Below are 268,764 nucleotides of genomic sequence, written 5' to 3' on the forward strand. Positions count from 1 at the left end.
TTCTCTATTTCACCAACATATCCCTAGATGGAAAATCATAACGGGGGGCAATGCTTGGACTGCTCACACTTCCCAAACTCAGGCCAAGTGTTGCACCGCGTCGTGCTCCGCGGGGCCGTGGCACGGAAGGGTTTGTTCGGCCGGGCTCCGTTCGCGCTGCGGGCGGGCGCGGTTGCGGTTCCCCCGCAGCCCGCTAACGTTACTGGGCTCGGCGGGTTCGCGGCGACACTTCCAGCGGCTCTGCCCGAGCCCAGGCTCGCACACAGGCGGAGCGGCTCCGCTCCCCGCCCGGTACCGAGCTGGTCCCGGCTGCCCGGCCCGGGGCCTCGGTGATGCCCGGGAGCCGCGCGGTGCAGCCGCGGGGCCCGCGCTCCGGCCGCCACGACCCGGAGAGGCTCCGGGACGCAGAGGCACCCCAGCCGTGCCCGCCCGGCCGCTCCGGCGGGAGGCGGGGGCCCGGCTCCGCTCCCCCCGCGGGCTGCGGGGCGGGCCGGGGCGGCGGGCGGCACCTCGGGGCCGGGGCTCTCGCCGGCAGGGGACCGCCGGGAGCAGCGAGGGCGGGCGGCCGGGGCAGAGCGGCAGCCGGCATGGGGGCCGGGGCTCTGGCCGTACGCGTGAGTAGGGGCTGGCGGCGGCACGGGAACGGGAGCGGGGCGGCGCTGCCGGCGGAGCGGGCGGGGGCGGCTGGATGGCGGCTGGATCAGCCTCCTCCTCCTCCTCCTCCTCTTCCCGCCCTCCGCCGGCGTCTCTTGCGGGCCCGGGGCAGGGGAGGCCGGTGCGGGCCCGGCGCCTTCTCCTCGTCCCGAGCGCTCCCCATCTGTTCTCTCCTTCTCTCTTTCTTTTTCTCTCTCTTCTTTCTTCTTCTCCCCGCTCGGCAGCTGCCGCTCGTTTGGGAGAGGCGAAGATTAGTAACAGGCGGTTTTAAGTTTTTTCTTCCCTTTTTTTTTTTAAACCCAGAGAACAACTGCCCTGTCGCGTTCCCTGCGTTAAAGTTGTTGGGTGAGCCGTAAAAGTGCGCCCCTGCGGCGTCTGAATAGGTTTCTTTCCAAGTGTCTGGGCGGCACTTTTTGGCGGCATCGTGCAGGGATGATTAAGTTGCTTTCCCAGTCTTGGAAATTAGCAACAGTAGCATTAATACTTGGACACGTTTTGCCTGTGTAAAGTCAGATCTTCCATCTATAAGGCAACGTAACACTGAACTCTTTGTTTCAGAGCTGTTTTGAGGGGATGGCTTTATTTTGATTTTGGTTAGATGTGTATTTTGCATAACCACGTAATTTTTTTTTCCTAGTTAGCACAGCCTCTCCAGATCCTGAAACAAGCTCAAAATTTCCTATTGTTTCTGTGGACATGGCAAATGTCTGTCGGTTCTCATGCAGGTTTAAATAGCGAGGGTCCCCAAGTAAATCCTGCTCAGTGACTCAGGTTTTCAAATGTTGAAACAGGCTGGAAACCTGTAAGTGAGCAAGATTGTGAGGCTAATTGAAGGCCTTAATTGGAAAAGCTGCTCAGAAACTGCTCAAAGGATTTTTGCTGTCTTCTGAATTTAATCTAGTCTATGTGATTTTTTCCCTTGGCATGTGTCTGCCTGGAATCAAAATTGCTGATTATTCATTTAATCCTGAATGGGAACAAGTCTTTTTAAAAGAGATGTGGTATTTTAATGTCAGTCAAATTTTAGTTCAAACACTGGTGCATCTACTGTTCATTGTAAATATTTGTAAGATGGCCACAATAAGGCAATATTGCAAGTCTGTTTCACAGATAATAAAGCATATTTATGATGTTTATATAAGCAACATCTTTCGTAAATATCAGACAAGTGTTGTGTAGGACCTGGGACTATAGAGCACACATGTGCTTCAAATAACTGTTTAATGGGAAAAGCACAGCCAAGTGAGTGATCTGCTAGATCATTTTATATCTGAAAGGACAGTCACTCTTAACAGCAGCATAGCAGATGTTCGTGTTTCCTACAGTAAAGACGTTGTGTCTCAAGTGAAAAGATTTTAAAGGCTTGTTTAAAATAAAATAAAATATGTATGCTGTGCTAAAATCTGTCTTAACACAGTCAAGTGTCAAGACTTTAGGCAAGAGTGAGCACTTTTTTGTGTTGCTATACAGTATTCTCCATGTGTACAGTTTCTACAACCAGTTTGTTAATGAAACACAGCAGGAATAAGTTTATTTTTAAGCATCATGCCAGTGGTCGACTTCTTAAACAAAGAGATTGAGCTCTGTGGTAGCAGTGGCTCCCAGTTCCTGCAGTGGGATTGCAGCTGTGGTGGTTGATGCTGCTGCTCTGCCTTGAACTGTCTTCCCAAATGTGCAATGCTGTGAGCTGATTAAGATTTCTGCCTATGATCAGTCCTATAAATTAATCATGTATTGTTTTATTCCTCTGGGTGTTCTTGACTGTCTTCCCATGTTTTCTCTGTCACCGCAACTCAAAACTTGTGAGAATGTTGTGCCTCCAGAAGAACCTGTGGGATTAAAGGTTTATTGTGTAGTGGATTTTCCACCCCCCTTGCTATGTGTGATTAGATTACATAGTCCCTTTCTAACCCTAAAACCTTAGTAATTAAATTTCAGGCTTAGCAGATACTAAACATAACAGAAAATCTTTCATAAGAATCCATCTCACCTGACAGTGGCCAAAATGAACCCCTAGGAAACAGCATTTGGAAGAAGAGTGTAGTGAACCTTCTCCAGACTGCTGCCCTGACAGGCATCCTGGTGACAAGTTGAGCTACTGGTGGTGTATTGGGATTGTTTGTGTTTGTCCAGATGCTTTTGTAATCCATGTGATTTTCATGAGTTAACAACAGCAGTCTTCTGCTTACTTGCTCCCAGTTGTTATTCTATAAAGTAGCAAGCTTGTCTACAAAAGTCTTTCTCCCTTACCTACAGACTGCTTACATTTTTGTTCCTCTTCTATTTTTTCCTCTGTTCATTTTTACTTTCCTGCTTCACAGAAGTTTTTTCCTGGGGATTAAAGTGAAGTGGGGCCAAACCCTTATTCTGGAGCGTAGAAGCCAGTTTCGATGGATGTGCTTGTGTTGTGACCACGCAACCTTCTGCAGCAAATGTGACTAATGCACTTTTTTTTTTCCCCTCTGCTCCTTTAAGCAGAACAAATCAGCTGTGAGATTGAAGGAGGACATGAAAAAGATAGCTGTGCTTCCACTGAACAAGCAGAGGGACACGGCCTGTCCAAAGGTGTTTGGTGTGAGCCTCCTGGAGCTCCAGCAGCAGGGACTGAGCAAAAATGGAATCCCAATAGTTGTGTGGAATATAGTCGAGTACCTCACCCAGCATGGTAAGCTTAGTGGAGTCACTTCTCCTATGTAGCACTCTTTATGTAAGACTCTTCAAAGGGAAGAATCTGTCTTTTTTTTGTGGAACTAACCGCAGGCAAAGAATGTTACTGTATGTGGTTTGCTTCTTTTTTTTTTCTGCCTTGATGCTGAACTTACTTTTTAATATGTTTGTAAACGTAAAGTACAGTGTTAAGTAGCAGCACGCTCATAAACAAGCTGTTCGGTTTATAAATGAAATGTATTCCATTTGTGAAGGTTTGTGTCATCTTCCCGTTGCAAAACAATTGTCTTTAATACTTTCTCTGTATAGAGACAGTCACTGGCACACACACACACACCCCATCAGAGAATATTACTGAAAAGGAATACATGTTCGTATAGATTCCAGTTATTATGAATCCCCTCGAGGAAGCACGTGTTCAATTCTTAGCTTCTCTCTACATTCATTTAATGGGAATTAATTTAGTTCCTGTTGTTGAAATACATCTTGTAGAAACCTAGAACACTAGTGGTGCACAGATGTGTTGTATGGCATTTGGTCAGCAATGGAAACGGTTTTGTGGCGGTAATTTCATCTTCTAAGAAGCTGCATCTGGTTTTACCCTAAGGTTTTTCTTTTAGCTACTCATTAATGATAATCCAGCTGCAGAGGCTTAGATTCTATGATTGTATCTTGATAGATCCTCAGAAGCTCATAGATGCAAACATGGTTTGAAAATCAGCTTGAATTAAGGTACAGTGCAAGTGTAAAACATGATCCTGCCTTTACACAGCAGCATCTTGCTTGATCTACTTCAACCTGCCTTAAAGTGGCCTGCTGGGACACTGGAAGAGAAAGAATGGAAAAAGCTTTCCATCATTTAGGGTTTAATCAAAACCAGAAACTGACAAACACTCTTGACTGCACGTTGTGGGCTGTGCTCTGTGTTCCATAAAAAGATCGGAATCCCACACGACTGTGTCCCAAATATGGACTAAACAAGCCAAGTTTTCTACTCTGCAGCAAGATTAGCTGGGCTTCTGAATGCCAAGTTGATTATCTGACCCCGATAAAGATAAAGGCAATTCTCTTTCTCTAAAGTGGAAGCGAGATCTCAAAGATACCCTCTTACATAGAAAGTTGTTGAAATGGGTGTCCTGTATCTGTGTAAGATTTGTTTTGTGAATTAATGGTGATGTTAACTGCGAAGGCATTTTTAACAAAGGCCCAGACACCCAGGCTGAGTTGACTCTCGGGCAGCTGCATCCTTAAACTAAGTTTGCATTAAGCTGCCTGTTTCCAAATTTATAGGTGAAGCCAAATTTCTCTGTGCTGTATTTAGTAGTTTCTAATTACTGTTTTCTGGATGTTCTAGCCTCTCTTTATTTCCATAAATGAGTGAGAAAGAGGGAAGGAAGTTTGATCTGTATGGGGCCTGTGTCCTTTGCTCACCTAGTGCTGCAAAACCAAAAATCATTATTGAGATGAGGTCTTTTCTGCCCTCGAGATGGCAGCACAGCATGTCACATGAGAATGCATTTTTCTGTGAATGCAGGAATACAAACTCTGCTTTAGTCAAGTAAAATGTTGGAGTGCTTGTCCATTTTTCCCCTTCACTTGAGCAATTTGTCTTCTGGTCCAATAAAAGAGATTATTTTTCTCTACAAACTGCTGCCTCAGAATTGATTTCCTGGACTGGAAGCATTCTGTCAGATTGCAGTTCCTTGACGTTTAGTCTGAACTGATGAAAACAATATATATTTCAATCCTCTTAGTGTTACGCTCCTGAGGAAGAACAAGCAGGTCCACAGACACAGCATTAGAAAAGGCAGAATTTTTGTGGTGAAAGTGTTCTGGAAGAAAATTAATTTACAGACTTCAGTTTTAGGCTCTTCACAAAAGGTTTTGAGTCTTAACAAATGCCTAGAAAGTGATGTTCAATTTAGTGTGATTCTTCTGACTTCCTCTCTTGAAGCCTCCTTTTTTGTACATCTGCTTTACAGGGTGTGGGGTGTCTGGCCTGTAGTGATTGATACCATTCCTTTTTCATTGTGAAATACTTTGGGCTTTGTGCTGAGCAGGAAACATTATTTGCTTATTGAAATTTCCTACTGTCATAAAGTTGCAGAACTCACTATGGAGTTACAGCTGCACTCAGCACATATTCAGATGTTTTTGCCTCATGATGGTCACAGGTAAGAACCTGTTACCCTGGAACATGGAGCTGGAAGTAGTTACATGTGTGAGTTCAGCAGTCCTGCTCAAGGTAGTGGGCTACTTGCAAAAATGAAGCAACAGAACTGTTTTGTAGAGTCCTTTGTAGGATCCTTTTCTGTTGAAATATACCAGTGGAAAATATGGCTGTCTCAGTTGGTTTCTCCATGGTGTGAGACAACTCAGTGGCATTGCTGTGTTGTGGGTTCTCAAAAGAGTATCTCAGGCCTCAAGATCTTGTCACTAGTATTTTTATTTATAATCCAACTAACTGATGGGGGGGGGGGGGTCGTTCTGGGGAAAAAGTAGTATTTTTTTTTTTTATATTATGATGTGTTAATTGCCCTTGTTTGTATTACTACGTGTTATTCAAACTAGAATATGTGTTTCATGGTATCACTGGGATGTGGTAGTTCAGCTCAATCTTAAATCAGTTTTTAATTACAGGTATGACACAGGAAGGTCTCTTCAGGGTGAACGGCAGCATGAAAATGGTGGAGCAGCTGCGTCTGCAGTACGAGCGTGGGGAAGAGGTGGAACTCGTTAAAGATGGTGATGTGTACTCAGCAGCCAGTCTGCTGAAACTGTTCTTGAGAGAGTTGCCAGATGGGATTATCACGTCTGCCTTACATCCCAGGTTCATCCAGCTTTACCAGGGTAAGTGAGAGGTAAAATCTCCATCCTTCAATGCACTTTCTTTCTGGATAACTGGTTTCTTAGTTTACTTTGTTCCTCATTTCCTTTGGCTTCAGCTCTCACCTGCTCCCAGATGTGCAATTCTGTTACAAGAGGCAGAAAAATGTTTCTTATGTATTTGGTAAAGTCTGGACTATTTATGATTTTCTAATCCAGTTATATCTGTTGAATAAAAAGTGAAATGATGAGCTGGTTTCTTTGGGTATGCTTGTAGACAATAATTGTAGTCTCTTTAGGACTCAGATTTGCTTCTGTTTGCTAGGGTGTTTTTGGCAGTTTCATTGTAATGGACTCTGAGAAGTGAGAACTTCATCTGCTGGTCAAATTGGGCCAAAAGCATGTACTGCCAAAGTTTCTGCTTCTCACTAAGTAATGTGATTGTCCATCAAAAAAAAGAACCAGTTTGCAAGTAACAGCAGACTTTATGTTTTATTCCCTGTCATAGCACACAACATGGAAGATTTCTTTTTTTTTTTTTTTTTTATTGACACCCCCTCATCCACCTTCAAGTGGTGGAACAGCCATAGTAAAGACCACCACTTCTGCTGTGGAAAGCTGAGAAACCATTTTGAAGAGAGTTATGCAAGTTTCAGTCTAATTCATCTGAATCTGACAATCTCTGGTGGTGGTAGGTGGAATAAGTGGTGGTTGGCCCTATTGCTTGGCTGTGTGGGTCACTGACAGTTCATCTCTCTTGCTGCAGGCAGTCAACACTTCTTTATGTTTTCCTCAGAAGCTGCAAGGTGGGTGGGTAAAGTTACTGGAAAATGCAGAGGAGGAACATGCACTCTGGCATGCATCCCTTGTGGAAGATGGTGCAAAGTTCTCACACCCTTGTCTTGAGGACTTCCTTCTACGTTTCTTACGTTCAGTGGAGAGAAAATTTCGCCATTTCCAGGAGGAGTAAGAATACTGCCATGTGTTTCTTCTTTCTTTCTTTTGTTAACTGGGCTGTAGAGAGTGTTGATGGTGCACTGGAGAAGAGCTTTGTGCTTTACCTTGAGTGCAGACATTTCAGCTGTAATAAGGTTGTATGTGGGCTGTGTAAAATACCTTCCTATTTAGTAAAGTTGTCAGGGGCACAAGGATAGGGTTCAGCAAGTGTTGTATAGGAAGGTGCTATTGTTTTAGAAAGTCCCCTTTTTCTGGTCATTGCTGTGCTTTCCTTGGGATCTTTTGGATTTCACCAGGTCTGACTCATGAGCTGCATTTTACTTATATTCTTTCTCATAAATCACAGTTTAAGTGTAAATTAGTATAAGTCACACCTTTGCTGTTCCATATCCCTGCCCCCCAAGAAATATTGATGTATTTTACCAGAAACTGCTGATGTCCTTTGTGAACAGTGCTGTTTGTGGTGTTTGTGGAAAGGTTAATTTGTTCCATCTCTCACAGGAAAGGCAAAATCCCCCCAGTACTTTCTAGGGAAATGAGATAGGTATCCTTACTTAGCAGATTTACTCACCAAACTTTCTTGTTTCCAAATAGAGTTACTGGTGTAACCTATGAACCCAGTTCTGCAAAAATCCATCCAACTGTGACGTGTCCTCATAGCTAAGTTTGCCTATATCTCACAATAAGATCCAACTTAGTGCCATTACAACTTTGATTAGGGAGAAAAAAGTCTTATTTGAAAAATTCCAGTTGGCTATTGTGGCAAGGGGAAGGCTTTTGTAAAGTTTGAAGAAAATTTGAAGGGTTTTTCATGCCATAGAAAATAGAGCATAAATGAGTAGTTATGAAAGGCACTGGTGACTTTGACCATGTTCAGATTAGTTTAAGTGGTAGGTGGGGGCATTTGCTTGCAGTTAAATGATCAACCAGCTGTGCAGGATTGCAGGAGTTATCTGTTCACTTATCAAAGTATGTGCAAAGGTATTGGTTGCAAAATGGTACCAGGAGAGTGCGTGCCTGGGTGTTCGTTTTGTAAACTGTGAAGAGAGTAGGGCAAACTGTTTCTGAGTCAGCAGGTTATTAAAAAATAACTTTGAATCTGGAGCCACTTTGTGGCATGTCTACAGTGAAGGCAAATACAAGCTCTGTCACAACCTCTGTATTCTCTCCTGTTGAAGCTTTGCATGGGAAATGTTTTTCTAGGATTATGCTAGATTTCTTCTGGTGTATTTTTAGGGATTGTTATCAGCAGTTTTTAAGCCATCTGAGATCTTGGCCTGAGAAAAACACATAGTTACTTTACTTACTATAAAAATGGTTAGAGATTGATCCCTCTAGTTAAAAAAAAAACTGGACTGAAAATTACAAATTTTACCTGTAGCTGTAACCCTTTTCAATTCCTATTTGAAATCAAATTTGCTCTCAAATTTGTTACCAAATCAAAGAGAAATAATCTGACCTATTATGAAAGAGAGAAGCTGTCCTGTTGGTGTTCAGGAAGTCCATGCATCTGGTTTGGCATTGCTGTCTGCAGCCTATGCAGTGTTGTGTGAAACAGAGCTCTGCATGCTGCCCTAAAGTCCTAAAGTATGTTTATATAAATATTCAACGTAATGCCAAGACTATGCAGCTCCATAAAACATCATGTAATGTATCGTGGTGTGTCCTGGCATTCTCTCTGTGCCCTTGGAGAAGGCCAGTGGCAGTGGGAGCTGAGAAGGGCCTCCCTCTGTAAACGATGTTGATCGAAGATGTGTGTTGCAAGCGCAAGCCAGGCACACACTGATCATGACCTTGGTGTTGGCTGGTCTCCTCACAGTGCCTAACAAATAAAGGCTGCTCCTTACGGGGAGTTCTGGGGTAAAAAATGTCCATCACAATCTCTTTTGTGTCTGAGGCTTCACTGCAGAGCAGAGCTGTGCCCACCCATGTGAAATAGGCTGTACTTAGAGAAACCTCAGCCAGAAATTAGCAGCTCCCATACAGCAATCCCTGCCTGAGCTTGTTTATTCCTTCTGGCTTTTCATTTCTTATCTTCTGTATCGTGAACACTGACTCTTAAGACATCCGTACATACTGGGAACTGTACGTACAGCTCTTACCCCTTTCACAGGTCACTTGCTTTCATCAAGACAAAGTGCTATTGTACTGTAAATTTTTTTTCTGTTGTTGTTATTTCATTCCCTCCTCCAGCAGAAGTACAGTGAAATATGGACTCTGTCTTCCTTTTGTACTCAGTCTAATTAAGTTTAATGCTATTTCATCACTCTGGCTTCTTGACATAGCTCCATCCTATAGAATTTAGATTTTTTTCAGTGGGCAGCAGCTAGATGTGAATTCTAATTCACATACCTCCTTCTGCTCACAGCTTGTGATGACTGGCATAGTTTTATTTGGTGCCTGTGAACAGCCTTGCTAGTTTCAGGGTGTGGGATGGGAGGTGGTGGAAGGGAAGGAGCAGCTCCCCGGAACAGGTCAGTTTACAGAACACTTAGTAGCCAGCAGCTGTTTGAGTTAGGTGAACAAGCAGAACCAAAAATACAGCTTGTGTTGGGGGATTTTAGAGGTCAAATTTTGATCTGAACAGTGACTGTGAAAATTAATAGATGAGAGCTGACCTTTTAACCATGGTAACTGCAGCAGTGCACCAGATCTGATTTGTTAGGTATGTGTGGTTCTCTGGGATCTTGTGACATAATTTTAACCTTTTCCTTTGACTTTTATTGTCATTTTAGTGTTAACAGAGCTATTTCCAATCTAGAGAAATAACTTCAGTTTTCCATGTGCAGATGACATTTGTTATGCTGTAAAAAGTCTTGGAACTGGATTTTTTATGCAGATGACACACACCAGAGTTCCAAAAGAAGTGTGCTCTTCCTCCAGTATGTTGGAATGAAGGATAAATACAGTGCTACGAAGTGCTGTCATGATAGAGAGTGAGGTGTCTCAAGCTGGATTGTGATGACAGCCTTCTTACAAGGAGGACGTACAACATTTCTGCTCCTGGTGGCAACAAGGCGTGATTTGTTTCCCTCTGGGGCAGGATCATGTCTGAAGGATCATGTCTGAAGCAGATTGTTTCTTGGCAGAGAGAGACTGGAGTCCCACTTCTCACAGACTCTGGAGGTGGAGAGAAATGCTTTAATTCCTCCGGTGGCCCAGTGGGTGCCATGGTACTGCAATGCCAACGTGCTGCCTCTGTGCCGAAGATCAGCTTCCCAGGGCACATTGAGAGCTGCTGACAGATGCAAGCTTTTCTGTCTGCCCTCCAGTCTGGTAGTATGCAAGGCAGCTGGAAGCTATGCAGACATGGTAGCATGACACTGAGCACTAGCCTCTCTTCCTCACCTCACAGCACAGATAACTGGCTGGGGCATGGCACTGTGATAATGTGGCTTCGGTGCTTCCAGGCTGGAGCTGTTTACAGTCAGAGCATTTGAGACTTGAGTGAAACAATTACACACACCTGTTTGCAGGAATTCCATACCTTTAGTGGTGTTCAGGCAGCATGTTCTGCAGAGGGAATGAGTAACGTGAACAGAGATGAATTGGGGAATTAGATTGTGTCTCTAGCACGTCAGAGACACTCAATATGTTCAGAAATAGCATGAACTATTGGAAAATATGTCCCTCTTGTTGTGAGCTGTGGGTGTATGCTGAAATTAAATGAGACTGAAAACACCCTCACAAATGTGTCTGTACTTCCTACACTGTTGAGACTCCTGTTTCTAGTTAATTAACATTTTTGGAGAGACTGCCTGTCCTTTCCACTTGTCTCCTTGACTTGTTCCTCAGTAATGAGTCCTTAGTTCAGCTTTGAGGTGCCAACTGCCCTTGCTGGCTTCCTTGGTCCTCTGTTCTGTGTCCTCTGACTGCTGAGCCTAGACATGGCCTGAGGCTGCTGGTTTTCTTCCGTTCCTCAGCCCAATCCCCTCTATTTCATTCTTGGTTTCAAGCCCTTCCTGACTGCACATCTAGCTGGGCTTCTCTTGCAGGCCTTGGTTGAGATGCTGTCTATTGCACATGGCTGTTGGAAGGCTCCCAAAATAACAAGGTGAGTGTGTCCATCTGCCTTGAGAGCACCTTCCTCTTAGCCTTCATTCTTATTTTCTTCCTTTTCCCTTCCATATGCTGTTTTGGGCAAAATTTTCAAAAGAGCTGGATGTGCTGTGCTTGAAAGTCGTGAGTAGCATAAACCACTTTGGTGCTCAGATGTTTTTCTGATGGTCACTACCAGCTCAGTAAATCTTAGTGACTGACTTTGAAACAAACTGAAGAGGAGGAGGAATGATCCAAAGAATGGGTTGTTACCATGACTCAGGACTATTTTTGCTCTTTAATTAAAGTTGAAAAGCTGTTCTATTTGAAGAAATAGAGCCATAGAAAGCAGTGGTAGACTTGTCCTGAAAATTGTGCAAAGTGCATGGAATACCATGTATGCATGTCACTATCTAGATTCGCCTCAAACTATAAAAGGAATTTTTAAAAATAAAGCTGAAATCCATGAAATGTCATCAGCAGGAGAATCAACAAATTGGTTTTGGTTTCTGGATTGTTTTGGAAGAAACACTTGAGTTCCCTCCTTTGTTTTTTCACTGGAGAAGGAGGAGAGGGAGCAAAGTCCTATTTTGTTAGATTTCACGAGGAGAAGGAATTTGATGGCTCAGTAAATGGGGTTTGCTGCCTCCTGTTACTCAGTGTCTCTATGTCCTTCAATTAGGGTAATTTCTTATAATCTTATGATGTGGTGTCTGTCTCTGTTCCTGAAAGTACAGAAACGAACAAAGGTTTGGCTGTGCCCAGAAATAACATTTTTGATGTTGATTCACACCCCATAATAAATCATAGTGAATGAGCAGGATCATCCTACCCAGAAAATATGACTAAGGCCATGGGCCCAGTAGCTTTGTTTGTTGTCAGAGTGCAAACCTGTGTTCAGAATGTTTTGTGGTGGTTATTAGCATCTTTCTAGTTTGGAAGGGATGGAAATTCCTCCAGTAAATGAAAAAGTACCCGTCTGTCTAAAGCCCCAGTGGGAGACTCAGAGAGGCAATTAGTTATCAAGGGCATTCCCTAATTAGATGATAGTGATGGAAGAGGTACATTTTTTCTGGGAGATGGCTTTGGCTTTCCTTATCATAACTGCAAGCAATTTGTAGTAGAAAACACTCTGTGCTAGTTGCTTTGTTATCTAAAGAAAAGTATGTTAGAAGGTGAATTTTAATGTTCTGGCTGCATGGAAATCAGTTGTGTTTTGTTTTGTTTTAAGCCTCATAAAAAGATAATTAGTAACCAAGCCAGAGACTGTACAGTCCACTTTGATCGGTGCAAAGACAAATGCACTGAAATTCCTTATTGTTATACCATTTAATACAGCCTTCAGAAGCCTCCTGAAATTTTGCTGCAGAAATAAAATAATACATCAGATTGCTTGTTGTTGCCAAGCTGATTGCTAGTTGCAAAGTCATGATTGTTTTTTCTTCTCTGTAGCTGTAAAAAAGCTTGCAATAAGCAAGCAAATAGGAATTTTTTTTTCTCGTGTGCTTCATGCATATTTGATATTTGACTTTTCTGAAGGAGCTAATTTCTTACCTGTAGAAAAAAAGGATATAGTTAATCAGTTGGTTGAAATGTTTGGTCCTGTAATTTGACTGGCATTTTAAACTTTGGTCTGCTGATGAAAGAATTCATACTAAGTCTGTGGTACCAAAGTAGATACATAAAAGTGAATTCACCGTGCATATAAAACTTAAAAAGACTTTCTTGCCATGTACAGTATTTGGCATGACAGGTAATGCAGGAATCCTAAGCCTGGAAGCAAATGAAGTCCCTCAAGTTTCAGCTGTATCAAGTGGCAAGTATGTATATTAAAGAACCTGTTTGTTTGCCAAACTATTTTCAGAATAAATCCTGTTTATTAGCCACAGAAAGTGTCTGATTGTAAAACAGAAATAATACTGCAACCCAGTGGTTGAGTTCTCAGGAGTCATTTTTATACAGACTGCTAATTTTCACAGCTAACCACTTTTCAAAGCACTCTACTCCTGGAATACTGTTCAGTGCAGCCCTGGAATATTTCTGGGAAATTAAAGGTAAAAGCAAAGATGAGACTTCTGAAGTGTTTATACATACATTAAATGGTATTCAAAGATTTTTGTTTTCCCCTTCTTTTTTTCTCTCCAAAAAAATGTGGAGCAAATGTAAAATGTTCTTTTTTCCTGCAGCAGAAGCCATGGGATGTTTTTCTGCCAGTCTTCTCTGCATGCTGGTTGCAGGGCATCCAGCAGAGCTGCAGCACCTATTTGCTTAGCTGTTTTGGATGCAGCCTGTTCTATTCCATCTTCTTGGCTGAAAATGAGTCTTGAAGGCTGAGCAAGGTTTGGTTTTGATTGAGTGCTGGATGAATCTCCTTGCTAAAGATTATAACATCCTCTCAATGCAAAAATCCCTTGTTACCCTGAGCATGGGGAAGATGTCTGTATTCCCAGGGAAAGCCAGCAGCTACTTTGGGACACGGCAGCCTGTTACAGAGAATACAGAAGGAAGAACAAAGAAGCATTTAGCATGATCTTACCTTGGCTCTGTGGAATAAAGCCAACCACTTCCAACCTTCCAACCACTAGAACTGTTTTTAAACCTTACAGTACATCTCTAAGGAAAAAACAGTTATGCTACAACAGTTTTACAGCATTAGCACCAGCAACCCATAAGGCTGATAAATAAAGAAAAAGTACTAGAAATGCACAGATGGCCTCATCCTAATGGACACTGCTTATAATTAGATCGGTGCAGAAAACCTTTAGGGCATGAGGTCTTCTGTCTGAAAATGATGTTGCAGAGTCCTTGGGGTTTTTATACATATATGGAAATTTCAGTAACATTTCACTTTTCTGGAGAGTAGAAATTAGTGTTTGCAAGGACTAACACATCCTGTTTTGGTATAAAGGGAAAGTAATACTGAATTGTTTTCAAGACTTTGCTTTTATTGACATGTAAACCCAAGATTTTGGTGAGTACAAATCACTTTTTGGAAGGTGTTTTTGGGATGGAGGAGGGGAGCAAAGAATTTTGCATGTGCGTTCATTTCTAGCAGCAGGACACAATTAAGCAGAAGCTGTGTGTGAGGCCAAGCTTGTGTTCACCACCTGGGTCTGTATAAATGCAGCATCTGTGAAGATCATTCAGTTTTTCCTTTAATACTTGGATGTTACTCAGTTCAATATGGAAAACTTCCATCAATACCTAAATTCTAGAAGATTGTACAGTGTAACAAGGCTACTGTCCAACGTGAGGCCACATTTTGACTCATTTTGGAGTGTGGCAGTGCCCAGAACAGTCTTTTCTCCATAAGCAAGGCTCCTTCCTGAATATATAGCAGAGTTGTCACCCACAGAAGGTACTGTAGTGCTGTTACAACACTGCATTTCAGGAGACTCTTTGTTTTACCGTTCTTGCTTTTGTATTTTTGAAGGTTTTCATGGGAAGGGAGACTAATAGAATGAGAAGGGTTTGGGAAGTAGGGATAACATCCAGAAGGAGCATGGAATCTGGAGATCTGGTAGAGAGGGAGTTAAAGCAGATTTAGCTGTGCCAGGTGGGGATAAACATGCTCTAAAGCTCTTAGCTGACTGTTAGTAACTGCTCAATCTGCTCAGGAAAAAGGTTACAGCATAAGGGTAAGAATGAAATAGCGCCTGTGGTGGCCAGGGTGAGCCTCAGGAGAAACATGCACATTCCCTGAGGAAAACTGAGGAGTTGTGTGTCTCTGAGTAGAAGCAGGAGTGAATTTTAGCTCCCACTGCTTGCTCACCCATGTCAGTAAGTTGGCAACAATGGAGAAAACCTTATACATATGTTTTTTCTTCTCTTGTTTTTCCTAGACTCTAGAAACGACATGCAGAAGGAAAGTTATTTGAAAGAACTCCTTAAAGAACTGCCTGATGCTCATTACTGCCTGCTGAAGTACCTGTGCCAGTTCCTGATAAAAGTTGCTGAACATCACGTAGAGAACAGGATGAATCTTTGCAATCTTGCCACTGTATTTGGACCAAACTGCTTTCAGTAAGTTGGGGTTTTTACTTTTCCCCATATGCTGGCAGGTGGCCAGAAATGCGGATGTCAGAGCTCTTAATTTGTCAAGGTGATCAAATGGAGGCAGTGACTGGGGCTCTGTTAAACTTTAGTGCTAAAGCTATTTTTGAGCCAAATGGAAGTGGAGTTGCTTTCCCATTTCCTCTTGCTGTTTGCTAAACTGTTAATCAGTTTTGTATTGCTGCATTGGTAGCAGAGTGGGAGTAGAACAGTGAAAGGCCTTCAGACTGTCAGTGCAAGGAGGCTTGTGCTCACACAGGTTTCTTCCTCTGCTGTCAGTTAATACGAGTGCTTCTCTGCAGAAAGCTGTGACAAAGGGTACTTGGTGGAAGAGGACTCTGATGCAGCACCCAGGTGCTGTATAATGGAGATGGATGCTGCGTAGTGTCTGCATGTTTGGCCTTGTGATCTGGTGTCTGCCCTCAGATGCTAATGATTCTGGGCTCTCTGTCCTTCTAGTGTATTCAGAAACTGCTCTGAAGCTTGCGGGGATCCACTGGTCTATTGAGACTCCTTACTGTGATGCCATGATGATTTTTTGCCTTTTCTTTTATACCCCTGTTATACCTTTTTACAACTTCTGTATTCTCAGTGCTTTTTGCCTACATTCTTGGACTTGTTTGTCAAGCTAAGAGACTAAACATTTTAGAAGCTTCATAGCTAGGGATCAGTGTGCCCCAGACCCCAAGGTCCTCTCCAGAACACATTCTGTAAACTAAGATAGAACCATCCAGGGGAAGGCTCCTTGGGGAGGGGGGCTCACTTGAGCCTCTCATTGGGGAATTTTTGATAGATATGCTAATTAGTAAAACCTATAATGTTAGACCGGATTCTTTGGGGTGGGCACTGTGGTGTGCATTTCGGCGCATTCGATGTGGACGTAGTGCACCTAAGGATCCTTAAAATAAATACCAAGGTAAAATCCCTTTTTTCCTTCTAACTGTGTTTGACTCTTGATTTTTAAGACCAGGAAAAGGCATCAGCCTGACTCAATATTTTACTGGGTTCTTTAACTGGGAGCAGTTCCTGGGTGCTTGTGCTGAAGACGTGCTTTACGTGCTGGTGCAGCTTGCAGCAGTAGCAGGAACAGTTATTTCCAGGTGCAGGAACACTCCTGAGTGAGAAGGTTTCTGTTGAGTCACTGCTGTGATGCAGTGCAGGGTTAGCACCTTTACCTCTGCAATGAACCCTCTGGCTGGCATCCAAGATCTCAACGGGAGACACCTAAGCAGTTTAGTTCAGTCATCAATCTTGAAAGATATGTGATATCTCCAAGAAGAGACAAGTGATTCCTTGTATCAATGTTGCATTTGTATTGATCTTTGTAAAAATTTCACTCTGGACTAATACTGAATTGTCTAGTAAAACTTAGTCTCATGAAGCAATTAATCTAATCTATCCCCCTGAGCTTCCTCTCGGAAAGAAGTAGATTTCTTTAAAGAGAGAAAACAGAAATTAGTTTCCTGTAATAATGTATCAAGACAGTTCCACGTAGCTAGGCTCGATGCTGCCTGCTGTCTTTTTAAGGAGCCTGTCTTTTTCCATTGGTTAGGGAGAGAACACACAGCAATGAGACACTTAAACTAAAGCTTGGCCTACAGCTGCCTTATCTTAAGATGTTGCTGGTGGATGATGAAGGTGAATTCAGGATTAAAGCATTTGCTGTATTAGTACAAAGAGATAAAGTACATTTTGAGGAGAATTATTTTCCTCTCCAAAACAAAAAATGCTCAAAAGACAGTAGTATGCATGGGAGTGCATGAATATGAGAATTGCTGGAAGCACAATACTGCAAATTTCTGACAAGGAAAAGCAAAACAATTTTTTAAACTTGCATTCATATGGGTAGTTTGGGAATTTCTGTCTAAATGTATTAGCACAGTTCAGAACAAACAAAGTAATTAGAAGAATTGAGTTCAATGCCTAAATCTCTATGACTCAAGCTCCCTAGTGGCTATTAGAATAATTCTTAGTTTACTCATCGCTTCCTTCAGGAGAGTTTAAAAATTAGCTCTGAGTATTTTTTGGTGTAGAATGCAGAGAACTGTGGTTCAGAATTGCAATTGGCGTTCCTAATATTAAACCAAAGCATATGTGTTAAAAGCTGTATAGTTGTTGCCACAACTGATCTCTGCTACTGAGATGGCATGGAAAAGATACAAAGTTTTTGTAAGGTACAGAGATGGGATCGCCTCATTCCATTGCAGAAGACTGAGAAAGGCAGAGTTCACTGGAGGTGAAAACCCAGCGGCTTGTGAGGCTGTATGTGAGTGTAACCAGCCCAGCAGATGTGACACGTGTTGAAATAAATGCTCATGTGGTGAAAGAGGCCGTGAAAGCAAGGCTTGACACTTAACAAATGGCTAATGTGTTTTTTAAAGACCCAAATAGGTTAGAGTTATGGATGTAGATTTTATTTAAACTCTGTTTCAGCATCTGGTAATTCAGCTATGTGTTTCATCAGATCTTGATCTTTTCAAGGCAGTTCAGGATTGTGGTCCAGACACAAAGGTTGTGAGCAACAGTTCAAATACCCTTTTTTCCTGTGTTAATGGATGCATTCTTATATTGCTGGAGCTGTGACCATCTGTATCAACAAAGATTTGATAGGGGGAGAAAAGAACTTGCAGCACTTTTTTTTTAGGTATTGGGCTTAACCAGTTGGTTGGCCAAGCATCCAGAAGGAGATCCTCAGAACACATTTCAGAGCTACAGAGTAAGGCTGCCTGAAGCCTACTTGGCAAGGACTGTCTCTCTCTACTGGCTGCAGGCAGCCCATGGAGAAGCTGCAGAAATTAAATATTGGCAGGAGGCTGAAGTGAACGCTCCTCTCACTTTGTGTTGTTTGTTCAGAGCAGTGCATGGGGGGTTTCTCCATGATAAGGAAAGAAGGCTCAGCATCCAACTTGTCAGCAATTACATTGCCAAAGCAGGGAGAACTGAGATTTTTCTGTCAGAAATTCACACTCATGTCTAAAATTAATGTCAGAGTCTGTGTAGTTAATGCACAGTGTCAGGGAAGATAAAGCCCATCTGCTGACAGTGAAGGACTTCTTTTGGCAAGGTATTTTTAGTGACAATTTAGCTACTTAAGCATAGTATCTCCTACTCCATAACTGAAGTTGTTTAACAGTTGAATAAATCATGGTGCTTGGCCACTTTCCAGATATTTAGGCTTCATTTTAATTCTGTTAATCTCATTCTGTTTTTCTACATTGTGTCCTCTGTAATGTATCCCATCTCCTAAACTTACTGCTTTTATCTTCTCCAGTACTTCCCCTGCTTCCTTACTTGCTGTTTGACAAACTGCACTGGTGCTTTTCTAAGGAAAGATTATCTTGTGCTTTCTGTATTTCTAATGAATAGAATAAGGGAAAAAATGGCTATTTGCATTCCTTGTAACGAAGTGTGATGTAAGATATAAGAACATGTAAAGGGCAAGGTCAAACAGCTTAAAAAAAGATTGGAGATTTGGTTCACTGTTTTTTCCCAACTTGGATTGTTCAGATTTATTGTGATGGAAGGCAAAGGTCAAGTATATTGAGAAATATGGCCCTGGAGGAACAGTGAGCACAAAGGAACATAAATAGTTGTCTTTTCTGTCACTGGGCTAATCTGTGTAAAGTATTAACATTTGCAGCTTCTTGGAGGAAGTTATTGTCCATTGACCTGAATTTGAGCTCCTGTAGAGGCATAGCCTTAGTGAAGGCCTGCTGTGTGGGCTCTGCTTGGCTCTGACAGCTTGTGTGGAAAAGGAGAGGACCAGCTGGGTTTTCTCTCCTCCTCTCTGTTCTCCTGGAGCTGGGTATCAGAGGAGCTGCTGCACTTACCCTATCCTTTGGTTGGCACGGTAAGACATGAGGTCTCAACAGAATAATCAGAGGGTCCATTTGCACCCATTTTTTGCAGCTCTCTCTCAAACAATAATCTCTGTGTGTGGCCTCCATCATTCAAGCCCTCATTAACTTGGTTGTGTTTCATGCCAGCAGAGATTAAGCATGTTGTGAGGGATTGCTCTGTCCCCCCAAAAGTGGCTGGCAAATGCAGGTGTCCCGTTAAAATGCTGGAGTTAGATGCAGTTATTTATATGTGATGAATACGTAACAGAAGTTACACAAAGGGTAACAAGAAAAGTGTATTCTCTTTGGATATGGAGAAAATGATAGATTGTAGGGTAGCTGTAGGTATTTCAGAGGTGCTGAACTTGAAGGAATTAAAATCTGATCTGAAGTTATGCATGAATGTCTTCCCTTGGTTTCTAGCAGCCTTGGAGCCTGCACTGGTTGGGTGAAACTGAAGTGAAAGCAGAGGGGCTGAATTAATACTCCTTAGTGAGTAATGTTGGCCTTTGAAACATTATGTGGATGGGCTTTGTTTTCAAGCAGTGCAGTCCCAGTCCTGCATCAGTCTTAAAAACAAATGTGCATCCAGGATCGGGGCCAAATTGAGTACTGAATATTGTTGTTTAAACATTAATTATTGCAAATTGGAGCATGCAGACATAACCTTTCTTAAAGGGTTCATAAAGATTTTAAATACTGCATTTTCCAGCACCGTAAAGGAATTTTTCATAAGTATTCAGTATGCTGAAGCCTATAATGACAGTTTAAAGCATCAAGCATAATATACCAAGTCTATAAATGTTCTCATCCATAATCATATTAAATACTCATGAATATTTGAGCTCAGCAATACAGCTCAAATACAATCATAAGGAGTGTTTTTGAAGAGCCTCTGCTTTGAAATGTTTGGAGATGTGAGCAACATACTTTGCAAGGGGATGTTAGGCTACGGACTGCCCTTTGTCCCCCTTTGTGTAGGTTGCTCTCTCTAAGATGCCTACTATCACTGTAATTTTGTGATGAAAAATGGAGCTTTTGCTTAAGCAAAAGATATTTCCTATAAATGAAGCCAGTCAGTAAAGTCTTTGTGGCAGCATCACTCTAACTGTTTTGTGTTACCTGTGTTGCCTGTATTTTGCATAATTCTATTATTTATTAATAATTGTTATCATTCATTTTATACTATTGTTTTGGGTTTTTTTTTATTAGTGCTTTTATTTTTTATGAATTATTTATTATTTTGCAAGCAATGCTGGTAGAGCAGAATTAACAAGTTGACTTAGGCTCATAAATCTATTGCTAAAGAAAATAACCTGGAACAGATTTTAACAAGCAGGTAATACATGCCCCAGAGTTGACTCCCCAGGATTCTCCAGTATCACAGGAGCTAAAACACTTCTGCACAATCTCAACAGTTGTATCTTGTCATTGCATTTCACTGGTGAGACTGGTGAGACGTAAGCCTGCAAATGATGCAGAGCACATGAGCGAGTCACACAGACTGAGATGAACACCTGTCTCAAGTGAGTGTTGCTGTATCTTTAGCTACTTATTAGACTGTGATCTTGCAACAGAGTCTGCAAACGTGAATATGTACCTGTTTTCAGCTGCATCAGTTTGTGGACCAGTGTGTTAGGCCAAATCCCTTCTATCAGCTGAAGTGGACGAGGTCGCATCTGTTACAGGCACAGTAAAGACCACCTAGAGACACAGAACAGACTGCCTGAAGTCATAACTTCTGTAAATTACTGCAACTCTGCTCTCAAAATCTCCATTTGTGCTTGTTGAGGGACTTAGGGACATCTGAGGTACTAATGAAAATGTTTTGCTTGGGCTGGAGAAACAAAAAATCCATGCAGTGTTCCCTGTCCTTTGAGTTCCTTCGTTTCTGGCAGGATTCCCTGGGAGAATGGTAAGGTGACTGTGGTGCTTCTCTACAAAAAAAGGTACTGTACAAGCAGCAAAAGTAGTTTATAGAGCACATAGCCCTCAGTGATTGTAAATTAAGATTATAGTGCTGTCATTCCATGTAAGCTGCTTCTGCAAAGCCACATGGGGAAATGGTAATGTGCATCCTGCATCTCAGACAGGGTGGGGTTAAACACTGTTGGGAATTCATAATGAGATGACCCTTTCACATGGAAATCTCTGGTTCTCCGTTGTGGCAGGGAGCTGTCAGCACTTGCTGCCTGGGGAAATCAGTTCAGTGAACTCAGTTCTGCTCATTATAGACAGATGACTACATCCCAGGTCCTCCTGGCCATTTGAGGCAAGTTTCCCAGGTGTGGTGGATGGTGGCAGAGCCTTGTAGTGATGCCTGTCGTGCCACTTGCATGTTTGTGTGTGTCACTGCACCGCTCTCAGTAGAGTCTGGGATTCACTGTCTCAAAAGCTCCCTCTGCATTTAGGCTGTTAGAGCTTGTTTACAGAGACCCTGAGGTAAATTCATTTAACTAAATGCCTGAGATGTAAGGAATTCTTTCACAGTGAGTTAATCTGACCTCAGGTCACTTCAGTTCTGAGTAAAAGTTGTGACACAGAGCCTTGCTGTGGTTTAACCCATTTGAGACTAGCTTTCCTGAGCCATCCTATGGAAGGAGACATGCACTCGGTCTGGAAGAACCCAAAGAACATGTGGGTGTGGGGTCTGCATGGACAGGAGCTGCATGGAGCTGCACTGGGTGAGCCAGCCATGCTTGTAGGACATTGGGCAGAAGTGTGAAATGCTGCTGGGTATCAGATTTTGAATTGAAGAGCTGACAGCCTGATCCTATTACCAAGTAATGTTTTAACTTCAAGAACTACTGCTTCTTCTGCTTTAAAATGACTTCACCAATATTTTCAGTCTTTAATACCCTGCAAAACTTGTGGTGCTGATGCACCTTTGCCCTCAACCCTTCTTAACTGTGTCAGACACTGTTAATGCTGGTGCCTCATTTAGACAAGGTGCATTTTTTCCAAATGCTTAATGTGGACATGCTGTGCTTTGCACACAGATCATTCAGAGCATCTCTCTGGGAAGGGCATGGTGTCCAGGGAATCTAAGGGAGGGGACACTAGAGATTTTGCTCCTGCTCTGCCTATGCTGTGTATCTGCTGATGGCTTTGCAAGCCACTGTGATAACTTCAGTGGGGGTTTTCCACCTCAAATCTCTAAGATAGATCTGCACTTATCAACACTTTTTCTTCTAGAAATAACTGTAGAAGTTGCAGGTCTGTGCCACCCTTCTGGTGTTTGTGGTAGTGAAACTGATGCTTCTGGTGCTGTTACTGAAGTAATTTGTACATATGTGGCTATAAGGGGATCAAGTCCCTCTGTTGAGGATTTTGTAACTGGAGTAAATTGTGTGTCTAACTCTCAAAGCAACACAGTTGTAATGCCTAATTAACATGAAAATAGACATAAGGGAACCTTGACTATGAACACAGTTTTACTGTGATGCTTTAACAAGATTTTCACAAAAGATCATGAAGGATTTTCAAGGAGTAGGGTATGCATCAGGAAAGTGGAAGTGTGAGAGAATATTTTCTCACAGATCTGGGTTTTTCTAGTCAGTTGAAGTGACATTTGTAGATGTCGTGACTTTTCAGAATGAGAAGAGCTAAAGTAAAATGCTATTTTTTTACACACATTTTCAGAAAAGTCTAGTCAAACTGATAGATCATGCAGTGTGGCAGCAGATGGGGTTTACTGTGTATAAATAGGCAGGGTGGTGTGTGCTCATAATATAAACTTATCTTCAGCTCAGCATATATCTGTTGCAAGGAAAATGTCACCATGGAGAGCTCACAGAGTGTAATAGTCCTTATCGTGATTGAGGTCTAAGAATAGCAATTATAGGAGAAATATATTAGAAACTTTGTTAAATATGTCTGTTTAAATGACAGAGAAGTGGTGATGAATAAAATATGTTAAATTGCCATTAAAATAAATCAATTAATGATCCTTTGCTTAGTTACATTCAGAGAGAAGTGTTAAAAAAGACTGAAGCCACAAGCTTTAGCCTTGTATTTTGCATATGTATCTCACCCTGCTCATGCAGGATTGTTCTGAATAGGATGATGGACTTTTCACAGGTTTGATTTAATAAAGTTTAACTGACAAGGTAGTGTGGGGAAGGAAGGGCAAGAAAGCCATGGAACTGGGCAGAAATTAAATACTGTTTTTATGCTTTGTGGAAAATTTATAGACTGGACTGTTCTTCAACCAGGTAGAGTTTTTTGGTATTAGCTGTTACCAGTAGGGAAGTGTTGGCTGTATTTCCCTGATGACTTTTCCTGGTCTTAAAATCAAGAGTCAGACACAGTTAGAAGGGGAAAAGGGATTTTACCTTGGTATTTATTTTAAGGATCCTTAGGTGTACACATCCAGGTTGAATGCACCCCAATGCACACTGCAATGTACACCCCCAAAAGATCTAGTATAACATTACAGGTTTTACTAATTAGCATATCTATCAAAAATTCCCCAATGAGAGGCTTGAATGAGCCCCCCTCCCCAAGGAACCTTCCCCTGGATGGTTCTATCTTAGTTTACAGAATGTGTTCTGGAGAGGACCTTGGGGTCTGGGGCACACTGATCCCTAGCTATGAAGCTTCTAAAATGTTTAGTCTCCTAGCTTGACAAACAAGTCCAAGAATGTTGGCAAAAAGCACTAGGAATACAGAAGTTGTAAAAAGGTATAACAGGGGTATGAAAGAAAAGGCAAAAAATCATCACGGCATCATCCCGGCAGATGTGACTTAGGTGAAAGTCCTGCTATCTGGAGTCTTCATTTTGAGTCGCACGTGCTCTATTACATTCTCAGTCCTTTTCCTGGGAATGAGGTTCATAGGGTGCCATTATTTAAATGGTACTCTGTTTTGGAGAAACAAATGAGGAAGGGTTTGCCTGAACTAGCAAGCAAGCAGGCTTTGCACCATGCCAGCTCTGGAGCACACAATTTAGCATGGCAAGAGGGGTTTCCTTCGGTCAGGGCAATTGCATGGGCCTATTGAATACATACACTTTCTTCAGGCCAGTTGCTGAGTTTTAGTGAATATGTGACATTCTTTAAAATGAGTTGGCCTGAGTGTACATGCAGATCTATCAACAGAAGTCATCCTATTTGTTCTTTGTTTGGTCTGAGGCCAGGTTCCACACTAGTGAAATCAATCAGCTGATTTTACAGTTGCCAATATTCTACAGTGTGAAATAATTCAATCATTTAAAATTCAGGTCCTGCTACTCTAGCATGTATTAAATGTGGAAATGATAGCAGTAAGGACTCTCTTCTAGAGTTTACACAGATATGTTCTGCTGCAGTGGGTTACTCTCCCTCTTGACGTGTAGATGTATGGCAGAGAATAAAGCATTGAGAAGGATCAATAGCCCCTACAAAAAGGCCCTTTTTGATGACAAATTTCTGGGAGCATCAGCTTTCAGAGCCATCTTGTTGAAATGCACATCTGGCCCCAATATACTACAGTTACAGTTTTATGGTAGTTAGTTAGTTTGTAAATTTTTATTTACTCTGTGCAGTAAGCAGTAGTTTACTTTCAAGTTACATCCCTGTGAAATAGCTCAGGGGGAATTTGTTTTACTTTTGGAAGATTGGGTTGTGTTTTCTTCTCATATAACCACTTGTTGTCCTCAGCCAAAATGTGCTTGAAACTTTTTTTTGGTTTTGACTTCTCTGCTTCTTCACTTTAAATCTTCCCTGTGTTTCATTACTCCTGATCATCAGTCTCTGCCACTTTATAAGGTCCTTAGGAAATTCATATCCAAGCAGCCACTTTGTAGCTTACTGAGAAGACAGTCTGTCTGCTGGAAGTACTGTACAATAGGAAACACTTAATGATTGGAGAAGAAGATTCTTCAGAGATCGTACTTTTGCATTAAAACAGAATTTAAGTCAGTTTGGGGCCAAGAAAATTGTCCAGTAAAGTGTGCAGAAAGCTTACATTCCAGCAGATGATCACAAGATGCTTCAATGAATTGTGAGCTCTGTTGTGAGCGACATGCATTTTTTGCTACTTGAGAGAGTTGTGTGAAATACATTAGGAAACATGCAGATACCTACAGTATCTTCCCTTTTCTGTGTGCCTTTAAGGTCTGTGGTAAGGTGCAAAGGGGCCTGTTTCAAGAGAGAAAGAAGCTGCTTCTTCAGCAGCCAAGTAGTTGGTTATTCTCCCAGAAAATGGAGCTTAGGAATCACTTTATGTATTGGTCTTTTAGGTTGTTTTGCAGAAGGCAGCATCCATCTGCATGTTTTAGAAAGCCCTTTGAGTTATGATCCTGCTTTCAAAAGAAATGGTAACTCCAAAGTTAGATTAAAAAATCTGGCGTGCAGCATTGGGTCATCTGAAGGCAACGACCTTGTTTAACTTTTAGTGTTTTGCTTAGCATGTGGGATTTCCTAATTTTTTTCACTTACCCTTCTTGTGTACCTTTGAGGTTATCATGAATGAGGTTTTGGAGGAAGCTAAATGTGTCTGAGCTGTCTGCACTGTGTGTGGTGAAACACAACTTAGAGCAGAGTTGGTGGCACCCCACTTGGTGGCTGTCTCACTTAAATCCCTACCTAGATTCTGTGGAGAGGGTAGTTTGGCCAACAGGTGTGGTATTTAATATCCATAAGAAAAACTGCAGACAAACTGTGATGATAGTTGTTACCAACATAGGAACAGTCCTCCTTTCCAAGACAAAAGTTCCTGTGCTTGCTATCCAGCCTGTATCCACAACTGAAATGTTACAGAGACCCTGTGCAGGACCTTTTGTATGTTGAGTCCCTGTAACACCCTGCTTGTTGTCTCTCCAATTCTAGTGTGCCCTCTGGATTTGAAGGGATAAAGGAACAGGAGATCTGCAACAGGATAATGACAAAAATGCTGGAAAATTACAATACTTTGTTTGAATTAGAAGGCTTGAAGAAGGATGAAGAAAAGCCTGTATGTGAAGAGCTAGCAAGAATAATTTTGGTAAAAGTGAGTATCTCTAATATTTCATTTTCTTACAGCAAATCAATAATTCAGGCTCATTTCAGGCTTCAATTCAGAAATCCTTTAGATAAGTGGAAGGCAGACTCTTGTGTAATAATGTTCTGTGTTATTGATTGGTATGCAGTTTACACATTGATTCTGCTGGTAGGCTAATTTTCATTACTAGTCTGGAAGCTCATTCTATTAAACATCTTATTCTTTGTTGGCTGCACACTTATTTATCCAGGAAATATATTCACTAAATTTTAAATGTTTTTGAATGAGGAGGCAGAATAATTTTAAGAAGTGTTCAGGGTTTCTGACATGGTTTATCATTTATGGTGTACTTCAGTGATGATGAACTTTGGTACTCTAGGACAGTGTGAGGTCCCTAGCCTTTGCCACTGTGAAATCTGCCTGTCTCAAACATGTACCTGAGTTTAAAAGTTACATATTCTGACTCAGAACAGCCATTACTGAGTGCGCTTGAAGAGAAGCATTAAATAAGAGTTACTCTTTGAAGAAAGTACATTGGAGCTCTTAAAGAAAAGGGATACAGTTAAAGTATTACCCCTTTGGTGGGAAGAGGGCTTGTGTGTAACATCAAAGGATTCTAAAATTCAGAAGCTGACAAGTAGGGCAGCCAAAAGTGCCTTGTTCTGGCTTGTGCTGTCTCTACCACAGGAAGCAACCTCAAGTCTGTGCAGAATACGGTCATGAGGTTGGTTTGCAGTTGCCTCATTTCTTTTTGTGTGTTAACTGTGCAGGTAATTTCTCTCTTACAGGGTGTGAATTCTTGAGTTTGGGAGGGTTGAACTACATGCCTATCCTTGGTAGGGTTCTACCCACTGATAAAATCACTTTAACCTTCACTGTCTGGAATAGAAGTTGACAGAAAATAGTTATAAAAATACTGTCTTTGACCTTGACAGAACAGGAAGTTTGGTGTGAGCCCAGGTTCTGCCATTCAGATGAAATCAGCTGATAACATCTCTGCCTTTGTTGTGTATCACAGGAGGGTCTGCTGAATCTGTATAAGTTGGGCTCAGCTGCTGGTTTTCTTACGTGATGAATCAGTGAGGAAGTATTTAGCTGTATTTAGTTGTCTTTTAGCTGTTACTAACACTTAGCTGAAATGCTCCTGTGGAAGGAGGTAGAATCACTGATAGCCTTCCAGTGTCACAGTCATTTCTGGGTAGTGGAAATGATCTGCCTGGCCGATGGCAATGATGTTTAGCCGCTGATGGTCACTTCAGCAACATATTTCTAAAAAAAAGAGCCCAGAAGAAAAGCTTCAGATATGTCTCCTTCTCTTTCAAGCCTCAGCCAGTTCCAAAAGTCTTTCACTTAGTTCTTTCTTGGTTCTTAGTCTTTCACTAAGTTCTAAGGACTTGTAGTAATTGGCATTGCGCAAAGGTGGAGATCTGGGAAATTTCCCACAGCTGTTGAGAGATACAAACTATCAGCTTATACGATGACAACCAGAATTACTCCAACAAAATATGCTAAAAGTGTAATTACTCAAGTGAGGTGGGAAGTGTTGCCCACTGAGGCTTTGCCTCAGGAGACAGATGATTGCTTGAGAGGAATGAGCCATGGCTGAATACAAGGGCTCACATTGTGTTTGCATCTTTGGACCTTGTTGATATTTTCCAAATTCTGCTGGCAGCCAGCTGCAAAAATTTGACCTTGTTTGTTGTTCGTCTAATTTGGGTGGGAAGTTATTAGCTTAATCAAGGCACATACTCAAACACAAGAAGTACAATCATCTAACTTAATGTAGCAAAGGTACTAAGAAAGTTTTTCTTTAAATTTGTCAGGTGGTTCTATGGCTCTATGAAAGGACACTTTATACTATTCTCAGAGGTTACGTTTTTTGTGTCCTAGCAGATATCCCCAATCCTAGCCAATCTGTATAACAGAGATGGTACACTTGAAGAGCAAATCAAGTGATAATAATGAGATTCAGTAGAGAAAAGTGACTGCCAGATTGCTAATGCATGAACCATTACATACAGCAGAAGCTGGTCTGTGTAATAAAAGAACAAATGCCTCAGAGAATTACTTGGCATGACCTGTGTCACAGTGTCCAGAAAACAGCAAGCTATTTGTAGGCAAAGTTGCTGCTTCTGGAAAACCCATTGATACATCTACAGGTAGGGGGATAGAAATTTTCCAAGTAATCCTATTGAAAGCAGTGAAAAATGTAGGATGCTCAGGACAATGCTCTCATAAACTGAGGCCCTGTTGATTCTAAGGGTGTTGCATTCAAGCATGAACAGTGGTGGGATGGGGGAGTGGATGGCAAGGAAAGTGAAGAAATGAGGACTTGCCCTTTACCAAACTCAGCTGCATTTATTTAAGTGGCTTTTTTAGCTTCTGTTTTGGGAACAGCAGGAGGGTGAGGAGAGATTTAGATGACCTCATTCACTTCCTTTTGGGGTGTTCCATCATCCCTTCCCCCAAATCCCTCAATACATTGCCAGCATTTCACCCTGAGTCACTACACTGCTACCTTTCCCATGATTGTCTTCACTCTCACTCCTTCCTCACTTTTCCATGTTTACATTTTTCTCTGAATTCCCACAGCCCTGTCCCACTATTCTTGCTGTACTCAAACTTGACAGCCCTTCATTCCCATTCCAGAGGAAAGGCTGGAAGTCTGTAGTGAAGTGCAGAAGCTCCAGCACTCTTGATACATGACCTTCCATCATCTCCAGTCACTCTGCATGCACACTGTGGCCCCTCCACAGCCCTTATTTCGTTGCCATCCTTCCTTTGACATTCTTGAATGTGGAGATAACTTTTTCTGTAGGTTAGTACAGTGGCTTGTGGTAATGTGACCTGTCTTATGTGTTCTTCTCAGTGTATAGTTCGGGGGTAGGATTTATTGAGACCTTTTCCTAGACACCCATTAATTCCTCTCTCGGTTGGAATGCTGGCATTAGTAAGCATTCCCAAAATGGGGGTGGAGGTACTTGAAAAAAGTCAGTTTTTACACTGTCTTAAGAGTTTGACCTCATGATGAGTGAAGCCATTAATGCTGATCCAGATGGTTCTTGATTAAGAGCTTGGAAAGAGCATCTATAAGCATGAAAATTCATATACAGGCAGAAGAACGCCACGCATTTGCAGAAGGACTAACTTGAATCAAAATTTGAAATTCAATGACAATGGTTTGAAAAAATAAGGAAAGACATCAAAAAGTACATCAAACAATGCCCTTCTCTCATTGCTCTGGGATGCCTTTCTAGCTTAGTGTATTACAAAATTAGCCCTGCTTTTTCTTATCTCTTTTTCATGGCTTCAGACTCTTACTTTGGTGCTGAAATCTCAGCGGGAAAAAGAGGAACATACTAGTTAATGTCTGAAGATGTTGTGAGAATCTTACTTTTCCTTGCAGTCTTGGGCTGTTGTTGAGGTTGCTTAGGTGCCTGTTGTGTGACATTATCCACTCATAATAATCTTTTTTGAAGTCAACATCAACCCTCAATCATTAATTAAACTGAAAACCAGGGGAGTAGTGGCTCATGCTATCCCACCCCAAAACGGGAGTGTCATGTCTTGGTCATATTTACCATCTTCCCAAACTTGGCTGACTCTGACACTTCATGGTCTGGATATCTTAAGATTTTCCACACTTTGGTCATAAAATCAGTGGAATAAAAGCAGGAAATACTGCTCTTTTAAAATGAAAACAAGAATATGTGGATCATTAGACAAAGTCATGGAAGCATCAAGCTACTCTTGGAGCAGTGTATTGGAAAGGAAAAACAGCTCCGGCGGAGCAAGTTGCATCTTGTTTACTATATTTGTCATAGCTAGGGGAAATCCACAATGCTACAGGCTTCCAGAAGGAACAAGAGCATTTCAATCAGGTACAGACTGTGGCAGCTTAAAGAAAATATGTTTTAAAGAGGCTGAAAGTTAATTAGTGTTAGAGATGGGAAAAAGAGATGTGATTCTGTAGGGCTGCTGATAGTTGAACTGCCATTCTTGTTGTGTGTGTGCACTGAGGAGGCACAGGTACACCTTTATCCCAGTTACAGTTCTTCTTTCAGAGGTTGCTCAGTCATTGGGAAAGACTAGTTGTGCTGGGTAAAAAGGATTTCTTAGCTTGCTTTCTCAGTGGATCATAATTCAGAAAATAAGGCAGCTGGAAGTCTCTGCAAGTTTCATTCCAGTCCCTGCTTTGTTCCTAGGGCTGTAAAGCCTCCTCTTGCTCATTGCTCAGGCATATTGCAGTATTATAATTAGAAATGATGGGAAATGTTTCTTTGGAAACATCTACATTTTTTTAGAAGTGCAATTTTAATGAAAAAGAAAATTCATCTTAGAATAGTTTCAATTTCAATGGGAAATTGAACTGTCAGGTTCATGATGGAAGGAATTCGTTCCACCTAATAGAATGATATCCAGATGATCATCCAGTTTGGTGGCCAGCAGGTGGAAGTATAACATGTACTTTCTTCAGAAATATGTCTGTATTTGGAAACACCTTATAATAAAAGAATTATGGGAGTTGATTTATTTTTTTTAAATTCTGAATTAAGTTGGCGTTTGTTGGAATTTATAGGTCTCATTTGCAGCCAGCTATTACTGCAATCCTTAATCCAGGCTTCACTTCAATTTCCTAACTCCGTGAGGGGTCAGTAGGAGTCCCAGTCTGTTGATCAATAGGCTCTGCTAGTTAGAGAGAAATGGGTGAAGTGGGTTGAGTGTTCTCATTAGGTGTTTGCTCCATGGTCACGTTGTCAGGATCATAAATACCTGGTTTTTATTAGGCACTGTTGTGTGTAAGCAGGTAATTTTCTGTCAGTGCATCTGCACTATTGTTCATTTTCACATTGTAAGTGTCAGGGTTTTTTAAGAAAACATTGTTATATTTTGCTTTGGAACAGAATTCCTACTGTGAATCCATATGATCCTGATAGATTTTTGTGTTACTAAACTGAGTGATAACTCATGTAATGAATGATCAGTCAGTCCTGAGTTGCAGTACTGCCAATTTTATAATCTTCTGGAAGAAATAGGTTTACAAAACCTACAGTAACAACAGAAATAATAATTTTGAACAAGGACCTTTAATATACAAAGGTCTTGAATTGCTGTTTGAACTGTAGCTGCATATAGTCTTATGTTGTACAGCTAGCCAGTGGTGTATTGCTACAGCTGGAATAAATTAGGACCTTGGAATAACAGTCATTAGGCTTCTCTAACAATCAAAGATAGGCAGTGAAGATTTTTATTTAGTTCAAGTTGCAAGGGAAATTTGGGCCGGCAAACTATTAAGAGACTCACTCTTGAGAGATTTCTAGAATTATTCCTTCCACTGGCTTCAGGTGAAACATGTCACCTTTAATAGCGTGGTTTATAGCTCAATATTGTCTTCAAATAAAACATACAATCTGTTACCTAGTCATTGTATTTTCACCTTTTCCCTCCAATGCCTTCTTGACAGAGCACTTCTAGTTTCAAGAACCATTCAGCTCAGAGCACATAAATATTTGCACTGGCACACAGGCACTGACATTATGAGGATGTAATGCTGTTCCTGGCTTGAGCACATGTTTGAGACAGAAATGCAAAAGGCTTTCCTCATTCCTCCCCTGCTGGGTGGTAGAATACATACCCTGTTCACCTGATGCAGAAGAAAAAGTACACTTGGAAAATTCATATAACATTAAAATAATATTAACATAATATGAAAATTGAATTGAAAGTCGATCTTACAAAGTCAAGGAAAACTATAAATGCACAATTTTATCATTGTAAGTATATTGTAGGTGCATTCTGATGCCCTCTGAACAGGCAGCTTTCAATCCCTGAAGAGCTGCAGAAATTGGTCTCTCGCTGATTTTTTGCAAAAACAAATAGTTTCAAAAGAACTCTTACTTTAGATGCAATTACCTTTCTGCATTTTTATCCTGTTTGTTTCCAGTCTGCTAGCCAGAGCTGCCACTTCAGTGGGGAGGATGAGCTGGCAGAGTAGTTCTTTGCATTTTAAATGGCAGCACAGGTGCACACACAGTGTTGTGCAAGCCTGCTCTCAGATTTCTGACATGCAGGCAACCTGCTGCTGCAGGTGTGGCTGCAACTCTTGGTGCTTGCTGTGTGCAAGGTGTGCAGTGCCCATCCCAGCCAGGCAAGACCCCTAAGTGCATTTTTTATTTTGTCAAGGAGAGTGCTCCAGCTAACTTAGCTTAAAGTGGAATGCTTGCTCCTTCCCATTGAACACTCTGAGCAGATCATTTAGCCTGAGAGAAGATTCGAGCCTTTCATCTCTGAGGAGAGGTAGGAAAGGTGAGATAGTCACAGAGTTCTCCATCTTGGCTTGACTGGTCCCTCTGCTGTCAGTTGTAAATGTCCACCTCCACTGAAAGCCACAGTGTTTCAGCCGATTTCCCCCCATGAGCAAAAGTAGATCTTCACTTATAAATGCTTTTTTCCCTTCTTCAGCTATAGCATGAGGTTCTAATCTCTTTGCAAGATCTGGGAGAAACTTCTGAGAACTCACCAACTCCATGACTGAGTGGGCTCCCTCTAATAAGTCCCTCTCCCTGTCACCTCAGGGTTACACACTCAGCACGAACAAGAGCAGCCCCTCATTTACGTCAGGAAAGAAGGCATCCGTTTCTAATCCATGTTACACTGCCCTGGATAAGCCTGCAGGGTCGAGATACTTTCCTTTATTCTTCTTTCATGTCCGGGACCATTTTAGCATCGTGTTAATGATCGGCTTTCAGTACTGGATTAATTCTTTCCCATCAGGAGACAGCGGGAACGGATCTTTGGAAATCCTTTCCGAAGATCTGAACGAACAATTCCATTTTGTGCTGTGTCCCCTTATTTGGGCAAGTCATGCCAGTTTGCTCCTGCATGGACTAGGGAGCCCCCAAGAGTAGGAGTGGGATCACATGGGAGATGTGAAGAAGGGTGGGAAAGTGCATGAGGAGAAGGAGCACCTGTGGAAGTCTGTCTCCATTTTTTTGTTTAGTATTTCTTCAGCTAGGATTCACTTTGCAGTTGTCCACCAGTGAGCAGATGGGCATGTTTATAGTAAGGGTGTATAGTGATTCAGCCAGAATGACATTTTAAGATGTGAGCTGACAGGAAATGAGCAATATGAGATTTGTAGGGGAAAGTTTATAAGCCTCCAGACCCTTCACCTATAGGAAATTCAGTCTGGAGTGAGGAGGATGGTTATGTTTAGGCTGGGATTCAGAAAGGCAGGTAAAAAAAACCCTGAACAATTCCTTGTGCAATTCTGAAATAGCTTTCCAGTGCTTCTAGCTCTGCTGGTTTTGACAACTCTGTGTATGTATTATTAAACCAGAATGTTTCTGCTCTTGAAATTCACTGAAGCATTTACAGGATTATAAATCTGTCACTTGTGGTGTTACTAAATGCAGTCCTAAATATTTACACAAATATTTACACAAATATGCTAATGCTAAACTCTATAAAGCAATACATTATTATGCTGATACTTATTTTGCTAGAATTTCACTACCAATTTTTTCATTTTAACACATTATAAGAAGAAATTTGCCAAGATTTAGGACATATAAAGGAAAGACGTGCATAACTAATGTCTCTTTCTCTCCTGCTGTCCATACTTCTAGTATACTGTAAATTGTTTTAGTATAGCTGACAAATTTTGCAGTTGACGTGCTTAGGAATTTTGCTTTTGCTCTCTGAGTTTTTTCTTGAAACAAACACTCATTGATAACTATCACTGTCCCATGATAATTCCACATAGCTAAAATGCAGGGAAAATAACATCCATATGTGCATGTGTGTCCTGGTCTGTACTTGCACTTGTTTTATTTGAAATGTTTTTCATCCATTGTCTGATGATTTGGGTTTATTTGTGGGTTTTTTGGTTGTTGTTTTTTTGTTTTGTTGTGGGGGTTTTGGTTATTTGTTTTTTTCAAGGGGTATGACATTGTAATTTAGCACTTGGGAGCAGTCCATCTCAGTCAGGACATCATCATCTTTCAAAAGGGAGGCATCAAAGTCAGCACCAAGAAACAGGGTACGGTAAAATAAGCATGTGAGCTTCATGTAGCCAGCTGTTTCTGAGCATCTTTGCTGCACCCATGGGGGAAAAAGGAGATTAGCAAAAAGGTGAAAATTTTTCAACTAAGACAAATCTCTCAGTTCCTCCTGTTTCGATTCCTTAATGTTTATTCTGCTTTTCCTTAATTAGTCATTCAGTTAATCAGGTTATGCAAAATGATCGTCATTATCCCCTCTGTATGAATCAGCAGTCAGTGTTGTCTTTGTGACAAGGACACATTGCAGGCAGTTGGAACTGATCCAAAGTAAAGAAGTGTGAGAGATTTTTCTGCTTGTGGCATTTAATTCTTGCTGGCCTCTGCCGTTATCTGGAATACTCTCAAGGTGTTAGCTTCAGAAGAAGTCAGCACTAAATTAATTATTTTTCCTATATTAAGAGCAGTGAAATGCTCGCTGGCTTCTGTATAAGTTCTATGGGTTTTTGAAAATCCCTCCTGTGAGCACTGTGGTGATCACAGTTTATCCAGAAGTTGATTCATACACCCTGCTGTGCCTTGTAATATTTCTAGTGCCCCAAAGCTTGTGTCCTTAAGCTGGGCTCAGGGCAGTCTGAGAGCAACAGGAGCATGTGATGCATGGGACACAAGGTGCCAGATGCTCCTAATGTGTGGATATGTATGCTCTTGAAAATCTGATATATCCAGCAGATCCCAGCAGCATTCGACCTTAATTGCCAGCAGTGAACATCTCAGTTTCACTGTTAAGAAAGGGGTCTGTTCTTTGTGTGCTGAGAATCTTACACAAGTAACTAGAACAATATCGAGACACTTAGGACTCCCTAATTTACTGCAGATCAGATACTTCTTCTGAAAGTAACGTTGCTGAATTCCTTGTGTGAAAAACTTTTTTCCTTGTGAGTATTTTGATTTTTAGATCTGAAAATACAATTTAGCTTTTTCAAGACTGAGTTTAAGCATCTGTAATGAGAGATGCAGATCTGGAGAGCCTGTATTTTTCCCATATCTAGGTCATAGCTTTCTTTTAGATTCCATTTATGAATAATATTACAGGAAAATAGATAAATCAAATTCCAGTTTTCAAAATTGAAAGGTAGAATAAAATATTCCGTGGAACTGCTCTGAGCTCTGTTGTTACTGAACACATCTGTGCGCATATACACAGAGTTAGGTAAACCCAGCAAGAGAGAAGTCCTCTTGTGCCGCTTTGTAAATGTTTAATTTGGTTTTTTTGATCTTAAGTTCTGCTACAGGCTTCTTATTTGTATCTCAGATGGGTGTGGTCACTGACACCTTAACCCCCTGCAAGCTTATATATGATGATGTGCTGGTTTAGGCTTGAGTAGAGTTAATTTTCTTCATAGCAGCTGGTGTGGGGCTGTGTTTTGGATTTGTGCTGGAAACAGTGTTGATAACACAGGGATGTTTTAATTGCAGATTGTGGACATGGGCATGGAAGATGAGTATTTTCCCTTAGTGAAGTCTTTGTAACCTTTTACAAATTCTGGAATTATGTTTGATCCTGGCACTACCAGTTTAACTTCCTGTAGCATTCTGTTATGAGTCCTTCTGCATGGCTGGAGATACATTTTACTCTTTCTCCTGGAAACTACCACAAGATTCCACAGATGGAGTTGGTGGCATTGAGTTGCATCACGGGATTGTTACTATGTTTGTCATTTCCTTTTCCCTATTGTAGTCCTCTCCAAAAATAATGGATTTCCACATTTCTGTCTTGCTTACGTATCAGCTCATGACCTTTGTATGTGTTTTACGGCAGTGAGTGCAGTGGGTTAAGGTTGTACTGATGTGAAACAGAGTAGCATTTAGCTGTTTATTGAGAGATACGGTCTCAGGTAAAAGGTCATATATATAAATAGTCTTGGAAGAACAAAAGGAAATGAAAGTTGAACTGAATAGGGTATTAGTTCTATATTGAAAAGCAGTGATGCAGTTTTTTTGCAGTGAGATTCTCCTTTTTATCACTTCTATCTGAAACGGCTATGCTGAATTCCAGTTATTAAAGTATAGGGTAAACATTGGCAAGGCAGAACAGCAGACAGGAGGAAACTGACCCAGTATTTATATGCTAATAGCAACCAAGGCAAAAAACTCATATATAAATACTAGATGTTTCAACGTGTGTTACCTGGTTTGTTTAGTATTATTTACTGACATTGTTCCCCCTTTAACAATGATGTTTTCATCAGTTTCTGAGTACAAAATGGAAGGGATGCCTAACATTGTGAAGAGATTTTTATTTTTTTTTTTCAGTTACTGTTCACATTAAATAATTTTCTGTATTTTTCCTGAAGGTATCTGTGCCACTGAACAATGGCTCTGTGAACTGATAACTGAATAAAAATCAGTTATTCCATCCAGTTAACAGTCATGAAAATACCTGTGACCATGTGAATTAAAAAATGCCTTTGAAGATCTCCGTACCATTGGCCACACAGTTTTCATCTTAGAAATACAGATTATTTGGTGCCTTGCATGTCTTTTGTAGCCTTAATCAGCCATGAGCTATTTTGCATGGTCACAGAGGGGAAGAGATTCCATATTGTCTTCATCTTAGGAGTAAGGAGAGCAGTCTGTAACTCTGACAGCACTGCTGCATGACACACCTGCCCTGCTGTGCAGCAGGGAACTTAATACGGGGTGGGGGGGGCATGTATTTGCCATCCCAACATCAAATAAGGGGAGATCCAGGAACTCTTAAATTCACTGTTTCTTTTGCACTGCTCCATGCACAACACTGTTGTGGCCTCGGGAAAATCTGCAGGTGTGACCCTGGTGACACCTGCCTGAGGCAAAGGCTGCACTGCAGTGTTAGGTGGAGGGAAATAGAATATTCCCTCCTCTGTGCTGTACAGCTGCTGACCCAGTAAAGAGTCAGCTGTTGCAGTCTGTCCCGATGCAATCAGCTAATGCATCATTCCTGCAGTCATTTGCAGCATGGAATTCACTGAATAATCCTCTTAATGGCTGCTCATCATACATGAGAGTGGCTGTGCTGGCTCACACTGGGGATCCATCCAGCCCAGTGTCCTGCTTCCAGCACTGCCCATAAGCAGATGTCAAGGGAGGAGAAGGACAAGGCAGCAAGGTGTTTCCTCCCTTTTTGCTACCGATTTGTGACTATTCTCGGAAGTTTTCCTGCTTTTGATATGGTTTGTGTATTTAGTGATGTCCAGAGTAATTGTCCTGGGTCTCTCTTGCACGTGTGTAATCTTTTCGCTTCCAACATATCATCTGGAAAAGTGTGCCACAAATTGCTTCCCCTCACGTGAAGAACTGACTCCTTTTGTTTGTTATAAACATGGCTTTCACTGGTGTCATTTGAAGGTCAGCTGATTTTTTTTCTCCCTTTTTTTTTTTTTTCTTTGAACTGAAGGACATAGTGAACAGTCGAACAGAACATCTCCACATCTCCACCACCCATGACCCCTACAAGCTACCATGGTGGTTGGGGGATTTCTGCTTGATGAAAAATTATCACTGGTATTTGCAGCCCTAATCATTGCGTTGACAACAACTGTTTTTTCTGTCAAAGCCCTTGCACAGAGTCAGTGAGCAATCCCATGTAATAGCTTTTCTCTTTTGGGGCACAAGGCCAAACACTTTGATGAAGTAAATTGGATGACATTTTGGTGAAGTCAGAGTGGCACATTCTTTATTGCAGAAGGGACTCTGACTCCATGTTTCTGTAAAAAAAACTGGTCTGTGCTTTAATTAAGAAAAAGTTTCACATTGATTAAAGTTCAAGTTTATTTTGATTAAGGTGGTCTTCTATGTATTAACAGCTGAAAAATAGATCTGGTGCTTTCCAGAAGCATTTAAAACTTGAACTGAGAATCCCAAGGCCAGTTTCCTCTGATTACGCAGCTTGTGAGACCAGAAACAGAGTAATTAATGAATCAAGTAGGAAAGAGAGGATGAGCACAGCATTAATAATGAGATTGTTCCAAAGATAACTTGGAATATCATGTTATCAACAAATAAGTTTATCGTTGTTATTAAAATGCAGCACAATGTATAGCCATTGTTGTTAGTAGCTATTTTGTTTCCTAATTCCTTCCTTAAGCAGTCATAATCAGATGCATTTAAAGTCTTGTGTTACAGTGTGGTAGCATGCTACAAATACAAAGGACGTTAAATTGACTGCACTGTTCAGTATGTCCATAACTACAGTTGACTGAAGCTAAAACATAACAAATTTTATGCTCATTCAACATCTTGGTGTGAAAAGGGTTAAAAGTGATGGTCGTATTCTGTTGTTTTGAGCTTTGCATCCAAATCTGGTAACAGTGTAAGATACAAGTATGCTGTATGAATCCCTCTTACTTAATAATGGCAATGGATAAGGGAACTAGTACAGTTTATTATTATAATGTAAGGTTAGGAGGACCTGCAGGTCTCTAAATTTGCCACATTTGCAGATGTAGGAGATGACTAAAAGCTTTGCTTTATGCTGACAGACTTCTGACTGCACTATTTGCCAATAAATATTGCCTGTCAAAGTTAGGAAATAAAATGTTCTCTGGCTTTCTGTGTGATTTTCTCAATTCTTGTGTGAAAATCATTAAAGAAACTTAAAGATCAAAACCTGGGATTTGACAGTGTCCTGTACAGATGCTGATTCCTTACTTTGGCCCAAGTACTCTTCATAGTAGAAAAGTTCCCTTAGTAACTGTGGGGGGACTTGATACCATCATGAGCAGGTACTCTAGTTTGGGCAGGTGTTGGGAAGTATGAGATGGAGAGGTGGTTGCTGGCAGCTGTTGACAGTAAGCAGGGCTTGGGTAACTTTCCAGGTGTAGACAGTTAATGCTGATTGTTGAATACACCCAGTTGAACAAAACAAAGTTTGTTTTGTATCCAGTGTGCTGCACTGGAGATTTTTTCCTTCATGTGAGAATGGAAAGTATGCAATTGTTAATAAGCCATACTTCTTAGAGCATTCTCTGGTGATTTGTAATGTTCTAGAAGAGTGATGCTCAGGTAGGACTTCTCCATGCTAGTCATTTTGTGGCTCTAAGTTCATTTATCCCAGTTGTACAGGAGCCACATAATTGGTCTTAAGGGCAATCAGGCCTTAAAGCACAACAGATTTCATCCCTTTGTTTCAAGAATTTCACAAGCAATGCTAAAAATGAATAAACAGAAATCTCAATGAATTCTCAAGCTTCAGTAATTCAAAGATGCGCTGAAATGCATATAGGTAGTTATGTAATAATGTTATTTTTTTAATGCAAGTATGAAGGTTGATGTAATTGCTTACGTCCTTACCAGAAACGCAGATAGACAAGTGCTCTTTAAGTCATTGCGAGTGTGACCTGACTAAATTTCGTCAGTTTTACTACTCTGTGTGGAATGCAAGTGCCTGACTTTAAATACTTGCATTTGAAAATTACAATTTAGGTTTATTGAATCCCAATACCAAAGAGTGTTCTGAGAGCAAGAGTCACATTCCTGAACATGTACAGTTATTTAATCTATGTAATAGAGTTAGGAATCAGTTTAACTGTGGCCAAAAATATCTTAATTGAATTAACTTTTTGATCTGCAAGTTCACAGGATGTTTGGAAAAACAAAATATATTCCAAAACATGCTTAGTTACTGAAGTACGACATGTTATTGGAAATGAGCGCATTCTTTCTACTTCCTGGATTTTAAAGGGTAAAATCAAACATACTGCCAGTCCTTCAGGAGCAAATATGCAAGAACAAAACACTGACAGCAGTGGATTCTCAGCTTAAACTGTGTTTGAGATTCTGGTTTTGTTTGTTTGTAAGTTTTCCAAGTAGCCTGGGAACTTGGACAGCCTGCAAATGTGACTGTTAGGCCTGCCTCATATTCCTAGTAGGTTTTGTTTTGTCTTTCAACTTGCATCTTTCATGTTAATGATGGTAAGTTCTTCCCCTTGTCTTAATTAACATAAAGATGTGCTGTACAGTTAGAGAAAACAGCCAGTTTGTAGGAGGAGTGGTGTAATCTTATAGTAATGTTTGCCTTGTAAAACCCAGCATGAATTGAAGGACGGTAGGGAATCAGCAGGAGATTTGCAAGTGTTGGAATCAACTGTAAATAAGATCTTTCCTTAGAGAACCAGAAAAATATACTTGTGTGCATTCCACCCAGTGCAGTTAAGACCTCTTGCCAGAGCCTGCATTTAGCAGACTTTTGGAGGTTAATGTTTAATAGGTTATTAGCTAGTGCTGTTTGCTGTGTTCCCAGTATATGGATCTCCTGCTCCCTTGGAAGTACTATTTTGTGCAAATTAAATGTGTTTCATACTGAAACACGTGAATCTACATGTGCTGCTGCAGAATCCATGGTGGAGCAGTTAATAGTGTGCTATCACAGGTTTTTCTGCTTTTAGTTCATGCACTTCTGTTCTCATTTTTCATCTCTGTTCAACATAATAAAAGCAATTCTTGTACTGCATGATTCCTAAAATCTCTGATTATTGCATGCTTATCTTACTAGTATTCAGTCAGTGGCAAGCCTAGTCCTCCGTTAACTGCAGGAATGTTGATTTCTAACTTTTGCTAGTAAGTGACAGAACAATGATCTAACACACCTACGTGATTCACTTGAGTCATTTGTCTGCGATGACTTGTGCTTACAACTGGAGGTATAGTTGTAATGAAGATACAATGCCATGAAAATGGGAGATAGAGAACACGTATGAGATCACCTTGAAAGTTCTGTTAGAGTACAGAATGTATTTTTAACTCCTTTTCTAGTTCAGAGGTGAATGACCCAAGAACCGAATCATTCCTGTCCTTTTGTTGCTAGATTGTTATGTGGTCTGGTGGAATTTCTAGTGGAGTCTCAGCTTATCTCTGTTACCCAGTGTTGATTCAGAGGGCCATAAAAATGAGCTTGGGCACGTTTAGTGCCAGTTTATTGGTATGCCTGAGAGTGCTGCTCCACCTCTGTTCAAAATTCCTAAGGCCTGAACCTGCTTTTATTACAGAGTTTGTAAACAGCATTCTTTATTGCTGAGAAGGAAAAGAGATTGAGGAGTGGGAGCTGGAGTCAGCCTTTACAGTCGTCTACTCAGTTGTTCAAGTTCCCTGGTTAATGAGTTGGCCATATGGTAATGTAGGCTAGGAGAAATACAGAGGTAAAACAATCTGTTTTCCTTGAAGGATCTGCCTGCACTTTATGGGATATAGCACAGTTCAGACCAGTGCCAACACTGTCTTTTAGGGAGCAAATTCTTTCATTACTGTGTAATTCATTGTCATGCTGTGAACAGGAGAAACACCATACATGGAGAAAGACAGGTTTCTTAACAGCTTGTTTTAAACTTTTCAACCTACTTACATGGACTTGAGTGAAACAGCTCTGAATTTTGGCGCAGCTTCACATTTTTCTAATGAAGAAATCCTTTGGCAAACACTTACTTGTTTACAGCTCAAACAGTTGGCTAGCAGGAAGGATGGAGGAATGTAATGGGCACTGTACTGACTTACCTTTGTTCTCTGGCTTTTGATGGGCTCATTAACGTTTGCCCTTTAACAGCAGAGCAGAGAGTTACAGAGCATTTGCTTTAGGATTCATTCACGTTTATTTTAAGAATACACTGAAATATCACATCATGCCCATTGTAACTACAGTAACTTACCATAATTTTTCTTGCTCTCACTATTGTTTTGAATGGGCAGGTGAATATAGACATGAGCAGGAAGTCTGCCCTGTGGGAAGCTGAGAGCAGGAATTGTCACCATAGTCAGCCTTCTAAGTTCATTCCTGCATTTCTCCTGAGTGTGATCATCTGACCATATTTGTGCTTCTTACTTTTGATGCATTATCTATTCAAGCTAAGAGAGTCCAAAGTGGATGAAAGGCAGAAGTTATTCCAAGAGGAGCAGTGTCCCAGCAGTGTAGTCAGAACTCTAGGATTTGGATGTGAATAACTTCCAGTATCCTTGTGGGATACATTCAGGATTGTGACTGAGGCTGGATTTTTGTGTTTTTCAAGAGGCCATAAGGTTTGTTGCTGCACAGAGATGATAAGATGATGGGCTATCGTATCTCTCCACTGTAAAATCATGCATGTTTGTTTTGCTTTTGAGCTTTTTGGTTTTATTTAATCCACCAGGGAGTCCTCAACATGCCTTTTGCTGAGATTCCTAGGACCCCTGATCTGCAAAGTCTACATCAATCCCACTCTTTCCTCTCCACCTGGATAAAGCTCTCTTCACCTCAGTTCAGAACACTGCCTGCGCTGCATTTCCTTTGGCAAACAGATGCCAGGCAGCAGTCAGTGACTGCTGGGAGCTGGTTGTATCTTCTGGCTTGAGGCCCGTACATCTTGTTGCTTTTTGGCCTACATCCCATGCAGGCTGCACGCCTGCAGCATTTTGACAAAGCTGCCTGGAGAGCTGCACAGGGCAGGAGGCTGAAGGGATTCCCTTAGGCAAAGTGCCTGACCTCCTGCAGAAAAAGGGCCTTAAGGTGCTGCTGGTTCACTTCAAAAACCTCCTGTTGTGCGTGCGCCATGCAGAGTCACAGGTTAAGATAAACTTACTACTGGGTTGATTGCTTAATTTTGAATGTTTTTAGGACAGGATAGCTTTGGGTTCAGATTACATCTTTCTGGAGTGTGCAAGTTTAATGTTTAGCCTTCAGGGGAAATTTGGAATTTGTTCACTGAATCTGCTTTGGTTTATAAGAGACATGATTTTGACCTTGAGAGTTTACTGAAACAAAATTATGGGATTCACAGCCAGTGACAAGTAAACTACCTTTGGAGCTAGAAATGCTGTATCTGCAGAGCTGTGCTTGAATTTCATAGACTTTCTGAGAGCATTTGCTAGCTTCTTGCCTCTGGAATCGAGCAGTGTTAGCAAAGTGTGTGTTTACTTTCAAGCATTTAAGCAGTTCTGCTGTTCACTGTGGCTTTGGTCAAATATGGAGGCTCTGGTGTTGTTTCCTGAGCTCTGTCAGGCTGGTGCTGTGACTACTGCCCTGGGGAGCCTGTTCCAGTGCCCAGTCACCGTCTGGGTGAAGAACCTTTTTCTGATATCCAAACTAAACTTCCCCTGGCACAACTTCTGGCCATTCCCTCTGTCCTGTCACTGCTCACCACGGAGACAAGATCAGCGCCTGCCCCTCCTCTTCCCCTCATGAGAGGTTGCAGACTGCAATGAGGTCTCCCCTCAGTATCCTCTTCTCCAGGCTGAACAGGCCAGCTGCTCCTCATATGGCTTTCCTTCAGGCCTTTCATCATCTTCATTGCCTTCCTTTGGACACTCTCTGATAGCTCAATATCTTCCTTACATTGTGGCACCCAGAACTGCCCCCAGCACTGGAGGTGAGGCTGCCCCAGTGCAGAGCAGAGCAGGACAGTCCTCTCCCTTGCCCAGCTGGCGATCCTGTGCCTGGTGCCCCCCAGGACAGGGTTGTCCCTCCTGGCTGCCAGGGCACTGCTGACTCGTGTTCAACTTGCCATCGACCAGGACTCCCAGGTCCCTTTCTGCAGCGCTGCCTTCCAGCATCTCATTCCCCAGCCTGTCTGTACATCCAAGGTTGTCCCATCCCTGGTGCAGAATCCTGCACTTTTCCTTGCTGAACTGCACATGGTTGGTGATTGCCCAGCCCCCTGATTTGTTGAGGTCTCTCTGCAGGGACTCCCTGCCTTCGAGGAAGTCAATAGCTTCTCCCAATTTAGCGTCCTCTTTAAACTTACTTAGTATTCCTTAAAGTCCAGTGTCCAAGTAGTTAATGAAGATGTTGAAGAGTACAGAGCCTAAGATTGGGCCCTGTGGAACCCCACTGGTGACAGGTCCCCAGTCTGATGTCATCCCATTCACTGTAACCCTTTGTGCCAAACCCATGAGCCAGTTGCTCACCCTTCCCATGATGTGTTTATCCAGCTGAGTGCTGCACATTTTGTCCAGGATCCTGTGAGAGGCAGTATCAAAAGTTTTACTGAAATCCAAAGGATTCCCTTGATCAACTAGATGGATTACCTTGTCATAAAAGGAAATTAAGTTGGACAAGCAGGACTGGGATGTGGTTTAAAGGAAGATAATACTCAGCTCTTTGATTCCAAAGAGTCTTGCTCTCATTAAGACATCTGAACTTGCATAGAACATCAGAATTTCATAGAACTTTAAAGCTTCATACACTTTAGGGTTGCATCAAATTTTTAACTTTGATATCTGAGAAGAGCGGAGTGCGGAGGAGGTGTTTTAGTCATCCAATGCCTAAAAATACAAGTAGAGTAAGAGAAATCCAAATTTGGCAGTGGCAGCTGCACATATTGTAAAGATGATGTCTCGGTTTTGAAAGACAGGTGTCTGCTAAGGAAGGCCCCCCTTGAAGTGGCAGATATAACCCCTTTTCCCTCCAAGTTATTATACTTTGAAATCAAGAGCCTTTAGGCGAAGATGTGGGAAATAGGAATAACAGTTCTTTACTATATATATATATATGTATATAACCAGTCAAACAAAACAACAACAACAACTATGGCAGTAACAGCAATCACAAACCCAGTGCCAGCCTTCTCGGCTGTCAGGCTATTTCCCCTCGGGTGCAGTTCCGCTCGCAGCCGGCAGGGGCGCTGGTGGCTCCCGGTGAGCAGGGCAGGTGCGACGGTTCCCCCGCGGCTGCAGGGGGCGCTCCGGAGCGAGCTCGGGAAACCCGCGGCTCTGGTGCCCTGGGATCCCGGGAAGGGATGGAACAAAGGCTTCACAAACCGCTGGGCAGTTGATCCCGGGCTCTCAGGAACAGCAGGCTGGAACGGCAGGGACGAACGCCAATCCCGGGTGGCAGACGAGATGTATCCAGATGGGAAAAACCCACGGATGCCCAGGCAGGCAGGGCGAGCAGGGCTACAGCGTAGCGGAAGCTCAAAACAGCAGCGGGGCAGGGCAGCCACAGCCCGGTCTCCAGCAGGGCAGGGAAAGCGGCTTTTGGGGTCCCGGCGTTGTTTCCAGCAGGAAGAAGGAACGGCCAAAAAGAAAGAAGCAGCAGCTCCTTTCTCTGCAGCTTCTCTCTCCGGACGCTCAGAGCGAACTGACCCCACACCCAGGTGTAGACAAAGGAGTAGCCAGGTCCGCCCCACTCCCCTTTTGTCTTTCTTAAGTACAGCTATTTGTCCCCTAGCAACATGCATATGGGAGAAAATTCCTTTAACAGAGAAAAAAAACAGACTAAACTAAAACCCCAACATTATCCACCCCGAATTTTTTCCCATACTAACATGTTACATGAAACTTAACTTTTTTAACCATATAAATCTATGCATTACCCAAATTATATACAAATATACATGCTGATACTGATACAAGTACAGAGCCATGGGTAGTTCACCCTAAAACAAGGTCCCCTTGAGGTAAGCATCGGGTCTCTCCATCCTTTTGCATCACCCACCAGGTGCAACCTGGTCCCTGAGCAAAAACAACCCCACGGATGGGTTTGTCTTTGCTCAAGGCAGACTTTACCCAAACAGTTTTTCCAAGCATACCTCTCATGTGCACCACTGGAACCTTATCCCCGTCTGTTGTTTGTAGGGGTTCAGATTGGGCAGGGCCTGCTCGGCTGGTGGAACCTCGAGTGTTAACTAACCAGGTGGCTCTTGCTAAATGCATCTCCCAGTTTTTGAAAGTCCCCCCACCCAGTGCCTTCAAGGTGGTTTTAAGCAGTCCATTACACCGCTCAACCTTCCCAGCTGCTGGTGCATGGTAAGGGATGTGGTACACCCACTCTATGCCATGTTCTCTAGCCCAGGTGTTTATAAGGCTGTTCTTGAAATGAGTCCCATTGTCAGACTCGATTCTCTCAGGGGTGCCATGCCTCCAAAGGACTTGCTTTTCCAGGCCCAGGATGGTGTTCCGGGCAGTAGCGTGAGGCACAGGGTAGGTCTCCAGCCACCCAGTGGTGGCTTCTACCATTGTGAGCACATAGCGCTTGCCTTGGCGGGTTTGAGGCAGTGTGATGTAATCAATCTGCCAGGCCTCCCCATACTTGTATTTGGACCATCGCCCGCCATACCACAGAGGCTTCACCCGCTTGGCCTGCTTGATCGCAGCGCATGTCTCACAATCATGGATAACCTGGGAGATACTGTCCATGGTTAGATCCACCCCTCGGTCTCGTGCCCACTTATAGGTGGCATCTCTGCCCTGATGACCTGAGGCATCATGGGCCCATCGAGCTAGGAACAGTTCTCCTTTATGTTGCCAATCCAAGTCTATCTGGGACACCTCTATTTTCGCAGCCTGATCTACCTGTTTGTTGTTACGATGTTCTTCATTAGCCCGGCTCTTGGGGATGTGAGCATCTACATGACGGACCTTCACGGATAGCTTCTCTACCCGAGTGGCAATGTCTTTCCACTCTTCAGCAGCCCAGATTGGTTTTCCTCTGCGCTGCCAGTTTGCCTTATTCCACCTTTCCAGCCAACCCCACAGAGCATTGGCTACCATCCATGAATCAGTGTAGAGGTAGAGCTTTGGCCACTTCTCTCTTTCAGCTATGTCCAGAGCTAATTGGACAGCTTTGAGCTCAGCAAATTGGCTCGATCCACCTTCTCCTTCAGTAGCCTGTGCAACTTGTCGTGTGGGGCTCCATACAGCGGCTTTCCATTTCCGGCTAGCGCCTACAATTCGGCAGGAACCATCAGTGAAGAGGGCGTATTGTCTTTCACTCTCTGGTAGCTCGTTATATGGTGGGGCTTCTTCGGCACGTGTCACCTGCTCCTCTTCTTCTTCAGAAGATAACCCAAAAGTCTCACCTTCCGGCCAGTTCGTAATTATTTCCAAGATCCCAGGGCGACTTGGGTTTCCAATTCGGGCGCGCTGCGTGATGAGGGCAATCCATTTGCTCCAAGTAGCGTCGGTGGCGTGATGCGTGGAGGGAATCTTTCCTTTGAACATCCACCCCAGCACCGGTAGTCGGGGTGCCAGGAGGAGTTGTGCCTCTGTGCCGATTACTTCTGAGGCAGCCTGGACTCCTTCATAAGCTGCCAGGATTTCCTTCTCTGTGGGAGTGTAGTTGGCTTCAGATCCTCTGTAGCTTCGGCTCCAGAATCCCAGTGGTCGGCCCCGAGTCTCACCAGGCACCTTCTGCCAGAGGCTCCAGGACAGACCCTTGTTCCCGGCTGCAGAGTAGAGCACGTTCTTCACCTCTGGTCCTGTCCTGACTGGGCCAAGGGCTACGGCGTGAGCAATTTCCTGTTTGATCTGGGCGAAGGCCTGCTGCTGTTCAGGGCCCCAGTGGAAATCATTCTTCTTGCGGGTAACCAGGTAGAGAGGACTCACGATCTGGCTATACTCGGGAATGTGCATCCTCCAGAAACCTATAGCACCTAGGAAAGCTTGTGTTTCCTTCTTGTTGGTCGGTGGAGACATTGCTGTGATCTTATTGATGACCTCAATGGGAATCTGACGTCGTCCATCTTGCCACTTTACTCCCAGGAACTGGATCTCTCGGGCAGGTCCCTTGACCTTGCTCTTCTTGATGGCAAAACCAGCTTGCAGGAGAATTTGAATTATTCTCTCTCCTTTCTCAAACACTTCGGTTGCGGTGTTCCCCCACACAATGATGTCATCAATGTACTGCAGATGTTCTGGAGCCTCACCCTTTTCTAGTGCAGTCTGGATCAGTCCATGACAGATGGTGGGACTGTGCTTCCACCCCTGGGGCAGTCGATTCCAGGTGTACTGCACGCCCCTCCAGGTGAAGGCAAACTGAGGCCTGCACTCTGCTGCCAGAGGAATGGAGAAAAATGCATTGGCAATGTCAATAGTGGCGTACCACTTTGCTGCTTTGGACTCCAGCTCGTACTGGAGCTCCAACATGTCTGGCACGGCAGCGCTCAACGGTGGAGTCACTTCATTCAGGGCACGATAGTCCACAGTCAATCTCCATTCCCCATCAGACTTGCGCACAGGCCAGATGGGGCTGTTGAAGGGTGAGTGGGTCTTGCTGACCACCCCTTGACTCTCCAGCTCGCGGATCATCTTGTGGATGGGGATCACAGCATCTCGATTTGTCCGATACTGCCGGCGGTGCACTGTCGAGGTGGCAATTGGCACTCGTTGCTCTTCCACTTTCAGGAGCCCAACTGCAGAAGGATTCTCAGATAGTCCAGGCAGGGTGTTCAATTGCCTAATGCCCTCTGCCTCCACAGCAGCAATCCCAAATGCCCACCTGAGTCCTTTTGGGTCTTTGTAGTAGCCATTCCGGAGGAAGTCTATGCCCAGAATACACGGGGCCTCTGGGCCGGTCACAATCGGATGCTTTTGCCACTCCTTCCCAGTCAGGCTCACCTCAGCTTCCAAAAGGGTCAACTGCTGTGATCCCCCGGTCACCCCAGCAATGGATACAGGTTCTGCCCCCACATGTCCCGATGGCATTAAAGTACACTGTGCTCCAGTATCAACCAATGCATCATATTTTTGTGGCTCTGATGTGCCAGGCCATCGGATCCACACCGTCCAGAAAACTCGGTTCTCCCGTGCCTCTTCCTGGCTAGAGGCAGGGCCCCTCTAGCCCTGGTTATCATTCTTTCCCTGGGCGTACATGCTCGAGGTACCTTCAAGGGGATCCGACATATCATCCTCCCTTCTGTAGTGCCTGGCAGCTCAGTCACGGGAGGCTGAGGCTACCTTCACCTTAGCGGAACCCCCTCGGTTAGTGCCTCCCTCCTTGAGTTCACGCACCCGCGCTGCCAGGGCAGAGGTGGGTTTCCCATCCCACCTTCTCATGTCTTCCCCATGCTCACACAGGAAAAACCACAGCTCAGCTCGTGGGGTGTACCCTCTCTCTCTCGCAGGGGGACGACGGGCTCTGACTTGGGGGCCTGTGACTCGCACTGGTGCCACGCTGACCCTCCTCATCTCCTCCCTCATCTCCTCCCTCATCTCCTCCCTCATCTCCTTCATCTCCTCTTTGAGGTCCTGGACCACAGCAGAGACATGAGCTTTTAGCGGGCCATTGATCATGCTGTCATAATGCCTGAGCCTGTTGGCAACAGAGCCCACTGTTTCTCGGGTATTGTCAGCATCAATCGTTGCAATGAAGGTGGTGTATTGTGATGGCCCTAGCCTTGCCAGGTTCCACATCATCTGTCCTGTGCACCTGACCTTATCGGGGTCATTATCATGCTGTCCATCCTTCCCAAAGAGTACCTCTAATATTGCCACCTCTCTTAGCTGTTGGATCCCTTGCTCGAGTGTCTTCCACTGCATTCTATGATGATACTCCTGCATTCTTTCTTTGTGAATGAACCTTTCTCTCACACTCATTAAGAGCCGCTCCCAAAGAGAGAGAGGCCCTGGCTCCCTCACAAATATCTGGTCCACACCTGGGTCCTGGGTCAACGATCCCAGATACCTTGCCTCACCACTATCCAGTTGCACACTTGTGCCCATAAGGTCCCAAACCCGAAGCAGCCAGGTGGTATAAGGCTCACGCCCCCTTCGCACAATGTCGTTTCGCATAGCACGGAGACTGTCGTGCGACAGGGACTCAGTGATGACTTCTGGCTCTGGCTCTCCTGCTGGTTGTGAGGGCCCTGGTTGCCCATCATCATTAACTGGTCGTACTGATTTGGTCTTATACTTCCTCCTTTGCACAGGGGCGACTGCTGCTGGCTGTGGTTGTCCTTGTGGTTCAGCTGAAGCCTGGACGGTTGTAACATCCATGGGTTCCACTGCTGCACCATCGGACTCACCCTCTTTGGGGCAGGGAGAGGGTTTTTCACTAGCTGAGGAGGTGTATTCCCTTAGCAATTGGCATATCTCCTGGCGCACCTGGCCCATCTCCTGGCACATCTCCTGGCGCACCTGACCCATCTCCTGGCATATCCCCTGGCGCACCTGACCCATCTCTTGGCACATCTCCTGCATCCCTTTTGCCAGTACCCCCACCCAGTTTGGGTAGTCCATTTCTGAGGTGGACTGTTGGGCAGTATCAGTCTGTGGGGCGGGATCTCTAGTGTCTGGGGCTGTGGCAGGCTCTGGCTCTGGGGTAGGATCTCTAGTGTCTGGGGCCGTGTCAGGCTCTGGGGCAGGATCAGGCTCTGGGGTAGGAACTCTACTCTCTGGGGCCATGTCAGGTTCTGGGGCAGGATCAGGCTCTGGGGTAGGATCTCTAGTCTCTGGGGCTGGTGTCCGGGTAGATATCCAAGCCAATCTCAACTTATCCTTGAATGCTAAATAGAGTAGGCCTATCAGCAGCAGATGGTTAGTATTCAGAGGGAATTTAAACCCTTCGAAAATTGATGGGGTGGGCCCAAAGAACTGGTTGAGGGGTTGGGAGAAAACTTCCCCTGGTGTCATTTCCTCACAGAAGGTACCATTGTTAACATAACCCCAAAAACATGTGCTCAGTGTGTGATAGCTGTTTATCCATGTGCCCACATTCCGGAGGAAGTTAAAAACCCATGAATTCCTCACCTTCTCGACCCATAACGCAAGCTGGATAACAGCAATGGTAGCCTTAGTCAGAGGACCCATATTCAAGTAAGGAGCTGCAAAGGGGAAGAATATAGCCACGGCTACATGCCACCCGAACCAGGGTAAACTAGACCACATAGTGCTGCCTAACAAGGTTCCAATATCCAGCACACAAAATAAAGTTATCCAGGAACTGTTATTCCTTTTTCACCTCTATCTCTTAATGCCCTTAGGCCCCACGTTGGGCGCCAAGATCTGTCTCGGTTTTGAAAGACAGGTGTCTGCTAAGGAAGGCCCCCCTTGAAGTGGCAGATATAACCCCTTTTCCCTCCAAGTTATTATACTTTGAAATCAAGAGCCTTTAGGCGAAGATGTGGGAAATAGGAATAACAGTTCTTTACTATATATATATATATGTATATAACCAGTCAAACAAAACAACAACAACAACTATGGCAGTAACAGCAATCACAAACCCAGTGCCAGCCTTCTCGGCTGTCAGGCTATTTCCCCTCGGGTGCAGTTCCGCTCGCAGCCGGCAGGGGCGCTGGTGGCTCCCGGTGAGCAGGGCAGGTGCGACGGTTCCCCCGCGGCTGCAGGGGGCGCTCCGGAGCGAGCTCGGGAAACCCGCGGCTCTGGTGCCCTGGGATCCCGGGAAGGGATGGAACAAAGGCTTCACAAACCGCTGGGCAGTTGATCCCGGGCTCTCAGGAACAGCAGGCTGGAACGGCAGGGACGAACGCCAATCCCGGGTGGCAGACGAGATGTATCCAGATGGGAAAAACCCACGGATGCCCAGGCAGGCAGGGCGAGCAGGGCTACAGCGTAGCGGAAGCTCAAAACAGCAGCGGGGCAGGGCAGCCACAGCCTGGTCTCCAGCAGGGCAGGGAAAGCGGCTTTTGGGGTCCCGGCGTTGTTTCCAGCAGGAAGAAGGAACGGCCAAAAAGAAAGAAGCAGCAGCTCCTTTCTCTGCAGCTTCTCTCTCCGGACGCTCAGAGCGAACTGACCCCACACCCAGGTGTAGACAAAGGAGTAGCCAGGTCCGCCCCACTCCCCTTTTGTCTTTCTTAAGTACAGCTATTTGTCCCCTAGCAACATGCATATGGGAGAAAATTCCTTTAACAGAGAAAAAAAACAGACTAAACTAAAACCCCAACAGATGACCACATTTATCGTGACTTTATGGTTACAGCATGGGAGTTAACCAAGGAAGGATTTCAGGCTTGGTTCTGAGTGTGGAAGAGAGTTGGTAAGTGAAATATTTTTCAAGTATGTTGACTCTGCTAAACCTGAAATGATTACAGAGCTATTGATCTTTGTTTCCCAGTGTCAGTAATTTATGATGAGGCATCTTTAATTCGAGAAGAACTTCACAACTGTAATATACCTATGTGGTTTTAAAGTCAGTATTGTAGGTTGTAGGTGAAGTGATGAATCAAGGTGCCTTTTAGTGACATTTTTACATTTCATTACTTTCTGAATAGAATCTATGTTTTGGGGAAGTATTTGGGCACAAGCCCATTTTAAGTAAGACAGCAGCCCTACTGAAGACATCTGTGGTGAGGGACGCCACTTGTCACCAGTCTCGACTGGGACATTGAGCCCTTGACAACTCCTCTCTGGATGCAACCATCCAGCCAATCCTCATCCACCAAACAGTCCATCCATCAAATCTATGTCTCTGCAATTTGGAGAGAAGGATGTGGTGGAGGCTGTGTCAAAGGCCTTGCAGAAGTCCAGCAGATAACATCTGTAGTTCTTCCCTTGCTTTTAGCTCTACTGTTATGGAAAAAAATGGCAGCATAATTCAGGTATGTTTGGATTATGTTGTTCCACAGCCTCTCTGACTTCTTTGTCCCTACTAGTGTAGTCCACATAGCATTCAAACCATGACTTTGGCACTTGCTTCCTCACACACAGAAATTCTGTGCCGTGGCCAGTAATGTAATCACACCCTCAGTAGGAGCATAGGAATAGAAAGTGAGAGAATAATATAAGAAGTGTAAGATGAATGTAACTGAAGAATCTCCCTGTGGATTTATCCCTGCCTTTGAAAGTCCTTTGGGCCTGAAGTATATCTGGTATTCACAGCTGCAGGAGATTTATCCCATCCAGATTCATCCCAGAAGTCCCTTACTGCAATAAAATGGTGGTGGAGCAGTGTTGTGTGAGAACTGGCTGCAGTATGGAATTTTGGAGAACACCACAAGTACAGCGTAAATACTTGGTCTGTTCACTGAATGACTTGAAGGGATTTGCTGTCTCAGCAGGAATTTCCACCAGGTTCTCTGGGGAAATTCAGGATGACTTAAACCCTCTGGCAAAATCTGTGTCTCCAAACAAGGCCTGGTGTAATTGTCATTACCATTAACTTTGGCAGAGAGCTTACAGCTCTGTGTATGAATGGAGTGAGTGGAATATATTTGTTTCAAGGTTTCAGTGGCTGAATACCAACTGTGGGTGACTTTGACAGGTGGCTCATTCCGTGGTTGTTTGACTGGGCAGAACTGGTTGAATTAGGTTGATTAGCTGTCAGGTATGAGTTACAGCTGGCTAATGTTCTCCTTTTCTCAGTCCTTCATGAAGCAGAGGTAATGCTGATGAGTGGATAGATTGACATTAAAGCTTTATGCTGATAGCTAGCCAGATTGAGACTAGAGTGAGAAAGAAACCAGTGTTCCAAATTTCCATGCATTGCTTGGCTATGCCTGGGTTTTTGCAAAGAAACGTACCTTTTTCTATTCCATGGGATATTTGTATTGATACAGACAACTTGTAAGTTGAAAGAGCACTAGGGTGACAAAGTATGAAGCCTTTCAAAAAATAATATGGACCTCTTTGTTTTGGTGGACAACTCTAAGAATTCCATTTGTGTATTAAGCAAGTTTTTGAGGGAGGTTTCTCTTGTCTGGAAGAGTACTGCGTTCATGCACCTTTAAACAAAAGAATGTGCTGTGTATGTTTTAATTACCTGGTGGGTTTTTTGAGGATTACTTTATAGAAATGTCTTTATTATCCTTTCTATGATGATATTTAAATATAAACTCACAGCTAGTTTCTTCCAAAAGATCTGCATTTAGACTTCACAGTTACTTAACTCAGATGGGTATGAATTGTCCAATTATTTACATGTTCACGCACAGCTTGAGATACTGGAAGTTTTTGATTTTCTTACTTGAGAACATGAGTGTGGTACTCAGAAAAGCAGGATGACCTGTGCTAAGGATCCGTGTCTATAAACCACGTTGATTCATATGCACAGAGCTCTCCAGACTCATGTGGAGCAGCTCATGTTCTTCAAGAACAGAGAAAGGTTAGTCAGCACACCACGTCAGATCTTTAGAATATGTCATGTTTATCTTTGATCTTTGAACCCAGGAGCTTCTGACACCTCACAGGGAGATGAAACATCCCTGTGATGCACCCAGTCAGTTATGAAGAATCTTGGTGGTATTATTGTGTGGGATGATGTCACTTGACTGGTCAGCTTGTGCCTCCAGGTGAAAGGTTTTCTTGCACTTTCTTCAACACCCATCATGATGCATGTTTATACTGGTCATAAAACTGACTAGTCTCTATTACAACTGCAGACACAGTTCCTTGCATCTGAACTTTGAGACAACAAAACTCGAAAGCCAAATGCAGGATGTATGGTGTATTATTTCCTTGTAGTTTTCAGTTCTTTGGTGGTTTTATTATCTTTTCTTGTCCCTTTGATTGTCAGTAGCACCTGATGCTATTTTGCTTGTATTTAGCTGAGAATGAAGGTGTATTTTAAATTACAGAGTAGCAAACTTAAGCAGAGCCCATGCTTTTAGTGGCCACAGCCTGTAGCTATGGTGTAACAGCCCACAACATACCTGCTTCAGGCTGAGTCTGTTTTTTGTCAAATGCAATTTGAGGTTAAGCATCACCAGAGAAAAAATTCTCAGGAAACAAAAATCAAATTATTTTTTCTTCAGCCAAAGCATCACTGCTCTCTAGGCTTGTCCTTGAATTTATTGGTGTCATCTTCCAAAGTGAAGCTTTTTATGTATTTGCAAAGATTTATAGATATGTGTTTGCTTAGTGGTTAGATTTCGACAGGGACAAAATGCTGCTTTGACAGATGCCACACCACATTACACATCTCAGTCTGCAGCAGGTCATATGTTCATGAGCTGGGCTTGTTTAGCCTGGAGAAAAGGAGGTAGAGGGGTGTTGTTATTGCTCTCTATACGTACTTGAAAGGAGGTTGTAGCCAGGTGGGGGTTGGCCTCTTCAGTGAGTCAGTGCCTCCAGGCCCTAGTGCCTCCTGTTGTGATTCTCTCCTGTAATGTTGCCATTGTGTAGCTCCCTGTCTCCCTTCCTCCCCAAAGACGTGGTTTTCCCCATTTAAATCACAGCACTGCTGCTGTTTTGTACCAGCTGAGAGGCACTGCCTGGTGTCCATGTGCTTTGTGCCCAGTTCCCGTGGTTCCAACAGCTGGAGACTGCTGCAGGTGATGGGCTAACAGAGTACTGCTGGAACCAGCAGTGGTTCAAAGGTGAGATGCTGACTTCAGGAAAAATGCCCACTGACGTCAGAAAAGTCAGGATCTTACTCAGAGCAAGCGGTCCAGAGGCTAAAACTGGGAAGCTCTCTCAACATCTCTCTCTGATTTCCCTTTGCACTGATAAATGTTTTATTTTTCATTTTATTATCTTCAAAGCTCAGTAAGAAGCAGCCTTCTGTCCCATGAAACTTCTCAACACGCACAAAGCATTTGAAAGCAACTGTGAGTGAAACAAAGCACTAGAAACAGAAGTAAAATGAATTTTACAAAAAACCTTAGGGTAAGACAGGTGTGAAAAGGAGTTCAGAAATTCTGATTTACTGTCCAGCAGATTTGTAACAACTACAGCAGGCAGCAGAACTGAGAAACAAATGGATAATTAAAGTCATTAGGAGGCACCAGCATTACTTCTTTAGAGAAAAAATGGTTACAGAAGGGCCTGTGAACATGTGCATAGGTATAGTCAGTGTAGTGCATTTGAATTTTCAGAAGGTTTTCATGGGATTGTCAACGGAAGCAAAGATATCTTGTGATTAGAAAGAAAGACTTTTTATGGATTAATAACTAGAAAGCCCTAAAAAGATATGATTGGTTTATCACTTTCTGAGAAGTCCCTTAAGGATCTTAGTTGGAATCTGTGCTATTTAACTGCTTCCATAATGACCTAGGAAATACTGAATGTACTGCTAATAGAAAAGTATTCAAGGTAGGAAAAACTAAAATCTGGCTACAAAGACTTTCAGAAGGCTTCTAATTTACTCTGTATTGGGTGCAAAACTGGTTAGTGGAGTTTCCATCACTATGTGCTAACTATGTCAATGAAACCCCACAGATTGTATAAATGTGTATACCGATGAGCTCCAAATTAAGCAATCATGAAAGCAAATAAAAGGTTAGATTTTCATGAGAAGCCACCTCTAAATCTGCCTTCATATCTAATGCCACATGCAGTTCTAACTGCATTTTAGAAAGGACTTAATACAACGTGAAAAGGTGTAGAGAAAAGCAGCAAAAATGATCAAACACATGAGCATGACTCCTGTAAAATGAGAGACTATATAAACTCATATTTTTCTGTCTGATTAGAGACCACTACTGGAGCAGTATAAAGTCAAGAATGGTATGGGGAAGGTGGTTACGGAACAGTTACTGGCAAATTCGCATAATTCAAAGCCAAGGGAAAGATTATGTCACCATACCTAAAATAGAAGTACTTTTTAATCGATTTTAATCAATGTGTAACAATGTTGTGAAACTCCCAGCCATGGGATCTTGCAAAGGCTAAAACCAGAAGTGAGCACAAGAGAAAACTGAATGTAATCACAAGGTTAGGTTCAATGTTTGCTGTAAAATAAGGGCCAGACCTCTGAACTTGCTCTTCTTCTCCCCTAAGAATTCTTAGAGCACATGTTGATATCAACTGTCATTAAAAAGTGTGGGAAGGGGGTTGAGCAGGGGTATATATTTGCTGGTACCATCTGTTTCTCCAGTGGTCAAGAAGCAAATTCAGTGCAAACTTTTTTAGTCTATCTGCTGTGATACAGAAAATAAGTATTTATTTCACTTACCTTTCTTTTCTTAATTTTTTTCTTGCCTCTGCTCTTTCAATAGACATGCCTTTATTCTTCTTTAAATAATCTTTATCAAGCTGAGTGTTTGATTTATCTGTATTTTGTAATACTGTTTTGCAATTTGTCATCTTTGATGTTTGCACACTGGTATGGAATATCTTTCAGTTACAGATTATGTGAAAAGGCTGTTCTGGCCTTTCTTCTCTTCATATTTCAATTTTCTCTCTCCTTGCTTCTGTAGATGACCAAACCCCCAACGGAACGACCCAACCAAACGTGCCTATTGCCACAACCAGGCCAGTCAGACGGAATACCTCGAGTCAGCCTCCAATTAACAGACAGTGGTTCATGTGGGAAGGAGATGGACTTAGCAGATGAAATCTCCTTCGTTAACAATGACGTGTTTTTCTCCAGGTTAGTGTTCTTTTTTTGTCTTTGTGTTTGTCTCTTTGTTTTGTACCTGCACCTCCAGCTCTGGACATTTTGAACACTTAAACAGGATACTGGGGTGTAAGATAAAGTAATGTGCCTTTTCCTGTTGAATCCACACACTCTGAAGCCAGCTGTGTGCTTTGGTTTACCTCTCCAACATAAAATTTGAAGCATATGAAGGTAGCCTGCTTGGTGAAGGAGTGCAGGTGGACAGGCCTGATCTACAATCAGGCAATAGAAATTACACCGAGCACAAGATGCAACCAAAATGTGTCTCTTTTGAATAATCAAGTGTATTTGATCTGCCCAGTTTAAGTCTTAACAGATGGCTGACTTTATTCTCACTCATAAATCCAAAAAGGAAGGGGCTTTTGAAGGGTTTTGTCTTTCTGGCAAGAATGGTGCTACTGATAGTACTGCTCCATTCAGACAAGAATGGAAGAGTATGTGTAGAGTATCTATAAGAGTATCTTTCTGAATTTATCTATGAGAGTCTTATCCGTTTAAAGCATCTATAAAAGTATCTATCTAAAGGAGTATTTTGAGTTTTGATTCTTGGCATATTGTCTGTTAGGTGAACAGGTAATGGGCATTTTGCTTTTTTGTAAAGTCCTTCCCTGAACATCAGGCTGAACCAGGATCTTTTCATTGTTCTCAGGATATTGAATTGAGTCTCGTTCTCTCTCCTCTTGTGTCTAGTGCAGCACATGAGGGATTCAGGTTACTGTGGGAAATTGCAGTGTGCTACTGAAATATGGAATTGGCCTGATATGGGAAATAGTGCTATTCACATGTCATGGAACACAACACTGCGGTGTCCTAGCATACCAACAAGGAACACAAAGCAGAGGCAGTGCTGCCAGACACGTAACTGAGTGACTTCACTGTGTAAGCAGGAGATGTGTGCTATTCTCAGCACCAGTGCAGACAGACAGCACTCAATTTATGAGACGAGTTAGCAAATTATGCACTAACACCAGGTTTTGATTCATAGTAATGGTGGTGAAGCATAGATATCAAATTTGGTTTCTAGCCCTTGGCAGGCACACATGCTTTTTAACTCTTAGCTATGTTAGCTGTGTGTTTCATCTCCCCAAACTTCCCCAAAGATTCCTGCAGCCAGAACACATCAAGTTTGTTTATATGGCTTCATTATTCCAGCTGCTTTTGACTGAGACGACTTAGAAATCAATTATCAGAGCAGGTTAGCTGGCAAAACAGAGAAGGCAATACAGTTCTAGCAGCTAGACAGGACCATGCAGGTGGGGCTGGGGCAGAAGTTCCAGCCTCTTGAGTTGATGTGCTGTAACCTGGCAGAAATTGTGCCCCTACCTGTACTCTGCTATGTGTTCCAAGGTGTAAAGGGAAATGAAGTGCCCAAGGGTTGAAATAAAGAACTGCCAGGTCTCATGTCTGGGAAGGTGTGTGTGATTGATCTACTTCATGAGGTACTCCAACAAACTGCCTTTCTTCCAGAACAGTCCCCAAGAGATGTAATTATTTGCTGTAGGAATTCCTGCTTTCCTGTTAATGTGTAATTGCTTAGAAGAGTACTGTTGAAGTATGGGACAGTTGGGCCAGTGCTGGCACAGGACATTAAGCACCAAATGAAATGTGTTTGTACCTAGGCAGAAGCCTAATCTTCATGCTCGGGCCATGGGTTGAAAGATGTCTGCATCTCTAATTTTATCTGGGAAATTAATTAACTGTAGAAATTAATTCTCTTGTAATCCCATTTTGTTCAAGAATGCCCTAGTTTTCTGTCCTGTCACACTTCTGTACATGCTTACCTAATTGTGTTGAATATCTACACTGCTGTTTGCTTCTGGTACTTTTTTGTCAGTGATCTGCTGCTGCAGGGGGAGTAGGTAGTGTTTGCTATTTTCTTCCCAGGTCCAGGCTGGCAGGTCGTTGGGCAGGATGGGATAGAGAGAAGGCCGTGGAGGAGAGAGAGGTCTCCAGCAGACCTAACATGCCTGGGGGACTGATGTCTGTGCAACAAACCCCGATTCCTTGGCATTAATGTAGCGCTCTGATACATCAGGAGTGGTTTTAAACATGCCTTTGGCAGCCTTGTGTCACTCCCATGTAATTTAAGCTCACAATGAAGTATTACTGGTCTTATTTCAGTGCAAGGCTATTATTAGGAGTTTTCACCTTTTTCAGCAGAAGGACTCTGGCATCTGACCTAGATTACAAAGTGTTTTGCAAACACACTGCTATTCTTGTTGGGGGGTTTTGTGTCACAAGGTACCAACAGTTCTAAAATAAATGTTATCATTAATTATATGTAATTACCAGGTAAGTTTTAGTGAAATTACTATATCTGCTCAGCTATGATATGATCTTTGTTAGAAAAGATTAAAGGTTGTTCTTGGCAGTGACAATCATTTGCTGTTTCATGAAAATGCCTGTGGTTTGTTCCCTTTCCATGCTCAGATACCATGATATGGGTGGATTAGAAGAGGATGAAGGGCTACACAGAACAGTAGATCCAGAATTCCACCTTTAGCAGCTTCACAAGTGTAACAGTAAAGAAATAACCACACACACTAAGCCCCTAAGGCCCCCTCTAGCAAGGATTACAATCTTCAATAAATTTTCAATCAGTTTAATTTGACCCTACAGCCTTCAGGGAGAAACTGAGAGACTTCTGGCTGATTAGTAATTTTTAGTACTATTTAAAATGCCTCTTAATGTGTCTTCATACAGTTGTCCTTAAAATGAAGATCCACTGTAGTGGATCCACAACTACAGTTGTCTTCTAGAATGACTTATCATTTTTTAAAAAAAAAATGCCTTCTTACAGGTATGATATTCCTCACTGCAGGAATTTTTTGAAGGTGCTACTGTCATCTAAAATATGCAATATATCAGTTGCAGTCAAAACATTGCAGAGCATAAAGTCTGTATCACCTGTATCACCTTCTGTTCACAACAGTTATTGTAAGAAAATGTTATATGTAAGGTTGTTATGTTCTTTTTTTCTGAACAAAATAGGTGGATTAACTCTATATACCTGCAGTCCCCACTAGCATATAATATATGTGTTGTTTTGAAAATTGCCTCATTATTATAGCTGTATGCCAAGGGCAAACTCCTAATTATGCAATAGCAGAAAAGCATACCTGTAATGCAGCTCTTGAGTAAATCCAAAAGCAGTGGAGAAAGAGAGAAAGGAAGGAAGGAAGACAGAGGCAGGAGAGGAGAGACTGGTGCTCTGAAAAAAGGATGAAAGTCTTTAGGCAAAATGCAGCCTGTTACGTACTTCTGTGAGTCTCATCTCATTTTTGCAAGGGTTCTGGTGCAGAACTTCCGGGCAGCCAAACCTCCAGACCCTGGGAATCACACGTGTCCTTTGTCTTTACCTGATTGAGAGCCACATGACTCACACTGCAGACTCAGGAGCTTGGGGGAAGGCAACAACTTTAGTACTGGAGAGTGGGCTGGATGGAATGGGCCACCCTGGGGCCTTACCAGACCTTCAGTGAGAGGGAGCTAGAGTGAGCTTGCAGCTCTGTGAAGCAGAGTCCCTGTTTGGGTCCCTCTTTCTTTCCTTCTTTCTCTAGAAGGAAAAAGTCTGCTCAAAGCTCTGGTTCGCACATAACTGCAGCAGGAATTGGCACGATTTTGGATATGTTTAGAGGTACTAAAACTTCAAATAACTGCTTCAAATAATAGATTCAAATGGCTTTTACTTCAGGGTTAAGATATATTAAGATTTACATGGATACAAAGGTAGGAGGGCCTCTTGCAAGCAATGCTCTCAGCCTTTTGTGCTAAACTTCATATACAAGCAAAGAGAAGAGAGAACTTTCAGAAAGGAGGAAAAATGCTTCCTGCAGGCAAAACGTGAAGCAGGGGATTGAGGATGGTGAGCATAGATGTCTTTCCTGATACTGGCTCAGAGGTGTATGCTGTCTGCAGGCTTTGGTTGATACTGTTCTGGATCTTTTGCCCAGGAAAGGGCACTGAAGTATGCTATGTCTATTGTAGCACTTGCTGGAGGTGCATCTCTTTGCACTCCTGGGACTGTTTTGAAGGGGGATCTCTCAGTGGGAGAGCATCCTGCTGTTTGTGGTGCTGTTAGGCTCTGTGCAGGGAAATATCAATGAGTGTAGCTGGGTACCTGTCCTTGCCTAGTAGTGATTGGGTGCTGGGAAGTGGGTGCGTGTATGGCAGCCAGACTTTGTGAAAAACATTGTGCAGCTCCTGAGAGCCACAGCTTAGAGCAACCACAGCAGTTGTTCAGTAAGCCAGCCTTCTGTATTTTGTAGCCATGTCTTGTGTGCCAGAGATCACAAATTCCTGTTAGTGACTGCCATCACAGCTGCATTGAGATTTGCTGGCACAGATACCCTGTGCTGGCTTTCTAACACGTGCATGTTCTCAAAGAGGTTTGTTTACATCAACCTTTTGTTCACAAAAATCCTTATATCTGGCCTGTGTCCTGAAAATAAAGGGATCACATGCCTAGTAGCCTGGTAGCATCCCTAAAATAAAGGGTTGGTTAATGTACCCTGCTGTGCCTTCTTTTTAATGGCACAGTGTATTTTCACTGCTAGTTACTGAGGTATGAAAACATACATACATTTGTACACTGAGAAGTTTGTGCTTACTATAAACACTTTCCCTATTTGTTGGCTTTCCTTTTAGCAGCTGCGGTTTAAAACCGAGGCAAGCCAAAACTTATCATTATTCTCTGGCATGTGATAAGAACTGGTCTGTTGTTGCCAGAACAAATCAAACAGGGGGCTAGTGTTGTTTGCTTAGCTGACTATTTTTGTTTAGGTTTGGGGTTTTTTTGTTTTTGAAGTCTGCCATGCCAGTACATTCAGTCCCCATCAAAAGTAATAATTTGCCTTACCACTGAGGAGCCTTGCTGCCAGGTTTACATAAGGGATTGCAGCCAGGCAGCAGGCAGGGCTGCCCTCCAACAGCCATGGATTCTTCAAGAAAACGATTCAGGAAAGGGGTAAAGGTCTGGAGCAGTGGTGGGGAGGTGGTAAGCACAGTTGCCTTCTGCATCATTAAGCTCGTAGCAGCCTCTGGCAGGCCCTGTTCTGAGCCCTCAGAGAGGACTTTTTATGTAAAATGTTGTTGCTTTTTGCCACTTTTCTCTCTTTAGGTTGTGTTGAGTTAGTTTTTCCAAGCTGACTCATTTAACTTTGCAAGTACATTTGTCTCCACCCTCCTATGCAATCAATTCCCTTCTTTCTTGCATTGTGGGATGCTGGCAGCAGGAACTGCCTTACATAATGAGTTGTTAAGAAAAGCATTTAGTTTTCTAAAAACACAGCCACAAAGACATGTGATTTCTGTGTCTCTCCAAGGCAGGTGACTGTGAATGGCAAATCAGGGTGTGGTCTGAACTCTTCCTGGGTTCTTCTCCCCTGTCTATAGCCCAGATGTAATAACAGTTACAGAAACATGTAATTATGTAGATTTTTTCCATGCAAGTCACTTGGGTGGATTTCAGTGTACTTTTCCAAGCATTTGCCCTTTCTCTTCCACCCTGCACAGGTTACTCCTTTAAATTAGGCTTTGTCATTACACTATTCTAACTTTCCTTTATAATTCTAGCCATTTTATCTTTGTCTCTCTTTGCAAGATTTACATGGTGACAAATTATGGCTTGTGGGATGGAGAACATTTTGAATCTGATGCTCTGACCTGTGCCACAGAAGTAGAAGTTCATCTTAGAAGCAAGAAGAATCATGTATGAAACAAAGATCTGGTGCCTATTCGAGGTAGAAGGCACATATGCACTTTTATTGTCATAATGTGCATATGGAAACAAAAGTTCTTCTTTTCAGTCCATGAGCCAAGTATATTAGCTTTTCCAGTTTCCTGGGACAGGATCCAGCAGCCTTAGAAATCAGAAAGGGACTACAGTAAATTCACAGTAATTGAGTAACAAAGCTGGAAAAAAAAATACTGCCTTTCAGGCATTGCTCTCTCTGCTAGAAGGAGTCTTTATTTTGTTACCAGCTTTTGCTGCAAGGATGAAGTCCCTACATCTCATGCAGCTTGATGGCTTTCTGATACCAACTGGGCCAGATAATAGAATTGCTGAGGAAATAAAGGACAAACATCTGTATGATTTTTAAGTAATTCTTAAACAAAAGGATACATGACCTCTTATTGGAGAACACACAGTAAATAATAAGGAGTTTAAGCCAACCTTGGAAATATTTGTGCTTCTGATATTTGTATTTATATAAACCAAGACAGCCATCACTAACCCATGTTTCAAGCAAGTAGGAAAGAAGCAGAGCCTCTGCACTGTGACTTGACTTATTTTTACTTCAGGGAGTAGTTCCCTCTCCTGTAACTTCCTTAGCCTGTCTGCTGGTGCATTGTTCAGATGGGGAGGTTCAGCACAGAGTGCTTTGTTTCCGGTAGCTTTGCAGAGCAAGCAGTTTTCTACCACCTGAGGCTGTGAGGTATTCCTTCCCCTGTGGCTCTCCAGAGGGGACCTGGGCCTGTGTCCTGCAGGCAGTCCCCACAGGAAGATCAGCAGGCAGAGGTCACTGGGTTCTCAGTCAGGCTTGTTTGCTGCTGCAATTTCCCGGTTCAGCTGGAAGGGCTGTGCGTCTGGACGTTGTGTTCAGCACGTTGCAGCGTAGGCTGCTGGGTTCAGCTGTGACTTCCCATGACACACATGTATATTTTTAATCAAAGTGGTCAGCTGGCTGTCTAATAAGATGCAGAGTGTGGCAGGGCAGAGTTGTCACTCACTGCTCCTGTCACTTTGCTTGCATCAGTTTGGCTCTGAACTGTTTCTATGTTGTAAAATCCTTCTCTTTCATGGTCAGTGGCCATGAGAGATTTCCTCTTGTTTTATCTGTTGTGAGGAGTATGATCCCAAGCTGACTGCTTGTCTACAAATTGCACTTTCTCTCATTGGCTCAGTGCCTTCCTCTTGGCTGGAGAGGGTTGTAGTTAGGAAGTGTGAAGATAGTTCTGTTCCTGTACCAAAGCTTTTCTTTTCATTATGCACCTGCTGAAATAGTGTGTTTGTGCTAGGGATGCCTGCAAAGAGAGGCCACTAGGTAGTTGCAAAGAAAAACTAAAAGCTGCTTGGTTGTTAATGACTTCCAGTTGTTAAGGCCTTGACAGGACTCTTGGAAACAAAAGATTCCACCACCAGTTCCTCAGGTCCTGTCACAGTCTCCAAGCTCTGTGCATTCAGAAGGTTTGAATCACATAGGGAGGAATTAATATCTAATAAAATAACATTTTTATTGTTCTACATTATGGTTAGGAACTATCTAGCCACTATAAAATGATTGGGAGCACTACTAACACTCCACCATGTTTTATAACATTTATAGATATTTTCTTAAAAAACCACCCTGACACTTCAGAAACTGTCAAATTGGAAAAAAAACTCAAGTGACCACTGTTCTAACAGGGCTACTGAGCATCACAGAAAAGAAGTCACCTCTAAAATCTTGTTAGCTTTTGCTGGATTTATGCCCCTTGAGTAGAAAAATACGTTTTTTTCCCAAGACTCTGAAAGGTGGTTGGGAAGTTGAAAACTTACAGACCTTACCCATGTTGTTCTGAATGTTCCTGATAATGAAATGTATGCTGAACTTTTGTTTGCCTGCATTATCCACTTGTGCCACTCCTGACAGGAGTGTCCTGCAGCAGGACAGGGGTGTGTTCACAGCCTGGACACGTACAGAGCAGCTGGGCTCAAAGCAGATGTTACAAATGAGGGGCACAGCAGTGAGCTGTGCTGATTAAGCCCAGCATCGCTGTATCTGGCTGTGCATAAACAACCATCTGTTGTTCCTTGCTGTACACACGGCTGGGTGCAGGAAGAAGCCCTAGGGCTGACCTGAGAGGGCTGTGTTCTGCTCAAATGCACTCAGGTTTTAATGGATCTGGTCAGAGTTGCCTTTTAGCAGGATCTCCCTTGCTTCTGTGGCAGATGAATCTTGCAGCTCTAGGCAGAGGGCTGGAGTTATTCTCACCCAGCTCTAAAACTCTTTGTTTTAGTGCTTCCCAGCCAGAGTTGATCTCTCCTGCCGAGTCATCTTTTTCCCACCAGCTCTCCCGGGAGCCAGGCCGGCCACTGGGGCACTGGTGCAAAGGGAGGACTCCTTTCAGTCACGTCATCAGCTGAAGGAGAGGAGCTATTCCTGGAGGGTTTTTTCTGGACAGTGACTCTGCCAGACTGCCTCCCTTGCCAACATGGACAGCAGTTTATCTTTCAGTGGAGTAAAAAGTCGCGTGCAGCAAACATGAATGGTGTGGCTTGTTCCTCTGCTTTCCTCAGCCCCTTCCCATATCCTTGTTTTTCATAAGGCTAAGGATAAACTACAGGCATGTCACTTGAAGGCGTTTTAGGAAGCATGGAACATGAAGGGTGAAGAGGTATGGACTTCAGAAGATAGTAATTTTGTAGAGGATTGGGAGGATGTTTTTGGAAGACGTGAGGGTGTGAAAACAGTGACATTTTTGGTAGGTAATATAAATCATGGCGGGAGTACCAGGGACTAATTTCAATTTTTTTTTTTAAACCTTTTTGCTAACAAATGAATGCGTTTTCTTCGTTGTGTTCAATGACATTTTCATATTGGTGTGAAACAGCTGGACTTTTAAAGAGCTTTTGTGCAGACGTTTTATAGAAATAACAAGTAAGTGTTTTAAAGAAATAACAATTTAGAGGAGTGGGAGAAATGTGACTGGACACTAAAATTTAGGAATTTCATTAGATTAGCAGAGCTTTGGAGAAAGCCTGCTTTGAAAATAACATGTACCAGACTGGACTCCTGCTTGTTTGCTTGCTCTCCTGTGCTGCAGCACTTGAACTAACTGGTGCAAATGAAGAACCGAGTGACCTTGTCACTCAGCGTGCTTTACCCTGTTCCCACAGCAGATTAGCTGGCACAACCATTCATTACTTGTTGCTTTCCTAGGAGACCCTTTAGGGACCTACTCCCAATCTACCTCCTTCTCCAGGATAGAGGCCAAGAAATAATTTCTGGGCTATCCCATGGGGCCCGAGTCCTTTGGAACAAGTTAAAGCAGCTGACAAGCGGGTGTGGCAGTGCTTGCAAAGGACGCTGCTGTTTAACGAAGAGCAGCCACAGCAGCAAATCCAGGTCTCCAGGGAGCATGGGGCATCCCTTGCAATGGGAAATGAACTTCTGTGCTTGTCTATTGGATGAGATCGGGAGTGCTGAGAGCCTGAAGCTCTGAGAAGCTTTCAGTTTGGTCCACACTTTTCTCTTGTCCCTGCAAGTTTAAAGAACAGTTCTGGAATATGTTTCCTCCTTAACAGATTTTAACTAGCTTTAAAATGTAATTTGACCTCTAAGTTGCAGAAAGGAACAGAAAAGCTACCCAATATATTCTCCACAGATATGCCAACAAGGCTTATATTTCTATGCCAGTGCAAAAAAGAACAGGGGTAAAATGAAGTCAGCTGAGAGCAATCTGCTTCTCTTTTGGACAAGAGGAGTGTCAGTTATGAAAATAAGTAAGAAAATTCTGCAAATTACATCTAGACAGTTTACCTAAGGTTTGGTGTTCCTAAACAGAGGCAACTGTAATTTGTAAGAACATTAAAACTTCACTATCATCTTTGATGAATTACATCAGTAGTTGATTATTCTCACCACTTTAAAATATCTAATTTCTAGGCATAATTTGCCTATCTTGGACTTCCAGCCATTGAGTCTTGGTCAGTTTGTGAGCACTAGGTCAAGTATTAATGTTTCCTGCATGCACAGATGATTTTCTTTGAAAAGTACTAAATGTGTGGGTTTCGGTTTTTTGTGCCCTTCATGGGTTGTCTCTTAGCACTCTTCAGTTTTGCCTAACTTGCTTGGGAATGGGAATTCCTGAACTGATCAGAGTCTTTTGTAGCAACCAACCCAGTAGGAAATACAGACGTAATCCACGTTTTCCATGTAATAGCCATGTTGATGTCTCTGAGGATGATGATAATTTCTTCAGCCACACAGTCACTTAGGGCTTGTAAGCAGGATGTTGTGTCCCCCATCTTGCACATAGTTCCCAGATTTTACTCTTATGTGGTTGTACTGAAAGTTTTAATGCTGGCTTGCACACAACATACAAAAACAACGGCCAGTATAATTTTACATTTACTTACAAATCATTGAAACATCGTTAAGTGAAACAGGGCTGAGTACCAGCTTTGCAAAGTCACTGTTACTGCTTTTAAATCTTTCTGAGGATTCCCCTTTCACTAAATTATGTTTCTGACATGTTAGTTGATCTTTCTTCCTGTTTATGCCCTTTCGGTGGGGGCCTTTTTAATTGCTTTGTTTGGACATGAAGGGCTACGGTTTCCAAGTCCAGTTTCTATTTACATGTGACTTGCTTATTTCATATGTGCACACAAATCTTCTGGCCTGTGGGAGATTTTCCAGGGTATTTATCATTTGTAATGGCAGATGTTCATATGCATAGACACTTCAAAGAGGAAAATGTGTGTATTAATATATGTATGTGTACGTAAATAGTGGCATTTTTAATTTTGGTGGTATTTTGAAAAGTACATTCTTTAATTTTCAGTCTGGCAATATCTTTCCTTTGCATTTCATGTTTTGCCAGAGGGAAAGTATTGTGTAACTTAATAAACATAGTGGGAATAAATTGATGATATTGAGCAGCATCCAAAAAGCCCTTAGATTTTGTCAGTCTAGTCAAGATCACCTTTTTTTTCCTTTTTTTTTTTAATAGTATCTGATTTGTGTGTGACTGTGCAGTGAAGCAAGGGATAACTGCTTTTCAGGAGGCAGACACAACCACATCCTCACAAAATCCATTATTTAGATCACATATCTTGTATCCTCTGGTGCTGCTCACAGATCCTCTTCTCTTCTTGCTTTATATGCTGAGAAAATTACTTGGCAGGAAAGTATGAAAAGGAAAGAAAGAGGAGACAGCACTTCTGTAATGATGATTGACAGGAGACTTCCTTTCCAAACGTGTGGTTGTTCTTTAAACTTTGCTGAAGAAAAGTGATTATTCATATTTAGTTCCAGCCAGTGTTTTTTTTCCTTTGTTGAAACTCAGTAAGAAATTTGCAAATCAAATAGTTTGAACACAGGTGTTGCCTTGGTGCAGGTGCTGAAGTGTGGCGGTATGTGTTGGTATTTCAAGGGACTTTATCATTTTTATTGTTATTTGCTGTCTATTTTCCTGAAGTATTTACAATACACTTGGGAGTGTGCAGTCGGTGGAGAGGATGCTGTGCCTGTCCTGAGAGAGGGTTTTTCCTCATCCTTTGTTTGTATGGTTGGTGGTACCATAAAGGGCTTCTGTGGTGCATTGTTGCTGCCAACAGATGAGTTTGGCCTTTCTGAGAAATAGGAATGCACGAACTATATGAAACTTGCAGAAGAGGTTTTGTCTTCCATGTTTAACATGGGAGAACAAATTCAACAAGTACAAGAAAATCCAAAATACAATGTTGTATAATTCCAGGTTTTATGTGTGATAGCCCAGCTTGAGTTACGCAAGTTAAAAAAGATTGTAAGAGGGCAGGGGGAGGGTAGGAATTCCTGCCTCTGTCAAGTAGCAAGTTGGTTTGAGCATAAACATGTGTAAAGGAAGTGGAATTGTTTGGAGATAAGACTGCAGTTTTCTGGCACCTTTTGTGTGCCTGCTTTGTGCCACAAATAAATCACTTGTGGTCCATGCCCATGAACAGGGGAGGTGAAGAATTAAGATTTGTGTTCTTGTTTAGCAGTTGAGAGATTCAAAAGGCCCATTGAGACTGTGTGAGCTGAACTAAGGTGACCTTCATCCTGTACTACCACTCTTACCAATGGTTGGCCACAGTCCCTGAAAGGAGTTTCTAAAATTTCACTCTGACATTTCTGCAGTGTTACAATCTTTTGTTGCAGTGTCTGCAGCTGCTCTCGAAATAGTTAAAACTTAGGGAGACCAGCAGTGCTAGCAACAACCAACGAGAATTTTTTCAACTTTGGTCACCTTTCTTTCAACAGTTGTTGAAGTTGCATGCCAGTGGGTGCAGGGAAACATGAGCTCTTGTACTTCTTAGTTGTGATGGTTTTGGCAATGTTAAAAGAGACATATGAGGATGCAAAGGAGAAAACTGATACCCATTGAGGAGATTGCAAAAGAAGAGAACAGAAACAAAAGGTGGATCTGAAGGTGTTGATGGCACAGGGAGCCCTGCAACTTTACTGTTGGCATCTGGTTGATTTTAGCATGATGCCACGAGCTAACCTTCTTCATTGATGCTAATCCATAAATTAATCTTTCTGGTTGTTACAGGTTGTTGTGTTAGTGAATTCTTTGTCAAGGAGCTTAGTACTTTTAAGCTTATTTATACAAGCAAGTCCCATGGAAGTTATGACAACAGCTAGTGTATAAATTCATAGTACAGCAGCTATTTGAGTTATCCCACTTCTGTTTATACAGCAAGCTGCTCTGGAGGACCCTGACTCCTTGCCCACATGGATGGGTCCTTAGTTAAATGTGGAAAATTAATTTTTTTTAATGGCATCCTCATGGTAACACTCAGTTTATAGAAGTGTAATAAACTATGAATAATTGTGTGTGTATAAAAAAGGACTGGCCAGGAAAAGACAATTTGATTTATTGTTGAATTGTGAAACGGTACAAGGTGCTTTTGTTTTATACTGAAGTAATTTTATGTATCAGAGTAAAATCTTTCTCTCATAGTTTTAGTTGCTTATGAGTACATATAGTGCATTTAATTTAATAGGAAGTCATCAAGATACTCATTTAATTGCCACAGATAAGAGCAGCCCAGATCCATGATGGCAGAGTGCTTTATCAGCATTGCTGACTTGCCTAAAAAGGGGCCCTGTGCTGTGCCTGGCGTGACTGTCACAGCAGAACAGGCTTGTGCTGAGGCAATGGGCAGAAGCATTACTAATGCCCTTCTTCCAGTCAGCCAGCTGACAGCAGATATTAGACAGTTCAGGGTACTGAAGCGAAGCCATGTCTCAATTGACCCCCATGCCTCTACTCCATGCCACTGCTTTGTGAGGCTGCAGCTGCCCACTGCTCTTGATTTCAACAGAAAACGGCCCTGGCCTCCTGCTGACAAAAGATCAGATCTGTTGGGCATCCCTGTGAAATGTCTGATAGCCTCTGCTAACCTGAGGGTGTCGGCTGCTTCTCCAGAAAGCTGATGTGGTTCATGTCTAGTTTGCGTGACCTACATCTCTAAGGAAGTCTTAAACAGGTACTATGCTCCTGCTACAGCTTTCTTCCAAGTCAGCAGTAGCCCTCACTAGGGTTGAACCGGGTGGTACTTTTAATACTGACTTGAATTTTTGAAGATTGGTATGTGCCATTATGTTTGTACCACCTAAAGTGTTGAAAGGTTCCATTCTCTTAGGCCCCTTTATCAGATTAGGATCATCCCCTTCCCCATCACACGAACTATGCAGTGTGATAACATCGTTCACAGGCAGGGCAGCAGCAGAAGTGTTTCTGTCCAATGTTGGGGGAAATGGAAAGCCATTCCTCAGGCTGTCTGGGCAGAGGAGCCAAGTAAAACCTTGGGTATGCTCCTTCAGTAGCCATTAAATGTTTCAGTGCAAGACCTTAGTGGATTTTGTGCTGTTCGTTTTCCAAGGCTGCTGTGTCCTGGCAAGTGGCACACCCCTTGTGTGGGTTTTTTTTGCTGCTGCTCTTCCAGCCCCAAACTTCTACCCAATAAAATGGTGTGATTTGTTGTTTCAGAGCAGTATTTGGTCAGTAGCCACAGATGTAGAAGCAGGAGTGCTTGAGGATAGCCCACTGGGAACATGAGTTGGGCTCTGCAGTTGTCTCTTCAGTTCAAATATTAAGAAGAGTTTTCTTTGCAGTCGGTCAGAATTGGGTGGCCAACTACAGCACAAACCTTTCAAACCGCAGTAGGATCTACTGCAACAGGAAGGGATCAAGTTAAGAGGTTGTGCCAGCCCTACTAGACACGGTGAAGGTGTGAGGGCAGAGCCAGAGCAGCCCCGCGAAGGTGTCGCGGAGCGGTGCGGGGTGTGGGTGCACGGCGAACCCCCTGCCCGGGGCACCGCGCCTGCCCCTCCCGGCGCGGAGCCGGCGCCGCTGCGGCCGTGGGGAGGGAGCTCGGGAGACACTACATTGCACCCTGAACAAGTTTAGGAAGAAGGGCGGTGGGTTACTGAAAGGGATACAGAAGACCTTGTGGGGTCTTTCTGTTCAAAGGTGTCCTGTAGCCATTAGAGCTCAGCTTGTAGCATCTCTTGCAGGCCCAAAACCAAGAGGACATGAGAAGCCGCTTTTGGTTAACCCGTGCCGGCCAAGCCCGGTGGGGCGAGCAGGGACAGCGGCCGGGGCGGGTGTCGCAGCTGTGGGGCCGGGCCGGCGCTCTGGGCGCTGGGGCGGGCCGTCGTCAGCCGCCAACCCGGGCCCGGCGGCCCCTTCGCCCCTCCCCGGGGCCGGGCGCTCCCCGCGGCGAAACGCTGGCGGCGCTGCGGGCGCGGCGAGAGGCGCGGCGGGCGGCCGGGCGGGCAGCGGCTCGATGGCCAGCATGGCGTGCGAGGTGATGCCCCTGCAGAGGTACGTGTCCGGCCGGGGCAGGCCCGGGATCCAGCGCGGGCTTCTGCCGGGCTGCCCGGCACGGGGGAGCCGGGACTCCGGTCCCGCCTGGAAGCGGGGATACCCGCCCGGGAGTGGGATACCCGCCCGGGAGTGGGATTCCCGCCCCGGCACCGGGGCAGTGCAACAAGTCGGGTTATTAGCGGGTCTCCGGGGGTAGGGGATCTTTGGCTTCCTGGGGCGGAGAGGGGGCTCGGTGTAGCGCCCCGAAATCCACACAGCGCTCTCCGTGAGGGGTGGGAGCAGCTCTGAGGTGTACCGGGAGCCCGGACAGCGCTGGGGCTCCGCCGGCTCCGTGCGCCCGGGCGGACCCGAGCCCTGCGGCGGCTGCCCGCGGCGGGGCTGTGCTGCGGTGCGGGAGCTGCCGCTGCGCACAGCCCACCTCCGGCTGTCAGCTCACACAGCCAGCCTGCCGCAGCATGGGCGGCAGGTTTAGTTTTGGGAGGAAAAGGGCTGGGTGTTTCCAGGGTGCCGACGCACACCTCCCTTCAGCACCAGCTGTGAGCAAGTACCTGTGGTGGCATGTGCTCCCGCCACACTGTGGCAGGGACAGCTGCAGTCAAGGTGCTGAAATGGCAGGGCACAGACCCACTGCGGGGAGGAGTGTAAACATCCCTTTCACTGGGTCATCAAATTCTTTTTTTTTTTATTTTTACCTCTCATTCAGTTCTCAAAATTAAGCGGTCCTTATCTCCCCTTGTAGTATTTGAATGGCCTGAATATCAATCTTTCTGGAATCTATAAAACAGTAAATAGAAAATTTACTGTGCCATTTCAGCACTGTGGTGGTGCTGTTTCAGCAGAAGCTGCAGAGTTGCTGCTTCCTTGAACACCATAAAATAGTAACTAGAATTGCTGCCCAAACTGTTACTGTCTTGGTAAAGTGCAGGGTCCTCTGCAGGTAGATGTGGAGGAAGTCTCTTTGGCACTAATGCAGTCGTGAGGTTCCATGTTGATGACTGCAGAGAAACGGAAATATGGTTTGAATGTCTTAAAGAAGTGGTCATGGTGTATCATTTCTATTTGAAGGACCAGTCTCACATAATATTTTTAACCTTTCTATGTTCCCAAGGATCTGACTGTCCTACCAGCAGTCGGAACAAGTGGTTGTTATTATGCTCTTGACTCTTCACCCAGGGGAACATAGGTTTCACAGGCTGGCTCTGATTAGACTCTTTGTTGTTGTTGCAAGGACTAAGTCTCGATCAGTTAGAGATGCAGTCGGCACTTCAAAAGTGAGGAATTTTCTTCAAACTCCATTAAGCCTTAAGCATGGTACAGAATTGTTTTGAGTTTTTCAGTTAAAATAATTCCCTAAATTCTGGCTCCTTTTCCATGTCCTTGATCTATTTTTAGTCTGCGTATACTGTACTTTTTAGCATCTAATTTTCTTTGGCACAGATTGCCAGATCCCTTAACAGTGGCATTCTCCAGGCTGCACCTTTATTTTCTGTTCTTCCCTGTATAATGTTGTCTCCTTCCTTTGGGAAGAGTTTTGCTGGCTTTGAGCATTTTTTGTCAGCTTTGGGAAAGGTTTTACCTCTAGTATTGGCTAGTACCAGCGTGGATAACACTTTGTGCTTCCTGTGGGTTGGACAGACTGATGTTGCTGTTCCAGCTGAGGGCATGGACAAATTGCAGTGTATGGTTCCTGTTATTGGGTTTAGATCAGAGATGGGGCACACTTCAGGTGCTGTGATTTAGGACACATGCCAAGCTGAAAGAATCTGTCTTTCTCTCTCAAGAAAGGGAATGAGCTGCCTGCAGTAACCACACTTGGTTCCCTTTCTGGGTGAGTGAACTCCCTCTTGCCCATCTCCTGGAGGTGCCCTGCTCCGTGCTCTTTGGGGCCCCAAGGCTGGCCATGCTGTGCCTGCCGTGGAAACCCTTCTATGCTGAAGCAATCCAAATGTGTAGCTGGTGTGTAAAACTTGGGAGAGGGAGAAGGGCTCTGTATCAATCAAGATATGTGTGAGCTGTGAGTCTGTCTCCCAGAAAATCATATACTGTGCTTGCGCAGAGCCGTATGTACTATATGTTATCATTCTATACATAGATATTTGTGGAATGGCATGGGATGGGGTATGGTGACCTGCTGTGAAGGAGTGACAGTGGGGATGTCAGGGTTATGTTTCATTGCATGGGAAGAGGTGGAAGGCCAAATGTGTTGTACCCTCACTGCAGTAGGTACTATATTGCCCAAGTGCTGCAGAAGGCACCGGTGAATGTCACATGGATTGCATTACTGATTTTCCAACAGCTTATCCACCAGTAATTGTCTCTTCTATTGCCATTAGGCCACCATCTTTTCAGAACAGCATTAGCTTACTTTGGTATCCTAGCTTCCTAGTTAGAGCGTTACTAATGCTGTTAATGCATGTTTGAATTCATGTATTCCAGCTCAGTCTATTGCAGATTTAACAACAGCTGTGCAAAGCCAGAGGGCTGCCTTTGCCAAGCATATCTACCAGTTTCTGTAGGAGATAAGAAAGGCAGGTACATGCTTGGGCCTTGTTTGTGATAGCTGGCCTCCGTTGCTTAACAAGTCAAGGTAGTGGAAGAGTGAAGCCATCAGAAATATTTTTAGCAAGTGTATATGATTGCAGCAGGGAGGGTGACTGATTTGTTTCTAACCTGTACAGCAGCAGTGGTCTGCATGGGCAGCCTCACTTGCAGTTATCAGGATTGTTTGATTTACCTTACTGGTTGGTTTGTTTGGGGTCTTTCACAAATACCCAGCAGTTTAGCATGAGAACACCATTTGTATTCCACCACACTTTTTTTTTTTTTTTTTTTTTTTGGGTGTCTGCTGTGTTCTCTTTATCACATTTGTAAACATTTGTCTGTGTAAAGTTGTATTGTAAATAAGTCTGATCTTTTGGACTTCGCTATCGCTTTCTATCTAAAGTGCTGGGAGTACTTGACAAGCCCTTATGAAGTATGTTCTGGAATATGGATGTGAAGTGAAGTATGCTCTCTGAGAGTGGAGAGAACTTGTATCTAATTTTTTCTTTGTTTGCTTTGGGTTTGGGTGGGTTTTTTTTCTGGTGGAAGAATGAAGAGGAATTCAAACCTGTGGTTCTCATCTTCCTCAAGTCATAGCTTTTTGGAAAATGGTATGTGAATTTTTCGTCTTCCAAACTCAGATTTGACCCACAGCTGGGTACCCTGTCGTGTCACAGCTGTGACATGAGTGTAGGAGCCTGTGGAAGCTCTTCCTCAGTACCACTGGGCATGGAAGGCTCTGACTAAAAGAAGAAATTGGTGTGGAAATTTTCTTTTGTGTTTGTCTCTGGGGTGTCCACCTGATTAAGCAAGAAAATATGAATATTTACCTAAAAACTGGCGTCTCAGATACCTTTATTTGAAGTGTGCAAGCTTTTAACAAACAATCCTGTAACTGAAATCGCTGGTTACCTAGTAACAGTTCTTCACCATTATAATGCAACAGGTATCTGTGTGTTATGCAACTTCACTGTTAAATTCTGAGAAGAGGTGAGACTTTGGCTGGTACATTCATTCTGCCTCTTTCTGAGCCATTTTCTAGTTTTATCCTAGTGAGGACTACTGCCAAACCACAAGTAAAAGGAAAGACTGCCCCATCTTTCATAATAAGACCCAACTAGCTTAAGAAGTGAAACAACAAAAGTGAGCTATTTAACATTGACGTCATTTTCTAAAAGATAAACATATTTTCAATCTAGGAGGATAGTAAGCAGAAAATAATTATACGAAATTATGCTGTCAAGGGCTCCAGGATATTCAGTTATGTTAATATAAATGGAAAATCTGCTTATAACTCACAGTGGCACTTAATCAGCAAGAAGTTCTGCTCATTTCAGCTTGCCATGGGAAAGCCTATACCTCCCTGATCTCTGATGTTGCTTTGAAGTAGGAGGAGATGTGCAAAACACCTTCAGTGTACATTTTTTCCTGTTCAGGTAGTATGCTTCAGTCTCAGTGCCACCTCACGCATAGCCTGTGCAGTTGTGCTTATGGATAGATGCCTATGCAGTGGAATTTAGTTGAGAGATCTTTAGGAAAAACACTGCTGAAGAAACAGCTTTGGGGAAGATGGTGGGATCTTTTGGAGTTTAATATTTAAACCAATAGCAGTTCACCCCCACCCAAGTAATTGGAGATATTTTGCAATTGTATGATATTTTTGCAGAATAGGTGAGTTCAGAATAAAGAAGCTGGGTTGTCAGCTTTGGATTTTGATATGTGGCTCATTTGCTGAGTAGCTTACTTAAGTTTCTGTGGTAGGTGTGGTTGGGTATAGGCACAACTATTGTGAAGACTGGATATAAATATCTGAAACAACATGTTATGGTTTTCACTTACTAAAGTTGCTCTTCAGGGAAAATGAAATGTTGGCATGGAAATAATTCTCACAGGAAAATAGCTGTTAAGCATTTGTTTTTTAAACAGTGCATGTATGGCATTCCCTCCTTCCCCTCTGTTTAAGGATATAGAGCAAGGGTGGCATTGCTCAAGGATTGATGGTAGGTCCTGACTGTAATGATGACCATTGTATCACCACACTGTTATGATGTTAGATTTAATTTATGGTTACTCTTGTATCAAGGATGGTATTATTCTTTCTTCTTTTGCATAATGTACCTCAGTATTTATTTGAAGGAAGCTTATTTTGAAGGATTTATTTGAAGGCAAAAGCTTGTGTTGCCTGCTATTTCTCATTTGCGAAAACATTGCCTTTTACCCACTGCTGCGAAGCACAAGCTAGGAGTAAATAGCTCTACTGAGAAAATAAGCATGCAATAAATTTTCATGAGCTGTTTCAATCTTGCATTTTTTGCAACATCGAAATAACTTTTATGGGGAAATGACTTGGGTGGGTGAAGAAGTGCTGAAAAATTTGTGAATAAGATGAGACTTTCAGCAAAAAGCACTACTGTGGTCTCAAAATCAGTGTTTCCTTGAAGCTGTTTTTAGTATTGTTGGTGTTGAATGGCATAATAAATAAATAAGCAATATTGTTAAAATCCTCTGTAGTTGCAAAAATTGTATGTCTTTTAATCCAAGGAGGCATAAGTGTTCTGAATGATGAGAAGAAAACAAGAGGGAGATAAGTTTGAAGTCTTAAGAAGTTGCCCAAGCTTAGCCTTCCTTCTCCTCCCTCCAAAACCTGCATTAACTTTTGATATCATTAGTAGTTTGCTGCCACTGAATTTTTCAATGCCGTTTTGTTTGATTGCATTAAAAATAAAAGCAGCTATTGCTTTGCATTAAAAAAGTGTTCTCACTAAAAACCAATTAAATTTCTTTTGAAGTCAAGAATTTCTGTGGTAGAATAGAAAGCAAGCCATTCCCTTATCTAACATTTGAGGTCAGAACAAACAGAGCCTATGGCAAGGCATTAGGAAAACATGACCTTGGCTGAGCAGCAAGACCCTGACAGTGTCTAGGCCCTTCATCTTCAGTGCAAAATGTTGACCCATGAGTCAAAGTACATTTTTGTAATTGTAAAAAAAAAAAACAAAACAAAACCAATCAAAAAAACCCCAAAAAAACCCCAAGAAACAAAACAACAGCAACCAAAAAAAAAAAAGAAAACCACAAAAAGAACCCTGAAGCCAAAATCTAGAGTATTTTTTTTTTTTAATTTCATCAACTAAATGTCCCATTTATGTTTTGAAAAGAGATGCAGAATAGGAAAGCAGCAGTAGCTTTGTAATGGAGGTTCCAGTGCCAGGAAGCTTAGACAGAAGAAGTGGTGATAATTAAGTGCAGGTAAAACAAGGAGGAAGGACCCTGAGCCACTCTCTGACCTGCAGTGGGAGCGAGCTCAGGCTGGCGAGGAGAGGGTTGAGACAGGGGTATTCCTTATGCTGGTAAATTGGCAATTTTCCATCTAAATGGGTGTTCTACAACAGGCTCAGCAGCTCCCTTATTCTGCCTGAAGAGTGAGATGATTTAAAGGTTGGACTTGATCTGAGAGGTCTTTTTCACTCTCAGCAATTCTATGGTTCTATGAGATGTCAGAAAAAAGGAAGACTGTGATTGCCTGTTCAAGAATGTCGGGGTGAATGGTTGCCTGTAACATTCCTGTTGCAAAAGAGGGAGGCAAAAAATGGATAACTCTCCTTCTGTAACGGGAATTTATTGTTTAACAGTTAGACTTCACCCAGGCTTTCCTGTTTCCTTCTTCAGGGACAGAAAGGATGTGCCTGAAAATCCCAAGATGTGTTAAACTAACTGGTGGGCTAAACTGGTGTTCCTTCCAGTCTGACGTACTTTTTATTAGCTCAGTGGTGGTCACAAACATACATAATACTACTTCTTTAGCTCTGAAATAAACAGAACAAGTTTGATTTGCTGTATTTTTTTTGGTTGGTTTTGGTTTGACTTTTTCTAGTTTGGCTGGTATTTGTTTTGGTTTTTAGCAAGAAGGAAGCTGTCAGGTAATCTCCCAAGTATTTCATGGACATGATTAATTTCTGTTTAATCCCTTGACTTAGGGGAGCTATTTATATGCCTGAGAAAAAAGAGACTGCTGTATTTTGCACTCACTTGCTTGACCAGGTAATCAGTGATAGTTGAATAAATAACTGGGTTTTTTAAAAATTATTTCATCCTTTTAGTGCCTTCTGGACATAAAGCATATGTAAAGCTTGAGAAAACTTTGGGGATACAAAAAACCCAACCAAACAAAAAAGCCCCAAAACTTATTTTACTGCTAAGCCTGTTTGTCTAATGGATAAGTTCTTTGCCGGACAGGGTAGAAATTTAGAAGATTTTTATGGTTTTCTCAAAAGTCTGGGTTTCATACTAGTTAGCCTGGAGGGCTTCATCCCAGATTCAGCTACTGCTCATTTGCTGCATGTGTAAAAGTATGAACTACTATTGAGTAAGAGAGGCTTTTCACAGCTACAATTATTACCAACCATGTGAAATCTTGACACTTGGTGATCTAAGTGAAACTGATATTTGGTTTCTGACTTCTGTAAGAGCTTCTTTCTCTGCCATTCCCAGCTGATGGGCTTAAAATAATTTGGTTTTCCTCAGTTCCTTTGTATGGGTGGATAAATTTTTGTACAATTAGAAAACTTGCTTGACCTTAAGAAGCATCCAGTTGCAGTTGCTGTGGAAGAAAGGGAAGAAAATGCAAGAGGATTCAAAGTCCTGGCTGAATACTACTTTTCCATCTGCTCTGTCAAAACAAATATTGGGAGCATAAATGTAAAAGATTATTTGGACTTTTTCAGTATGATTGTGCTTCTTTGATTTGGAAGTTAATTACAAACCTTGCAATAAGGAGGGGCATTTATGATGAAAAGAAAGCATGTTTGGTGTGGCTTTGGCAGCTGCCACTTGTACATAAAGCAGCATTTGGTTTTGTCATTTGAAGTTGCATTGATGCAGAGAAATCTTGATGGCACTGTGAACTTTAATTTACGTGAGAAAAGATTTTTCATCTTTTCTGTCCACTACTTGGACTTGTTTGCACTGAGATTACAAGTACAGCTATTAATGCAGTGAACTGAACATAGCAAAAAACTTCACCAGCAGCTTTGTGATTTAAAGTACTTTCTTTACACTTAAAAAAAGTATAAATTCTGTAAGTGCTAAATAAAGTGATAGCATGCATGCAGGCTGGGAGACTGCATGCCATCAGGGGAGGGAGCCCTACCTGGCAGAGGTTCTTACCCATGCCTTTGTTGCAGGTTGTCTTCAGGGAAAGGCAGTAATGGTCATTTCTGTGTTTCCGTCAACTTTTTCTAGGCAGTCTCAAAGCTGTAGCAGTTTCTCACAAAGACACTTCAGGTGCTGTTAGTCTCTGTTCACGGGCAGGCGCTCTCCTCCCACTGTGCACTGCTCTTTGTCCTGCTTGGCTCTGGCAGCAGCAGCAGCAGCTCTGGGAACTGCAGCTTGTGCAGGCCACTGAAGACAGGCTTGTAGAAGTGGCAGCAAAGTTCCCAGTAGCAGCTGTACTCCATTCTTCTTGGGGAGCTGCTGAAAGCTGTCCAGTCACTGTTGCCTTACAGAGGTGATGAAGTTTTGGCAGACCACGTCGATTTCAAAGGCAGTTTCTCTTCCTTCCGGTCCGTGGTATTTGGTATTACCTTCAAATCAGAATGTGCTTTAAGGTCTTTTCTATATATGTCTATTTATGAATCTTTCCATATTCTAGTTGGGGGGGTCGAATCCCTGTTATTTTTTCTCTGGAGCACTGGCTTGCTTATCTGTCTGTCTGCCTTTTTGACTCCCTTGTATCCTGCCTCCTCCCTCATGCTCTGACCCCCCCCAGTGGGTTTGGTGTTCATATTTGTGCATCAGTTATAACATTGGCTGGGTTGGAAATAAGCCATGGTTAAATCTTCTTCTGGCTCTGTACAGTGTGAGGGCAGGGTGCTTACCTGGCTGCAGGCCAGTTTCAGCTCATCTTGCTGGGGGAGCTTCATGCTGGCTCCAATGGAAGCTGCAGAAGGTACCTGGAGTACTTGATTTCCTAGCTGCAAATCCTACAGAGATGTTCCTTTCCCTTTTATCGAGTGCTTAGAGCAGCTTTTATAAGCCAATAAATAAAATCCTTCAAAATTCAAGAGATAATGTGTGATTCTGTGTCCCAGCTCATTCTTACCCTTGAGCCAGCACAGGCACAATGGGCTGGTCAGTCACTTACCAGGTAGTTATGTTGGGGCCAGGACAGTGCACAACTAAAACACAACTAAACATTTTGTCATGAGACCTCCATGCCAGCCAGTGGCAATCCCTGGTCTCAAACCAAGAGAAATTTCATTCAAATAAACTTTCCACAGGAGCAATAAAAGTGGGGAATAGGTGGCCTCGTGCATGCACCTATGGCCATGGCCGTTTCTTTGGTTACTCAAGATGTCATTTGTGGTTTTTGTCAAATTTGGCTTTAATAGGCAGATTGTTTAATTCTGGAACAGCAGACAGCAAAGGACTCTCTTGGTTTTCCTGGCAAAATGCTTTATTGTTGCTATGGGAATAGCCTTAGAACTGTTGCAGAGTCAGAATGACTCCTGGCTGTGTAGCAGAAGAACTGTTACGCCACATTTGTGGACGTTGAGAAACGAGTTGGATTGCCAGGATTTAAGGAAAGTAACTTAAAGCTTTCTTCCATGCGTCAGCTAGAGGACAAAATAGACTGAAGTGTTACCTCTGCAATGGGTGCAATATCACTTTTATTATCTCTGCTTTTTAAGAGTGAGTATCTTGAGCTGCAAATACAAGACAGAGTTGCATACTAACTTACAAAATATGTTTTGTTTTTAGCTCCCAAGAAGATGAGCGGCCCATGTCACCCTTCTATGTGAGGTATTTACTCAGCTGTTTTCATTTATTTTTCTGTGTGGGATTGCCTTGTTATTGGAATTAAATGTGGGGAGGGGTTCAGAGGTTCTGAACAGACTGTAATCAAAGTGAGGATTAGTTTTACATTTGTAATTGTTGCACAGTTAGTGGGATGAGTCTTTGTAGGTACCATCTCTGTTGCTATTCTTCTGTCTTTAGAGAGGAGGCCCAGGGTTTAACGTCTTTATTACAAGATGGACATGGATTTCCTCTTTCCTTTGGTTTGTTACGTAGCTTAGACGCCTGAGTAGCTTATCTGCAGGCACAGGAGAGATTTTTGCTACAGGATTTGAGGAACTGGCAGCATGTGCTGCTCAGAAAGAAACCAGGAACCAGATGGTGAGTCAGCAGCCCATCCAGCAACTGTTTCCCTGCTGCAGCCTAGAAAAGCAGGAGAGTGCTTAAGTACCCAGTAAGCCTCACTGGAGGGAATGGTGCTCATGCTGCATTCGAACAAATTGTTTCTTGTTTTGCCAACTGGAGGGCAAAGTCACTGCTTTTAAAGGGGTCTCATTCTGTTGACATCAGTGAAAGTTTGCTCTGCTTGCTTCAGTAGCAGGCTCAGTTCCAATGCTTTAATTTTTACTTAGTGGAAGAACAGGAGCCAGAGCAATTAACAATGAAGGGCTGCAGAGAGGGAAGGGCCAGATATTATAATTGGGTTCTTTGATCTCTGCAGAGTTTAAACAAATAAAAAGAAATCCCAGTGGTGCTTTATGTGAGAATTATCACTATCCCAGTGATAATTGGAATTCTTACAGTGATGTCTGAATGTGTTAATATCTGGCATATATTCCTGTTTATCTTTGTAGCTTGGTTTTTTTTCTTAAAGAATTTTTCTAACATGAAGCACAGAAAGAGTGCAGTTAATGCATACGACGCAGAAAGTGTGTCAGGGAATTGTTCATGGACTAGCCTGGTTGCATGATCCTGTCTGCCTTCCTGTTGATGCACCATCACTCCCTGTAATGTATTTGTGCAGATGTTGCCCAGTCTGTGCCTCAAAAGCTCCAGATTGTCCAAGGAGATTCTGCCTTTTCCTTCAGGAGATTATTTTGTAGCTGCATACATACGTTCCCCTGTCTCAAATTTTCCCGAGTTTAATTCTTCATCCTGTCTTTGCATTAAAAATCGTCCGCCCCTTTGTTTTTCTTTCTGTCTAAATGTGACCTTCAAATGATTTTAGGCTTTCATTACATTTCCATCTGTCTTACTGCTCAAAACTGTCCTTCCAAGCCCTTTCCTGGATTATAGAAAAATGATACATGAAGGAGATTCTCTTTGGCTGACCTTGTCAAGATCACCAAGGAGATGGGGAGCGAGGAATGGACCTGAGAAAACTGATACCAAAGGACATTTCTGAGAGGAAGAGAACAAGTTTGAACATCTTAAATAGAGATGTAGGCGTATTGGGGGGAGAACAGAGAATGAGTGTGTCCACTGAAATGAAGGGATGGATTTCCGTGGGAATCTGTCTTCCAGATAGGCAGGGAACAGTCAGGAAGAAACACATGGATGGGAATTGTAGAAATGGCTGGTAGGAGTAAAGGGAGCAGCACACCTTGAGGTACAGGCTTCATGCCAAGCTCTTGTCTTTTGTAACATTGCTGGGATATAGTTACTTGTAAATAAAGGGAACAGCTTGTAAGTCTTGCTTCTGTTTATAACACATCAGAAATGTGTCCTCCTGAGGTCAGTTGCCAGGTGCAGTTAATTTGGCAGGAGAGCTGGTGCTGGCTGGGCAGTTCCTGGTGCTTCAACAACTGGGAACTTGAATGGGTGGCCAGTTTTCTCTGCGTAACTTTGAATGTTCTGATTGTTTCCCCAGAGGCTGTGCATGACATATGTAGGAATAGCATTTCACACCATGGGCAAGGAAGGGGAGACTGTCTGCTTTAGCTGTCTGATGGTCAAATCTATTTCTGTTGCTACCAGCCACACTTACATAGTTTGAAATACTGTTCAAGAAATCCTTCGAGTAAATCATGAATGTTTGGGTACAGAGCAGTCACTGCTGTGTTTATGCAGTAGTTCCATATAGATAATTATACAACAAGTTAAGTAAGTGGGAACAAGAGCTCTTTAGCTTCCAAACACTGCATAATACTTGGCTTTTGCCAGACAGAAGGAACATTGTGTCCCTCTGTCGTGGTTTAACCCCAGCCAGCAACCAGCTGCTTTTCTCACTCCCCCACCAGCGGGATTTGGTTGTGAACTGGAATGGTAACAGCTGGAAAACTCATGGGTTGAGATAAAGACAGGTTAATAGGAAAGATCCATGCACACAAGCAAAGCAGAACAGGGAATTAATTCAGTGCTTCCCATGGGCAGGCAGGTTCAGCCATCTCCAGAAAGCAGGGCCCTGTCACATGTAATGGTGGCTTGAGAAGACAGATGCCATCACTCCAAATGTTCCCCCTTCCTCCATCTTCTCCCTGCTCTATATACTGAGCATGGTGCCCTATGGTCTGGAATAGCCCTTTGGTCAGTTTGGGTCACCTGGCCTGGCTGTGTCTCCTCCCAACCTCCCATGCACCCCTAAATTCCCTGCCAGTACAAAAACCAGAAAAGGCCTTGGCTCTGTGTGAGCCCTGCTCAGCAATAACAAAAACATCTCTATGTTATCAACCCTGTGTTCAGCACAAATCCAAAACACAGTCCCATACCAGCCCCTGGGAAGAAAATCAACTCTACCCCAGCCAAAACCAGTACACCCTCTGTAAATCAGTTTTAGTAGGATCAAATCAGAGACTTGATTATTCAGTGCTGTACCATGTCAGCTAACAATGGAGATATTTCCCTGGTTGCTATTTTTAACAAGAAGACAAATGCTGAAGGTCTTAACTTTTAAGTCAGAACTGTCAGAATGCCACCAATAAATACACTGTTTCTTAAAATGACACTGATTTAGGGTTGGGGATTTGTTGGTTTTTTTTTTTCTTTAGATATTGGGAAAGTCAAGACTTTATTACCACTGCTACTTTGTAAGGAAATAAACAGTCTTTAACAGTACAAGAGTAAGCAGTAAATGAGACAAAATATGACAGGGGTTTGTAAAAAGCGTACCAGTAACACCGGTACAACCACATTATTTTTTAAAAGGTTTCCCAGAGAGAGGAAGGAGTATACCTAATCTCTCTGATGTCAGCAAAATGTTTTATATCATGCCATCTATATGGAAAAAGGGGACATGAGTACTAGAACTTAAAAATGGGTAGGGAGGGGCTGAGACCTATAGGTATTGCTGGTAGGAGAGGAATGGGTTTGCTGCTGGAGCTCCTTAAGTGTCATGAACTTCTTTTCCTTAATGGCCACTAGCATACTAAAATGGAATCATGTTCTTTAATTGAGCTTCTAGCAGGGGCGAAAGGGTTGGGGGTGTCCTCTGGGAGAAAATATATGACAGTGAGATATTATATAGAGTAAGATGTGTGTGTATATATATATATAAAATATTTCACTGTCATATATACATAAGGTATTTTTATTTATTTATAAAGATAAGCATCAAATTTAAGATACATACTATCAAAAATAATAACATAAGTAATAAAGTAATTTACCTCAGGTCTAATAATGAAAATCTTTACCGTGAAAGGGGAGTTCCTCCCATTTGGAAATGCCAGGGGAAAAAAAAGGACATGAACATACTTGTTCATGGAGGGATGAAAGGGAGGCATGGGATGAAAATACTCCAGTTGAAGTAATCACGTGCCAGTGGATATATAAAGGGAGTATTTTCAGTATACTTAGAAGGAGTATGGATACCCTTGTAAAAGAGACAGGTGTGGCCTTACACAGTTTCAAGTCACTCGTGTTCCAATGGCTTTAGGTTTGTGAAGATGATTAAAGAAATGTTATAAGATGGAGAAAAGAGCATGGATGTCCTTGTTACCATAAGAAGTGAACTAGGGTACACATATTCCCCCTGAGTTTTAGACAGAGGGGGAAGGATGTGTATCCTAAATAACAATACTGATGTGAGAGAGAATGTGTGTAAATAGTTTATGCATAGATTTGGGCAGAAAATTACTAATTTTGTAGCTGGAGCCCTCTTTCATTGGGCATAATAAGGATGAGGTCAGCTTGACCAATTTGAGAGATCTGGGGTTTGATTGCATTCACCTACTGCTGACCAGGGTTGTCCTCTCCCTCTCTGTAGTCCTTGATTAGATAATTTGTTGGCTCAGCTGTGTTCAGTACCAGGCAAGATTTCTATACTGTTCAAAGAAGAGAAAAGCCTTGCTAGGTGGTTGTTTCAGGGAGTCGTGCCTGAAGGGTGTTTACGTTCCAAAACCTTTTGTAACAAGACCTTGTGGCGAAGGGAGTTGAGATTGTTAAAAAGTGCACAGTACTGCTCCTTGCATAATTCTGCAGCGAGACTGTGACTGCCAGCTGTATTGAGTAATCAGTACTGAGAAACATTTGGCACTTTCAGGTAATGAAGCAGCATCTGGCAGCAGCAATTCCCTGTAAGCACAATTCCACTCCACGTGTGCAATGAGTTTTCAGAAGGCAGAGAATCTTCAGGCATGCTTTATGCTGGGGTGTGTGCGTTAGATGTGACATTAGTCATGAGACGCTTTCAGAGGAGCTCCCTGATGGGTACGGCCTGAGATAAGCCAGACTGATATTACAGGGGAGAAAAGCAAAAGCTTTGTAGTGTGGAGCTTCCTTGTTAACGTGCAGAGCATTAAACTGAAATTGCAATGAGACCTGAAATCACAAGCAGTGCCAAGGATTGCATTAAATACCCATGAGTGCAGGGCAAGGCATTGGACAGTTTTGCCTGCTTCTTTTCCTAGAAGTAATCCTGTGGGCATTATTCAGTACAGCTGACTGTTTCTCCTTTTAACAATTCTTATTTAAGACAACTCTTTTTATATAATGCAGGTCAGGTATTCTTAGCCTGAGGTTTACTGGGTAAGATGTTTTATGCTGTTTGTTCTCAGGTCAGTTTTCTGAAGAAACTGGAAAACTTTGCTCTGGATTTCACACCTGCTCAGAAATTTGCTTGACCACCTTTCCACTGGACACTTCTTCCTTCATGGCACATGCTATAAGAGGTCTTAAGATCCACAGGAGTGCTGGGCTCCATCGCAGATCATGATTATGTTATGCGATACGCACTCATGTCCCTCACACCAGCACTGGCTGAAAGGAAACACCAGGCCACTGGGTGCCCCTGCTCTGGGTGCCTGGCTGCTGTGCAGGTCTGAGGCTCCCTGAGGATTATTTCCCTCCTCTGCAGAGGAGCCTGCACAGACACAGCCATGCAAATTCACCAAGCTGAATCATGTGGCCTCTATGAATCCCTTGCAGGGTTGTCTCTGCTCCAAGCAGTAGGTGTCAGTGTGTATCCATCATAAAGGATGTGCAAGTGAAAAACATTAGGAATCCTGAAGAAAGTTGCTTTTTGTGGGGTTAGTTTTCTGTGTAGTAACAAGGTAGTGTAAAAAATAGTTTACCACGTTTAAAGGGAGGATAATTTGATCTGGGCTTGTGAAAGTGTGAAGGTGCTGAGAAAATAATGAAAGTGTGTCCTCTGTGTGATGGGACATCCCAGTAAGTAAGAGCACACCCCTTTTATTTTTAAACTCATTATTTTCACATTTTCTATGCCATCACAACCCTTCTCTTTGGTCAAAGTGTGTCAAATAAAGTAGTCGTCTTAAAATAGATCCCACATGAGTTTGCAGTATTGCATGTCACAGTGTGGAGAGTGGATAGCATTTAGACCATATAAATACGTATGAATAGGAACTTCATAGGTCATGGATTGAAGTAATATATTCGGGAGAACTTCAGGAGTTTCTCATCTGTTATGTCAAAGCCATTTAAACATCCTCAACTTTGCTGGAATAGCAAGATGGTGAAAAGTTTTTGCATCTATTGAGGCTTTCTTACTGTTGTGCTCGGCTTTTAAAAACCTGAAAACAGGAACCAAACCCACCTTTGCTTCCTGAATAAAGCAGATGGACTGTAAATACATCTCAGCAACAAGTGTCTTTAGTACCAGATTGCAAGAATAGTTTATGAGTTAGGCCATTAAGCATTGTCAGGAATTCATTTACTTCATAAATGAAAACCCAGTCTGGGAAAATACTGTGGCAGTATGTCAGTTTGCTAGTTTACTCTGTTTCATGTTTTTTTCTTTGCTCTTTTTACCTGGATGCTAAGATATTTTGCTCAGTAGTGGCTTGAATGAAAGAAATTAGGAGGAGGCGCTTCGATATCCAGCTCAGTTATTTGTCTGCTCTCACAAGATGCCCAATGCAGACCAAACAAGGTGCAGGCATTGCATGAGGTAATTCTCACTCTAGTGCACATCTTTTAAATTTACAGAGTACTAGTTAGGGGGGCAGGTGAGATATAATGGTGATGGAAAATACCACCTTCTCATCTTTGAGGCTGAAACAGAAGAAAGGAGGTCATGCAGTAAGAGTTTACCTTATGTGTGAAGTAAGGCATTATCCAGAGCTGATGGAGCACCTCTGAAAGTGAACAAAAGACTTGGGTAAACAAGTTAGACAAAACTGGGAAGTGCTAGAGGTCAGACTTCCCAAAAGGAAAAGCATGAGGGTCATAAGAAACAAGTTCAAAAGTTCATCGCACTTAATACAGTTATGTGCCTTGATGCAGGTTTTCTGGCTGGCTTTCTGGAAGTCCCTCAGCACTGGGAAAATGTCCTGCTGCCTTCTGTCACCCAAGGAGACAATTTCTAATTTCTATCAAAAGTCAGTATTTCTCAGCATGCTCTGCAACAGCAGCTGCATAGTCTAATAAAGATAATCTAGCTGTGGAGATAATTGACCGTACGTATCAGTGAAATGGAGCAGATGTGAGGAGAAAATAATTAACTGAAGCAGAATATGAGTTCCCATTGTCCGGATGATGTACTGAGCAAGGCAGCTGCCTGCACAGGCGGGCATGCCAAGAGGGCTCTTCTAGGCATGGCTTGCCCTGCCTGCTCTGCATAAATCCAACAGCAGAGCAACTTCTGCCACCCAAGAAGTTTGGGAAACCCCACAGGATACACCCTGCCTGCCTGGTTGCTTTTCTGGCTTCTGAAATCCTCACAAGGCGGTGTCTTTGCCTGGGTTTGCCAGTGTGCTCGTGCACTTCCTGTTCTGTCCCACAGCAGGCTCAAATCCTAAAACCACTGTGTAACTATCTCCCCTCCACCATTTGTTTTGGATGTGAACTTCCTTGGTATAAGAAAGGTTGGTGGAGAGAAAGTAAAGTAATTTAGCAATGCATTCAAATAAAGCTTCAAAATGAAATAGCCAGAAAAGTTACCAGCTGTGGAATTAAAGGGAAGTTAGTGTATCTAGAAAAACTCTGATTTAAAATCTGTCTTATTGAGAGGGGGGCTGATAAAGAGCACTAAGTTTTCACAGAGCTAAGGGTAAACTTGGATTCAGTACAGTAAAATCGGAATGTCAGAGCTTCATTTTGTAGTCATCCACTCAGCTGGCATGTAATGTATATGTACTTCCTTGTTAGTTGTCAGTAGTTTGAAAATCACCATGTTACTGTCTTTCTTACAGAATCTGTATTGTCTGAATAGGGCCTTTCTAGATACAGTAAATTAATTGTTACACGTCATTACAAATTACTCGGGTTAATGTACTTAAAACTGAATTGCTGTTAGTAAAGCACACAGTTTGTGAATTAGACAACTACAAAATGTGCTGGGGTGTTAGAAAAATTTTTATTGGTTGATAAAGCTACATCCTACGGATGCTTTTAAAAAGCTAAAATCCAAACAATCCCTTCTTTCTCTGCACTATCACTTTACTGGCATGAAAACAGGGAAGTGTGATATGAAAGACAACCCCACTCAGTTAGGCGTGCATGTAAATATTACAAAAAGGTGATACAGTATTAACCTACTCCCATGGGTGTAGGAGTTGTAGCAAGCACATGAATTGTATCTCATGATGTGGGTTAGCCTACCACACTAGCACCTTACTTGCTAATACGTCTGCCATGGGAGACCAGGTCTTAAAAAATAGTTTTGGGCTGGGAAGAGGCCACATAGTTCCTGTAAGCAAACTGGAAAGCAAGCAGAGTGCTTGAAATGTGCACTTCAAGTTCCAAAGCCATCCTGTAGTTAACAGTCAAGATGTTAGATGTGGGAAGAGAGTGATCTTGCCAATGTTGTTTCCTGTATGCAGATACTTTATCTGTAATAATAGGTACAGTAATAGTTATTTGTATGTCTTCATGAAATTACCTGAATGACACAACTGCTCAGGTCCTGTGCAGGTAATGTGGGACATAATGGCAAGTCTGTGACTGCTTTCCTGGTGTGCCACCATTCCAGTGGCCTGTGCTGTGACTGGAGAGTAGCACTGAGTGAAGCTGGGACTGGCAAGGATGCGTGTGTGGTTAAATCCCAGGTGAACACACTGGCTCAGCCTGAAGCACACTGCGAGTATAATTTGCAGCTGGGTGTTGTAGAGTTTGTAACTCACTGCACTGGAGTCGCACTGGTTCGTTGGTTTTGTTAAATTAGCTGTAGTGGCCCCTCATTTACCCTTCTCATACTCTGTTGCCTGCCTTCTGCCCGAGTGACGCTCAAACCCAGTAAGGCCACAGAGTGGTTATCTGAGGGTGCTGCAGCTTCTTACATAGCTCTAGCCCCATACAGTGAAGTGCAAAGTATTCGAGGGAGACAGAGAGGAAACCTTTGGGTAGTGAAGGCAAATCAGCTGTTGATGGTTCTGCAAGGAAACTATTTAAGATAAACTGGTAAAGACTGAAAGTGATGAATGGCTGTTTTGGCAGGAAGCATGTCTTGCATCCAGCCTGTACCCTGACCACATTTTACTGAGATTTATCTGCCAGTTGTACTCTGCTGATACAGGGATAATTTGAAAGGAAACCCCTAGGCCTGTAGCTTATTTAACTTAAGGCAGGTTGCAGGAGGGATGAATAGGCAGTGTCACCTTATCTGCAAGGCTGAGTCAGCTGAGTCAGTAGCTGAAAAAGGGGCAGGATGGGACTCAGCTTGGCAGAGGGAAGAAAGCAGTGACACCTGTGCCAGGTCAGCTTGTTCAGAAGGGCTTTGAACAGCAAGCGATAACACCTACATTTGTGTCAGCTCTTCCTGAGCCTGATAACAGACTGAGGTAAAAGGGAGAGGAGAGTGCATCGATTTTATTTTTTTTAAATGTGAAGCAAAGAATATGAGTATGTTCTCTGAGCATATTCAAAGAGAGAATAGTTAAACAGAGAGAGCAGTTAAATATTAAGTGTATACATTTTCAAGTCAGCTTCAAAAGGCGAAGACTTTTGTGCTGAGGCTAAAACATCAGCAGCAGAAAGCCCAGAAGAAAACAAAAAATCTGTAACATGTTGAGGTTGAAATACTTGCTGTTAGACTTTTGCCTATGCATGAAAATGACGGGGAAATTAATTGTTGAGGATATTGACTTGTCAAAATGTGCCACGTCACAGTGGGAGTGAAAATTCCTTAAGGAGAAAACCTGTGGCATGTGTATGCAGTTGTTGTTCAGACAGCTTAGACCTTTAAATCTCAGCACAGCAAAGAGCAAGAGGTTTTAAGACCTTATTTTGATAATAAAATCTAACTTTTTTCTCTTTTTTCTTTTATACAGTGCTCACGTATCACAAGTCAGTAGCAATGTTCCTGCTACAGGAGAGTAAGTGTCTTTTACAATTTTGTAGCTATCTTTCTTGGAGCTTTTTAAAGTATTACTGGTTAATCTTTGATTTCTCTTAAAGAGTTTTTCTTACATAAACAAAAAGCTGGCAGTGTTTCCCAAAGCAATTCATCTGCAATGAAAATAAATCACTTCCTTCTGAAAACTTCTCAGGCCCTTAGTTCTTTGCTCTCTGTGCCTGTGATGTTTTGCTTAGGCAGAATTTGCATATTTCGAGAAGCTCTTTGCACTGCATCATCCTCTTGCTCTTGTTTGCTCCCTGTTGCATCCCAGCAGAGGACGTGACTTGACCCTACTGCTGTAACTGGGAGGAGCAGAGCTAAAATGGGTTGGCTTTGCTGGAGCTGGAAATTCCCAGTGGCTGATGGGTTTGCAGAACTGATCTTTGTCAATAATGAAATACAGACATACTTGCCTAGTTAAACCATCTGGGGTTTTGCAGTTGCTCAGGTCTTCTGACTTTTCCAGGAACTGCAGTCTCAGCAGGCTTTCAAGTATAGCAACTTAGCACAGCTTTTGTAAAGGAGAAGCCAGCCCAAGCACAGGTTCCCATACTGTAGCTACTCAGTTGAAAATTAACCAGCAAATCCTGAAATAACATTTTAATTATGGAAAAAACAGTAGAAGCTATACGTGGACTTTGGACGTGCACGTTTGAAAAACAAGTCTGCTTAAAGCATTGCAAGAAACAGAGACAGGATGGGGGTGTATACAAAAATGTGTTACCATGTAATCTCTTTGAAAAAAAAAATTTCGTTTTTTCATAAAAGCTTCCTCTGATGAAGGAAGGAAGGGAATGTTGTAAGAGAATGGCAGTACCAAAATGAAGATTTGGTTGTGTTGAAAGTCCAAGTAGCCGCACATCTTTAACCAATGCAACTGCAGGGGCTCCTTTGTGGTGGCTTGTGTGGAAGCCCTTTCACTGCCAGTGGGTGTGAGGGTGGTCTCACAGCAGTATCGGGGTGGCTGTGGATACACAAGAATGTGGCCCAAGAATGTGTGAAAACAGCATGAACTCCGAACAAAACCCATGCTTGGTCGCAGTGCATGTTAGGAGTTTGTAGTGAGCTACTGTTTGCATATTGTCATCCCTCTGTGAGACAGCAGTGAATCATCTTCTTGCAGGTGATCCCTTGCCTTACTGAGCTTGTGTTGCGCAACAGACTTGACCAATGTCAACATGGCTGGGTATCAAATGCAGTTTTGTCAGAGCAGGGACTTTTAAGTGGAGGATGAAAGTTAGGCACTAATGTCTGTAGCTGCAGTAAGTAAAATTAGCTGTTTTACTGAAATTTCAGACATCCCTAGAAATAAAAAGAGCAGTATTAATTGGGAAGGCTTAGCTATTCTGAGGGAATTGAACCAGAGGGTATCTGAAGATTCTGGCTTTGCTCTTTGCCTGTGTCATAGCGCTAGAACATTTTGTGCTGCTTTGCCATCCTAAGAAAATATAACCCACAGATACCCTTGTTTTATTTATTGTTGCAGAGAGGGAGCTCCACAAAGTTTTTGAGCTCAATTGACCTTATTTTTCGGCTTGACAGGTATTTAGAGAAGACAATCCGCTCAGCCGTGGAGCAGCATCTCTTTGATGTTCATGGCTCAGGCGGCCAGAGTTCAGAGGACTCTGAATCGGGGACATCTTCAGCCTCTTCTAATGTGTCTGCCAGGCAGAGGAGGCGACACCACAAAGAGCAGGAGGAAGCCCGGAGAAACAGAGACATGTATGAGCCTGATTTCTTTGTTTTGGAAAGTATATTTTAAGTCTACCCCAGTCATGTCTTCTATCAAGGCAATGCCACATTCTGTTATGGAAGGCACTGACCTTTTGCCTCGAGTTGGAAGTGCAGAGCAGACTGCAGTGCCTGTGCAGAGCTCCATTGCATCAGTTAGAGCTGGGAGATACAGAGTTTACTAGAGATCATGGACTGGGGCAAAGCATGATAAGAATCTAGGGGGGTTATACCCCCTAGTCAAGTTTTTAATTACAGTATTTGGAATTGGTTACTTACCGTATTTGTTGCATTAGTGGAAATTCCCAAGCAGTTGGCTGCACTGCCTGTAACTTTTTTTAGATAAAAACATTGGGCTCAGCTGCTTTTCTGAATTCAGAATGTCTTCAAAAATGAGATTAAGTTCCTCTTTTTGTGTGTGGAGGCACAGCTTGTGTTTGGGTTTAGTGAAGAGACTTGGGATTTTGTCTGAAATTAGAAAAATCTTCCTTTTGATTAATCAGAATCTAAGATTTTTTTTTTAATCCACCCTATTATGCAAAATTTAAACATGATTTAGTGGTGAGTTTCATTAAATGTCTGTCAAAGAGTAAAGATAATGCCTATTTTTCCATTCATACTCCTTCAGTTGTGACATATATTGTGTGGTACAACTGTGTTACCACCACAACCTTAACAAACTAGTTACACAAGGCATAGCTGTATTTGAGAAACTATAACTACAGACTTCGCTCTAATCAGTGCTTACCCATCTGTCTACCTGTAACGCAGCACTAGTTCTTGTAAAGAATGTCTATGCCTCACTGTAGTATTGGATTGCTAGGATTTGAAGTTGGTTCCAAAACAAACATCTAGTCTCCTGTTGTTGTTCCTGGGCGCTCAATTCCCCAAATTCTGTTGGATCTGTACCTTCCTGTATGAAGCTACTTTAATACAGGTGCATAGCCATTGATAACTTGTGTTAATATTGCAGCCATGGTATTTCCCAAAATGTGTCAATGCTACTGTTGTACAAAAAAATCTATAGTTACCAAAAAAAAAAAAAAAAAGGTGCCATTTTCATAGTGAATCAAAATACACTGTAAAGGTGGCCTGGGAAATTGGTACTTGCAAGTCACCAAAGTATCTGGCAGCAGCTCTAAAGCAGTTTTTCTTGTTAAGTAGCCCTGCTGACTGGCTTCTCAGGTAAGTAGGTCAGAGACTGGCTAGTGTACGTGTTTGGAAGCATATAGTACTGCAGGGCTTTTCTTCAACCTTGTGTTACAGAGTGGCCTCTAGATACGATTGACACAGTTATACAGGCTCAGTCCAGAAAGCTGGAGCCAAGGATTTAAAGCACATTGAAAGTTTTGAATGCTGGCTATGGTCCAAATTGTTTTCCCTGGTTCCCTTAGGTCAGATTGCTGGGATTTCTCTGGGTAAATTATTGAAATTGAGGATTCCTTTCAAAATGTCTTTGTGTTGTTTTTTTGATTGTCAGTGACTTCATCTCCTTGCCTTGTGATGGATCACAAGAGGATTTGTAATGTCACAAAATGGGACTACAGGCAGGAAGTGTGTTTATCACATAATCACATAGGTGAACTCCCAGGCTTTGAAGATTACATGGTCTACAGGCTCTGTATGTGTAATTGGTCTGCTGAGGGGTTTGTAAAAACTTCCAGTAAGGCAAATCTTAGAAGTTTAGTTAGAGATTTATCATACCTCTTTATATCTCTTTTCCACCAACAAAAGAGATCTCTGATGTAGAAAGTCACTGGAACCTTCTAGTTTTGTTTTTGTTCTGAATACTTGCCATGCTGACACTGTCCAGATATTGCAGAGTAACTGGTTTCTTATCACACCAGTCAAGTCTAGATGAATTCTCCTGCTCTTCATGGAAGCAGGCTTTGGAGTTTCACAGCACTGTGTAAGACAGCCATACAGAGTTAGCAAATGTTCCAGTTTCAGTGTCAAGTGTAAGCAAGCTGCCTTTAGCCTCTGGCTAAATGAGGTGCCTTGTGTTTCTCCTGTTCCCATAGTGTTGTGATGTGTATGTGCATCTTCACTATTGGACATAGTAAAGGGAAGACTACTAAACAAGTGGTATATGAAAAGCTGCCTGCTGAAGGATCCAACAGGGCAAGATAAGCCATATGCCAGGCTTTTGGTAAACATGCACAAACCCTGCAAGCCCAGAGAGTCCGAGTGCATCACGTGATGACTTAGGGCTGGCTGTCCCATTCGCTTCCCAACATAGCAAAACAGTCCTCTGTCCTGGCAGTCATGTTGCCATTGCAGAGATACATTCCCTTTTATGTTTAGTGTAATTCCCAAATGGAAATCAAGCATTTGGCTAAAGCACCACAGTCCTGCTCTTGCATTTGAGAGTTGTGAGTAAGAGGGCCAATTATGCGGTGTCATGCACCAAAGGAGATCCTCGGACCGCAGCTGTGAATCACTTTTCTAAATTAAAAGCACGTGTCTCAAAGGAAAATATGCTTCATACTCTCTGTAAAAATGCCACAGGCAGCCAGGGACTAGTCCAGCTTCCATGTGAAGGCTTCTGTGTGTTGGGTTTAGTGGGAAGTGAATCAAATCCCAAATACTGATCCTCACAACTTTCTCACCTGAGGTGTATACACTTGGTTTTTGCTCCTCAGTGGGATTTAGCGTTACACAGTGTGTGTTTTTGGCTGCATTGGGAAGAACCAGAGATACTGGTTTCATAGGGGATAGATGCTGTTGCTGGAACTGCCCCAGTCAGCATGATGTAGTTCTCTATTGCTACCATAAATGTAGCAAGAGAATGTTTTAAACAACCTCTTGTTGTAATGTCCCTTTTCTTTTTAGGGAAGTTGTCAACAAAGAAAACATTCCCTCTGGATTCAGCAGTCTTGAAGATTGTATTCTAGCTGCTCAAGATGTAGAAAAATTACAAGACACCGGCTCTGGATACCTTAGTGAAAGGAATAAATCAAAACGGCAGAAATCCAGCACTAAGCTTTCAGAGCTTAATGACAACCAGGACAGTCCTGTGGTAAGCCGGCATGCTGTACTATTTGATGCCTGTTACTAGGATGGTAAAAACTCTTATTTCAGTGCACATCTGGTTCCTTTAGGTAGACTTTTTTGCCTGCAGTACAGGCTTAAGTGCCTATTTTGGACCATGGGAAACACTGGATCCCACGCTTGTAACCCTTGTGATGAGGCAACTGAGAAGTCATATTTCTGCTACAATCCTCTTAGTCCATGTATAGTCATTTTCTCTTTCTGCAACCTTTTGCTTTTTCTTTTGAGTTCAGTGAAGCATTTTGGAAAGCATAAAAGGAAATATGTCTTTTTCCCAGTCTTTCAGAAGCCTTGCGAGGAGTTTGGAACTTAGATGTAGGTTCTCATGTTCAGGTCAAGTTTATTTTTATATTCCTGCTAAGTTCTGAAACTAGATTTCAAGTGTCTGCTTGACAATGAGGTGGCAAAGGTGTTTTATGTCTTTGCCCTAAAGCCTGTGTTTTATTGTGGTGTTTGCAATTTGGAAAGCACTTTGAAGTGTGTTGGTCCAAAAGGTGATCCCTCTATCCACCTTTTACTGAGGAGATGAATGACTTTGTTGTAACGTTGTAAAAATCTGGAATACTGTAGAACTTTCCCAGCATATTCTTGTGTGACCTTCACAGTAGAAGACAGTTTGTCAAGTTCTACCATCTGTAGAATAAAACTGGTGCACCCTCCTTCCCTCTCAGCCACAGCAAACACTGACTGGAGTGTCAGCAGCTGAGAAACCACGCTTTGCTTCAGTGCAAGGTCTGCATGCAGTGGCAGGAGTGCTGTGCCTGCCCCAACCATGCATTGCATGGTTAACAGGAGCAGCATGAGCTGTGTGAAAACAACAGTCCTGAGCTATAGGGCATTTCCTGGTGCTTGATTAAGTTTTAGAGCCTGCTGAAAGCAAGTTCTCAATGTGATATTGTGTTTGGGCTCATTTTGTTTAGATCACAAAATTGCAACAATCTGATGTTCTTACCCTGTGCAGAGATTCTAGAGAGAGGTGGATTTGCTTTTCTTTATGATAAAAAGAGGGCAAGATGCCAAAAATTGTACTCTGTGCTTAATTTATTAAATTTAGTGCTCAGTATCCATAATCTTCTCATGTGATACTTCATGAAAGCAGAGTGAGATAGACACATTCACACTTCTGTCTTTGCTTGTAGCAATGTACTTTAAGATAAGCAAAGGTCTAGTGCTTATGATCTTTTCAGTACCTTTTCTTTGTGCCTGTGGAGTGTAAAGCAGTTTCAATGTAAATGAAAATTTTTCTCAGTATTTAGGAAAGGAATTAATGACAGAAGTGTCCACTTTGGCTGTGGACCTGAAAAACATTCATGAAGTCTTCAAACATGCCCAGAAAGAAATGTCCTCAAACTTAGCTGTGTCCACTGGACTTTACCCTGCCCCTCATTTTTGGATATCTTGAAGAGCAAAGGCTGAAATGAATATAAAATGAACTAATCTTAAAAGCACTTTGACCAAGATGACCATCAGTGTGGTTCTTGCTTGCTCTGCTATAGGGAATGTCACAGTGGAATCATCAACTGCAAGTACAGTTATGAAATGTCTTGCAGAGAGCATGGTACTATTGTTTTGGAAGAGCAGAAGCTGCTTTTTAAGTTTTAATGAGTATGCTTATTACATACTTGCATTTCAGAGATTGCCAGAAGGATGTGTGGTGGTTTAGCTTTCTTTTGGCTACACCTTTACACATCAAATAATAACCCCAATTAGGCTACCTACTTGGAGTATAACGCAACATGCGCCATAGCATTTACTAATAGGCCTTTGTCATGTAAACAAGTTTGTAATGTTGTCTCTCCTTAAACACCCTTTTCTGAGCATTCCTTTTTTTTCAAAGCCTGAGAGAGTATGTAGGAGAGTGTGTGGAAGCTTTCCTCTTAGCTGTCTGATTGCATCTGGCTCAAAAGCACAAGTCAGCAGTGGAAAAACTGTCAGTTTCACTTAGACTCCCGGGCAAACCAAGCACAAAGCATTAAAAGCTTGTAACTGCATTTCAGTGACATGGTAGCCAGGTACCAATAGGACTTGAAGAATCAAATTAGGCAAGGCTGGGATGACTGACCTGTGTTACCTTATGGGGCTGGAGGTGGAGCAGGTGAGAGAGGGCTGTGACCGCCCCAAGAAGTCTGTGCACGTAGTTTCCAGGGCAGGAACCACTCTTCCTCCTATTTGAGAGAGACTTGCCCAAAACCCAGAGTTGAAAGCCTCCTGGGCATGTGCTTGAAGTGGTTGCATGGCTTGTCCTCACAGTACTCAACAGTGTTAATGTTCTTAATGGTAGTCAAGACAAATCTCAGAAGAAGTGGTCATAACCAGTTGGATTTCTTGCCCTGCATTCATATTGGCCCAGTATTACATCTTTGCGGTCTCTTTGCGTTCTTATGCCTCCTTAAGAAGAAACTAAGGAAGGGTTTGTCTGAGAAGTGGAGTGTTCTCTAACATGAACTAAGGAGTTCTGCTGAGAGGTTGATGTAGATTTTGCTACCTGCTCTTACAGGAGTTGCATAGACCAAAGAATTACTCCCAAGCTTAGGCTGTCTGTCAGTCTGTAAAATGGGAGCTGGCGGGATACTGTGCGGCAGTATTCTGTTTTGACATTTTGAGGTTGTCTGATGAAAGAGACGAAGCAGTGAGCAGTTGGGTTTTCTTGCAGTTTATGGGCAATAAAGTGTGGGGTTTGTTTTGTGCAGCGGGCAGTAGTGTGAGTGTTATCTTTCTCGTAGAAGTCCTGTTGGATATTTCTGTATTTGATCTGTTTAATGGCCTGCAGCTTGAATCTGTTTCTCATATATATCTTACTGCTTTAATATTTACTGTATTGCAGAGTATGGAAAGCTTTAGCTCATCCAAGCCTATAGACAGAACAGGACCTGATGACATGGAAATTTTATCTGAAGAAAGGTGATTTTAATTTTATTTTTTATATATATATGTTTTCCTTTCCCTGTGGTTGTAGTACAGCCTGAGAGATCTTCCACCACAGGCTGTGGGGGTGACAGTTATGCCACAGAACAGATTGCCCACCACGTTAACTTCCAAGCAGAGCTTCATGGAGGCACTGTGTGTGTTGTGTGGGCTTTGCCCTGCAGCACATGCCACCAAGGCTCTTTTCCCAGCCTGACAGGAATGTCACTGAAGGTGCTGATGGTGCAGACTTGAAAAGAAATCAGCTGTGGAGCACCTGAACCAGCATGCTCCACACAGGACCTCAGGGCCTGTCTTACCTGGCTTCTGGATTGGGAATCCAGCCTTTTCCCTTGTGCTTCACTCTTCTGCAAGAGCTGTACAGCCTCACTCTGCTCACCTGAGATGACAATTTCTCTCAACAGTTACATTTGTCGGGAGAATTAAGGGCACTGGAATTAAATGACATTATTGTTCTCAAATAGCTCCTGAGAGGAAGCAAAAAAATGCATAGTTTAGCAGCTTGAAGTGCTGCAGCCCTGAGTGTCCCTTCATTTACTGTGTGTGAATTACTGAGTGTGCAAGAATGTAAAAACCTTTGTGTGCAGAAGTCCTGCTTGTTTTTGTTACAAGACAAGTCTGGTTTTGTGTTTGTAATACATTGGTTTGTTCTTGGTTTTTCTTTATAGCAAAGAAAGTGAAAACGATGAGGTTTTTTTCAGGCATTCTCAGGTTGGTATTTTTTTTGTTGTTGTTTTTTTGTGTTTCAGTTTTGTGGTCTCTAAAAGCATTTTATTAAGTAGAGACAAGTAGTTATGCATATAGTTCTGTTTTCACAAGAGAAATGGAGTTAGCATGTACATTTTCCTGTCCCTCAACTCTGCTTTTTATTTACATAGTTTAGGGAGCCTCTTAGCCATTGGGGAGTCTTGTAGTGTCTGCTTCAGTCCCTTTGATCCCTCCTTGCCAAAAAGGGAAGGATCGCTGAAGTCAGCGCTGTGGTTTAAGTGATGTGAAGTTCCCTTATTAATAATGGCAGACAGGGCATCTGACTGCTTATCTGCCAGGGTGGTAAGATTAGCTTGTCTCTCTTGATTTCTCTAAAATCTTTTGGTCTTTTATTTATCATTTCCCAATGCAGCCTGTTGCTTTTGAACGTAAGTGTCTGTAATCCATTTCAGGATCACCTCCTGCTTCTTTCTAAGAGTTGATGGCTGGGGTGGATGTCAGGGGCGGGGAGATGTGACATTGATGGCAGCAATTTTTCCCCCAGCTTTCTGTTTCTCTTACACACACACACACACACACACACAAACTTCCTGCACTGGCTTTATGGTGTTTTTTCATCTGACTGTTAAACAAATCAAAGATTGGGGTTGGGTTAGGTTGAGGCCACTGCAGTCACTGGCTCATTTGGGTTTGCTTAAAACACCTCTAGACAGCCAAGCATTTAAAATACTGGGGAGGATTATGTGAGGTACCTCTCCCTCATTGTGCATCCATTTTAAATGCGCACAGTAAAGCAGCTGTAGACACTGTCTGCTTTCTCTGGCTGTTTGGAGTTGACTGAAGGCTGGTAATACTTTTAAATTAGACTCTTCTTGTGTTTCTTTTAAAAACAAAAGCCACTATACATTTATTGCCTTTGAAAGACTGCAGTTCTGGTAGGAATTATTTCCACCTAGCAGGAAAGGTAAAAGGTTGCTAGCAACTGAGCTCTGACCAGCTGTGAGGTAGCTGGCGAAGTTTGTGGGACCCTGAAATATGTAGCCCCTGCAAAGGGTGTTGAGGGCTGCCTTTGATCATTGCTCTGACTGGGCTTACCCAGATCTCCTACTTTGCTCCCAGAGGGTCAGTAATCCCTTGCACTTGCTCGTGAGCTGTTGTATTTTCCGGAGTCTAGATTTTGCAACGCCTTATTCCTCACATACCCACTTGCACATGGAAAAGCTGCTGTTGCTGCCATGCCACACAATACTCCTATTAAGCTTTTAAATTAGCCTGATGGAGATACATTTGAATATGAAATCATAATTTTAAAATAAACTTTGCTTTAGGAAAAGTTTTAAAGTGTAAAATTTTAGCTGCAGGAGAGGATCTTAACCCAGAGGTTGTGTTATATAGGAATTACAAGGTCAAGAAAATGTTACATTCCTGCAGAGTTGTTTTACATTCCTTGCCCCTTATTCCTTACATTTTGCTTAGGGCAGCTTAAAGACATATGTTTCATAACAAACAACTCATTCAGGTTGAAGAAGGGACAGGGATTTTCTTATTCTTTTCTCTTTCTCACCCTATCTCCAGTCTGAAGATATTAGGAAAAGTATTCAAAATTTGCCATAGCTACCAGTTGTGCTGACTTGGGTCTTCATGAGGCTGTAAAAATACCTTGAAACAGAAGCCCCAAATGAATTTTCAGTGGTTTTGTAACCTTCATAATCTGCCCTTGGAAGTAGCTAAGCTCCAGGGTGAAAACCAGAGGTTTCTAGTACCCCAGTTTTGATAAGAGACAAGTATTTAAGATTCATACCAACATGGCAGCAAGTGTAGAGGGGTGTTGGCATGGCTCAGGTAGGAGGAAGGCAGCAGAATGGCTGTGTTCTTGAATCAGGTTGTATTCCTTAAATGTGCTTAAGGATGCTTCCTGCTTGTGGCTGTAATGGAAGATCAGATGTAGGGGAAGCAAGCCTTTAATATAGAGATGATTGGAATCCACAGGTAATTGAATAGAATACAACTTCCTGATCAGAATTTAAAAGTCTTTCTGTTGCCATTTATTTCTTGCTGTTTGAGCTGCTCTTTATGCTGAATCTCCATTGGAGCAGGGAGAATGAATGCAGCTGACTTATCCCCAGGCTACTTAGATCTGTAGTTACTGGTTCCTGCACAGCATAGCTGCAGAAGCAGCTTCTAAAAAGCAGAATTCAAGCAGCTGCTTTGCAGATCTTTTTTTGTGGTCATTTATGTAATATCTGCAGTGAGCTATGACTGCCAGCTGTTACCAACATCATCGACATGTTGCCCCTTTGGTTTGTAAGAAATTGTGGCGCATCCATATCTAAAGCACAATGTTTCTCCCTTACTTGATTCTTTTCCTAGAGGGTGGCAGCTGGTGGCGTCAGGAAATCAAAAAGGAAAATAAGTGATGGGAATACTGAATTATCTACCCCTATGGGTTTGGAGTATTAATGCAAAGGAAGTTAAACATCTGCTTTCTTGAGTCTCCTGGGTTTGTACCACTGTTGTTCTTCAGAACACCTAATGATTTATTCATTGTATTAGAGCCTACATCAGTGAGCAAAGAAAGGAGAGTAACTGGCTGCAGGCAGAGCACAGGCCTGTTTTTAAACAGCTTCTAAATATTTCCAGCAACTGAAATGACTTTAGGAGGAAGAAGACATAGATACAATCTTTCTAATATATGTGTAATGGAAATGTTCACCTGTCTGGGAAGTGCTCTTATATCTGCTACAGATATCTTTTAAGAGCCTTAATAAGTCAGGAGATTGTACACTCTTCATAGAAAGACATTTATCTCTAATTAGTATCAGTAGTGGTGATGAGATGGTATTCTCAGGTTGCTCCCTTTGAAATTACTAAAATCTAGGTACGTTCCTCTCTTCACACTTTGTTATTAAAAATAGCACCTATTTTGAAACTCAGTGCTTTATTTCTTTCCTTGCCTTAAAATATCACCTTTAAATACTATGTTGGCAATTTACAAGGAGTTTTATCAACTGGTACAGTTGGCCACTGATCAGTCTTTGTTTGTGAGGTGCAGACTATTTAGATCCTGGCAGGAAATCTGTCAATGGACCGTGGAGAAATATTTAAGTCCTCCCAACTTGGAAGCAGCTTAAAAGATATTGAACGGTGAATTAGCATTTTTCCATGTACACCTCTCACAATAAACACATTTGTAATCAGATTTAGTGTCAAGCTGCAGAGTTATTAGTGCTTGGCAAGCTGTCACCTAGTGTTTCATTTTGTTATAATGTTTCAAAAAGGCCATTTATTGAAATGAACAGGAAATACACACCTTACACAAATACAATGCAGAACACTCTTTACAAATACCAGTGTATTCATCACCCAGATTTTTAGAACTGTAGAACAGCCCAGGTTGAAAGGGACCTCAAAAGGATCATCTGATCCAACCTTTTGTGGGAAAGGAAGCCTAGATGAGATTATTTAGCACCCTGTTCAGTTGCAGGGATTGATGGAATTGAATCCAGATAAAAACGTTTATTCATATGATTTGTCTACTGGGCAACTTTTTTCCCTCTTAATGAAAGTTATTTGTTTTTCTCTCCTCAAAAGGGAAAAAATGCACCAAACACATCATTAGCTTTCTGCAGATGAAAAAAAATAAATGTGCCTTAGTGGCATGTGCTAAGGATACTGAAGCGTTGGGCCGTGCTTCTGGATTCACAAAGAAAATAGGTCCAGAAATACTGCTTAATTTCTTTTAGCCCGTTTTCTTCATGTATCAGAATATGCAGACTGTTTACTAGGTTTTTCAGAATACTTGCAGAGGGAAAATCTGCATGCTGACTGCCCACTGGACTATATCTGACAGAAGTATGCCTAAGCTGTTCTTAACAAATCCAAATAGTTTATGTAGTAACGTAATCCTTTCTATTCAGCTAGCTCTGTGTTTGTTGGTGGGTTTATACATATCACACTACATGTTTATGTACATGCATTACGCTTCCTTTTCCCTGCTGCCCTCTGTGAGGCATTACAGCTAATTTATTTTGGAGTGACAGAAGCGCTCGTCTCGTCAGGCACTGTCGCAGACACGCGCACTGTGTCTCTGGATTGTGGGAATGGCAGGCATTTCTGTGTAAACGCACACGACGTGTGGTATGTGCAGGGGGGAACAGTGCTGAGACAAACAGCACTTGCTTCTAGGTAGTACTAGTTGATGAATCATTTACTTGACAGAATTCTGCCTTTTTTGTTTTTTTTATTCAGAAGTCACTGGATGCTTGTGTGAATTTTTTGGCGTTTTCCCAGAGTCCACACTGCTTCCAGCTGAGATGCCAAACCCTACTGCCGTTTGGATTTGTGCAACACCGCTTTAATACCCAGAGCTCCTCCATAAATAGTTCTGCTCTCCCCACGCCCAGCTAGAAAACAACCACAGGAAATCAGGGAATGTGCAGCCAGCACAGCTTAGCTGGCACTAATTGACCTGAGCCAGCACAGCCTGCATGAGAGCATTCATGTATGTAGCCTGCACTGCTGGCTGGCTGCGGCTGCTGCTGCTGCCTCGGGAGCTCTGGTGCCTGCTTTTTAGAAGGCACCATATTGCTACAGCCTCGCAGCAGCAGCAGCAGCATTTTTGTTGTTGCTCGAAGGAGTTGCGCTCCTGTAGGAAGTGTACGCAGCCACCCCCTCCCTCTCCCTTTCTCTCTGCCTCCCTGCTTCCCTCCCTCCCATTTCATCCAAATCCACTACTGGAGGCTTTCTCAGCTGCATGCAGTTGTCAAGGCAGGCAGTCTCAGGAACTTGTGGTAGCTTTCTAAAGAAGGAAAAATTCAAGGAAGGCAGATGGACGGATGTTTTTACTGGTGTGAGTGAGCAATTAGTACATAGGGGTCACCAAGCAAGGGGTTTGGATTTGGAGCTGGAAACTCCAGGGTCTGTCTGGATCTTTTTAGCTAAAGGCATGAGCTTACTGCTGCTGTGACTGCAGGGTTTTTTGTTTCCCCCTCTGCATCCTGAAACGTTCTGGTTTTTTTCCTTTCTCATTTCTTTGGGTCTATGGGAACATAGCTGACTTCAAGTATGAAGATTCAAGAACATCCAAGCATGCCTGAAAACAAGTTGCAAAGAAATCAAGATGCTGATGATCAGGAAAACAGCTTTGTATCTGAAGTGCCTCGGCTGGATTTAACGTCATTGTGTGGTGACAACAACTGGGAAGGTAGGATTGTGTGATGGCTGGTTGTGTGAGTGAAATGAGAGAGGGAAACCTGAGTGGGCTGGGTGGATCTTTATGTGTACATGTTCTCTTGCTAAAAACAATAGAAAAGCAACTTTGTCCTGAATATAGAACTGGAAGTTTGGAGAAACTGGAAGCAAATACTGAATGGTACTGGCTCTAATTGTCACTTAGAGGGGGAAAATTAAATGTTTTATTCTTGAAGTTATTTCATGTTCTGTTTAGTGCTGTTAAGTCCCTAAATGTTTCAAGATACCTTATTTCTTAGTGGCAGGTCATTGAGTAATTAAGCTAGACTGCCCTACACTTCAAAGCAACTGAGTATTTCACAGTCTAAAAAATAATTTTTCTTCTTCAATCACTATTTGGAAATAATGATTCAGACCCGAAAAGCACAGCTGGTAAAAAATGCTGTCTTATCTGTTACTTCATCTTACAAACAACTTTTCTTTTCGTGTATGCTGTGAAGGAATTCTGATCACCAGCTCAAATGGCAATGTTAAATTGACTGTATGTCATTTAAATTGCTTTGATCGTATTTCTTAGCTCTCCTCTCCAGAATGCATGCTTGGTTGGCTATTTGTACTTGTGTAAGAGTGGGAATCTGGGCAAACTCTGTGGGTGCCATGAGCCTTAATTTCATTTGAAATTGAGATGAGATGAAGGTGTCCAGCAGTTTTGGGACCAAACCCTTTTCTAGTTACAGGGTACGTGTCTGTGTACAAGCCATAATTCTGTTAGTTTATGCACTAGGAGTGAAAGATGGGTTTTGACAGGGAAGAAGCAGGAAAACACAAGTGTGGTGTTTTAATGAAACAGGAGAGGGAAAATGTGCAACTAATCACTGCTCTAAAATAACAGTTTCTGAGGAACACTGAGAAGGGAAGTTCTCTGTTCCTGCCTCCACAGCGTAGATGATCCAGTGTTTTGCCTTTCCCTCTAGGAGGGGAGTAGTTACGACACTTCAGGCGTGAGTAAAGAAAACCCGCAGCCATGGCTGCCTTTGATTCAGCCATGCAAGCAGTCACCATGCACAGGAGGGAATTTTTCCATTTGCTTGCTAGGTGGGGATTCCCTGGGTTGAATCACCACACATGCAGCATGGCTGATCAAAGCGCCACAGAAGGGCTCCCAGGTGGCCCTGGCTGCTGGATGTTTGCTGAGGTGCCAATTAGCAGAGCCCTGCAGGCTCTCAAGCTAGGTTGAGCATGTCTGTGTTCTCAGAGGTGATGCGTGGCTTCAGCCCTCCTGTGAACCTTTGGAAATAATGACTCCTTTTTTTTCCTTCCTGCATTACTAATAGGAGTCATATGAAGGCATGAAGGGGAGAACACAGCTCCTTTCTGTCTGCCAGAGGCTTTCCCGTTGCATGAACTAAGTTGCTTCTTCGGTACAGCTCCCTCTTAGTAGGCATGCTCTTACGTTTGGATTCTAGCTTTCTTGCCCTGCAAATATGAGACAGGATTATGGGCACATGTGACTGTGCTTCTCTCTGATTCCTCCTTCCTCCCTTCTGTTCACGTGTATTTCACAGGAGGAGGAGGTGGGCAGTTGCAAAAGAATCAGCTGTCTGGGGGTGAGAGAGACATCATCTTCTGAAGTGCGTGCTTTCCAGAATCACCATTTTGTTGGTGTGGGTTAACAGCAGCAAAATGGTGCCTTCTGTGTCTCAGCAAGGAGAGACTGAGTCTTTCCTGGCTGTGGATGTAGAATCAAGCTTGCAGCAGCCAGGAAGAGGAATATCTTAACATCCACTCTCAGACTGCTTTTGTAGCTAACAGCAGGGTCTGTTGTTGAGACTGGCTCTGCAGGGCAGGGTTGTGCCATCCATCCACACCTCTAGCAGCCAGGACATCCTCCCTTTCTCTGCCAGCCAACCTGAGTCACTCAAACCTTCACACATCTCTGCAGGATCCATGCCACAGCTCTGGTTGCATCTCCAGCGAAAAGGAGAAAGGGCTGTGCCTTCAAATGCCCTAGCACTGAGGTGTTCATTGCTTTGCTCTAGCAAATTTGGTGAGTCCGTCTCTTGGGAAATTACCCACTCTTTCAGGACATAGTTGAGCTGATGTTTGGGGTCAAGGTCCTCTATATCATACTGCAGGAAATACAGAGCCTCTAGTGACCAGGGCAGCTGCTGGGACTTTCACAAGTGACGTGTGAGAACAATTACAGGTTGAGGATTTGCCTTGAGCTGTAGCTGTCACTGCCTCCAGTCAAATGCTAGGAAAGAGCCTTGAACAATGGGCACAAAATTACACAAGACAACCTTGTCCATTGACTGGCTTTTATTTGTCACTCAGGCAGGCTCTCTATTGTTTAAAGAGCAGAGCTGCCTTAAAAACCCTCGTTCAGGGACACAGAATTTAGATAACTGCTGCCAGGTACGCTTGCAGGGCCCTATGCCTTTTATGTTACGTTAGCAGTAATTTCTACCAGATATTTTTTTCCCATCATGTTCACCTCATAGTCAAATCTGTACACAAGAGGAGAGGTTTGCTGTACTTCTTCAGGCTGTGTTCCCTTTACCTGAAGCTCAGCACAGAGAGGACAGAGGCATTTTCTCCCTGCTCCCTGCAATACATAGCCTCACACTTTGCCATGTGCTCGCCCTCTGCATCCCCCTCACCTGCTAAGTATAGAGGCGTGTGTAGGAATCATCAGGCTACTGACGCAGTACTCAGGGCATGAGCAGTGCCCCAGCAAAATTCAAGTGCTGAACTCCTTGCCTCGGTGTATTTCCCATGGTCTAGGAGTATTTTCCTGGCGTGCGTTTGGCAGGTGTGAATCAGGGAGTCTTATTATCACACTGGGTGTGGACTGAGCTGTCCCTGTGGGATGTCACGTCTGACTGCTGGGTTTGCCTGCTCAGCTGGTCAGTGAGTGCCAGCTGAGATGGCTTTGGGAGCAGGCTGTTCAGAGCTGCTTCCACAGCTAAGGTTTCTAATTGTTGGGGATTACATTTGAATCGGGTGCAGTGACTGAGGAGAGCAGAGTGTTCTGTCACAGTCCAGCACTGTTGTGCAGATTTCTCACCAAATGTTTCTAATTCAAGCCCAGAACTTGCTATCCTGTCCTCAAGGCAAATCTGGAAGTATGTTGCTCTCCATAGCAGCGGCTGGCCCTGTCAGCAGATCGGGCTGAGCAGGCAGTTCAGTAAATCAATATGATGTGTGATTGCTGCTGATGTCACCCGATTACTGACACTTTAAAAAAGTTCTGTAGCTGAGATTTCAAGCAGAGTTTGCAGTAACAAGCACTTATGAAACAATCAGCAGGCATTTTTCTTCAAGCTTAAAAAAAAAAAAAGCAGAAGTTAAAAACAATTTCAGTTCAAGCACTTGAGACCCTGAGGGTCAAGCTGATCTACAAAAGGTTTTGACACTGACTTAAATGATACTTTCCCATGGGAAAAAAACCCAAAGTAATGCAGAAAAATCCATATAGTATAGCAGAAGGGAAGCTGAATTTAGTTTTCCTTTTTTCAACACTGTGGACTTAGATTGATCAGTGTATTTGTGTGCAACACTCTTTAGCCTAAGAAATCAAAAGGTGATGAAGCACATTCTATTTTTATTACTAAGTATAGGAAAAAAATTGCATTGTTTACTGAATAGCATCAAAATATTAAAATTATATTTTTATTGTTATGACATGCTATAAACAAAATACAAAGTTTGCTAGCTGAGAGATGTGTCATCTAAGTGAAAAGGCGTGGTGGCACTGTATTTGGGCTATTCTTTTGATCTGTGTAGGAAGAATGCCTCCTGATGTATTCAAACAAGGATATTTTCATGAAGTTATTTATAAGATGAAGAAAATAGGTTGTTACTGAGCTAGTGAATGCTTTGGATGAGGTTTTAAATTACTTTATTCATTCCATTATGAGAGGTCTTTCTGGAGTCTTTCAAGTGGCATTTGATATAGCACCTCAGGTGTTGTAATGAGTTTAGACTTTCTAATCCCTCTGGACCTACTTCAATTTACAGTAGCTAAGATTTGGCCTCGATTGTTTGACAGATGGGTGTGTGTAAAAGCAGTGTTAGCAGCATGTATGAGCTGTGTGGCTGCAGACAGGGAAACAGGAGATGCCTGTGGCGTTTTGCTGGCTGCACCTCAAATGGTATTTGTGTGTAGACACCACTCTGTTGGCCCTCCAGCCCCCAGTAACCCTGGCAAATAAACAGTGTAGTGATAAAAAGAAGTCAGGTTTTGTCAGTGAGATGGCTTGGAGCTCACCAATAATACACCAGTTTGGTAGAATAAATCTTTCTTCTTGTGTGAAGCACTTAATGGTTCAGGTTTATTAAAATCTCGAGCCCTCCATGCAGCAGGTTGGCAGAGAGGCTGGATTGCCACAGGCAATGCTCCGTGTGCCTGCGGAGCTCTGCAGAGCCACGCTTGGCAGATGGCTGACAGCTTTGCTGAAAGATGAGCTGGTTGTGGGATTTTGAGAGGGAGCGTAGCCCTTCTGAAGGACTGCAGGCTCGATACCAGCACACAGTTCACTGCTTCTGCACCGGCTTAGAGACAGCATACCTGAGAGAAATGCCTAGAGAGTCTGACCAAGACATTAAAAATTCTTTCACCCTTTCTCTGCGCTGGTACTGCCATGGTGGATAAACATTCCGCACACCACCACACCACCACCGCCCCCCCCCCCCGCACTTTTTTTTTTTTTATTAAAAGTTGCCATTCTGGAAAATGGGGGAAGGAAATAGTACATGGAAAAAATGTGGAGATTAGTAGAAAACTGAGAGTTTTGTCTGAGCAGGGGAGATCTGTTCAGGACAGAAGAGGAGTACGTGTAACTGCTCTGTCAAGTGAGTGGCAAAGAAAAGGTGAAATGTTTACATTCTTTACTGAGATTTTATTCTTCAGTTAGGAGAAGGGGGAAAGGGTGACAACATCAATCATTATGGTGGATGCTTTAAAACTGGACTTCATAGCAGATACTTCAAAACTGAACCATTCAGTCCAGGAGTTCAGCAGTATTCAGAAAAAGCTCAGTGCTTTGATACCTATCTTGGCTAGATGAATAACAAAAGATATTGTGCATCCTGTTAAAGATGAATTAATTGATTGTGCACTGTCAGAAAAAGCAGCAAATTACCAGCAGGTTCCTGTGCATTTGTGTGATCCAGCAATTCCAGTGCTTCCAGCTGAAGTGCCTGGCACCTGGCCACCAGGAGAGAGAAGGCAGTTGGACTGCAGCTCTGGTCCACTTAATGATCTGATGTAGATAAAATCCATAATTGTACATATCTAAATATGTTCCTTGATGAAGTGCTGTGTTGGTCTCAGGGGTCTAGCCATTTTGTGTCTAGATGAGGTTTTGTCTTCTAAATATGTATGGTCAGCAAGGGAAACAAAATTACCCGTAGAGACAGGACTTCCAGGAGCAAGGGTTAAAGAAAGATGATTTTCTGTAGCAGCCATTTCTTCCATCAAGTCTAAAATTTGATTTTTCCTTTTAGGACTTTTTTTCCCCCTCTCCTTTGTAACACTTTCTCCTTTGAAATGGGAGTTTCTGTTTTGGGGGAGTGTTTTGAAATCAACAAAATAGAAAGTAGACATACCTCAGTCTCAGGTTACATAAAGTGCTTTGCTGCCTTTTGGGGTTTGATCAGAGACTCTTTGAGCCATTGCAATTCCCTGAATGTCGCGTGCTATCTGGTTTTAAATCCACCTTGGACAAAGTCACATGCATCATGCATGATTAATAATGGCTTTGTTAGCTGATGTGGTAGAAGCTTAATTTAGTTACTGCTAAATATGCCTGGTTTTTTCTAAGTTTATTCCATCTATGTAAATCCCATGGAGGTGTTATTTAACAATTTCCAAGAGGAAATTCTGTTGGAGGGTGAGAGGTATTCAATTAGAAGTGAGAGATGTCTAGAAGAATTTCATGCATCGTTTAACTCTCATTCCTGCCAGTCAAATATATTTATTTTTTCCCTTTTGTATTGCCCTTTATTTTGCTACAAAAGATCTTGTGAGACCCTTCCTAAAATCATGAGAGGGAAATGGATGCAAAATATTTCAGGTATTAGAAAGTGCCATGGTTGAACAGAGCTTAGAAAACCTCTTTTTTCAGAAATTAACTGCAGGAAGTACAGGCTACATAAGCTTTCCAAAACATGGCAAAACAGCCTACATACACTTTTGGGACTTGCACACCCCATGGAAGTAGCCTCTGTGAGGCAGGTTTGTTTGTGCTTCTCTTACCACAACACCTTTGAGGGGCAGTTATGCAAAAAGCTTGTGCAAAAACCTCCTGTCATCCTGTTCAGGGTAGCACATCAGTGTACATGCAGCACCAGCCTCTGTGCAGAGGCGTGCCATTTGTATCCATGTGCTAAGGAAGAAGGGACAAGGAAGGGAGCATCTTTTGAAGATGTGTACAGGCAAAACAGCACTGAGCCTGTCCCTGCTGCATTGGCAGTGATCTTGCACTGCTCAAATTGTACAGAGGGGGAATATTAAACAGCACAGAGGTTCTGCAGGGGAATCCTCGTGCAATCCACTCTGAACTGTGAAAATGTTAACCTTGTTTAGCAAAAGGAAACACTGCTTTTGATTCATAAACTGGTAACTTCAAAAGCCCCTTCTCTTTGTGAATGAAGACCAGACACACTAGGCACAGGAAACAATTAGTCTGTAGCTCTGTGGCTGGTCTGGGAGCTTTCTGTAAGGTTTTTGTTTTGTTACTTGACTCTAGAACTGTTTGTTAGATTTGTAAGTTCAAAGCCTGCCTCTTAGCTCCACAGGATTAGACAGTTTAAGTAGGAGCATGCAAATCAGCTTAGTAAACTATCTGAACACAAAATGTTGGACTCCTTATGGCATCTGGAGGGAGTAATCACAAGATTGAGGCAGTTGCTTTCTGTGGGCTCTATTATGCTAATCAGCAATGCTAAATTGGGTTTCTCTTTCTCTCCCACTCCACCACCTCCTTGTATAACATTGCTTTTACTTTTAGCTGGTTAGGTTGTCCAGGGGGCTGAAGATTTCCTCACTTTTCTACCATGCTGTAAGCAGCGGGATTGCATGAGAAAGGGAGAAGGAGAAACTCAGATCATATTACTGTAATTGTTAATATGTGGGCTAAGCACACTGTGGAACAGGTGGTAACGTGAGACACCTTTTGCTTGCAGGTTAGAAGAACCTATGCTTACTCCTAGGCTTTGAATTTCCAGTAGCAGGCAACAGGGTTGCATTGGAGTGCTGGGGCCTACAGGAGAACCATTTAATTTGGTTACAGCACTTGTACATCCTGAAACTGAAAAAAATTCCTTCTGGAATCCGATTGCCTACTCTATGCACCATGTGCAATAATACTCTCTGTCCAGTATAACCTTTTCCTCAATGGTGCTGGCTGGTGATTGCCTCATTTGGTGTCAGTCCATGGTAGTTCCTGGCCAGCTTTTGGGCAGTTTTCTGTTGCACCTAAGAGATGAGTTATATTTGTGTTACCTGTTGTGGGCAGGCTTTGTAATGCTTTGCTCACAGGGCAGATGCGAGTAGTGACCAGAGAATGCCTGGTGACCAGAGTCTCGGTCCGGGACGAGCGGGTCAAGGTTCATTAGAAAGTTACCTGGAGTCTGTCTTGTGTGTAAAACAAACCCGATAAAACCAGCCTTTGTCTTACTGTTCCCAGAGCCCATCCCTGCTCTCTCCTCATGGCAGCGAGACAGCTTAGACTCAGATGAGGCTCGCCTTTCCCCGCAGGCCGGGCGCTTGATTCGCCAGCTTCTGGATGAGGACAGCGATCCAATGCTGTCCCCTCGCTTCTATGCCTATGGGCAGAGCCAGCAGTACCTGGATGATACGGAAGTGCCTCCTTCTCCTCCCAATTCTCATTCCTTCATGAGGTGGGTTGTGACTTGCCAGTGCTGACTTTCACATCCAGCTGCAAAGGGTTTGCACAGTTGCATCAGGCAGCATCTCTGTGGATCAGCTGTGCTGCGTTGGGTTTCTGTCCCTATTCACACGAAACTGATATTTTTGTAGAAGTTCTTTGTAGTTAATAATTTCTGGGTTTGTGCATTGATATCTAGAGACTTGCTGTTGCTGAAAGAGGCTGTTAGAGCATCTTTTGCTCTCTGTCACTGCACAGTAGCAACATAGCATTCTCACTTTTGTGGGCTTTGCCTTTATTTACACAAAGTTGAAGTGGCCCTCTCTACATTAACATGTACTGTGGCTGTTTGGATAAGCTCTTCCTGCAATCTCTGCTCTTCGTAGGAGACGGAGTTCGTCTTTAGGATCTTATGAAGATGACAGAGAAGACCTTACCCCTGCACAACTCACCCGGAGGATTCAGGGGCTGAAGAAAAAGATCAGGAGATTTGAGGACAAATTTGAAGAGGAGAGGAAATACAGAGTGAGTCTCTAGGAGTTAAGCATTTATGTGGAGATGTATGTATTAGCAGCAAAGGGAAGGGACACCAGGGAAGTGGGTCAAGCATACAGAAGGACACCAGGGAAATATGCCAAACATACAGAGGGCTTGAAAGCTTTTATAAGGAGGAAAGGGGGGAAAAAAAAGGAACAAAAAAGCCGCTGCCCTTTCCCAAAAGTGTGTATCCAAGCAAATGACCTTTCCAGGCATTATGCACTATCCATGCAGCTCAAGAGAGGGAGGCTAATGAACTTGTAGGATTTCAACCACTGCTTAAGACAGTGTGTAGAAATAGCTGTGTTGAATTTGTTTGTTTGTTTATTTAAGTTCAGCATATGGGAAGCACAGTTGCTCATCTCATTTGCATGATGATAATCCCAGGACACCTGTGCACTGCAGAGGGGAGAGAGCAGCTGCCATTCATTCCTGAGCAAGGAACCACAGTAAAGTGCTGCTGAGCAGCAGCAGTGTGCTGAACTCTTAATTGTTCCTGACATGCCCTTCTGATGCACAAAAAGCTTTGTAAGGAGCTATAAAGCTTTGCATGTGTGCATCTTTGGCTATCTAAATGGCAAAGAGTTGTACTGTAAAGGTCCTGCCTGCGATAGAAGAGGCTGAAAGAAATGCCCAGAGCTTGCTGTAGCCTGGCATTTGGGTTACTTTGATGTGTTTGGATGTAAGGCAGCCTTTGGTGTGGATACATGTGTTTTAACACTTTTCCAACTGTTGATGCCAGGTTTCCTCTATTTTGGAGGTGCCCTCTTGTTAGGAAACAATAGACACAAGGATTCCAATGTGCATCCGGCCCTCTGAGTCACGTCTACAACTTAATCACTGCCATCAAATGTTTTGTGTTTTCTAAAAAGAAAATCCATCTCATGATGCCCCTAGCACACACTGCTGTGACAGGCAGGCGCAGTTTAAGCAAGGTCTGAAATGGGCTGGTCAGAGGTGTGCAGCTGCCAGTCAGAAGCCAGTGCCTGTGCTCTGTGCTGGGTCCAAATTCCAGTGTACCCCTTTGTGCCACACACTTGTTTCAGTGAATGTCTTCTAGTGGTTTAACACAGATTCAGCATGGCTTTTCTTTCCTCCCAGCCCTCCCACAGCGACAAAGCAGCCAACCCTGAAGTGCTCAAATGGACAAATGATTTGGCCAAATTCCGAAAGCAGCTTAAAGGTGAGCAGCCGCCACTGGTGCACCTTTGGAGGGGGGCAGCTTGACTATGCCTCATTTGGATTTGATGTGAGGCAGTGATCCTGTCACTGTCACATTTTAAAAATGAAAAATTGCTCATCTTTACCCGAATTTCCCTGTTCAGAGACAAAACTGAAGATATCAGAGGAAGACCTTGGCCCTGTTGTGCGTCAGCGCAGCAACACACTCCCCAAGAGCTTCGGCTCTCAGCTGGAGAAGGAGGATGACAAGAAGCAAGAGCTGTCAGATAAATCTGCCAAGCCTGCTGTGGAAGTGACCCTTGACTCCATCCAGAAGAAGCTTCAAGAGAAACGAGCAGAGACAAATCGACCTGAAGACATTAAGGTACAATGTAGACAGGTCAGATTTAGGCCTTTAAGTGCAAGTAGGTAACTTGTATCTACACAGTCACTTGTGATGAAAGCGCTGTGGTCTTCTACATTTTGTTAAAAAGTCTGCAGCCATTAGTCTGGGCTGACTTGCTTTAGTTCCTTGCTCTCTGTCCTTAGTATCTTGATTTTTTTTCCCCAGAGCTCAGTTTCTATTGTGTGTCATCTTGTGTTCTTTGTCTGACCCCTGTATATTCTAAGTAATGTTTCTGAATTACTGCAATTTTTTCCTGCCCTATGTTGGCTATTTCTGTTGTTGCATCCAAAGGCTTTTGGCAAATTCTGAGTCTTCCAGTGCTTCTGGAGATCGTGTCATCTGTTTACTCCTTGTTCACTCCAAAGTTGAATGTTATTCTCTCAGGGTACCCTTCAGAGTTTCACACTGAGCTCTGTTAGCTGCTGTCATCTCTGAGGGTTATCAGCAGGGAGGTCTTTGTGTCTGATGCCGTGAGCTCCTGAGGATTGGGCAGGTTTGTAAATGAAGTCCTTGAGTCTGCTAACATGTAAACTGTGCAGTGCTGTACATGAGTGAGGCAGACAGCATTATCTTTGTTTGCTAGATCTGCAGAAGAAAAACATACTATAGCATGTATTTTGACTATTTTCTCACTGTAGCAAGAACCTACAGCCTGGCCACTTATAGAGGGACTGTGATAGTATTTGGTACTGTGATAGGGAGAGAAGGCTTGGTATCAGGCAAATTCAGTGGGGGAATTTTGGCCAACTTAGTTAGAGAAGTCTTCTCTAACTGTCTCCCTTTTTTTGGCTTTGTCACCTCTTGTCTGCTACAGCTTTTCACTCCATAGCAGAATTGGCAGAAAGAGACAATCTAGCTGCACTTGAGTTCTTGGTAAAGTGTGTTTGTGACAGTCAAAGCAAAGGTGTCAAGCTTTACAGGAGGTACAGGAGTTTGTCTCATAGTTCGAGAAGAAGAAAGGACGTGTGTGTTCTGTTGTAGAATTTACACTTCAGATCTTAACTGAAGAAGAGCCACCATCATTAGAAGTTGCTTAGTGTTTTTTTCAAAGCACACTTAAAACCTATAAATCCCCCTTGGGTACATAAAATACTTTCATATGCAAAGTTTGTGTGTTCAATCTGCCTGCATTGTGCCTAGGGTTCTACTCACATTAACAGTCTTATTTGGCAATGTAGCTGGGAAAAGAGAACTGGAAGGTAGAGATGAATATTTAAAATGTAATGATGGTATGACATGACTTTGGTTATGCCACAGATCAGTATTTCTTGAGTCCAGGAATCTGACTTTTTTCCTTCCTTCCTTTCTCTCTCTCTCTGCCACTTTTCATAGGACATGACAAGAGATCAGATAGCAGCTGAAAAAGTGGCTCTTCAAAAAGCTTTGCTGTATTACGAAGGCATTCATGGCAGACCGGTATGTACTGCAGCATTTTTATTTTTTCTTCAAAGTACATCTTTCTGTGTCTTTGTGGTAGATGTTGGGGGCATCATTTACCCCTAATGCCCCTTTGATGTCAGGTCACTAGAGCTTCTTGCTCTCCAAACCACATGTGCACCCTCTAATCCACCTCCCTGATCCTTCACTTCTGCAGCTGCTGAGGAAGCCTGTTCCGGGCAGGGTGATGTCCTCACGCAGCACTGGGCTGGACAGACACCTGCAGGACAGAGCCTGCAGGCTGAATGGGCATTATTTTGGCGTTGTGCTCACCAGGTTCCACAGACAGCCAGTTTGTGGCCCAGTGAACAGTCTGCACAGAAATATTTGTGCATGGTCCGCCATCCAGCCAGGAAGTTTGTGGTTTTCTGGTATCAATGGCTAATTGGGAAGGCACCTGTATATAAATTGCTCCTTCTTAGAGGAGCTCCCTCATGTTTCACTCAGTGCCTTGCTTTTTGCACATCCTCTTGGGCCAGAGAATTCTGAAGAAGTTTGTCTCCTGAGCATCACAGCTTAAGTTGAAAGGAGATCTGAGTCTTCTCCTGAGAAACAGATGGGTTTTATCCATGTACCAGGAGAAGAGAACGGCATAAGGTTTCTTGTACATCACATCTTAACAAGGGCAGCTTACTTGTGAGGACAGAGAATTAAGTATTGTCTTCTGTTGATCCCTGCTGTGGCAGAAACACAGTAGCTTCCAGGCCATCAAGTTGGCTTTCTATGTGTCCCTTCTTCTCTTTCACTGATGACATTATAATCTTTGTTACCAGCTGTGTAGGTAAAGTAACTTAATTTCAGAGTGCTGCTGATCTTTTGAGCAGTGGCTTGGGAGCAGCAAATTACTGCTTATAAGGAGTACTTGATTAGTGCAGCTCACAAATCTGTCATTCTGCTGCTGCACGGGATTCCTGATCTTTTCCTTCTGAATTACTTCCTTCTTTATCCATTGTTTTCAAAAAGTCTGACTCATTTATTTAAATGCCTTCATGGATGCTAATATTGTACAGTCACAAACTGTACTAGCAGCTGAAAATGGCATAGTGACATGAGAGGACAGGCAGATTTATTCTTGTGTAAAATAGGAAAAGGGCAGCACAAGGGAATCCACTTAACCTTCCCTGTGTTCTCTGTGAGACCAAGTCTTTTTTTGCTGCTTTTACAGTTACATAAATCAGCAGTTGACATCTTACTGAAGTGAACTCACTTCAGTGTGTTCAAAAAGATAACAAGCCCAGAGCCCATCTTGTCAGCATACTTTTATTCCCACCTACCCTTTCCGATGCTGCATTCATACAACTGCTTTTTAATTTGTTTTGGTTTTAAGTAAGCAGTCTATACCTAGCAACACTGAACTGCGTGGCAAGGAAGACTGATCAGCTTTTGCTGTTCCCAGCTCCTGGCAGTGGAGCAGTGGAAAAGTACTGGGAGCTTGAGGAGAATGGGGATAGTTCAGCCAAGTTTTTTTTTCTGTCTTAAAGACATTTAACTAAACAAGAAAAACAATGGAGCTCAGATTTATTGTGCAACTGGGTCTTTCTGCACCAGTGATAGATGAACCTGCAAAGGTGGAACTGAACTGTTTTAGTTAAGCCAAAAGTCTGTCTCTGCAGAAATTCTTGAGTTGCTCTAACAATGCAAGCAATGGTCTGTTCTCAGCTGCTGCTCTTTTGCTATGTGGAGTGTGCCCCAGAGTTGTGTCAAAGGCTCCATTATTCAAACAGTCTCTTTGCATTTTGATGTTCTCCCAAAATATACTCAGGTTTTGCTGGTCTTACTTATGTTTACCTAATGAGACAGTGTGCCCATGTACTAAACATTTAGTTTCCGAATGTGCTTTCTGTAAAGTTTGCTGGTGTAAGTGAGCTGCAGGGCAGGCTCAGACTCCATACACTTAAGTTCCAACTCCTATATTAATTCTCTGTGTTGTTCCTCCACATTGATATTCAGACACTGAAGGATGTTGTTTATCTTTTCCATTCTTCAGCATACCTAAGGACTTTGTGCCCATTCCAAGGCTTATGTTTATTTTTCTGTACAGAACAGTGCTGTTAATCAACTTTGAAAAGTTGTTAATTGAAGGTTTGATTCTCAGCCTCAACATAAGCCTCAGCATAGTCTTGGGGTTTTCTTAAGTAACAGACTGTCTGAGCCAGCAGTAGTGTTGTACCGCCTGTTCCACAAACTGCTAATCTTGTAAAGCTAGGAATAATGTAATATATATATTTAGGGTACCCAGTTTCTCTAGTTGTATTCCTGATGAGTTACAGAGAAATGTGCAAAGCTGGAGGCAACTTGCTGGCCAGTGCAATTGAGTGCAGGCATATCAGCACAAAACTCGATACAAAGAGGGCTGAGTGAATTGTTTGATGCCGCTCACATCCCTGTAATCCATGTGAGCTGCTTACTCAATGAACAGGCAGCTCGAGGCTGTCGGGAATTGGAGCCCTGCTGTGCTTTGGGATGTGGGTCATTTGGCCCCCAGAGCTCAGACTGCCCATCTGTATGCCCCTTATCAGGCCTGGGGATGTTTGCATTGAACCAGGAAAGGAATAAAGATGTTCTTCCTTCTTCCTCCCTGTTCTTCTGCCCCCCACAGAGGGAACATAGGTTATGAGGAGGAAGATGGATGCGATCTCCAGATCCTTAGAGTTCATCCCTGCCATCCCAGTCCTGGCAATACTTACAGCCTTTCTGCTCCTCACAGGCCAAAACCCTCTCTTTCTCTGGAGGGAGGATGTAAAAGCTTTAGAAAGATTATGCCAGTGAAAGTCAACTGTGGACAAAATAAAATGCAGTTCCCTTTAAAATTGCCCCCATCTCAAGCTGTATTCCCTTTTCTCCTATTTCTGTTGTAGAAAGAGAGATTGCACAAAGCTCTCTAGGGGTTACACTGTTTATGCTGGTTTTTATATGGCAGTTGTTCAGGTGCTCCGGTGATTAGCAGCAGTAGAAAGGCGTGACATCAGTTAAAGCTTCCTCATAAGAGCTTTATAATCTAAAGTTAGACAAAAGATCTAATGGAAGGACACTTGTAGGATGAGAGTCAAGACAGTGCTGAATGATGATCAGGTTTTGCTGAGGATTTTGTTTGTTTTCTAATGTGCTGTAAGAAAACATTGAAGAAATAAAACCCAGCTTGAATCTGAAAAAAATCCAGAAATGAACACACTCAGTTTGTAATGCTCTCAAACTGGGGAGGGTGCACAGCAAGCAGTAAGGAGGAGTGGAGTTAAGGACAGAGCAATGTAAGGAGCACCTGGGGCAGACATCACAGCACGATTCTGTCTTCTCTATGCCACACAGCCCTGGCACCTTCATCCCTTCTGAGCATTGCAGTAAATTCTTCCCAGTAAGGTGGCTGGGAGGAGGGATGGAGGAGGGCAAGGTTAGGGGGTTAAAAAGATGAAAGACTGCTGGGTTGGACAGGAAATTAGGAGGAATAGCAAAGCCAGAAAGTCAGCTTTTGTGAAAGCTGTAGTTTACCCTACTCAAGGGAAGTCTCCTCACATTGCAGTATCCAGTCGGTGCAGCTGCTTTCTCCTTTCATGAGTCATAAACACAGCCACTGAGGGCCGGCCACAAGAACAAGGATGGGAAACCTTGTCCTGTGCTTACAGTGGCAGACGTGATTGCAAGCACAGAGTGCTGCCTCTGTGGGTCATTTAGTGCTGTGGACATCTGATCCCTAACTGCTCCTTTAAACCACCTGTCTCATACAGCCCCTTTAAAAGACACCCCACCCACAGCTTCAGCTGGCACCGGACACAGGCGATGCGATGATGGACAGGAGTTTCAGGGCTAGTGCTGCTCACCTCTCATCCCAGTACTCTTCAAGCCCCTTCAAGTCTCTTCAAGCCCCTCAGACTGAGGGTGATCACAGGCACGTGAGTTCTGCAGTGGAGTATTCGCTGTAGGCTTCATGGATCTCTCCTCTTTTTCCTTTTCAGGTTACCAAAAATGAACGGCAGGTGATGAAGCCGTTGTATGACAGGTATCGCTTGGTCAAACAGATCCTCTCCAGAGCCAACACCATCCCTATTATTGTGAGTACAGCATTCTTTTGGGGGCTGTTTCTTTGGTTTCAAGAGGAAGCAGGAATCGCCACACTTCTGCACATGACACAATCACTAAGGCTAAGTCCCAACCTCCCTTATCACTCAGAGATAAAGAAAATGAGTGAGTCAATCATACACTTCATACTGAAGTTGGAAAAAGCTGGTCAAGGGGCTCTGGTGCCCACCTGTGAGCCATAGGGCACATCTCACCTTGTGTTGTTTCTTCTCCTTCCATTGGGCTGCTGCTGTTATTTCATCATCTTCTGTTTGGCTACAGCCTCACTTCTTTTTCCGTACCAACCCACGCTGAGCTGTAGGTCTTCCATGCTGCTTGGTTACCCAGGGTTGTATGTACAGGGTTCCTGTACACAGGAACACAGACTTGAGTAGATCCCACAGGAGATGCCAGGCATGTCCTTGGCTGAAAGAAAGGGCCCTCAGTCTTCTAACACTTAATTTGTACTAAAGAGGTCCTCCAAATGGTGGATATTCCCTCATTCAAGGTGGTGCTTTGCCACCAGCAAGGAACCCAATACACCCCTCCAGGGAGAAAATTTAGTCTTTAATTTTAGACAGTTTGTGTAGTCCAGTTTTTAAAAATTAATTAATCTAAAAAACCCACACAGAATACTTCATGCCTGTCTATGGAAAGAGAATTCTTTTATCAGAGTTCCTGTTTACTCTGTCATGTGTGAACCTTTTTTTGCTTTTCCTGAGCAGTGCTCATGTCCTGCCCACTTTCTGTAGATGGCCAGTGAAGTGAACAGGCTGGCACAGCACTGCTCAGTGCAGTGCCACTGAGAAGTGGGGCTTTTTTCTGCAAATACCGGGAGGTGTTCCTGGTCCTGCATTTCAAACAAAATAAAAAGTTGCTCCTCCTGGAATATGCAAAATAGTCCCCAAAATATGTGCTGTGAAGACAGGCAATCGAGAAGGAGCAAACTGTGTAGGTGTGCATGGGCAGTTTAATGCAAAGCTCTCAAAGAGACCTCAGGTCCTGTTTAGACACAAAACTGAAATTTCACAGAGGCTGTCAAAGGAGAGATGAGACTTCCCACTCTTCTGAGTGAGTACAGTGAGAGGCTCTTAGAGAGACAGGATACATTTGAAAATCCAACTCTACATCAGTAGGCACTTCAGTGGGAAATCAGGCTCCTGGAAAGCAAGTCTGGAAAGCCTGGCTGAGCTTACCCTGTAGCTCTGGACAGCCAGCCAAATGCTCTCTGTGTGTATGGGCCGTGGGCTGGGGGTTATTTTCTTGCAGCCTTTGTCTTGCAGTCACTACCCAGGCGATATTGGAGCATCCAAGTTTCTTTTTAAGAACAGAATGGCAGTGGTGTCCTTTGCTAAGCAACATCCTGAGAGAAAACAGCCCAAGGTTCAGGGGGTTTGCCAGGCATTTTTCTTCTTTGAGAAAGATTATTTCTCCTGGTGGTGTCCAGCCGTGAGCTGAGAGTGAATGTGTGGGTGAGAATGAGCTGAGAGCAGGTGGTGGAGGAGAAAGGGGTTCACAATGTAACATACTTGTTAACGCCTGTCACAGGGTTCCCCCTCCAGCAAGCGGAGAAGCCCTTTGCTGCAGCCAATTATCGAGGGCGAAACAGCTTCCTTCTTCAAGGAGATAAAGGTGAAGACCTCCAGCTGCTAACTAATTGCTCAGTTTGCATCAACTTTCCCCTTATACCAATGAAACAGAATGGTTGATTGATTTTTTTTTCATCAGTGTTGATTTTTTTGCAGTGTCCTCCTGAAAAATCAGTAGCTGCTTTAAGCCTCGCCAATTCTGATCAAATTCTTCCCTTGTTGTAGATAAGACTACAGTATTTCCTTGGCTTTGCATACTTTCCTATCCTTCTCCTTTCCCCTCTATTTGCACATAATATATTTCATTTTGCTTTAAAAAATTTTTTTGAAAAATCACAATTACCGTTGTACCTTGCTTTTTTTCTTGCTTTCCTCCTTTCTTTTAAAAGGCACTGACTTGTTTTGCGGTAGTTTCTCTCACTCCCAAGCTCTGTGGCTTGCACCCAGCACTGTGGCAGGAATGAGCTCTCACAAAACTAACCCTCGCACATGGAGCCAGCCGGGGCACTTACAGGATCCTTACCTGCTTCCATCCACTTAATTTATCCAGGTTCTTTTTCACCCCCTTGTGCAGGGTGTTTTTAACTTAAGTGACATGAGGATGGAAGTGAGAACATCTCGATTCTGGTAGTTGATACCTGGGCTGATTTGGTTGGCAGGATTGTTGTGTTTCTTCTTGTGCTGCTGGGAAGTACTAATTTGGGGTTGGGAAGACTGCTATGATACTGGGCGTTCTCCCCTGAGGAATAAAGTCCAACAGCAGATCAGGACACAGAGCGTGGAGCTGGGCCCTGGCTTGCTTTCTGTGCCCTTGCAGTGTAACAAGTGAGAAAAGTGCTTCTGCACATTTGGATCATTTATCTGTTGTCCAGCCAGAGCTTGGTTAAATGTAAATACTGCAGACTTAGAGATCCAAGGTGATTCGAGTGCAGTAGATTGTATATTAATGGACTGTTTTAGGCACTTATCATTAATACCAGATTGCAGAGTGAAGATGTTAAGCTGCTGTTTGGAAGCTGGTTAATGATCACTGAGCTGCTTAGTATTTTCTAGATAACCGCTGGTTCAAATCTGCAGTACTGATCTGGTGGGGAGTGTTTTTGTTTGCTTCTGTTTCTTTCTTTTACTATGTCCTCTGTTCACCACCTCTGCGTGCACCCAGTGTGAGAACTTAGAGCTGTCAATTATGGTGATCTCTGATGGCCAGCACGGGCTGGTGCTGTGCCAGGGCAGCACCAAACCAGTTCAGCAGTGTCCTGCAGGGAATACAAACCTGGAGGGGTTTCTAGCAGAAGATCAGGATGACAGCCTTAAGCCTGTTAATGTTATGTGCCTATTAACACTTAAATGGGGCTCTGTGAAGCTGCATCTGGCAGCTTAGTACTGAACTACACTCAGAAGGAAAGAGAGGAAATTGCCAGAAGGCCCCAAAACTTAGCTCCTGCATAGGTCCACTATGGACAGGGAAATATTTGACAGGCCCCTGATAATGTCAGTATTTGGGTGTTTCTTGGGGGGAGTTTCTTGAAGCATTTGGGAGAGTTGACTAAAAGCATGAAAGGTGGTGTGAGATGACCTTGCCAAACGTTTTGGTACAGTATCTTGAATGTTGTGTTGAAAAAATCGTTGGGATTCTTGCTTTGTGGGATTGCTGATGATAGGATACTCTGGGGATTTTACATTTGTAATTCTGGAATGCCTCATGGTTGCCTAACAATCCAATCAGGTGCATGCTAAATGAATCTAGTTGATGAAGATCATTCTAGTTCAAGGTGTAAGTGCTGCTGCAGGTTTAGAATGAGGTTCCTATGTGAGATTTTTTCAAGGGAAGACCTTGGAGGGCCTTCCTTGTTTGAGTTCTGGCTAAGAATCCTTTTAATTCACTCCTTTGTATTTAAGAGCAAAATGATTTCAGAGGTCTTGTGACAGCCAGATGCAGTGTTTTGGCTCTGAGGTCTAAATGAAATCTCTACACTTCCTTTTCCTCCTGTGGGCTTCCCGTGGCAGGAGGCTGGCTCCTGAGCTCCTTGCTGGCTTGGGCAGCGTGCTGGTGTCCTGCAGGGAGGCAAGAGAGGCTCGTGGGTCTCTGTGAGGAAAACACCTTGCATCTGTCCTCAGGAGCAGCTTGTCACACTGCTGATGGAAATTGTCCCTTTGCTTTCTTTCCAGGAGCTCTCCCAGAAAAGGGCATGGGAGCTCCTCCGTTGTTGCCAGAGAGATTCCCCTAAAGCAAAGCGTGCTGTTTTTACTGCTTAGACTGACTGAGCAAATCCCTCTCCACTGCGCAGCAGGATCCGTGTTCTCCTGCTGCAGCCCTTCCCAGTCTGGGCAGGGTGGCATGCCTGGGGACTGGGAGATGGCGGTGAGGGATGCTCTCCCCTCCCCAGTTCAGCCTGGAGTTGTTGGCAGGGTTTAAGATCAGTATGTGGCTGCTGGTTTGTGCTTTCTGTTTAATGTGTACAACTGATGTCTGGAGAAATGGGTCCTGTCTAATCATGTGCTAAATATTGCTTCAGCTTTCCCAAGTTCCCTGCAGATTTTCCTAAGATGCATTCAGACTTCTCTGTATCTTTTGTTATTATTGCTACTCAAAACTTCTTCTCAGATAATGTTCTTTTTCACCCTCCAGCCTCAGTCTTGGTTGTAATTCTTAGCCTATGGCTTTGCAGTGCATTATCATGGTGTAGAGTTTTAACTTAAAAAGAAAACTCTGGGCAAACTATAATTTAATTTAAATATATGCATTTATAAATCATTGATTTTGAGGATTTAATGGGACTAAGCCAGGTCCTGATGTTACGTTATCCCTTTTTGCTTGAAATATGGGAGTATTCTCTTAGGAATAATTGAATTATTCACAAGGAATTACATGAAAAAAATCAAGAAAATGTCTTCTTTAGGTCCCAGTGCTGCAATATATTTTTGTATTGAAGACTTCAGTGATGTTAGCTCCCAAAAGCTTTTAAAGATACCCATATGCTTAGGTCCTTCCTGGCTAGAGTTACATGGCTGTAAAATAAATACACTTACATGTACATACGCACATATATATCTAAGAGATTTACTGTCCATGCTGCCATTTGCCTCTTTGTCTAAGTAGCCTTGTTCCTTATATTAAGGTTGAAAACTGCCTTCTAGAAATGTCTCTGTACATAAGAGACTGGGCCTTGTTCCCTGATAATTAAAATTATTTCTGGACAGTGTCACAGGACAAGCCCTACTTTTGAGAACACAGTGAATTGGTGAATACCAAGTGCAGCAGGGACTTTCAAATCTCATGCCTATAAGTTTTGTAAAAAAAAAAAATGGAACACAACCAATTCATCAGTGTGCTTTGGGGAAATGCGAAATTGCACTGTGCAGAGTTTCCAGTACAGTTTTTGCTTTATTCCAGCTAAATGGTCAGAGCTGATGTTGGGAACATGTTAGCAGCAGCAGTCCTTTTACAGTCAGTCATATCCCACATTTGGGTAATTGTATGAGTGCTGATCTGAGCTCACTGGTATTGCTGTACAAGCATTTGAGGTCTTGAGTTCAGCCATTAGAGAGAGCTGTTGAGCTGCATCTATTGAGAGAAAACTCCAGGTTTTAACCTGGCAGTCTCACTGCTGGGAAATGTTTGCAGGGAAACGCAAAGGATGGCTGGTATGCTTTGGACAATATGCATAACAACTGTAAGCGCATTTATTTACATCAGAATACATAAACTAAACAAAAAAACAGGTTGCTCTGAACCCTAGGTATTTTTTTCACTCAGTTGTGTTGCCCTGGGTCTCCTTAACCAATCTGAGTTGGTGGTGGCAATTTCTCTGTTATGCTTTGGTTCTAGGGTGTCTTACTGATGGTCTTCTGGTGTCCTGTGTATTGCTTGGCAATTGAAGTGTTTGCTCTGCCTTTCCACTTCTTTTCATACTTGTTCCCCAGTGCATGTGGTGAAAGGAGGAACCTGTTCCTGAGAAGGGAAGCAATAACGTGTCTTGTTGTGGGGGTGCTCTGTCCCTGTGCGTAGGAGGAAGAGGAGGGGTCTGAGGAGGACAGCAGTGTGAAACCGGATTTCACAATTACCATGAGGACAGATTTCAGCGTGCGCAGCTTCTTGGATCAACTCGAAGATGATGCTGACGGCTTCGTTTCCCCGGTGGATGATAAGATGCCATCTAGGAGCAGTCAGGATATGGGGCTTTCAAATCTCCATGAAGCATCCATGTATGTTGAATTCACAGGCAACTTCAAAAAGTTATTTCTTGCTGAGATAACATTTTATTTGTCAGAAAACTGTCTTGGGTTTTTCTGTCTTTATGATCTGAGCCAGAAGTTTTCATGTTTTATTTTTAAATGCAATAGACCCTCATAGGAAAGGGTTTGGGAAGAAACTACCTTGTCCTGATACTGATACTTAGCATCTGCATCTTTGGATTCCATCACTAAATAGTAACTCCACCTGTGTCAAGCCTTTGTCATGAAAACCCTGCACTCCAAAAGGTTTTTCAGGTTTTGGAGAGGTCAAGTGGAAGTAGCTTTGCTAGTTCCAAATCTGATGCAAACACATGTAGGTGGTAGCCCTAGGTTGTGAATTGAATTGAATTTAGTCCTATAAAAGTCACCAAACCCAGACCCATCTGCAGCAAGTAAGTTTTGTAGAAGTTAGTGGTGAATTGTGAAGTGCACACTTGACCTCCTTAGAGGCTGCAGCTTAAGACTGTGATCATTTTGCTGAACTGAATTCAGAGAGCTTTATGTTTCAAGTAACGTGAGGCTGCCAGAGCTGCTCGCAGGAGCAGCTTCCTTGCTTGGCATACGTACAGCTAAACATCTGTAGGTTTACTGTATGTTTCCTGTTATAATTGTGTACATATGGATAATCTCATTTATCTTTAAACCCAACAGCCCTGAACTGTTAGAGCAGCTCCAGGAAGTCAGGGAAGAGAAAAAGCGAATCAGAAAAAAATTGAGAGACTTTGAAGATAACTTTTTCCGACAAAATGGAAGGTAACAGTTTCTCAGCTGCCTCTCTGTTCTTCAGCTACTTTTAATCTGTTTTGTGTGTCCAAAGATCTCCAGATATGCAAAATTACCTGAATTCTTATTAGTTATTTCTGCTTCACTGTCATTATCACTGCTTTACTCACATTCCGAATGGTGGAAGAGTTACCCAGTGTTACAATAACTAGTTTTTTCCCTAACGATTGCTGTCCTATTCTTGCTTGTCTGTGAGGTATTCAGACACTAGTTTTATCAAGTATTTTTGCTTTAGTGTAACTGGTTTTATTGTTCTAAGGAAATGTACCTCATTAACCAGCTGATAGAATGTTTTCATATATTTATAGTTTTAAATTTTCTTGTCTGTTTCTTGTCACCAGCCATCATCCTTAGGGGTTTTTGTAAAATCACTGAAAACTTAAAAAGCCAAGAGCAGGCTGATGAAAGAAATGCCATCTTTCTTTTCATGAATGTGCCTGTTTGTGTAAGTGCTGTGGTGCCGAGCCAGGAGACGCTGTATTTTATTTTGCCAGGCTCAAATGGGCTGACACTTAGATGGCTCCTGAAGTGTTTTCCAGCTTTTTTGCAGAGCTGGTGATTTCAGAGAAGCAGGGCATGTTTCAAGTAGGATTTGGAACTGTGGGATTATGCTCAGCCTCAACACACAAGAGTCCCACACTTTGTTGGAGCAGCTTGTTTGCCCCTTTTTTTTGTTTTTTTTTTTTCCTCTCAAAGGATAAATGTTTTGGTCTTGTTCCCTGACGAGGAGTGGAGGAGAGGAGCTGCTTTGTAGGTCTTGTAGGGGGACAGAGGGAGGCTGCTGAGGGAGGCTTCCTGTTACAGAAATCTTCATGATCTGCTTTCACTCCCACTAGGAATGTGCAGAAAGAAGACCGTACTCCCATGGCTGAAGAATACAATGAATACAAGCAGGTTAAGGCCAAGCTGAGGCTGCTGGAAGTCCTGATCAGTAAGAGAGATATTAGCTCCAAGATCATGTAAAGGAGGAGATTGTTTTTGCCAATAAACAAAGAGGAGAGAGCACCAAATGGACAAATGCATGAAGTGGATGCAGCGGGAACCTGACTGGGGAGAGCTGAGGAGCTCCCTGAGAACTGAAGGGTCATTCCCAGAGGTGGGAGAGGGAGGAAAGGTGGATTTCTGTCACTCTCTACATTTGCTGTTGCCCACTCTTTCTCCAGGCCTGATGCCCAAAATGGAGTTTGCCAGTGTAGGAGGCACAACACTGCTCAGTGACTGCACTGAAGGGATCCTTCTGGATGATTTGCTTACAGATCCTGTAATATTTAGAATATCAAAGCCAGCCATGCTATTCTTTTATTTTTCCCCCCCAGGATATTATATCAAGAGGCAAAATAGGATTAATAGTAATGAAATCATCAAATAGCTTCTACTTTAGTTGAACAGACAAGTGCCCTGACCGATCTCACTTGAAGGTACAGGTCAGACCAGCACCAAGACTGTTCTCTTGTAGCTGCAGTAAAGATTTGCCCAGGTTTTTGACCTGACTGCTTGGAGTCCAGCATCTTCTGTTGCTCTAGAGAAATGCTGTAAGAATCTCCTGGTCATCAGCCAGAGCTGGTGTGAGTTGCAGTTTGGCGCAGGCTTGAGTTGGGTTTTCTTCCCACTTTTTTGATGGCAAATCCAACCGAAGTAGAAGGAAGTACCTGCATGTTTGGGGTAGTAAAAAAAAATGAGCCATGCATCCAGGTTCTTATCAGCTTGTTCTGCTTAGAGGGTGATACTTAGACCTTCTGACTATGTTTGGGCAATAGGGAAGAGAAGACGTTTTAAAAGCTTTAAGTCAGAATCCCTTGGGATTTTGGTGGTTGGGTAAATACCTGGTGTCAAATATGTGGCAGGTATCTGGAAGACACCCCCCTCCCCCCCCACCCCCCATTATCACATGTGCTTCATCATGATACAGATACCTGAGCCCAAGCTGAACAGTCCACACGGGTGTCCCACAAACTCACACACCTACATTTTCTTCTTTCTTGCACATCAGCCCTGTGTGGGCTGCAGCAGCAACACTGATGGTGGCAGCTTTTCTTTCCCAGTGCAGGAGGTATAGCAGCACAGAGGAGACTGCAGGGAACTGAGAGCATGGAGCCATGCTCTGCCTGGGGAAAGGGCCCCTGTCTCAAATGCAAGTTGTGGCAATGCAGCGTTTTCAAATTGGTTATGGCTTTCAGGAAAGAAAGTCTGGGGACACCTGATTCAGGTGCACATGTCAAACAGGTGCTGCCTGAAGGAGGGAAAGGCCCTGAGTTTAGGGACACCGAGTTTAGGGACACCAGGTTTAGGGACACCAAGTCACTGAGGGCTCACAGTTCTGCCGTCCTGGGACACCCGGGCTCACTCTCCTGCTCCAGAGGTTTGTGTGCACCCCTTGGTCTGCCCTGAGCCAGGCTCCACCCTGATACCCAAGGGAGGGCACTTCTGTAATGTTTTCTTCAGCTCCCCAGGGGATCACTGCCAGTGTGCAGAAGCCAAATAGCCAAGATGGAACCCAGTGTTGGTTGTAGCCAGGCCTCATGCATGCCACACCAGAGGAGCCAAGAGGACTCCCAGAACAACTTCTCCCCCTTCCTTCTTTATTAAGGGCAAGTGGGCTCACAAATAGTTGGTTTTGGGTTGTGGTACTTAGATTTATCCCCTTTCACTTGCCATGTGTGCTGTGTGTGTTCTTGCCAAAACTGCTGCTGTTTTGGTCTCTTCAGGATCCCTTGAACTCTTCCAAAGGTGGCCGTGGGCTGCATGTGCCCATTGCTAGTCAGGGTGGGTAAGGCAGAGATGTGTGTTAGTGAAAGCACTTGGGACGAGGACTCACAACTTGGTTTGGTTTTTTTATTGATTTGCAGGATTGCCTGTTCCATATAAAACCAGCGAAGACTGAATTTTGTATTTCCAGACAGTCTGGAGGACTTGTGTTCTGACCTGGGGCTTGGCTTTTCAGAGGTGCTGAGTTCCTGTCTCCTGAGACAGGATCTCCTCTGATCCTTGGGGTGTGTTAACTGGGCTGACAGATTGGCTGAAAAAGTGCTTTGAAGGGAAGCCTGACCAGGGTAAACCCCTGTCCCACCCCAGGGCAGGCCAGGAAGCCAGAGCTGTGCCTTTGCCTGCTCCTGTGGGCTCTTCCTCTCATTGTCAACTCTCTGTAGTTATTTTAGTGAAAGCAGCTGAGCCAAGCTGGCTGCAGTGTCACTCTGCTGGTGGAAGTGTGGGATGAGAAAGAATGCTGGGTTACCAAAAGGTCCTTAGCACTGGCTCATTTTTATATTGTTCAGGCCCAGTTCAGCAAAGCAAAAGCCTGGAGGGTGAGTGTGTACCTCAAGCTGGCCTGCCTTTGGGATGTGGCTGAATTACAATGGAGTAAAGCCTGTTTGCTTTGCTGCATCTGGGCCTGGACACCTTTAAATGAATGCAAAAAGCAATGTCTGCCCTTTTTCATAATCATGCATTTTTTCAGTGGGCCAAGGCTTCCCAGGAGTATGTTTTCTCTGCTTATTTTTAAAGCCTGTTTGCACTGTGTACTGATAAATTATCTGTTTTGCTGGGTTTTTCCCCTGACAAATCTTGATAAATGATATGTAGGGAACAGTTCATTTTATTTTTAAACTGATGAGATTGTAGCATTTTCTGATGCTTAGTTACTGCTGTTTACATGGTATATTGCTAGAATTTCAGATAGTTTCTATGAAATGTAAGTACAGTTATGCACTTTAGAGAGTTTATATTTTTGAACTTTGAAAACTAAAAGTAACAAAACCTATTAATGGAGATTGTACATTAAAAAAAAAAAAAAAAAGAAACACACCTAGCCATCTCTCTTTTTGAACTGGTCTTTTCAAGTCCTTCCCAGTGGCAAAAGAAAGCCAAACTTCAACTGCTTTGTTGTGAAGGGAACTGCTAGAAAAGATTAGAGAGAAGTGAATTTTAAAATTCCAGTCCTGGAAAGACATGTACAAATGGTGAACTTTGTTCTGGGTCTGCAGATGCTGTGACTCCCCTCTCCCAAACCTGCACAGGAGGAGGACTCCTGAGCACTAAAACGTTGTCTTTGTATCTCCCACAGATGATTTGACTTCCCACTGACCACTAATAGCCAGAAATTATGTTTGCCCCACCACACCAAGTCAATTCAAGCAACAGCTGTGCATTTTGTTTGATGATTTGTCTGTGCCAACATCAGTGATTATTGACTGGAGAACATTAAATACAAGACTGTGCTTTTTAAAAGGTGGGAAGTACTGTACAAAATTGTACTTTAGTGATATAAATAAGCTATTTAGTGTAAGACAACCTTTTTCCATGTCACTAGAACAAGCTGTCTGCTGTAGGATGGCAGTAGGTTCTGTTGGGCTTCCCCTCCCCCAGGGGCCATCTCGGACACGTGTCTGTGTTGCCACACTGTGGTATAATAAATCATTATAATGTAAATGTTGGCCATGAATGGGTTGTGCACAAAGTGAGATTGCAGGAGTGAAAGGTAGAGGGGAAACTTGTCATTCTTTGGTTTTATTCTGTTTACTGCTGAGTAAACATTTGAATAATGGATGTTTCTGTTAAAAGCAGTGAAATTAAAGCATTTTTCTTTTAATCATTCTGCTGATACATCAGTTGTTATTCCTGGTGTGTGCAAGTTTCAGAGGGTAAGTGCTGCCAGCCATCCTCTAGCCTGAGGCACTATCTTTGGAGCTGGGATTGACAAATCAGGGATTGACTGTTGCTGCTGAGATGAGCAGCCAGACCAAAATTGCTACAGGTTAAGTCAAAAAAATGTTTGCAGTGAGTCCAATACCTGGAGAAGTACAAAGTAACCCACAGTTGGGCGAAGGGGACTAAGTGGGGCATAATTAATTGCACTAATAGTCAGAGCTTGCAGCATCTATATCCTAGAGGGACAAGCACAGATAACACCATGAGGGCAAGCCTGGCTGATGGCTGAGCAGGATCTCCTGGGCGCCTCCTGTTTTTCCCTGAAGTGTTGACTAAGGTTGTGTTGCCTTTGACTGTCACAGCAGGTGGGGTCGGAGGCCCTTTGCTTGGGGTGCAAGACACAGGACTTGGCTGAGAATCCAAACTGGACAGCCCACCCCAGACCTCTACTGCATGTCTTGGTGCCCCACATTTAGAAGATTCATGGGAAACTTGAAGCTCTTGTCCTTGGAGATTGGAGTGGGTTGACATCTCCAGCTCTGGGAGGGGGCAGACAAGTCTCACGAACCTGCATGGTCACTCACAGCATGGAGAGTGGAACACTTGCTGGACCTTGGATGGTCAGCAAGTGTATGATCCTTGTGCTTCCCTTTGGACACCTGCATGCAGGGAACTGTGTCCTAGAATAATGGATATGTATATACATCATACATAATTTTGCAAATACCTTGGTGTATAGCAAATATTTGGGTTGGCTGAGTGCAGAAGCCAGTACCAGGGTGGGTGTGGGGGCCTGACTGAAAGAAAAAATTGTTAATAATCACTTTTCTTCAGACTGCATTTGCTGTACAAAAGCAACTTGGGAATGCCATCATGCAGCCAGTGCATTCCTCAGCTAATGCCACCTCAGTGACTCTGGGCTCGGGTCTCTGTTTACATGATTTATGTAAGCAACTTCAAACTGAATCTCTGGTGTCCTTTTTAACATAAATGGATTGAAAAACACTATGTGTACACTTTGTATTTTGTATAAAATAAGAAAATACAACTATTTTGGCTGCACATGTTTGGTGACAGCTTCTGTTCTGTGTGGGATGCTGCCAAGGGTGGCTCAGCTCAATAAAGTGGCTCATGAAGTCCTCAACAGCCCTGGCCCCTCCTGCCTCCTCCTCCTCAGCTGAACAGGGCTGACACCTGCTACTGGAAGAGAGATGTGTGATGATGTGTAAATACAAATATACACCCATTTTGCATTTATATAAAACATATACACACTTACCTCTGTAGTGTAATACATGTTATCTACAATAATGCAACACACTGTATGCAAAATACAGACCGTCTCCACTAGACACAACAGTGTCTAGACCTTGTGCAGTTACACAGTGCAGATCACAGAGTAATGTGCACACACTGTATTGTATAGAAGAGGATGTGTGCACATTCCTATGTGTACATAGGATCCATCCATCTAAACATAAATGCAATATATGTGTCTAACCCACAGGCATTTATATTTACCACAGAGGGACGGAAGTAGTGCACTTGTTCTTAATTCAACCTTCTCACAGAAAAATTCCTCTTCACAGCTGAGCCACTGAATGAATTACATCTGCGTGTCCTGAATGGTGTCCCACAGTCTTGGGGAGCCAGGCCAGCACCACGAGGTCACACGACTGCTGGCTGAGCCCCCAGGTGGTCAGGGTTCCCTAAGCCACAGCCACTCACCTGCACACATGGAGAAGCCTTGCTGGCCATCACTGCCATGAGGAAAAGGCACTGCTGCTCTATGAGAGGAAGGAAAGGAGGAGAAAGGGAGGGATGGTATGACTGAGGGCTGCTCTCAAGTCCAAGCTTTCCCAAGGAGGATGTTCCTGACTTTGAGACAGAACAGGGGGAGATGCAGTGCTGGTGCTTGGAGCAGCCTCTCCTTTGCTTCCCCACACAACAAGGCAGCCACTCCATCAGAATTAAACATCAAATTTATTGCATAATACTGTACTATGTACACACACATCGAAAATAAACATTTGATATAATTGTATATTTGTCTTCAATGCTGCATTAGAAAGAGGCTGGGGGTCTCTCCGTGTAGCCCACAGCTTGTCTTTAAAAAAAAACAACAAAACAAACCCAGAAGCCTAAAACCTTTTGTTATGAGGTGCAAAGTTCAATACTGTAAATTGAACATGGTGCATAAATACTATGTCCTAATAACAAGTCAATGTCAAAACCACCCTAGGCTTAAAATGAGATTTACATCAAGACCTGAAAAAGGGCAGGGGAGAAGGGAGAAAAATCATTCAAACTTTGCTTAATGGGGCAGTGAGACTGAGAAAAGAGGACAAAAGCTCTCCAATCATACAGGATAGATTTAGGTAGTGATTCTTCTACATTTTCAGTCTAATTCATACAGCTTGTCCTTCAGGCCCCCTGCCAAAAAAGCTGCCAAGTGAGAGGGGCTGTTCTCAAACAGCAAAGTAACCCTCATTTGCAAAGATCAAACCAATCTCCCAGCAGGGGGCTATCACTCAAGTGGGGCTCTCCTCTTCCTTTCTTTGACCTCACCTGATGAGACTGGAGATTGCACACACCTCCCACACTCACACACCCCTGCACACACATCCACACACACAACTCCTCTGGACAGAGGTGGCAGCAGCAAAAGCAGCCACCTTACCTTGTATTGGAATAACAGGGCTGTTGGGATGGAAAAACAGGGCTGCCCAGCCACCCAGACTGCAGCCTTGCTAGGACAGAAACACAGCACAAGGGAGGCATTTAGAGAAACCTGCTGTTACAGGTAGGGTTTGTCCTTCCACAAGCCTGAACACAAACCCCACTCCAGAGGGACTCTGAGGCTTCTTCAAGAAGCTTGAAAACAAGATTCAACATGAGTGAGGAAAAACAAGCCAACCTCTGTAAACCACTGTATTTTCCATGAGACATCCTGGTGCAAAGAGACACAACATCACTAATGCACCACTCTGGGGTCACAAATGACATGCCAGCCCAGTACCATCCACCAAGGACCAAAGGGCAGAGGAGACATTTCCATTCAAAGCAAGCAAGAACCAGCTTGCATTTAAAAAGGGAGGAAAAAAGGGTGGGGAGAAGTCACAGCTTTTCAAAGAGCAGATCGCTATTTCATCCTCAGTTTCCACCATACCCTAAATGCAAGGGACATCAAAACATTTCAACTGGATTAAAAGGAGAGGTAAGAGTGTGTGTGTACGGGGGCAATAAAAGCAAACTACAAGGAATTGCCAGGAGGGCAGTGACGTCAAGTTGGAGGGTAAACAACAGAAATGCCCACTGAACTGGTTTTGTTCAGCAGATAAGAAAATTCAAAGCAAGAACCTCTCCCTGCTGAAGCCCCACAAAATGCTGGCAGCATCAGGCTGAGACTGCATCATCTCTATTATTATTCTTTATATTTACCACCCACCCCCCCCCCCAAAAAAAAAAAAAAATTCAGACCTATTCCCCTACAAAAATAAAGCCCAAGCCCATCGTTCTCTTGCTCAGCACCCAGGAGTCCGTGCCTGCCCCGTGGGGTCAGGCCAAGCTGAAGCCCTCGTAGTGGTCGATGGCCTGCATAAGGCGGGCGCTGAGGACCTCTTTGCTGCTGTACTTGGGCAGGTCCAGCAGGTTGTAGCAGGTGTGAGCCACGGGCAGGTACTGCTCCCCGCTGGGCGTCGACTGGATGATGATGCGCAGGCTGGACATGCCGTAGATGGGAATGCGGTCGCTGCCTGTCAGGAACACTGCAGAGACACAGGGAAGGCCGGGCAGCGGGGGCAGGGGAGGCACCTCCCACCAAGGCTGCGCCCACAGGCAAATTTCAGCCCCACCCTGCCTGGACTGGATTCCCAGGGGAGCTGCAGGACAGCAAGGCCAGGGCTGGGTACCAACACTGGCCTTTATCTTTCCAGCAGTCACAGAATCTGAGTGGCTGAGGTTCAAGGGACCTCTGGAGGTCCTTAGGGCCAACCTCCTCTCAAGCAGGGCCACCTAGAGCCAGCTACCCAGGACAGAAGGGAGAAAGAAAACACAATAGAGGGAAAACCCAGATCTGACTAGCAGATACTGTCACTCATGATCTATCACCCAACTTAATGCAATGAAACTCTGCAGCCACTCCCACCTGAGTCTTCAATTCCAGGAGATGCTGCATCACTGCAAGATACTTACAGAGAAATTTCTTCTTCTTTTCCAAGGGAAATGCATGGAAAGTCTCCCAGAACATTCTCACAGTTGGGTGTGTGGCCGTGTAGTCTCCCTTATAGACAGCGCTCTATTAAAAACCAAACCACCACATTTTCAGCTGGCGCTAGAACGCAAAGACTAAGTAGAACCCAGACCTGATCTTTTCTAGTATGTGACATCAGCTCACTGCCTGACAGCTTCGAAAGGGAACACAGGATGGGCGATGGGCAATGGCACGGCTCAAAGACCCGGCAAGGGCTCTCCTGGCAATGTGAGGAAGGCAAACATTAGGCTTTTGCTTTTCAGCTAATTACAAGTGTGGAGAGCAATCCTGGAGTGCCTGTTCACAGGCTGAACTCATGAACAGGATCATATGTTCTGCACTGTAACTTGCTGGTCTATGGATTTTGAGAGGATACAACCCTTTCTGGGTGTTCAGACTCCCCTTTGAACCCTTGTGTACCTTTTGCCATTGTGCAATGGAGTTTTACTGTAGGTGAAGACCCTTTGTCTCCTCCCTTCAGTCTTAAACTTCATCCCTAAAAAAAAACCCAGATGGGAGTCCTTCTCCCTGTCCTTCCTCATCCTGAATTTCCTCCCTGAGCTTTATCTGTAGCAGGCCAGCACAGTGACAGACTTTTCCTGTGAGTGACAGCAAGGTGTACAAGGAGCATAAAAAACCAGAAAATGCATTTGTGGCTTATGCAATCTCCTGACACAGACTAATGCCCATCTCATGCAACTGCACAATCCTGGCTCTTGTGCTAAAAAAAACAAGTACAAGAGGGAAGCTTTACCTCCTCCAGTTCCTCCCAGTTGTAGTTACTGTTTCCAACTATCATGGCCCTGAGCTCTGTGGGCTGGAAGAGTTCCAGGACCTTCCCACCACACACTTTGAGGAAGCCGGTAGAAAAGGCTGTGTACCACTCTTGGATGGAGAGGTTGAAGATGTAATTTACGTAGGCTTCAACAAATTCTTCCCTAATGCATTGAGAGAAAGCAGGCAAAGGAAAGCACTTTTAATCACATGCCTAAGCAGCAGCACTGCCAAGTTTCCCTGTTTCTGCCTGTAAAATGTTCTGCAAACACGAGTCTCCAGCAGGCTCAACCCACTGCCCTCCTCTCACCGAGCCACTGCAACGTGGACAAAGTGTTCAGCAGCAAGTGCCACCACGTGTCTGCTTATTCCCTGGCAGCAGCGGCATGGGAGGTCCCCCAGGTTCTCCACCACTGAGAGAAATACTCTGGCCTTTTGGTGGAGGAATTCTCACCACATCCACTATGCAAAAGCAGCATAGAGGGACACGTGAGGAAGTAAAAAGACTAACAAAAATGAACACTTGGAGTAAGAAATCATCTACCAAAGGGGGAGTTATTTTCCAGTGCATTTGTTTTATTGTCATTTTCCCCACAGTCACCGGAGCATTAGGGAAATCCAAGATGATTAAGCACTTAACTGTTGCTTAATTCCTCTCCGGCTGTTACGGTCATGAACCCTGCATCAAGAGCATTTTATGAACTCCAAAGGAGAAAGGGAAAATGCAGGCATTTCCTGCTCTGCATTTGTCAGTTACAGCAATCCTGTGCATTCCCCAGTTCCCAATGAACTTTCCTCACATGGGAAAGGGCAGTGCCCATAGATAGGCACACAGCAAACTATTCAGGCCATAGGGCAGCAAATTGGTCCCTGGCCTCTCAATGTACAGGTGGAAGAAGTCATTCAGCACTGTAAGGTAAACTGACAGCCATGTCTAGACTTGGATTTAGAGGTTAGCTTGAGTTCAAAACTCCAATCAGGATGAAGCAATTGAATTTTGGAATGTTAAGCCGGTGGAGCTACACACTAGCCTTTCTCCTTAAGGATTTTCTTCCTTTGTATCCTATCCTGACTCAATAAACAGTTCCAGTAGTTAACCCTGGTGCTCTTCCCAAATGTTCTCAGCTAAAATCTGTGTTCCTTTGTACTGTATGGCATACAGTAAAAAAAAGGCTGATTTTATTTTGAGTGTACATGCCCAACCCAAAAACTTAAAGGGTTCTGTCACTGGCATTTTCATCTCTCCTTCACTGTTGAAGGGGTAGATGAAACACTCCTCCGGTTTTACCTGAAGTCCATCTTCTCTTTGCAGGGAGACAGAATTATCCTGCTCTATCTCCATGTGCATTTTGCAGGGAGGTAGCTCTTTAGCTGTGTAATTGCACCATTTTGGGCAGTAGTAAAGTAGGGAACACAGGCAAAGCTTTTGCTACAGCAATGGCTTTAGACACATTCAAAACCCTTTCAAATAATCAGATTAATAGGAAATTACTTCATCTCCAGCCTTGCCAGCAAGGTCTTCAGCAATCCTAGTACAAGTCCCTAACCATGCTGCTGAGTAGTCACTGGATCACAATGTTTTGCCAGCAGAGAAAGAATGTGAACACTGCTTCAAGTAATAAAGGCATTTGTAGAAATCCAATTACAAGATTATGGGAAGAAAATAGTTCAGCAGCTGGACAAAAAAAAAAGGGGAGGGGGAAATGGTAGCTGTGCTAGTAATAACTCCGGGGTGTTCAGTCAAATGGAAAGGGATCCAAGTACAGCAGGTACTTCTGGCTGTGATCAGGGATGGGGGTCAGGCCATGCTCAAAGGAAAGTGTTTCTGGCTCCAGAATTAGGAGTACAAACAAGTCTGCCAGGCTCAGTTTTGCTGGTCATGCACAGTTCCTCTCTGAGCCACCAGGGATATTAACCTGGGTCAAAATCACACTCCAATCTCTGCCTAAAATGAGAAAACTGCCAAGGGTCTATATGGAGGTCTTTTATAGGGAAGACGTCAATCCAATTCCACGGTACATTTTCCAAACATTGGTGGAAAGGTGATGAAAACCTGATTTCTGTTCAAGTGCAACTAGTGCCCAGTAACTTGTGAACAACTGGTCTTAGAATTTGTTTGCAGTGACTGCTAATTCCCCCCCACACACACTGCCCCTCAGACAGGGTTTCTGTGGCACCTTGACTTCACCACAAACACGAGTCCATCCCTACAGGTGCCCCACTTGCCTGTTGTCCTTCTGCACCAGGATTTTATCTCCATCTTCAATCAGGTTCTTCTGCTCTGTCACACCATAGCTTTCCCTGCAGATCTGTACAAAACCAGGAAATTAATTTTAGCAGAAGTATTTTTCAGGGCATATGCCTAGAAGAAAGACAGAGTCCCCTTTCAGAGCTGATGACTGGCATGTAAACGGTGGGCCAGAGAAAAAGGTATGTGCAGAAACTTCTGTTCTCTGCTCCAAGGACCCTGTGTGCTTCATCACCCTCCATCACCTACATTTGCTGTAGGACGGCTATTAAGTTTACATGTGAACTTAGTAAGGAATAAAAATTATTTTAGGTAAACTTCCTGGGGAGAAAAACCCAAGAGGTGGATAACTAAAAACCTGTTTTTAACTAAGCGCACAAGCTCTGACAATAAAACTGACTCCCTTTTTTAACAGAAACTCAGTAGGTTAATTCATCCTCTCTCACTGGAAGAATAAATGACACAGACATCTTCCTGCTTTTGCCAGCCTAGGAGGGCACCAGTACAAACCCACACTCTGTACACTAACTGGTTACCTGAAAAAAAATGCGTAAGGGTCAATTTTCAAGTTGCAACAGACAAAAGAGGCCCTTACATGTGAAAAAGAATTTGGAGAAAAGTCTCTTTAGTTACTTTAAAGGTATCCTTTTTTCACACAGACTGCATTAGCATCAGTATGGCTTCATTACCTCATCCCAAATTACAGCCCTGTCTTGCAGGAGACACAGTCAGATGCAGGTCTGACTCACTCCAGAGAGTTTATGTGCTCATTCATGAAACAAGGAAATGGGCACCACTCTCCTTGCTCAGCAAGGTTCTTCACAGTGTGGAGCAGTTTTATGGCACCTTGTTTTTACCCCAGGGCAGGCCTCAGACAGAGAGTCAAAAAATCCAGCTCAAGATGAACCCATCACTCATATCATGTTAGAGCATCAGGTCTTTGAACAGTGACAACACGCCTACTTTGAAAACCACTCAGCTTAATCTACTTATTAGCTCGGTTTTCAGGACCACACAAACACAAAAGAAGAAGGGAGTTACAGCAAAGAACATTTTAACATTAGCATGGGCTATGTGCTATAGGCATATGGAATAAGCCACAACACACATGAAAATATAGATGGGCTTCAACTGTACCACAGTAATCAGAGAGTTGGAATGTTAAATGTATCTTACTGTAAAATTCAAACAGAACGTCTCCTCCACATCTTCCCCGGGGTAATCTAAAAGCTGCTGGAGACTCCTAAATAACAAGTAGGGAAAAAAAAGAAAAAAAATAATAATCAGAGATTTAAAAAGCCATACCTCTAACAGGGAAAACAAATTCAGCAGAAGTAAACAGTATCATACATCTGGGCAGTAGGATTGCAAGAGAGAGAATCTGAGTCACCTGAAGCAGTAAGAAGGAAATACACCTCAAATAAAGAGATGCTTTGTTAGAAGCAGGATAAATGCCAGTCCACAGAAACTATCAAATACAGTCCATGCCTACCTATTTCAAGGATCACCTTTAATGATCCTGGCTTTGGAACAGAATTACATTTCTAGTTCTTAAGTTTTAATTCTGTGTCATCACCACACAAAGGTCTGAGGGAGTAGAGGAAGAGACAGAAGTGGACTGCATCTGTATCCCCATCATACAGAAAATACTCTGCCACCCCCCAAAATCCTACTACTGTCTTCCTGGCATTTTACCTCATCATTGATAAACACAGCTGTCACTTTGTGTAGATAAATCAGATGGCACCTCAGAAAAAGAGAGAAGACAGCAGTCAGACAGTGGGATCTTAAGTTCCCAGTGTTGGGAGGAACCAGTATCCCTATGCAATTAGGTAGAAAAGATTGGATACACCACTTAGAAAAAGTTAATCTTTCACTCCATTCAACTTCTTCCTGGCATAGGAGCAGGTCAGAACTGCTCTGGTCCATGGATGGGACAATCCACAGCTCTATGCACAGTTCCCTGCTTGCCAGCCTGAGGCTGGCTCGAGGGGAAAGGCTGAGGCTGGGATCTGGGACCACACACACAACCACACAGGACAGGGACAGGCTTCCAGCCCTGCTCACAAAGGGGGGTGTGGGATGTGTCTTTTGGCTGTGTTGGCACCCAGTTTCTGCGGGTCAGGAGGGTGGGAGCCTAAGCAGGTGGGTCCAATACCCTGTGGAAGAGAGGTCTTACACAAAATTCACCACCAACTCATATGTGCTGCTAGGACCACAGTCACTCAAATTAATAAGTCACTCCAAAGCATCAGGAGGTGTCTTATTGATCAGCTTTTACGTAGTTTGGCATTTCTTGTTCTTAGTTAGATGGTCTACCTTCCCAGAAAAGCTGCAAATTTTGATTTTCATACCTTCCTTCCGTAGGGGATAGCTCCTTCAAATCCTCTAGGCAGGGCTTCACGTTCAAGAGTTTTTTGTACAGAGCCAAGGGAAAGTGAAGGTCTACCACTGTGAAATTGTATATTGCAAGACCACATATGATGCCAATCAAGTGAAACCAGTTGTGTTCTACAAAACACTGCAAAACCACACAGAGAAATCCTGATGAGACACACTGTCACCCGTGCAATGCACAGTACCCTATCCTCCATGCACTAAGAAGCCAGACCCTGCTTTTCCAACTGGGACGAAGTCAGAGAGCTCCCATCAGGTGCCACTTTGGTTGTAAAGTCCTTGCTGGTGTGTGGCATGGAAATGAAGCTTCAGAAACCATGCTCTATTACTTTTATAAGCCATGATCAGCTGTGGAAACAGCAGCTTTCCACCTTACCCGCCTTTTAACTCCTTTTTAAATACCTCTGCATTTAGACACTAACACTGCTTCAATGTTTACTGTCTATGTACTGCAAGAAAATGTGATAACAATCCTCTCCCTATCACCCATCCTATTTTCTATTAAAAGCTTTTGCACCAGCACAGTGCCACCCAGGCAGATACACCAGCAGAGGTGCTAGCACAGGCCTCCTTTTCTTCACATATTGACTCTCACACTGCTGTGTCAGTCACAGACTGGCTGCCCACGTTTGTTAAATGTTACAAATACACCACTCACTTTCAGTGCTTACACTGTCATCACTCCTGGTGTCAAAAGACTTGTTTTATAGCACTGACATTAGGACTGAATGCTCTGCAATACTGCTTACAAGTTACAAAAGGTACCACGCCACTTCCTTCCTTGTAACCCCCCAGCCAGGACAGCCACACCGTAAGGGAAGACTAGCAATGTCATTTCCCATCTTGCTACCTCTGAAGGTGAAGAAAAGGACATAAACCACCACCTCCAGCCATCTGACAGTACAGATCTTGCATTCCACACTCTTCCAAAACCAACAACCTTACACTACAATATTTCTGGCTGTTTAGAAATTCCTCACATAAAGCATTTACAACGTTAGATCCTGAAGGCAATAGTGATGCATGACTAAGTGGATTGGCTGCAATCATGTGAACAGCAAGGGGGGCACAAAATTCGAATGCCATTACCACCTAAACCTCTCATTCTGTAAAACAGCACATGACCATCACATCCATGATGATAAGAGCTCTATAACCTGTCACCTGACCCTTAGTATGAGTTTTATTAAGGGATAAGAATAAAGAGAGAGCGCCAACTCCTTAACAGGCACAACCATCACTGTTCTGCTAAGGTTAATGGACCTATTTACACTAACTGAAAATAGAGTTCACATTGTACCACGGGTAGAATATGAGAGGAAGAACATTTCTTTCCCATAGTTTGCCACTAGCTTCCTTGTAATTTAAATGCAGCATATTATTCCAACCTGCAAGTATAGAGGGCAAGGGCTTACCGTGTCTGAAAACCACAGCAGGTTTGACTCTGGGTAGTAAGTGAACATGCCATAGATAGGATTGAGTAGTTCTTTTAACAACAGGAGGAAAAATTCCTTTGTCACTCCTCCAGCATCAACAGCTTCCTCACCATCAAAGATCACCTGTAAAAAAAGCAGGTCAGTGACAGGGGTGCAGAGCTGAGACTGAGTAAATCAGACTTCTCTCTAACTGGGAGCCATGCAAAGCAATTTGTCCAACATGCCCAAACCCATGGCAACCCACGAGCTCGTTTCAGTGCTCTGCCTGCAGGGACAGAAGTGGAACAGGGGTGGCAAATCAGATATTTTGAGAATGTTTAACTCCTTATGCAAATCATAAATAACCACCTGTCTTCCCAACAATCAAAGCAGCAGCATGACAGCAGCTACTCAAGATTGCCACAATCTCTCAGAGATAGAACACATCCTATTGTAAACAGCCTGTTCCTGCAAAAGGGCAAAACAGAGACTGCATAACATCATAAAATGCTTCCTCCCCTGGCTCTTGTACACTTGACACACCAGGAAAAGAGTAAATCCTGTGCTTGCCTTCTTGTAAACTATCCACTGCCAAAGCACTCCAGGAGTCAGAAAAAAGACTCAGCCTTTACACTGACTAGATTGAGTGCTCCTGTGTGCTATACCTATGGAGAAGTTACTGCACACTGGTGTAGTGGTAATGTGAACAGCTGAAAGGCTGCAGAAATGTCTGCTGGACACAAGGGTGCTAAAGATATGGGGGAAACTTACTTTGAGAGGTTTTTTCAAATCAATGTCTGAATGGATGCTCAACTCCCTCAAAGCATCACCAACTAAATTACTCCTACGAACATGAAGTACCAGGAAAGGGCTTCTGGCCAGCAGAGGCTCCAGGGTGAGAAGCATGAAGACATTCTGCAAATTTGCACCGTTTATTGCAACCTGTAAATAAAAGAGAAGTGAAAAGCAGCCACAGCTCAGCTTCTTTCTTCCTGTAAAGGGAAAGCAGCTAACAACTACATGCCTGGTGTCCCTTTCTGCCTTTTTGGTTTCCTCAGGGTTCAAGAATCCCATGCTCACTCTGTACTGTGATACCTTGAGAGGCATCACCTAAGGCATCGCTCTGGGTGTGCCTGTATGCCTACCTGTTCCCCCATTTCCCACACCAACACTTTTGAGTCCACTGATAAATTCACCACATTTGAGCAACAGAGATCAAATCCCTGAATGTTGTTTTTTACATTAGGCAGGTGGGTGGGGAGAAGAGGCCTTATTCATGCTCAGTTTACTGAGTCAAGAAGCTCAGTGTGAACACACTCAGGTAAGTATGAGTCCAGGAGGGAAAACAGTGCTACAAATATACCAAGCAAGGAGCCAGCTGACAAACGGATCTGGCAAGGCACCAGGGAACCCATCACATACAATTCAAAGCCCTCATCCACATGGATCTTCTGGAGATGGGCAAGGCACAAAGTCCAGTCTAAGCTTTGGCTGCACTTAGTCTTCTCACGCATTGTCCATAGTAAACGGCAAATTCGCATTTGAAAATTCAGTTTAAAGATCACTTAAACCTGAGACAGAAATCCACCAGGGACCAGGCTTTCTCTGCTCCAGCACTCAGAGAACACCGGTTTCCCTGGCATCTAAGTAGTTGTCTTGCTGAAGGTCCTGTCTCTCAGGACAACAAACCCTGTACCCGTCTGCTGTTCTGCCAAGGTAAGGTTGATACCTCCTCTCAGCAGTGCACTGCTTACAAATTGGGCAGCTGAAAACATGCAAGAGGCTGACAAAATGAGAGCAGGAGCAAGTGACTGCAGCATCCGAGCATAGGCCAAGCCTCCTCTGCCTTGCTGCAGGCTGTGTGCTCAAGCAGGCGTAGAAAAGCTAGGAGATGGGTATGACATGGAATTAGCACCATGGCCACAAGTGACTGTGAGGACAGTTTTCCACCCTGGAGGAACCTGACAACCAAGGATCTCAGCAAACTTATTTCACAGAGGATGGGACTAGTCCCAGCCCCAGCTGCACTGGATGAGGGCTCAGTGCCCAACGCTTTGCCTGCCTCAGGAGGCACCTGTGTGAGCAATGCCTGGCACTGGGGCACTTACACTGGCACAGAGGCCAGCTGCCCTTGCCACAGCCTGGCTGTGAGCTGGCTCGGCTGCCACCTACAGGGTGCTGGAGCTGGACACCTGCTGTCAGCACACTCCTGGAGGGCCCCGGGGCTGTGCCCTCACTGCAAATGGATGGATGGGCTGCTGACAACAGCTGCTGCCTGCAACCACAAACAACACCAGGAGCTGCTCTACAACACTCACCTCATTGTTAGAGGGAACAGCCACTCCCACACCAGGCAGGAATCTGGAAGCAAGTGTCCACTCACCTGAACGTTTGTCTACTTATCCAGTCTTACAGCTCCTCTAACAGAGGCCTCACCTTACTCCTTGTCCTTGGACTATCATAAATACATAACTACTCCTTCTCTATACACTTTAAATTGTCACCACGTGCACATCCGGCAGTTCTGATGTTGCCAGACAAGCATTTTGAAGGGAAAGACACCAAGCACTGCCTCTGCAATATCCAGGGCAAAGAGGTTCTCCAGCTACACTGCTCTCCTGTATTATGGAAACAATAATGTGTTGTACCACCAGCTCCTACTTAACACCCTTTCCATGCAGGCACCGTTGCAAAAGGCAGAAAAAAAGAAGTGTGTCAGGAAAATTGGGAGAGAGAATGATTACCTGCATCTGTAATTCTGCATCTGTCTGTAACATCTTGGTCTTAGCTTGAGCATCGAAGATGAAAGGGTAAGAGCAGAGAGTCACAGCGTCCTGCAAGAAAGGCAGGCAAGATTTGCTCCTAGCCACAGCTTCCAGAGCACTTCTTTAAAAAAGAGTCTTGAGAAACAATTTTCTTACCTGCATGATAGATGGCCTTACTTTCTGTGAAAGAAAAAGAGAAGTATGAAAATCTTTTACTCTTTCGATTTTATGTTGTGTGGGCTTTTTTGGATGGACTAGTCCAAAGGTGACCCAAAGTAAATTTTCCTCCTTTGGGACCAACAACCCATTTTTCTTCCTCTCAAAGAAAAGCATGGGAACTTCCTTCTCAACAAAATGCACAAGTCTAATTCAAAACGTGACCAGCAAACACTACTAAGAAGACTGACTGACACAGAAGCCTGTGTTAGTCTGCCATGGGTGAAACGTGCTCTTATGAAGAGCAACAAAAAAACTAGTCCTCAGGCAGAAACCATATGAAACAGGAGAGACCATAAGGCCACAACATGGTGATACAAGAACACCCCTGCAATGCAAATGACTCGTCATTAGCCATATTGACACGTTTAACTATCCCTTATAAAAATTTAAGTCAGTATTTTATTGTTCTGCTCACTAAAAGCACAAAGCAGCACTATTTAAATGATGGAAAATAGAGGATGGGGACACAGCACACACAGCATTTACAAAGCCCATGAAAACACACACAAAAGTTATCACTACAGTCAGGTTTTACTCTTGCAGTATCCCTCAGCAGATGTTTTTTGGTGGTTTTTTTACACTTGGGATTCCTTTCCTTGCTATAATTAAATAAACTCACTGGGTTCCCACACAGCATATTCCAGCCCTCAGTTTAGTTATCTCCTTTCTTACAGATGGGAAAGTGAGACATAAAAGAGGTGAAGGGTCTTACCCAAGATCACCCAGCAGGTTACTGGAAGAGCCAGGAATAGAACCCACATCTCTTGAGGCTTGGTTCAGTCCCCTAGCCAGAACGCCACACTGCCTCCTCTTACAGAGCAACATTTTAACATCACTGGCTACATTATTCACAATACCTGCCTAAACAGCAGAAGTAAAGGGCAAAAATTATAATTTTAGAATACAGGACTTGGCTCCTGAGGTCTTGATTACATTAAAAGGATCCAGCGACTGAATTAATCCCCTTGTGCAAAGACTGAATGAAATTCACATGAATAATCACAGAGACTGTTGCAAGCTTTGGTTCAATATTGTTAGCTCTAACTCTTTTGACAGCCTTTTTTGTTTTTAAGTCAATTTTGCAAAGCCACCAAGTACTCAGATCTGAGAGACTAAACATACAGATGCTCCTATACTGAATACATTACACTCTCATTAAGGATACTGAAAATACAGATCTACGGCCAGAGACACAAACATGGACAGCTTTTTCATGACTATACATAAAACCTCTTACCATTCCAGCCTGGTGCAAGAACCACATGAGATAATCCTCCTGAATGTCCACCAAGCTGGAAATCTCAGGGATATAAAACTTATCATATTCCACGTGTTTAACCTTCTGATTCACCTAGTGAAGAGAACAGATAAAAATATTCAGCATATTTTAATACATATTCAGCATTTTTCTTGTAACACACAGGTTTGCTTTCATAAAATCAATTGTAACAACTTGCAACAAAAGGACCCAGAAAGTCTTGCAAAAAACACACAGTCTCTTGTATTTCAGTACAAACCAAGAAGAATCAAGATAAACCTCTTTCTAACTTATTTTAGCTCCCTCTCCTCCTCAACCAGACTACTCAGCAACAACACAGTGAGAGCGGAGGCCATCAAGGGACAGGTGTTTGTGATGCAGAAGTGCATGGCCCAGCAGCAGCCTTGTTCAGGGTAACTTTATTTGTAGTATTTGAGACAGGACTAAACAATCTTCAAGAACCTCGGACTCAGGAAAGCCACTAACATCTTTCCCACGAGGTGTCTTGGTGGACAGTGACACAGCTCACGACTGGCAAAGAGCAGGCAAGACTGAATCATCTCGAGCCAACACATGCCTGGGCTTTCCTCTCACCTTGTGGAGCTTCTCCAGAAGCCTGAGAGCAGCTGTAATGTAGCTGCTGAACAGGACTGGGATCAGCAGCGTCTTCCTTCCACTGAGGAGGTACACCACTGCACCTTTGTAGAGGTCCACGAGCCTGAGGAAGTATCTTGGGCACACTTGAGACCACCAGTTATCTGGAAAGCAGAGGACATCAATATAAACCTTAATCAAAGGCCAGAGTAACCCTTAAGGGGTTACAACTGAGAAAAGGGGAATACACCTGAAGACTCTTCCAAAAAACTTCCCTATTCTTGCCCTAGTTGTAGTGATGCCATGAAGAGTTTTGCCTTTTCTTTCATACCCCTGTTATACCTTTTTACAGCTTCTGTATTCCTAGTGCTTTTTGCCTACATTCTTGGACTTGTTTGTTCAGCTAGGAGACTAAACATTTCAGAAGCTTCGTAGCTAGGGATCAGTGTGCCCCAGACCCCAAGGTCCTCTCCAGAACACATTCTGTAAACCAAGATAGAACCCATCCAGGGGAAGGTTCCTTGGGGAGGGGGGGGCTCACTTGAACCTCTCATTGGGGAATCTTTGATAGATATGCTAATTAGTAAAGCCTATAATGTTATACCCAATGTTGGGGGGGATATATACACGAGAAGGAGAGAGACACAGAGACACAGGGAAAGACTCAGCGGGGTACATCTCGATGAATATGACCTGGACGTGTACACCTAAGGATCCTTAAGAATAAATACCAAGGTAAAATCCCTTTTCCCCTTCTAACCGTGTATGCCTCTTGATTTTAAGACCAGGAAAAGGCATCAGTAGCAACAAGAAAGCAAGGCAGAGTTATCTAAACACCAGAAACTGAAAAGCTCCTCCCTTTCCACTCTCATCTAACCACACCAGTCATTACCCAGCCCAAACCCTGATCAGGGTGGGAGCCTGAATTTGAAGTTTATCAGCCTTCAATTCAAGCCACTGTTTCAAGTATCTGGCATTAGATACTGTGATCTTGTGGGCTGTCTCTCAGGAGTGACAAGGAAAGAGTTGCCTGGGCAATTCTCTGTAGCACCACATACTTTTCTAGCAGGTGTCAGAGTGTGTCTCCTGGCACATCTGCACTAAAGGATTTAACCCCCTCTTTAGAGAGGCTGATTTCTTTCTTGAGAAGGACAGGTAACCCTTACTCTCCTCTGAAGGGACCCTGACTATTAGCTTCTTTCCTAGAACCAATCACCTGCAAAGTAGAAGCTGAAGCCTAGGAAACCATCATGTCATGTTAGAAACAAACAATTTATCCTCTCAAGTGTCAACACAACAATAGAGTCTGACAGGCAAAAGTTTGAGAACCCTTTGCATTTCTGTATGCTAAAAATCACAGACGACTACTCCAAGTAGAAGAGGAAGCAGACCCAAAGCCTCTTTGAATAATAATAAAAAAATCACTAAGCCTCAAAATAAATTTGCTGGAGTGATTCTTTTGGAGGTCTGAATGCATCACATAGCATTTTACATGATAAATAATACCAGATTTAGTACAAGACAGCCTTAAGAAACAGAGTAAGATAACAAGTACAGTAGTAGCTTAACAAACTGAGTAGCAATCATTAAGCAGTATATGTTCTGTTCAGCTTAAAATAAGCTCACAGGAAAATATATTAGAAATTAAAAGACTCAGAAGTGGGAGAAGAGTTGAAGTGTTCAGCATAGTCACAGACCAACAGGTTCATCTGCCATCTTGCAGAGGACAAAATAATTTGATATTATATTTAGTATCCTTTTGTTTACCCTATACAGAAAAGATATTCTAAAGTGATCAATAGCTGACCAGATTTAAGAGAGTAGGATCATTTAATCTTCATGATATACAAAAATCTATGTTTCTGTAGAGGAATGCAAATTTATCTGGAACTGAGTCTCTGAATGTGGGTAAACTAGGTAAGGTAAATTAGATTAACCTCCCTAGTAAGTGTTCTTTGAAATGATATTTTACTTCTAAATTAAAACAATTCTTAAGCGACACTTACCAAGCACTTTGCTGGGGTTGGTATCCAGGCGCAGAATAGCCATTGCTAGAGGAAGCGTCAGAGAAATGTAATACTTGGAGTCTTGGAAGGGTGGGAATTCTGGAAGAATCAGATAGATCCTCATTGCCTCAACATCTGGTGGCGAGCTGGACAGCTGAGGAATCAAAAAGCTTTCAAAGCTCTTCAGTATCTAGAGAGAAAACAAAACAAAAAAGACAGCTTATCCTGGGTGATAGAGCACCTACAATGTAGTTGATGTTTAAGAGCTGATGAAATGGTAAAACCCTGCTTTAGAAGTCAAACCCAGAGCAAAAAAACCCAAAGCTATAAATATTATAGCTAAAAGTGGCAAGGGGAACATGTATGCTTTTATCCCACAGCTCTGCACTTGTGAAAGAAATTCTCTGAGTTAGAATAAATTATACAACCATAAAGTATTCAACTCCTGATAGACACATAGTAATTACAAATATAACATACACAGAGTTAATTTCAGCAGACATTCAAGTATTAAATGCCATGAGATAAAACTTGTTTTTAAATAAAAGTCTTGGAGACACATTCTGAGGAGGTCAAAATCAGCCCAGGTCAAAGGAGAAGTACCATTAAGTGTCTGGCTTTTAGATTTGCAGCACAACCCTTCCCCAAAAATGCTGCTGGTACTTGCATGCTAGAGAGGGATAAAGCCTTAATTTTCCCTCTGAATACCCAAATCTCAGAAGTGCAATACCTGCTCTAGGAGAATAGAGTGCTGGGAGTTCATCAGCTTCTCAAACAGCACTCTGGTGGAGTTCAGATCAATCCCTGGGATCTTTGGACTGGTTTTAAAATGTTCATCGATTCTTTAAAAAAGAAATCACAGACAGACAGGCATAAGTTTAAGGAAGAGACCCCATTACCTGTGTATTGACATGGCCTGAGAGCAAGCAATAGAGAAATGACCACTAGGGAATTCATAGGACTAGAAACAAAGACTCTCCCTTCTGAATTCCTCCGGGCCTTGGTTAGGGCTGGGATTCTTGCAGAGAAACACTCCATCAAAGTCTCTGGTGTCCCCAGGATTCCTTCACTGTCTTAAGAGCGCTGTATTAGACACTCTGAAGGGGAAGACAGCTACTAAAGATGGGATGCATTTGTCAGTTTGACGGTGTGACTGTAACAACATGAGGAACTAAACACAGCCAACTGTAGTAGAATGGCTGTTTCCATAACAGCTCTGGCTCCAGGCTGGAAATAGCTCCCCAGGGACATGCCATGGTACAGAGCACTCCAGGCTGTGCTCTGCAAAGGCAGTGCTGGGTGTGCTCGGGCACACAGCCACAGAAAAGCTGCTCCTCCATCTAATCCTGTAATCCAAACAGGCCTACATGGCCTTAGGACACTGGAGGGATGCACTGGGGTATTTCCATCAAGTGCACCATGACATAAGATTTCATGTATAAAGGTACATAGTTAAATATAGCCTCATTTAAGGCTTCAGAATTTATCATTCATTTGGTCAAAGACTTTCCACAGAAGTTATGTCCTGCACTAGCCAAGACATCACTGAAGGGGAAGAACAACTGCATTTGGCCGATGAAGCCATAAACTCCACTCATTTCCACATTCAAAGGAGACGTGAGACTATTTAAAGTGACTCAACAACTTGGATACCTCAACAAGGGTTTTAAACCAACATGACACAACTCTCCTGATGCAATAACATGTCACAACACTAGAGAAGAAACCACTGGACAAACAGAAAAACACCAAAATAATTAGCAAATTATTTTCTTTTTCAAGTTGCTCTTGAAACATATTACGCAAAGATTACTCAGAGTAAGTAAGATTTTCTTCACCTAGTTACAGGTCATTTACTCATCACCAGAAAAATTTCTTCTCCTCCTCCTCATCTTATGCTGTTACCTCCTCAACACTCACAGACAGCCAACACAAGTCTTCCCAACCCACAGCCTTTGACTCAGCTATGTCTTACAACCTTGTCACCATCTATTGTGGGTCACATCCATTTGAAATTCCTCCTTTTGCAAGCAGGAGCACAAAACTTTCCACATGTGATGTCACCTAAAAGGAAAGCACTTCCATGCTGCCCCAGAGGTATTTTCAAGAGCAGCCTGTGTGGAAGTATACTTTCACATGCACCAGCTAGCTCAGCTGGGTAAGAGACTATTCATCCCTAATTTCCCTCAATGTCATATTCCTCTCCCTCTCTTTAAAGTTGGTATCTATTTCATAAGGAAGAATAACAATTGTGGCAACTCCAAGAAACCTGTGCCACTTACATTTACTTACACCATGCACTCTCTTTGCCCTCCTTACCCAGCTCTGACCACCCACCTCTTTAGGGAACACTCTCTGCCTCCACCTCCTATCTGATCAAAAAAATCAAATCCCACTGCAGAAGTGAGCGAAGCAAAGGGATTCCAGTCCGCATCAAGGGAAAGCCATGCTTCTGGAAATTCGCCACTTACTTCTTCTCCAAGAAGCTTCCATTCCAGCAGGCAGCTGAGGACAGTATCTGAACAACATTACTGTTTGCAGCAGGAAGACAAAAGGAAACATAGATACAGGTTATGAATGGATGCCTCAGTAAATCTCTTCATCTCTTTTCCCCTCCTTCTATGGGAAACAATGTCAGGATAACCCCTTTAGAGGCACAGAGGGCAAGAAGTTCATTCAGGATCATGTAAGGTCCCTCTTTGAAAGGAGGAATTAGTGCCTCCTTTCCACCTATCCTGCCCTTCTCATGGCAGGCACACTGGGGAAAGAACTTAATCAGTCTGTTCACAAGTTCTTGCTGCTTTTCATGAATTTTAAGCAGACAGTGCAGGACAACTTTAAAATCAAGTTCCCACCCACCATCTGCAACGCTGAGGCAGCCTCAAATTCCTCTGCTTTTGCTCAGAAGCTCTCACCTGGCAGCCTTGTGACTGGCAACTCCTCCCCTTGGACACGACCAAGAACCACACTTGAAAAGGTTGCTAAATTTCAAGTGAAAGCATGGCACGGAAGCCAACAAGATTATTTAAATAGAACTTTCAACAAAAGGCTTGTCCAGTGCCACAATACCTACTTGACAGAATTAGAACTGTTCTTTTCTAAAAGCTTTTGCCTCCAGACATCTATAGTTTCATCATTTATTAAACAGGTGTAACGTGTTTCATTTATGGTCCGGAAATCATCAGCAGGCAAGGAATTCTGTGAGAAGATACAGATTTCAGCAAAGACAAGGCTTGTAAAACAATTCCTTCCTATCCATAATCTCTGTTTTAATAAATAACTGATAGCTTCCTTAGTGTGGTCTCTGAAAAGGTTTGGTTATGAAGTTTTGTGGCATTACTAAGAAGTCCAAAAGGGAAAGTATGAAAAAGCTGAGGGGGGAAAAAAAAGATCCTAAAATACATCTTAAAAAGAGAAAAATAAAAAATCAAAATATCATTTCCTAGATGTACCAAAGCCCTCTTCAATGCTATAATATATAACTACAGGCTTAGTACAGTTATTCTAGACCTATTTCCATGCCTCAAAAGTTTATCCCAAACACTTCTTGAAAAAAAGAAGACAGAAGCAGGAAAACCAATTCAGTGTTCAACCCTCCATCCAGCACTGCTTGACAAAATCCCAGCGTATGTGGTTGATGGCCCTACACACCAACCATGCAGAAGCCAGTGCCACAGGTGGAAAGCAGCCCCTCACTTCCAATCTGCAAAGATTGGATTGCCCTTCCTGCTGATTAAATTGGAATCAGCGTCTTCCCAGTGGCTTTGATGTACCTCTAAAGAATGGCAACTTTCAGCCACTGAAGTTGTAAATCCCTGTAACAACTGTCGGAGCTGGTAAGGTTTGTAAGGCTGAATGGACTCCAAAGCAACACTTCCATTTCAGAACATTTTAGCAAAAACAAAAGCTGTCTTGTGAATGCTGGGACAGGGGAGAAGACTTGAAAAGGTACTTCAGTTGGTTTACCTCGTATTTGGAGCAAAGCACAAATGTTTGGTCTCCTCCAGAGAAGATATGTTTAACAATGTGGTATTTACACGCATCTGTTGGAGAAAGACATGATTGTGTGAGAGGCTGATGAATGCAAGTCCCTACTCATGCTTTCTCCCCTACCACTTGCACTGCCAGTACAACTACAAGGAGCACCTGTGTCCTTTGAAGGCCCTGCTGAAATCAGCTGGAACTCAAGCACTGTAGCACTTTCATGAGAGGTACACAGGAGGGGAAATTTGTCATTTCTGAACTGCAATAGGGGCTTTAAAGAGAGAACAAAGCCTTTGGAACACAGTATTAGTAGAATTTCATGAAGTCTCAAGACTGCCAAATGCTGAGCTCTGCCATAAAAAGAGAAAGGGAGATGGCATACATTAACAGAGAGAGCAAAAGGTCACCCAGAAATTACCACAGTGCATTTGGGACAATAGCATGGGTTTCTTTTGCTGTTTCCAGAAATTTCACAGAACGACGTTAAGATGTCTTTAGACAGCCATGAGTGAAATGATTTATGTCCATCTGCCATTTCAAATCGAGCACAGTACATACCAGGTTTCCCTGAGAGTTGCCCATTATGAGCTGCCCAGTGACCCTTGACAGGAGAGGGACACTTTACATTGCAAGTGTGCCCTGTTCCCAGCTGGCCTCTTGTTCCACAGCCAAATGCATAGATCATTCCTGAAGAAGGCACAAAGGCTAAAGTGTGATGTCTGTAAGAGATAGGTACGGAGTTTGGGCCTTGTTTAACAATAAATTTTAAAAAAACCAACAAACCAAGAACAAACAAACAAACAAACCCAACAACCAAACCAAATGCAGCCTAAAACTTATTCTCATTTCTCATAGGCCAAAAGCTGGTGCCAAACAGCACCTTTATGCAGGCACCAATGCTCAGTTTTTGCCACCTGATGGCACCAGTTTATGGGATGGAGCCCTTTAGGTGGCAGTGACAAAGAGCAGCTTGTGCCAACACGCAGCTGGTATCAGGCTCACAGTATCAGCTTAGTCATCTGCTAAGCCTGTACATACTGAAAGGCAACAACACAGCACCAGGATTGCTAACTCACTTTTCATTAAAGAGGCTGGAAACTTGTGACCAAAGGGGCTTCTGCTCTAAAGTCTTGCTGAATTATTAAGCTGGGAAGGTATCTTTTACAGGTTAGAATGCAGGGTACAACCCCAATTAAAAAACTATCTCATTTAGAGGGCCTTAAAATTCTTACGGAAAGCAAAATTTAAATTCATTTAGCTTTGACACACAGAATGCAGAAGCAGGACTATTTCCCTCTATTTGCATGATTCAGTATCAGCATTAACCTCCACCAAAGCAAGTTTCTGACTGCATGCAGGACTCACCTGCCACAAGCAATCTGGGATACTTCACTGCCCATGAGCTCAAGAACTCTTCGGGGGTTCACCTCATCATTCATGGAATCATGTCCCAGTTGCCCGCAGGAACCTGCACCGAAGGTGAACACCCCTCCACTCTGTTAGCAAATCAAACAGCAGAGTCTCCATTTAGGGACCCATAACCCAGCAGGATCTCTCCAACTCCAGTTTCAGTACGAGCCCAAAGCTTAGGCAGAGACTGATGGGGATTTTCAAAGGATTCAGAAAAGAAACTCGGGTTCTGCTAATGCAGCTTCCAAACAAGCTACCTTGCCACCCATCAGAAACTAACAGAATTATCTTCAGGTATCCCTACACTAGACAAGCTTCTACAGAACTAGTTTTCTACAATGGTATTTTTCCTACAGGAATCCTGAAGTCAGTTGTTTAATTCATTTTACAGTGGAAAACATTGAGGTTCCAAAACAGGAAGCAACACCTACCAAGTGGCAGAGGCAAGGCAAGAACTGAGCAGCTCTCTTTCAAATCCTAGCCCTGTCCTCTGGCCACTAAATTATACAGCACTTGGAGGCAGCAGGTTTGGAACTGAAAACCTCTTGTAAATGCTGTGACTACTAATGTTTAATTTAAACACATTCATTTTAGCTTCCATCTTATTCTGATGCACAGTATTACTCTATTTTCCAACAAAATGCTATTTTCACCCCTTTGGATGTGTGTTTGTTAATTTTTCCCCCCCCAAAGCTAATTTCTTCAAGTTATTCACCTGAGTTTTGCTATTCATTGTTGTGGATTATTAACATCTTCATCTTCAAAACCAGCATAGGATCGTGCTGGCAGTGAATCTCAGAATAAATAATTAGGCTATATTTTCACTTAGGTCTTTTACTGGGATTGGAAGGAATATAGTAAATCAATTTGTTCTATGATTACCCAGAAAGTACTGTGAAACCATCAGGCAGGTGAGACAGTGGCTAAGGTTCCCAGGTCAGCATCTTTACCTTTGTCAGGACTGCTGTGTGTTCCTCTCCACAGCTGATGTAAACAACCTTCTGAGACCGCAGCAGCTTCACGTGACAAGGGGACTCTCGGTCTGCCATGAGGACAAAGGAAATAAAGCAGCTGTTTCATAAACACAAACCTGCAGGTCCAAGAAAAGCACTGGCAGTCTGATTTTCAGATGTTGTCTATGAGCACAAGGGAAACTTTAACAACTGTGGTGAAAAAAACCCACATGTCCTTGAGTGCTTCACTGCCACTTTTCCCCTCAAATTCTTAAAAGACTTGACTGACTCAAACAAAACTGTCCAGATCAAGAATACAAATGTTGATTGTCTTTTATAAATTCAACATGCACTTGCTCTTTGGGAGATATGGTGAGTGCAGCCTAGATACACCCACCTTCAGCTTCATGTTCCATTTCAGACTCCTCAGGGATGACTGCAAATATTTGTCTCCATATTTCTGTATTTCCATATAGAACAACCCTGACACGTGGGAGACACTTGTGCAAGACACGTGGCAAACTGAATCCCAATGTGTATTTAAATACTCGGCTTTCCTTCTGTTGTCATCCTTTAAGCAGAAGATTCTCCTACTTGCAAAGGCTAATCACTACCTACCATTAAGTGATGCTTTTCTCTTTTACTCTGCCACTCCAATCATTTAAAGTCTATCTCCCAGGAATGAATACAGTAAAAAAATAAAAGCTAAGCATTTCAAGGAGCAGTAGGCACCTCAAAACAGTTAGATATTAAGGGGAGCAGCTGCTTATTTCATACCAACAAAAAATCAGGTTCCTACCTATAGAAGTTGCCCATTTCTTAAGATTCTCACCTAAGGATTTGTAGGGTGCTTTTTTACTGGATAGTGAAAGAAACATGGTCACATTTCCATGAGTATAAAATTGAGAGCATATTTTTTATTTACTTTTTTCTGTATTTTAGCACTCTGATCTTTCTTTTGACAGGAATGACACTTCTCCTCTCTACAGCATAATTGTTAATAACAACAGTGCTGCAGAATAGCCATGTTTGCAAACCTTGCTGTTCATGTTTGGCAAGTATAATTCACACTGTCTTAACCATGATTCACTTTCCATAAATACCACATATTTACTACAATGCCAGGCACTGAGGGGGGAAGCAGAATATGATCCCTGGCCAGCACCACTCCACAAGCTGATGCCTATTCTGTTCATTTAAGATTAGCCCCGTGTCAAAGTAAGCCTTTCATATGTAAACTGCAGCTTTGTTTTAATTAGAAGCATTTAATTGCCAATCTACATGGAAAGGACACTGCTGCTCTTCTATTAGCTCAGCTTTACTTTATAGACAGTACAAGGTATCTAAGTGCATGCTAGGTATCACATCCACACTCAGTAACTTGCCTAGATATCTAAAGTTGCTCAGGAATTATGCAGAAAACAATAAAGAGGTTGATTTGAAGCTCCAAAGAAAATCTTCCATTCATTTATTTTATTCCAAAAAGTTAAAAGAGTGTGTGAACAACAAGCAGAGGAGATCTGGGCTTTTCAGACTAGCACCTGAGAAAACTACCACTGGCCATATATGTCTGGTAAACTGCAACAAATAAACTAGACAACATTTTACAATACTGGGATATGCTGTGTTGACATCACTTTGTAGCTCACCAGTCAAAATCATGTTGGGAAATGAGGAGATGGGTTCAGCCTGCTGTTCTGCAGGGAAAGCCTTTGCTCCAACCAACTTGAAACAAAATATAGACAAAGTATTTTTGAGAAGAGGGAGAAAGAATATGAGCACTTTCTTCGATATTTGCATGTTCTCATTCACACCTGAAAGACCATTCTTTTTGACCCTCCTCACTTAATTTAACATCCACAAGGGGATGTTTCTGTTTTTACTAAGTATGAAAAGCCTGTAGAGACAGAGACTCTTTCTCTGCCATGTCACCTCAGGAGGAGTTGCTGAGTTACACACCCGTTCAGTAAAAATACACTGTCAATGCAACAAGAGACACTAGGCCAAAGGAGTCTATCCATCTTTCACCTGGGAGCATAATTTTCATACCTCGTTCATCACTTAGTCCCAGCTGTCCTGAGCTGTTCTTCCCCCAGCCAAACACAGCTCCTGAGAGAGAAAGGGCAAAACTGTGGGCTCCACCTGCAGCAACCTGAGCCAAAGGGATCCCATCGAGAGACTTGACACGTTGTGGACTGGCTTGGGAGGGACATTCTTTGCCCAAGCCCAGCTGACCATAGCTGTTCTGCCCCCATGTGAAGAACTGGCCATCTGAAACAAGGAAAGAAGAGAGTGGTGAGTGAAGGCTAGACAACAGAAAAGCAAGCTTGCCAAAATCAAAAAGAAACAGTTCTGGAGGCTTCGCTCCCACCCAAACCTCATGAAGAAAAGGAAAAAAGCGAAATCAAGAAAGACATTCTTCGCTAAAAAAAGCAAAGCCTGAAGCCATCAGGCAGATAAACACACAAGCAACTGAGTGCAAAATACAAAATACAACTGCTGTAACAAACAGTGCAACAAAAAACAGTCCACATGTTTCACACAGAAGAGTAACAGCCAAGGAAAATTTCAGCACAAAGGAATTAATTACACACATTTTTCTAAATCAAGATGGGAAGCTTTCAAGCGTTCCTGCCATCATTCACCAGTGAAACAGTGGGTGGTCTGTAACGTTTTCTTTCTTCACAGTATTGGCAAAGCTCTTCCTCAATATTCATGGCACCTGATGCATTTTATAGCATCTCATTTGGCCCGAAAGCAGTCGGGACATGGGATGTCCTTGATTTATTATGCAGAAATATGCAGTCTTGGACACTGTGCAAAATAACAGCACAAATTTTGGTAATTAATAACAAATGTTACCATACCTGCTGCCAGAGCCAGGCAATGCCAATTTCCACAGGAAACCTGCAGTATCGTCTGTTGGTTCAATTTCTTTATCAACCTAAAGATGACAACACTATTTTAGAACAAGCATCCACAAATACAGCATCACCTTAGACAAAAATTACTATTTCCACTCAGATATTTGTTATATACATATACACACAATCTATGGTTCTGAGACTGAGGAACAGAGTCTTGAAGGCAATACAGATCCATACGTAATAGATGCAAATCTGTGGAGACCTTTAGACACTTGACTAGTAACTCAGCTACATTTCCTGCTATAACACTGAATCCCACCATCTGGAAATGGTGAAAATAGCTGGGTCTTGGTGTCTCTCTCACTATTCTTTTTCAGGCACTGACATTTTTCATGCTGTTATGGGCCTAGCAGTACCAATGAGTTACAGCACCAAACCCTCTTCAGTGCTTTGTACAGAGAATAGCACGTCAAAGGTTCAAGTTATTCCACAAAAATGTTATTTTTAAGATGGCACTATCACATTGCTATGCGAGCCTGTCTCTTTCTGTTTTACCAGAACCACATGCAAGTTAAGGACTGTCTTCCCATAGAGCCCTTCAGCTCAAACATTAATCTTTTGTAACTGAAACTCCTCCTTTAAATACTGTTTCAACAATGACAGCCATCCCAGAGAGATGTCCCAAACTTCTGCTCTGCACTGGATCTGCAGTGGCAGACCAAATGACAGACTGCATCTATTGTTAACACAGCATGAAACAGGTGTTTTAACACCATGAAGTACAGCATTTTTGAGTCCTCCCTCATGCACCTCCTGTTTCTGTACAAAACACTGTGGCATTTTTCATGGAGGAAGCTAAGCACACTCCAATTTTCTTTTCCATACCTCAACCATCCCATCCATGGGCAGAAGGTCTGTCCTGCCCAAACCTCCTGAGGACTTGCAGCGCTCAGGGAGCACCAGAACAGCAGTGAAAAGGAGAAGGAATCACCTTCATCCCAGCATGAGAAGGACCCTACTCCCGCCACACTGAGAGAAAGCCACCCTCCCAAGGCGAGCAACCCTTGATGCATCACCTCCAAGGAGCTTCCCTGAGGAAAGCTGACCCTGTTAAATGCTTACCTTGGTACTGTCACTGCATCTTCTATGGTGGTGAGCCCCAGCTGTCCATCGCTGCCGGCGCCCCAGGAGAAGAGCTGGCCCTGGTCGCTGAGGGCCACACTGTGCGACTCCCCACAGGCCACATGCACAATGTGCTGCCCAGCCAGCGCCCCGATTTGCTCTGAGGGAAACAGAGGGAAAACATCTCTGGTCACAGCATTCATCTCACAGCGACACCAGGTCTGGGCAAATCCGCACGCAAAGCCATTCAGATGGGTGCGCTGATCCCCAATTTAGTTTTAAAACACTTCTTACAGGAGAAAAAGCACCAGGTTTACTAAAAACGTGTCACTGCTGAGCTCTTCTGAAAGCTGGTCTGAAAATCACAGAAGGTAGGCAGGTATACATGCCTCAAGCACAATGACAAACTACACACAGCCAGCCTCAGAGACACAGGAAAACCTATCAGGTTATTCAGGAACAGATATCCCACATCTGAGGTTTCCTCACTCAGTTTTGGTTCAGGGATCATCCAACATCGAGAAGATCTCAGACCCTGTAAAACATATTTGACCTTCCACAGCTCTCATGTCCAATGAAGACGAGTCATCCACAAAGCTGATGTCATCCACAACCCATCCACCACACCTTGATTTATTGCTTGATGTGTGTTACAACATTCTCCATGCTAATCTTGGAACAAGTTTGAACCTATCAACCTATTACTACCACTGTCAAACACTCATTAACAAAAGTCCCATATAAAGGAAGCAAAATGAGATGAAGGAATAAAAGATTTTTAAAAAATCATCACTCAAGTCCTCTGGAAGATAACCCACAACTGACTTTTCATCATTACAACACATTAGGCAACTGAAGCAGGTTTGACAACTACTCTAAAAACATCTACAACCAAATCTTGCTCATTAAACAATTTTTACAAATGGGCACGAAAAAAGTCTTGTTTTGCAATAAAACATTGGAAATACCACACAAACTGATGGAAATACTACAAAACTGATGCATGCCAGACAGAGGCGAAGTTGCTTTTCTTTTTCCTTCCCTGAACAAATACCAGGTGAATGAAGAAAGATTTTGCCCTGTAAGCTACAAGGCAGTGATCAGTGTTAGTGAAGTCCCACTTGCCTGTGACATGAGAGGAAAGGGTCATTACATGTCATTCCGTGAAAATGATACTTCACATCACAAACATCCAGAAATCGTTAACATGCTTAGCACCAAAACATGCTTACCAATTAACCTACATGTCTTAAATGAGTGTAAAAGAAAGGTACCCCTAGGAGGGCTTGTCTTCTAAGACTGGGAATGAGAAAATGAGGAGAAAAATCCCTAATGGATGTTATTGAAGAAAAAGGTGACAACTACTTAAATACATATTCTAGCTGAGGAAAATGCCACCTGAACAAGTGCTTCATTTCACTCAAAATACTTAATGGCAACAGAAGTGCAGTTTACAAGTAACAAGCACACAAATACCTAGGAGGGGTTGAGACCTGCCTGCTATCCAACCATCCTTTAGCCCTGCCATCCAATGACATCCTTGGTCCTGCAGCTCTTTCCAGCAGCACTAACCTCACCCAGTCCCACTGACAATCCCTTACAGAGACACAGCCAGGTTTGAGGGTGGCAACTCAATTTAGACACACAGCTTCCCACTTGGGCCCACAAACACCCAACTATAACACTGCTTGGCAGTCTGGTTTATATTAATTTACATATATAAACAAGGGAGCCTATTTTTGTCTGAGAGCTCTAAACAACCAGCAGCTGTAAGGGCTGATCAAGGTCAATGACAAACAGCAGACAAGGTATCTCAGCAGCACATGTGGCTCTGGCCTCTTCCTCTCAGACATCCAGCAAGACAAACATTACCTGCTGCGCTGTGCCCGAGGCACCACCTAAGTTCACACCGGTGTGTTTCTGTACTGGGACCTGAAGGCCCAGAACTAAAGCTGCTGCTGCTGCTGGAGAAGACCATGCCACCAAGAGGAGAGACGGACAAAGCCATCCACTTCTCCAAGGAAAACCCTTTGATTTACGAACCCATCATTTCACCACTTCACCCTTGCTGGAAGGGTGCAGTGAGCCTTGGCTGTTACCTGGAGCACCTGAGCCCTTGGAAGTGGTCACAAAGTCACCAGCTGGCCCCGCTCCCAAAGCTGCTCCCTGCACACTGCCGAACACTCCAGGGGACATCATGAGTCTGACAAAACAGCAAACGTGGACAATATGGGATGCTGGGGCACCCACAGCAGACACTGTTTTGCTACCTGCACGCATGTGAAACTTCCCTGCATAAGCAGTATTTGCCACATTAGGTCTTATTTGCTGCAGAAGGACTACCAGGAGCTGACCCTGAACCACTGGAGCACCTTGGGGATGTGACAGAAGACTCCAGTGTCCAAAGATTAGCATCAGGAGCGGGAGGAGGCAGGACTGTGACCACAGTAGTACTGCAAATAGAGAAAGAGTGCCCTGAGGTATGCAACTGTGGCAAGGACTTCACACACTGGGACACAGAGAGGACATCCAACAGGTTTAGAAATCCCGGGTAGTTTCAGTCCCCACTGGCTCCATCTCAAGTTTAATTTGGCAACACAAATGTGACTTTGCTCTACGTGCCATCCCAAGAGACTAATAAATACCAACTTGTTTTGAAAGGCTGCCCTGTGTCACTGAAAGCCTTCAGTGACTGCACTGCTCACCAGTGGAACAGCGTACAGTCTCACCTGGACTCGCTGGATAACCACAGACAGAAAAAACCCCATGCCTGTCTTGGAGCTGAAGCCCTTTGCCTTTAGAAAGGTGCATGTATGGCCCATCTCACCACCATACATTCCTAAGGCCCTGTCATTAGCAGTTTGCCTGAGAAGTCATGAAGAAATGTAAAGGCCAAACAACTTAAGTTTTACACACTCACATGAATTTCTTTCCAGAGATGGAAAAAAGCCATCCTTCCCCTGGGATCACAGGCTGCCCAGCCAGTCCAACAAGGGTCCTAGTTCATTGTCAGGCTTGCCAAGTCACTGAATGTACCACCTCCCAGCTTACATGGGATATCAAAAACATCTGACAACTACTTCTTTGTTGACCTCACATCCCTTCCTCACATCAAAATATCAGATGTTTTAGTGGTTGGTATACATTTGTTTTACCTTCCAAAGCATCACACCACCATTATTCACTCCTTAGAAAAGATGTACCACTGCACTGAGATGAAGGGTACAAAAGGTGAAGTTTATACTTAGTATTGTGTCTTGTGTAATTGATGAATAAAACCAGTCAAGTGGAGCTTAACAGGCACAATTATCTACAAAGCTAAGCACAACAAAACCCTGAAAACAACAGCGAAGGGCTGAAGCAGTTATGCAATACAATGTTTCAACACCTCATAAAACTTTCAAAAAACAAACAAAAACTCAAAAGTTCCAAGAAGTTGACACAATCTTTTCTTCCTGAAGCTGCCAGCTGTCTCAAAACAGCACCAATGCTTAGAAGTCGTTTATCAGGTTTTCATATCTGGTGGAGTTCCAACTTTGATTTCTCTCTTCTGTCCACTTTAACCCATGGATCTCAGCACAAATAAGCATATCAAGGTTTGATTTTTTTTTTGTTTTAACTCTGTTAGATCTTAAATACACTGTAGCAAAGAATGAGGAAAAATGTTTTCAGGACAGCCCATCTGTGAATGGCGACAGGCCTGCTTCCCAGGAATGCTCTTGTGTTTTCTTGGTTTGCAAGGACACTAGCAAAAGTTGAGGATAAGTGGTGTATGTTTCTACAACTCAACTTTCTGACAATCAGTGCATTTAGCTCGAAGGTGTGGGAATAGCAGTAAAGCTGGGCCAAGAATGAAAACCCCTGACAAGCCATCAGCCCTGACACCATAAATAGAGAGCTTCCCTATTTATAAAACAGGGCCTATGCTTTGCCCCTACATCTTTGGAAAGCTACACAGGATCTTCAGTCTCTGCAACTGCTAGAAGCACAAAGCACTCACTTATACTGCTCTAATTAGAATGAACAGACAATGATTGATTAATTAGCTTTCCTTCTTCTAGTAATTTTATCAGAGAGCTGGTATACCCTTTCTATGTATAGTTTCCAGCTGCTCACAAGACAGGCTTTTGCTAGAGGATGTGGCAAAATCCACAGCCATATGTGTACCAGGATGTACAGAAGAGCACCAGATGGCTTCTACCGCCTGGAAACTACAGAGAAACCATCAGTCCTGAGGTTACACCTTCAGTGGCAAAATCTGCATTTCTGGTCAGAAGAAGCTGTGTCTTGGAAGAGTTTCAAGTGATTTCAGTCTGCTTGGACACCTGGCCAAAACTCTTCATTGCCTCCCCAGCTTGACAGTAAGCAACTCGGAGCATTTGCTCGTCTCGGTTGTTGCTGTGAGGAAAGTGCTCACAGATTCTCAAAAATAGGTGTCTTACTAGCTTGCCCAGATCAGAAATGGTAGTAGAAACACAGGGAAGAGAGAAACAGGTGAGGTAAAGTAAGGTAAGAAATTCCTCTGGGTTAAATGCTAGCAGCTTGCAAGTCTGAGGATAGATGAGCCAATTTCATTGCTTTGCCATACTTGTTAATGCAGTCCACATCCACACTGATGATGTGAGAGCACTGTACAACCCACGTCTAAAAATGAGACGTGTGAGATACATGTTTCAATGCACAAGGCAGCTGAGTATTTAATCAGACACCAACAACGACCTAAATTTCACCTGTATAATCTTTCTATCCTCTGAGTACTGAAAAGCCTTAATTCTTACAGGAAAGCAGCAGAGTTCTCTCCTTTTGGAGATGAATTGCACCAACACATTAAACCATCTAGCAAGGTGAGACTAACAGCATTAGCACTTAGGGAAGCCTGGTTCAACAGCCAAAAACTCCATGAAAATCTGGTACTGCCTTCAACAAGCACAAGAAAATCAGAACAACACTATGGCCCAAATCTATCAGTCACCACCATTTTATTAAGGCACTGCACAAAAAGCAAGTAAGCAGCAGTGGATCTAACAAATGCCCTGACAAGATTTTTATACATTAAGTAGTAAACTTCAGCGGACTGCTGATCCCCCAGTCTCCAGTGGCGCACCCCAGAGATGTTTTTGCATATGGATATCCTGGCTCTACTTCTAGCCTGTGATGAGGTTCATGATTTCAGTCCTATTGAAGTCAGCCAACTATTAAAACATGAGTGTTTTAATGAAACTGGAAAAAGAGAAAACCAAAGTGCAACAATCAAAATGCCTGCAACTGAAAGTGCGCTAAGACAGAAGTATGCCCAAGATATCTCCCTGCCCTTATGAAGATTTATCCTTTTTTTTTTTGGTCAGAATAACTTGTGTATTAGCTATTCAATGCTTTTAACAGCATTACCAGTAAAATACCAGCATTTAACCACTAGCAGCACAAGTACACTCACCAACTCTTCCAGAAAACATCTTCCCCAGTGGAAGTGTGATTCTGCCACTTGAAAACTGGTAATTGGGGAGGGGGAAAGCATGCTGTTTGCCAAGGCCTTTTTGCCCCTTCCTGTCTCCCTTAAAGCTCCCAAGAAGGACCCTCTGATTTCCCTCTGCCCACTTTCAACTCTGACCACCCAGGCATCCCAGACTCCTAGCTGTCACAGGCAACATCTGGAGTCGTGGACCAGGATGAAGAAATCAGACTCTATAAACCACTTAAACTAAATACAGACTTTGCAAAGCTGTCATCTGCTTTTTGAAAACAATCTCACCCAGTCAGCTAAAACTGCTCCTGTGGCTTCACTCACACCACCTCTGCAGGCTGTGGTTTGTCAGCAATAAAACCAGAGGAAGGTGCACAGGGAGGAGGCCAGGGATGCTGGACAGTTTCAAGAACACACCTTGGTGACTCTACAGGCTCTGGCATGGCCAGGCAGATGAGACACACAACACGTAGACAGCTGGAACCGCCCTGCCTGACACCAGCTCCACAATTTCACCTTCCTGCTCCTTGCAGAATGTCTCTGTGAAGGTATTACATGCTTGTTGCATCTTGTGCTCAGATTACGTGACACTGTTGCACGCAAGGGTGTGAGAAGCACTGTGCTCTGCACCTGCACAGCACCAGGAGCAAACCCTGTGGGGAGACCATATTCCCACTGTATGACAGCTACCCTCGCTTTCTGCCTGCTGCTCTTCCCCACATATGGCTGCACACCTTATGCTCAAACCTCTAATAGCACGGGGCAAAAACTTTGAAGCATGGAGCAAACAATGTTAACATCAAAATGTAACCTCCTCTGACTTTCAGCAGCTTAAGTTTACTATATCCATCGAGGAGTCTGGGTTTTACAAGTCCAGTTTGCAAATCTTGAGGTCTTCCTTTCCTGAGCATCGTGAACGGTGCTATGCTCACAGCAGAAAGCAGAGCAGGATGAAGAGAAGCCTAATCAGAGAGACTGACAACAGCAGCAGTGCTGAAGCTGATAAGATTCTGATAATTTGGTTAAAAAGAATGAAATGTAAACAGAGAGTAGACTCACTGAATGAAAAATAAGTGGGGGGGGAAGACAGTAAAGGACAGAGGACAGACCAAAGGAGGTGACAGTCCCCCAGAACACTGTTGATCACAGTGGTGGGAACAGTCCATAGATCAATGCTGAGAGGTCCCAAGTCACAGAAGATTCTGCAGTCCCCTTTCATCCAGAGACACTAGTGACTCTTATCAAGATGATGGTTTACCTGCACAACACATATGGTACTGCTCATTCATTTATTTAGCATGGCTACTTACAGTCTTAAATGTGAGAGAGGCTGGCTCAGTTATTAACACTGCCTTCACTTTATAAAGCTGTTTCTGGTCATGTCAAGGCAGGAATGCAAGGGCAAGAAGTGAGAGGCCACCGTGACATCCCAGGGTGTCACTTCACGTATGCTTTGCCAGCTACTCCCCTTCACAGCTGTGAGCAGACACCTACCCTAAGGAAGCAAAGCCCTTCCTCAGACAGAGGCATAGAAAGCCTTCCCCACTTCGCTGCCTTTTGTCTCGAGGACACAGCCTCTCTGAGGAGCTATAGATGCAGACTGGCATGGGCACAGACAGCTGGAGCAGGCTCTTGGAAAGGGCTGCTCAGGCACAGAGGGCTTCAGTCTGGCAAGCATCAGCTGGCAGAGGGAAGAATCCACCTTCAGACCCTGGAGGCAAACTAGTATGGATAGTTCTTTCAAAGAAATAAAGCACCGTAAGTTGCAACAGAAACACAGGGAAAACATGTTCAGAATACCCAGAGAGAGCCTGTTTTCCTCTTCAGGCTATGGTAGAGAGCTGCAAAAGGTGGTCATTCAGCCAGGCTTGCTGGCCACTGGCAGGCAGCACAAAAGCTGTGGCTGGTCCATGACTACTGAGAAACCCCCAATGTCCACCATGTACACCTCAGCAAATCCCACAGCTCCAAAGCAGCAAGTCCAAGGTGGGCAGGATGCACTAAACCTTGGCATGACATACTGAGGATGGACACCAGAAGCATAGGGGGAATTAGGGAAATGGGTGCACAGATGCTGGATTTGACAGGCTGGTACTACGCACTGCAAAGCTGTGACACTTGAGAATCTCACTTGTGGCAGCCCCAGGCTTTGATTAAGTAATACGATTTTCAGAAGCACTTGGTTTGCTCCTCACTCTGTTCCCACTTATTTCAATCCTGTAGTGGTTTGCATGGGAGCAAGACAAAGCCACATGTTTCTGAAAAGCCACACCTGCACAGTGCAGACTCAGTAGAGCACCCCTGCCCTTGCTTTCAAGGGCATTCCCCATCAGCTTTACAAATATTGCTTGAAAATATGTTACTGCAAACAAGCATGGTGACTAGGAAAAGGGAGGTAAGGGATGCAGTCCTATTAAACATTAAAAAAAAATTTATTAATTTTATCTACTGGGCATTCTGAGAAAAGAAGATATGAGCATCTGTACATTCCTTTCTGGTGAGTTTTTATAAGCAGGCAGCTGTTTAAAAGGCAGGTCAGGTGTTAAAGAGAGAGAGCACATCTTCACAGCTCTTTTCAGCTACCAAAAATACTTGATTTCTGATAAGAAGTTTCACACAGATCTTTGAGATAAAGTCTTATTTCCAACACAACTTAAGGAAGAATATCGGGCTGCCTGAAGACAATTGAGTCAAACTCAAAATCAACAGCCACCACACTACTAAAATCTCTCCTAGAAGCTGTGACTCTCAACCATACTTACTCAGCTTAATGAAGTCATCATTTTTGTCCAGCACAGACAACTATGCTGACTACAAAAATGGTTGAGGCATTCAGAAAACTTGTGTGTATCACCTCCAGCTTCTTCCCTGCCCTCTTCCTTTGCCTCACCAGACACAGCCACCCACCCATTTTATCCTGAACACATCTTCCAGCTTCAGCATGGTTGCAGGAAAGGGGCCAGTCATTAGTGCCACACACCATGCCAAGGTTGCATGCTCCTTCCAAGCCAGGCAGGCAGACAGCCTTTATTTCATTTGCAGGCTTTACTTCAGCTGCACCTTCAAAAAGCCTCTGAGGAGTACGCATGATACAGGAACGAGGAGTAACAAATATGACATAGATAAATTCAAGTTGAGGTTGCCAAATTGCCCTACAAGCCCTGAGTCAGAAGGCAAAAAGATGGTCATTCTTACTGCAGCTCTGACTTTTGAGGTAAAGAAGCATTAAAATTGTCTCTCTTGGCCTCTGTAAAAACAGATCAGACTGATTGTAAAAAACTAGTATCTTCCTTCCCTGGGCTCATCCTTGTTTTTACCTCTCAGCAAAATGAAATCAAGAGAGAAATCCGGTGGTTCTAGTAATACTTGTGTGTTTAGAGACCAGACTTCAGAGTTGCATTTAAGAACATCTTACAGCCATTTTAGGTGCTCACTAGATTTCTTTACTGTCAAGAAATCAGATTTTTATTTGTTTAGGTTCTCCTAAAGAGCCTTCTCTCTCCTCAGTGTAGGCTCTCCTAGTCCTGCAGTCTCAGAAAATACTAGCACAAGTCAGTTCTCACGATCAAGACCACACAAATTTTAAAACAACTCCCACTATAAACATCTGGCATATTCAAATCCCTCAGCCAGCCAGTTCAACACAATGCAGGCATATTTAAGATATCTAAGGGAAAGCACTTCCTTTACTTCTCATTCAACAGAATACCTATTGTTTCTAAATTAATTCTAATTTCTGTCTTCTAATTTTAAAGTCATTCTGAAGCCCAAATGGCATCAATTCCACTGAAATGGACACACCATAAAGCAAATCCACTGCAGCCACTAGTGAAGGCACAGCAGCCTCAAACAGCTTGGTCAGATCCTGTGGCCGGTCAAAGGAGCAAAAGGGATGAGTACAAAGCGACCAGTTTAATTCCGTGGGGTTTTTTTTTTACAAATAACATTTACTATGAGTGCCAAAACATAAACATACACAGCTCTTTGCCTGCAACCTGCTCACAACAAACACAAGCCCTGCCACCTCTCCTCCAGAGCAACCAGGGCCTCCTGCCTGACTTCTTACCCACCGGGAAGAGGCTAAATGACGAAGATCCACACAGACTGTCCTTCCAAGCAGGTGGCACATCTGAATTCTCAGCTGTTCCAGGGTTTATGATTAACAAGCATGCTGCCCTGAACACGGAGCTCTCTGCCACTGTAACCCTGTGCTGAGGCTCAGGACAAGTGGACTCACATTGGAAAAGAAAGGCCACTCAGTTCAGAGAAATCCAGAAGAGCTGGATCCCCTAGGTTTGATTGCTTGTTTTGGTGGTGTTTTTTCTGCTTTTTGAAAGAGAATGAACATGATGATGATATTTCTACCAGCAGCTATGAGCAGATAGATTCCACAATGCACAGAAAGGCAGTGCTCCTCTTCACATTTGCATCCTAACAGGAAAAATTGTAAAAAAAAAAATCATAGGTTTTTCTGCTGTATCTTACCAGACAAAACGTTTGAGGCAAATTTGGCTTGAGACATTGTTCTGTAACTCTCTTGAGACACTAATTACCAAAGTCCAGGTTTTCTCACTAGCAGAAGTCAAATGAAATCCAAATTACTTGAACAAAACAAATCTCTACAACAGAAAACAAGTTCCACATCTCAGACTCGAGCTTATATGAAGCTTTACAAACTGCTAACAACCAGCTAGTTGTTTTACACTCCTCTATATAATTCCATCCATATCCCAAAAGAGCCTTTACCTTAGGTACCTGGCCTGTCTTTTCTTCTCCAGCATCCATATTCAGATAAAACACTTATCTAAGAATCATCACAGGCAGCCAAGGCATCATGGCAGACCTGAAGAAAATCAATCCAAGTGAAATTAAAGGACTGAAAAAGGGGAAATTTAGATACAGTTATGAAGAATAATTTTCTTTTCCTAAAACCACTGCAGTACAAAATTATTGCTTCCTGTTAGAGACGTAATGTATGCTATCATCTGATAAATTTCAGGAAATCAATGCAAACCCAGATTAATTTTACAAAACAGCGAGTTCCATACGTCACTACCAAAATTGCCAAGTTGCTTCTCCTAAGACGTGGTCAGAGACTCTGGAGACTTCAAGAGCCTAACAACACAAGTGAAAATTAGAGCAGGTCAGACAGAAGCTTTATTAATCATGGTCATGGTGAGAGAACTCTGGAACAGCATTCCACCTCTGCATCCTTGCCAAGTGATAGCAGAGACACCAACTATAGACTATTTTGCAGAGGAAAAGGTAAAAAAAGGAGGTGAGGAAAAACAACCATGTAAATACTAACAAAGCTAGATACCCACCCCTAAGAGGTCTCTAATTACCTCACTAATAACCACAATTTGAAGAAACAATGAATTGGCAAACATTGTGACAAAGTGGGAAACTGGCTTGTGGGAGAGCAGTGGGAGTAATACCTGGTATTACCCTGGTATTAACAAAAGTAGAGCGTTTGAATCGCTTAAAAGCAGTCAGCTTTGAGTCAAAAAACCCCGTTATTTTAGTCAGGATAAACTTCTTAGGCATCTTAAATCTTAATTTTAGCACCACAATGTAAAATCCAGAAGAAAGGGCACTTCCAGAAAATAAACCTCTACTGACTTACACTCTTTCAGTGGCACACACTCCACCAGTAATTTCTGTTCCCTGAAGAGGAGAGGCATAAGAACCACTCTGCCAGCTGCTATCCCCCTCTCCACATTGCATCCACAAGGTCAGCAGATGTGACCACAAACACAGCTTTTAATTAACACGTTTTCTTTCATTTCAAAAGGTGCCCTCTAAAGAGCTCCTCCAAGAGGAACTGCTGAAACGATTCTGTGGCCACTGCTTGACATCTTCGTGAGTAGCATGACTGAGAAGCAAAATTGAGTAGTGAAAAATAAAAGGAAGGGATCACTCCACCCCTAGAAAGTCATGCAGCCTTCAAGAGGTTCAAAAGCCCCTGCCTATTTTCATGTCTCGGTGTTACTCTCAAATACAACCAAGGCACTCTGTAAGCCCTGGTAAGCATTTCTGAAGTCCAGAGGGGACTCCTCAGGGGCTGCCTGAAGGGGACAATCACTATTGTGTCACAGCCTCCCACATGAGGAGATGGAGCTCACTTCCAGAGCTGGGCAGAGGTCACCCGCTCCTAGCTGCCCTCCCGGGCTGGGCAGGATCAAGCCACAGGGCAGGAAAACCAAGAGACCTCAGTCCACACTGCCCAGCCCAGCAGAGGCTGGAGAGACGCAGCTGCAATCCTACCAGTTCCTGGCATTTCTCCCATTCTCTACCTCAGACTCCCCCTGACAGTCGTCTTTATCATTTTCAACAGCTCAGGACCCCATGTCCCACACATACATCTTCATCACCTATCAGAAATGGCTTCATTCACAGGCCCACAACAATGGAAAACAGAAAAGATGATCTTCAACATGCCTTTCTACACAGAAGGTGCAAGAAGAAGTGGGGGTGAAAGAGGAAGGCTTGATTCTTCTTGGTCCCATTTGCAAAAGAAAACTTAAGAAATTCAGTTCCCAGTGCTGCAAGACAAAGCAGACCCACACAGAGCAGTGTGTGGCATGGGGCTCTCCCCCAGTTTACTGTTACCATAAAGGCTGCTGTGACTGTTCACCATAAGCTAAAAAGAGCAGCTGTTCCTTGCTTTACAGCACATCCCTCCCACCTGCCCCAGCCAGCAGAAATCCCACTGCAGCCACTGCCAGTAACGCTATGTTGGCAGAGGAACACCACTTCTCAGGCATGGCCACAGGCTCCTCAGAGAGCAGCACTGAAGAACCTTTTTCAGAAAAAATTAAACCTGTAGGATAACTGGGACTTGGTTTCACATCTTGGTGACAGACCCTAATTTAAGGGGTAGAAGAAGGGCACTTGGGATCAAACACAAAGAACCTTTTATTTCTATTTCAAAATCTGAGATTGGCCCTCTTCTACAGGCCTAGCTGAAAGCAGGATTACCCAGCTGAGAGCAGTCTACATTTCAGCATTCAGGATTCATGAAAACCATTTCCAGCTCTGATCTACTTGCTGTGAATCCTCCATTTTCATCATCAGCTTATGCTTGCTTTATTTTATGGGTAAAACAGCAGCATAGCCCAAAGATGTTTCTCACAGTATTTCTGAAGCAGCCAGGACTGAATTTCTGGGGCCTCTGCACTAGTCTTGAACTAGCTGGGTGATTTGCTGGATGAAGTATCCTCACCAGTTTGAGCTGAATATTCACTAGGCTTGGCTTCCATTTACCAAGCATCTCATTTATTCCAGATCCTAAATTTACAAGTCCTCAGAAGATGAACAGTTGTTATGCACAGAGAGGACTTAAGCGCTCCTGCTATTCCCAATCTCTTTCAGTTATTGTCTAGAAACTACGTGCAAGCAAAGCAAGAGAGGCCAAATTCAAGGTCAACTCCTCGTCATCCAGCATCCAACACCTACCAAATCATTTTGAGAGAAAGAGACAAAACACACTGACAGAGGAAAGGAGCAATAGAGTCAGTCAGGTCAGATTTGCACATACTACATGGGGAACTGTAGCTATTTTGCATACACCTTCTCTCTCTATCATGCAATAATAGATTACACTAGAAAAGACCCAAGCTCTACAGAGAGTAGCCCGCAGTTTGAGGAATTTTTGCTCTAATTACCCCCAGCACAGGATTTTTATTGTATTATGGAAAGAAAAATACCTGTATCTTTACCACGTGCCAAAACCAAGAAATTAAAGGAAGGGAAACTGGAAGGCCAACACTCAAAAGAGTCCAGAAGACAGGCTCAGGGTTCCTTCAAATAACAACACACAATTAAACCACTCCTTCGCCCTGGGAAGGAGAGGCAGTAGCTGCTTGTGGTTCTGCAGTCATGGGTTCTGTCCTTTGGAACACAATGAAGAAGATGCAGTTTGAGTCTGGGGAACACAACGCTACAATGACTTCCTTTCCAATTAAGAAAAAAAGTCGACAAGGGATTCTGAAAGAGGGAAACAAAATTTACAAACCCTCTTGGCCAAACTCAAGTTTGTTCTCCACAGCTACACTCAACACAGATCTGCTTGTACTCTTTGGCATAAATGAGAAAACTCCCAGCAACAGCTGAACAGGAGTAGGCATAAGGATGCAGTGCAACTGGAAGGACAAAGCAGAAGACACTCGTGACTCATGGGCCTCTCTTCCTTTTCATAAAGAGACAACATAATGCCAGATAACAAAATCTGCCCTGGGACCATCTGTGTTCGCCTCTGTTTTGATGAATTTCTCAGGCAAAGTGGGCAGACCTGTCTCCTCACCCGTGCTGCTCAGCTTTAGCTTTCCAGAGCCAGCTAGTGTTATTCAGCATCATTACTGTGTTACGTGAGATGATTATCAGCTCTGCTGGCTCCTCCAGCTCTAGAGCAATCAGCACAAAGCAGCTTCCATAATCTTCTCAGCCCACCAGCCTCAAGACAGTTTGAAGTGTATATAAAAAGCAGACTTACCTGGCTTGCTTCCTTCACAGTCATGCCCCAGTTGACCTTTGGTGTTCAAGCCACAGGTATACACCTCCCCATCTTCCAACAGGAACACAGAGTGGTTTCCTCCACATGCCACCTCCTTGACATTTCTATCATGGATGAATCCATACACCTGTGGTTCAGGAATGATGACCTGGAGGTTGCTACCTATCCCAGGTTGTCCATAAGACGAGTAGCCCCAGCATAGCATTTTCTCTCTTTTCAGCAAGTCATGTATCCTTCCTGGGCAAGAGAAACAGGGCAATGAGTGTGAATGAAGCAAGTACACCACAAGTGATCCTACAGAGATCCAGCTGTTCACAGCAGGAGGTGGAAACAACCAGAAAAGGCATTTCCTGCATGACTGTCAGGTTTGTGAACTGTCAGTAAACCATCACACAGACAAAGAGTAATCAAGACAGCTCAGCTGTGGTACTGAATCAGCACCTTCATGCCTTGGCCATCTCTACCTGCAAGGCAGTAGAAATGTTCTGAAACCCAGGAGACCAAGCTTTTACTCTGCAAAATTACTCTGCTTCAAAAACCAAATATCAGACAATGCCCTAAACCAACTGTAATGCTTTTTAGACTAACAGGTCCAAATCTGAACTTTTAGAGTGTCATATTCGAGACCACTCCTAAACAGTCTTTAAAAATTACCTCAAAGGTGGTTAGACTAGCCCTGAACAGGTATTTGTGGTGTACTGGCCAATGCAGAAATGTGTTATTTCTGATAAACAAATATTAAGGAGTACTTTGCTCAATTGAACACAGTCTTGCAGCCCAAATTTGTGCATGTACACACACACAGAGAACTTTAGCCACACACTGAACACACACACCCCTGAACTACAGCAAGAATTATACAAGAAGAAGCAGTTCACGTGGAGCAGCACATTGACAGCTTGGCCCTGACAGCAATGGACAGGTCACGTTGATGCAGCTTGCCAGCAGTCAGGTGTTATCTTTTGCACTGTGCTCAGTGAAAGTCAGGGATTTCAGAGTGGGGTAACACGGAAAGGGAAAAAATATAGCAATATAAATATACAAAATAATAAATATAATAAGAAATAAATAAAATAATAAATATAAAATAATAAATAAAGTAATATAAAAGGTCCAAGGTGTGAACGTGATAAAGACAACAGGATGCTAATGCATAAAAGCCGGGGGAGAAAAACAGCATTCCATAAGAAGCACATGAAAGATTTTAGTAATACTCCTTTGTCACTCCTAACCTCAATAGGTTTGGGTTATTTGTTAAACATGCTATACTAATAAGACATTGAGAACTCCTCTGATTGAACTGGAAACTAGTTAAAGCTTTTTTTTTTCTTTCTTTTTTTTTTTTTTTTGCAAAGGGAAGAAGAAAGAAGATTAGAAAATGAAAGATCTGAGACATCAAGTCTTACGACACACCATGCCAAGTTTTAAGCTAAGGCAATTTGCAGCAGCAGCATTTACTAACTTAGCACAAGATAGAAAAGCAAACGGTAACCCCTGAAGCACCAAAGATTCCTTCTCCCACTCTGAACAGACAGGAAACACATGCATTTCAGTTTGTTCCCAAAACCTGGTGCTAATTCAAGCTCTAGGTATTAGCAATAAAGCCTTTCCTAATCAAAGCCCTAAGCAAAGGGTGTGCATCTCTTACCCTTTGCCTGTCAGCTGTGGTCACTTCCATTGAGGCAGGACTGAGCTGGAAGAGGGAGGGAGAGGATTGGATTTTCCAGTTAGTACTTCATCGGTGCAATTTCCTACCACAAACTGTTTACTAGGATCACTTATTATTTAACGTAATGCAGGACCCCATTTATCTCTAGCAGCCCTCCTTCCTCTATAGCATAATTCAACTCATTCACACCCACGTGTGCTTATCACTGGCCAGCTCCAAAAGACGAAGAGGAAAATGCAGAGGTTACAAGGCTGTGCCTGGTTAAAACAGTCATGGTGTACAATCTGGATTTGGTTGCCCTAAGCACAAAAGCCTGCTGGAAGAGACCCCCTCTATGCTGGCTACGCTAAGAATAGGAATGCTGTGGGACACAAGAAAATTCAAGTGTGTGCATGTGCTTTAAATGCGCTTTAAACTGCTGCATTTATAGCGAACTTCATGTTCTATCACACCACCAAAAAAAACCAAAAAACCCCAAACTAAAAATGCATGAGCAGCACCCTGAAGGTGGCAGGGAATAGTTTCAAAACTGACACTGGAATGGCAGAAATCTGGGACTGCCATTTCTCTCAGCCTGGGGAACTGCCGTGTTACAAAGCCATGAGCAGCAATCCTGAAGATCCAAGGATCATGTTCCCTGCTAGGATAAATAGATACTGCCTCTGAGCTGAAAAGATCTCACCAGTTTATGACTCGAACTACAATGACATTGTACCACATGATCTAAATATTAATTTGGGATACCTTCTAAAAGGGTACCTCAACAGTCTGCTCCCTACAGACTACAGTCATCTTCCCTAGTGCTAGTTTCATTTAAAAATGCTAAAAATACATTAATTACTTTCCTTGTGTTCATATTCCACATGAGAATTTGCTGCTAATGGGCAAGGGAATATGATGTGATTGATAAGAGATGGGTTTTTCACTCCATCGAAGACACTACTTGAAACAGGAAGAGTTCAAACTCCCAGTAATCCATATAAACACTAGGGTGGTATTTCAGAGTTCAACCCTCCGTTCATGCTAGAGGCCAGATTTTCTGAAGCCCCTCATACTTAACAATCCTGACACCAGACACAGAAAATCTGGTTTTCACTAGTTTTTTTAAATCATTTCTATTGACTGCCACCCCCATCTTCTAAACATTTTGCCAATAAATCTCTGTGCAGCTCAGTTTCACAGGAACAGACCAACACTTTCCACTGGAGAGCAAAAACTAACATAGCCACTTAGAATTTCAGTGTACAGGCACAGCTAAATATTTCCAATGGCCTGGTGAATTTACTTATGGGGAAGACATTTTAAAAACCACGACTTTTAAGACTGTTTTTTTTCTCCCCCCTAAAAATAGCTGCTGGAGGTCTTAATACATTATATATTCAAGTAGGAGCTGTGTCCTGAAACACAACGAAGCTTTAAATGACAATTTCACACTCTGTTTCCAATCTGGTTAAGGCAGTTACTCTTCTTTGACAGTAGAAGAGGGAGTAAAAGTGCATCTTCCACTGCAAACTACCTCTACAAACTGAACACCTTTCTCATACTAAAACAATTACATAAAAAGTTTCTAGTGTAGGCAAGCACTAACAGACATGTACCTGCACATACACATGTATATACTAAATATATGATTTATATTCACTTGTCTGAAATTTTATATAAGTGATTAATATTCCTAGTGCCCAGCTCAATACACCTTAAAAAAGCTGAATTTTTATCTTCAGAGGGCAAACCTTTAGGGGAGATGTTTTTCTTAAAAGCATCAGTTAGGGATTAAAGTTCACAGTTCCTTTTAAAAACGGGATTGCAAAAAGCAAAAGAACTGCAGTACCCAACTACATCACCTATTCCTATTCTTCGCAAATCCCAACACAGCCAGCTTGGTATTCATGTTTCAGAGATAAGAACAGATGCAATGCAGTAAAGCCAGTCATTTGCAGAGAAACCCCACATACTTAAAAAAAAAAAAAAAAAAAAAAAAAAAAAGGAAGGGGGAAGATATACCACCACATCCTCAGAGCTTGACATTCCAGGAATAATTCACCATCAAAACAGTGAAGTACATACATAGCACAGCTAGAGCTAGGAAAACCTCACACTGTGAGGAATATTTTGAGGAAATCTATTGTGGGTGGAAGACCCACCCTCTGCTATAATAAGGTTCTGCTGACATACTAAGTATATATCCTTTGGTGAAAAAAGCCCCGGTGCTTTGGTAAAGTAATAATGCTGCACGTATGATCATGACAGGATGTATTTTATTTTGCCTTTTTTTTTTTCTTTTCCTCTCTCTTTTTAAAAGCTCTCATGCCATGCACAGTCTCTCCTCACAATCACACAAACATATTCTAAAGCCATTTCCACTCTGCGCCCTTTCTGGGAAAGTCAGCTTAGTAAATATCACGATTGCAACAAACAACACTCAACGCTCAATGCTCTCTAAACAAAGAGATCTGCCAACTGGCAGGGCATGAATAAACAAGTTTTTCCTTCCCTCGTTTGTGAGATTTCAGATAGCAAATGTGTTTCTTCTACCGGCATTGCTCAACAATGACGGAATTTACTACCTCTTTCTGCCACTAACCCTCCGAGTCCACTTTCTTCTTCCCTTTGCCTCCGTTTCAGTCCAACTCAATGTCCAATGCAAACCAGGTTCCGGAACAAGGGAACACAAGGTGTACCAGCAAATGAGTTAATGCAGGAGCAGAGCATTTCCACTGCACAGCCGCATGCCCTCAGATGGAGATGGCCCCACAGACGACATATAAAAATAGACACCTAAAATCAAACATGACAATCCCCTCGCCATCACCTCCATTTTGCAATCCCAGTAAAATCACCTCTCCCTCCCTGCCTTCACCCCGGACACCCCGGGCTCCTTGGCTTCCTGCGGCTGCTTCCCAAGCCCAGACCGACACTTCCCGGCGGGCACAGACCGACCCTAGAGCGACAGCAGCCCCCTGCCCACCCCGCAGCCAGGTGATGCTGCAGCAGCAGCGGCGAGCGGCTCCTGCCGCAGCCGCGTGGCCGCCCCGGGCTCCCCGCCCCGGGCCGGGGACGCGCGTCCTGCGCCGGGGAGGGCGGCGGGAGCTCCCCCGCGCATGGGCTCGGTACCGGGACCGGCCGCAGCCCCACCGCGGAGCTGAGCTCTCCCTCGCCAGCACTCACCGCCACCGACCCCGCCGCTGCCGTCGCGGCGACGAGGAAGTCCCGGCCCTGCTGCCGCTGGGAGTGACGCGCAGCGCGGCCAATGCGCAGGGCGGGCGCAGGGAGGGCCGGGAATCGCCTTCCCCCGGGGCCAGGGCACACCGTGGGCTCAGGGCTCCTGGCGGCGGCCCGGCCTTCCCGCCGGTGCTGGAATGCCGCGGGAGCTGGCGTGGAGGCGGAGCGCCAGGGACAGCCGGCCCCGCCCGCTGGGGCTGCGGAGCTTTAGCCTTGCCGGCGGAGCGGATCAGTAGCCGCTCTAAACGCAGCAGAAATCAACGCGTGAAGTTAAGCGCATTCCAGAATTTAAGCTGTTCTAAATGAAGGTCTCAAGGGAAAGCCAGCTTTCAAGTGTTTGAAAATGCGTTAAGCACGAAATATCACTTACTAATTACAATAGTCAGTTCCTTTCTCCTAGCCTGTTTCTTCTGCATTTTATGTGGCCTCTGGTCAGCTGGCAGGCTCGTTTGTTTAGGAACTCACACATTTTATACAAAGTTTCAACCTCAAAAAAAAGGCTTGTCAAAGTTTCCGTTGACAGAGAGGGGAAAAAAAAAAAACCACAGAGGCCAATGAGCAAGCAATTATGTAACTCCCGAATACTGATTTTCTGGTTTTAGTACCATCTATTAGAAGAAGACTGTGCTCCACAAGAGCAATGCACAAGTTGGATCCTATTCAGGCCACTAAAATGACAGGCAATATTTGGAGCAAACCTCAGACAGATGTTTGCAAGGGCTTAGGATGGGAGGAAGAAGTCCCTAAGGTAAGTGTAGTGCCCACAAGTATTCATGGCCCTTACACAACATCTCTGGCCGTTTGCAGTGTTTGTGCATTTAGCAGACAATGTGTGACGGATCAGGTAAAAAATCACCTGTATTTGCATGGATTATGTTTGTTTAGAATAAAAAGAGCTGCCCCAGAGTAAAATTACACCTGTGCTGTAACAGCTTTGGCTTAACCAGTGTTACAAGCAGCTTCTAGAATAACAAAAAAGCATAGACAGAAGAAAACATGCTTTCTGTGTTTGCTTTTGTTTCTGTTTTGTTTATTTCATCGTCTGGAGACCTTTGCAAAATAGAGCGTTTCCCTTTACACTCGGTTTCGTCTGTTTCTGATTGCACAATCAAGGAGAAGGTACACACACACACAACAAAAAAAAAAGAAGAAAATGATGGAGCAGAGCCTGGAATTTGTGTGAGAGGGCTAAGAGTCTCTTGTTAAAACCAATTTTTAACTGGTTACATTTCAGCTTCCTGGAGAAGTTTCAAGGCTGCTCTTGCACTTCTCTACAGGTGACACTCAGCTCAGATGAGCGGCCTAAAAAACATCCTGCTGCAGGTTCAATGTACTTTTGCTGCCTGTGTGAAGCCTTTTAAACTCACAGCTGAATGTGATGCTCACTCCTGTTACACTCTCCTGTATGTTTTACAACAGGCACTGCTTGAGAAAATGTAGACACAACCCAGTGTCCAAATTAATTTCAGAAAATCAGAGAGGAGTGCACTACTATCCTGAAGGTCTTTATATAATATATGTGTATATATATATATATACATATATATATATATGTATATAAAAGCACAGATTATTTGAGGACAAATTAAAAATAGCCTTGAAAGTGACTCTGGGCTTTAATCTCCCATGTGATGTTGCATCATGTGATGAGAAGGACATACCTCCAGGCTCTAAATAAACCTATTATCATTTAATCTCTAATGGGTTATTTTGAATTCCGAAGAGAATACATCTTTTGTGCACTTGCACAGCACAGAAGATCACCCTGGATTTCCTACCAGAGGCTTAGAAAACCATAAAAAGGGAAACAACAGCCAGGAGCAGGCTGATGAGGAAAAGCAGGCTAAGCTGCCAAACCAGAAATCTGAGGTAATGTGGCAGCATCAGCCGGGCATAAGATGTGGGCAACAACTTGGGTTTCTGCCAGTTCCCTCTTTCTGCAAAAATACACCTGCAGCAGAGTGGTGCCTTTCCTAGAGGATGTAAGCATCCCTGTGATGTCCTGTTTGTCCCAGGGGGGTGAGGGGGACAGGGATTAGATCTGAGCAGGCCATGTCCCCTCGCTCCCCTCAGCTGGGAGCTGCCATCCTCTGAGGTCCTATTTCCCCTCTTCCCATCAACACTCCCATGCCACCTGCTTTCCTGTACTGCCCTGGTGCTTGTGGTGAGTGCTTGAAGTTTTTTTTACTAATTACTATACTATAACTTAAAAGGAAGCTTTTTTTTGGTTTTTTTTTTTTTTAGTAGGTAACAATGTCATTCTGCATCACACAGGAAAGACTGACCTGATCAGCATATACAATGCATCTCTTTGAAATACGCTTACATCAGCCTTTGACTCCACTTGTGAATGGCTCCCCCATAGCAAGGAGGACAGAGAACACAGACACACTGCTTGCTAGGCTTATCTACATAGGCAGATGCATAAGAAAGGAAGAACACAGCTACAGGGGTGAAAATTTAATCCATCATCAGTTAATTTAACACAGTGAAAGTCTTCTTTACATATGGATGTCCCCTGACACATTTAATACACCAAAGAGAAGACTGCTGAAAAATAATGATTTGTTTCTCTCCCCATCCACGTAGCAAAATACACAGAAAACACATATCCTGCCTGACAGTGTTAATATCCTGCCAGTGCTCTGCACTGTTTTGACAATGAGATTCCACAAGCCCTGCAAGCCTCATGTCCACAGGGCTCTTTAGACAGATCTGTTCTGCAAGCCTAAGATTTTATGATTTAATTGCGAAACATCTCCTTAGAAGATATAAAGAAACATAACAAATACAACAGTTATCACACTAAATAACAAAAAATTATTTTATCATAGTGCATTAGTATAGCTTTTTCAAAAGTCTAGGAATGATCAAATTTTCCTAAGAATTTGTCACAGATAAGTCATAGGCCATATCCAGGTGAGCCCAGACTGCTCCTTCAATTCACAGTCTCATTAGAGTCAGTTGCTCCCCAAGAGAACCCTTAAGTAACACCAGCTTTGCCTTGCAAGGGTGACTGCTTAGCACATCTTGGCTGTGTGCTTGCTAATGTATGAATGTAAAAATCACAGAATCACTGCTGCTGGGATCTCACTCTATTAACACAACCAGAACAGTGCAGACCCTGCTTGCACAAATATGCTTGGTTATCAGCTTCCTTCTCTGAAGTGTGCCAAACAGGATGCTTCTTTCCTAAATTTACAGTCTAACTATGAGGTATCTGGTCTAAGCTCAATTTTATAAGCCATGTAAAATCTCAGCAAATACACACACTCGGGTGTTTATAAAGTGCAGTAAAAATATGGCAGAGTAGAAACCAGTAAACTGGAATAATTAAGAGAAAATATGACAAGTGAAACAAAGACTTGTTTTCTTATTTTTGCTTTAAAGTGCTTCTATCCAAGAATTAGGCAAGGCCAAAACCTTCATTATGCTCTATGGCATAAAGCAACTTCTCTTTGAGTACTTTTTTACTGCTGTATCTGGGGAGGAACAAAATGAAGTAGCAGGTCCTGGCACAGGGACAGACCTCATCTGGATTTTCCACTTGAGGATCTTCAATACAAAATCTAAAATCGTCCAGTACATAGCCAGTGATTCGATCAGATCCTGACAAAAAAACTGAAGGAATGAAAAAAAGAAAAACAAGAACAAGTTTGCAAATTAAAAACTGAAACAAAATAATGTTAACTGAAAAACATGAAAATAATTAATGTTAATGAAAACCATGAAGGGAAATTAGTGTAAACATACAGTTATTTTCCTAAGCTAAGTATTTTGCTGTGTTGAATTTGCATCTGAATACAGTTTAAAGTCTCTTACCTATTCATAGTAATTACAAGCCCTCGTCTACTTTATATTGTGGACTTTGTGGATGAGAAAGGCCAGGCTAGGTCTGACCTTCTACCTTTAAAAAGGATCACCTAGCTTCTGCAACCGTTTGACAAAGGTAAACTGCTTACATCAACACAGTGTGCTCACGCAAGCTGAGGCCTCTGACCAACAAGACAACCACAAAAGTAAGGGATAAAGTTACTGCAGGCTTCAAGGTGGTCCGATGCACTCAGGCAAACCTCAAGGGATGTGAGGAGGGTCAACTGTCCCTGTGCAACTCTTTGTGTTATTTCTTTGTGATTTTCACTAGAAAATGTGGCAGCAGCAGGGGTGAACATGGGGAAAAGCTACAGTTTGGAACAATACTATAATAGTTTTTATGTACAACCATCTAGAATGTGTGTTGGGGGGGAAAGAAAAGGGCTATGAAAAGTTTAAAATGCCCAATATATTACCAAGAAACATTTTCTTTTTTTCTTCTGGTAGCTTGTGAAACACAGTCCAAAAATTCCTGATGGTTTGATCTGACTTCTTATACTGTCTGTATACCACATTCTGTCAAAAAGACAAAAATAAAACAGGCCAGTTAATCCTCAATATTTCCATTTATATTTAAAGCAACATTTTATCTGATAAATTTTATAATCCTGTTCATAGATATTCAAATCCCCTTAACCTCTGGAATCTGCTTGTTCATTTGTTTTTCAAAGATTCATATGACAATCCTTGAGTTATGGCTTGATACTTATTCTCCTTTATTCTTGTAGCCGATGTAGATTAGAAACAGAACATCAACACAAATCAAAAAAAGAGAAAGCCCTTCGAGCTTCTGCCCATCTGTTCATGACCTGTGCACTCAATGAAAGATCAGGTCAGAAGCAGTTTATGCTTAGCAGATAGAGCAGAAGGACACTGTGCTTGTATACAATACCTTTTCCAGCAGATGCCAGTCAAATGTTGTGTGTCCCTGGAGAAGAACCTGCAGCTCTTCAGGGAAAAACATCTTCCAATTTCTAGCTGGGCAGCCTCTTAAGAACCCTTGCATAAAGTCCTCAAATGGCTTCTGTACCGATTTATTGAATATATAATTCACATACAAATCAACATATTCTTTCCTGCAACAGATACAAAACAAGCATTGGTGCTTTTCTAAAAGGAGGATTATAGAGAACTTTATGCCTTATTCCTTTATTCCATATGACCTGCTGTGCTGTACAGACACATTCTTCACTGAGACCAGTCGCCACTGGCAGTTAGTTATTCACTGAATAAGCTGGGAACATCTTCACAAATAAAAGAGAATGCTAGCCAGAATAGATTCATTTTGGTAACACTCCTTGTATTTCATGTGAACACTCCAATGAAATCCTATCAGACACTTGATTATTATAAAAGATGGAACCTAGCAGACCTAACACTCAATGAATACCCAAGAATTTCCCTGAAATCGAAATAAATATTTGCACAGCTGCTAATCAATAGTTTCACTCTTCTCTCTACTTCATATGGGGATTTGTGTAGTGACATTGTACTTGTACAATCAACTCAATGTAAATGCTGTACTTCAAGCTTAAATAGCCCTTTCATGGATCCCTATGGGTCCTCAGGTCATCTGCATAATTCAGGACACAGAATTTCTCTCTGTCCTCTGTGTTACATTAATATTGACACAAAGCCTTATTGATAGATTGCTCCTTCTCCTTTATGTACAAGATACATGCCATATATGTAACTAAGCAGGAAACATTTTGCTCTATAAAAACCCTTACAGAGGTGTACCTATAGCTGGGTTTCCCAGACAAATCACCTGTATTTCCCTGAAAATACTGTTCACTGTTATTTTTAAAATTTGTTAGGAATTTTCTTGTTAATGCCAGGTATCTGCATATGCTGATACCAGGTTGTCCAAGGATCCCCTTCTAATCCACTGCTTGCCCAAACTGCCAATGTCTGGCACGTGTGCAGCGAGTACAGCAGGAACGGAAAGTGTGCAACCTATTGGACCAAGACCAATGGCACAATACAGAGGTCAATATTTTCTAACAGTATATGGGGACGGGTACAGACATGTTTCATACACTTGTAACAAGACAACAGGATAAGAAATATAAAAATAAAACTGACCTGTTATCCTCAGTGACAGGAATGTTGGCACCATTTTTCTTAAGTTCAACAACCTCCGTGGAATCTTCTCCTTCCATTCCCTATGCAAATAAATTAAAACATTGGCTGCTATGTCTATATATGACAGATATATATGTGCTACTTCTCTCATTCTTCCTGGAGGGTCTGACATAGCACTCCCACTAGTTTGAGTTTACAGACAAGTTGTGTCATTTGCACTGGGACACTGTCTTGCCCAAATACCTATGTGGGATGTCTTACCGTGAAGTCCAAGTCCAAGCTATCACATTCATCATTCAAAATGCTCCGAAGATTCCTGTCAAAAACCAAAAGGGATTAAAGAGAGAAGAAACATGACCATTCAATGCACTTTCAAATTCTGCTGCAAACTATCCTTTGAAAAGCAGCGTTTAAATGCATATATATACACAACACCTACACTCACACAGAACTGTCATATATGGCCCTGAAATTTTGCCATGCTGCTGCCATGAGCTGAGCACAAACGCCTCCAGTAAAAAAGGATTCCAGGCAAGTCCATCCCCATGCCCTGTGTGGACAACTTTACACAAAATTCAGTGACAAGTGGGATTGGGACCACAACCTTGCTTCCAGACATTACCTAGTAAGGAATTAAGTGTGGACCAGAAGGGAGAATTAAGTGTGGACCAGAATTCTGGGACAATTGTTTTGGGGTGCAGCACCTCTCCAAGTACTGCAGACAACCTTGTGTTCCAATTCACTGAGGAACCTCAGTAAATTTAGCACCTCAGGAATTTACCACCTCAACACAGTCACTAGCTCATGGGATGGGGTTCTCATCTTCTTGGTTGTTTATAGCACTTGCATGGAAAGCTGGGCTTCAGAGGCCTTGAAGCATTATGCTGGTGGCAGCAGCACCTCTCCCTGCTATGTCTGCCTGACATCTTCTCTCCCAGTGCATGGAAACTCTGCACAAGAGTTCTCAGAACTGGCACAACTGCAGCATTTTGTAATACTGTACTTGTGCAAGACAATATTGTGGAAAGTGATAATTAGTAAATCAGAGAAAAAACCCCAACATTAATAATTGGGTCCTTAGTTCTTTCAAGTCCCAACTACAGCCCAAAGTGTTTTGAACTATATATTCACAGTGTGGACTTAAGCTTTTGTGGAGCAGAGATCTGACACCTTCTAAGCCATGAGGCTTGGCTTTTTATTTTGGCAATACCAGCCTCTGAGAACAACATCCATGCTCTGGACAAGGACCTCCTTGGAAATCTGTGGCTTCTAGCAGCTTCACAATGGCAAATGTAGATGCCACAGGTGCCCCGAATTCAGCCTCTGGGATCTCCCTGTGCATGGTCAAGGCAAGGGACCCAGCTGAAGCTCGGGCCATGCCTGGCTCATACCGGCCCACAGTTGGCAGCAGCTCCTCAAGGTCCTCCAGAGTGGGGGCCAGGTCCAGTAGCTTTTTGTAGAGAGCCCTGGGGAAGGGGAAGGGCACCATGCGCTGGTTAAACAGGGCCATTCCACAGAGTGTCCCAATCAAGTGGAAGGTGTCCTCATCCTCACAGCTGGAGGCCTGGTTAAGAACAAGCACACCAGAAAGCCATGACTGCCTTTTCCCATGGGTGGGTCCCCCATCCACCCCCACAGGGCTGCCTTACCTGTTTGGGGAACCACACAAGGCTGGAGGCAAAGTGGCAGAAGGTGCCAGTGCCAGGCTGGCAGAGGGTCCTGGCTGCGATGCTGAAGAGCTCCTGGGACACCGCACCATCGTCCATCCCCTTCTCGCCCACAAAATTCACCTGCAAGGTCCGAGACACCCATAGATAGAGACACCAATGTTGCCCACAAAATCAGATTCCTTACCTGGTGTGCAACAAGCCAATAATTACATACCTGGGAGAGAGACACTGATTATTTATTTCAGGGTTGTGCCAACCTGGGTACTCGGTATTCCACAAATCAAGCACATCCCACCAGACTTTTTGAGCCATTATTTATACACAGAAATTCAGAGTTAGCAACTTTCCAAGTCTGCTATGCTTGGTTAGTAATTTCCAAACAAGTTACATAACCCCAGCTAACTAACTTCCTCACACCCTCAGGGGAAAGGTCTTCACCTGGGCAGGGGTCTTTTTGCCCTGTGGGCATGATTTTTAGTTTTATAATGAACACAGTTCAGCTACAGGACCTTGAGTATTTTGCCAAGTTAACAATGTATATACAGACATACATCAACACCTTGATTTACTGCATCCTTAAGGCTTTTTAGTTCCCGGATGTCCTAGGCTAGGGAAAGCTGCCTGCTGCCTGTTCCACTGACTAGGTCTCCTTTCTTCCTGATTAGTCTTGCAAGTGTACAAAGATCTTAACACCGAAACCCATTCTGATTTAAGATGATCCCGATCCATTCTACATCCCGCACCACGCACAAGCCCCCCGAGGCACTGGCGGCGCGGGGCGGGCTGTGGGCGGGCTGTGGGCGGGCTGTGGGCGGCGGAAGCGGCGGCCATGCTGCGCGGCGCGGCCGTGCTGCTGCTGCGGCGGGCGGCGCCGAGTGGCCCCGCGCACGGCCGGCACTGCCACGGGCAGCGGGAGCAGGGCTCGGGCTCGGGCTCGGGCTCGGGCTCGGGCTCGGGCTCGGGCTCGGGCTCGGGCTCGGGCTCAGCGCGGTCGCAGCCACCGGAGCCATCGCTGCTGCGCTTCCTGGTGTGCCCTCTCTCCAAGCGACCGCTGAGGTGAGGACGGGGCGGGGGAGCTGCGCCCGAGCCCTGGGCAAACCCAGGTTAGTCACTGCTCCTCATGTTTTGCTTGGATGTTTCTCCCCCCTCCGACTTGGCTGGCTAGGTACGAAGAAGCTACGAACGAGCTCATTAACGAGGAGCTGGGCATCGCGTACCCCATCATCGACGGCATCCCGAACATGGTTCCGGAGGCTGCCAGGATGACGCACAAGAAGCCCCCGGCCGAGGGCTCGGAGCAGCCCTGAGGAGCCGCCGGGCGCGGCGGGAGCGGGGCCCGATGGCCGGAGCAGGGCTGCTGCCCTCCCTGCCTACGCTGACTGTGCTCGTTCCCCTCCTGTCCCTGGCAGGCCTGTTCTACTCGGCCAGCGTAGACGAAGCCTTCCCCCAGGGCTGCACCAGCACAAACAGCCTGTGTTTCTACAGCCTCCTCCTTCCTGTTACAATACCAGTTTATGTGTTCTTTCACCTGTGGACCTGGATGGGGATTAAGCTTTTTAGGCACAACTAGTGTGATGTCTTTGCTAACCCCTGGGCTTCTCTAAATCAACGTAATTTGTTTAATCTCATCAAGTATTGCACTTCATTTGAGAGAGTTTCCTTCTGGCACTAGTGACTGGCATCATTTTCCCCGTAGTATCTGGAACTGTATGAAGCAGCAGCCCATTGTTAACTACTGCTAATGCAGATGAAGAGTAGGAGTAATAAGAAACACTAATTCCCTCTGTTTTATCCCTTCAAGAGTGTTGTGCATTTGTAGTGGCACTAATTAAAACCTTCATTTTCATGAGGAAGAACTGTACTCTGACTGAATAAACTAAATTAAAATTAAAACATGCAATGATATGAATCTCTCTTGGAGAGCTCTGGGGTTTTTTAACCAGATTTGTGTACTGAAATATGTTTGTCTCACTGTCAGAACAGCAAAAATTAAAATAAATCAGGTTGGTGTTTAATAACAAAACTTGAGATGAGTTAAATTAAGACATTTCTTTCTTGGGTTATACCCATGTCTGTATGTGCAGTACCTGCAGCTCTTTTCTTTCTAGGGCCACAATGAGAGTGCCCCATGCCAAGTTCTCAGAATTGTCTGAAAAACTTCCTAACAGGACACAGCTGTGAAGGGGACAGGTCAATGCTACAATGCAGGTTTCTTTTTTATGTTTTGCTTTTGGGTAGTTGGTATCTGCAACACAAAACATGTCCTCTACCTGCTGAAAAATGCAGAAATGCAGCACCAAGTTGTAAATGCTGCAGACCATACATAGTTTCCCTGGGTGGGATACTAACAGGGCAGTTATATTTCTCAGGCTGCTGCTTGGCAAATAATGCTGTGATGCACAGTGTGAAAGGCAGTGCTCACAAGAGGTGCGCCCAAAGGCTGACTTGAGCTAAGGGCAGCTGTTTGTCAGAGCTTGTACAATTGGTGGAGACTCAAAATCTAGAGGACAGTACAGAGCGTACCCTCACTGCCTCCATAAATAAATGCCTCTCTCAGCTGGCATAGTGAGGAAGCAGGAGGGAAAGGTAGCTTTGGGAGCCATTGTGAATATCCAAAGTATTTGGGAAAGAAATGCTTTGACAGCTCTGGTTGGCAAGAGAGCTCACTTGGAGAGCACCAGAACTGGGTCATAGGGCACCAAGGTCCATAGTTCCTGTGGCACAGGCATGGTGCCAGACTTTGTGTTAGTGACAGGTGGGGCACGTGGTCCCTTAGCTGAACTCTGCTCTGGGCAGGTGTCCTATTCCCACATCAGCCAGCTAATGGCTTTTGCAGGGCAGGGCCAGCATCACGATTCCTGCAGGAAATGCAACTGCCACAACCTTTGGATCAGTGTGGAAGCCACAGAATAAAGGCACATGGAGACAGCAGCACTGTAATCAGATTCCCATCTCTCTGGCCAGCACTATCCTTCCTTTCCCTTCAGACAGCATCTCCATGAAAGAAATGTCATTTTGTGGCTGTGTTGCTTGCTGACCCCTCAGGCTGGTTCCCCAGACACTGGGGTTTTCATGTACAGCAAACTAGTATAGAGTCTCAAAAGTCAGACTAGCAGCAACAGTACTGGACTTAGACAACTGAGCAATTCTATTCCATTACCCCAAAGCAACCTCACAGTAAATAGCACTGCCACTTTCATTTGACTTATGCCAACAAAGCTGCCTGGAATAAGAATGTAAAATACTGCCCTCCAGATTTACACCATCTATGGAACATGTTTTATAATAATTTGGTGAGCAGTTCTTTTGTTGTATGCTCAGAGAATACCGAAACCCTTCTACCAATATTCAGTAACACTGAAAATCAAGGAACACTTCAGCAAGATAGTTAGAGCTAACAAGTAATACAATTTGGTATCTTACCCTTAAAATCTTCCTGAAATCTTGGTTTGAGGCGGATTTTAAATTTTTCCATATGTCTTGCAGAAGGCATTGTCTTCTGACGGCAAAATTCCATGTCTCAGAGATGCATATAACAGGTATCTGAGGATTGAAGTAATAGTCTGTTAGCAGTGTGTTTATCTCTTCTGATTGGTAACAAAATTTGCTGCACTTACAATAGAGACATTGGACAGAGCCCTGCATTCTGTAATATGAATGTGGATCTTGCTTTTCCTGTCAAAGATGCATGGAAACTTGCTCAGATTCCATAGGACTGTCTGAAATGACAAGGAAGAAAGGAAAAGACATGTTGATTTTCCCTTGTGGAACCAGACTTCAGGGACATGTGTGCAGATTGAACTGCCAGTCTGTACCCTGGCAAACTCCTGTGTCTCTGAAATGAGCCCTTGTGTGCATGAGCACTGCACTAACAGAGGCTCACGTTCTAAAAACAGCTTCTACTTGCTCCTGTGAGTGAGAAGCAGAGAGACACTTGCCAACAGTAGTGCATGAACAATAAAACAGAGAGAATGATTTTAACTGCATCTTCCATAATTCAGCTAAACCAAAATGTCCTGGATACCCAGGTTATGGTACATTGTTTTTAAAAACTGCTGGGTTTATTATATGTAATACCAAAAATTTATACTGGTATAAAAATAATCTAATTCAAAGTGTTACACCTCCAGTGTGATAAGGCAGCAACTTCAGGTAATGTCCTAATTGGCTTTTGATTCTATGCTGTTTCTCAAACCTCCTTTCTCACTCTGGTTACTTGGTACAAAATTGGTACCTTAGCAAACAAAAGCTTATGAAGGAATTAGGCAGTTGCCCTACAAATTCCAGCCAAGTTGCCAGAAAACTTACTTTTTTTTGCCAGAGGAAACCCCTACTATGCACATTTCCATTTCATACTGCTTCCTCTGACACTGACTGCATTTGGTAGCTAATTTTCGCTCTGTGTCATCAAGAAATGCCACAGATTATTTTTTATTACCACAGCTTTGTTTTAAGATGTAAGTAAATTGATACGCTCAGTAGGGTTTCTAAATAATAGGTTAAAGACACCTCAAAATATTTCTCTTAATTAAACTTTAATTAATTAATTTTAATTAAAAAGTAAATAAAATCCAGAGTAACGCGAAGTATAGCAACCATCCCTCGTGCTACTATTTCACAGTGAGTGCTAGTTCAAAGCAAACAGATTCTGCTTAAGATTAGCTCCAACTCTCAGAACCAGGGATCATCAAACCAGTTGTAGCTGCTGGAACACTGGGATGGTAAAGGGCTTGCATAATTTAGAGCACTGGAGGAATGGGGAAAATGAAATGTCTTCGAGATGTATTGGGTTAGTCTCTAGAGTTGACTTCCATATATATATTGTCAACTATTTAAATAAAAGAAAAAAAGTGTTTCACACTGCTGGTAAGATTTATACTTACTGTTACATTTAAGCATGAACATAAGTTGATAATCTCTATCACTTTAGGTACATAGAAGTTGCTTTCATGCACTCTGAAACCAGTTCTGGAGTTCACCTGCATTGAAACACGCAATATATCAGCAGCAGAACTAGTGTGCTGTCTGTGTGGCAGGACAGGACTGACAGGGCTTTCTGCAGAAAGGGCTCTGAGACCCTGTGCAGAAGGTAAGGGATAAAAGTGCTACAAGTATCACAGTGCTCCACAGTGAGAAGTCTCAGAAACCCATGTATAAACTAGCAGGAAAGCAAATTTCATTTCCAATTAAGATCCCTTAACAGGACTCCATCAGGAAAAGTATGTTTCCTTTGGAGTGTCTTTCATGTTGCAGAACACTCTGTGGTTCCCTATTCATGTTCCTACTTGTTGTCTGGAAAAGATACTTGCAGGGGGACAGTGAACATGTAAAGCTCCAGGTCATGTAATCAGTTGCAGAGGAGTAGGCCTGCTGCATTTTTGAGTTTATTTACCTGCATAAATACAGATTCAAGAGTCTAAACTTTGAGGCCGAATTCTGCATTCTCAGCCAAAAGGATATTCAACTCTGAACAAAATTTAACAAGTCTCTGTAGGGTATGCCCAGCCACTGCCCTGGAGGGATGTCTGCTGAGATAAGGAGATACAAGTCTCTCTGATTTATGCTGTGCACTTGAGCTCTTGACTTTCCTAAACTCTGAACATTTCTGCAGGAGAAAGTATGGTGGTCCAGAAAAACACAATTATTGCTCCCTTTGTTCTTCTTGTTTGTGTGCAGCTAAAGAGGTTCTATTGCTGTTGTCCCAGAGAATTTGTCAGGTTAGCAGGTTCTTCAATCATCACAGAGCATTACTGTGGCAGCCACAATGTGCCAAGCAGGTAGGTTGTCTTTTAAATGCTCTGAGCAGTTATTGGGGTGAAGGATCTCACCAGGAGAAAGGGGAATGGGCATGTTACATAGAGGACACCACATCCATAGCTCTGTAGGCATCAATGCATGCACTCCTGAAACCACTGAAAGCATTCTTCCCCTGCCAGGGGCTATAACATGCTTTAGCTCTTCATTTCTACAGAGGGTCAGTTTGGCACAACTCGAGCAGGACTCCTTCAAAACTGTGCTGGTGTAGAGCCAAAGAGATTGCTGAAGCAGTGTCAAACCCAGAGAGTTGAACAAGTGAGAAATATTAAAATACTCTAAGCTACATTGATACAGCCTGTCTAATTGGGATCCAAGCACTTTCTCACCTGGTAAAGCCTCTGCAGTATTTGCAGAGGCCCTGTTTCAGCTGGGCCTAGGTTGAAGATGTGGTCTGGCCCCCTGGCTATGAACTCCAGGACAGATTGCTTGGAAACCCTCTGATACAGAATGACCAGCTCCCTGAAAAAGGATGTTCCTAGATTTGACCATAGGCATTCTGTAAAGAAAACAGCTAGTAAGGTCACAGGTAACATACAAATCACTGCAATTTGTGGATGAAGCTGCTTTTTCTCTTTTTATCAAATGAATTTAAAAAACCTTTTAAGCTTGCACTACAAAAATTATAAAAAACCTCAGACAGAACTTTTTTAATTCTTGTGTCTTGCTGCATAGTCCCCATGTTTCTATGTCTATCAAAAGCAATTATTTCAAGCTCTAGAACACATTACATCAGCAGTAATAACACTTGTTCTGCAGCAGAAAATGACCAAGCATTTACATCATTCAGTTTTATCATCATAAAACCCTACCAAGAGTTTGCAGGCCCTCAGGCTGGAGCTTCATGATGGCTTGAGCCATCTCAAGAATCAGAGAGTCTCCATCCTCCCCCTGCAGAAGGAAAGGCAAGATCAAGTAGACCCTGAAATTTTCAAGTGAGATGGGAGAGGAAGACAATGACGGCAGTAAGTTCTTAATCTCCTTTTGCACCTTCAGAGGGGAAAAAAAAAAAAGAGACAAGGGTTAAAATGCAATTCTGTTTTGCCAAAGTAATTAGGTGGCATGAAATTCCTAAGTTTCATGCACAAATCCAAAGCTCCTCAGTATCTGTTTAGTGAGCATCCTTATATCAAATCCTTACCTTCTGGTAGACTGTTTGGTTTTTACTGATCTTCTCATAAAAACGTTTCACTTCTGACATGTCTATGCCTGAGACTTCTTTGGAAGTTTTGAAATGTTTGTCTCTATCACAACACAAAAAAAAAGAACACTAAATAATGTTTTTTCTACTGACTGAATAATGAAGCATTGTAGTATTAGAAAATACTTGGAAAGTTCAGCCCCAGGTTCAGTGGGTATAATTTCACGTGTTCTTACAAGATAGACAACACAGGCCACTGTTTTGTGACCTGATTAATATCCTGTCCTTTCTGTCTTGTGTGGCTGTGAACTACTAATGGTAGGCTCCTGTATTTCACCCTAAGATGACTTCCACTTCAGTGCCAGGAGAAGCTATTATGGATCCTTTGAGAGCTGTAATATTGCCTAAAGAGATTATCATCATCTGCCAAATATCACTAAAGGATAATCTTCTAAAATGTGAACTTCTCTAGCACATTTCAGTAGGACCAGGGCTATAAAAATCTTAGTACTAGCTTGAGCTTTCTGAAATAAAGACTGGCTTCTTGCAAATTCAGATAAAATGAATCTTTTCTACATATGTGGCCTAAAATAACACTTTCTGGTCAGTTTACATGCAGCCAATATATTCTGTTATGTTTAAGTCAGTGCATGCTACCTTTTGTCCAGGAAGCTTCCATTGATACAAGCCTCAGATGAAAAGATCAGTCTGATATTCCTGATAGTAAAAAAAACAAAAAGTCAATCCTTTCAACTTCAGGTTTTTAACTCTGAAAGAACAAAAAACGTGTATGAGTGTGTCTGCACCTGACAGCACACAAAACTTTTCTTAGCACCACTTCATTGTCAGTGTTGCAGAAGACATTGTACTTGAGGAGTTCCTGATCTTTGGCAAGCCACCTCTGCTCTCCTGGGCCTTGTAAGGGAACCTGCTCAAGTGCCCCATGGCAGCCAGTGTTCCATTCTGGTGGTGTTATCATGGAGATCTCTTCTCCTGACAGGTCAGAACATTAGCTGCTTTTGTTTGTTATGCAAAATAAAAGGCAGCATGGGAGGGAAGAGGATCCCCTCCACGGACAGGGTCTTTGTAACATGTGGAGGGAAAATCCATCAGGCTGTCAATGTACTGCTGCACAAAAGCTGGGTTCCCAGAAACTGAAGGGACATTAGACTTACTCACTCCCTGTATTCCTGGTTCTGTTCTTATTGAAGCAGCTGTTTTATCAAGCAATTTGCTGTCAGGCCCTTCCTATTGAGATCTGGAAAGAACCCTCTCTCTCACCCTTTCAACAATCACTTTTCACATAATCCAAACTGTGCTAAAATTGGTCAGGGAAACATACTGTACCAAATTAGCCAAACTTTTGAAATGCTCAAAATCAGCAGCTGGGGTCAGAGTTTCCCAAAGAAAATAACCTCCCGTATAAAACATGAGAAAGACTCTAAGTGTAAGGCATCCCACAGTGGTATAAACATACTGCTTTTGAAAATGGGTAATTAAAGAAGGGACCACTAATTTTTAAATGCTGGCTCAGCATTCCGGTTTGGGTACTCTGGATCAGGCTTTTTGCACAAGGCCTTGTTCTTCAGGCAGGGTCTTTCACTGGTTTAACTTGTCAGCTCCTCATCAACTTTACAGCCATTCTGGGCAAGAAGAGGACAGGCTTCTGAAGCCATGCAGTACATCTGCTTTGCTCCTGTTGCTTATCAACATCTCTTTTTTCTATGCAAAAACTAGGTGAGAAGTGCTGGTACAAGATTGTGCCTTGGCTAAATTCTTGAACAACAGTTCCTACTCCTCCAAAATAGCCTCCAAAGAAGAATAATTTTTAGAGAAAATCATGTATCAGGAAAAAAACAAAACCAAACCCAAATAGCAAGTTTCAGATTTACTTTTTTATACTCTTCCAAGGTTTAGATTTAGAAATCCATGCATCCACTTCTTTATCCTCCAGAGTGGCAATTCCATTCAAATATGAATTCTGTGTGAAATGCATAAAAATATTGACAAAATTAAAATTGTAGCAGGTGGGATTATTTTTTTTCAATCCAATCATTATAAGAAGATTTCGGCCTAAGTATGAACAAATTAATGGTCATCCAGCATGATCCAGATGCATTAACCACAGAACATATATAATTGCAATACAAGTTAGTTTGTAGGTAAGCACAGAAAAAACTGCAACAGACAGATAGAAAATTGGAGTGCTACAAGCACAATGGAAAATCCAAATGTTTCCAGCAGTAATGTGGACAGTGGCAAAATCAGAAGCTATGATCAAATGTGCACATACCTTGTTCTCCACCCTGCAACGGGCAAAACTTTGGTTTACTCCTGCAATAATTTTAATCCCCTTTTTTGATGCACCCTTTTCTGTAAAAAAACAAAAAGATTGTCATTTGAAGACACTCATTATCTTCAGAGAGTTAAGTGCACAGAACTGGAACAGCAAAAAAACCCTTCAGATAGTAGTTATTAGGGTTAAATGGAATAATTCCTGGTAGAATTTGTTGGGGTGGCCAAGCAAGCATGAGACATAATATTTGCCTTTCAGTGTAAACACAAAGTCAAGAAAGCAAACATCTCCATGGAAGAAACAAATATAGATTGTATACATCTGCAGTGGTCATTACTCTGGCAGGATTTTCCAGTATTCACTGGTGAATTGATGGGAAGTGGTATCAACTGATTGGGCTTGCTCTCATCTTCCAGTTGTCCTTCATCACCAGACCCAAAGAAGTAGAATTTGTCCAAGGAAGGGACATAGACCAGAGTGTGTTGTCTGTTCAGGAAAAAAAAAAAAGTCATAATAAGTGAAAACCACTGGGCAAGACAGAATAAAATTTACAGATACATTTTCAGAGTGTAGACCTGAAGCTTGTCTTTGAAAGTCCTGACAGTCCAGATAAAGAATCCCTTTAACCAACGTGTTAGAACTCTTCATTGCATAAACATTCAGCAATAAAGACACATCTGGACTCAGATTTCCTATACTATCCTCTAATGTTTGTGATTTGGTTCCACATACAAAAATAGTGGAACCTTGCTTCCTTCACACCCTTCTGGTTTTAAAAGTGCACCTTCTGAGCTGCTGAGCCCAATACCAAGCCCAGGTGAGTTGTCAGGAGACTTTTTCTGGCCCAGTTCCAGAAAGGCAAAGTGAAACTGGGTAATTATTACTGCTCTTCAATTCTTACTAAGAACCCACCAGTTTGTCAATCTGGATGGGAATTCATTGACTTTCCCGATGCAGGCTTTTGATGGTCCTTTGCCCTTTGGAACCCAGTATATCCTTTGTTTATTAAAAGAGAAAAAGACCATGGGCTTGTGGTGGTTTTTGCAGCTCTCTTCCTCTGCTCACAAGGGACTGAGGGTTCTGCTCTCACTGGGGCTCTGGCAGTAGGGTGGCTTATACTTGAAAACTTTGAAAAAATTAAAATTGTAGCGGATGGGATTCTTTTTTTTCAAGCCAATCATTACAGGAAGATTTCAACCTAAGTGTGAACAAATTGATGTTCATCCAGCATGATCCAGATGCATTAACCACAGAACAGACATAATTGCAAGTTAGTTTGTAGGTAAGCACAGAAAGATGGATACTCTGACAGTGCTGACCTATTGGGATACAGGGATTTGAACACCTTGGTGGCTCCCTTCCCTACTGTTCTTCAGTGATTCCCCTAAGGCATTGACCCTAGAAGACATGTCATTGGCACTTCCCACCTGCCACAGGCAATCTGTGAAACCCTTGCTCCCCACAGCTCAGCCACCACACGAGGCAGGAGTTCATTCCGAGTGGAGTTGTGACCCAGCTGGCCAGACCCTCCTGCTCCAAAGGTGCACACCAGCCCCTCCTTGAAATGAAGAAGCAAACAGGATCACTGCATTATTAGCGACATTCAAATGGTCACAACCAAGAGTGAGAGCCAGCAAGACACACCATGTTATATGGGACTTGATTCAAAACATCCCTGATTGAAACATGCATCAAGCTGGATCATACACTATAAAATCCAAATAATTTAGCTCCTGAGAAAAGCAGTTTAAGTCCTGAGAATAACTCCCTGTTGCTTAAGAATTTTACTTGTGTGAGTAAACCCTAGTGAATTACATGTTGTTCACATCTTCTGAAGTCCCCAATATACCATAACAAAATATTTTCAAAAAGTACTGGGAGTTGAACTCTGCCTCGGGATTTCCTTTCACCATATCCCTGCAAAAGGTTGCATGCAGGTGACAGGAATATGAGAAAAGACCAGTTTTCCCAATAGCTTAAATAACATCCCTTGGAGATAGCCTTCAGGCTCAGGTGGAAGCAGGCATTACCATCCCAATTTCTCCATGCTGACTTAGCAGTGTATCTTTTCTCAAAAGGTGAGGTCTCAGATGCTGACTTTCCATTTCAGACTCACCTTAGAGAGAACTGCAGTATGATCTGCTCCACATGAGATAAATACAGTCTTCCAGTGCTCTAAAGCTCCAACATATGATGGGCAGTCCCTGTCTGGAAAGAAGATAATACTGCTAAATTGAAAGAGTACTGGGGGGTCTCATGTACAGAAAAATTTAGAAAACAGGAGGATTAAGTGCTTTTCTGTCTTCTCTTAACAGCAATTCATATAGTTACAGCTTGGGTTTGGGTTGTTTTCCCTCCAGTATAACATGCTCTTTCTCATAATGTTCTGTCTTTTTCATATTACTTTATTTTTTTTTTTTACTTTGGTTTGAAACAAAATGCAATACTTTCACATCTGCTTGCCAAATGGTACTTTGCTACAAAATATCTGATTCTCAAAGGTGTGGACTTGTTCAGATTAGATTCTGCTGTCATCAGGTTTTGTCTGGCTAGGGCAGCTCTTCTCTAGCCTTCTAGGTTTGAAGACAAGAGGTTATTTTAATTATCCTCTCACCTTGTGTTTAGAGAGAATTAAAGAAGATACAAAAGTATAAAATTAATTTCTTTCATACAAGACTTCCTGGAGAGAGGATAGGAGTGGAAATAGAACTGTAAGACCTCAGAGGTTTTAAGTGCTCCCACTATCCAATTAGCCGCATAAAATGATGGCAAGTTCTCTGTAGAAATACAGCCCCTAAAACCATTGTACCTCTATGCCTTTCCTAGTCAGGAAACAAAGAACATACCCTGATGTATTTTATTCAAAAGACTTTACTGTCCACTGCTACTCCACAGGAGCTTGACAGTACTGAAGCTCGATTTGGTGAGCTCACTGAGCTCACCAGGAAAACACCCTCCTGGTGCTCTTCTTCCTTACCTTTCGTGTCTCCAAGTCCCAGCTGTCCAAAACTGTTCTTTCCCCAGGAGTACACAGCTCCAGAGAGTGACACAGTGATGCTGTGAGCTCCTCCAGCAGCAATTTGAGCAAGTGGGATGCCCTTTAGTCTTTCCACCAGCTGTGGTTTGGGAGTAAGCGTGGTTTGGCTCCGCACTCCAAGCTGTCCATGGGTGTTCTGACCCCAGGTGAAGAGCTCACCCCCTTCACACACAGAACAAAAGAAAACAGTTCAGCCTCACTGCTTCCCTTTGAGTATTTGCACTTTGAGAGTAGGAGCAAAACTCAGTGCTGTTTTCAGGGACCTAGCTCCAAGGCAAGACCATGTGTGGCCAAATTTCTGTTTGCTTCTGACCTCCTTGGGACTGTCCCTTGCTGTCCATGTGACTCAGCACAACACAAAAAAAGGCCACGTGTTTCCACCTCTAAAGTCATACTTACAAGAAGTTCCCAACCAGAAAGGTGTTGTAACTTAAGAATGAGCAGGTCTGGTGACCGCAGAGTGGGGCAGCCACATCTGCTCTCCAAAACACACCTTTGTGGAGGGGCAGTGCTCAGGAACTGGAGAGAGACAGAGAGATGCAGGTCCCTGGGTGCTGGGAGGAAGGAGCAGCACTGATAGCCAGTGCACTTTGTGTCTCCACTGCTCATTACTCTATAATGGAGTCACCAACTCATGCAAGTAGTACAAACACTGCCTTCTCAGAGCAAGCGTGACTGCTGTTTGGAGGAAAAGTGTTCTTGAAAGAGGCTACCTCTGGATAGTGCCATGGCATGCTGGTCCCCACATGCTATTTGAACAATATTTCGGTTTCCCAGTTCTTGCACCAGCCTACAAAAATAAGGAAAAAAATCAAAATAAATAGATGCTGTGCTATGAGACAAAGTAAAGGACAAAGAACCTCTGCTTACCAAGCCCTATCACTTTTAGCAGGAAATACGTGGAGAAATATAGGTCGCCTGTAAGCTGATTCACCCTTTTCTAATGCCGGCCTGCTGTAGCAGGGCTAACTGATTTGATTGTAGTTTGCTCCACAAGAAGCTGGAAAAGAACCAGGCTCAGCCTGATTCTGTTATCTGGCCCCTGGCAAGATAACAGAAAGTCACACAGCAAACTGCTGGGCCATTTGTAGATGATGGTTACCCTCACAGCTTAATCAGAAGGTGGTAAGGTTCAGATATGCTTGTGTCTTTCACCTGCAGTTTTCCCAAGCCATGTGTGGTTTGCAAGTCATCTGCCTTGCTCGGGTAGGTTCTACTGATCCTTACTAAGTTTCAGAGAAACCTGTCTCATGTGCATCCCAAGCAGCTCAGATCTTGGTATCTTCCTCAAAATCCGTGCACTTCTAGCTGGGTTAAAAAAGAAGATAAAGTTTTGGGTACTAAGACTGTATGTGTTCCAGTTCCCTCTCTACAACAGGAGCATGCCTCAAACTCCTGGATGTTACCTTGAGGAAAGCAGGCTGCATTTTCTTACTATTGCCATCCATACCTTCATCCTGTGAAAGCTTCTTACCTTGTCTTGGGGCAGTCTGCTGAAGCTTTAGCCCAGTGTTCAGAAAGCTTCCCGTTAGGGGAGAGAATGAGCCTGTGTGTGGCATCATGGTTTGAGCACTGCACCTCATTCCTCTGCGACTGTGTGCACTCTGCAGGACACGCACAGACAGACACGACGGTCATGCTATGGCAGCAGGCACCTTAACCACCTCGGCCCCCTCCCCAAGATCTCTGTGTGCTACTGCTTTCACCAAGAGCTTCTGCTTCTCAGGAAAAAGTGAGACAATTGTATGTGACTTATTTTCTCAGGCCTCTTAGGGTTTCAGTGTCCTGCCTACCCACTGGTTTGTTTCATGCTGGATGACTCTACTCTAAAAGACCTTGCTCCATCTCTTAGGCTGCTGTGCCACCAGCTCCCAAGACAACCAGTGAAACTGCAGCAGAAGCACAAGTCTGTAGCTTCTGCACATCTGTGGAGAGTGTCTGACAGAGACAAAGCACTTTCCTGAGGTATCTGGCCACCCCAGACTTGTCACAGCCTTGGGGATAGGATGCCTTCAAGTCAAGCATCTTACAGGATGCTGGAGGAGCAATAAGGGAAAATTCACACATTGCCTCTTCACAGCAGAAGGAAGTACCTCCTTGTCTACAGCTGAGGGGCTGCAGATACTCTCCCGACCTAGAGGCACCAGGTGACTCGGTTACTCGCATGTAGCTCTGCTCCACCACAAGTGTCTGAGACCCAGCATGCCCAAGAGTGAAAGGTGGTCATCAGCAAACCTAACACCTCTGGAGACTCGCTGCCCACACATCAGACATGGAACTAGGGAGGAAAATCCCTGGCTATTCCCCGGCATGGTCTTTCTCCTTCCAGTCCCCCCGCTCCGAGTGCAGTGCACTGGGACACGCTTAAACCCCTCATGCAGAAGCTCCCCGTTCCCGAGGGACCGCACAGCAGATTACTGCAACTTCAGCGGTTCCACCTCCACGGACCCGTCCTCGCCCACGCGCGGACCCATCCTCGGGGAGTCCTCCCGGCCGCGCCGCTCCCGCCGGTCCGTACCTCCCGTGCCGCTCCCCCGGCTCCGCTGCTGCCGTCCCTTCGCCATCCCTCACCCGCCGACAGCTCGGGAGTGCCCGGGCAGCACCGGGAACGCCTCGCCGGGGAAATGGAAACCGAAACTCATCAGGGGCCGCGGCAGCGGGAGGAGCGGGAGGGATTCCGGGTACCTGGGAGCCCGGAGCTGGGAACTCTGACTCCTGCGGTGAAAAGGCTTGAGCTACTGGGGCTCCGGTGGGTTCCCGGCTCTTCTCAGCCTGCGGAGCTGCTGCTGTCCGGGTGGGAGGAGAGGGCAAGGCAGAAGGCGGGTGGAGGGATGCCGGGGTCTTCCATGTGGAGAATGCGCCCTTTGACTTTATTATTCACTTCGGAGAGTGACCCGCCCGTGTCCATCCTGTGATGCGCCCTTTGACTTTATTATTCACTTCGGAGAGTGACCCGCCCGTGCCCATCCTGTGGAAAGTCGAGAGACCGACTCTGCTGCTCAGCTGTATCCCAACTAAGCCCACGGAAACCCTGAGGGGCTGCTTGGCTGGGGGAAGTCAAACTGCAAGTGCAACGCTCGGTTTGGAAATACATCAACATCTAAAAGACATCTGCTTCCATTCTCACATAGTCTCTGCTAAATCTCCCTCGCCTTCAAAGACGCTGCGAGCTTCCTCCCTCCCAGAAAGACCACCCTGCCTGCCCCACCTCCCACACTGTCTCACTGGAGTGATGCATGCAGGACAATCTTGGTGATGAAATAAGGGATACCCGTGTGAATGATGAAACAGATCAAAACACAAAAGATCACTTTTGTTGTATTCCTAATAGCTGCCACTGATGAATTAAATTCAATCTGTTTATGAGAATTTTGTGCTGCTGAATACTAAGCAGAGATTTTGGGGGGGCACTCCACAAAAGTCTCAAGAAGCACAACACAAATCTAGAGATTTATACTGGTGTTCACTGAAATGCAGTGGAAAATTTATTACTAAGACAGCAGGAGCATCTAATGTATTTAAATGGAGCAGCCTGTGGTGCACAAAAAGGCACCCGGGGGTCCCTGAGGTGAAGAAAAAAGGGTGTGGAGGACCCATGGAAGCAAAACAAGGTGAGCCTGGGGCATACAGTAATTGGCTTCTGCCCAGGGAGGAGCCACCCAGCCTTATCTCTCTCAGCCACTTCCCTACAAGCACTTTGCGGATCATATCTCCTTCCACAGTGTGTAGGAAAGTCTCGAAATCAAGATACCGAGCTAGAGCAGTGATGCCAAAGCATGAGCTGGGAAGGGACACTAGAGGTCCTTCTGCACCAAAGCATGAACTAAGGTCCCCTCCCTGTGAGGAAAACTGCTCCAAGCACAGGCAAGGGCACTGCCTCTCACCTGGCATGGAAAGGAAAAAATTCGAGGGGAAGAAAGGAAAGGAAATGTGTTGATGTCCTCTCTTCAGAGCTACATTCTTCCTCCTGCTAAGTGGACTGCTGACAGTGATTTCATGTCAGAAAGGTTTGCTCTGGTAAACTGCTGCAAGTTAATTAAACACCCTGGGGAATCTACAGCCCCTCTCAGCTGGCCTGAGTCACAGCTCCAGCTGCTCTCTCCATGGGATAGGACACGGTGACCTGGGGGCTACCCAGCAGGGCTCAGCTGCTGGCAACCCACATCAGACAGTGCCACATCCCTCAGTATCACAGCAAGGGACACCAACTACCTCTGTCCTTCTCCTCCCCAGAGTGCCAAAGCAGCACCCACTGCGCAGGCTCTGGCAGAACCAAGGCTGAGCATCCTCTCGGCCTGGACTGCCTTGCAGGAGAGAGCAGTTCCCACAGGCACAGGCAGGCATGAGGGCAGGGAATCAGTGCAAGGGCACAGAGAGCACTCTGTGCTGCCCTGCTGCCCTTGCCCCAGGGGTTTATCAGCACCACGTTTTTTTGGGTTTGGCACTTTCAGGGCACAGTTTTGACAGACTCCAGCAGCATTGCCCAGTGCTGCCTGAGGAATATTCCCAATTTCTGCTGGTGGCAACAGCCCCCCACTCTAGAGGACCCTTCAAGAGCCATTCCACTGCAGGAGCCACAAGCTAAGGTAAAAGAAGGCAGCAGGAAACAATGTTGTCCCAAGTATGGACAGAAGGAACCAGAAAGCTCTCCTCTTCTTCCTTGCCTCCACTGTAGCAGGAACCTGATGGGTTCACCTGCACCTCTGCAGCCCCCCACAGCCAATGGCTGTGAGCTGAGCATGGGTGGCTGGCAAAAATCATAGAATCATCTAGGTTGGAAGAGACCTTTAAGATCACCAAATTCAACCATCCACCCAGCACTACTACTGTAACCCCTAAACCACTAAATCATCACCCAGCGCAAGATCCAGATGCCTTTTAAACACCTCCAAGGGACGGTGACTCCACTACCCCCCAGGGCAACCTATTCCAACGACTGACCACCCTAACAGTGGAAAAAAATTTCAAATATCTAATCTGGATCTCCTGTGCCTCAGCTTAAAGCCTCTTCTTCTCACCCTCTCACTGCAGGCACGGCAGAAGAGACCAGCGCCCACCTCATTACAGCCTCCTTTCAGGGAGTTCTAGAGAGCAATGAGGTACCCCCTGAACCTTCTCCATCAGCCCCTCCTCATAAGATATGTTCTAGATAGACATTTCATTAGCCTTGTTGCCCTTCTCTGGACATGCTCCAGCACCTCAATGTCCTTCTTGTAGTCAGGGGCCCAGAACCGAGCACAGCACTCGAGGTGCCGAGTACAGGGGGACAATCTCTGCCCTGATCCTGATGGCCAACACTTACTGACCCAGGCCAGGATGCCATTGGCCTTCTTGGCCCCCTGGGCACAGCTGTGTTCAGCCGGCTGTCAACCCGCTCCCATAGGTCCCTTTCTGCTGGAAGAAGGAGAGGGGACAGAGGCGATGCCAGAGCTGAGTGCGGGACAAGCGGGAGGGACCGCGTACGGAGGGTCCGGCCGGCGGTGCGGAGGGTCCGGCGGCCGCGGGATGGCGGCGGTGCCCCGCTGCCGTGACCGTGACCGTGACCGTGGCTGTGACCGGGCCGGGGCGGCGCCGCCGGGGAGGGGTTTCCCCGCCGCGGCTTAAGCGGCTGCCGGGGCGGGCGGCGCCGTGCCGCCATGCCGCCCTCCGCGATGCCGCTGCTGCTTCTGCCGCTTCTGCCGCTGCTGCTGGAGGCGCTGGCGGTGCCCGGCCCCGCCACAGCGGCGGCGGGGGGCTGCGGGCCCTGCGATCCGGCGCGGTGCCCGGCGCTGCCGGCGCGGGGCTGCCCGCTGGGCCGGGTGCGGGACGCCTGCGGCTGCTGCTGGCAGTGCGGGCGCGGCGAGGGCGAGGCGTGCGGCGGCGGCGGCGCTGCGGGGGGACGCTGCGCCCCGGGCCTCGAGTGCGTGAAGAGCCGCCAGCGCCGCAAGGCCAAGGGCGGCCCGGCGCTCCCCGCCGCCGGCCCGCCCGGCGTGTGCCTCTGCAAGAGCCGCTACCCGGTGTGCGGCAGCGACGGGCTCACCTACGGCAGCGGCTGCCAGCTCCGCGCCGCCAGCCTGCGCGCACAGAGCCGCGGCGAGCCCGCCATCAGCCAGCGCAGCAAGGGAGCCTGCGAGCAAGGTGCGGGGCAGGGAGCGGGGCGGGCGGGCTGCGGGACGGGGGATGTCCGCTCTGCTGCCCGGCTTCACGGGCGAAACGCTGCCCCTCCCGAGTGCTCCTCCTGCCGTTCTATCCCATCGGGGTGCTTCTTTGTAAAATGGACATGATTTCAAACCCACCTTAAATGGACTGGAGAGTCCCAGTCGTATGGCGCTGCCTAAACTTGGAGTAACACTTCGGACCAGCCTCAGAAACGCAGAGGAACTTGAGCACTCACTGTTGGCTTCCAGCGGTTCAGTAACTGCACGCCTCCACTTTTCATACTTTGCCTGAAGCTTGCAATTTGAGCTGCTGTGAGATGGGACAAAAGGGGTGAGCTATCCAGGGGAGTGTTCTGCCCAGGAAGGTTGCAAGCAGAGAGGAAAGGAAATGACTGAATGGATGTGAAAGCAACAGAAATTCAGAGCCAACATTCACTGGGTTGCTTTGGCTTGAATTGAAAACGAGCAGTGGCTTTCCTGTGAGCTGCACGTAGTGGTTTGCACTTCCAGCATTTCCAACCAGGAGCTTGATTCATCCCAAGCTTTTTCTTAGGGATGGTGCTCAAGGAAGAAATTGTTCTGCTGTGGAGCCTCTACAAGAAATTCTGGCCTCTGGGAGTGATTTTTGCTGGGAGGGAGGGATAGGACATAGCCTGCAAACCATATACTAAACATCTCAAGGACAAGATTGCAGCGCCAGTGCTGTTTTGGTGGAGGAGTGTTCTCATAAACACAGTATGTGCAGGTCACAACCTCCACCTCCTCCTTCTCTCGCTTCTCATAACTGAGGCCAAGTATGTTTGCAAAAAAATGTTTCTGAAACTCCCAAGGCAGGCATGAAAGACTGGGTGAGGATTGGGTTATGCACTTTGATGTTGCCCATTAAATGCCCTGTGTGGCTTTTCACAAACCTTATCCAAAGCATTGGGTTTACATATTAGCCAGAAACAGGGTGGTACAGTATTAACTCTTGGAGGGGATGAATTTCAGCCTTCAAGGTAATGTGGAATGAGATGAGAATGGCCTCAGTCTGTGCCTCTGTCTAGTATTTGGAAGGAGCCTTTCCTATCTGGTCTCAGTAGCTCTAAAATGTGTGCTGCTTCTTGGCTCTGCCAGCCCAGACAAGTGAGCAGATGGGTTTGAAAGATGTCATGCTTCATGTGTGTACTTGAGGAGAAGGCTGTGTTCTCACTTGTCTTGCCCAAAGTCATTTGGGAGTTTGTTGCAAAACAGGTACTGATACTTGTAAGATACTGTCCCAGCTCAGACTGGCTGCACTTCTGGTGTCTGTCCCAGACTGGATGCTGGGGGGCTTTGATTTAGGCTGTGGAGATAGAGTTTGATGAGGTCAATGCAAACATGAGCCACTGGGCGGGGCATGTGGAAGGCCACTGACCTGCCAGCCCCCAACAGGTCCCCCAAGACTTTTTCTGTCCTCTGATCATTACAGCAGCAGCTTCTCTGAAGCAGGGTCTCAATGTGGGACAGCCATTCCATGCACAAACTGCATCCCTTCCTTGGAGAAGGTCTCTTCAAGTGTGCAGATCTGCAACAAGACACCTTTACGGGCTGTTACCTGTTTAAGAACTTCACTGGAAGATGTGGTGCAGAGCCACTGGCAAAATGTCCTATGTCGTTCTGGGGTGCTGGTCTTCTTTTGGCTCCTGCTGCTGGGAGAGCTCTGACCCGGCATCTCAGGGAAGGGAGCAGGATGGATGTGGGCTGCTCAGCAGTGGTATCACAACTGACCTTTCAGAGATTTCCCTCGGCTGCATGAACCTTCATTGTGCTGTGGACCTTCTGGCAATATGCACTGCTCCGTGGCTTGCAGCAGAGGTAGGGATTCATCCCACAACCGTGTTAAACATCTGGAAGTATTTCTGTATCCCTTAGGGCCTCCTGGCAGTTAGGAGTATTGGGTGGGAAGGGCCGGGAGCTGTAATCTCCACATGGATTTTGAAACACTAACAGGAGAGAACATCCATCCTATCAGCCTCACAGGACAGAGTGTTTTCCAGTATCTTTCCAGATAGGAGACCACATTTTTCTAGGTTTCTAGAAGGACCTGAATACTGTGGTAGTCAAATAGTGGAAGTTCTGGCTTTTGCCATTTCCCACCACAAACAGATGCAGGCACTATCTAGGGTGGGATCCAGCACAGGGAGACCACAAACAGGCAGGACTGGCCATTTGTGTGATAGTTTTTGCACAGAAGGAAGTCCTTGGGTGACAGGGCACTTGGGCTTCCTGTTTGTGGCAGATGGGCTCTGAGGTGTCTGCATGCCCTTACTGGATTGTAAGGACCACCTTCTTTCAGTCCAAGAGTGAGCAGCCTTTCAAGAGAGTATCTGAGAAGAGAGCCGGAAGCATATGGTTCCAGCAGTGGGTCCTAACTGTGTTTGATTGCTCTTGGGATTTTTTTTTGTTGTTTTTTTTGTTCAAGTGAAGCTGGAGAGGGAAGGCTTGTTTTGCACATCCTGTTGGATCTTTCTTTGATACTAAATAGCAAAAGGAATGAGCACATTCTCAGCCCTGCAGAATTTGCCTTGACCTTGTCCTTGATTGTTTCCCAGACCTCTCAGATGTGATGTCTGTGATTTGTACAGAAATGATGAAGCCATGCAGAAAAAGGTATTTCTGCTGCAGCCAAAACTTCCTGCTGGAGGGCAAAGGAAGACACAGTTGAGAAGAGTTTGAAAGGACGGAAATAACCCTTGCTCTACCTGCATTGGCAGATGGAGGGATCCAGCTGGTCTTTTCTGGAGTGAGTTTTATGTGGGCAGAACTGTTGGGGATGTCTGGAAAAAGGCATCCTGCGTGATTGCCAACTCCTTGAAGCTGGCTGGCTGCTCTTGGTGGTGTGCCAGCAGAAAAAGCTGCCTGTCTTTTTGCTCTGGGGGAGCAGGCAGTGATGCCATGCTGCACCCTGTTGGCTGGGCTCCTGCTTTGCCCTCACGCTTGCACTCACAGCTGGCCACGGGTTTGCCCTGCTCTCTCTCAGGGCACCACTTCCTGCATCCCGTCTCTACCTGTGTGTCCCAGCAGCCTCTTTGTAGCTAATCACAGTGCTGAGGATGCAGAAGGCAGATGCTGTGAAGTTTTCCATCTGCTTTCCAACATTGCCTTTAAACGGATTGTCTGTTTCCTCTCTGCCTACGAAAATGCAGCTCAGGTCTGCTGCCAGGTCTTGCAGGCAGGGCAGGTCCAGACACAAAGCAGAAGCCTGCTGGTGGGGCAGGTACAGGCAATCTGGGGTGCCTCCTCTGGTGGCCCCCTTGGCAGGAGGGGAGGCTGCTCTGACAGCTGGGGAGCTGCCCTCTGTCACTGCTGTCACACAGCTGTGCACAGATGTTCAGAAGAGCCTCTTAAGGAGCTGGTGGCTTCAGGAATGTAGGCTGAAATTCAATTTGCAGTGCACACACTGAGGCTGTTTGCAGCCAGCTAGGACCTGGGGCAGGAGGACTGTGGTACCCACTGCTGTGCAAAGCCAGCTGGCATAAAGAATTAGGGTTGCATGGCTCAGCTCAAGCCAGGCAGAAAAGCAACCTCAAAGCACCAACCCCCATAAAAAAAAAGCTATCAGGATTTCTGATTATGATGTCTGAGCTGAAAAATACCAGGCACTGACTTGTTGCCTAACCAGTGCAGGAAAGGACAAATACCCCTGAGTCTTTCTTATCATTAGCTACCAACAAATTCGTACTTTGAGAGGTGTGTTGTGACTGCTGGAAATACTGCTAAAATTGCCTCATTATATGGTTTGAAGTCCCTAATGCTTGTTCCAACAGGGTTGGGGTCTCCAGGTTGTTTTGCTGTTGTCATTCAAGGCTTTGTCTTTGTGTTATGCTCACTTCTCTCTTGGTGGAAGCCAAACTCCTGTTCTTGCCCAAATGCAGTGTACCACAAAGCAGCTCTCAGCAGACTTCAGAGGACAGTGTTTCACTCTCTGGGGAACTGGTGCTGCTTTGTACCTACCTACAAAGACCTCCTGGGGGTAGAAACTCAGGGCCTCTCTGTGTGAAGGGTAAATTTGCTGGCTTGCCAAGCAGTCTGCTTTATTTCTATTCATCTGAATGTGGTTTAAAACTTTGTGGCTCCATAAAAGTGTTTTCCCAGCACTGGAAACGTGCAGGGCTTTTCCTTTTGATGATGAGGGCTCACAGGATCCCTCCCACAGGCTACAGATGAACAGCAGAACCAGGAGAGATTCTTTTAAAGCTGACTGTAACCAGCATTAAACTTGTCTAGGTCTCACCAGCAAGGAGATCCCAGTCACTGGAGCTGTGCTGTCCCCCCAGGGAGGTATCATTTTGGCTTCCCAGAAGCCCAGACAGCATCCCTCCTGGAAGGGTTTTTTGCTAAGGTGCCACAGACCAGCTCTAGGGCTCAGGAGAAGGTGTGTGCGAGGTTTCTTGGCTGTCCACAGGGTTTGAAAGAACAGGCTGATGGACGTAGGATTGTGACTGCCCCAGGCAAATATATTGCACCCCCAAATTCCTGCCAATTTACCCCATCAGTGGTTTTGCTTTGCTGGTGCTCCACTGTTCTATAAAGGTACGCCTGTGCTGCAGACAAAGAAGTGCCAAGTTTCCACAGGTCAACTTCAAAACAAGAAACATGAATCACATCTGTTGGCTCATTCCATCCAAGTTCAGCTGTTGAGGCTTTGCTGGAAATATCTTAGTTTTGAGGGTGGTTTGTTTTATTTTTTTAATCCCCACACACTACCAGAGTAGAGCAAAAACAGGGGTTTGGGAAAAAACTCGTGGGAATTGGCAGACTGCTATTATCACTGAGATTAACTTGTCTTCTCTTGATACAGCTGCCTTAAGTACAAAGGCTCCCAACTCTAGACACCACAAAATATAGTTCATAGCCAGGCACATTTTGCAAGAAATTCTTCTAGATTTGTTAACAAGAGGCTCAGATTGCTTTAGTTCTTTTCTCTCATTCTTCCTTTTTTGCATTTTAAGGGACTTAGAAGAATATACACATTTTATGAGTGGTTTTGTCTTTGTTGGGGAAAGATTTAGAAAAGTTTTTGCTAAGTTGTCTGTGGCTGGAAATGAACTGAGTTCCCTGACTCTTCTGGGAATCTGGTTTGAGTTTCTTCATCAGGTGGGAGTGGGGGTCTTGCAGCAGTGGCCTGCTACCTGCTGTCTCCCACTGCAAAGGAAACGTTGTGTTCGCAGGTGGATCTTACCAGCATTTTTGTGCTGCATCCTGAGAGTCTGTGGGAGAGCACTCTGGGCTGGATCCCATCAGGGCCCACAGGCTTGTGAGTGTCTAACTGGCACAGCAGGCCACTAATCATTTCCTCATGGATTATGGGAGCTTCACTCATCTCCCCATCACTGACTTCCAACTCTGAGAGCTGGGTATCCTGAGGACAACTGGTCTTGATATTGAAGACAAAGAAGGCATTAAGTGCCTCTGCCTTTTTCTCATCCCCTGTCACTACACTTACCCTCTGCATTCAACAAATGATAGAGACACTCCTTGACCCTCCTTTTGCTGCCAATGTATTTATAGAAACTTTTTTTGTTGTCTTTAATTATAGCCAAATCAAATTCTGCTTGGGCTTTGGCCCTTCTTATTTTCTCCCTACCTCATGACATCCTTATAGCCCTCCCATGTTACCTGACCCTTCTTCCAGAGATGATAGATTCTCCTTTTTTTCCCCCTAAATTCCAGCCTAAGTTCTCTGTTTAATGAGGCTGGTCTTTTTCCCTGGTCTTTCTACACCTGGGGACAGTCTGCTCTTGAATATTTAACAATTCCTTTTTTAAAATGTGTCCAGCCTTCCTGGACTCTGTTGTGTTTCATGACTGACTCCTGAACACTGCTGTTTATTGCTCTCACTCTTCAAAAATACTGGTAATTTAAAATTCATGTGTAACTTTGGGGGCTTCCACTGTTGTAGCATAGGTCATAAATTCCTCCCTAAAAGGAATTCCATTATTTGAAAAGGTTTTGGTTCACTGGAGCTTGAGTTTTTATGGTTACTGTGCTAAAATCTACTATGGAAGTTGTTTAATATATTACTTGTCAGAGCCCTAGAGAGCAACAGTATGCTGGGGACTATGCAAAACCTTCACTGCCCAGGAGGGTCCTGTATTTCACCTGTGTCTTCATTCTCAATCAACACAGCATACCCAAATTCACTAGGAAGGAATGATTACTGATCAGCAAATTCCACCCCATGTTTGTTTTTTCTGTTGCTGGAGAGGCATGCTGTGTTTAAAAAAATGCGTTTAATCCTTTGTTGGGCTGAGGTTGGCTGAGGTTAGAACTAAATAGGAGATTACCACGTAACAAGTCTAATCAGGTCAGATTTTTGAAAGCCCTGCTCGCTTTTCCATGCATAAATGCTGCCATGCCTTGTTTCTGTATCTCCCACTGCAAGCTTTTCACATTCTTTCCAGGCTTTAGCTCATGGAAGTAGATGATCTTTAAGGTCTCTTGCAACCCACACTGTTCTGTGATTCTGTGATATGAAGGTCAGGCACAAGGTCTCTGAAGGCAGTGTTCCCAAACCATGGTAAAACAGCAGGGCTGGGGTTTCCAGTGGCAGTGGTGTGCACCACATGGAGCCCAGGGGTGTGGAAAGCAGGAGTTGCTCCATGGCACAGTGATGGTGGCCCAGGGCCCTTCCTCATGCTGACTCAGTCTCAGGTCTCCAGGGCTTGGGCAAAGCTGTGTTCGTGCTTGCCGCCTTTCCAGGGCCTGCTGAAGTCTGAGGGGGAGCGTCCAGACAGACACAGCCTCTGCTTTCATGTGGATGTCTTGGAGCTTCCTTCTGTAACTCCTTAGTCTCTTCAAAGACGGATTACAGGAGGAGGAGAAATGCCTTCAGAAGAAGGTAAAGGAGGAGGCTTGTAAATCCAGCAGAAAGCAGCAGGCAGCTTTGGGAGTGGGGAAGGCCAGGAGCTGCTTGCACTTCGTCTGCTGCCGCCTCTCACAGGGCACTGACCTGGGAGGGAGCAGCTGAGGCCATGCCAGCTAAAATGACTAGATGTTGCTTAAGGAAGGTTTCCCTTTTTCCATATAAAGTAATTTTGAAGGGAAAGTACTTTACCAGCAACTTAGGAGACTGGAGTGGGTTTATTTTCAGACTTGCAATAGCTTGTGGGAGTGAACAATGTTTAGCTTTTGCTTGGGTTTGTGCTCTCGGGGAGTGTTCCCAGCCCGTGTGTGACCTGGGGCCGTGGCAGGGCAGTGCAGTGCGCAGGAGGGCTTGCTGGGAGCCAAGCTTTCCCCCACGAGAGCTTCAGCGTGTGGTGCATGGCTTCGTGTGTTCGTGGTCTGGGCTTCCATGCACGCCCAAGCACCAGGACATAGCCCACAGTACTTCATGTCCAGCTGATTTTTGCCTTTAGTGACATATCTGTAGGCCTCTTGATTTTAGCAAAAAAGTTACTGCTCTGCTTGCTGTGTGTTTTTTATTTGAGTGTGTGTGGACACCAAAGGAAGATTGGTGAGGACCAGCTAACCCTGAGCTGTGATTGACCATCCAGGTATCAGTGAGGGACAAGTGGGTGAGCTGGGAGATGCCAAATCTCTGCAAGCTGTGGCTGAGCAGAGAAGGGGTGCCTGGTGTAGGAGGGGTGTCAGGAACAGATGCCAAGTAATATCCTCATCGAGGACGTCAGAGGCTCTGCTGTGCACATTGCTGTGGCAGAAAAGCAGCTACATACAACAATGGGAACTCCTTTCCAGCTGCTATTTTTGACATAACACAGGCTGCCCGCTCCCTGCAAGCTGCAGAAAAAGTAGTCCCTGTGTTTTGAGACTCTCTCCCAGGGTGAATGAGCTCTGGGGCTCTGTAAAAAGCCCCTTCCAGGGCCAGGGAGAGTTATTTGTTTTACAAACAATGGGCTGAACACAGAGGAAATGCCTGAAGTGCCTGTGGAGAGCATCTGTTCTCCATCAACAGCCTGGGCTGTCATCTTGGTCAAGGAGCTCCTGCGCAGTCAGGGAGCATCTGTACATCCACAGGGTCCCTGGCATGGGCTCTGCGGGACAGCGGGGAGCACACAGCTTCCTCGATGGTGGTGACCATTTTTATCAGCAGGTGCAACCCTCAGGTCCTCAGCCCGAAGGAAGCTGAGGGAGAAACCATCCCCTCTGTGGGCAGTGCTGCCAAGAGAGCAAAAAGGCCTCCGAGGTGCAGGCTGTAGGATGATTGTGGGGAGGCTCCTTGCTGGCAGGAATCAAGACATCTGCTCTGTGCAAGGTGAGCTTGTTTCCAGTCCTGGCTTTGCTCCCTTCACAAGAACTCCTGAAGCAAGAGGGACACTTGGAGGAGGGAATGTCCTCACATCTTCTGAAGTGCTCAGCCATCCCCTGCCTCTCCTGTTGTGTCAGGTTGCCGTGTCATCTGTCCATCTCTGTCCACTTTGGGGGACTGTGGGAGGGAGCATGAGGGGGACCAGCAGAGTCAGTAAGTAGGGTGACTGTCATGCACCTGGATGTCAACTCCCTGTGGTGAGAATTTAGCTACTGCTGTAGCCAGTCATGATATGACTTTAAATCTGCTGACTTCTTGGCCTTTCTCAGAAGTTTATTTTTAGTGGCGGAAGAAGCCCAGCTCTAGAGTTTTGGCTATATGGATTTAAGTCAGTTGTCCAGAGAGAGCACAATGACTTTTCCCATGACACTTGTTGCATCTCTCAGGATGTGTATTCCCTCCTGGCCTCAGATCTGTGTCAGATACAGGCAGAGGCCTGGGGATGCTTCTAGCTCATTTTGCAGCCAAATGCAGAACGTCATGTTCTGCCTGGTTGGATCAGGATGTACATCCCGAGCTTAGGACTAGCTTGTAACAGCCAAGCTCTCACTGTGCTGTGACTGCTGTGCCAAGCCAGACAGGGCTTTGCTGTGAAGCTGTGCAGGCAATTCCCCTGTCCAAGAAGATAAACAATTTCTCCTCACCCAGGAGGTAGGTAGAAGTTCCTTGTCTCTTTTCCCCTGACAGCAATTGCTGCTGAAAAATCATAGTGTGACCTGTTCATCCTGGCAGGGTGAACAAACACCTGTGGGCAAGTGGGTGTCTGAACCCTCGGCACAGGGGGAAACTTGGCAGCAGCCGAGACTGAGACACCTCAGGCAGTGGATTTAGTGGTGTGCTGAATGCTGCCAGTTCCCAACCAGAGGAGAATTGAGCCAGATCCTGGAAGAGCATAACAGTGCCTTAAAGTCCACCTGGCTTTTAATGTAAGAGTCAGAATCTCTCCTTTTCTGTGGTGAGAGATGGTGGTAATTGGGGGGGCAGTTGTGTTTTTCCTGCCTTATAGAAGAACCCCAGTGACAGAGAGGATGGTGTCATACAGGGGCAGACATAGCCCTGCCAGCTGGGGACAGGCCCCAAGCTCTGCTCTAGTGGGGGGCTGGAGCAGAAAGCAGCAGCAGGCTTTGCTGGGTGCATATCAGCTGGAGGCCCTCACAGAGCATGGGTCCAGCCGAGCTGCCTGGGGACATTGTGTCCCATCAGAGCTTCCAAGCACCCTATTATCCCTATTGTTTAAGGGACACCAGAAAAAGAACAGCTGGGCTGTGCAGGAAATGCTGCACTGGGTAAGGGGACCAGAGTGCATGACCTGAGGTGGCCCCGTCCTGGGGATGGCAATACCCTGAGCTGGCCACTGTGGGGTACTCAGGGGGTAAACCTTTAGCAGGGTGTTGAAACACTGCTTAAATAATTTCCTCAGATGAGAGACTCAACTCTGTGCAAATGAGGAGCACCTGGGTTGTGGTGTCTGCCAGGAAACCAGCCCATGCTGACTATTAGGTGTGGTTTCAACCATTGCCCAGGGCTACGCATGAAACTTTTCTGCTTCTCCACAGCTGCCTCCTGTTAAAACCAGAACTGGGATAGTTCTGTAACAGAGACTGTTGAGTGCAGCTACCCCATGTCTCTTTGCAGCTTCCCACCAGCAGGCTGTGTACAGTCATTCCTGGACAGAGAAGTCTCTCAAAAGAGAAGAGCGAACACTTCTCTGGGTTTGCACCAGCTGCTCCGGAGCAGGGAACCACCTCAGCATCCCTTGGGCTAAAACAGAAGGATGGCTGATACCCGTTGGCTGGTGATACCAGTGTGGATCTGCCCCAGATCCTGAGGAGGAAAAAGACAGCAGCTTTCTGCTGGAAGATGTGGTTGCAGTGGGATGCACTTGAAACCTGCAGCCCACTGTCTGCAACAGGGCTGCAGGGTGGAGTGCACATGCAGGGCTGAAATCAGTGCAGGTTTGGGATCCCATAAGGAGCATCAGGACCCAGATCTGCCCCTTTTTTATGGGGCTGGGAATGAGCTGTGGTCTGTGGGTCACTATACCCAGGAGCTTCCATCAGCCAGGTTCTGGAGTACCTGTCTGCATAGGAAATGCCGCCTTCTCCTGATGGAGTGTAATGGGAGCCTTAGTTTCCTGTTGCTGCCTGCATCTTCAGAACAGAAGGGGGAAAGCAGCTTGTTGTGGTCTTAAAGCTATCAATAACTGGAAATAAACACTCTGTGCTCCTTTGGTCTGCACTTCGTATTGCGGGGAGTTAATAGCTGCATTTTGCAAAACAGCCTCACTAAAGAGGGATTGAACAGAAAAGGCCTTTCTTCCCTTCCTGGGATATGGGTCACGTCTCCGACATTTCCCAGCCTGAGGGGTAAACATCTTCAGCCAGATCTGCAAAACAGCCCTGCTTTGATATGCTTTAGAAGCAACTCTCTATTTAACCAGGAACTGGAGCTCTCTAGAGAAAAGTGGAGCTCTGCATTCACTCACTTCCTTCCCAGATCTCCCCCATGGAGAGCTCTGCCACCATCCAGCCAGCCTTCTTCGGCTGAGCATTGCACACAGGTACAGCATAACATTGAATTCTGCTAGCCCACAGCAATGGGATTGAAATCATGCTGGGAGAAAGGATGCTGCCAAGCTGGCCAAGCTCTCCATGGCATGATAGCAAGTGGATGCACTGTCTCCTGGCGGTCCTTTTCTCCATGCCAGCTGATTTGGTGACTGCATGGTAAGCAGAGCCAGCAGTTGGTAGAGTTCTGCTTAACCCCTGAGATAACAGAATACAAACACCTCTAACCACAACCTTGCAAGGAGGAGGATTCATCACCTGAACAGCTCAACACGTGAGTTTTCATCTGGGGCGAGTGCCCATTGGTCTGGATAGCTTAAGGCTGGATGTGTGTGTCACTTTAGAGAGAGAGGCGCTGTGATGTGGGATCAGTCCAGTGAACTTGGCTCCTAGCAGGGATCACCTTTACCTCATCCTCAGAAACCATCAGACATGACTGGCCCCCACTTAAAAGGCATGGAGACAGGCTTGCAGTCAGTCACCTGGGACTGAAAAGCTTTTCTCCCTTTTTGCAGGACCCTCCATCGTGACTCCTCCTAAGGACATCTGGAATGTGACAGGAGCACAAATCTACCTGAGCTGTGAAGTCATTGGCATCCCAACCCCTGTCCTCATCTGGAACAAGGTAAGGGTCCTGCTAGGAGCTCTTACAGCACAGCAAACCAAGGCAGCTGAAACTGCCTGGTAAGCACAAAGGCCACAGCAGATCCCCCTCTGTAGAAGCACACCTCTTTGATGAGTTCTCTCATCTCTGCAGTTCTGTCCACCCACAAACATCTGGTTTTGCTTAGTTTTTAGACATTATTTAGAAAATAAACTTTTGTTGATCCTGAGCCAGGACAGGACTCGTGTTTCTCTTGGTAGCGCCTGGTATTTGGAGCATGTGGGGAATGTCGCTTGACCTGCTTTCACCTTCACCCTGCTGGCAGCATTGACTCTGAGGTGGCTAGACATCGCCCACGTCAGGAACAGGAACCACATGGGGCAGTCATTTAGCTCCAGTAGCCAGCAGCATGTTGATTTTGGCAGCACTGGTAACATCTGGCTTAGGACGGGGGCCAATGTTGAGTGGAGAGGATCCTGGCCGTAGGGCTGAGAGCCACTGCATCACCCCTGCAGCCTCCTCAAGTGCCACAGGTTTATGCATCCTTGTGAAGGATCTTAAAATTAAGCTGAAACATTACTACTTAAGGATACAATGGAGAAAAAAACTAGATTGGCCCAAAATTTGCTGTAAGACAAATTCGTAAGCTTTATTCGTAGGGGTTCCAGAGCAGACTGTCAGGTGAGCATACAGTGTGGGCTTGCTGACTCAGGCAGCGTGTTCTGCTTGTTTATGAGCAGATGCCGAGTTTACACTGTCAGTGCTGCTCTGCTTTTCATGCCTCTTCCTCATGGCTGAGAGACTGCTTGACCTGGTGGTAACAAGGGCTGAGCACCACTTACCCTGTGCTGTGCTCTGGGCTCAGACACTGGGGAGTGACTGCAGTGCTGCTTTCCCATGGATACTGTGCCTACCAGGAGGTACTGCCTGCTTCGCTGCCACAGAAACATCCAGGGCTGAGCACACCCTTGGGAATACACGAGTTCTGCGAGGCCAGATCAGCACAGGGCATGCTGGCACATCCCACTGCCCAGCACCATCCGTGCCACAAAACTGTGCCACTCTGTGTGTTGCTGCTGGGGCAAGGGGAACACAGCCTCAGGGCTGAGACTCTGGGGTAGTGGGGCTGCACTATAAGGTGAAACGCTGACACTAGGAAATGCTGCTGCTGCATAAAACACATTCATGTATAACTAATGTTGATCTATGTGCAGGTATGGTTCAGCACAGTTCCAACGTAAGCAAGCCCCAAAGTTTTTACCCATTCCTGCACTTCTGTTTAGATAGTTCGAGGACAGTATGGTGTCCAGAGGATGGAGCTTCTGCCTGGGGACCGGGAGAACTTGGCTATCCAGACCCGTGGGGGCCCTGAGAAGCACGAAGTGACTGGCTGGGTGCTGGTAAGTACTCTGTGTATGCACAGAGCTGCACAGACAGCAGAGTGCAGCATGCAAGCTGCTCGTGAACAAAGAACAGGACAGGAGACATGGCAACAGACAGGGCATTTAGAGGAAAACAACCTGAGTGAGTTACAAATGAAGGATAAGGGTGGCTGCTGCCTCCAGTCCTACCTGTGGCATGCACCCTTCCTCTGTCTAGCAGAAGTGTGCATACCACCTGCAAAAGCAGAGGGGGGATACAGGGGAGTACGGGGTTTGGCACAAAGAAGTTAGGTAAGATACCTGAAAACAGCATCACCTCTACCAGTGCACAGGATGCTCACTGGGGGACTGGGGTGTGTTTCTTCCCTTAGATATCTCCTCTGAGCAAAGAGGATGCTGGGGAATATGAGTGCCATGCATCTAATGCCAAAGGAGAGGCAACAGCTTCTGCGAAAATCCACGTTGTGGAAACTCTGCATGAAATAGCCTTGACCAAAGGTTGGTAAGTGTGGCTGAACACTCAGCAGCTCTCTCCCCAAACAGTTTATTGTTATTTGATACAAAAGGGCCACCTCTGTTTAATGCTTTCAAAGAAAAAAAAAAAAAAAAAAAAAAGAACCCAACAAACCCTCCCCCTGCCCTGCATTAGAAATACCAGTTTAACATGCAGTTTTTTGCATTTGACAAAACATTCCAGCAAATCAGCTTCTAGAGTTCTCAAGGGATTGTTAAATAACCTGCCACATGCTGTAAAGTACTGGAAATACCAAATTAAAATTAAAAAATAAAGAACATAAAATATAAAAATAAAAAAAAAAAATTAAAAAAAAAAAAAAAACAACAACCTTCTGGGTTTTTTATAGAGCAACTTTCAGTGGGTTTCCAACCCTACATTTGTATCATCCTTTCAGTGTTGTGTGGATGCTTTCAAACCTGCTCCTCTCTCTTGGGAGAAGTATTGGCACAACAGACATTCCAGTTCCTGCCACGTTCTCTGTATGCTGGGATGTCAAACCTCAGAGATTTGCCACAGCATGTCCTCTTTCCTAGGCTGTGAGCAAAGCTGGTGGCAAACCAGTCACCCTCATTCCAGCTGCAGAGGATGTACCACAGCCACATGATAAGCTTAGGAATAAATCTGGAAAGCCAGAACAGTAACCGTAACCCTGCTAGAGGCAGAGGCATGGTGAACAAAGCATCCAGCTAGAGAATACTGTGCTGCCCAAATCCTCTGTTGGACATAATCCTTAGTTTTTAATCCCAGCTGGCTTTATCCAAATGATATAGTCTTGACTTTTTGTATCCTTATGTTTGAAGAGCTGAAATACTTCCTTTAGAAGAGCATTAGCAGCACCTGGCATTGAAATGAGAGCTTACAATGAATCCAAATATCATTCACAGGAGTTTTGCTAATGGTTTTTAGGTAGTTTCTAATCCCTTTTCAAACATCTTATTTATGGATGTGAATGAAATTGAGTTTTAGTGAGTTGTGCCACGAACAGCACACTTGTACCCCAGAGCAGAAAACGTTCACTCCCTCTCTCACAGTAACTACCGCGAGGTTGCAGTCCTGTGCATAGTGCCTCAGTTTGTTTCTTACACACACCCAGCACGTGTTACAGCTGGTTCTTTTCAGCTGTAGGAAAGCTCTAAGGCAGCTGGAGCTAAGTGATAAGTAAATGCAGACTGCCAGCTTAAAAGAAATTGATAAGGTTAATGTAACAAACTGTCAGACATCATAGCTACACTGTGAGAGTCTGTGTGCCATGCCCAGGTGATCTCAGCACAGAAAAATGTATCTATTATCACTCCCCTGCAGCACGGAGGGAAGGAAAGAAGGCAGGAAGGAAGGAGGGGTCAGGTCTCGCCCTCAGCCAAGAGATCCCAAAGCTACTGCCAAAGTTGCAATATTCCCCCTTGGAACAGGTCAGAGTGTAACATGTTTTTGTTTTTCCACAGATGATGGTGCAGAGCTGTGATGTGAGGACTTTCACTTACGCACAGTTTTAAATTAGTATTTCGGAAAGCTGCAAGCTCTGGCTTTTTCTAGCTGACTAACCAATCCCTCTTAACTCCCTTTTTCTGTGAGTCCCAATTTGCTTGCACACTTCTTTCACAGATACACAAATAGAATCACAAGTTTGATTACAAATTTTAATTCTATTTACAGGAAATAAACATACTTTTGAACAGCACATGGCAGATGAGTAAAACTGTATTTTGAATGGAACATACACAAAATGAAACAAAACCTGAGCACTTCAGTCTCGTAATTAAAAAAAAAAGAAGCCCTTTTCAAGGCTAAACACTCATCATACGAGGTGCAATACTCATAGACATCAGTTCTTGGAAGAGGAGTTTGCAGGCATAGGGCATTCGAACCAAAGATATCTGGAAAGAGATTATAAAAGTCTTGTGATAAACACTCATAAAGCATCAACTTCCACCACCCTCTACACAAATAACTTGTTGAGTTTATGGCTTAAAAGCATATCTGAAGTTATGCATGAAAGCATTTAACAAGAATTGCTCACAAACAGTACTTAAAGCAAGAAGGAAGCTGAGATTTCCTGTAAGGGCTACGTAGCAGCTCTCCAGAACACATTTTTAATGTAAAAGTGCAGCCTAAAAGGGATCTGATCCTAAACAAGAGCCACTTAACACAGAACATGTGCATAGCAGAGTGTGCCTGAGGTGCATAAATGCAGGTAAGGTTTCCAGCACACATCAATTTGTAACCCCAGTGCTGTGTTAAGAGTTGCAGCAGTCAGTCCCTCACACAAAACCATGCCTGTTCAAGGCAACTATTCTTATCTCTGCCACCGCTCTCCCTTGACATACTTCTGTAACCAAGCATGGACTGCAGAGCTTTTATTAAGTTAAAAAAAGCCACCAAAGTGCAACACAAAAGACCTCCTGTGGGGACCCAGCTCTGCAAGCATAAATATCTTCATGGGACAGTCACAAGGGCGATGCCTCTAAATTCCTGTGATTCTGAGTTTTACTTCTAAAAATAAGCTCTTGAGCGTTTAAAGTCTCTGAAAACTCCGCACCGTACAATATTTGAACAGCATTTCCTGCCAAGTGACAAACCAACACTACAAAATTAATAACGAAACATCCAAATTGACTGCAACGCTATAAACACTTAAAACAGTTATGAAACTAAAATAGCAATTGTTCTGGTGCTTCTTTAAATATTTACTTCCCTATCCTCCTGCTTCACTCAAGTGGCATTTCCTCTTGCCCACAAGGAGAAACAATGGCTGATGAAAACCACACGTACCTGAGTTTTATTACGGCATCCGCGGCATTCGTAGGTGTGAGTCCTCGTGTTTGCAATCGCCATGATTCCACAGAGGTTACACACGTGGACTTGGTATGGGTCTGAAGCTTCAAACAACCTTTCTCTCAAGAACTGGGCTGCTCCATGAGCAATCTGGCAATCTCGTTCCATTTCTCCAAAGCGAAGGCCACCATCACTAAAAGGAAGAGAAAAACCAACTTTTGAGTTCACTGGCAAAATAATCGATTCTTGTTGGTGGAACAGGTATCTGTATTACAAGGCAGGAAGAAAGCTGTGCATTAATTTTCCTCTAACACCTCAGAATAAAACGGTGAAAACAGTAATTTCTAACTGCTGTGAGCATTTCTACAGCAGGTATCTGACAGCCACAGCACAACTGCACGGCAAAATGAAATGTACAATTAAGTCATCCTCTGCTTATCTGTGGTGGGTTAAATCTTGGCTGCTTGCCAGATGCCCACCAAGCAGCTCTCTGATCCCCACCATGTCGACAGGACATGGGGAGAAAGTCAGTTGGGAAAGCTCATGAGTGGAGATAAAACCAGGGAGATTGCTTATCAATTACTATCACAGGCAAAACAGATTCCACATGGGGAAAATGGTATCACCCATTAAAAATGGAGTAGGATGATGCGAAATAAAGACAAAACTAAAAAGTTCACTTCCCCAGCCTTCTTCCCAGGCTTATTTCACTCCTTCATTCCCAAGTCCTTCCTCCTCTCCCTGTGATGACACGGGGAATGGGGCTTGCAGTCACTGCACCACAGTTCCTTCTCAGCTGCTCCTTTCTCCTCAGTTTGTTCCTGCTCCAGCATGTGGTCCCTCCCATGGGATAGTCCTTCACAAACTCTTTCAGTGTGGGCCCTTCCCATGGGGTCCAATCCTTCAGGAACAGATTGCAGCAGCAGGGGTCCCCCACGGATCACACCTCCTGCCAGGAGCCTCCTCCAGCGTGGGCTTTCCACAGGCTGCAGGGCAGATCCTGTTGCATTTCCTCACTCCTCTCTCACAGCTGCTGTGCAGCACTTTTTACCCTCTCTTAAATACATTCCCACAGAGGTGCCACCAGCACCACTGCTGGGCTCAGCTCTGGCCAGCAGAGGGGCTTCCAGGGCCAGCTGTAAGTGGCTGTGTCCAGCACAGGGCAAGCCCTGGTCCATTCTCAGAGAGGCCACCCTAGCAGTGGCTCCTGCTACCAAAACCTTGGCACCTGCACCCAGTACACAATCTTAAGCCAAACACATGAAAAAACGGGTGGCCATTTGGTTCTAGCTGCAAAGCTGAAGCCACTAATCGTTCAGGGCTAAAAACTCAACAGAAAAACAAAACACCATATAGAAACTAACACGGATCCTTACCGAGATCTGCCTTCCATGGGCTGTCTGTTAAGGATCTGGATTGGCCCTCTTGCACGAGAATGGATTTTGTCATCCACCATGTGCTTCAAACGCTGGTAATAGGTAGGACCAATGAAGATCTGGGATGTGATTTTTCGACCAGTGAAGCCATTGTAGAGGACCTGAAGAAGTCAATGCAGTCATAAACCTTACCACCCATCAAATGTATATTAAAAAAATTGATGTTTTGATTATACCTCATTTCCTCTTAGATGATAGCCATAATCTGATAAAAGATTAGAAATCTTTTGCACATTGACAGCATCATTAAAGGGTGTAGCATCACCAATTTCTCCCTTGTTCGCAGACACCTACAGAGAAGAGATTTGGAAAAGTTTGTCAGGTTTCGAAGGACTGTGTAGACCATATTTAGCTGTTTCAAACAGTTGTAACTCTTAATACTGGAATTTGAAATTTCATGCCAATGGTACTACCCTATCTCACTTTGTTTATCTGCCACTTATTTTTAAAAATATACAATAAACAATTTTGCTACTCCCTTTTCTGGGTCGGGGAAAATGTCTGGAACAAAAGCAACACATGAGAGAGCACACTGTAGGTAGGGCCTGATCTGCTGGATAAAATTTATAGGACTGTATATCTTCCCTAAGAAAGCTCCTTTTGCTATCAAGTAACTGGAGAACAATAATTTTTAAGTGAATTAATACCTACTAGATAGTATTCATCTTTACAAAAAAAAAAAAAGAAAAAAGCTCAAAGCAAACAACAACCCCCACCAAATTTAAATTCATATTGCTCAGACATGCAGTATAAAAGACTGTTCTTACCTTGCCCTGAAGACACTCAATCAAGTGACCAATGGTCATACGGGAAGGGATGGCATGGGGGTTGATAATGATATCAGGTGTGATGCCTTCACATGTGAAGGGCATATCCTAGAGCAGGGAAACACACAGTCATTTCTTCCCAGAACATCATGTTTAGGAAAAGTGGGTGCCTGGATCCAAATTACATCTTTTAAAGCATTTCAAAGGCATTTAAGTATGTAAGAAGCAGCTGTGTCCTCTTCAAAAAATATTTTATCTACACTTATGTCAACATATTGCACAGGAGTAGAAATTCCAAAGACAATTCACTTAAGACAGTTCCAATTCTAAGATCATCACAGGTAAAATCTCCAGAAGAAAAAAAAATAAATGGCTACCTCTTGCCTGTACTGGATACCACAGGTTCCTTTCTGACCGTGTCTGCTAGCGAATTTATCTCCAATTTGCGGAATTCTTACAGAACGTACCTGTAAGCCAAAGGAAAACACTCAACTGATAACTTAAACACAGACCAAAGATGATTAAAGCAGACAGCATGAATGTCGGTGCTCACCCTAATCTTGCAGAACTTGTACCCTTCCTGGTTCAGGGTTACCATGACCTGATCTACAATCCCAGTCTCGCTGGTCCGCAGGAAGGTGCTGCAGTCTCTCTTGGTGAAGCGTCTGTTCGTGCTTTCCAGCTCATCTTCATTTTCTGGCAGTGTGACTGTTTTGCCAATGATGACATCATCCCCAGACACACGGACCCCAGGGGCTATCAAACCATCATCATCAAGTTTGTCATAGATTGCGTGTCTCATACCTTGGGGGGAAAAAAGGAAAAATGAAAGTAGACTCCCAAATTTTTCAACATACTGACTCTGATGTGCTGCAGTAATTCAACAAGTCTGCTTGCAACTTCAGCCAACTGCTAAAATACCTAATGGAAATATCTCAACTGATATATTAATTGCTATGAAATACAGAAATGTCTGTATTAGTATGTCCCAAAATGAAGACTGAATTAGTTCAACATTAACTACCTTGCCCACAAAAATCTTAATTTAAAAACTCAGTCTTCGTACGTTCCTTTGTCTTACCTTGGCAAGTTTCACGTGTGGGCTTTTCAAAAACTTCCTCTTGGTCATACCCTTTCTTAGACTCCTGCTCTTTGTATGAGCGATAGAACACAGATCTGAAACAAAGTTACAGAGTCTTCTCCAGTGAAACTGGCATCATTTTCCCTCATCTGTATATCTCATTTTCGGATATTATGGCTACTGTTACTAATGACAACCAAATCCAAATAATGACCATATGCCACACAACCTTTCCTCTGATTTCCTGTTAATCTGACCTTCACTGAGGAGGGGAAAAAAACCAATAAAACACCCCACCAAACAAAAACGTTTCAGATGGCATTATGGTCACTTTGCAGGTATTGCCAAAGTACCTACGATAACATCCTAATTTTTGATGCACTGTAAAGACTTTTGGATCTGCTTGACATCTCAGAAGTAGTTATTATTCCTAATGACTATTCACATCTTCAGCATATCATTCCTGTATTACTTTCCTCCTTATACCTGCCATTTTGCAAACTTTTTTAGGCTTCTACTGCTACCTTGCAGTGCCACACACAGAACAACTGAGCTGCAGTGAAGAACTTTCAATTCATATAATAAGGGTCTTTCTGGGGCTTTAAGGGTTTTTGTTTGCTGCCTCAGTTGCCAGCACATGAAAGTGCTTTCAGATACTATAATGCACAAAGTCCCATCAGCCACCAGCTGTGCCAACAGCAGTTCCTTCTAAGGAGAGGGCATTCCAATCCCTACTGGTAGCAACTGTCTCACTAATAAAGACAAGACTATGTTAAAACGCTGCAACATTGTTCATGTAACTGGCGAGAGTTATACGAAAATACACCAGGGAAGAGCCCAAATATTTCTCCATTAAACTGTGACACAAAGGACCCAAAACAGAGTAAAGACCAAAATGGAAGAGTTGGGAAGGCAAAGTGAACAGTCAGGTTACACAACGGATGAACCATTCCTGTGTTTTGCTAAGATACACATTCACTGTTTTCATTGTGCTGCTCCCTCAAACTCCATTAAAAAAAAAATAAAAGCTTCTCAAGTTGGAAAGATTCAGATCTTACCTGAAAAAGCCTCTGTCAACAGCAGAACGGTTCATGATGACAGAGTCTTCTTGGTTATAGCCTGTGTATGATGCAATGGCTACGATCGAGTTGATACCTACAATATGCAGGGAAAATACTTTGGAAGAATGCACACATGCCCAGACAGACACTATTTAAACTCAAAGTAGGCTGTACTCTCTACAGTGAAGCTATTCTACCCTTTCTCAGATAAAATCTCTACATCCCACACACACAAACATGTAGTATCAGCAAATGCAGCTCTTGTTAGAAAAGAGACTCAAGAGTGACCCCTTGTGAAAAACCTATCAAACACCAATACAGAAAACGCATTTTTTCAGTTAGATTTTAGCAGACTTTATGGGTAAAGTAGTTCCAGCTGAAACACTACCAACATATTTTTTGCAGTCTAGGTGTCCAGCTACAAGCTAACACTTAGCCTCTACTTATTTCTTAAATTGCATACGTTTGCTAAATGTTCAGGTACTCTACGCACACCATTTGTGAGGTGTTTTAAACAAAACAGTGGTATTTTTGTTCAATGACCATGAACTGACCACACACCTGCTGGTAACTCTCTGAACCTCAAGTACTCCATGGAGCGTGTTGTTACCAGGGGCTTCTGGGGATAATACAACACATGTGCCAGCGTGTCCATACGGACATGGAAGTTGGTAATGTAGACTCCCATAGCCTGTTTACCCATAGCAGACTGGTACGTGTTCCTGGGAGACTAGACAGACAAAGGAAGACCAATAATTACGTACATAAAACTCTTGACGCACACAGACACACACCGGGGTGTGTTCTGTCAGCTTGAAAAGCAGGATGTCAGCAGAAGTGCACTGACCTGGTTATGATCAGGGAAAGGGATAATAGATGCACACACTCCCAGGATCATGGATGGGTGAATCTCACAGTGTGTGTATGTTGAACAATACGCCACACCTTTCTCTTGCAAGTCATCTGGAGTCATTGCCAGCATCACAGTCTCTTCTTCCAGGGTGTCAATGTACTCTACTACACCACTGGCCACAAGATCCTGCCAACTGAACAACCAGTAACTCAATTAAAATGGGTCTCTTCAGCAGTGACAAGAACAAGGACTTCCCTGGGTTATTATTACTACCACTGCCTCAGTGTGATTAAAAAAATTGATTAAACTACCAGGCAGAGAAAGTATCTTTGTGCTGCACAAAGCTTTAAACATTCCTCTCTCCAACCTGAGGGAACATGCAGCTTTCAAGATGGAAAATGATACCTTCAGTTGAATTTCAAGAACATAACTCACCTGTAGTTGTTATACTCTCGTTCCTTCAGCTGGTCAATGTGCCTTTTCTTCAGCAGCAACTTCTGTTTCTCCACAATTAAAAGGGGCCGACAAATTCTGCCTGCATCGGTGTAGATGCGGATTTCTCGCTCACGAATATCTCTAATCATCGAGACCTGGGCAAGAGAGCAGCATCCTGTGACTACAAAGTCTCAGCTTGGAATCAGAACCATAGAACACAAAACAGGATAACTAAATTCTCTAAAGCAAAGATTTTCTATACACTATCAGAAACACAGAACAAACAGTAACACTCCTACAAAAAGAAGTGTTTCAGAAGATTATTTATAACTGTTTTGTCTTTCAACTGGGTCCTCTTGAAAAACAAACAACCTCCCCTAAAAAAACCAACCCCACAACCAAACAACAAACCATACACAACACCAAGCATATAATAATAATAATAATACTAAATCACATGCACCAAGTACAAAAGCCTCCCTAACAAAACGCTAAACAAACCCAATGCAAAATATATTCAGAAAGAGATTTGCAAATAATGCCACTTGGAGCATGCAAAGTAGTATAAAGGCATTATCCTCTCTTGTCTGAAAGGACACCCAAACTCTAGATGTAAAATTTATACCTCTGACACAATGATGTCCATCTGACGACGAAGCTTCCTTAGGGTATTCATGAGCTGCTCTGGATCTTTGTGTATTCCTACCCAGCAGCCATTAACAAAGATCTTGGTAGCACTAGAAATGGGAAACACAAACAAATAATAATTAAAAAAATCCCACCCCACTGAAGAATCCCAAACCCTTGAAGTATTGTGCAGGATAAAAAGCTTAAGTCTGTTAAAAAAGTTTCATTTGCACATACTCAGCTATTGCTGCTGGAGAGATTTCTTCTAGGTTTTCCATACTCCACTCCTCCAAGAATTCCAGAATCGGGGATGGCTGAGACCCCACAGAAATGTAAGCCATCAAGGCTAAGTTCTTCACAAGTCCGACTGCATGACCCTAGTTAGAAACACAAAGTTAACCTGCATTTTCAAATCAAGAGGTTCCCCCAAGAAGATCCAACAATTTAAACTTAACTCCTCAAGGAACTGGACACAGAAACATGCTTTTAACCACCGAGCTAGCTATAAAGCTAAATATTCGTGTCAGCATTACTAAAAGAAGTGCAAGGGATCATCCCAAGTGCCATGGCTACAAAATGACCATGAGGGAAAGGCAGTTAGTACACAAATCCTGCCTTCATTACCTCAGGGGTCTCAGCAGGGCAAACCATTCCCCACAGGGTGTTGTGCAGCTGCCGGGGCTTGGCCAGTTTTCCATCTCTCCCAATCGGAGAATTCAGGCGTCTCAGGTGGGAAAGTGTGGATGCAAAAGTCAGGCGGTTCAACACCTGCACGCAGGAAGGGGTTCAGTCAGTCAAGGCTTCGTAAGTGCGTTGCTGACAGGCATCACGACACACAGCACAAAGGATCAATGCCCTCTAGAAATTATGTGCTTACAAAGAACTAAAATAGCTCTGATATTTGTTAGCTACACTTTTCAGCTCACCTCCACTAATCTTACACTACCCCTGGAAACTCAAGCTCCTAACTAGTGTTATAATGGCAGAAGTTTCCAGAGCATGCTTATGCCACAGCAAGGCTCAGCATGATGAACACACTTCTATCCAAGCAGAGGTCTGGTTTTTGTTGTGTAGCTTACTCTGATCAAATGAACTGAACAAGTGATATTTTCTAAGCTGCACTGTCCCCCCGGGAGGGTTTGCCAGTACAATGACAGTCTTCTTTTCCAACTTTGGAAAACTAGGACCACTTAGTTATTAGGAGCAAATCAGCATTCACATTCTTTTCACTCTTCTCAAAGCTTCTCTAAAATCTAAGAAAATCTACCTTAACAGCCTGAAATGTGAGGTTATTTAAAAAGCAAACAGCAACAAACTGTGTTGGCATTTAAAAACTGAAAACTTTTTCCTGTTTTCATCCTTATGGGAAAGAGAGGCTTAACTAAACACTGCACTGGGCTAATGAAGTCAGTGCTCCTCATCATTTGCCGTGGAGTACATAACTTTTGTATTACAAGGTGTCACTCAAGTTTTTTTAATGGCCTGTGAAGCATTGGAAGTAACTAAAGGAAAGAAATCCATCCTCCTGAAAGATTCCCTGGGACTACAAATTTACACAGAAGTCTAAGATCTAACAAAAAAATCCTTACAAGAGTTACACCAACTGTTAAGCAGTGAATGCAATAGCTGAAACAAACAAACCATGATAAAAAAACCCTAAACTACACACCTGACCCAACTATTTGGGATCTTCATCTGTCACCTAAGGAAGTCTCCTTATAAGAATATTTCTATTTAACATACAACATGCATGGCTGCTAAGCAATGTTAAACTCTTCCATGACAGTTTTACCATAAAAACTGTAAACCTGACAAAGTCCTTATTGTACCTGAGATACTCCTGCTCTGGCCTGATGAGCTTTCTTCTGGTCACCCCAGTTTCCAGTTGCCAATGAGTATTTCAAACCGTCTGAAATAATTCTTGTTTTAATTGCCAACTCCAAGTTGAAATCTTTCCCTCTGTCAATGAACTTCTGTGCATATATTCTCACTTCCTTCAGCAAATTCTTGAACATTCTGTAGAAGAAAGACACCGAAAAATATGATTAAACAGTGCTGTGAAATTCAGCCTACTTGGGACTATTTGGAAGAAATGTCACTGTCCTCCTGAAAAGAATCAATTCGTAACTAGTGGGGGGGTGGGGAGGGCCAGAGGGGAATAAAGCAAATTTTGTGCATGTTTGTAAACATGCACAAAATATGCTTCAAAGCAAGTCAACGCTAGCCACCTACTGTTAGAGGAGACTTAAACACTCCATGAAGAAGTCACAACCAGATAGAGGCTCTGTTGCCCAAGACTGGCTCTCTGACACAACAGAATTAGTCTGATTTGGAAGCACAGAGTTGGCAATGCCTCTACCCTTAATTATGTCCAAAGAAAATGTGTATGTTATAGTTACCCTCTGAACAGGAAAGCCAAGAGTGGCCCAGCAAGATCCAGTCTCTTGTTGCCATAATGATCTCTGTCATCCAGCTCTCTTCTTCCCAGTGCTGCCAGCAACAATCTATGAACCATATACCTAAGCAAAGAAGATAGTTTATGTTTTAAACTGACAGCAGACATTCACAGCAAAGATTACATGTTTTCACAAATAAATCAGTGAACTCTTTCCTACAGGCTGTCCATTCTAGATCTTTAGGATACCACTGTCCTAAAAGAAATCTCTTCAGCGTATCCTTAGAGCTGGATGACCCACTGAAAGTTCAGGCTAAGGACAGAGAGAAGAAAATATTTACATCATGATAGTCATGCCTTAAATATACTGTCCTGTACTGTAATATAGGTTCTGTTTAGGCACATGCAATCTGCTATAAAAATCACAAGTCTCCTGATGCTACAGTTCATCATCTGCATACCAATAAGCAGTGATCAAGACAATGTGCTACTAGTTTTAAAGAGTGGTTTACATTACAATCAGCTTATCAGAGTTATCTACATCTTAGTTATCAATTTCTAGATGTTGTCCATGCAACTGGATATCAAGTTATTTAGCACTATCATCACATCTAACTTAAGAACCAAAAAGTGCTGGGGGCTCATTTTGTTTCCTTTTTTTTTTTTCCCCAGTATTTTATCAAAATTTGTATTTTCTCACCCTCAAAAATATACCAGTGCCCCAAGGTTTATCACTGAGTATCCAGGAGACTGAGGTTAAAACAAACTTCCATTCAGTGTGCTCTTCCAATAATAGACATATATGTGAGTAAAATATGTATTTAGGGTCCATTTGTCCATTTGCAGCTGTGAGACAGAGGTCTGACATACCCTAGAAAATAGGCCTTTTTGGTTTCACAGAAGTCACTGACACCAACGTGTGGGAGCATTTCTTTCTGCAAGACTTCTTTGGCGTACTTGATTCTCTTTTCTTTGGTGACACCTGGCTTGGCACCTCTTGAGCCAATGAAGTTTAGGGCAACATTTTGCTCCTGAATGACAAATGCTTCATCCAGAGAAGGTTTGACCTAAGGCACAAAAATGTAGCAAAATCCTGTAGCAACCAGTGCCTGTTGGGGCTGAATGAAACTACACAGTAGTTTGCTGATGGTTCCTTTCAGGATCTGCTAATTACTGATCCAGCTCTTTTCTGGCACCAGAAAACAGTAATGAAGCATGCAGGAAGAACACAAAGAATAGTTTAAACTTCAGAAAAAAGTTCTCATTGAAGTACATTCTATGTATGCCGTTTCAGATATAATCAAGAGTTTACAGTTAAAGTCAACAACAGCAAGAGAAGACCCTACCTCCCCAAATACATATTAACTCTTAGAAATTTCCACTGAACTCTGTTCACTTAATGTACTTATTAGAATAGGTTCAGGTAGAGAACTTTTGACATTTCTAATACAGAATCTACAACAATAATAAATAAATTACAACTGCAAAATGAACAACACTTCAACTGATGACTAGCTGCACCTACACCCCACCAAACATGAAGACAGGAAATAATTGAACATGTATTACCATTTCCATCATTTCTGGGTCTTCAAAATCATATATGATGTGCTCCAGAATGTCCCTGTCGGACACAAAGCCGAGTGCACGGAAGACAATGATGATGGGCACCTCTTGTTTGATATACGGCAGAGTTGCTACAATGCGCTGACCAATGGCACTCTTCTTTGCACCCTGAAGAGATGGGGGGAAGCACAGGTTAGGCTTAAATCATCCTGCCTTTCAACAGAAGTCTCTAAAATCATCCTGCCTTTCCTTAAAAGTCTCTCTCCGGATTTGGATGATACAACAGAAGTGTAGTTATTCAAGCACCACAGAAAAACATGACTTCTCAGCAGGCCAGCTAAGGAGCTACTCTGAAACCTTCCTCCAGCAATGACTTTTTATTTTAAAAGCATTTTGAGCTTTAGAAATCTGCAAATACTTCTAAGTTTTTGCTGATACAAAGGAATGTAAATACTACTCGTTCACCCATATGCATCACTTCTCTCCCTTTGTGCCAAGAGCAATCCTATCCAGCTTCAGTGTTCTTTCTGTTAGGCTTAAACTCAGCTTTTCTAACCCACTGTGCAACTGATTATTCAAGTAGCTGCTGCCCTTCTCCAGAAGGAAACACTGTGGGATGCAGAGAACTCAAGAGTGCCCCAGACATCAGGGGTGAGAATACTGTAAAGCTTCTATTTAAGTTGCTCTTTTCAAAACATCAGTGCAATACTAAATGAGTACTGACACCTTTTGCTTTAGAAGTTACAAGTAGCGCTTATTTCCCCTCACAGATGGCACAATTAGATGTTATATATGAATTAATATGTGGTCTGCAAAACACATGTCGACACTAGCTTGGCCATCAGCAAAGAGACGGTCCCTGCTCCTCTATTTGTTCTTTGTGAAAAAACAGGATACAGCTTGTTTGAATTTTTTAAAGCTCGTGTCCAGTAATTTTAAAATTATTTTTAGCCTTACCCTAAAATCTGCCACAAATTGAGCCTTCATTTCAATCCTGAAATTATTTATCATAGAGACAGGCATAACGTTTGACAAACAAATTTTCATTTACTTTTATCTTCTTTACAATTTAGCATCAGAAGAAATTTCTTCTCAATATCCCAAAACCCAATGACATGAAGAGACAGCACAGTAACAAAACTCCTAAAACAAACTCTGGGGTTATTACTGCCAAGGCATACCTGTCCACCTCTGGCCAGCATGCTGACCCATATAGTACTTGTTGGTCGAGAGGAATTTTCCAGACACGATCTACACTCTCCTGTGTAGGCATATTTTGAATCTTTCTTTGCAAACACATACACTGTGTTTGTAGCCATCTTCTCCTGAGCAATCAGAACCTGTGTTGGAAGCAAGAGCACCAGTAAATAACTGACAAAACAGCATGCTGAAACCAACACTCACGGTGATTCCACTACTCCTTCAGGTGCCTTAACTTTTGGAGCACTGTACAGCATGAAGGCAACTTGACAAACTGTCATAGGTTAGCAAGCATAGTCCCGGAAGGGATGTCCTTGCTAAGGGGTGCTTACAGTTTCCTCTGGGAACTGATAGAACCTATCAGCTGGCCAGTTTGAATATGGACAATTCTCTAAGCCACTTAAAGTTGTGACCACCTCCGTCATCCACATTTAAGAATAGGCAAACTCCCCCCCAAGCTCTCTCTCGTTTCCGGCACTGGGACAGGTGGCTGCGGGCCCCGTGTGGGGGCCAGCGGGCCCGGCCAGGCCATCCTGGAGCCGATGGACCTGTTCCAGCCATGGAACCCCCCCCCACTGCCTTGCCGTGGGCAGCCGGAGCGGCTCGGCTCTCCCCCCTCTCCACTTCGATAAGAAAAATTCAACATTCCAGCTGCAAAGCTGCAAGGCCGAGGTGAGATTAACCCTTTTACTGCTGTGAAGAGCTGAAAACCTGAGGGAAGAGAGAGAGGAGATGCTTAAAGCTGAAAGTCTGTTGTGAAGCTATGATATATCAGAGTATCCCGTTGTAATTCCATGAAGATCTGGGGGGTGGAGTGTTCAACTCGTGAGCAAAAGCACCTGTGCTGAGATAGGCAGATGCTGACGCAGCTGTAATTTCATGAGAAGTTTGGACAGGGAGAGATGGACCAGATGAGGACTTTTGCTCCAAACGGGAAAGGAGAAAACCTCAGTCCCTAGAGATGGACCAGATGAGGACTTTTGCTCCAAATGGGAAAGGAGAAAACCTCAGTCCCTAGAGATGCTCCCACAGATAGTCCTAACGATGAAGATGATGAAGACCCTTTGCTCCCAGGGAAGGAGAAGGGCCTCTGTTTTTGTTTCTGAATGGCTCAACCTTAAAATTGTACCCCAAAAAACTTCAAGAGTGGACCCTCGAAAGCAGTTGTGGGAAAAGCTGCAAGTCGGGGGAAAGGACTCACACGCAGGCAGAGAGACTCCTCTTCCTAAATGGACTGAACAATATTTGGAAGTGGGCGTCTGGCTCGTTGTGATAATGTTTTCATAGCATGAGCAAGAAGAGACTTCTCTTTCTAAATGGACTGAACAAGGTTATTATGGCAGTGGTAAACAGACTGAACATCTTAAGGGTTGTCTTTTTACATTGTCAGTGGGAGAAGGGAGGAAGGTGGGGGGAGGAGGAGAGTTCTGAAGGTGGTATAATTTTTTTTTCCCTCTTTTAGGTTTATTAATAAACTCCTTTATATTCTTTCAAGTTTGGGGCCTGCTTTGCATTTCTCCTAATTCTTATCTCACAGCAGATAAACAGTAATGAGTATTTTGGACCAAACCACTACACAAACTCAGCTGGATTATACTCTGTATTTTAAAAATACAGATTTAAACAAAATCTACAGCTAGTTAAGATGGAATAGCCAAAACAAGAGACTCAGGGAACACTGTTGTTTGTGATTATTTACCACACCTGCTGGCTGTGCCGAGACATTTCTGCTAGCTGTAGGCACAATGCATTTCACTATCTGTTTTTCCAAGGCCAACGCATTACACAGGCATTTAAATTTAAATGCCAGCTCAACAATCAAAGCCAGATTTTTCTGTTTCCCCCAAGAAGACTATAAAATTCTAATTATTTTGCTGTGTTTGCCTAGGTTATCAGTTAGAAAATAATGGCAGTTCCACTGGTGAGGCACTAACAGGGTGTGGATATGATTTGCTGAAGCTGCTTCCACAGCAATGGAGGCAAGAACCTATTATTAAAACAAAATGCACCTATATGGTTGTGAACAAGCTGGAGGACACTCTGAGTGAAGAAGTGCCTCATTTCACAGGGCATGCTGCTCTGCAGTTCCGGAAAAGGAAATACAAATATCTGGAGTATGCAGTGGCAAACAGTTCACAAAATAAAAAGCAGTTCACAAAACTGAAGAAGGGAAGACCTGAAGATGGGAAATGTGCCTCAAAGAAGAAAAGGTGACTTGCAAAAGCCTTAACAGATTAAAAGCCCATCCTTCTGCACGATCAGGAGCTCCCACAGTAACTCTGATACACTGGAGTAAGAGTGTTTATGCTCCTGGCACAGAACATATGGAAACAAGTAAAGAACTTCCAGTGTCTGTCAAGATGGCTGTGCAAGGTATAGTCCCTTACCTTTTCTGATCCGTTAATGATGAAGTAGCCACCAGGATCAAGCGGACATTCGTTCAGCTCACAAAGATCACGGTCAGTTAAGCCGTTCAGCAAACAGTACGTGGAACGCAACATGATAGGGATTTTTCCTATAAAGGTTTTCTGGTGCTGGGTCTGCAATTGGTCCTCTCCTTCTTTAATAACTGTTTTAGTTATATCCACATACAAGGGGGCAGAATACCTACAGAATAAAAACACCACTGTGTTATCTGTCAGTTATTGTCTCTCCGTACAGCCCTGAGTAATGAAGGCAGTTATTCAAGCACTCACTGGTGTATTAAGCATTATTACCAAATCATTAATCACCATCTGCATTTACCAAACAGACATGGCATTTTAAACAAAGCAGTAATATTGCATTTTCAAGGCACTACTATATTGAAAAAGAATATCAGTCAATAAAGCAGAGGCAGTTCTTCCTTGTGTTTATCCACCACAGAGTTGGCTCTTACGTAAGATTTCTCAGTCTGGCTTCATTTGGCATCATAGGTGAGGGTGCTCCATCTCTTTCCCAATGTGTAGGTTTGGAGAGATAGATTTGTTCAAACTTCAACAGATACCGGGGCTGGAAAACAAGAATATATTTACTTGTAATGGAAGAAACATCTCTCTTATTAGCAACCAGAATGTTACTGCAGAAGAACAACCACTACCAATAAATGAAAACACAGCAAGTTGGCAACATTGGTTCCTAGGATGATTCTATAGGACAAGTAAACAAGTAAGACTTGAGTTTTTGGAAAACAATCTGATTTTTAAAATGCACAAAAGCTTCCTACAACAGGAGGTAGAACACCCTTGTTGGCAAACATTTTGTAGGTCAAAAAATCCCTCTTTCTCAGTCCTTATGTGAAGAAACACCTTCTCCTGGATTTGCAGCAACAGCCACATACAGTTCTCATGAAAGCACTCTTAAAGAGAACACATTCTTATCTCTGAGCATGACTGCTAAATCCTCTCATGTGCTCTAAACTGCCTTCAAAATTTGAGACTGAGAAGTAGAGGGAAACAGAAACAAAAAAATCAAGTTTTTCCCAATACACCCAGTTTCCTTAAATTAGTTTAGTATCTTCAAATGTGGTGAGAGATTGGCTGCAAGTGACTCTGAAGGAAAAAGTAAGTTTTCTTTTTCTCATCCCTAAACCTACTCCTAAAAACTTGTATTTAATAAATGAGAATAAGACACTAACCTCTGTGATTTGAGAAAGTAAAATAGTAGCTCTTGGGCAAAAAGAAGCCCAGCACAAACCACACTTGTGACCTGAACTGTGACCAGGCACAGTGCAAACAGTAACTGCAGAACTGCACAGCTGGAGAATTCTGCCATAATATACACAGAATAACAGAGGAAACGTTAAGAAGAATTAGTGGGATAGATGCTTATGGACAGTTTGTCTAACAGAGAAACCAAAAGGCATCTCAGTTGTTCTCTGCAGGATAGTTGTTTGCTTGAAAAAAAATGCAAAGGAACAGGAAAAACGTGTAACAAATTTAATGCTTGGGTGTCCTAAAGATCCTTTAAATCTCTAGAGGGAAGCATCTAGGTAGTGACTGACAGCAAGGCAATGGCTCATCACCATTTGCACTTATGGAACAGGGATCAGACCACACAAGGGACACAGGTGAAAGCCCCACAGTCACTGCAGAAGGTGCACACTCATTGTAGAGGAGCCATTGCACGGCGCAGATCCGAGACAATTTGTCCTCTTTGGAACGTGGTGCCGAGGGAAGAAGATGAACAACAGCACCCTTTGAAAACCTGGACCAAACTTGAGCCCAACTTAAGTCAAAGCCAACAGAGGAGAAGTTTTCAGCCAAAAACCTTTCTTGCCATGGTAAAGCTACTGAAAAATCAAAATCTCACCAAGACTTGACTTGCTCTTGGCTACCTGACCTGCTCTGCTAAATCTGTGCATGCAGTTTTGCACAGGAACTGACAACATGAGCTGCAGCAGCCACTTGTTCTTGCTCACTTCTCAACTCAAGCAGCAGGACAGGGGTGGAATAAAACTGATGTAAAATGATTTTGCATTGTAAAAACACATCATCTCTGCCAGGGTTCTCCACTTACTGGCTCTTCCACTTCTCCTGAGGCATGCTGGGCTTCAGCTTGTAAATCAATTGGTGGAGCATCTTCAACAATTCTCTGCACAGACATCTGAATAAACTCATCAAAGGAATCCAGCTGTTGCCTGACTAAACCCTTTTCATCAAAATAGGAGCTAAAAAAAAAAAAAAAAAAAGAACAGGTTAATAAGAAATCTTTTAATTCATGTACTTCACACATCAACAAACTTAAGATACATTTATAACAAAACCTCCAAAAGCCCTGAAATACAGTACAGAATCAAGCACATCCACTTATCCCAAGGCATGAGTTTCAAACACAGATGCTCCTCACAAATATTTAACAATTCCCTCACTGCCTGAAGACACAGACACTTCTGAGTGACAGACTTGCTGCCACCTCTTGGCTAAGCCACGACTGCATGCACAGTCAGTGCCTTAAATTTCTCTTAAATTGGAAGAGAAACATGATGACAAACCTCACAGAAAGCAGCTTCAGCTCAAGTTTTCAATAATGCCTGTAAAATACTTTGCTTCAACTAATGTTCCAAGCTGTAGTAAACTGGGAGCATGCCCCCAAGTCCAAGGCACTGTTCTCAAAACTTTTATCTTGCGTCCTCTCTGTTCCAGACACACAGGAATTCCCGGCTTCACCTCCTCCAGTTTTCCCTTAGCTTTTGGGTCACCTAACTTCAAACAAGCCCAATCAGAGCCCAAATTCAAAGCTCCACAGCCTGACTTTTGGTGGGATAAACTAACCATGTCTGCTGCATTCACTCATGCCATCAAGTTCCTCTACCTCACATTACTGAAGTGAGCCAGGGAACGCACATTACCTCAGCTTCTGTCCCATCACTGTCAACTTCTCACAGAGAACTGGGAAGAACTACCCCCCACCAACAAGTTCAAGCTCCTCCAGGAAGGGTAGCACACCCTTGGCTATCTTGTGTGTTGCTGCACAGTTTGCTGTTGCCCAAGAAGAAGGATGATGGGAAAGAACAACCTGTATCCCAGGACTGCCTCCGAAGTTTCTCACTTCTGGTCTCCAAGCAGACTGTCTATGGGACCAGCCCCACAGATCTACCCTTAGGCTTGCAACTGCTACTCTAAGACACCACTTGTGTACATCTTATGAATGATGTAACTAGCAAAAGAAACACTTTTTACTCAGTTCCGCATAGCATCCCACTCCTTAACACTCATAAAAAGCTGCAGGTCCTGGACACTAGAAAAAAACAACACCAAAATGGTGGAAATAATCAAGTACTGATGTCCTAATGCCAGCATCAGCTGTGAGATTAGTGGGCTTGATATGGATCCAAAACCACCTATTTCTTCACTGAAAAACTGTGTGCTGGGGGTCACCAGAGCTTCTCAATCCCTGACGACAAGCCTTTGTTTCTGCCAAAAGCCCTCCTGCTCTGAACGAGCTGCAACACACAGTTTAGCACCACCAAGCCTGCAGCTCCCAGACGCGTTTCCGGGAGCAACCTGGATGTCACCCCGCACAACCGAGAGCACATGTGTTGAAGGCTTAAGGACACCGAGTTTTAGCCGGTCACCTAATAACAATCCAGCAGGCTTCTTGCCACAGGTCGGGGGTAATTTCATCATCGTCTTCATCATATTGCATATCTGCAGGGAAGCACAACATGTGAGCCAGGCTCCGACCACCGCGGTGTCCCTCCTCGCCCGCTCAGGGACCCTCCGGCACCCCGGCTCCCGCGGGAGATCCCACCGCGCCCGGCGCATCCCCCCATGTCCCGGTTCCTGCGGGCCCCGCGCGCGCCCAGCGCTATCCCCGGCCCCCTTGCGAGGACGGACGGGAGGAAAAGGCGAGGAGAAAGAAAGGGAGAACCCCTCACCTTCGTCCGCGTCGTACATGGTGGCGGCGGGAGGAGCCGCGGCGGCCGAGCGAGAGGCGAGGGGCGAGGGGCGAGAGGCGAGGGGCGAGGGGCGAGAGGCGAGGGGCGAGAGGCGAGGGGCGAGGGGCGAGAGGCGAGGGGCGAGGGGCGAGGGGCGAGAGGCGAGGGGCGAGAGGCGAGCGGGAGCGCGGCCGAGCGGCAGCAGGACGGCGGCTGCGCCGCCCGTGACGTCACGCGCGCGTCTCCCGCGAGGCGCCCGCGCTCATCGTGATGTCACGCGCGCGCCTCCAGCGGGGCGCCGGCGTGCTTCGTGACGTCGGGCGCGCGCGCCGGGCGGTGCGGTGCGGTGCCGCCATGCTCCGCCTGGGCCCCGCGCTCCTGGCCCGCCTGGCCCGCGCCCAGCCCCGCGCCCCGCCGCGGCGGTGCGGGGCGGCGGCAGCAGCGGGCGGTGGCGAGGAGCAGGAGCGCTTCGTCTTCCTCGAGTACGAGCCGGACCCGGCTGAGAGGGCGGCGGCGGCGGCGGCGGCGCTCCGCCGGGAGCGGGAGCCGAAGCCGCGGCGGGGGCGCGGCGCAGCGGCGGCAGTACCGAGCCTGTCCGACCCGTCGGTGCCGCCGAGCGGCGTGAGCTGCTCGGGCTGCGGGGCCGAGCTGCAGTGCGGGGACGGCGGCGCGCCGGGCTTCGTGCCGGCCGAGAAGTACCGCAGCCTCCTGTCCGAGGGCCCCGCGGCGCTGCGCGGCGCCGTGTGCCAGCGGTGCTGGGCGCTGGCGCACCACGGGAGCGCCCTGCGGCTGCGGCTGCCGCCCGACGAGCACCGCCGCGTGCTGAGCGCGGCCCTGCGCCGCCCGCCGCGCCACGGCCGCGGGCCGCTGCTGCTCTACGTGCTGGATGTGATGGAGCTGCCCGACCCGGTGCTGCCGCAGCTGCCGGCGCTGCTGGGCCCCGACGTGCCCGCCGCGGGCGTGCTGGTGGTGGGCAACAAGGTGGACCTGCTGCCCGCGGACTGCCGCGGGCACCTGGGGCGGCTGCGGGAGCGGGTGGCGGCGGCCTGCGCCCGGGCCGGGCTGCGGGGAGCCGCGCTGGTGGATATTCGCCTGGTGAGCGCCAAGACGGGCTTCGGTGTGGAGGGGCTGGTCAGCCGGCTGCAGCGCTCCTGGAAGTGTGCTGGCGATGTCTACCTGCTGGGTGCTACTAACTCTGGCAAGTCTACTCTCTTCAACACCCTGCTGCGCTCCGACTACTGCAAGTCCCGCGCCCCCGACATCATCGACAGGGCCACCGTGTCCCCGTGGCCAGGTCAGGGCGCCGCTTGGCCCTTTGTAGCACGGGTAATGGGGGCTGGGGGGTGCGCAGAAAACAGTGAGCAGTGGGCCTCTGGGCTGCTCTCGGCCACCCCTAGAGTAGGAGAACCTGTCACCAAGGGTACCTGCCACCCTGAGCACCTCTGTGGTGGGCACTGAGTTCCAGAGCTGCGCCTTGCTTCAAATTGTCCCCTGTGAAGAGTGGCTGCAGGAGCTAGGGCTGTTAAAGGAGGCTCAGGGGAGACCTTACTGTTCTCTATAACTACCTGAAAGGAGGTTGTAGCCACATAACAGTTGGTCTCTTGCCCCAAGTAGCTGGCAACAGGAGAAGAGGACATAATGTTAAGCTGCACCAGGGAAGGTTCAGGTTGGAGATTAGGAGGGTTGTTTTCACAGAAAAGGTGATTAGATATTGGAATGAACTGTCTAGAGAGATGGAGTCATAGTCCCTGGAGGGTTCAAGGAAAGACTGGATGTGGCACTCAGTGCCATGGTCTAGTTGACATGGTGATGTTCAGTCATAGGTTGCATTCGATGATCCCAGAGGCCTTTTCCACACTATTTGATTCTGTGATTCCTCCGGGCAGCAGGGGTGGGATGCATGTGGTGAGGGTGCTGTGCATCCTGTAGCGATAAGAGGCCTGGTAAACCAGAGTGTGCACCCCTGTGTGCACCCCTCCTGGTTAGGATGGCACCTGATCTGCATGCCTTGCCCTGTCCCTATCCTATAGAGGTGCCCTCCAGTCTGGAGAGACCTGGAGGTGGAGTGGTGAACACCTGTAGGCCAAAACAAGCTGTCAGGAGGTGAGACTTACCTGGGGTGTACTAAGTCAGTCTTGGCACCTCTTGGCTTTGAGACTGTTCTGTTCAAACTGTAGGTGAGAGCAGGTCTCAAGTGGCTTGTTTTGGATGCCCTTGGATGGGTTGTTTTTGCTGCCCCAACCTGGGAGGGTAGTACTCTATGGGAGCAGCTGTAGTTCCACCTCTGACTTTGTTTTACTGAGTTTCACCAAAAAAGTTAGAGAAGCAGATTTTTTGTAATCTTGTTCCTCAGAGCTGAAATATATCAGGTAGTCAGAGACCCAAATGTGCCTTCTGTTTGTTTTTCCAGGAACAACACTGAACCTGTTGAAATTTCCAATTATTAATCCTACGTGTGACAGGATATTCCGAAGGCAGGAGAGGCTAAAACAAGAGGCAGCAAAAACAGAAGATCAGCTAAGCAGTGAAGAAAAAAAACACCTTAATCAACTTAAAAAGCAAGGTTACGTAGTGGGTGGGTATTGCCTGAGTAAAGGTGTTATCTTCCTGCCCCTGATGAAAGTACTGCATTACACAAAAGTAAATTTATTTTGACCAGTACTTGCTCCTGGATTAATGGGGGCAAGACCTCTACCTCCTCCATAAGCAGCATAATTAGCACTTCTTTTGAATACTTGTCAGCTGCTGTAGTAGCAGAGGGTTCCTCTGTGCAATGCATCCTCTGTCTGAACTAGGCTGGCAAATTCTGATAGCTTAGTAGTTTGCAAGGATATCACAGTATGGGCCATCTCTTGTTCCCAAATAAAGAAAATAAGTTTAATTTTAAATAATCCTGTTTGGGCTGCAGGGATTGTACATCATTTTAGTATGTATTCAAAAGAGCAGGTTGGCACAAGATAGCTGTGTTTTTCAGGTAATTCAATTTTGGCAGTCTGAGGCGGTGGAAAAACAAGGCAGTCTGCTTTACCATAAATTGGAAGTAATGGAGTGTCTGTGATCTGGTCCGTGCTGAGATTTCGGGGTCTGAGGAGTGCTAAGCAAGAATTATAGAGGGGATTTCTTACCATTTTGGCTTTTGAACACACAAATTTTTAGCCACATAGTGAGTTTATCACCGTTATATTACTGATGTACGTCTCTGTTAAGTTGGGAAAGGGGCAGATGTTTGATTGAAGGAAAGGCAAGTTAATAAGTTAATTACCAGGAAACCTTTCATTTTAATCCAGGAAGAGTTGGAAGAACATTTCAACAGCAGAAGTCTTGCTCTGAGATTGACTTCGACCCTGACATGCTCTCCTACAGCATGGATGAAGATCCCAGAGATCCCCCTAAGATGCATGAGGAAAGGGAGGAGTTCACACACAATGAAGTGAAAGATGCTCGGTGGTGTTTTGACACTCCAGGAATTGTAAAGGAAGACTGTGTAGGTACTCTGTGGTGCTGTGTGTCAGGCTGACAGGGTTTGGGAGGACTGTTCTGCCTTAGATGTGCCTGTGGGAGAGTATTTCTGCTGTAGTCCTGGCATTAAGATTCTCTAAGTTTGGGAATTGTATTAAGATAAGGTTTTTATTTACTTGCAAAGGGTTCATGTGGTAATGCTGTTGCATTTCTGAATAGTGTAATACTGCCAGCTTTGCAAAGGAGCTGTAGGACTGTGTGCTGGTTTGGACAAATTTGTAAATATACCCTCTGAGAGAAGGCAGGTTCCACCCCTCCCCCACCAGGTTCGGGAAAAGTAAGAAATTTTTCCTTGGAGGAAAGTGAAAGAGATAAAAACTATTTATTTAACAAACACACAGGAAAACAATAATAATGCTAGATAATAAAACCTCTCGCTGTGGAGAGTTAGAGTCCTTCCATAGGTAGCCTCTCCCCTCCTCCTTGGAGCTGGGATGGGGTGGGCCCTCCTCGGGGGCCTTGATGGAAAAAACATCCTCCTGATGTGTTCTGATGTTGAAACAGTCCAGAAAAAGAAGAGAGAAAAAAACCCAAAGTCTCAGCAAAACGAAAGTTCAGCTCTCTGTCTCTCTCCAGAGAAAAGTAGCCGAAAGCTGGCTGAAAAGCAAGCAGGCTGCTTCCTCCCGCTCCTCTCGGCGCTGCAGGACGCAGAGGAGTGTGCGTGTCCTTGAAACACTGCTTTGAAAGTTCTCTCGTTTTTTTTTTTCCTCTCCCCCCCTCTCAGGCTCAGTTTAGAGGCATAGAAAGGCACAAAATTAATTTCTGGGCATCGGGCAGCGATAGGGGATACACATCATAAGTCACCCCAAGACAGACTGCATCACCGAGCTTCCACAACCTCTGCAGGAAGGGGAGTAAGCCAAGAGTGCTTCACCCAGTGAAGCTGGCACTTCTTTAGCTCTCGCAGCCTACTGAAAAAGGTGGAGCTTAGGAGGATAGCCAGGGTTGTATGACTGAACCAAATCTTAGAGAAAGCATTCTCCTGAAGCTAGCAGTATCTACAGTGTTGCTGCTACTGGCTCCAGTACATCAGGCCTTTGTCAGTGTTTCAGTAGAGCAATGCCCTACTGAAGCCAGTGCTGACAAAGTGCACATGTCCAAAACAGGCATGTTTTGATTTTTGAGCATTTTGATACCCATGCAGAGGTGCAGGTGACCTTTTGGGGAGGATTAACATGTACAGGGAGACAGGAGGGTTCTGAAGAGAATGAAGTGTAAGAACTGTGCTGAGACTTTACAGCTCAAATGCAGGTGCTACTTTCATGAACACTAGAAAACTCCTGGTTTCCTAGTGATGTGTTTGCCAGACCATAACCTGCTTTGCTATAGCACTTAGGTCTCTAATAGCCAGTGTAGAGACTGGCATCAGCTTAGAGACATGGTTTGGTAACTTGAGATTGTATATTTTCCTCCCTTCTTCTGGAGTTGAATACACTTTGAAAATGCTTACTGCATCCAGAAATACTTCGTGCTGTTTCTGATTCTGATTATCCTTGTGCTCTCCTTTGGAGAGCTCCATGCCACGTTTCAGATAGAATTTTGTTCCTACAATCAATGTTCAGTCTGAGTAGAGGACAAGCAGATTGTCTGTGTGGCAGGGGAGATTCTTCCTGTTTCTCACTTACTGTGTGGACCAGATTTGAACTGTTGTGTCAGATGTTCTTGACACTGCCTTACTTGGTCTTTTTCCTCTACAATGCTAATACTAATTTCGTTGTTCCCATTGAAACATCTGGAATGAGTTATGGCAATTTATTTTGCAGGTTTTAAATCTCCTGACAGAGAAGGAAGTAAAGCTGGTTTTGCCATCACATGCCATTGTTCCACGGACCTTCATTCTCAAGCCAGGAATGGTCTTATTTCTAGCAGCCTTGGGACGTATAGACTACTTAGAGGTAGGGGAAGAAAGGATTTTGGGAGCAGCTGCTTAGTCTCCTACTGTAGTACCAGCCATAAAAGGCTTTCTGGGTAGCTTTCTCAGACCCTTTTGTTGCTGCTTTGGAGATGATGAATCAGTTACTGAGTCACTGCATAAAGTCAGAATGCCTTGGGATGCGTAGTTGAAAGGTTTGTTACTTGTTACAAGTGTGGAGTATTTTATAGCATATAATGGGAGCTGCTTTTGAATGCTGACAAATGTCTTCAGGTTAATGTGCTTCCCATGACATACAAAGAGGCACAAGGCAGGGAGGAGAATGTCAGAATTAACTGGGAAAATAAGTGGGTTTCATCATTCCTGTGTTTTGCAAAATCTGTCTGCCAAGAGAGAAAAGCATAGACATTTTTCTTTTCTGACTTAGACCTCTGAAGAATTTGCCAGAGTAAGCAATTAACTGCACATGTATTTTAGTTTCTGTAAAAGGTGCTGTGTGTCCCCCCTGCCAGTAATTTCTTCCATTTATTAAAAATCCCATGCCATACACCTTTACTGAACTGTGTGGAGTTGATCTCCCATGATGTTTCCTCTGGAAGGGGCAGTTTTTCCAGACAGACATTATCCTAGATCCTTTTCTCAGTAGCTTGCCCTGTTTTGGGCGTGTGTATGGCTATTCCTTTGTTTCAGTCTGCTTTCCAAGATCACCACAGAAATGTTGAATTGGTGCTTTGCTAAGAACACTCTTGACCTACTGGAACAAAACCAGAAAGGTGGAGGGGGCAGGATTCTGTCAAGTAAAAAATGTACCAATATGGCAGGAGCACACAACGATGTATCAGTTTTGTGCATCTACATCCTCCTGAGGTCTTGGAGGACTATTGTGCTCAGATCATGACAGAAGCTCCTGCCTCGAATTACACCTTTGAACGTGAAGGAATTGCTGCACTTATTTCAGGCTTCCTGCAGTGTTTGGAGAGGTCTCTCCCACTCTGAGCTTGTTTGCTCTGTCTGCAGATGTGATGAGAGTGCCTGCTGCAGTTGCTCCACAGACTTTGCATAGCTTGAGAGCGCTGGAACCAAGTACTGTTTGATGAGAGCTGTGTGTTAGAAATGTAGAGAGATAGGAGAAGAAGCACCAGAGCAGATGTCCATCACCTCTAGTGCTGAATAACCACACTGAGTTTGTTCTTGTGAATTAAATGAGAGCAAAGATCTCTGTTGGATGATTTGCCTGAGCTGAGTAGCTGTGCTAGCAGTAGTTGTGGCATTGGGAGTGCTTTGAGGCAGGATGGTGAAGCTGTCTGGAAGCTCAGCTCCCCAGTTTATATAAGCCCTGGCTGCTCTCACGGGCAGAGGCAAGGACCCCTCGGACACAGAGGGGACATCAGGCAAACAGGTATTCAACATGCAGGAAAGAAAGGGGCCAGGAGAGAGCAATTCAGGGCTGCTTTTCTGTTCGCAAAATCAACATCCTTTTGGTATTTATTTCAGGGGGATAAGCCTGCCTGGTTTTCTGTCTTGGCTTCCAATCTGTTGCCAGTCCACGTAACTACGCTGAGTAATGCTGATGCTGTCTATGAGAAGCACACAGCCCAAGAGTTCCTAAAGGTAAGGGGAGGTGCTGGGGGGAGCTCATGGCTGCAGGTAGGCAGGCCCCCTGTCTGGGCCACACCTGGCAGGGAACGTCCGCAGGTATCAGGAGTTTGGGACTTCTGTAGTGGGTGAGTGGAGATGTGCAGTGTGGAGCAGTCTTGCACAGACTGCATGGCTGAGGTGTGTTAAGAGAGAGCACTCAAGATGATGTATTTTCAGCAGAGTTTCTGTTTCTAGCATTCAGGCTGGTAAGATTTGCAGTGCTCTGCTTTCTCATACTTGGCTCTTCTTGAGCAGCCTTAAAGTGCAGGCAGCAACAGGGATATTTTCCATGGCAAACCTGCTGACTGAGGTTTCAGAACAGATAGCAGGTGAAAAATGTGCCTTTTTATTCTTTGCCTGATGGATCTTCTGCACATACCTTCATCTCTTGGTGGTCTGATTTTTTCCTTGGTATGGCAGTGTTCTGTGTAGCACTTGCAGATTGATGGGAGAGGGGGGTGAGCTGTCCCTGTCCTGACACTTCCATTCCTGTGCACACGGAGAACAAGTGCTGTCACTCACATCAAGGCAGCTGGCCTGATCCACCAGCTGCATCCTGCAGTGGGCACTCCATCTTTGCTCACCTCCCCCAGGGTTCCTCTGATGTAATTCTGACTCTGTTCTGGCAAACTTGAAATAACTCCTGTAGGTTATTCAAACCAGCTCTTAATTGGCTAACAAATGTCTGATGTCTTTATTCTCCCTTGTGCCTTGTTTGCTGGTTTGAGGTAGGGGTGCTGAAGCATCTTTTGACTGTTAAATCTTTTCGCTGTGTTTTAATCTTAGGTTCCCATGGGTGGGGAAGAGAGAATGAAAGAGTTCCCCCCACTTGTCCCTCAGGACATTACACTGAAGGGAATTGATACCACTGAGGCAGTTGCAGATATCAAGCTTTCCTCTGCAGGTAATTTAATATTTCTTCATTAGTTTGCTTTGCAGGGTCTGCATCCTAGAAATGTTGATGGGAAGAAGCCTCTGAAGGGGTGAAGCTGTATTTCCTGCTCAGAGCAGGACTTTCAACCACACAAAATCATAGCAGCCATGACTTTGTCCAGCTGAAGCTTGGCAACCTCCAGGAATGGGGATTGACAGCCATGCTTGTACAGGATGGCAGCATTGGAATAGTTTATGCTCTGGCTGCCATACAGGTTCTATAGCATCAGGAATGGCTGTGACACTGTCAGCTGTCCAGGTGAGAGGGAAAGGGCCATTGACTGGAAAGCTTCATTCTTGTGTTCTTGGTAGTTCCCACCATCCCTCTGAAGCTTACCAGGAAAGAGCTGTGTTTGGGAAGAGTAACATGTGGCTTTAGGTGCTGCCTTCTGTTGGGAAAGGGCTGGATATGACCTTTGAGCTTGGTTTCTCAAGCAACCACACGTGGGTAGCCCAGGGTTTTAGGCACTGTGGGAGGCAGTAGTTTGTGTCAGAACCTTACTTTGATCCTAGGGACTTGTCTTCCTCACTGTCCATATTCTCTTTGGCTCTGCAGGCTGGGTGGCAGTGACGGCTCACGCGGAAGAGGAATTGCTGCTCCGAGCCTACACTCCCAAGGGCACTGCGCTGGTGGTGCGGGAGCCTCCGCTTTTGCCTTACATCAGTAGCATCAGAGGGGCACGGATCCCAGGCACTCCTGCCTACAGGACCAAAAAGCCTCCCTCCTTTGTGGAAAACCTAAGAACTGTGGGAAGCAGATAGTGTTTCTCATCATCTGAGCAAGGCAGAAGACAGAACAGCCCCTGGAGAACCTTGTGGCTTATTGGTATTCAGAAAACCTTGGACTTGTTCTTAAAGGCCAGCAGATACATTTTGGAAAGCTGGGTGGGAGCTCTGCAAGTCCACATCTGATCCAGCAGAATGAACTGCAGCCCTTTGGAATGAACTGAGGGGCTGGGACCTTGCTGTGGGAGGGAAAACAGCTTCTCCTTGGGATCTGCATCAATGGGCAGATCCCTTTACCTGTCCCCTCTTGAAATACAGGGTGGAAACTCACTTTCCTGATCTGGTCTTTGCTGCTTATTGAGTAGGTGGTCTCTTGCAGGCACACTCCCTCACGTTAGAAATCATGACCTTGTTCTTGGGTATTTCCACAGTTAAGGAGGTGGAAGGAGCAGGGAATGCTCCAGTGTGGGTATGACCCTTCTAGTGGCTGAAACTGATTGAACAACATTGCCCAAAAGTTGTGTCCTTTCTCTCCTTCAGCATCTGGGGCAGATGATGGTGTGCAGTATCCTGCTTTTGGAAGCAGGAAAAGTGATGTGATGAAAAGTGGGTCTGCTCATGTGTCTGAAGAGGAAAGTTTTGCAATTCACTGCTTTGATTTGGTTTCTGTAGCTTGGGTAGAGGTTTCTGAAACCAAGGGTGTAGAGTAAAACTTCTCAGATGCTCTTTTGTGTCCTAGTTGACAAAGCACTCTTTCTGTGGGCATAACCATCTTGCTAAATACAGGAAAGCTCCAGTGCAATAATAAATATGCTCCATCTGCTAAAGACAGGCAGAGTGTGAGAGACAGGGCCAACCAGTCTGCTGAAAAAGAGGCAAAAAAAGAGTATCTTCTAATCTCCCTACCATTCACTGATGTTTTCCCCAGTCAGTCCCCAGAGGTGGCTCTGCTCTCCTTGGGCACTTGACTGTTATCCTGAAGAAGCCTGGGTGTTCTGCAGAAATCATTGGCTCATTCAGCATCCTCTTCTCACCATTGTTGCCTGTGGGATGTATTGGCATTCCTTTAGGGAAACCTGTCCCTTTGCCTTGCTCTTTGTTTCTCCCATTTTCAGCCCCAGCCCACCCTGTGGGACCACTTCTGTCTGCAGGCCCTGCCCAGGGCCACTCTTGTCCCCACTGTGAGGCTGCCGGGGTCTCCTGTGGAGCCACTTCCCATGCTCTGCTACTTCCTTCACCTCTTCCTCGCCCTGCTCTGCTGCCTCCTGCCCTGCTCCCCACGCTGGGGTCCAGTGAGATGGGTTGCGCCAAGTGGGGCCACAGTGGGTTTGAGAAGCGCTGGGTGCTGTAGGGTTTGAAGTTTGGCACTGCCTTGAGGGAGGTTCCCTGTCCTTGCTGGCTCCTGCCCAGTGCACCTGGTGTAGGAAATCAGTTGTTCCTTATGAAGGTCAATCTGCTGGCAGTGAACAGGGAACGTGGTTCACGTCTGCATCTAGACTAGAGTTCCTCCTGTACATTAGACAAAATATGTGCACCCTCACCTTGACTTCTCAGGAAGTCTTTTCTAGTTCTTTCTAGAAGAAAGAAAAGGACTATGGCAGCATGTTCCTTGCTGCTCAGGCTGTGGCTCACACAGCTCTCCCGTTTTCCTTCTGTTTCTCTCTTGTGAAAGCCAGCACATGTGTGGCCACTCCTAGGGTGTGCTTGGCAAGCATCAGAGCACAGGCAGCAAGCTCCAGAATGTGTTTTTTCCAGCACGGATATATAGGACTGCAGCTGTCTTCCTGGCTGGATTTCTTTGTGCTGCTGTCAGGCCTCACATTTGGCTGCCAAAATTACTGAAGGAGTTGCCAACAGGACTGGTGTGAGGATTATCTGTTTTAGCTGTGCTAATCTTCACAATGCTTTGATTTTCAATTTCCCCCTCATGAAAGGGAAAAAACACTATCTTTTTAATGTTTAAGAGCAAGATTCTAGAAGCTTTTTTTTTTTTTCCAGAGATTCTTTTTAAAATAACTTTTGTGATGATGGAAGAGGAAGTGCCATATTTATGTCAACTGTTATAACACAGTGCAAAGCAACCCCTGTACAAATTCTGCCCATTCTTTTTGAGCAGGCCACAGATTTATCAAGTCCCTTCCTTGACTTGCTCATAGCTAAATGGGAGAACCATGTTGCTTTCTGCATTTCTTCCAAGACTGGGTTTGAATGGTTGAACATTTTTAACCTGGCAAGAGGCTAAACAACTTCATGTGTCTAGAAACAGCACAAACAAGTTATGTTGTTTAATTTATGTCTTAAGACATAAATACTGAGAAGAATGCAAAATACTGAGACAGGGACCTCTGCATCTTGAACAAATGTACCAATCCAGACTTCTCCTGGATGTTTTATGTGAGGAACGAGACAACTCTTAGAAAAATTAAAATAATTTATTAAAACAGAAAAATTGAAAAATTATAAAAATCAGGAAAATATCAAAATTTGGGATCCTAGTGGCTCAAGAGGTATTTCCGGGAACGCAGGGATTAGAGATCTTTGGGCTTAGACAGCACTGGACCTCTGGTGGAAAACTTGCAGTGCTGGGCTGACTTTTAGCTAACCCAAAAGTCAGAGAAAAATTATTGAAGGCTCCTAAATAGGAGTAAGGCTTAAGTGCCCAGCACTGGCACCCACTACAGCTAAATCTGCAGTGGTGTGCCCCTGCTCTGAGGCTGACTCACTATTTTATAGTACCCTTGCTCCACCCCAGTCCGCCCACAGACCGCCCACAGCACACCCCTTTGGTCCTAAGTGATTGGTGCTTCCCTTTTGACAGATCATCTCTGTCTACCAATAGCTCGTCGTTGTCAGGGTTGGGGTAGTAGCAGCTGGAGTAAGGGTGCTAACATGTCCTTATTAAGATTCAGGTTGCCATGGAGCTTACTTACAGACCAAGGGCTAAAGGTCTAAAACTGGCTGTTGGCTGTTAGAAACTGGGGTTTGGAGCTGGTTCTGAGCAAAGTAGAAACCCTTAAAATAAATATTAAAATACATCCAACACATCTTAAAACATTTGCAAAAGTATACAGAGAACATGAGAAAAACAATTTTTTTTAAAGTTGGAAAGGGAATTTTAACTGGGACACTTTTAACTAGGGGATTTTAACTGGAACTGGTGCAGATAAACTGCTTTGAACAAGTGAAAACACTAATAGCAGAACTTGATATTTGTACCTGGACTGATGGGTGAACATTAACACTCAATTAAAGTTGTGTAACCCAAAATTAACTAATCAAAACACTTAACATGCAAAGACCAAGCTAATTAGGGAGTTCATGTATGACATTTTACATGGATCCGATGGTGGTGAGAGAGAAAGAATATGAAGATCTGCCAGAGCCGCCAGCTTAATATCACAACGCAAAAGCAGGTCAAGGTATTGAAAGATACCAAAGTGACACCTCTTCCTCTTCATCCTTGGCTGCATGACAGGTGTGTGGATGATGTACTTCATGAAAAGGCACTGGTAGACAGCACTTCCCCTCTATGCTTCAGAGGTCTGAAAGGCACTCACTGTAGCTTTTTGAGGCCAGAAGCCACTATAATGTTCTTGTGGGGATGATGCAGTTCTGCAGTGCCTGAATTCAGAGCTGTGCTTACCGGCCCCAGGAGAATCCATCACTCCCTTATGTCTAGCTTCCAGCTTTAAAGTATCTTTGGTACTGATTTCCATAAAAACATCCACTGCTGTGCATAATAGTCATGGGCTGCAGAGGTGAATACCCCTGGCTCTTCCTTTTTGCTTTGTAAAGTTTGCACACATTTGGTGGCTTTAGTCCTTCCTGGAGCACTGCCTGGGGTGGTGTCACTCCACTCCCAGTGTGAAACAGACTAATTTGCACAGACCGTTCCTCAAACTTTTATAGAAGAATAAAAGTTGGGATATATTTCCATCAGCGAAGAGCCTGGATGTTGCGGGGGGGGGGGGGGGTGGGTCCCGAGAGCAGAGGAATCCAGCCAGAGTCACGATACGAACACCGATACGATCTGAGCATCGCGCTCCCCTTTCATTATTCGGGTACACCAAGTTATACTTTTCCCCCCAAAGTTCATGCCCCTTTCCTATGAGAAAGCCTCTAAGCAGCGGGGGAGCTGACCAGTGTATACCTTTTCCCAAGGCTGTTCAAGGCTGCTGGCTGGCAGGTGCCTAGCAAGCCTGTTTTCAGCCTGAGGCCCCATCAGGGGTACTTCTGCAACAGCCCTGGGATGCCCAAGCCCTCCTGGGGTATCCTATATTCCACAAGGAATCCCTCTACACATCCCCCGTTTTCTTTTTGGGCAACCCAGGTCTGGTCGATGATCTATCGCAGCCCCGCTTTAAGGCAAAACAAAATACTCCCAAGTATTATTAAACCTAATATAACTACAAATAGCAATCGGCAGCCTTCTACTACCAAGGTACGCAGCCATCCGGTGATACCCAGACCCTTAAGCCAATCTCCAATAGGGTTGTCTGTCTCCTGAAAGATGTGTAGGCCCCTCCGGAGGTCAGAGAGGTGCTTGTGAATTGGGACAGAGTGGTCAGAAAGATTCATACAGCACATACGCTGGAACTCTTTGTAGCCGTGGCTGTGAGCTAGTAGTAGAAAATCAATGGCTGCTCGATTTTGTAATACTGTATGTCTAACACTAGTAACATCTACGCTTAACTCATCAAGCATCTGCGAAGTTATGTTTAACTTATCCCTCTCCCAGCAAGCAAGTTTATGCAAAATAGTGTGAGCCCTGGCTGCCGAAACACCAAGGAACAACATAGATGCTAGCCAAATTGACTGCCTTCACTTGATCTAAATGGGCAGACAGCTGATTGAAAATGTCCGCTAATGCTCCTGTCTCAAGACAGTCAAAAAACAATTTCTCGCTCTACCTCTGTGTCTGGTGCTATGCCCAAAAATTTATGCAATATACCCAGAAATTTATGCAATTCTCCTTCTTAGTTTTGTCTTTGGAAAGGATTCCCCGACACCCACCACAAGTCACTAGCAACCACCCAGGGCAGCTGTTACATTCGCCCCAGAGTCTCGCTATTTCTCCTGCTACGGAGAGTGGTGGATCTGGCAAGTCCTCAGCTCCTTCACTCAGCCACGTCTGCAGCCTCTCCCAAGGCTCCTCGGGACAGGTCTCAGAGTCCCAGCTGTTGAAGTAGTGGTGTCACTTTTCTCAGGAGCTGATGCTGATAGTGCCTTCTTGTTTTGGGGTCCTGTAGCATGGCACCACTTTGCTGGACATAGCTCTGGGCAGTGATGCAGCGATGACTTGTCCCTGTTGTTGCAGGACATTCTGTAGCATTGCAGTCCACGTTCGCTCCCAGAGCAGGAACTGTGAATGGGTTAATAACAACTGTACGATGCTGATGTAGTAATTTGAACACAGGACATCTGCTGTAAAGATAGACTGCAAAAAGCTTTGTGTAGATAAGTTAGCAAGCTTTTTGATTACTTGTTGTATCAGTTCTTGGTGTTTCTCCCCGTCCCGGGGCCGCTTCTGGGCCGCTTTGGCTTTGCAGGAGACGAAACCGCAGAAGCCGCGCTGCTGCCGGACGTCCCGCTGTTCGGCGGGGGGGGGGGGGGGGGGGTGTTACTCTCTGCCGCTTTTGGCTGGGTTTTAGGACCTCTGCGTTGCTCTGCCGCTTTCAGCTGGACAGCAGGACTGCCTGTGTCTCCTTGGCCCGCCTGCGCCCCGCCCCCTGGATCGGGTGTCTCTGCTTCCGCGTTCGCAGCCATTCCTCCCTCGGCCGTCGGAGGGAGAGCATCCTGCCCTGCCGAGTCCAGCAGCTCCTGCACTGAGCGGACGCGCCGCCGCGTTTTTAACCGGTTTCCTTGCGGCCAGCCCGAAGGACCGTGCTACCCTGGACTCTGCTCTGGTCTCTGGCCGCCGCTCCATAAGACCCCCGTCTGTTCCTTTCCCAGAGCTGCTATTCTCTAAAGCCTCTATGGCAGCTACAGCAACTGTCTTTTCTGTTTTTATTTCTGTGAGAGTGCTAGTTACTGCCCTCCAGGTTAAGCTGAGGGCTTTAACTTCTTTAGCTGCCTTTCCTCTCTCAATCGTGGACAGCCACAGTTCGTTTCCAACTTCCCCCCACGCTTCGACTGAGAACAAACGCGAAGTGTAACTCAATAATCCGTGTTCCCGGGCCCACGTAACGAGGGCATTCAGATCTCGGTCTTTTACAATTTCGCCTCTCATAGAGAGAATATTAGCTAGGAGTCGAGGTCCTGCCCCTTAGTCCATAGCTTCTGTGCTGCGGGTATTCGCTCAGCCGCGCGAAAATACGGTCTCCGGCCACTCGGCTTTGAGGTTTAGCCCCCGGCTTTACTCGGCTTCAGGGCTTGCCCTCCGGCCTTCTATTCTGCTTTGAGACCGGGCCCCCGGCTTTACTCAGCTTCGGGGCCACCCGCTCTGGTTCCCCTGGCTCCGCCACACCGATACGATGAAATTCGGAGTCTTACCGCATTGAAGCGAACCTGCCTGAAGCAAAACTCACCCGGGTCCCTGCCGTTCGGGCGCCACGCGTAGCAGGGAGGGGTCCCGGGAGCAGGGGAATCCAGCCAGAGTCACGATACGAACACCGATACGATTTGAGCATCGCGCTCCCCTTTCATTATTCGGGTACACCAAGTTATACTTTTTCCCCCAAAGTTCATGCCCCTTTCCCATGAGAAAGCCTCTAAGCAGCGGGGGAGCTGACCAGTGTATACCTTTTCCCAAGGCTATTCAAGGCTGCTGGCTGGCAGGTGCCTAGCAAGCCTGTTTTCAGCCTGAGGCCCCATCAGGGGTACTTCTGCAACAGCCCTGGGATGCCCAAGCCCTCCTGGGGTATCCTGTATTCCACAAGGAATCCCTCTACACCTGGAAAAAGAAAGTAAAACGATTAAGAACTTCAAACACTCAAAAAGTGAAGAAAAGGGAAAAAGCTGGAGCAAACAGAAAAAAAAAAGTAGCAGAAACTGGTTAAAAGAGGGCTGCATTTAGCGACAACAAGGTTTAATCTTTGTGGTCTTACGTGCAAAAGTCACCACAGGAACATTTCAAAACTAGGGCCTGGGCTTTGGGTCCCACAGACCTTAAAACAGGTTTTGGAATGAGGTACAATTGACAAGTGTTGTAGAAACACGGTGAAATGTAACTAGCTACTGTTTTTCTTCACAAAACTGTCAAAAATCTGTCCACAGAGATCATGTCTCTGTGATCTGATCTATGCTCCACAACCAAAACCACGAAAGAAAATGTACTACATTTGTTTTAAGGGTACGCCTGAATTCAGGAAGCAATTCTTGCAATCACAAATAATACCTTTACACATTTACAGATTTGCTAATTTAAAATAAAAATGTAAGTACAAAATTAATCCTGATCTTGATCTGTGCATGGTAGATTGTACTGTGTTTAGTCTGAAATTGATAAACAGGTATATAGGCACATGAATTTTGAAATTTCAAGCTATCTACAGTTACAAAAGCGAGAGAGATTTTATTCTACACCTTTAGAACATTTGGTGTGGCATTGTTTTATTTGTCCACAAGATGGGAATTACAGTACCTTTTACAGTACCTTCTGTATTTGCAAAGCAAGCACATTTAATTTTAAAAAAACACTCAGAATGAAGTGAGGGAAGCCTGACATTTTTTCTAAAAGTCAAGGCAGGCAAAGTTAGAGGTTAGAAGCAGGTCCTTGAGCTTCTAAATGTCAGATTTGCCAAGACCTTAATAAAATCCTGCAAATAGCAAAACATGTTGTAAACATTAACAATGGACAAGAAAATAAAAATATATCAAATACACTTGCAAAAGTTCTGAGAACTTGCTGAACCTCTCATAGTTACGGCAAGCAGAGAAAATACGGGAAAAAGGAGAAAAGAAAGTAAAAACATGGTATCCAACAGAGGAAGGTCAACCTCACTGACATGCTGTTCATACTTTGTTATTCTACAAGGTGAGGGGACCTACAGGCAGAGCTTTAAGCATATTCTTCCTTTTTGTCCAAAGAATAAGGGAAATTTAGAGAAGTAAAGGCAATTCCTCCAAATATGTGTTAGGAAGCATGTCAGACAGCATGAATGCACCTAAGTCTTTCAAACAAGTGCCTTAGAGGACATCTTTTTCCTGATGGGAACTGGCTGGGAAATGCAGTAAATACCTTCGACTAGAACCTACCAGGCAATGAACTGACACAGGGATTCACTGGGCAAAATTTAAGGTTTATCGCTACTGTCAAAAATCCCACAGATTTTAAGGTTAGAGATTTTTGGCTAAAACTGTAGTGGACAGGAAAATGCTTTTAGATTTGAGTATCCAATCTTTATGAATCCAGTGAGCACTTTGGAAATAATAATTTCACATGCATGTTTCGACACACTCATTTGTCACTGGGCTTTGTGCACTCTTGGCTCCCTCCATGGAACTCTAGGACTTGTGGTTACATCTATGTAGTAGCTCCCAAGCCTTCTTTTGTGATAATACATAGTTCAACCTTTTTAAAGGAGCCTGTGACACTTTGAAATGCTGTGATAGTCAGTACTGCTGAGTATGGCAGTCCTCACTGTCATAAAAAGGAATGAGTGTGTTTCAGGATTGCTGGCATCCACATGGAGAAGCACCTTTGGATGAGTGAGGGGAATGGCAGACTGCCACTTGGTTTATTGCTGGCAGTCCTGTTTGAGAAGCAGGAGCTGAGAACTGGCGAATTAGCCAGTTCACATTAAATCTCTTCAGGCTGCTCGATTTATTTAAATGTGATACTGGTGGGATACAACCTGAGGATGACTAACAGTGATGTCAGAACTTCAAAGTAAGGAAGGCTTCTGTAGCAAAGAAGGGAATGAACTGTGTGCTGTTTATAAAAAATTATGCAATTGACCCATTTAATATCTTACAGTAAATCAATAGGGGCTTTTGTGGGATGAAACCCACAGCAAATTAACAATGTGTAATGACATTGACAAAAGGAAACATTGAGAGCTGGGCTAAGAATACTGAGTCATTGAGAAAGCAGAGAGGATACTAATAAATGGCATTTATTAGCCTAACTCCACAAGGACTAGCAAATTCTATTCTCCCCTTCCCCAAGCCTAGAAAAAAAGGAAGACTAAAGAAAAGGGGGTCAGGAGGAGGCTGAGGGCTGTCAGTGCCCTCTGAAAGAGGGACACGTAGGCAGCATGCTTAAAAAAGACACCAAAACTACACTAAGCCTAGAAATAACAGAAATAAAATTGCTGATGGAGCCCAACAATGCAGTCTGAAACAGTCCTGTTTGAACCATTCAGAGACATTGGTTAGGGTTACGATCCTTCGTTCCAAAAAGGCAGCCTTTCAGTCAAGTTTTGGTTAAGAGAACTCTATGGAATCACTGCAGAGTTGCACTGCACTAGGCTGGCTAATGGAGCATGAGAGAGCTGGAGCTGATGGTGGTCAAAGCACCAACACACACTACAAATTAAAGCAACTGGCTCAAGTGGAAATGGACACCACAGAGTGAGTGCAGAACTGTTGTACTCAAAGTTATCCATGTATACACAGGTCATTTCACTGTCAAACTGAGGACTGCTAAACATGTCTGACTCTTAGATAACTGAATTGAGCTTAAAGCTATCATTTATGCTAAACAAAGAGAAATTCTAGCAAACAAACAAAACCCAGGCAAGTCCTTTGGCACATTTTGGGCAGCCTCACTGAAAGCCAAGGTCAGCCAACACAACAGGATGAAAATAACCACATGTGTAAGTCCTTACAACACTAAGGGAAATACGTTCAACTAGTTATGAATAAAACATTTTGCTGTATGTGAGTCTTAATTTTTGAAGATTATGTTCTTTTCAATGTTAACATGTTTACTTTGAACTACATTGTGAACATACATTGGTAAATGTATGTTTCCACCAAACTATTTTCAGTTTTGGGTTAGGACTAACATCCATGACAAAATAAACATAAGGAAAGTGACATCGTTCCATTTTTGCCAACAGGTCAGCTTTTGAAAAAGCATAAGGAATAATACAAATGCTTCTGATATTCAACAGTCTGTCAAAAAAATTTATGTTGTTTTGAGTTCTCCTGAAATTGCATCACATTTACATCAAACCTCAAAAACATTTGTCATGCTGGTAATATGAAAACCAAGATGGAAATGGATATAGGTTTGAAAAAAAGGAAAACCTTCTCTTTTATCGCTTTTAATCTTCTAACTTCAATTAAAATATTTTCTAAGAGAGATGCCAGAGGCTGCCTAAAGGAAATACCTGATGATAACAGTGCTGACTGTAGTTTATTCATATTTGTGATGGAAGCGATACTGATTTGACTGGGATTTATTTACTTGGGTGCATATAAAACCTTAAATGATAGATTAGATTATAAATTCTTTATCTGTGAGTATTAATTCTTTACCAAAGAGTAAATGTAGTAGCATTCCTGCTGATAGTGCCACTGATTTTTATTTACTTTCCAGAGTATGATGCATAGTGTGGCTTTACCAGACACAGTTCAGTCGAGCTTTGCTTTATTTCTGCTTTTACCTAAACCCACTTTCACTTGAAAGCATCTAAGCACTGCATAATTACTGAGAAACGTGGCCCAAGGAATCTGTGGGTTTGTGATTGTGTAACCTGCCACTAAACATTACATCTTTACATCCCTGAGTTGTGGATCGGATGGGATACATCTTCCTTGAGCATCCAGACATTTTCTATTTCTAGAGTGCTAGAAATAAGCCAGAACTATCTTGGTTGGATCTCTTTTGCTTCCTGGAGATTTGCCACAGTTGCAAAAGAAGAACCTGCAGAATAATCCAGAATAATTTATACCCCTACACAATACTGGATTCTTTGGGGCTTTTTCTACGTCTTTTTGCAAATGGAATAGTGAATTACCAGGAACACAGATATGATTAACTTGTTCTTCAGGCAGTCAGATTACCAGGGAAAATAGAGACAAAGGTAAATCAGACTGGGAAAAATATCCTTCAAAAATATTCTACTTGGAAAGTTTCAAAATGGGAAAACAAAAAGCCATTCACTGAGCATGCTGTGAAAGCTGCAATATTTGACAACCACCTAATCAGACTGATCATATCACAGGTTTTTCATTAAAACTTTATGTGGTCAATATATGAGTAAAAATGTTCTGGATTCCCACCCATAAATGCTTGTGAATATTTCTTTCTAACTCTGATTTCTGAAGTGATGTATGCCTTCTTTAAGTTTGCTCTCAGATTCCTGCAGCTTTTTTCTGCTAAATGTTGATGCAACTTAATTTTCCAAACATAAAATGGCCTTCTAAGCTTTCCAGATTGTCAGGAAAATGGATATTTTAACAGTACTCACAAATAACTGCAGGCCAAGTATTTCCAATGCTTTGCCTCTCAAACAGCCATAAAAATAAAAATAGCCAATTACAGAAACAGCCACAGATCTCTGAAGCTTTTCCATTTCATTGTTTTCACATTCCTCTGAGTGGCTCATGATAGAGAGGAAAACAGCAGCAGCAGCAGCAAAAAAATAAGGGGATATCCTACAGTCCTTTCAGCATTAATTAAGCTATTGCATACTGGCCTGTGGTGACAGAGAGCACATTCTACAACACATTTCAAAAACCTATAGTGACTGCAAAAACAAATATAATCCTAACATTTGCTTTTCAAATATTTGGTGCAAGTGAAGAACAATTCTATAATATCCACAGCGATGCCTTCTTATTAAATTCATTGAGTGTGGATATATTTTGGATCTGTAGGTATTTGCATAATGAGCACGCTTGATAAATAATTACTAAGTTACAGTTAATTTTCCAATTAATTATGAGAAAATCAATTTGAAAATTGGAGAAGTCTTACAAGTTGCAGTAAGAAGACATGAAGAGCAGATGAAAGGAAAAGGTAACTTCAATTAAAATGTCATCTTAAGTCAACTTCATAATTTTTAAGACAGTGAAGAGAGGTGGGCAACTTCCATCCTACTGCTGTGAGATACTTCTCTGCCACTGAGATTTCTAACACCATTAGCTCTGATCCTCTGGACCTTTGCCCAGTAGCCCTGTCTATTCCCCAGAGACCATTAGTCTCACTGAACTCTGCCCTCTTTCCCTGAGGCAGGTATGCACATAAACAGAGATGCTCGAAAGCTGCTCTGTTTAATAATGCATTCTTGCTTTCTATGAATTGGAGTATTTTCGTTCATTTTTGCAGGCTAAACATTGGGCTTATAGCAAATACATCTAGATCACGAGTACATATGTGATGGTGCCTCTAGCACTGCCCTCAGCTTTGATGGCCCTTACTTGACACAGATCTGTCAGCTGCAAACTTCAGGCCAAATTCTACTGAAAGGAAGAGCCCAGGCCGGTCTGGCTGTACAGGACTGAGCAGCACATTAGCCACACCGTGAGGAACAGAAAAGCTCGTTTAGGTTTTGCTTTTTTAAACACGAGAGAATAAAGCCAGTGCCTTACAACAGAAGAGCTGAAGAGCAGAGGGTGAATTGCCCTTTCCGTGAACCAGCATTGCAGTCACTCGAGCATGACAAGACAGGACTGCTTGCCACAGCAGGAGGGAAGGCAGCACCTTAGAAGAGTTTGGGAAGTTCTAATGTTCACTTTCTTTAATTGCTTTAAAGCACAGCCTCTACTTTTCACGTGCTACTTTCCCAGCCTCCCATGTCTTAGCCATGCCTTCATGCATCAGCAGATTTACTTTTCCAACAGCACATGAAGTGAGTAGAGAGTATCTGCAATTTGAATACTGAGCGCTTTTCAGATCTGCGTGTATTTTTATTGAGCAGCGTGCTCCTTTCTTGCTTTCCCAGGTAATTTGGCATACATCTCCTAATAAATCCCCTTTCATTCTTTGCCATTGTCTTCTGAGGAACTTTCCCCTGTCACTCAGCCTTCCTTGGTAGCTTAGAAGGTCTGCCAGTGTGCAGCATGTTTTATTGATAACAAAGAGAATAGACCACCTGGCTATTTCACCATGCCAGTGTTGCAGATAGTCCTCAACGGGTAAATGATGGCTTCCTTTATGCTCCTGTGACTTTTTTGCCTGGGAAGGTGGGCTGTAGGTGAGAACAGAGATACAGACAGATAGCTCAGCTGACCATGGATAACTATACTGAGTGTAAGTCTTCACAATCAGTGGAAAAGAGGAAAGCTGAATGTTTCCTAGTGCTTTTCACAGGGAGAACGAGCAGATTTGTAAAGGTTTGTTTTACTCACTTTTAGGAAATTACCACTTGTGGTCCTGATTCAAACATCTCTGTGTTGCTAACCACAAATTACTGATGCTCCCCAACCAATCTTTCAGTTACTGCTCATATTGTTCTTTTTCCTTGGCATTTTCCTATTCTCTTATTTCAGATATCTGCTTCAACACTAACCACACACTCTCTTACAGAGTTGCACAACTTTTTGTACATCAAAGGCAGCAGGCAGTGTTGAGATGTGTTTGGCATTAGGTGATACTGAGGGAAATAAAATATGCATAGGGTAATATTTGATGCTCAGTTCCACCAGAATGGAAACTGCAATTCGTAAGTGAGAGAGATATATAAGGTAAAATCAAAGCCAGGCTAGTCTGAAAAATACAAGATCTGCTTTAAGATGCTCTTGGTCTTACCACCCACCACACTTACAAAACCATACCACCCACCAAGAAAACCGTGGGTTTGTACAATGTACTTGTATGCTCAGAGACAAATCACCTAGTACCATATTTGTAAAGGTATTTAGGGGCAGTTAATTTCTAGTGATTTTACTGAATTACAGGTGCCTCAACAGCTCTTGAAGTATGCTGTTTTCCTTGTATGCGCTCGAGTTACCTGGATGCAAAAAAAACCCCCAAAACAAAGCAGTAGAACATTTTTCTTTCATAGTAACATGGCATTCAAGTTTGAGATGCTGAGGTGGTTTGGTGATGAAAGGGGTGTGGAACACCCAGAAACCAGAAAAATGTTTCTTTATGTACCCAAATTAATCCCTAATCCTTGACCCCAGTCAAACATTTCTGAGCCAAACTCATCAGCTCCAGCATGGCTGGCAGCAATGCAAGGAGGAGGATGGAGAATCTCCTGGTGTCACCACATTGGTGTACAGGTCTTTTGGTGTACAGTCAGGCACTACCAGCAGGTCCCAGATGGCAGTGACAATTTCCCTTCTGGGCTCAGCTGAGCTGCATTGAAATCAGCATCATCTGTCTGAACAAGCCATGCTGCTCACCAGCTCCTCAGAAGGGTCATTCGAGGGCTGCTTTGTTCTGTGATGCGGGACAGACACCTCACTGTGTGCTAATGAGGGCCTTTGGCAGACTTATAAAATGTCAGGCTTTTATACAAGCCTGTTACAAGGTCCTCAAAGGCTTCTGAATTCATAGACATTTGCCCCTGTAGCCACGTGCCCAGCAGCCCCGGACATACAGCCCTTTCCCAGCTAGTTTTACGGCGGCATGTGAATATTTGTCCCTGGTTATTTACTGATTAAAAGGTGGCATTTCAGGGGACAGTCGGTCTCCTGTCTTTAATAGGCTTAAGGTGGAGGATCAGTTCTTTGCTGAGCTCTTTCTCTCTGTACCACTTGATGGCACACTTGCATAGCACACTGCAGGCAGAAAGCAAGAGAAATCCACATGCAAATCCTGTCCAAAGTTGTTCCACTTAATTTGTTCTGCATCATGAATGCACCTGTTTAATTGATTAAAGAAATCTAACGCTGTAGTATTGAGTAGGAATAAGCAGGGCATACAAAATAATTACACCAAGAAAGCCCTGTATTTTGCAATTTTATCCCAGAAGTTTGCCTGGATAATTCATTACTTTTTCATTATTTCAGTAAGTTTGGTAAGAAACTTGCCTTCGTCCTACTGAGCCTTTTCTTGCAAGGGGGATTTTCTTTCCCCAATATTTTCTTCTTCCTCCAAGAAGGTTTGTAGCAGGTTGGCTCATTGCATGTGTTCATGTGTGGTTCAGGGTTTTCTTTTGTCCTTTCAGTTCAAAAGCAGCAATGAATTGCTGTATACCTATACAGTATACCTTCTGTTTGGCTAAACTGTAGGTGGAAATTAGTTTGTGTCCTTTGAGTAATAAAATTATAATTCAACTTCATATCAAAGTAACATTCTCCAGTGGTCTATTTGGGTTTAGTAATGAGTATCAAATGTTATCACATATGCCACTTCTCTCTGGATGATTATAAATATATTAGTGAATGCTGCAGATGGTTACAGACCACAGGTAGAAACAACTTGCTGGTCTGTTGGATTTTATGACTTCATGAAGAAAGCATTGAAACCTTTATCAGCCCTTTATTGGCAGAATCTTAATGGAAAAATGTAAATGACCAGGGCCTGAAGCTAAAAAATTTCAGGGACTGGGGTGAAATATGTAGACAGTGGCTGACTCTCACAGGAGCACCTTCTGTTCAAGGGCTGGGATCCAGGTTCTGAAGGAGAACCTCAAGGGGGAAACTGGAAGCACCTCAGTAGAAATGACTGAGTGCCAAGTGATCCTTGTATTTACCAAAGCCTAAATCCCACCATCTTTTTTTACAAAAACTTGGTCCACAATACAGTTGCTAAAAGTCTTTTCCTGGCCATGACTTTACCTGTCCATTACTTTGACACTTCATCAGCTCCTCAAGGGCTAAATTAACAAGGGCAGACTTCTTGCCTTTGTTCTTTAATTATCCTTGTTTAACTTTGTGAATTTCTTCCCCTCCTCCCCCAGCACTCCTCCCCTACTCCTTCAAATGCAAGGGTAAAAGATGAGCTGGATGTTTAAATCAGGGAGAGCTCATGCTTTTTATTTTTCCTGAAACAACGGAGAGCAGAGTGGGAGCCTCATAAATTAATGTCATGGGTTGGTAGCACCTGAGAGGTTGTGAAGCGTATACTGTCCTGACTTCCTCCATTACCCACTGAATTGCACTGGCAGTGATAATTGCAGCTTCAGGAAAAATAACTGCTAAACAATGATAGCAGTAAAGCCCTACAGCCTTTCTCAATTAAATTAAGTGGAGATTTAGTCCTTGAGTACTACTTCTGAAACTGGCTGAGCAGAGTAAGAGCAAGCACCTGGTGGGTTGCAGGGTAGTGTAGGGCAGGAGAAACACTGCTGGCATTGCTCTGTGACCACTGTCCCCGTGCCCCATCTGAAAACCAAATGTCCACCTCTGCCCTGGAGCTAATGTTGGCATGAGAATAAAAACAACAGCTTGCAGGCTGAATCTACTCTAACAGAGGCCACGTAAGCAGGTGAATTTAGGGGAAGGCCGTTGCCACCTCTGTAGCCATCATTTCTCTTCTGGTTTTGCATCAGCAGCTTGTGCTTCCGCCATTATTCATTTGTCTCGGCCGCAACCTCTTGATCTTTGAAGGCTATTTTGGTATTGTTAGAATGTCCTTTCTACCTCATTTATTTCTATCCTTTCTGCTTATCCTGGCACTTTTGCTTTTTATCAGCACCATCTGCAAACATCTCACATTTGCTAGTCGGTCTTACAAACTTTAGTCTTACAAATTAGGACTTTTTGTCTCTGTACATTCCTGTGTGAGGAGGTACTGGAGTAATTTTTGGTAACAAAGGAAATATCTTTACACTCACTCGATGTAAACTACCCAAAATGAAAGAATGAAGCAAATGAGTAAGAAGTCTTTGTCATAATACTCAGCGAATCCAGATTTTCTTCAAATAATATCTAAGAGAGCATCTACTTCAGCCTTCATAAAGGAAGGGGAACTGCCTTAATGAACATTATTTGAGATAAATATGGGATAGGAAGGGCAGGTTTTTATGAAAGACAACAGCCTGCAAATTGATCTCTTTCTACATTGCTTAGAAACAACAACCCAAATACGTGGAAAGGCTTTTGACCAACTTTACATAATGTAACTCTTGAATTGCTGTCTCAAAGATTCTGAGCACAGATTTCTGTGTCCAAATTATTCACACTGCTTAGAAAAAACATCTAAAACTTTGGGAAGCAGGTAGACACAGCACATGGCTGTATTCTAAGAAATCTATGTGAATTTGTCTGTCATCCAAAACTTGTCCACTGACTTCAATTTGAGCTGGTCTCCCAGTAAAGTCACCAAACTCTTCACAGTCCTTGGGTCTAGCCTGAAGTTCCTTTTCTCCCTTTCATCATTTCTTGTGCCAGTTCCCCATTGCTTTTGGTGTATTTTGAGCAGCACTTAACCCCAGCACTCAGTGACACGCACTTTATCGCTGTAACAAAATGTCTCTGGCCTTGTGCAAAACAGAAGTAGTCATCTGTCTGGAAGTTGCCAAGGCTCACTACAGGTTGTCATGTAGAGTCAGAGGCTGAGAAAAGAGAACTTGTCAGCTTTACCTTGATAAGCCCATAAGTGTGAAAGACATGTCACATGCAATTTCCATTACAGACATCATGAGGAATCCATGAGAAGCATGAATGAGTGAAAGGAGTCAGGCGTTCAAAAAATTATTTACACTGGAGTCCTTGGGCAGTTCCAGGTGTGCTTGCTTTCCATAGGAATCAAGGCGATCCTCAAAATTGTTTTGCAAGATGAAAGGAAGATCATCCATTACCAAGTGCATCAAGATAGCAGCATAACATTTTCAGATTAACCTTCCTATGTTTCCTGCCCCCCCACCAGCAAAAAATAAATTCTCTCCCAATAGGAAAGCAGGTTTAACATCATACAAAAATGTTTTGGCACTTTTTCCACTTATTTGGGACCATCTTCCTTGTTCACTTAAGAGTAGTGTACTACATCCTCCTTCCCTTTCTCTGACACTGGGAAGTTAATCCACAAGTACAAGCACCCTCTCCCTTTGTGGTGTAGGAGCAATACGGACTGCTGGTGGAGTCAGCTTTCAGAGGATGAGAACACCAGCTGTCCTGACAATGAGAGATCAAAAACTTGCACTGTGGCACCATTGCCAAGCAGTAGATGTCACATCCTTGAATTTGGGGGTTGTGTCAGATAAGCAGTCACAATTTGAAGTATTTTGTACCTATATTTGTACAGTAGTTTAGTTCATGCTTGCACCAGCACATAGCGGAAGAGGTCATGGAAAGAAAGCAGGCCAGGCCGTGGCCTGCAGGTGTTCCCCCCCAGACACTGTACACCTGCTCCACTGCTGCTCCATCATGCAGCTCAGCACCCTTCCTGCACCAGATGCAAGACCAGCTAGGGGATCAAGGCTCACCTTCCTGAAGATGGAAGTTTGGTATCAGCTGGGACAGATGCAAGGGCCATGCAGCTCAAACATGTGACAGTGCTTGGTTTCCAGGCGCTGACTTTGTTTTAAAAGCTGATTGTAGTTCAGGGAGGAAAAAAGCTTTTGTTACTTGCATTCACACTCTCACACGAAAGGTTCTGCATGTGGAAGCTGGTAGCAGAACAGCATACTTGCACAGGTTAAAAATACTGTTTCACTTAGGAAAAATAATGTCCTTTTCAAACCTGCACTTAGTTGAACAAGCGAGGTAAGAGATATATAAGATCTTTCAGACAAATGCTACCCATAGACAAAGTGTTTGTTCATCAATACAGTGCTAAAATAGCATCACTGCAGAAGGTCAGCAGCCCAGTTTCAAGAACTAAAGTCAGATAATGGGTAGTTTTGTAAGACAAGTAGAAGCAAAGTGAGCTTGTATCAATCAGTATGAAAATGTAATTTAATTCAGTGTAACAGAAATCAATTTTTTTCTCCCAGGATCTAAGATAACTAAATATCACAGAGTCAGCTTAATTAGTTTCTGATATTTGTACAACTTCACCTTTAAACTCCGGAAAAAACCCACAGTTCATGTGTTTATTCTTTCTAATTCCTTTCTGTTCCACTTTACTGCTTAGAAGAAGGAGGCTTACAAAGCTTCACTGTGGCAATAAAATCTTATTCCCATTCAGACTTCCAGTTGGCAACCAGGAGGTGGAATCAATGCTCCACCAGATCCATCAGGCCATCTCTTTAGTATCACTAAAGCAAGCTCAACAAAAGAACACAGTGAAATATATTTTCTGTAAGAGAAATCTTCCTTCCTAGGGGGGATCTTTCCTTTGGTTTCCACCACTTAAACTGTTTTAATTCTGCTGCTGACAAAAAGTTAAGTACCATTATGGCTAGAGGGTTATTTTTTGTCCCTATAATCCCACATGAACAGCCCAAAGTCACACAGGTAGTATAGGAGCAAGCGTCAATTTCAACCCCCATTTAATTAACACCGTGTACCCTAGACCACAATAAGCACTTTTACAAAGCCATGCTCACCAAAGGGGGCTCCACAGCATAGTGTAGCTATCCAGAACTGTCTTGAAGACTGTTGGCTGGAGACAGAGGGGATGGTTGCTTTCGCAGAGCTGAATGCTCCTTTAAGTGCAGTCATGGTAAAGTGAAAGATGGAAATCTGCATGGCTCTGCATCGTGCAGTGATAAAGTTTATAACCTCCAGTTCTCTTTAAACTTACCAAGGGCAGTGGGGTGAGAGCTTAGTTAATCAATCCTGAGGAATCCTTTCCTGCTATCTTTTCCATCAGCAAAAGAATGAAATCAGAAATGGTGAAGATAGTTCATACACAGCAAAAAAAGGCATTGGAAGCTCAAAGTGCAGTTGATTCAACACAGCTTAATTAAAGCAGGCATTGCAGGATACTTTTGATGCCCTCTCACATTTCTTCTTTTTGAAGTATTTGCATCCAAATTAGATAGGGTCTTGAGGTAAAACTGCTCTAAAACTGAAGGCAAAGAGCTTGTCACTACCCTAACACTTATTTGCACTGGGACAGAAGTCAGCACTAGCATTCCAGGCAGGGTACATATGTCGAAAGTTTTATTGGGATCAGTGTGGTTTTGCATAACCAAGAGGTTAGTCCAAGAGATGTATTTTTCCAGGAAATCTTGAAAATATCAAAACTTACAAGGTTTGTGCTCTGCAGATCTGATTTACAGAACACGATAATTTTGGAGAGAAATACTCTGTGCCATAATGGGACTTGTTTTTGTCAGCAGAGGAATTAAAACAGTTTAAGTGATGGAAAACAAAGGAAAGATCCTCTCTAGGAAGAAAGACTTCTCTAACAGAAAATAGACTTCATTTTCCCTGTATTTCATTAGTTTAAAAATTATCTAGTTTCAAACTGCAACTTTTAAAGTCCAGGATAATTTGCAGTGCACTAGCTTGTCAGAACTTCTGATGAGAGCTTGACTCTCGATTCAGCTCTAGTTTTGTCTTTTCAGCCTTACTTGCAGCTTTCTCTTCCTATAATTTGCTGGGTAAACTACTCAGATTTTAACTTTTTCCTGTATTGACTTCTTTCTTATCTTTTTATATCATTAATCTTTCATGTATACTGAAATTTGGCTGGACTCTGCTACACAGACCTTACTTTATGCTACTCTAAGGATCTGAATTAAAATTACAAATTCTGTGTGGATTTTCTTTGGATTAGAAAGACATCCCAAAGCTCTAGGATGTTTCACAGCTGAGGAAAAATGGTGTTTATGTGGGAATGGGAGATGTTCCTGTCAAGAGCTAATAACAGCATCAATTTCTGGATCACTGTGGCTGTACCCACATTTGGCATGGATCAGGGCCAAACATTTAGTGGCTGAGAGCAGAACTGACCTGTGAGATCGTTGGTGAGACAAATATTAGCACTAATTACAATATTGCTAGCATCTAATAATGATGAAAGGAAAAATATGCAGACCATATGGAAGGAAGGTACAGACAGTATCTGTCTGGGGCCTGCTGGTTTCCTGCACTGGTACTGTCTCTGTTAAGATCCTGTGTGTATGGTGAAGCTTAGAGCAACTCCAGAGCAGCTTTAAATAATGTGGCCATTTCTGGTCTCGAGAATGAATGCCTTGGAAACAGCTTTCTCATACTCTGAGGTTTCTAACGTGTTAATCAGTCTGCCTCGAGAAGCTGAGAGTGTTCCGTCTGATGTATCTGAAGGTAAAGAACAGGATTTTCTAAAGCAGTCGTGATTAATTTTGGTTATTTAGTAAGATGTAACAGGGAATTGTCTAATTAGCAAATCTGAACATCTGATTCCCTGACTGCTCTTTGGTGAGCATGAAGGGCTGTTTTTTTACTAGTGTTCTTTGGAGTGTGTCTTAGTTTTTATTTCATTAACCTGCACTCAAGTAATTCTCAGCTCACCATCCTGTTGCTCTGTGGGACAGATGTATATTCCTTATGGGATGCAAAAGGTGTTCCATTTTAGTGTGGAAGGGCAAGAAGCAACCTGCAGTCATCTTTCTCGAAGCTGGCAGTCACGCCACTGTCCCTTATGTTGCTATTCCGAGAGAATGGGTAGGATGTGATTCCCTTCATCTCACACAGAAATTACTTGGCCATGTTGACATTTGCAGCCCTCTGGGATAGCCCCAGCTACTGACCCTGTTTGCTAAACACTAGTTCAGCTGTGTCAGTTCTGTCAAAAACTATTTTCTGGCATTTGTGTTCAACTCACACTGTTTTAATACCCCAGTCATGATTGTTTTCTTTCTTGAGGAAAATAATCACTCTACTTAGGCAATTGAAAAGCTGGGTGTTAAAATGCCTTACATGTCTTTTATCAGCACTGTGAGCCTGCCTTCTCTGTTGTGAGGAGCCATTGCTGTTCATAGCATGGCCATTTGTCATGCCTCACATCTGCAGCCTGTTACTGGGACTGTTTCTGAGGAGCTGCGTGGCACAAAATGACCTCTGAACACTCTGGACTGTGTGACTGCATTTATGCTTAGAAGCAAAACTCGGGAGCACAGTCCCTAGAGCAGCAAAAACAGCAACATCTGCCCTGGGCTGTGAGGGAAGCTGAGTCCTCAGAGACACAGAAGCCTGAAGCTATTTCCTTCTGTCAGTTATTCAACTGAAGTCACTGGGAAATTACTGAGGACAATACATCCAATTAGAGAGATCAGTTCTGCACCTCATGACAGCACTATGCAGTAGGCACAATTCCTTCAGTAGCAAGCAATAAA

General features: G+C 43.9%; 7 protein-coding genes and 2 long non-coding RNA genes across 23 annotated transcripts; 5 read left to right on the forward strand and 4 right to left on the reverse strand.

Moving 5' to 3' along the window:
- The first annotated feature begins 332 nt into the window (after positions 1-332).
- On the forward strand, positions 333-131,993 carry FAM13A (family with sequence similarity 13 member A). 6 transcript variants are annotated; one of them, XM_032109717.1, is made up of 23 exons: positions 333-614; positions 3,130-3,319; positions 5,962-6,171; positions 14,985-15,165; positions 25,844-26,003; positions 56,812-56,984; positions 80,874-80,915; positions 90,578-90,622; positions 92,188-92,367; positions 95,209-95,395; positions 98,252-98,328; positions 99,021-99,063; positions 104,113-104,263; positions 111,942-112,155; positions 112,529-112,667; positions 113,781-113,862; positions 114,005-114,225; positions 115,579-115,662; positions 119,634-119,729; positions 121,285-121,368; positions 125,335-125,531; positions 126,213-126,314; positions 127,181-131,993. In XM_032109717.1, the coding sequence occupies exons 1-23, from the start codon at positions 333-335 to the stop codon at positions 127,305-127,307; spliced, it is 3,267 nt and encodes a 1,088-aa protein (XP_031965608.1). In that variant the 3' UTR covers positions 127,308-131,993. The 6 variants fall into 6 exon arrangements, with proteins under 6 accessions (XP_031965608.1, XP_031965609.1, XP_031965610.1 ...); XM_032109718.1 differs by having other exon boundaries at positions 549-614; positions 3,133-3,319; XM_032109719.1 differs by lacking the exon at positions 121,285-121,368 and having other exon boundaries at positions 573-614.
- Positions 131,994-132,952: 959 nt separating this feature from the next.
- On the reverse strand, positions 132,953-178,258 carry LOC116444371 (probable E3 ubiquitin-protein ligase HERC3). 7 transcript variants are annotated; one of them, XM_032109727.1, is made up of 27 exons: positions 178,066-178,252; positions 177,482-177,675; positions 174,877-174,921; positions 173,208-173,465; positions 159,253-159,412; positions 158,131-158,207; positions 157,313-157,534; positions 155,261-155,352; positions 154,266-154,396; positions 153,459-153,619; positions 152,883-152,959; positions 151,990-152,114; positions 151,388-151,447; positions 149,647-149,758; positions 148,917-149,106; positions 146,911-147,074; positions 146,296-146,409; positions 144,996-145,019; positions 144,819-144,908; positions 142,846-143,016; positions 142,075-142,218; positions 140,617-140,783; positions 139,439-139,505; positions 138,241-138,323; positions 135,995-136,178; positions 135,183-135,285; positions 134,547-134,755 (listed from the first exon to the last, which is right to left on the reverse strand). In XM_032109727.1, the coding sequence occupies exons 4-27, from the start codon at positions 173,431-173,433 to the stop codon at positions 134,547-134,549; spliced, it is 3,153 nt and encodes a 1,050-aa protein (XP_031965618.1). In that variant the 5' UTR covers positions 173,434-173,465; positions 174,877-174,921; positions 177,482-177,675; positions 178,066-178,252. The 7 variants fall into 7 exon arrangements, 6 of the variants coding, with proteins under 6 accessions (XP_031965615.1, XP_031965618.1, XP_031965617.1 ...); XM_032109726.1 differs by having other exon boundaries at positions 177,465-177,675; XM_032109724.1 differs by lacking the exon at positions 177,482-177,675 and having other exon boundaries at positions 132,953-134,755.
- Positions 178,259-180,564: 2,306 nt separating this feature from the next.
- Positions 180,565-204,693, reverse strand: LOC116444373 (probable E3 ubiquitin-protein ligase HERC3). Of its 3 annotated transcripts, XM_032109730.1 has the most exons (24): positions 204,311-204,693; positions 200,554-201,003; positions 199,510-199,639; positions 198,749-198,825; positions 197,976-198,197; positions 197,115-197,206; positions 196,426-196,556; positions 195,336-195,484; positions 194,996-195,075; positions 194,595-194,683; positions 193,360-193,419; positions 192,703-192,805; positions 192,374-192,551; positions 191,891-192,060; positions 190,631-190,726; positions 189,365-189,466; positions 189,171-189,290; positions 185,727-185,867; positions 185,469-185,641; positions 184,339-184,393; positions 184,078-184,157; positions 182,885-183,068; positions 182,409-182,508; positions 180,565-181,740 (listed from the first exon to the last, which is right to left on the reverse strand). In XM_032109730.1, exons 2-24 carry the CDS (start codon positions 200,597-200,599, stop codon positions 181,526-181,528), a joined length of 2,793 nt encoding a protein of 930 aa, XP_031965621.1. In that variant the 5' UTR covers positions 200,600-201,003; positions 204,311-204,693; the 3' UTR covers positions 180,565-181,525. The 3 variants fall into 3 exon arrangements, with proteins under 3 accessions (XP_031965621.1, XP_031965622.1, XP_031965623.1); XM_032109731.1 differs by lacking the exon at positions 200,554-201,003 and having other exon boundaries at positions 204,311-204,692; XM_032109732.1 differs by lacking the exons at positions 199,510-199,639; positions 200,554-201,003 and having other exon boundaries at positions 204,311-204,692.
- PIGY (phosphatidylinositol glycan anchor biosynthesis class Y) lies at positions 186,976-187,773 on the forward strand. Its single transcript, XM_032109737.1, has one exon. It carries the CDS (start codon positions 187,087-187,089, stop codon positions 187,315-187,317), a length of 231 nt encoding a protein of 76 aa, XP_031965628.1. The 5' UTR covers positions 186,976-187,086; the 3' UTR covers positions 187,318-187,773.
- Positions 203,657-219,210, forward strand: IGFBP7 (insulin like growth factor binding protein 7). Of its 2 annotated transcripts, none has more exons than XM_032109736.1 (5): positions 203,657-204,152; positions 215,545-215,654; positions 216,917-217,033; positions 217,387-217,517; positions 218,975-219,210. In XM_032109736.1, coding segments are annotated over exons 1-5 (840 nt in total). In that variant the 5' UTR covers positions 203,657-203,671; the 3' UTR covers positions 218,976-219,210. The 2 variants fall into 2 exon arrangements, with proteins under 2 accessions (XP_031965627.1, XP_031965626.1); XM_032109735.1 differs by having other exon boundaries at positions 217,387-217,513.
- On the reverse strand, positions 219,156-238,187 carry POLR2B (RNA polymerase II subunit B). Its single transcript, XM_032109716.1, has 25 exons — positions 238,084-238,187; positions 237,781-237,853; positions 236,223-236,373; positions 234,604-234,716; positions 234,113-234,332; positions 231,707-231,865; positions 230,529-230,693; positions 229,830-230,026; positions 228,964-229,083; positions 228,394-228,580; positions 227,189-227,332; positions 226,802-226,941; positions 226,563-226,674; positions 225,938-226,092; positions 225,497-225,695; positions 225,211-225,379; positions 224,647-224,743; positions 223,589-223,683; positions 223,061-223,311; positions 222,885-222,974; positions 222,508-222,615; positions 221,917-222,030; positions 221,681-221,841; positions 220,302-220,497; positions 219,156-219,406 (listed from the first exon to the last, which is right to left on the reverse strand). Exons 1-25 carry the CDS (start codon positions 238,100-238,102, stop codon positions 219,317-219,319), a joined length of 3,525 nt encoding a protein of 1,174 aa, XP_031965607.1. The 5' UTR covers positions 238,103-238,187; the 3' UTR covers positions 219,156-219,316.
- LOC116444378 lies at positions 230,690-231,657 on the forward strand. The gene is made up of 2 exons (XR_004240294.1): positions 230,690-231,176; positions 231,599-231,657. It is a non-coding gene; the product is annotated as an uncharacterized LOC116444378 (long non-coding RNA).
- A 250-nt stretch (positions 238,188-238,437) lies between the features above and the next one.
- NOA1 (nitric oxide associated 1) lies at positions 238,438-247,102 on the forward strand. Its single transcript, XM_032109733.1, has 7 exons — positions 238,438-239,377; positions 240,494-240,658; positions 241,371-241,567; positions 243,366-243,497; positions 244,970-245,086; positions 245,900-246,017; positions 246,603-247,102. The coding sequence occupies exons 1-7, from the start codon at positions 238,438-238,440 to the stop codon at positions 246,806-246,808; spliced, it is 1,875 nt and encodes a 624-aa protein (XP_031965624.1). The 3' UTR covers positions 246,809-247,102.
- Positions 245,437-253,501, reverse strand: LOC116444377. Its single transcript, XR_004240293.1, has 2 exons — positions 253,300-253,501; positions 245,437-247,815 (listed from the first exon to the last, which is right to left on the reverse strand). It is a non-coding gene; the product is annotated as an uncharacterized LOC116444377 (long non-coding RNA).
- Positions 253,502-268,764: the final 15,263 nt, after the last annotated feature.

This window comes from Corvus moneduloides, chromosome 5, assembly GCF_009650955.1.
Source record: "Corvus moneduloides isolate bCorMon1 chromosome 5, bCorMon1.pri, whole genome shotgun sequence".
Taxonomy (NCBI): domain Eukaryota; kingdom Metazoa; phylum Chordata; class Aves; order Passeriformes; family Corvidae; genus Corvus; species Corvus moneduloides.

Coding starts and splice junctions, on each gene's coding strand:
- FAM13A (XM_032109717.1), top strand. CDS start 333: ATGCCCGGGAGCCGCGCGGTGCAGCCGCGGGGCCCGCGCTCCGGCCGC. Junction 615..3,129: donor CCGGGGCTCTGGCCGTACGC/GTGAGTAGGGGC, acceptor TGCTCCTTTAAG/CAGAACAAATCAGCTGTGAG. Junction 98,329..99,020: donor GAAATTTTATCTGAAGAAAG/GTGATTTTAATT, acceptor TTTTCTTTATAG/CAAAGAAAGTGAAAACGATG.
- LOC116444371 (XM_032109724.1), bottom strand. CDS start 173,433: ATGCTATGCTGGGGCTACTCGTCTTATGGACAACCTGGGATAGGTAGC. Junction 158,208..159,252: donor GATGCAGTGACAGTACCAAG/GTAAGCATTTAA, acceptor TGTCATCTTTAG/GTTGATAAAGAAATTGAACC. Junction 152,115..152,882: donor TGCTTTGCTCCAAATACGAG/GTAAACCAACTG, acceptor ATCTTCTCACAG/AATTCCTTGCCTGCTGATGA.
- PIGY (XM_032109737.1), top strand. CDS start 187,087: ATGGCCGGAGCAGGGCTGCTGCCCTCCCTGCCTACGCTGACTGTGCTC.
- LOC116444373 (XM_032109730.1), bottom strand. CDS start 200,599: ATGGCGAAGGGACGGCAGCAGCGGAGCCGGGGGAGCGGCACGGGAG. Junction 193,420..194,594: donor CCTTGGAAGAGTATAAAAAA/GTAAATCTGAAA, acceptor TTTTACTATCAG/GAATATCAGACTGATCTTTT. Junction 192,552..192,702: donor ACCAAACAGTCTACCAGAAG/GTAAGGATTTGA, acceptor TCCCCTCTGAAG/GTGCAAAAGGAGATTAAGAA.
- IGFBP7 (XM_032109735.1), top strand. CDS start 203,672: ATGCCGCCCTCCGCGATGCCGCTGCTGCTTCTGCCGCTTCTGCCGCTG. Junction 204,153..215,544: donor CAAGGGAGCCTGCGAGCAAG/GTGCGGGGCAGG, acceptor CCCTTTTTGCAG/GACCCTCCATCGTGACTCCT. Junction 217,514..218,974: donor TGAAATAGCCTTGACCAAAG/GTTGGTAAGTGT, acceptor GTTTTTCCACAG/ATGATGGTGCAGAGCTGTGA.
- POLR2B (XM_032109716.1), bottom strand. Junction 223,684..224,646: donor GTTGACAGAGGCTTTTTCAG/GTAAGATCTGAA, acceptor ACTTTGTTTCAG/ATCTGTGTTCTATCGCTCAT. Junction 222,975..223,060: donor ACAAGTTCTGCAAGATTAGG/GTGAGCACCGAC, acceptor TTTGGCTTACAG/GTACGTTCTGTAAGAATTCC.
- NOA1 (XM_032109733.1), top strand. CDS start 238,438: ATGCTCCGCCTGGGCCCCGCGCTCCTGGCCCGCCTGGCCCGCGCCCAG. Junction 239,378..240,493: donor CACCGTGTCCCCGTGGCCAG/GTCAGGGCGCCG, acceptor TTGTTTTTCCAG/GAACAACACTGAACCTGTTG. Junction 245,087..245,899: donor CAGCCCAAGAGTTCCTAAAG/GTAAGGGGAGGT, acceptor TTTTAATCTTAG/GTTCCCATGGGTGGGGAAGA.